The sequence below is a fragment of the Macaca fascicularis genome, chromosome 10 (genome assembly GCF_037993035.2).
Source record: "Macaca fascicularis isolate 582-1 chromosome 10, T2T-MFA8v1.1".
Classification (NCBI taxonomy): Eukaryota; Metazoa; Chordata; class Mammalia; order Primates; family Cercopithecidae; genus Macaca; species Macaca fascicularis.
In genome coordinates this window covers 111,571,195-111,859,552 of record NC_088384.1, presented here as the reverse complement: position 1 = coordinate 111,859,552, position 288,358 = coordinate 111,571,195, and the positions used below count along the sequence as shown (strand labels likewise).

The 288,358-nt window shown below is 38.3% G+C and overlaps 1 long non-coding RNA gene across 3 annotated transcripts; it reads left to right on the top strand.

Annotated features, from left to right (window-relative positions):
- The first annotated feature begins 51,426 nt into the window (after window positions 1-51,426).
- LOC102118943 (uncharacterized) lies at window positions 51,427-266,521 on the top strand. 3 transcript variants are annotated; one of them, XR_006689941.2, is made up of 5 exons: window positions 51,427-51,548; window positions 74,156-74,268; window positions 217,408-217,483; window positions 261,561-261,651; window positions 266,205-266,521. It is a non-coding gene; the product is annotated as an uncharacterized lncRNA (long non-coding RNA). The 3 variants fall into 3 exon arrangements; XR_012418431.1 differs by lacking the exon at window positions 217,408-217,483; XR_010578255.1 differs by lacking the exons at window positions 217,408-217,483; window positions 261,561-261,651; window positions 266,205-266,521 and adding exons at window positions 175,255-175,479; window positions 191,971-194,056.
- The last annotated feature ends 21,837 nt before the right edge of the window (window positions 266,522-288,358 follow it).

Sequence of the window (288,358 nt, the reverse complement as noted above, 5' to 3'; positions counted from 1 at the left end):
AAATGTTTTAATATACTGTTAAAGTTTAAAATGCTATTACAAAAGCCTATACAGTACAAGTTAATGTGTGCATTGGAAGGTCAATAGTACAGTTAAGAGCTGAGCTCTGGAGCCAGACTGCTTGTGTTTAAGCTGTCTTGCCACTAACTAGCCTCGTGAACTTGGGCAAATTATTATTTCTTTTAGATTGATTCTTTTTTGAATTACTTGTTTTTTATTTCAGTAGTTTTTGGGGTACAGTTGGTTTTTGGTTACATGGATGATCTCTGTAGTGGTGAATTCTGAGATTTTAGTGCACCCATCACCTGAGCAGTGTACACTACAGCCAATGTGTAGTCTTTTATTCTTCACCCCTTCCCAACCTCCTCCTACCAAATTCCAAAGTCCACTATATCACTCTCTGTATGTCTTTGCTTCCTCATAGCTTAGCTCCTACTGCTTGCTTCCTCATAGTTTAGCTTCTACTTGCAGCTTATCTCCTCGTAACTTAGTTCCTATAGCTTAGCTCCTAGTGAGAACATACTATATTTGGTTTTCCATTCCTGAGTTACTTCACTTAGAGTAATGGCCTCCAGCTCCATCAAAGTTGCTGTGAAAGATGTTATTTCATTCCTTTTTCTGGCTAAGTATTCCATAGTGTACAGATACCACATTTTTTCTTTATCCACTTGTTAGTCAATGAGCACTTAGGCTGGTCGCATACCTTTGCAATTGTGAATTGTGCTGCTAGAAACATGCATGTACTTGTGTCTTTTTCGTAGAAAGACTTCTTTTCCTTTGGGTAGATATCCGGTAGTGGGATTACTGGATCTAGTGGTGGATCTACTTTTAGTTATGTAAAGAATCTCCATACTGTTTTCCATAGTGATTGTACTAATTTACATTCCCACCAGCAGTGTCAAAGTGTTCCCTTTTCACCTCATCCACACCAACATCTACTGTTTTTAGACTTTTTAAATAGGGGTGTTCTTACAGGAGTAAGGTAGTATCTCCTAGTGGTTTTAATTTGCATGTTTCTGGTGATTAGTGAAGTTGACCATTTTTTCATATGTTTGTTGGCTGTTTGTACATCTTCTTTGGAGAAATGTCTATTCATATCCTTTGTTGGGCAAATAACTGGGCGGTGATACTTCTTGTACCTGATTGTAACAGATTAATTCTCATTTGTTAATCCACATAATCACGACCATAGTAATATATAACTATAATAGCTAACAGTCTCAATCTGTTTTATATGCTAGGCACTGTTCTAAACACTTTATGTGTAGTAACTCAGTTTCTCTTCACAAACAACCCTATTTGCAGGTATTTTCCCCATTTTGCAGATGGGATAAATGAGGCTTTCTTATGCTTGGTTTCATCTCTTATCATGGATGACTGCAGTATTCTTGCTTTCCATAAATTATGTCTACCTCTAATCCATTCTTGTCACAACAGAAAGAAAAATTGTTAAAATGCAAACTAAATAACATCAATCCCACCCTCTACTTCAAACTCTGCAGTAGTTTTCTATTCTGTTGGAAAAAGTACAATCCCAATGTCTTAGCAAGGTCTTCAAGGCTCTATCTGATCTGCCCACTTGAACAGTCTCAACTCAGGCCACTTTTTCTTACTCATCAATTTCTAGCCACAATGGAGGGTCTTTCCAAGTCCTTGAACAATGCCATATTGTTTTCTTGCCCCCATTTCTTCTCCCTATAATTATTTTCCCTCTGTTTTTACATGGACAACTCTTGGGCCTCCTCCAAATATCCCGTTAAATGTTTCCTCTTCCACAGGATTTCTATGAAATCCTTATGCTTTCTGCTTTTATTCTTTTTTTTTTTCTTCTGTTTTTGAGACAGAGTCTCACTCTGTTGCCCAGGCTGGAGTGCAATGGCACCATCTGGGCTCACTGCAATCTCCACCTCCTAGGTTCAAGCGATTCTCCTGCCTCAGCCTCCTGAGTAGCTAGGACTACACGCGCATGCCACCATGCCCGGCTAATTTTTGTATTTTTAGTAGAGATGGGGTTTTGCCATGTTGGCCAAGGTAGTCTCAAACTCCTGACCTCAGGTGATCTGCCCACCTCGGCCTCCCAAAGTGCTGGGATTACAGGCATGAGCCACTGCGCTTGGCCTGCTTTTATTTTTTATCATAAAACATACCAGTTTTCTTTGCTATCTCCTCTTCCAAATTGTAATTATATATCCAATTGTGTGTTTCTCTGTCATCATATTGGACTAGGAGTTTCATGCAGACAGTGTTAATATCTTTTTTATTCACTATTTAAATTAACTAAGTGCCTAACACATGCTTGTACCTCATTGGCATTAATACATATCTGTTGGATGGATGGATGGTTGGATGGATGGGCGGATGGATGGATGGACAAATGGACAGATGGGTAGATGAATGAGATAGATGGATGAATGGATAAATGGATGGATGGATGGATGGATAGATGGATGAATAGAAGACTGGATGGGATGGATAGATGGATTAATGAGTGCTGCAGCTCAAGTATGGTTTCTTTTATGTAGAAAGGAATGTCTACCTTGTTACCATAAAAGCATGTGTGCACCACAATTTCCTATCTAATGGTGTTCCTTACATTTTGTGTGTACATCCATGTACGTCTGTTGTTGCCATTCATTTATGAGCCCCTTGAAACCAGGGATCACCTCTTACTCAACTCTGTTTTCCCCTCAGCTTTTAGCACACTCTCTTACACTAGTAAGGGTTCAGTATGAGTTTGCTGAGTTGAAACAAGAATATGCTAGTTGACTGGGATAGCTAATTTGATAAAGTAATTGCTGTTAATGAGTGAAAATGACTTAATCTGCGCTTCTTCCTAGTTAATATTTTTGTGTTTATATAGGAGTCTCCTGCTATTAGAAAAGTTTTTGATGACTTCAACAGTGGGTATTTGAGGTCCTGAGATAGATTCCAGAATTTCAGAGATAGACACACTTGGTAATCCTCACATCATATCGTGTAGGCAGATGTCTATCTAGGTACAACACTTGCCCTAAATATATAAATGGGAAATTATGAAAGCTGCCAGTTGCTGAGTGTTCACTGTGTGCTGGGGACTGTGCTAAGCAGTTCAAATATGCATTCACTCCCTTTGATTAATCCTAACTATACTCCCCAAAAGGTGGTATCATTACTCTCCTTTTTACAGAGAAAATAATAAAGGTGGAGAAAATAGGTAATTTTGCCAAGGTCATTTAGCTAATAAGAAACACAGTTGGTATTTGAACCTGGTCTGTCTGACTCCACATCCTCTTAAGTGGTACCCTGTATTTACTACCTCCCAACAGATTGCAGGGTTGCCCTGCTGTGTTTTCTGGTTATTCAGTTGAATGACAATATTGCACAGTTTGGGGAGGGAAGATAATATGAGGGTGTGATAAAGGCTGACACAGACAGAGCCTGCTGCATGCAAACAGAATGTTAATGCTTAACCGATGGGGACTTACTGGAAATGCGCCAACATCAGGTGGAAATGAAACCAACTGAGGGGCACCAGTGGAGGCTCACCCAGACAGAGCAAAGGCAGGTGAGAGCAGCCGGGATATTTGGACTGATGAAAGAAGTGGAAGCAATGCTGGGGGAAATGCAGAAACTCTATTGCCCTCTTTCTCTGCAGCCTGGCTACATGCTTTTGGCAGGGCTAATTTGCACATTTTTTTTTTCCATCTTAATCTGATTTTGTGGTTCATAATTTTTTTTTTTTAAAAATAGAAGAGTTAGGTATTTCTCCTGGTCTTGAAAGCAAATAATTAAAAGTTTTAGAAAATATTTGTCCTTGATATTGAAGGAAGTCTGTGAAGGGATAAGTGTAGAAATAAAGAAGTTATCTCACACAGTGAATATTTAAATATCCTATATCTCCAAAGAGACAATTTTTTTTTGTGACAAAGTATTATACTGCACTTCTCAGCTTAATTCATTATTGTTGTTGCGTTTATAATGTAATTTATTACTTTGAGCGACTTGAGAATGAGCTAAAATATCAACTATCCAAACTGGGAAGGAATGATGGTTTGGAACATAGGTTGACAAATGTTTGCCCAAGGCGAAGCAGGTCTTGAAAGGAAGCTACACTTTAATTAAAAGCTGTGCCTTTTACATCTCAACGTTTGTTTGTCTTTAATGAAAGTTTAGATAAAGGGGCTTGTTAATTATATATCTGTCTCCCAATGTGGTCCTTTTCCATTTGCTTTTGTTATCATGGCTTTTTCCAATTTCACTTAACTGATTTAGAACACAGCAAATATTCTAAGTTATTAAGGGTAATAGCTATAAACTCCCTGTAATTAGTAAAAATACTTTATAATTAGTGCATCTATCTGACCTCAAAATTGAAGTGTCTTGAGGTCATATTGTGAGATCGGTTGTAGGTAAAAGTGGAGGAAAAAGGAGGGCCATTCAAATCTATGAGAGTTACTCACCTTGATTTCAGATAAGTAGAATAAATACATTTTTTGTTCAAATGAGGTTCAGCTGTTAGCACAGCACTACATGCTTGACAGATAAAACATGAAATCACATATATCATACACAATAGCTATGGGAATTTTAGATGTTTCTTTTAAAAATGCATGAAGTGCTTTTTTTAAGATAAAATGAATAGACCTGTATATAAAGTATAAGAAGACATTAAAATTAATAAAAATATAGAAAATCTTATAAAAATAATCTGTAATGTCATGTCCCAATTATAACTGTTTTCAACATTGAAGTTTTCATGTGTATCTTCATGTTTAGATACACATATAGTTATATATAATCAGATATATTAATTGAGCTCATAATCCACTTGCATTTGTTTATATAAGTGCACATATTCATATATTAAGTTTTAGATTCTGTTCGGACTTTTCTGTTTTCTTATTTCCTATCTTCCTAAGGTACAATGAATGATTCCATCAGTAAGGATTCTTTGGTAGCAAGCATCAGAAACCAACTTTGATTGACATAACTGAAAAAGGAGTTTATCTGAAGGGTTGATGAATGCTCAAAGAGTTGAAGGAACCAGACTTAGAAAGAACAGAAATTAGTTCCAGAAGGTGTTGATTGCAGAGACTGCTTGAGAGTTTCATTCAACTGCTCCTTCTGTAGTGAATGAATTTCAGCAAACGTGAGTCCTATTTGCCACTCTTGAGAGAAATTCAAGGGAGAGTGTGCCTAGTTGGCCCAGACTTAGGTAATGAGTCTTCCCTTTAGCTGAAAGGGAGCAACGATCAGGACACAATGATTAATTTTCCAGACTATGTCCAGAAGAAGAAAAGATTGTTTCTTTTAAAGAAATCAGAAAAAAAATGTTACTGAAAGAAGATGGGATGAATGTGATGCCTGGACATAACCAATGTCTGTTGCCATGATTTTCTAACTACTTTTTGGTCACATTTATATCTTCAATGAGATTTTGAGTTCCTCTAGGCTAGTGATTCTCAACCAGGGGTGGTTTGGTACCCTAGGGAACATTTGGCCATGTCTGGAGACATATTTAGTTGTCAAAACTGGGGGCATTCCTACTGGCATCTAGTGGGTAGAGGCTGAGGATGCTGCTAAACATACTGCAATACACAGGACAGCCCCCCACGAGAAATAATTATCTGGTTTCAAATGTCAACAGTCTTGATGTTGAGAAACTCTGGTCTAGGTAAAAGTTAGCACGTTTTACCTCCTTTTTAGTACCCTTAGTAGAGTTAATTGACACTTTCTGCAACATTACCATCTCTATCTCCACTTTCAAGGAAGAGAAATGCTAAAACAAAATGGCATATCATTGCATATATGAGCTAGAATTCTTCAGTGAAAAATAAATTCCACTGATCAGAAAAGGAAGAACCCAACATTGATCAAAGTTATCTGAAGCTTTTCTGAATATGTTGGGTACAATTTGGCTCCTTGAATGCTCAGATAAATTCAGGGAAGTGGAAATGAAAGAGGAAGGAAAGACATGGATTTCCACTCTTATAGGATAGACTGTAACTCAATATATGGCAGAGAGGAATAATTATAGGTTGAATCAGGAGGGTGTGTAGCCAAACTAGCACAGTAATATATTTGGGGAACTTCTAGAGCAAGTTCTGACTAAGTAAGGCAGAGGGTGCAACTTTTGGTGAGTTCAGGGGACAGACAGGTGACAAAAATGAATAAAGCTGAACAGAATATAACAAGAGTAGTGGAAACTGTGAGGCCACAAGCCCTGTGTAGAGGGGCCAGCCCTTACTCATTCTTGGGCAGTTCTTTTCTTTTCTTTTCTTTTTTTTTTTTTTGAGGCGGAGTCTCGCTCTGTTGCCCAGGCTGGAGTGCAGTGGCCTGATCTCAGCTCACTGCAAGCTCCGCCTCCCGGGTTTACGCCATTCTCCTGCCTCAGCCTCCCGAGTAGCTGGGACTACAGGCGCCCGCCACCTCGCCCGGCTAGTTTTTTGTATTTCTTAGTAGAGACGGGGTTTCACAGTGTTAGCCGGGATGGTCTCGATGTCCTGACCTCGTGATCCGCCCGTCTCGGCCTCCCAAAGTGCTGGGATTACAGGCTTGAGCCACCGCGCCTGGCCTGGGCAGTTATTTTCTTGTAGGAATAGAGGCCCAGTATTTCTAGATCTTCTGAGATTCAAGGGAAGCTGGAAATCTGGATTTCCTATGTTGCATCCCAATTTGTAAATACTACAAATAAATTATATTTTTTAATAAGCCCTTTGCAGGATTAATAAAACACACTGTAAGTCAAATTTGGTCTTCCTCTACCAGTTTAGCCTCTGAAATAAGGCCTATTCCAATTATAGAGACTCTTAAACATCAAGGAAGAATTCAGATGCACAGGCTTGTAGACTTTTAGGCCAAGTAGAAGCCTTATGTAAACGCACGTTTTTAAAAACTTTATTTCTCTCCTTTATTCCCTTTTCCCCTCCAAAGCAGAACTTTTGTGATTGAGAGGGGTCGACTATTGCACACTCCCTCCTGAGTCAGTTTGTGCTGCTGCCAGTTTCTCTGCCACTGCCTGTCTCAAGACCACCACCTATGGTGCCATCACAATCTTCTGCATGGCTCTACCCCATGCTAGGACCCACTTGCCTTTCCTCATTCTTCTCAAAGCAGCACTAAGCCAGGCGGAGTGGTAGAGCAGACTTTTGGGGATGGTTCCCTAGGCACTAAAGAGAATTTCAGCTGAGGTGCACAAGCATGCCCTAATGGGAAGAGAATGGACTCTGGAGCCAGCTGCCTGGCTGTGGATCTCAGTTTTACCTCTCACATCTAACCTTGAGTGACTCTTATGTGTCACTCACACATAACGGTGGTGTGAGGGTTAAATCAAGCTAGTGCACGGAACATGCTTAGAACTCTGTTACTGAAAATATATCAGCCCATCTCCACTGAAGTTCATTTCTTAATGGCCACGTTCCCACAAGTATCTAACTTTAGTCATAAACTTAGATCTTCTTCTCAAATATTTTTCTTCTTTCTGGTCCCCTTACCTCCCCCATCTCACACCCTATCTGCGTTCTTTTTAGTCTTAACCAGAAAACAACTCCATATTCTTCTTGTGGGGAATACTTTATTTTCTTTGTGTTTTGCTTCATCCTCTCTTTCAAGACCAGGGTAGAGGAATCCTCATTTTTTACACTCTAAGTGGACTTTAGGATACTCAGTTGCAGGTGACACCAGACATGGTTCAAACAAGCTTAAAAAATAAATGACATTAACTGGCTCTTGTTACAGAAAAGGTAGAGCTTCTGTAGAATTTACACCAAGCACAGCTTGGTCCCGCACTAACTGTCTTCAAAGCCCTGCTTTCCTTCTATGTCCCGTCTTCCTTCCATGATGTCTGATTTATTCTAACCCCAGTTCCCTTTATGGTCCCCACATTGCTGTTACCTACCAGCCACTTTCTCACTGGGAATGTCTCTTTTCCAGCAAAACCCTGAAAGTCTTTTTTCTTTTTTTTCCAGCTCTTCACCCAAATGCCCATCCCGTACCAGTTACTGTAGACAGAGAAGTAAAATGCTGATTGGCTTAGTGAAGTCAAGTGTTCTGTCCTTAGAGATGAGTGGCATGCGAGTCACTGGAACCCTGAGGACAACAGATGGTAATGAGAGCTGTCAGAAGTAGGAAAGGCCGCATACATATGTGCACAACAGGGCCCATAAAAGTATTCTTTTAGACTAATGGTTCTCATATATGAGCTTACATCAGAACAGCCTAGAAAGCCTGTTGAAACACAGAATTGTGGGTCCTATTCCCAGAGTTTCTGATCTGGGACAGGGCCTGAGAATTTTTATTTCCAATGAGTTCACCAGGCGACACTCATGCTGCCAGTCTAGGAACAGAAGTTGGAAAGCCACCGAGTTAGACTGGATCAAACCAAACAATAAGCAATCCCTCTGAAATCAGACGAAGCTACCTTTAGTTGTCATTTTAAATCATGTTTTTATTTTTATTTTATTTTTCAAGATCCTTCAAATAACCAGGTCCACGGAGGTGATTTGATTTTTCCAGGTGCCATAGGTACTTTGTGGCCAAACTTAGAGAAGATCTCTTTTTTTTAATTTTTTTCTTTTTTAACTATATCTTGCTGTCTTTACAGAATGGATGATGGGACACCATTCTAGGGCATTTTATAGAAAGTATCCTGGTAGGAGAGTGGTACTATAGGAACACAGCATTTCAAAAGTAAATGCAGCAGTTTGCGTGCTGTCTCCTATAGCCAAGCTTTAGATGGAAATGGGATTCATACCTCAGCTCTGAGATGCATCTTTGCTCTTATGAACAAAAATGGTGCCCTCCAGCTTCTGAGGATGTGCTCTCCTCCATCCTCATACACACCAGAAAGACAGCAGAGGTTGAATGTCCTGATTTTGAGCAGAGGTTAAGGCTGAAAACAGGAGACCTTAGAGAGATTGATTCAAAAGTAGTTCACCTTTCACCAAGGTGAGCATTAAAGGAATAAAAAAAGAATTTGTCTTTGAGAGGCACCCTTTAATAAGGCAGACCATCTGGTACCCTGATTTAAAAGATCTTTCCTCAGGGCTCTTGGGAAAGCATGTCTCTCACTTCCTCAGCTTTGCCTTCCCATAGTTTAGGAGCTGCCCAGTAGAGAATTCTCCAGTACCACCTTCCACACTCCCTCAGACACTTGACAGCACTTCTCTGCTCTGAATTAATACTGAGAGTGGAATCCTTATTGTACAAGCCCCAGCAGCAAATTTGTGGTTGTCTGCTTCAGTGTGTTGCCGCAGAAAAAGTCATTGTCCATCTGGTGACAAATTCTTTCTTTCCTCTCTCCCCCTCTTTCTTCTTTCCTTCCTGTAGACATTTAGCAAACTTTCCTGAACAAGGGGTGCCACAGGGGGAAAGAAGGATATATAAGGTATAATCTCCAGCCTCAAAGAACTCTCAGTCTGTTGGAAAATATTAAATCTGGTCCTGAATACTTAAAATTCAAGACAGAGGTGGCTAGTAGTAAGCAGAATCCAATGTTATTTATACCATATTACCTTCATATTTTATACAGTCATTCATTTGGTCTTTTGTTATTTCAACATACAGTTATTAAATTCTATTCCAAGTACTGCAGATACTGCAGTGAACAGGATCGAAAAGGTCTTCTGTAGGGAGTGGGGGCTGTGGTATAAAGAGAACAGGTTCACAGAGAGAGAGTGACTGGGCAAGGGAGCTTTGGATACTGCAAGCATGGAAGGTTTTTCTGAGCGGAGATCTGAAGAGCAGGCATGCAAGAATCTTGCTATGTAGGCAGTAGAAACAGCAAATCCACAATTCCTTGAGATGTGTTGGCATGCTCCAGAAACTGAGAGAAATCCTATGTGACTGAAGGATTGTGAACTTCAGGGGAAGAGTGGGTGATAGAAGAGAGACTGACAAATAGCAGAGGCCAGGTTAGAGAGTCTTACATGCCTTGGAAAAGGGCTTGAGTCTATTCTAACTGTAAAGAGAAGGAGCCATTGGAGAATTTTAAGCCAGAGATAACTCGAGTCAAATAAATTAACAAGGTCCAGGTGTCTGGGACTTCTCCAAATCTCATTATGTTAACATAACCTATATATGTGCTCAATTAATACCAATGGAATTGACTGTGTCCTTTTGTATAAATGGAATATGACCTGCCAACTCCTTACTAAAGTCAGGACTACTCTAATTTCATTCTTTCTAAGAGAGGTTAAAAAATGTTTATCTCAAATGAATGTTTAAGAAAACAGAATTGAGCCATCGACAGTTTTAAAGGTTGGTGCAAAAGTAATCATGGTTTTTGCAACTAAAAGTAATTTATTTGAAAATCAGAGTTTTAGACTGTCCAACCCCTGAAGTCATCAGCTGGGCTATGACAATTTCCAGTGAAAAATAATTGGCTTGAATTATCTGTCTTGTTTATCAACAGAGGCATTTTTCGTGTCTTCCTTAAACCCCTCAGCTTACCTAGCTTTGGTAGGTATATCTTAGGATTTTCCTGCAATGTCATTAGATCAAACTCCTTAACATTTCTCTTTCCTGTCTTTATTAGTTAATTTCTCAATCTGCAGTATCCGTGGTCATACAGCCCTTTATTCGAATGACATTTCACTGCTTCTTTTGAATTATTTGTTTTTTCAGATGAGGAAAGGATTGGCAGATTAAGACATGGTCTGGAGATAAACAAGTTACGTCTTGTTTTGTCACGTTCCCATAGCAAGCAGGAAAACAAGTCAGTCAAAAACCTCCCAATAAATGTTAAAACGTATTTCCCTTTGTGTACATCAGTTCTGTATTGGTTTCTCTCATTTTTGCATCCCTAGCAAAAGAAAGAAGAGTTGCTGATTTCACTTTACATACCAATATTTGCAGGTTTCACCTTCATGACCTTAAAAGAGAGTTTCCACATGTCTACCCAGTGTAAGTGTGAGTCCAGCTTAGTTTTCAAAGAGCTCTGAGGGTTTTTTGCTATCTAAACTCCAAATCTTGACATACTGTGAGCTCCAACTTAAATCCTTATGCAAAATAATTGCTGAGTAAAAGTGGTATTTGCACCAATTCCTCCCTAAGTGCAAGCAAAGTACAGTCTATAGAATTACGAACGAAGCGCTGATTAAGAAGTGACAGCAGAGATTTTTCAGTAATGAAGGGAAGAACGGCAGTTGTTTGGAGACCTGCCAGGTTCTTGCAATTAATTTTGCTCAAAAGTCAGCAGGATGGCGTGCTGTGGCTTTGCAGACTGAGTGGGCATTTTGCTTCGCAGATTGGCTGGGACTTGCTTTGATTTTTGAACATGAGAGCTTTTCCCCACCTGTTTTGTTCGTCCTTTCTAAAAACCAGTCATTGTTTTCATGGGGAAAGGTCTTCATATCCACGGGGTGAAATGGGAAAAGAGGTAATGTCACAAAATAACAGTGGCCTCTTCCTATGTCACCATGACTCAGTAGTAAAGTGTGAGTGTGGGTTGTTCTCTAAACCCTCACGTTAAAATATCAAGTAAGTAGTTTCAAAATGAGTAGAAAGGTTCAGAGTGTGCAATAAACTGAGAGGACTTATCAGGTCAGGGCTGGCACAAGCTGCAGTTAAACTCCAGAACTACTGAGATAAACAATTTGCCCATCAATGCAAACAAAAATGACAGGAGTTTGTGTTAAAACCACTGGATGAATTTGTTGGGGGAACAGAACATTTATACAATTCAATGAATCTTCCCACAGATCATTTTTATTTAGATAAAAGAAGATGCTTTTAAAGCAGAGAAGCCTCCCAGAAACTACCTCACTCATGTGATCTGCATTAACATCAACAATAGAACAAATTACTATCGTGTGCCTCCTGGGACGCCGAGAAAGACACAATATCACTCCTATAGCATTCATGTGTAACTCTGATCTAATCATAAGGAAACTACCAGACAGACCTAAATTTAAGAATATTCTACAAAACAACTCTCTTTGCCCTTCAAAAAATGTTAATGTCATGAAAGTCTGTTCCAGATTGAGGGCACAAAAGAGACAAGACAATTAAATGCAGAGGATGACCCTGCATTGGACCCTGGATCAAAGAAAAAATGGTGCAAAGTATGTTATGGGGACAATTAGTGAAACTTGAATATGGAATATGTATTAGATAACAGTATTATGTCCATAATAATGTCCTGAATTTAATCAATGATTTGGGATTATGTAAAAAAAAATTCTTATTTTCAGGAGATGTGTACTGATATATTTAGGATGAAAGAACAAATTGTTCAGCAAAATAATTGAATGTATGTATACTGCATACACATATTATATATGTATACCTGCATATGCACAGAGAAAGCACTAGTGATTCAGGTGTGCAGTATATTGAATTAATGAATCCATCTTAGTCAATAGGTTACCATTTTTGCAAGTTTTTCTTTAAGTTTGAATGTTTTCAAGATGAAAAGTTGAAAAAGAAGCAAGGGGGAAGTGGGTGGGAGGAAAAAAGGATGGGATGGGGAGGAGAGGCTTGGAGACACCTGAGGCTCATTTGTACACTACTAGGGGCGCTGCAGGCACCAGCTGTCCTAGAGCCTTTACTCTAGCCTGCAGGACCCCGTTGGCTGTTTGTAAGTTCATGTCACCTGTCCTTTCCTTCATATCTGGACTAGTGGACAGAGCAAAAGGCATGCTCCCCTCCACTTGGGATTTTTGGGAGCCTGAGAGGAATAGACCAAGCTGCTTCTCCATTTGGACAATTCCCCGCTCAGTTTGGACTCCATTCACTACGGTTTTGCAGGCCCTTCGGAGGAATTTAGATCCTTTTGGAAGTATCCCATTGGCTGCCGTTGTCCTGAGACATTTCTCTGTTTAATGTTGCTGGGATCCAGCTGGCTAGCTAACTAACCAATCAACACAGGGGTCTTTTCTTTTTATAAGGCCATAGCCCACCTTTTTATCCTCCTGAACTAGCTGTTGATTTGTGATTTGATTGATTCTCCCCACCCCTGACCCCTCAATTAAAAAAAAAAAATACACACGAAATTTCTGTCTTTAAAAATCTTGAAATAAAATAACCTTTGTTTATCTAATGGTAGTTCTGCAGGAAAGTTAGGGGTGGATGTGGAAGAGGAAGCAGTTTCATGAATGGTAACAGAGAGATAAACCTCCGAGCCTTTTCCAGCTGTAGGGATTTTTGAAAGTCTGTGAAGGAAGAAAAGGAAGTTAATAAGCAAATGTTATAAATGTAGACTCTGTTTAGCCATTATATTTTTTTATTTATGTTTATGTTGCTTTGAAGATTTTCATCCCTAAGGCTTTTAAAAAATGTTTCAGCTTTATCATCATACTCAGAGGACCCACTCAGCCTTCTGTATTTAATGTACATCAGTGTACAGTAGGCCCCAGACTCTTTCCTACTGCTGAAGTTCTAATAACTGCAATTTGAGGTTTTAGTAGTTGAGGGTAGAGTTTGAGGGTTGACCCCTAGAATAAGGTAAGTTGATTTCCTGGGAGTGAAGAACAGCTCAGATAACTTGGAGTTGTGCTTCTCAAAGTGTGGTCCTCAAGCCTATGCCAATTCCCTAACTAATTTCCACCTATTCCATAACTAATTTCTACCCATTCACAAGAGAAGAGGAGATACTAAAAGTGCTTAGAGACTTTTATAGCTATTTCCTAGAATAATTTTATTCTAATAACTAAAATGGAATCCTTGTGTTTTTGGTTATTTTAAAATTTTGTTTATTAGTATTTTATTTTTATCGTATTTTGCAAAAAAGTATTCGTTTGAGCTGAATTGGAGTTGAGAGTAATCTGTCTCTTCATTATAGACAGTTTGAGCAGCACCGTCTTTGGGAAACCAAGGTTTGACCCCCGCTAAATGAAGACTCACACCTTCATCTCTCAACTCGGCTTCTTTTCTAGAATATCTACTTTATTCTCCCCTCCCTAAAGACTTACCATTTCAGCTTCCCAAAGCAGAAAATGGCTTTGGACTGACCCTAACAGTGAATCATAACCTTTGCTAGCTGGATGAACTTGGGGAAGATACTTACTATCTCTAACTTTTTTCTATTTCTTTACAGCATGGAGATAACACTAATACCTACTGCAGTGGATTGTTTTAAGCATTAAGTGAGATACCATGCATCCAATATTTAGCACACAATGTGCACTCAAAAATCATTTTTTTTTCCATTCAGAATTGAGTTTGCTTATTTTTTAAAGGGTCTACACTTTAGAATAAGACAAGTTTCCATGGCTGTTATCAACCACTTATTTCTGGTACATCCATGATCCATCCACTGCCATGTATAGTCTTACAGGTTATATACTGCCTAAATTCTAAGACTGTTTATGTACTTGATGAGATAAATAGTCAAGGTAGAGGTAATGCACAAGACCTAGGTCCTCATTTTTTGCTAATTTATTTATAATAACCTTTAAATAAAAGGTTTTAAATAAAAGGATTTGATTTAAAGTTTATTTTAGAAATAAATTGAGTTAGAAATAAATCATTTAATTAAATTATAATTAAATTTATTACATTTAAAATATAGTGTGATTAAAGATAAATAATTTTATGATTTTAAACTCATTTTCTTATTAAAATGCAATGGCGATAAATGGCTTAAACATTTTTATGTTCTTTCAAATATTAGGTGTCATTATGGCTGTTTTATTAGAAAGAACAGTTATTCAATTTAAGTGGCTTAAGAGATTCCAGAATCAAATTTTAAGGCATGTTGCAAGTATAAGGTGCTTACTGGATGATTTGGAATGGTCAAATGTTGGACAAATGAATAAATGTTTTCTTGATCCAAACTTTTGTCTCATTATTCTCTCTTAGACTTCTAGGGTAATCTATTAGAGCTATCGAAGAGGAAAATTTATCCTGACAAAGCTAGATGGGAAAGAGGTAAAATGATAACATGTCAGAGAAAGTGAGTATCTACTTATTTATCAGAAAACAGAGAGTACTGTTTAATCTCCTGTGCATGATCATGGATAGATCAAAGTGTGGTTGCAAGTGAAATGGGATAAATGACAAAATGACAGTTTTATAAAGTTAAGCCTGAATCACATTGATTCTGTATCTTCTAGACATGCACTAAATGTTTTGCAAGCAAATTACTGTTTTAGTCCCACTTCAGGGGTGATGATTAGCATATTTATTGGGTAATGATGAGCTATCAAATTATCAACCACTGGTCAGAAACATGTTACTTGCGGGGTCCATGGTGAATAGCCTACAGCCAAACAGATGGCTCTCGGCTCTGTAATGCCAAAAGGCTTGTTGGAAGGCTTTGCCTTTACCCCTGACCCAGAGCAGCTGGAAATGAGGATTTTGAGAGGAAAAACAACCTCAGAACGGAAAAGTCAATTTGCATAAACAAGATGGACTTTTTGTTGGAGAGGATTGGAGGAAAAAAAGCAAAATCATGAAAATGCAGTATCCGTATATCTGCAATAGAAACTCTCATAATTCTAAGGCAGAGGATTCTGTTTCAATATTTGGCATGACACAATATAGCAATTCAATGCATAGTATCTGGAGTCATATAACCTTGGTTTTCAACTTCATAACAAACCATCCCCAAATTTAGTGTCTTAAGGAACATTTATTATTGCTTACAAGTCTACAGGTTGGCTGGATGGTAATTCTGGCCTGGGTCAGGGCTTGGCAGGGCTCAGCTAATCTCTGTTAGGCTCTTTTATGCTTCTGTGGTTGGTTGGCCTATCAGTTAGTATTGTCTAGTGTAAGATGACCTCACCTGGTAGGCTCTTCCCCATGTGGTCTCTCATTCTCTAGTAGGCTGACTGGGCTGGGTTCATATGGCAATCTCAGGGGTCTAAGAGACACAACAGAAGCAAGTTCTGCTTCCTTGAGGCTCTTGGGCCTGAGGCTTGAACCGGGACACTGTCACTTACACTGCATTTGATTGGCCAAGGTAAGCCACAAGGCCAGCAAGATTCAGAGAGTGAAGAAATAGATTTCACCTCTTGATTGGAGAAACCGCAAGGTTACGTTGCAAAGAGCCTGGCTTTCGGGAGAATTGTGACCATATTTGCAAATAATTTATCATGTACATTCATCAGCTGTGGGCTTTTAGATAACTACTCTTTAGCCTCTTTGCATGTAAAATAGAAATAATAATTACTCTCAAAGTGTTGTTGTGATGATTAAGTGATAGAAGGATTGTAAAGAGCTTAGCTCGTTGTCTGGACACAATAAACCCTCAGGAAAGGTTGTTATTAACACTGTCTATGATTACTACTGCCAGAACACCAAATTATTTAGAAAAGCAAATAGCTCTTTCTGCTGGGTTTGCTCTTTTCCCTGTACTGGCTGAAGCTACCCAACCACTTAGTTCCAGAGTCACCTAGAATGATTTGAAATCCAACTTCCTACTGCTCACTCTGTTCCAGCTACATTGGTGATCTATTTCTCAGAACAGTGCAGTTGCATAGGAGGTGCTCAGTGAATGTTTGTTTTGTTAACAAGCATCCTTGTTTAAAGGGACATGAATGTTTAATTTGTACTGGCCTCTGACATCTGTTTTATGATGTCTGTTGTTTGTATATCTCATGCCCACAAAGGTGGAACATATATTAATTGCTCAATTTATATTTACCGAATTAAATAGTTTTTTTTTCCAGTGGAATTTGACTTTTCCTGCCCCACCTTCCCAAAACAATGCCCCCCTCTCCTACCCCTAGGACTGATCCAGTTTTCCCTCAAGGGAGATTGTTGATCTTTGGGATTTCTTAAGAAGATTAGTGAGGACACTTAACATTTTGTCAAAACTTTTGTTTTTAAACTGGGTGCACCTTCCAGGAAAAATGAAGAGGACCATTGTCTCTCTCTCTCTCTCTCTGTATATATGCACACTTGTATACACAAATACTCTTCACACACATATGTGTAATTTGGCCTGTTATTTATATATTATTATGTATTACGTTATCTGTATCTTACTACATCTAACTGACTAGATTTGTCAGGCATTTATCTTTAAATCCTAAATTAAATTTTGTTTGTAAAAAATGTGTTCTGTATTTTCTATCAAGCTGTTCTTTAAGCATTAAGTTTTATATGTGGGGATTCTCATTAAGAAAACTGTGAAGCAGCGTTAAGAGAACTTCAGCCTTGCCATTTACAATTAAGTGAAATTGATAAAAGAAATAAAGCAAGTTGCACTATTCAAAATAGCAAAGACATGGAATCAACCCAAATGCCCATCAGGATAGACTGGATAAAGAAAATGTGGTACATATACACCATGGGATACTATGCAACCATAAAAAGGAACAAGCTCATGTCCTTTGCAGGAACATGGATGGAGTTGGAAGCCATTATCCTCAGCAAACTAACGCAGGGACAGAAAGACAGAAAACCAAATACTACATGTTCTCACTTATAAGTGGTAGCTGAACAATGGGAACACATGGACACACGGAGGGGAACAACACACACTGGGACCTGTCGGGGGGTGGGGGGAGGGGGAGGGAGAGCATCAGAAAAAATAGCTAATGCATGCTGGGCTCAATACCTAGTGATGGGTTGATGGGTGCAGCAAACCACCATGGCACATGTTTACCTATGCAACAAACCTGCACATCCTGCACATGTACCCCAGAACTTAAACACTTAAAAAGAGGAACTGGGGATGTTTATCTTGGTTTAGCAGATAAACTTAGAGGATGCACACAGAGGAACTCTCACATCTGAAGTGTGGTCCTTGTGAAGTCAGAAAAGAATCCTGGGACCATTGGGAAAGAATTGTAGAAAGGCCAATTTGAACTCCAGCTGAGGAATTCTCCCTTCTTTCTGTTTCCTTCAGAGTGATCTGAAACGCAGTTCGATTGCTTTGGAGAAGTAAGGGATGCTCATCAATAGAGACGTTTAAGCAAAGACTGGAAAGTCCATAAATAATGCATTGTTTAGAATTAGAGTTCAAGGCTCCTGAAATTTTGGGATCCTGAGATACATCAGATACTGCTGATGGATTCTCTTGTCATTGTAAAATAATTTATTTTTGAATAACCTTTGATATTGTTTTCAGCTTTATTTCAAACCCTTGGTAATATTCAACTCATTTCCCAACAATGCTTTATAATTTTTGTAAACAATTAGAATTAAAAGCTGTATTGCTTGTCTTCATACTTAGTTTGCAGATACCCAATTCCTGCCAATTTTTCAGTTATCATGAAGTACATACTGTTAACTTCCAGTGCCAGACAAGAGCAACACTTAGCCCTTGTTAATCTGCTATGTATTTATTTACGGCTGCAATGTATTATTGCTATATATATTTTTTTGGTCCAAACAGACTTTGAGGCAGATGCATTTCTTAAAATGAATTAATTATTAATTTACTGTGAAGTGAATTTGATCAGAGTTCTAGCACCACTGGCCCAGAAGGTAACATGTAAGATAAAGTTAACTAGATAATGTGATAATCTGCCAAATTAATGCATTATATATACTACTTCAAATATATTTAATGATACAGTGGCAGGGCACAGATATATAATTACAGATCACACAAATTATATTTTAATGAAGAAAGTTTGTCTTTTTTAAAAGATTTTTGATGATGTCTGTAATTTTCATAGCTGAATTTTATATTTGATTGTTTTCTCAGTGGCCAGGAATCTTTGAAGTATCCTTGACTCTTCTGTTCTTTTTATAGGGAAAGTATTGCTCCCATTCGGCCACTGGTTATAACTTCCAAACTGAAAGGAGGTCACCCTGTAATTTAAAGGAAACAAACAAAAAAGCTAATACAATACAGTGCCAGAGGAAAATGTCTCAGACCTGTAATTGTTGTCAACTGAGGGTCCTGGTGGCTGTCTCCTGAAGTGGTACTCAGTGCTGAGCTAGGCCTGCTTAAGTCATTTCAGAATTTTTATCTAAGAGAAGCCTCAGGAGAATGGGTGGTAGGGCAGAGGGGAAACTGGGAGTATGTAGTGGGTAGGTGCTAGGATTTGAAGTTCTTGTATGTTGTCCCTTTTAATTAGAATACCTCACTTGGAATCAATGACCCCTCTTCCCTCCACCACCCTCCTCGTTGCTTCTTTCCTTTTCTCTTTTCCCTCTACACTCTCATCCATGCTCATGGCTTTAGTTGCCAGTTACATGCTGAAGACAACCAGAATCCAATAAAAGAAAGTGTTTTGACGAGGGGGTGGTTAACCCTGGTTTAAAAGTGATGAAGAAGAGAGGCAGTGCCATTTTCCCAGATGTCCAGTACTGTGACTATCACAGAGTACATGAGCAATAAAATAGTCAGAAGTAAATGAATTTGAGATAACTAAAAGTAGAATGCTTTGGGGTATTCTGAGAATGACTAGAATTTAAAGTTGAGTGGATCTGAACCACGGCAACACCCAAAACGCAGTCGCCACTTTACCGCAGCTCTGAAATGAATGAATGCTATTTGGCTTCATTCTACGGCACACTTAAAACTTGAGTGTGCAGCTTTGGTGGATTGGTTTATTCCTTCTCTTGGTTGAGTGAAACATTCAGGCAATGATGAGAAAGTGTATAATGGAGTTAGCTTATGAGAGACTTATTTTTAAGCTCTACAAATAAGAATTATTTTTATTTTGTCATTGTTTTCCTATTATTTCCCTGTTGGTCAACTTTTCTTATCAAACCAGCAAAGAAAAGGGACAGTAGGACAAACACAATGTGGATCCGATCCATGCTCTGCAAGTTAACTTAAATGAGAGTCAGATATCTGCTATTCTGCCAGCCCTTTATGGGCTCCTTTGGGGGTTAGCAAAGGATGTTATTTATTTTCTATGGGAAATCATGAAAGGAAGACTTAAGCTGCCCTCCTGGGTTTAGGTTGTAGTAGACATTTGTATGTTTATGTGTTTGTTTTGGTTTTATTTTCTTTAATTAATTAACTTATTATTTTATTTGCTGCCTAACTTCCATCTATTCTTCTTCTAGTTACAGACCAAATTTCATCTGAGAGAACCAGTGTTTTAAGTCAAAGCAGTTGAAATGGGACTTGTTCTATTCCCAGCTCTAGGGATGCTCACATGACCTGGGTCTAGTATTTCTTCTTCCTTGTCATAGGGTTTGGTTTAGGTTTGGGCACAAAAAGTTGGGGACATCTTTTCAAGTGTGGAGTGAGAGGAACTTTATTTTCTTTCAGTCTTGAACCTAGGAGTCCATTAATCTGGCTCTATTGACAGCCATCTTCTACCAGAAGGGGTCTAAAATTGAGGCCAACATAGAGGAGAACAGAGAAGACAGACAGTCTAGGTCCTGGTGACATCATTTGACCCAGTAGATCGAGCCACGTGGTCAGCCAATTCTAATTCTGCACTTTTTAGCTACATAAATAAAGAAATCCCCCTTTAGCTTAAGTATATTTGACATGTACTTTTGTCCTGTGCAACCAAAAAAAATTTAACTAGATCTGCTGCATCCAGCATAGAATTATAAAATAAGAAATGTGTTCTAGCTTTATTCTCTAGAATCTAAATAATCTAGTATCAAGAAAAAATCTAAAACCAAGACTCTAGATGTTTGCAAGATGAGGATCACAAAAGACTAGCAGAGGGTTTGAAATTAGCCTATAAATCCAACTAGAGCATACAGCAATAGTACAGTTGAAAAATAAGGCCCAAGCTTACCCTTCTTTAGCATTAGCTAGACAATTTAGACAAAAGGTTTTCCATAATATTTGCCTACTTTTTATATAGTCCTCCTTCACCTGACAATTAGAAACCCTCCTCTCCTGTTGAGCTGGTTATAAGTTATCAGAAAAAGACCTTCAATGAGCCTAAACACCTACCTCAATTAGATAAAGTTCTTGAGAATTGAAACTCGTGATAAATAAGAGTGCTATTAATCAGTAAGATTCATAGTGATGGAATGACCATAAAAATGTAAGCTATTTAGGGAAAGATATACTGTTAGTAGAATGCGATTTGAAAAGCATTAAACGCTGGATCATTTTCTTTACAAAAACATCCTGTCTCTTTCTCTGTCTGCTTGGAACATTAAACACAAATGAGTCCGGCAAAATATTAAGTCTTTTGATGATTTATGGTTAATACTAAATTCAGAGAAAAACACACCAGTTTGAGGCATTATTGTTATTAAGGGACAGTCAGTGCTTTTATCTTTTGCAATCAGCATGTTAGCCCATATTCTTTCTTTTGCATATTCATAGTCATGGTCATTTTAGAGGCAATATACATAACTTGATTGTTTTTTTTTATTTCTTCACCATGGCGACTTCTGGTTGGAAAGATTCCATAATTTAATATGTTCCCCAGCAGAAAAGTTTTAAGACTTTATTTTACTTTCAGAGAAAAGACATGAAATGATGCACATGCAAATGAGAAATAAGTCCAGGATGCTGTGTTATTGAGATCTGGCCCCTGGAGGAGGTTTCTTTTACAATTTCCCCTATGCCATTTCACACAGACATTTGTATTCTGCAGCTATCTTGTTGTGGGTTCCTTTGTCCGTCACTTCTCTCATCAGACTGGAGACCATTTCTTATCTTTTCCCATTATGTTCCAGCAAAAGTGCACTATTTGTTCCAATTCAACAAAACCTTATTTATAAACTATGATAGAACTGAAAATACATAAAACAAAAAATGGTTGGTGGTATTTTTTTTTTGACAAATTGAACCAATTTGAAGAAGACAGAAAACTTATCAGATCGCCATTCCAGACGCATGAGCTGAAATCATCCTGCAGTTCATCCAGACTCTTCCGCTGTGCTTCGGGCCATGGCTAAGAATGGAAAACAGTGACCCTGAACAATCTTTCATTTTTCCAAATGTCCAAAGTAGAGTAGAATATTTTAAAATTATCTGAATGGGCAGTCCCAAGACAGTCACTTTGAGTAACACAAGGAAAAGGTAACACTGACCTGTATGAGGTACAGTTTGCTTGCCAAAGGGTAATTCATCTAATTCAACTAATTCTAATTCTCAATGAGCCTGTTAGAACAGTGAAAATGTTTACGTGGTAAGCATACACCCTGAGATTTGGAATAGTTTGAAGAATTCACAATCATATGAAGTCTTATTTAACATTAAAATATAAATGGAATAAACTCGGAGAAGCAGAAAACTTTCTTTCTCCTCAGAGAATTATTTATTCCCAGTTTGCCTGCCCAAAAAGAATATCTTATTTCATGTTTTTATACCACAGCCTACCTTCATTTGAAGCACTTTCAAGGTTGAAATGTTAAATGCATTGGTATAAGTTCTCAAGGGCAAGGACAGCATAATTATTTGCTTACCATTGAATTCCTAGAACCTAATGCTAGGGTGGACACATAATAGACATACAGATATTTGTGGGTGAATAACAAGTTTATATGAAAGAATGTCCATTGAATATTGTTTATTGTGGTGGTTGGAAGGGGAACCTGAGTGTTAAACAATAGGGAAATTGAAAAAAATGCATTAGAGTGTATTTGTAATGATGAGATGGCATGAGGGTTCCAAAATTAATGTTTTTAAAAAACTTTTAAGGGCAATGGCAGCTCAAGCAACATAGTGAGACCCTGTCTGTACAAACAACAACAACAACAACAACAAACCCTGGCACGGTGGTGCATGCCTGTAGTCCCAGCGACTCCAGGGGCTGAGGTAGGAGGATTGCTTGAGCCTGGGAGGTTGAGGCTGCAGTGAGCTGAGACTGCGCCACTGCACTCCAGCCTGGGTGACAGAGCAAGACCTTATCTCTAAAAAGGAAATAGTATTTAGTGAAGAAAGACAGAACAAAATCTTGGACGACCTTGAGTAATTATTCTTAAAAAAATATTGCAGAATTATTTTCTTTTTATCTTTTTTTTTCTGTTGCTTCAACTAATTGCTATAAAATAATGTTATGTCCACACTCCTCAAGTAGGAAGTCAGTCCCATGAACATGTAAAAGTGGGGCTTAAAAACCTGTGAAATCTTTTCTCTTCTATATTAGGGTTGACCCTGAGCCTTATTTGCCTCCCAAAGTGTGATGTACATCATATAGGCAAAGAATTCCCCTGAGATTTTTCCTGGCAGTTAATTTCCATATAAGACATCTCAGAAACTCAACTTGCTAAAAGGGGGTTCTATTCTGTGGGAACAAAACAGAGTGAAGAATACGTACCTTTTACTGATAGGCAAATTCAACATACCTAGAGACCACATAACTGGAACTAAATGCAGGAATAGTTTTTATAGTTATATTGTAGGCTGGTGTTTCTCAAACCACGTAGTAGAAAAGCAAATTCCTTGGGAACCTTATCTGGTGATCCAAGGAGAATCAACCAAACTTGAAAAATTCCATAAACTAAGGCTCTCTCCTTTACATTCACAAATTATATTTGCATATTAAAGGTTCAGAGAACTCTCCCAGCCAGTAAAAAAAGATCAGTATCATTTATAATGAAGCAAGTAAACTTATTTGCACCAGATAATACTGTTTTCTAGGTATAGCTATTAAGTTAATAAGTAGCTTTTTATCAATAGCAAGTTAATAGCATCATTATACCTTTGTTTTAATGGAGGATAAAGCCCCAAGAACTTCCTGAAGATTTCATATTTTTGATTATTGCAATAACTTATTATTTTGTTCGTAAAAATCTAGTACAATATAATTTTACAAGTATTATTACATACACATTGCATAGAGAATACCAAAGCATTGTTGACCTAGAACTGACTCATATTAGTTGGCTTACTCATTTTCTAAGGAACTTTTCTTCTCCATGAAGTAATTCAGAGATCACATAATTCAAATTAATGAATGAGCAAAATGATAACTTACTATATATCATGAATATTTGGTATGTATTTTTGGTCACTATTGAAGGAGTGGTGTAATGCCGTGAATTCTGTAGTATCATATACAAGGTGGGTTTAGGAAATATATTGCTTAATTTTTCTAAATTGTTTTTATCACCTGAAATGAACTTGTGTACTGGTATCACACTCATGTTAACACTGCATATTTTAATAAGTATCAGGAAAAAAATGCAACCAGCCCACCAAACTTGTGATTTTTCCAGTTACTACTGTTTAGAATGAAGCTAAAATCAGCCTAAGGTCTTAGAAAATGAGCTAATTTAAATAAAAATGTTATAAGCATTAGTAATATAAGTGATACAGGGCAAAAATCTCTAAATAGTTATGTGAATGATTGATGTTTGGGAAGCTCTAAGTTTACTGTCTCATGAGACTAGTTGCAATTACCAGTCTCTCGTACCAAATGCAGTGGTTAAACTAGTGGTTCCCAAAGCTGACCCTGCATTGGAATAACTTGGGAAGCATTTACAACTACCATCGGTCTTCAGCCTAGAGCAGTTAAATGCAAATCTCCAGGCATGGAATCTGGGCATTAGGAATACTGTAAAGCTCCCTGGTGACTTCATTGTGCAGCCAGGGTTCAGAACTGTGGGGCTAAGGTGTCATCCTATTTCAGCGATTGTGTCTGATTTCTTTCTTTCTTTCACCCACTTCTGGATCGTTCTCTAATCTGACCTGTCTAAATTCACATTCCATGCCAATCCACTGAGCCCACACTGGTCAACGATTTTGTTGAACCAAAACTGAAATATTAGAGGCAGGGAGTTCTTGATCTTTCTGTTGTCATGGTTTGAGTTCCAACATTTACACTAGTTTCTTGTCTCCATTATGCAGATTTTATAATCGAATTTTTGTCATTCTAGCTATATGTGACCTACATAACACTGTGAAAATTCCATGCAAAAGTTGGAAATAATAACTTTTCTACAGTGCAAATGAACCTGCAGCAAAATTTTGTAAAGTATTTGAGACTGCTTTCTACAAGATGTTGTCTCTACATATTTCCTATAACTGCAGTGGTCAATTTGTTGATAGATCTCCTTAGTTTTCAGGGTATAAAAACACTCTTCTGGCCTGAGTTAGAGAGTGATTCCTGCATTATTTAAAATACTAAATTCGGCTCCCTTTTCTCTCCTCCATGCATCTGACTCCCACTCTGGATTGTGCCCAGACTCCCACTCTCAAATGTCTCAACCAGAGCAGGTGAGGTTAAAGGTTATCTACTTTCATGATAATTGATTTTTGTTTTATTTTTATTCTACAAATAATTGCCAGATAACTATTGAATGCATACACATTTGGAGGTTAAGCATGTAAAAAATTTATTTTGTCCAATATATTCAGACTGGATGCTGAAATACTTTATGATTTGAGAACTGAAATATAAAATATCAACCCTTCAACATCCAGACTACCAGAGATAGGAAGTAATTTCCCTGCCTCCACATTGGTCTGTTTATTCTTTTTTTTTTTTTTTTTTTTTTTTTTAAGATGGCGTTTCGCTCTTGTTGCCCAGGCTGGAGTGCAATGGTGCAGTCTCAGCTCACCACAATCTCTGCCTCCTGGGTTCAAGTGATTCTCCTGCCTCAGCCTCCCAAGTAGCTGGGATTACAGGCATGCTCCACTACGCCCGGCTAATTATGCATTTTTAGTAGAGGCAGGTTTTCTCCATGTTGGTCAGGCTGGCCTCGAACTGCCGACCTTAGGTGATCTGCCCGCCTCGACCTCCCAAAGTGCTGGGATTACAGGCGTGAGCCGCTGTGTCTGGCTGACGTGTTTATTCTTTTACACCTGCTTTTCTAAAAGCAGACAATTGTAAAAAGTGATTTGGGTCGTCTTTTTTGGTTCATGCAAATGTTTAACCAGCATTAAAGTTACAGTTCTCTCCCTATGAATCTTTCTTTGTCTACCTTCTATTCTCCCATGCCACCCCTTTCTCTTGTGAACCCCCAAGTTAACAATCAATTCTTGGTTTTCATAAGGGATTCAATATGAGATTTTTGTGAACTTCTAAATTTGAGAGCATCTTTATAGCAGGTGTTGAGAACCCTTTTCTATGAAGAACCAAATAGTAAATAGTTTTTGGACTATACAGTGTTTGTTGCAACTACTCAACTCTGCCATTATAGCATTAAATTGGCCATTGACAATATGTAAATGAATGAGCATGGCTGTGTTCGGATACAACTTTAGTTACAGGTGGTGGGCCAGATTTAGTTTATTCACTGTTGCTCTGCAGCATATAGTTTTTCCCACAAAGCTGAGTCAGGTAAAACTAAGAAATCTTAGTGACTTCCTCACACCCTTACGACTCTATAAATATAAAACTAAAGTTGCCTATAAAACCATTAAAGTTAATTCTGCCCTTAAAATGAACTCTGTGCAATTGTACATTATATCAGTATTATTTTACTATTGACCATGAACTTAACCTGAATCTGCAATATCTTATCCCTTTACCACAATTATTGCACATAGACAGGCAGAGGATGATGAAACTGTGCTGATGTGTAGAGGCCAGATGATAGGCCAGGCACCAGCTCAAGGGATTCACTCCCACAGGCCCACCCTTTAAATGGACCACACCAGTGACCTTCAGCATCCTAGATGAAGAATGGAAACTGAAAAATTTTGTATTTGTGCATGCTAAGATTCCTGCATATCAGGGAATTTAGCACTCAATTATTTATATATAGACCACCTTAAATCCTTCATTCTTCTCTTCTGTGTGTGCTGGCTGTGTCCACCCAACCATGCTACTAACTCGTGGCTGTCCACATCAGCCACAACATTTAGCAGAAGACCGAATACACAGTTAACAAATGAATATATTTTTACTACACAATGACTGGGTTAGAGGATTGTCTGGTTCAGATAATGCTCATTCTTCTAAATATATTCATTAAAAAAATACATTTTGGTTACATGAGAGAGCCATATAAGCCAGTTCTGTACAAAGTAAACTCAAGTGATGAGCTCATTGTATGACCTAGGTCCTCTCATTTACTTGTCAGAGATGGACATTGCTAATCTCATCTTTTTTTTTTTTTCATTTCTTCACAAAGCTGCTTATCCTCTGGGGCAGAGGAGCAGAGGGATGAATTTGTATTTATTTATTTCAATTAACAAATTAAAATTGTATATATTGTGTACAACCTGTTGTTTTGAAATACACATATACTGTGGAATGTCTAACTTGAGCTAATGAAGCTATACATTATCTCCTATATTCTTATATATTTTTTGTAGTGAGAAGACTTCAAATCTATTATCTTAGCAGTTTTCAAGTATACAATACACTATAATTAACTAAAGTCACCATGCTGTAAAACAGTTCTCTTGAACTTATTCCTTCTATCTAACTGAAATTTTGTATCATTTGACCAACATCTCCCTAACCCTTCCCACCACCACCCCGACTCCCTGGCAACCATCACTCTACTCTGCTTTTATGAGTTCATTGTTTTTAGATTCTACATGTAAGTGACACCACGCAGTATTTGACTTTCTGGGCCTGGCTTATTTCACTTAGCCTAATGTCCTCCAGGTTCATCCATGTTGTCACAAATGACAGGATTTCCTTCCTTTTTAAGGCTGAATAATATTCTGTTGTATAGATATATTACATTTTCTCTATCACTTCATCTATTGGTGGACATTGCCCTGATCCTTAAATAGCATCACCAATCTTGGGATGATTGGGAAGTTTTGATCATTCTCTTATATAATTGTATATTTAGCAATTCTTTAGTAACTTACTGGCATCTGGTACACATTGTGCTGGTTACCAAGTGTTGGGGAAAAAGAAAAAAGGAAAAAAGTGTAGTCTCTTTTCTGGAGGAGCTCTAGGCCAGTGGGAAAGGTGGACACTCTCACAGGCAGTGGTAACTCAGTTCCTTTGTAAGGAAAAACAGAAGGTATCAGGAGAGAGAGAGAAGCGTCCTGAACATGATAGCAAGGTCCAAGACAGCTTTCTGCAGAGAGTGACATACAAGCTGGGACCAAAGAATAGATATTTAGGGGTTACCCAGGTGAAGGGTGATATGGTTTGACTCTGTGTCCCCACCCAAATCTCATCTTGAATTGTAATCCCCATATGTCAAAGGAAGGATTTGGTGGGAGGAGATTGGATCATGGAGGTGGTTTCCCCCATGTTGTTCTTGTGATAGTGAGGGAGTTCTCATGAGATCTGGCTGTTTGATAAGTGTCTGGCATTTCTCCCTTCATGCTCTGTCTCTCCTACTGCCATGTAAGGTGTGTCTTGCTTCTGCTTCACCTTCTGCCATAACTGTAAGTTTTTGGAGGCCTCCCCAGCCATGTAGAGTTGTGAGTCAATTAAACGTATTTTCTTTATAAATTACCCAGTCTCAGGTAGTATCCTTATAGCAGTGTGATAATGGAATAATACAAAGAATTGGTACTGAGGTTTTGGGGCACTGCTATAAAGTTAACCTGGAAATATGGAAGCAATGTTGGAACTAGGTAATGGGCAGATGTTGAAAGAGTTTGGAGGGCTCAGAAAAAGACAGGAAGATGTTGAAAAGTTTGGAACTTACTAGAGACTTGTTGAATGGTTTTGACCAAAATGCTGATAGTGACATGGACAGTGAAGTCCAAGCTGGGGTGGTCTCAGATGGAGATAAGAAACTTATTGGGAACTGGAGTGAAGGTCACTCATGATATGCTTTAGCAAAGAGACTGGTGGCATTTTGCCCCACCCTAAAGATCTGTGGAACTTTGAACTTGAGAGAGATGATTTAGGGTATCTGGTGGAAAGAATTTCTAAACAGCAAAGCATTCAAGAGGTGACCTGAATTATTCTGAAAGTGTTCAGTTATCAGCATTCACAGAGAGATGATTTGAAATCAGAACTTATGTTTAAATGCGAAGCAGGGAATGAAGGTTTGGAAAATTTGCAGCTTGGACATGTGGTAGAAAAGAAAAATTCATTTTCTGTGGAGGAATTCAAGCTGGCTGCAGAAATTTGCATAAGTAACAAGGAGCTTATGAGCCAAGACAATGAGGAAAATATCTTCAGGGCTTGTTAGAGACCTTCACAGCAGCCCCTCTCATCACAAACCTGGAGGCCTAGAAGGGAAAAATGACTACATTGCTCTTTGCAGTTTTGGGTCTTGGTGCCCTGCATCTCAGCTGCTCTAGCTCCAGCTAAGGCTAAAAGTGGCCAAGGTAAAGCTCAGGCTATTGCTTCAGAGGGCGTAAGCCCCAAGCCTTGATGACTTTCATGTGGTGTTGGGCCTGCAGGTATGCACAAGACAAGAATTGAGCTTTGAGAACCTCCACCTGGATTTCAGAGGATAAATGGAAATGCCTGGATGTCCAGACAGAAGTCTGCTGCAAGGGTGCAGGCCTCATGGAAAACCTCTGCTAGGACAGTGCAGAAAGGAAATGTGGTGTTGGAGCCCACACGCAGAGTCCCCACTGGTGCACTGCCTAGTGGAGCTTTGAGTAGAGGGCTACCATCCTCCAGCCCCTAGAATGGTTGATCCACTGACAGCTTGCACTATGCACTTAGAAAAGCCACAGGCATTCAACGCCAGCTTGTGAAGGCAGCCAAAGGGGCTGTACCCTCAACAGCCACAGGGGTGAGCTGCGAAATGCCATGAGAGTCCACCCCTTGCATCAGCAAGCCCTGGATATGAGACATGGAGTCAAAGGAGATCATTTCAGAGCTTTAAGTTTTAATAACTGCCCTGACAAGTTTCAAACTTGCTTGGGGCATATAGCCCCTTCGTTTTGGCCAATTTCCCCTATTTGGAATGGGAACATTTACCCAATACATGTACCCCCATTGTATCTTGAAAGTAACTAACTTGCTTTTGATTTTACAGGCTCATAGGTGGAAGGCACTTGCCTTGTGTCAGGTGTCAGATGAGACTGTGGACTTGAACCTTTGAGTTAATGCTGGAATGAGTTAAAGACTTTTTGGGGGACTATTGGGAAGGCATGATGGGTTTTGAAATGTGAAAAGAACATGAGATTTGGGAGGGTCTGGGGTAGAATGATACGGTTTGGCTCTGTGTCCCTATCCAAGTCTCATCTCGAATTTTAATCCCCGTATGTTGAGGGAGGGACCTGGTGGGAGGTGATTGGATCATGGTGGCAGTTTCCTCCATGCTGTTTTCATGATAGTGAGGGAGTTCTCATGAGATCTGGTTGTTGATAGATGTCTGGTGCTTCCCACTTCACTTGCTCTTTCTCCTGCTGCCATGTAAGACATGCCTTCCTTCCCTGTTACCTTCCGTCATGACCGTAGGTTTTCTGAGGCCTCCGCAGGCAGGCAGAACTGTGAGTCAATTAAACCTCTTTTCTTTATAAATTACCCAGTCCCAGGTAGCATCTTTATAGCAGTGTGAAAATAGACTAATACAAAGGGCATGGCTGAAAGCGAAAGGCAAGGTGCTCCAAGAAGGGAAAATTGCTGTACAAAGGCCTAGAGCAGAGTCATATGATCCAGATAGCTGTAGAACTGTGCGGTCCCAGGATAGGTGACTTTTGTGTGATGTATCCTGAACATGGAGCAGCCTGAGAAAGGTGAGGATTCTGGGTTACGTGCTGATTGATTTAACAAATGCCAGGAGGCACTGGGAGAATTGTAGTAAAGGTATTAGGAATAATCTTCCCAAATGAAGTTAAAACTGGGAGTTGATTGTAAGGGGAATTTGTGGCGTCTCCTTCCTTTGACGCCTGTTAGAGCATGATAGATTGTAATGGACCTTGGAGTGTTTGTAACTACATAATTCTCACTTTGTCAACAATGAGTGACCTCCTTGAATCACAGAAATAAGGTGACTGTCAAAAGGCAGTCTGCCTGTGCCTTGTACTTCACCTCTAGATACACATCAAAGATTGGCTGATTAGCCCACTATCTTCTCCAGCCCACACCTCGACCCATGCTCTGACACTCCCCTTCTATGCACACCGATTATGGTGAAACTTCACTGTAGCAAAGCTGTGTGTTATAAAGGGCCTTCCCTATTGACTTTCTAAATTTTCACAGTGAAATGCTTGTTCTTTTTGCTTTGGTAGCATATGTAGTACTGAGTACAAACATAACACACATATGCACATATGCACACACACTCCATACGTGTGTTCATGTTCATATGTTTTAGTTAAAAAGAAGATTGCTCAGATGAGTATAAAGGAAATGGTAGTTTAGGTGGTACACACTCTGATAACTTATATTGACATATATCAGTCAATATAAGTTATATTATTTTCATAAACAAAATATGCATTTCTGGAGATCTGAATCCTGCTTTGAATCTCAGGTTTACTAAATCACATCTTGGGAAAGTTACTCCATTTCACTGCATGTTAGTTTTAAAACCTGTGAAATGGGTTAATGGAACCTACAGCATTGATTTTTGGTTTTTGGAGAACTCACACAGACACTTACTAGGAAACGCTGAGCAGAGAGTTTAGCACATGGCAATGGTGTAAACATTAGTTCCTGCCTTGCTGCCTCCAATCTCTCCTACTATATTTTGATGATGTTCTCCTTCTGGCAGATCTGAATTTACTCTTTATCTTGTATCCACCATTACCCAGCACATTGCTTTTTGCTTGAATTTGTATAAGGCTTTAAAAAAAATCAGGTTCCTAGTTCTGCATTTCTTTTTCACAATTATCAAGCAAAAGGCAAATTCTTGTTAGGCCTGTTTCTGATGTGCAGTCAGCATTCCAACAAACGAGACAACCATTCCGTGTTTTTATTTACCAATTGCCATGTTCACTGTGATGGTGTGAAGATATTTTTATTGTAGGCTCAGTGCAAAAATGAAGTGTGCATGGTAAGACTTGGGAGTGGAGTATGTCTCATGCTTCATATCTCTCAGAAGTTAAAAGGTTTTATTTAACAGAAAAGGTATAATTTCCTATTTATAAATACATTTTAAACAAAATTCTAAATTCCAGGCTTTCATTAGATTTCACTTAAAAAAATTAACATCCTGTTTCTGTTCTAGGATTCAATCCAGGGCATCACATTGCATTTATATGTCATATTCTCCTCTGTCCTTTCTGTTCTGTGAATTTCTCAGAATTTATTTTTCATGACCTCAAGGGCCTTGGGGAGCACTGGCCTCATAACCAGCAGAATGTTCCCAATCTGGGCCTGTCTGATGTTTTGTTTATGAATAGGCTGGGGTTATAGATTTTTGGGGAAAGAAGCCGCAGGGGTGAAGTGTCCTTCTTATCACATCACATCAGGTGGCACATTATATCCAGATGACATCTCTGGTGAGGTTGACCTTCATCACTTGGTAAAACTGGTCCTTGCTAGGCTTCTCCACTGTATGTTATTCTTTCTACCTTTCCATACTCTACTCTTTGAAAGCAAGTCAGTAAGTATGGCCCCCTTTCAAGACAGGAGGGATGAAGAGTTAACCTCGGGAGCTTTCCTGGAGGTAGAAGTGTCTACAGATAGTAAATAGACTATTTTGTAAGAAAGATTTGTCTCTATAAGCCCATTTATAAAAATGAAATTTGTGTTGGGGGGTGCATTTTCCCTGTAAATCAAGTCCCACACAATATAATAAAACCTACATGTAGAGTGATATCGTTAGTCCCTCTGGTCTTTGTGATTTGAAGTATTTATATAACAAAGTGTCCCTGAAATGTATTCTTGATTTTCATCTGTAAAACAGAAGGGCTAGCCTCAAATACTAATCTTTGTTTTCTTTTGAAAATAAAAACGAAAATTCCTTTATTAAAATGTTGGAAGATACATGGTCCCACAGGGATTTAGCAAAAAGAACAAAAGATGAATTGCTGGCAAGTCTGGAAGGCATTTCTGCCAACTTTCATGGAGCATTTTTCTAACACAAATGTCACTTATCTAGAGTAGAATAATTTATTCAGTGCAGATAAACTATGGCAACTTGCATCTCAGACTACTTTAAGAGTTCAAGAGGGTTGGCGGATATTCCAGAGACAACCTCTACATTGGCAAAACACTTATACCTTCCAATTGGTTTGAAAACATTGGTCTATCGGAAAATGCAAACAACAAAAAAATTTGCTGAATACTTACAATGTGATAGGCCTAAGGATACACTGAAAAAGGTGTCTACTCTTATGAACAGATGCCAGAAGTTCATTTCTCTGAAAATACTTCTTTGGAAATAACAAGCTGAAAAGTCTTTGTATACGACTTTTCAACGTAGTTACTGGCTCTTCCATCTTTCCTTAGGGAAATGCAGCGGCAAAAACCTGTGGCTGAGTTTCACTTGGTGCTTCATTTTAGCAAGTCAGAGGACCTGACATTGCTCTGGGAGCTTCTGTGGGAACTGCAGCCTAAAGACAGTTAGCTCACACTGGCCAGGGACTGAGAACTATGTGCATCTGTGGCCTCAGGATATGATGCAGTTTCTGCTGCATGTAAGGAGAGCTGCAGTTAGCTAAAGATGTTAGCCTTCATAGAAAAAGGGGAAAAATGCCAATACATTCCCATTATACTGAAAGCATAGAAAAAATATTAAAAGCAAAAAACAAACTCATAAAACATGAACAGTGCAAAATAAAAACTTTAATAAAGCTGATACATTGTGGCCAGGCATGGTGGCTCACGTCTATAATCCCAGCGCTTTGGGAGGCTGAGGTGGGTGGATCACGAGGTCAGGAGTTCAAGACCAGCCTGGTCAACATGGTGAAACCCTGTCTCTACTAAAAATACAACAATTAACTGGGCGTGGTGGCGCATGCCTATAGTCCCAGCTACTTGGGAGGCTGAGGCAGGAGAATTGCTTGAACCTAGGAGGTGGAGAATGTGGTGAGCAGAGATTGTGCCATTGCACTCCAACCTGAGCGACAAGAGCTAAACTCCATCTTAAAAAGAAACAAAAACAAACAAACAAAACCTGAAACATTGTATTTCATCAAAATTAAAACTTTTTGAAAGATAACAAGAAGAAAGTCAAAGGCAGGCTACGGACTGGGAGGAAACATTTGCAAATCATATATTCAACAAATGACTTATATCTACAACATAGAAGTATTTCAACACAATAATAACTCAAAAAACTGGGCACAAAACTTGAACACAAATGTGACAAAATAATGTGTGTGAATGGTCAATGCTGCTAATCAGTAGTCATCAGAGAAATGTTAACGGATTTAACCACAGCGAGATACCCCACATAATATTAGATTGGAAGTAAACAAACATACAAAAAAACATTGATTTCAAGTGGAGAAAATCTGGAGCTGCTGGGAGTCTTGAACACTGTCAGTGAGACTGTAAAATGATACATTCATTTTGGGAGTCAGTTTGGAAATTTTTTAAGAAGTTAAACATATACTTACCATAGAACTTAGCAATCCCATTCTAGGTATTTACCCCCCAAAAATGAAAATGTATGTTCACATCAAAACTTCTATGTTAATAGTCATAGTAGCTGTATTTATAATATCCAAAAACTGGAAACAAACCCAAATATCTGTCAACTGGAGAATGAAAAACAGTCATAGTGTATCCATGTAGCGGATACTATTAAGGAATAAAAAGACATGTGCTTTTAGATGTCTTCCACAACATGACTGGACCTCAGAATAATTATACTGAATTGAAAGAAACTCAGACCCAAAAAGAATATACATTGTATTATACTATTTATATAAAGTTCTAAAACATATAAACTATTCCATAGAGAAGAAAGCAGGTCTGTCGTTATTGGATATGGGGTGGAGGAAAGGATTTCTGATCACAGAGTGAAGAAATTTGGGGGAGTGTATTAGTCCATTTTCACACTGCTATAACTTCCCTGAGACTGGGTAATTTATAAAGGAAAGAGGTTTACCTGACTCACAATTCCATATGGCTGGGGAGGCCTCAGGAAACTTACAATCATGATGGAAGGAGAAGCGAACACATCCTTCTTCACAAGGTGGCAGGAAGGACAGGAGCAGGGGAAACTGCCACTTACAAAACCATCAAATCTTGTAAGAACTCGCTCATTATCATGAGAACAGCAGGAGAAACCACCCCACAATCTAATTACCTTCCATTGATCCCTCCCTTGACATGTGAAGATCACAATTTGAGATGAGATTTGTGTGGGGACACAGAGCCAAACAATATGAGGGAGTGATAAAAAGATTTGTTGTTATGATTATTGTAATGACTTTATACATATATGTATATGTCAAAACTGATCACATCTTATAACTTAAATTTATGCAATTTACTTCAATTATACTTGATAAAGTTGTTTAAAAAAACTTAACATTGCATGATGTTTTGCTCAAATGATCTGATTATTTCTCCTCTAATTCAGTGGATATTACTAAAATGTAAACTCTTTCTAGAGGAGACAAATGACATCCTAAATAACATTAGATATTGCATATGAGAATGATATGGAATCCCAGTCATATCAGAGTAATAATTATTTGTCTCATAAACTAATCTAGATAATTGCACAATCATTCTGCTTGTCATAGATCTTGTGGTTTAAAATATTCTGAAATTACAGTTGATCCTTGGCATTTATAGCTTTGACATTCACAGTTTCAACAGCTCCCAGACATCTCAAAGACCCAGGATGGGGAGCAGTTGGTATTTTGCTAAGGCAGAAACATGAGGAGAACACACTGCTGGCCAGGCATGAGAAGTTAGTTGTGTGAATCACTAGTAACATCAGCCCACAGCCCATGTGCACTTCTGACCACAGTTTTGCTCACTAATCCTTGCTGGGTTTGCAGTGGCCCTAATTAAGTGATCATGTGTGTGCAAGCATGCATACATGTCTGTCTACAGCAGGTAACTCAGATAAAGAAAAAAGGTGGTTAACTTGTGGTTGGAGGACATGCCTTACATGCCAATCTTAACAGAAGTATGACTTAGTCATTGTATTGATTGAAAAATAGTCATTGAACTCAGACCAAGTGCCTTGCAATGCAGATGTGCCAACCTTTTTCCTTTTGGGTTCAGAGCCCACCAGGGGAGACAAACACTGCCAAAGTCAGCAATTATAATTATGCATTATCAATGTCAGGGAGGGCATCAAGGGGGCTGTGGAAGTATCTGCTGTCTAGGGTGGGATAGGATGTCAAGCCAGCCTTGCCTGAGAGAGGGAGGGCTGAACTGAGATTCGAAAAGTGAAACAGGCCAGGCACGGTGGCTCACACCTGTAATCCCAGCACTTTGGGAGGCCGAGGTGGGTGGATCACGAGGTCAGGAGTTCAAGACCAGCCTGGCCAAGATGATGAAACTCCGTCTCTACTAAAAATACAAAAAAGAAAAAAATAATAGCCAGGCAGGCACCTGTAATCCCAGCCACTCCGGAGGCTGAGGCAGAGAATTGCTTGAACCTGGGAGGTGGAGGTTGCAGTGAGTCGAGATTGCACCACTGCGCTCCAGCCTGGGCAACAAGAGTGAGACTTGTCTCAAAGAAAAAGTGAAACAGAGCCTGAAGGAAGGAACAGGAGGCTGAATGGCATGGACTGTTGAGGAGGAACATTCTAGGCAGAGGAAACAGCATGTGCTAAGCTAAGGGGTGCTTGGAAGAAGGAAATTAGCCAAAGTAGTCTTTTAAGTTATGGATATTTCAAAAACTATTGCTTATAAATGCCCAGTCTATTGTTTTATATGAAAAAAAGATCGATCATCTTGTCTTTGGAATCTATGTTACTTTTATATTTTAACTTTTATGGACTAATTTGCTATAGATTTTTGTGTTCTGCTTTTGGGGCATTTCATTTCTGGGAACATACAGTTTGAAGCATGAACAATACATAGTGTTTCTTGATTTTTTTCAGTGTGATTGGTTTTATAAGTATTAGCTGGATTCAAATTCCCTGAAGGGAAGATCAAATCGTTTTTTTTTTTTTTTTTTGAGACGGAGTCTCACGCTGTTGCCCAGGCTGGAGTGCAGTGGCGCGATCTCGGCTCACTGCAAGCTCCGCCTCCCGGGTTCCCGCCATTCTCCTGCCTCAGCCTCCTGAGTAGCTGGGACTACAGGCGCCCGCCACCGCGCCCGGCTAATTTTTTGTATTTTTAGTAGAGACGGGGTTTCACTGTGGTCTCGATCTCCTGACCTTGTGATCCGCCCGCCTCGGCCTCCCAAAGTGCTGGGATTACAGGCTTGAGCCACCGCGCCCGGCCTAATCGTTTTGCACAAAGATAACAAGTAATAAAACCATTCACAAATTCGATCACCAATTATGAATGTAGAAGTCACTGCTGAGGTTTAGTCTCTCCAAAAGATACAATGTAATGATCCAACACAGTTGATAAAAGACATCATTAAGGAAAAAAAAAAAAAAAAAAAACCTTTAAAGATTTTTTAACTCCCAGCTTGTCATTATAAAACAAATAGCAAATTTTCTTGATTTTAATAAGTCATTAATTGTAAAATACACTTTCAATTTAAAGAGCTGTTTATTTCATGAGAGAAAGAAGAACAACACTACCGTGTTAAATATAGCACATTGATTGTCACATGTATTTTAATTTTGGAAATTCTGTAAAACTTAAATATTGGAAAAAAAATTTTAGAAAGAAAATAGCCACTCTAAGAATAACATCTTTTGAAAAGGCTGACTGTGTGCTAAGTCCTTTACTCAGCTCTTGTCATTTTATCCTCAGGAAAACCCTAAGTGGCTAAGTCCTTTTTTTATTTTTATTTTTTATTTTTGGGATGGAGTCTTACTCTGTCGCCTAGGCTGGAGTACAGTGGCACAATCTTGGCTCACTGCAACCTCCACTTCCCGAGTTGAAGTGACTCTCCTGTCTCAGCCTCCTGAGTAACTGGGATTACAGGTGTGCACCACCATGCCCAGCTAATTTTTGTATTTTTAGTAGAGATGGGGTTTCACCATGTTGGTCAGGCTGGTCTCGAACTCCTGATCTTGTGTTCCACCTCCCTCAGTCTCCCAAAGTGCTGGGATTACAAGTGTGAGCCACTGCGTCCGGCCCTAAGTCCTATTTCTATCTTTGCTGTACAAATGTGCAAGCCAAGGTTCAATGCAGCTGAGCAGCTGAGTCAAGGCTAGAAAAGCTTTTACATCAATGAAATTTCTGTTACCAGGTCACACAGGAAGTTAGCAGGAGAGAGGAGAATCTTTGCAGTTCCCCTCATCTCCTGGCAGAATTTTGCAACAGGATTACCTCCTAACAGGTCACAATGGCATGCCGTCTCCCAAAGAGATGAACCTAAAAAGAAGGAAGAAAATGATGAACTAGCCATCCCTTGTTCCCCAACAAACCTCAGTTCAAACTGAAGTTCCCAGTGTTCTGTTTTTGGTCTGCCAAATTGAGTGTCTTTGTGATATGTTAATCAGGACCACTAATCTCTCTAAAGCTGGCTGCAAAGCTTCTAGATCACTTAATAAGAACCCTCTGATGGGAATGGGAAGTAAATGAAGATGATTGATTTCTGCAATTTCAGTGTTTTAAAACACTGGTAGCTTTATGCAATTTAGGTGAATGGAAAAAGAGTGGCTACTCATTGTGAAAAAACAATGGTGGTAGACTTGTACATAGGCAGAGAGAGGAGGCAGTAAAAAAAATAAGATGAACAGGAAATGCTTTTGTTTATTGTTTGGTTTGGCTTTATGTATGCTTATTTAGAATATGAAAAAGATAAAATTCAAATAATAATTGCATTTAAATAAATTCAGATCATACAGAATGGGCATCATGAGGCTTGCTTTGCCTGTGGTGCAGTTCAAGTGAAACAGTGGGAGAAAGCATTTTTTCAACTGTAAAGTGCCATCTAAAAGTAAGGGGTTACTATCACAATAGTTATCAATTTCTCCCCCAGCTGCCAGAACAAGTTTGGCATGCAATTTAAGGAAGTGTTATGTATCATGAGTTCATGCATATTCTTGCAGCACAGAAAACAGCCGATGGTGTGCCTTTTTGTTCTCGATCATTCAACTCTTGTTTTATGCATCTAAGTCTTCTTGCTAGAGATATTCTTAGCGCTAGACATTGCCTCCCAGGTCCCTCATTGTGATTCTGATTGTCAGAGAGGAATCCAATGAATACGTGGGTTACTAGGAGATACTCTTTGGATTTTTTATGCACTTTGCCCTTTTTGATATACAAAGGCAATGTTGGAGACAACCAAATAAACATTCCAGAGCCAGGTCCTGGAGATTCTTACACTGTGAACATCAGGCTTACCTGTGTAGCCTGGGATGTACTAGAAATTCAGTAAATATTCATGCAGCAAATGAATAAATATATATCTGAAGAAACTTACATAATATAAATCCTTCGTTAAAGGCAACATGTAAAAGAAAGCAGCTTGGCTCTTCATTAAGGAAATGCTGAATGGGTTAATGTGTTCAAATTCTGACAGAGAGCTGGTCTCAAATTCCAGCAGTCACTGACCAGCTGAATACTGGGAAAAGTGTGGTGTGTCTTTATCTCTCATCTGTTTTCTTTCCTCTCTTCCCTCCTCCTCCTCCTCTGTTTCTTCTTCTCTTTCACTTTCTCTCTCCTCATATTTAAAAACTTGGATTTAGTCGTATTTCTTCGTTGATGTCATATTACTTTATCATTTGTCCTGTGGTGTTACGATATATATCGGTTTTCATCCAGGGCTCCTGGCTCCTAACTCCTTTAGCCCTGTTACAGTCTTTTGTTGCACTGTTGGGGGTGTCGTAGGCTTCAGGGGCAGCCTCTGACCTTCCCCCACTCTTCTTTCACCTGTCTCCCCCTACCTTTCTGATTGTGGGTCTTAGCATCCTCCCCAGGGAGGGTCCCACCCTATACTATGAGGGAAAGGAATGCTAATTTCATCAAACTTCCATAAAAACCCAAGAGCACTGGGTTTGGAGAGTTCCCAGTGGTTGATCAGGTGGAGGTTTCTGGAAGGTGGCTCCCGTTAAGGGTGACATGGAAGCTCTCTGCTCCCTGTTCCCCACACCTCACCCTAGGCATCTCTTCATCTGTATTCTTTGTAATATCCTTTATAAGAAAGTTGTAAATGTAAGTAAGTGTTTCCCTGAGCTCTGTGAACCACTCTAGCGCACTGATCAAACCCAAAGAGGCAGTTGTGCAAACCCCAACTTGAAGGAGGTTGGTCAGAAGTTCTGGAGGCCTAGACTTGCTACTGGTGGCTGTGGAGTGGGGCAGTCTTGGGGACTGAGCCTTCAACCTGTGGAATCTGACACTATCTCCGGGTAGGGTCATAACTGAATTGGAGGTCACCCAGCTGGTGCCTGCTGCTTGGTGGTGGGGAGAAAGCCCACACAGTTGATCACAGAAGTCTTCTTCTGTGTTGATGATTGTTACTGCTGTGTGAGAGCAGAGGAAAATCATAGTTTGGGAGTTTTAGAGAGTTTTTTCCCTATACAGTTTCTTACAGGTCTCCTCTTTCATTTTAATTTGTCATTCATTTGTCATTTTGTCCCCATAATTCCCTCTAGCTCACCTACTCAACCCATAGGCACCCATTCAAATGTATTTAATTTCAATCTCTTTGTTTACGTTTGTTCTTGCAAAACTAATGCAAGTATTGTTCATCATGCACACATTTGTATGTGATGTAAATACACTGTGAAGTGTATGTGGGTGTGCACATATGCATGTGTGTGTGTGTGTGTGTGTAATTTTAACATAGGTGGATAAATATGGTTCTTTCTTTGGAATGAGCCTTCATCCTTTTTAGCACTAGGGATTTAAGATCCATCTATATTTCTTTCTTACCCTCACATTTTGTTTTTCATCTCTCTCAGTGATGGACACATAGATTGATTCTTAACCTCCTGCAGTGAAAATTATTACACAGATTTCCTGTGGACCTCTGTGATAATTTCTTCAGATTATACACCCAGGAGCCAAATTGCTGGTACATGGGTGTATACTTTATTTGCCTAAGTGCTGGCAGATTATATTTCAGAATCTCTAATTCTTTGTGATTTTATGTATCAAAAGAGGATAATAGCATATGCTATGGTTTGAATATGTCCTCCAGAATTCACGTATTGGAAACCTAATTCCCAGTGTGACAGTGTTGGGACACTGCATCTAATGGAAGGTGTTTAGATAATGAGGTTTCTTCCCTAATAAATAAATAATGAGGTTTCTTCCCTAAAAAATAGGTTTCTTCCCATTTAAAAAGGGTTTATGGGAGTAGGTTCTCTCTTCTACACTCTTGCCCTTCCATTTTTTTGCCATGTGATGATGCAGCAGGAAGACTTTGACCAGATTCTAGCACCTTGGTATTGGACTTTCCAACATCCAGAACTGAGTCATTACATTTCTGCTCATTATAAATTACCCAGTCTCAGGTATTCTGTTACAGCAGCACAAAATGGACTAAGATAGCTTCTAATACACAAGTTTATGCTGTGGGTTAGGTGAGAGGCGGCCTGTGAAGCACTAAGTCCATGGCACATGATCTGTCAGCCACATGTCAGCATATGACATGTCTCCTCCACCTTGTGCTTCTGGCATCCAGGTAGCAACCTACAGATGATGGTGCCCTGTGGCCACTCAGCCTGACAGAGTTTCCTGTAATCTGGGTGATTTAGGGGAGTGATTCTCAAAACTTTTCTAAGCATCAAGATCACTTGGGGCAGGAGGGGGGAGATGGGGCTTGTTAAAAGAAATTATAGAATTCTACCCATTTCTGTATCAGTAAGTGCAAGATGGAGACTGAAAATGTGCATTTCCAACATGTTCTCAGGTGCTGCTGCTGCTGCTGCTGCTGCTGCTGCTGCTGCTGCTGCTGGTGGTGGTTGTCCTGGGTCTACAGTTTGAGAATCTTTGTTCAGGGCAAGGTGGGAGTGGAGAGGTGAGGTTGAGGCACCAGGGTGACTCAGTGGAAGAAGCAGTACATCTTGACAGCATCAGCAAAATAAGCTTTCCAAACTAGAGAGCAATTTTAGAATTGGATGTTGGAACTTACAGAAACTGCCTCTAACTAGTAATCCAGGAAAAATGAATATTTTGCTTTCTTTGCTTACTTTTATCTTGCCAGTCTTCCTTCCCCAATTTCTTCCTTTCTTTTGCTCTCTCTTCCCCCTACCTCCTTTCTAAATCTTCCTTTTATTTGCTTATTTATTTATTTTATTTTAAGGCACCCTATTCTTTGTGCAAATAATTCAAGAATACAAAAATGATCCTCTCCACAATCTGTGACTTAGTTTGAACTGGAATCACATTTAGCTTGAGCCTTTATAGATCAAACTTGCACTGTTCTTCTGTCATGAATCATTTTATTCCTAAAAGCCTATGTTTTCTTATCTATCTTATCAATCCTAAAAATAAATGAAAGATAAATAAGATAACAGATATATTCAGGTAACTTTAAATCTCTGTACCTCAGTTTATTAATTGTTATAATGGAGGTAATATTACTTGCTTCTTAGGGTTTCTGTGAAAAATAATTTAGTTAATGCATGTAAAGAACTAATGAGTGTTTGGCACATAAAAGTCAATGAATGTTGTCTGGGCATGGGGGCTCATGCCTGTAATCCCAACATTTTGGGAGCCTGAGGTGGGTGGATCACCTGAGGTCAGGAGTTCCAGACCAGCCCGACCAACATGGCGAAACCCCGTCTCTACTAAAAAGACAACAATTAGCCGGGTGTGATGGTGCACACCTGTAATCCCAGCTACTCAGGAGGTTGAGGCAGGAGAATTTCTTGAACCCAGGAGCCGGAGGTGGCAATGAGTGGAGATGGCACCAGTGCAACCCAGCCTGGGACACAGAGTGAGACTCCGTCTCCAAAAAAAAAAAAAAAAAACAACCAAAAAGTCGATGAATGTTAGCTATCATTGCCACTACTTATTAGTTAATACCATATGAGAGCCAAGTTGGAAATATTTAGAGGTGGGAATAGGGTAGAGTGAGGAGGAGTCTGGTGGCCTGTAAGGGGAGCATGTATGCATAGCTGGCCTGTGGGACTAGATGTTGCTTAAATGAAAATACAATCATGTTTGTACTGCAGCTGATTTCTGTCTTAGTTACGGATGGCATTCAGCTGTAACAGAAACCCTAAAATAACAGTTGCCTGAACCGTGTAGCAGCTTTTATTGTTTGTTTGTTTCACATGCTTGCAATCCAGAGATGGGATCCAAGCTTCTTCTCCTGTGTTGGTGCCTCATGTGTGGCTTTTGTTCCCATGTCATCTTTGAGGTTCAGCCGTCTTGTCCAAGTTCTAGCCCAGATAGGGGAAGGAGACAGTGGGGATGGAGATATCCTGTAAAGACATTTCCCAGTGCTTGTGCATGATGCTTCTTTCTGTGTCCCCTTGGCTGGAATTTAGACACATGTTCACATTGGGTGCAGCTGAAGATTGTATTCTTGGGAGGAGGACACAGGGGAGGCTAGCATTGAATTCTCCATTCCAGGAAGCTGTAGGTCAACTGAAAACTGAGCTTCTGTTTCTATGGGATATGGGAGAATGGCTCTTGGAGGACACCTGGAAATTTCTACTGTATCCCCATCTCTGTTAAACTCCAGATCAAAGAAACAGACAAAACCAACCACAATAGGTTTTCATCTGCATTCATTCCAATTGCTGCTGTAGCAATTAGCACAAACTTGGTGGCTTAAAACAATGCAGATTTAATTTCTGAACATTTTTGAAGGTCAGAAGTCTCACGGGGCTAAAATCAAGCTTTGTTGATGGAGCTGCATTCCTTCTAGAGGCTCTGGGGCTGAATCTGTTTCTCTGTCTTTCCCAGCTTCTAGAGGTCCCTGCATTTCTTGACACATGACCCCATCTTCCATCTCCAACACCAGCAGCATAGCATTTTCCAGTCTCTCTCTTTCTGACTCTCCTCTCCCTTCTCATAAAAACCCCTGTGATGGCACTGGGATCACCTGGATGGACAGCCCAGGATCATCTTCCTCTCTCGAGATCCTTAACTGAATCCCACGTGTAAAGCTCTTTCTGCCATGTCAAGTAACACATTCACAAGCTTGAGGGATTAGGACATAGGCATTTTGGAGAAACATTATTCAGCTTATTACATCTTCCTTGCTCCCAAAACTCCAAACTCTTCAAAATTATGATGCCCTCTGTTACATTTTTATTGATGACTACTCAGAGGTCAGTCATTCTACAGTGATCTAGTCCTCTCAGTTGCATTAACTGGAAATTTCTGTTTTGAGCAGTAGCCTTTCTTTTTAACAACTGCATCACATTTGCTGGTATATCCATTGATTCTTTTGTGTTAGTGCTTGTCAAGGTTCTTCCAGGATTCTCAAATTGGGCAATCACCTCTCTCTTGATAATGAGAAAATCTTCCTATCCTGAGGATTTCTTCCTCTAGTATTTGCCACTATCCTGTTCCTACTCATGTGATAGGGTGGGTTGCTTTTACAGCAATTATTTGGCTCTGAATATTGGGTCAAGTCTGACTGTGGCTCTGTGTAATCAGAAGTTTTTCCACAAAAATTGTGACTCAGCTCATCACAATACATAATTATACATATCAGTTGATATTAAGTATATCAGAATATATATTATATAAAATAGTGTAATATAAATATATATTATATAATATATAATAAAATAATATTTAACATATTTTTATAATATCTGATTTAATTAATGCCATATATTAATATATAGTAATATAAATATATAACATATTATAATATATCATATATTTATATATTATATATAACATAAAATAATATGAAATAATATAAAAAATATAACATCATCTGACATAATGTATATAATGTATATTAATATATTATATATTAATATATAACATACTATTATAATACATTATTATAATACATATATTATATGTCATATTATATATTACATATATTAATATTACATATATGTTATATATTATATAAATATATTACATATAATATATGTTATATATTATATAAATATATAACATATATCTGCTATATATTTAATATCTGATATATACAATTATATATTTTATATATTATATAATATATATTATATTACCAATTATATATTATATATTAATATATGACATTATATATTAGTATATTATCTGATATAATTATATAAATCATATATTATATATCATATATTACATATATGCTATAATGCCATAATACATATAATTATATAAGTATATATTATGAGTATATATTGTTCATGTAATGAATATATTATTATATATTATAATGATATATAATATATTATATATCATCCATTTTTTAATATAATAAAAAAGAATGAGGACAAGTACCTGGGAGAATGCTATATATTTAAATTATATATAATAATTATAGGCATTTTTATATTACATAGGCATTTTTTATTACATTTTTATATTACATAATTATATTGTATAATTATAGTATACATTATATCAATGTATCATATATTAATATAATATAGTTATATATAGTAATATCCATTACATATTTATACATTATATTAATATAGAATAGTATACTATGTAATTATTGGCAATAATTACTATATATATTATATGTAATATATATTAAACTGTTATATATATTTTATATATATATATAACTTTTTGTTCTTGTGCTCTAGTGCTTACTAATGAACCAGGGCATGAATTTCGATATCAATCCCAGTTCTTAGTTGTAAATGTGACATTTGGCCATGTCTATTGGATATTATTTCTGATGACTTGTTTCAATAATGGGGAGGTGATAATTTGATCTGTTTTAAATCGGGGCTTCCTGGTAATATGACAGTGTGTTCCACTTGACTGAAGGTTTCTTCAGTATTGTTCCTCATTCAACTTCTGAAAAATATTCCATATATATTTTTTCTTCAGGAATTCTATAGCTGTGCCTCAACTATCTGCTTTACTTAATACATTTATTATCTTATAAAACAACTGTTAGCAGGTGAGGACAGATACATTTTCTTCATCTTCTGTGTACCTCGTAGGATCTTGCCCAGTAGTATTAGGACACGGTTCCTTGGGATCTGGGTCATGGTGTTCCCAAGGTACACTGCCTGCACATGGAGACTCCACCAATGTTTGTTGAATGAATGAGGATAAGTGCATGGAAGAACACTGATTAATTGTTTTTGAATAGTTGACAAGGTTTGAATTAGGTTAATACTCTTTTTTATTATTTGTTTATAGCAATGGCGACCTACTGATTTCTAGTATAGGAATCTAGGTACTGATAGATATGCTGTAGGCAAGTTGTGTGTCTGAGAGTTTTTTCATTTAAGAGTTTAGTTAAAATTAAGGGACAATGCCAAGAAATGAAGCCCAACTTTAGTGTATTGCCAATTAAATGCCTGAAATCTCTTTGGTAAGTAGGTGGCATATAAACAAATGCATATAAAAATAATTCCAATGTTCTACAATGGTTAAAAATGACATATTCTATTTTAAGTCAGTTTTCTCACTATTACAATATTATTAAGTTAGTTTTCTCATTAATAGTTATACATTCCATGTAGTATTTTCCAGTGTTCCTTTGATAATTTTTATTTTCTGCTGTCTGATTATAAAAAGTAAAGCTTACTATAGAAAATGTTGAAAAAAAAAAAGAACCATACCAAAAATATCTATGCCATTCAGATAATACTATTACTTTCTTGATAAACTTTCTATGGATATTTATAATAAGTCCATTTTTAGTTCTTTCTGTATGTGTGTATTATTGTGATTACGTGGTATTTTCAGGCCTGCTTTTATTTTATTCAGCATTATATTAGAATTATTTCCCCATGTCATTAAATATTCTTTGAGAATATTTTTCTTCCAGTGGTTGTACAATATGACATTACACGGATACATCAACATGATTTAAGTAGTATTCTGTTCTTTGGCATTTAGTTGAATATCCTTGTATATATGTGTGCTTTTATTTTTTTTTCTCCCACAGTTTAGTAAGAATTGACTCCTACCTATGAAGTAATTGGTTAAAGGTTTGAGACTATCTTAAGGCATCTGATGCACATCAACACATTTTTCAGAAAGTGCTGCCAATTTCACTAACACAGTGAAAGGGAATTCTTATGGTATGCTATTGCCTTTGCTGAATATTGCTGTTTTATTTAAGAAGATGACCAGTTTGATGGATTCATATTACAAGCTCCCAGTGATTTAAAATAGAGTGTTCCCTAAAATAATATGGACCACAAGGCACCTTCAATTTTCAGAAGCCTAAAAGTTGTAGATTGTGTTGCATAGGATAGTAGGTATAGATGTTATGAGAGCCTAGAAGAAATAGCTGCTTATTGAATGATAACATTTTGACTTTTTTTTTAAATCAGAGCAACCATCCCTGTCACTCTATTATTAGTTTCTCAGAAAAGCATGGCGTTGAATACTTTTCTATTTAGATGGTCCTCCCACCACCTGCATCCAATCCCTAATTAGCTACCCTTTATGGGAATATGTATAGAAATGTGTTGGAGATTTTTTTTTTCTTCAGGTTTTAAGCTCAGTGGTACATGTGCAGATGTGCAGGTTTGTTACATAGGTAAGCATGTGCCATGGTGTTTGGTGTGTGGTGTTTGGTTTTCTTTCTTTTTCTTTTCTTTTTGAGATGGAGTCTTGCTCTGTCACCCAGGCTGGAGTACAGTGGTGCGATGTCGGCTCACTGCAACCTCCACCTGCTGGGTTCAAGCAATTCTCTGCCTCAGCCTCTCGAGTAGCTGGGATTACAGGCACCCACCACCACACCCTGCTAATTTTTCTATTTTTAGTAGAGATGAGGTTTCACCATCTTGTCCAGGCTGGTCTTAAACTCCTGACCTTGTGATCCACCCGTCGGCCTCTCATAGTGTTGGGATTATGGTTGTGAGCCACTGCGCCTGGCCAGTGTTTGGTTTTCTGTCCCTTGTATTAGTTTGCTGACGATAATGGCTTCCAACTCACATGATCTCTTTCCTTTTTATGGCTGCATAGCATTCCATGGTGTATATGTACCACTTTTTTAATCTGGTCTATCAATGATGGGCATTTAGGCTGGATCCATGTCTTTGCTGTGTGTCTTGTTAATAGAATGATTTATATTCCTTTGGATGGAAATACTATTTTCCTCTTAAAATTTGAATAGCAGATCTATGCCTACTTTAAAATATAGAAACCAGGTCATTTGGAATGTGTTAAAGCTTTGTGGCATCTAGCAAAAATTGAATATATGTGTTTCAGAGTTATTTTTACCTTATTCATCAAAGAATAAGGGGCTTGTTTCCCAAATTAATTTATATGTGACTCCCTCAAGGCGAATATCCAGAGTCATTTTGTTCATCATTATAAAACCTTACTCATAGAGGATGATCAAAATATACCTGATGCACAGAGAGAAACCCATATTCTTTAGTTATAGATGACAGAATACTGTAAGAGGTTTAGGCTCATAGGAAAATTTTCTTAATCTAGAGGACATATTGCACACAAGAGGTAACAAAAAAAGAAATGGCAGAGTTTAGAGTTTCAGTTTTGATTAAAGAAAATCCTTTCCAACAAGAGAATTAATATGTTTTCTCACTCCTAAGCCCACTTTAGTTTCCTTCCAAGCTAGAAGAACAAGAAAAATAAGTGAAACCCAGCTCTCCATTGATGACTGTCTAACCATTGGTGGTTTGCAGGCTTGTATTCTATTCTGTCTGATGAGGACATCACATTCAGGCACGGGCTCTTGAGAATCGCATTGGCTATCACAAACTCCCCGTTGCATAACTTGTATCACAACAAAGCCTTTGACTTTGGTTCTTTCTTTTCCTCTCTGAGGAACCCAGTGTGAGGGATCCGGTGCGGCATAGCTCTTTGTAGTCTATCCATCTTTCTTTGAACTTTCTCACACACCCATGAAAAAGATACTTTATGAGCACTATCATTTTCTCATTTTTTTTCTTATTTGTGTATATCTTTAACATCCTTTTACACACAAATTACTTAGCAAAAATTGGTTGGATGTTCTTGAGTGATTTTATTTATTCCATTCCTTGGCACTTAAGTATTTTGTTCACCTTTTAGGAGCAAAGCACTGGAACCAAATCACCCCAGGTCTCTGCTGGGAATCATACATTAATAAAATCCTCAACCAAATCTACACGTAATTGCTACCAATAAAAATACCTTAATGGTAATGAACATAGTGCTATGAGATTGTTTAGTAGGATTGTTTGACTCAGTAAGAAAAAGTAGATGGAGAGGAGGATTTCTGGCAAAAGAAAGGGCCTACAAAGACACTGAAACATTGGAAGAATGAAAGGCCTTTGTAGATGAAACTCAAGAGAGAAAGAAGATGAGATCTATTGAGGCTGGGGTAGGAAGCAAAGGCTCAATTATTCAGAACCTTGCAGGATTTTAGTCTTTGATCCTAAGAGCAATAAAAAGTCACTGAAATATTTTAAGTAGAGGGTGACATGATTGTTTTTGCTTTTTGTAAATAAACTTTCTATAGAGAATTTCAAGTATATTTTAAAAATGGAAAAATATTAAACCTCTGTCTACTGGCTAACACTGTTCAACTCATGGCCCATTATGTTTTAGCTGTGACCCAACCTACATTCCCCTGCATCTTGTCACATTTATTTGAAGTAAATCTCACATACCTTATCATTACATCACTAAGCATATCTTTAAAAGTCAAGAACTCCCGTTCCAGAAAGTAAGCAAGAATATCTTTTAAAAGCTCCAGTAATTTTTAATACATAATATCATCAAATATCCGGTGTTCAAATTTTCCCAGTTGTAGTGTGTGCATATGTATACTTTCTTTGAATCAGGGTTCAAATAAGATTCATAAGTTGCAGTTATTGATATATCTCAGGTGTGTTTTAAACTGTACACTTTTCTACCATCTCTATTTTTATTCCTCGCAATTCATTTGTAAAGAACCATGTTGTTTAGGCTATGGCATATCCCACTGTCTGAGTTTTGATTGGTGCGTTTCCATGGTGGCTTTAACATATTTCTCTGCCTTTGGTATTTCCTGCAAATTAGATCTCGAGAGGCTTTATACATTGCAGATTTCGTTTTTTTTCATGTCGATCTCATAGGTGGTGTTTTGATCATGAGGAGACACATAGTTGTCTGTTTTTTCCCTCTTTTAGTGATATTAGCAGCCATTGACAATCATTGCCTAACTTCCATTAATTTACTGGAGCTTTAAATAGTGATGTTTGAGTTCTATTATTTCTTATTCATTCATTCCAAGAAGTGGAAAGTTTTATAAAGAGAAGTTTCTTTATCAGCTGTTTAGTTACCCTGAGTTCGAATCCACATAGGAGAGGGAGGAGAAATATGCTGGTCTTTCCCTTTACTTAACATTTTAAAAATAACAAATAAGTTTTCTAAATTTCTCCAATGAGGGATTTTTTTTTCTTTTGACTTTATTTTTAGAATCAGTATAAATGTGGCCGGGCGCGGTGGCTCAAGCCTGTAATCCCAGCACTTTGGGAGGCCGAGACAGGCGGATCACGAGGTCAGGAGATAGAGACCATCCTGGCTAACACGGTGAAACCCCGTCTCTACTAAAAAATACAAAAAAACTAGCCGGGCGAGGTGGCGGGCGCCTGTAGTCCCAGCTACTAGGGAGGCTGAGGCAGGAGAATGGCGTGAACCCGGGAGGCGGAGCTTGCAGTGAGCTGAGATCCGGCCACTGCACTCCAGCCTGGGCGGCAGAGCAAGACTCCGTCTCCAAAAAAAAAAAAAAAAAAAAGAATCAGTATAAATGTATGGATTTAAACTTATTTTGTTGTTTTAATGAATTGTACTAATTGTCTTCATAGGCCAATATAGCAAAGTCAGCACTAAGTCTTAGGACTATCAGAATTCCCACCAGCTGAGGCAAGGAAGTCAAGCCTAGGCTGTCTGGGCATTATATAACAGGAGATTGGATAGGGGTAATGAAGGGCATGTGAAACTCCTTGGCTTGCCCCTTGTTAATTTGTGTCTTGAAATGTCCATATCATCTCAAAGGTTCTAAGAATGGTCTGGCCCAGAGATGGGAGGGAGGCAGTCATAAATGTGGAAAATCAGATCAAGGTTGTTGTATTAATTTTCTGCGGTATATGCTTTACCACAAATTTAGTGACTTAAAACAACACTCATTTATTATATCAGTCTCCATAGATCAGGAGTCTGGGTACACAGCTGATTCTCGTGCTTGGAACCTCACCAGATTGAAATCAGGTGCTAGCCATGGCTGCACGCGCATCTGAGGCTTGGGGTCCTCTTCCAAGCTCACTGGTGGAAAAATTTAGCTCCTTGCTTTTGTAAGACTGAATCCCACAGCTCCCAGAGGCCACCCGCTGTTTCCTGTTATGTGGAATTGCCCAAAACAGGGCAGTTTTCGTCTCCATTCCTCTGAGTCTCTGACCAGTGCACCCTCTTTGAATGGGCTTCGCTGATTCGGGCAGGCTCACCCAGGATAGTCTCCCTTTTAATTGAAGTTAACCAATTACGATTTTTAATTACGTCTACAAATATATCCTTTGACCTTTTCATATAATGTAGTCTAATCAAGGGAGTATTACTTGGAGGAGGGCGGATTCCTGGATGCCTTTGGCGGACCTAGCTTTCCCACCTCCTGTTTGTAGTTCTCAGAATAACTCTAGAATGTACTGAGAATGTTGCACCCTGAGATAAGGAGGAAGGGGGCGGAACAACCCAGGCTATGTCTGCATTCTTCCTAGAACAGGGTGTTCTGCAGCACGTGGGCTCAGCGAGCCAGGTGCAGCCCATGGTATATAAATCCAGAGCAGTGCTGGGGTTTCTCAGCTGTGATGCGATATGGGGCATGCGCAGATGAGACTCCATCTGTCCGAAGCTGCTTTCCTGAGCCTTGGAGGATAGTTTCGTCATGGCTCCTAGACTTCCATTTATCCTTGCTGCTAATCTGTGAGTGACAGGTCTGCTTTGCCAGACTTACGTGAGCGTTCTATTTCACTGGACTAGACCTAAGAACTTTGACATTATTCTACCATGTTCATAGGGGAAGGGATGAAACAAGGGCCTCACTGAGGGCCATGGTAGAATTTTTCTATCTCAAATGTTTTTAGTTTACCATGAACGCATCATATTGCTGAGTGCAAGGCATAGCCCATCTCTGGGCCTTGATTTCCCTGCTTATACACTGAATATACTAAACTAAATTATTCCTAAGGCCCTCTCAACACTAATATTCTATGAATTTACTAATCTGCTTTTCTTACAGTGTTTCTGATAGTTGTTTTTTAGGTTTATATTTTAGAGCAGTTTTAAGTTTACTACAAAATTGAGTAAAAAGTACAAAAGGGGTCGGGTGTGGTGGCTCACTTCTGTATTCCCAGCATTTTGGGAGGCCGGGGAGGGTAGATAACCTGAGGTCAGGAGTTTGAGACTAGCCTGGCCGACATGGGAAAACCCCAACTCTACTAAAAATACAAAAAATTAGCCAGGCGTAGTGGCATGTGCCTGCAATCTCAGCTACATGGGAGGCTGAGGCAGGAGACTTGCTTGAACCTGGGAGGCAGAGATTGCAGTGAGCTGAGATCCGGCCATTGTACTCCAGCCTGGGCAACAGAGTAAGACTCTGTCTCAAAAAACAAAACAAAACAAAACAAAAAACAAAAAACAGTACGAAAGGTTCCCATACACCCTCTGCCCCCATTTCCCCACAGATGCACAGCCTCCCCCACTGTCAGACTCCGCACCAGATGGGTACACAAGTCACAGTGGGTGAATCGACATTGACACCTCATTGTTACCCAAGGTCCATAGTTTACATTAGGTTTTTATTCATTTGACTTTGTTTTAGTTTTCTTTCCCAGCTTTATTGAGCTATAATTGACAAAGAAAGATTGTATCCATTTAAAGCTGTATTCACAATTTAATGAATATTGGCCCCAGTGCTTAACATTGACACTTTCCACAAAAAAGGAAAAAGAAGTCCCCAAATCAGTTACGGCAAAAAGACACAGTTTTAAATACTTAAATGAGCTCTACCACTTGGATGGGTGGTTTTTTACACAGACCGTAAGTCAGTCAGTGAGTTTAAAAGGCTTGATGTACTTAAATCTAGCTTTACAGAAACCACAAATTTGCCTTTCCAAGATAAATACTTATTTTAACAGGGTATGTTCATGTGTTTTTCTTTTTCATTGTGCAGTTCATTCTAAAAATAAAAACGTGAAAAAATGTTTCATTGTTTTACAGAAATTGGAACATACTACAGTGAGTAATTTTTAATAAGAGGAACAGCATAATTAGTAGGAACCCCAGTTGATAAAATATCTGTTTAATTTAAGCAATTGGTAAGCTACTTTTAAAATCAGATTAAAGTTAAGTACAGTACTTGGAATTATTTTTATGTGCAATTTAGGCCTCTATATAACAATATATTTAAGTATTCATTATAGAATCCTGGGGAGAAACTTCAAATCTAATAGCTACTTAACAGGGTGTCACTTCAACTCCTGATGTTTATCCCCTTAAACTTTTGTCTACTTGAAACACAAACTATGTGAAAGAGACCATGGCATAGTCCAGTAGGGCCAGGGATGATTTGCAGTAGGTTATGCAAATTGGTGTAAGACAATATGGTCACTTTTTTAAAAAAAGGTATTTGTTCATAGCCTTTAATAGTTAGAGGTAGAAAACAGCTGTAAATATTTACCACAGGTTTTTTCCAGGGTGGCATATTAAAATGAATGCAATTTCAGTCTGAATGATGGAGACATCGGTGTATATAATATGTATTTAGACAAGCAGACACAAAAGCAGACCTACATTCTGTCCTGTAAATTCATCAAAATCCAGTCTCTCCTTCTAGACCAGAGTTTCTCATTTTTGGCACTAGCGACATCAATTGAATAATTCTTTGTTGTGGGCTGTCCTGTGTTTGCAGGAGGTTTAGCACCTCCCCTCACCTCTGCCTGCTAGATGCCAAACTCCCCCACCCCCACATTGTGACAAGCAAAAATGTCTGGACATTGCCACACGTCACCTGGGAAAAGTACCCCATGGAGAACCACCGTTGTAGCTGAAGTTCCCAGCCATCTCTCTATGACTTGGTGCTCATGTTTTCTATGTGCTTTATAGGTTACTACTATAGCAACTAAACCACAAAGATACGTCTTGTCTTCTTGCTTTTCCTACAAATGTCTTTCATAGACTGGGGGAAGAAGCAGTACGTAAAGAGTGCTGACTAATTGTTTTAGGTGCTCTTCCTGTGTACTTCTGTTTTGTCTTTCCTTGACATACCCTTCATTCACTTAATTTTTTAAATGCTTTGTTCTCCATAGTAGACCACAAGCCCCTCTAGGAGTAAGGCAGAGTTGGTCTTGCTCACTGCTATGTCCTCAGTATTAGTCCCCGACTACACTAACAACAACAGGAACAGCAATAGTTATCGGGTGTTTGCTGTGTGCTAGCCAAAACACTGAGTGCTTTGTGTATGTTAACACATTTAATGCTCACAACATTCTGTGTGTTAAGAATTATCAGACCCATTTTATAGATGAAGAACAGGTGCAGAAGGGTTAAGAGAATTGACCAAGGTCAGAAAGCTAGGAAATGGTACAGGATTAAATCTAGGGAGTCTGATTCTGGAGTCTGTGCTTTTAACTTCTAAGCTGTGCTGTAGATAGTGGGAGGTCAATGAATACTTGGAGAATGATTGTGCCAATTATGGAAGAAATGGCTGCAGACTAAGGAAGGCTGGGTGTGGAAATCAACAATTATGCTTTAAAGTAAAGGATCTACATGCATGACTTGGAAACCCAATGACTGTGAAGCAGATGGTGCTGAACGATGATCAGCCCAGGCAGGAGTGCGTGTCTGTGTGTTATAGGAGTGCACACACAGCAATTCAGGGTGCTTAAGCAGATGCCCATTCTGAGCTCTTGTATTGGGATTCAGGGAGCATATACGCTAAGCTAACCCAAAAGCTGTTGATTTCTCAAGGCTTCATATCTTGGCAGTTTCCATCTATGTAAAATAGAATTCCCAAAAGGGTCCCAGTCCTTATTTCACTCCCTAAGAAAAATACTGCTTAAAAAATAATCCTATTGTACCTAGAGTTGTTTGTTTTTAGTATTTTAGGAGTTCTTTTGCATATCAGTGCATAGCATTCATGTGTACAGTGTTCAAAACACCTGATGCTAAATCAGGATGAATTTTGAGAGCACTAAGAACCAATGGGTCCTCAGCATTCTGTTCCCCGAAAGTCTTCACTGACGGAACTTGCCATTTGGACAACATTGCTAGTGGATCACATCTGTCGTATGATCAAACATTAATGGACAGCCACTTTGCAAAAGAACCCAGGCAATGACATATTGGCTTCATTCACTACTTCTTGTTGACACTTCCTTTTTTAAATTTATTTTTAAAAAATATGCAAAGTGCACAACATTGTTCCTCCATTCGTGGGATAATTGGACTGCTACTTGCTTGAAGTTTAAGGAATTAACAGATTAAGTAGATTAATATAGTCAAGCCAATAAATTAATATGAACTAGCAGATATTCCAAATATGAAGCCCAAATGACCTATACTATATATTTTGATTGAATTCAGCAGTATCATGTTACTTCTGATACTTCTCCACTGAATTTACCTTGAAATCAGTGGAGAATAGGGAAGACAGTTCTGGGGATAACAGAAAGCCACTAGGGGAATGTCTGAAACCACTCTGAACCCTCTTGTTTTATCTTCAGCATACCTAGAAATTTCATTCTATTCCACAAATATGTCATGCATTTATAATATCTAAGGTGTTTTCACTCCCCTCTCTATGAAATATTAAGTTATATTTATATAGTTTGGAAAACCTCCATATCTACTGTTCACAGCCCTGGTACATACATCCCAGTGTTTGAGAAGCACAGATCACAAAAATGTGTGGGGAGACCAACGAAAAGACTAAGAAAGCACAGCCTTACCTTTTAAGGTGCTTAAATCTGGTATTGACACTTGTAGCTAATAGATGAATACTTAGTCCTTGAGATCTAAGATTTTATTTGTATTATCTCTTTTATTTAATCTTTACAATAATTCTGTGAGGTTTTTATGATGATGATGATGATAATTGTTCTTTGGATAAAACTGCCTTAAACTTAAGAGTGCTTGGGCAACTTCAAATCATAAAGCCTGAAATTCGTAGAACTGGGGTTTGGACCCAGAAATTCTGATTTCAGAGACTACCCCTATGCAGCTCCTCACCTCTAAGTCCAATGAAAATGAGAAAATTCATTTACATACGGGGAAAAACAGCATAAGAACTTCTATTGACTTTCTAAATCTCATTTTAAATGTGGAAGAATAATGTCCTCATTGTGAAATACACAAATTTGAAGTATACAGTTTGATGAGTTAGGCAAATGTGCATACCTATGAAATTCATATCATATCAAGATGTAAATCATTGACATCACCACAGATCATTTTCCTGTCTGACAGGATTCTGCCCAGACAACCCCTGCATCCCCAATGAGGCAACTGCTGTTCTGATTTCTATCACAATAGATTAGTTTTGCCTGTTCAAAGTCTTCTTATACGTACATCCATGCAGTAGGTACTCGATTGTATCTGACTTCTTTCACTCAGCATAATGTTTCTGAGATTCGTCGATGATGTTTTGTGTGTCCGTGGTTCATTCCTTTTTATTGCAGAGTCCATATTCTCCTCCATTTTCATTTCTTAACAAATAAGGAAGTATCTGTCTGTGGGACACTAAAATAGGACTTGACAGAAAGGAGTCCACAAGTCTTCAATGTTTGCCATGCTATGGGTGTCTTTTGCTGGCTTGATCTGGCCTATGCCTGCACACATTCCTGTTGGACTCTGCTCTCCCAGCCCAATCATTTGGCCACAGCAGTAGACTGGATGAAAGACTGATTGATACACAGTATAAAGATTTTTGATAGTCTGGACCCAAGGGAAGCTAACTACCTCTGAGGTTCTTTGACACTAACTTGTGTCCTACAAGATAGTTCTATATTTTATGGTGAACTGCTGAATCTGTTAAACCTTCGCTTTTGGAAAATGTATATGCAAGGCAAATGAAATGTCATCAAAAAGCAAGCCGGTGGCATTGCACTGATGTCCAGTGAGCTGGACTGTGACCGTGTCCTGCTCTTGACTGCCTTACCCTGCCCTTGTCCCCCACAAGACTACAGAAAAATGGTGAGCAGGAGGATCAAGAGGATACCAAAGGCAACTGGGACAGTATGAAAAGGGGTGGGTAGTAACAGAGGTGGGAAGTTGCTTGAGTGTTGAGGGCACAATACTTAAGCTACCTTAATTAAGCTAAAGATCATGCAGTGAAGTAGAGGGCAATGAGATTGTGCAGATAAATTGGGTTCAAATTAGAGAATTCTTGAAAGCCTGAGTGAGGTGTTTATACGTAATTTCATAGGCACTGGTGAGCCATTTTGAACGTAGAACTGTGAGCCGAAAAGCCCTTAAGGACAAACAATTTGGCAGAAAACTCTGCCAAGAGGTGGGAAAAAAGCAAGTGCTGTGTTATAACCTGAGATATGGCGGCACACAGAATTGAGAAGGAAGGTGTGATTTCACTTCTTGTTGGAAGAATTTTTTTGACTCGTTTTCCTGTTGCGGAGTGTGTGTGTGTGTGTGTGTGTAATAGACCTAAAACTTGCTGCTTTGAAAGTTTTAAGCATAATTAACCTCACTGTGTTCAGACCTTTAAGTTTATTATATTCTAGACCTTAAGCCAAGGCAGAAGTAAACCCAATTAGGCTAGTAATAGCTTTGGATTAAATTATATTAACTATTAAAAGAACATAAGTTATACATAGTCAGCATGTTTAATTCTCATTGTAGAAAAAACCCTTACATGCTAACTTGATATTAAAACCTGAGAGAAAGCAAATCTGCATAATGTGATCAAATCACTTTTACTTTGAGACTGAGATATTTTTCAGATAGTGAAATTGTTATAGAAACAAACTGCAAAAGTAATTTCAAATCAGCAGATGAGAATCAGGAGAAAAAAGTTTCTCAGTTTGGAGCTAACAGGTGTTGTTAGTATTAAACTGTAAATAAAATAAGAAACTAATTCATGTTTACTTTTGTCTCTCTAAGAGTTAGGAGAATGATATTGGAGAAACTCAAGCTGCTAAATAAATCCTTCCTATTTAGGATAGTATGTTAAAAGAAGAGTGAGTGAAAAGAAAAAAAAACCTAGATATTTTCCACAGGTACTTATTTTTTCTGTTCTGCATGTAACTTTTTTTTTCTACATCAACTACTTTATTGATTTTATTTGAATAGTCTTTGTGATACAAGTGGTTTTTGGTTTCATGGATGAATTATATAGTGTTGAATTCTAAGTTTTAGTGCACCATTACCTGAGTGGGATATTTTAATCCTTCACTTCCCCTCCATCTTCCCCGTTCTGAGTCTCCAAAGTCCATTATACCACTCTGCATACTTTTGCGTTTCCGTAGCTTAGCTCCCATTTATGTGAAAATGTACATTGCTTGATTTTCCGTTTCTGAGTTACTTCACTTACAATCATGGCCTCCTGTTCCATCCAAGTTGCTCCAAAAGACATTTTTACTTTGTTTTGAATCTGTTGAATGGTGGGAACATGAAATAAAATGTTAGATATTAGACATTATTATCATCAGTATTGTATATGTTTGAATGCCATCATCATCATTATCAGGATTGTACATGTTGGAGTGTTTTTTTCATGTTCTGTGATGTATGGGTTATAATGAAATATGATTCATGGTCCAAATATCAATATATATGGAAAATCACTAATAATGTAGGATATAGTATAAATATTAAATATCTTCTACAGATAGCAAACTCATCTCAAGAAAAAATGAATTAGATTTCCTTAGCAGAAATGCATAAAAATGATGAGCAAACACTTTTAGGAAAACAGTATCATCTCTAGTGCCACCCAAATCCATCTCTGATGTATGACAGTTACTCAAGATTTTGAGGAAGTTTAATTAGTACCTCACAGCAGACTCTTTTGTTGTTGCTGTTGTTAAGAGACAGTGCACAGTATTGCTTTAATGCTAGGCTGACTTTAGCATGAGTCCCGGCTGCAAGACATTCAGCAAGTTGGTTAATCTTTCTGAACTTTGGCTTCCTCATCTATAAACTAGAAATAATAGTGGTATCCTAAAGGTCCTATTTCCTGAGATTTTTGTAATATGTAAATGAAACAGTGAAAAATTAAGCAGAGTGTCTAGTACATAGTAAACACTCAATAAATATTTATCATCTTCACGAGATTTTGTTAGGTATTAAACTTTGTAGGTGTTAAAGAAGGTTTAGAAAGATATTTCATCTGTATAGGGTAATGTCCGGTTAGACAGGGCCTCATATATTTGGGCAGTATTTTGAACTTCAGATCGGGGTATAGTTGTTATTTTTGAAGTTTTAGAAATAATTTTTTCAGGAGAGATCGACTAATTAGGAACTGGAACAAATAATTTGTACTCAAAAAAGACAGGAGTATATAGAAAATTGATTTATTCTTCTTTAATGATAAATAGAAGCTCCAGGTGAAATCCTTCCAAGCTTTTATTGGTTGAGCTTACTCATCTGCACAATCAGTAGTGATGGTGCCTTTCTTTTATGTATGTCTCAGGTAATATGTGGTTAGTCCTAAGTACCTATTATAAAGTGAGACCTCAATAAGAAGTAGCATATATCATTAGCTATTGTTGATGTATACATTCTTTTATATGTAAAAGCTAATGAGGATTTATTAAAATTTATGAAGAAGACTGCTTATTTTATTTGTAGTCTGGGGAAAGAGTATATATTTCTCCATTTATTGAGATAGTTGGTGATACCTATGAGACTTTTGCACACACAAAAATATCAGCTATATATTATATGCTACCTATTTGTATACTATATCTATTCTACAACTTGATATTTTCAAAAAATGTATAGGGCTATACATTATGCTACTCAACTCACTCTTTTAAAGAGTTGTGTGTTATTTTATAGAATGGACATGCCTTGATTTTTTTCAATATATTATGACAATTTCAGGCAAAGCTCTTACCTAAAATTTTATCTTTTTTTAAGTTCAGGGTTACAACTGTAGGTTTGTTACTTGAGTAAACTTGGGTCATGGGGGTTTGTTGTACATATTATTTTATCACCCAGGTATTAAGCCTAGTATCCATTAATTATTTTTTTCTCATCTTCTCCCTCCTGCCTTCAGCCTCCCAAGGGGCCCAGTATGTGTTGTTCCCCTCTATGTGTCCATGTGAAATGGGGGAAGACATCCTGATTAAATAAATGGCTAATATGCAGAAGATTGAAACTGGATCCCTTCCTTACACCATATACAAAATTTAACTCAAGATGGATTAAAGATTTAAATGTAAAACCCAAAACTATAAAAACCCTGGAAGACAACCTAGGCAACACCATTCAGGACACAGGCCTGGGCAAAGATTTTGTACAAAGATGTCAAAAGCAACTGCAAAAAAACCAAAAAATTGACAAATGGGATCTAATTAAAGGGCTTCTGCACAGCAAAAGAAACTATAAATGGTGTAAACAACCTACAGAATTGGATAAAATTTTTGCAAACTATGCATTCAAAATTTTCTAATACAGCAAAATTAGGAGAGTTTTATCATGGTCACATATATACCTACCACCTAGATTCTAACATTAAGATTTTGCTATACTTGCTTCTTTATCTATGTAACCTTCACACACTTCCCCCTAATCCCTGGAAACTGTGAATGTTAAGATGCCAAAGACTTTACAGATATGATTGATTAGAAATCCTGAGATGGGGATGTTTTCTTGAATTATCTGGGTGGGTCCTAAATGCTACAACAAATGACCTTGTAAGAGGGGGCAAAGAGGTTTGATACACAGAGAAGAGAGAAAGCACTGTAATGATCTCAGGAGAAAGAGGAAGGATGGAGATAAGAAGGCAGAGAGAGAGAAAGAGGGAGAGAAAAAGAAAAAGAGGGAGAAAAATAGGGATAGAGAAAATTTGAACATGCTACTTTACAGGTCTTAAAGATGGAGGAAAGGGCCTGAGCCTAGGTATACAGTCTTGAAGCTAAAAAAGCAAAAAATGCAGCTCAGGATGCTGGAAGAAGCAGGGAAATGGGCTGTTCTCCCTTAGAGCTTCTCAAGGAGGCATTGTTCTAGGACACCTGGTTTCAGCCCATTGAAATTGATTTTAGACTTCCATCTGAACTTCTTCCACAACTTTTAGAGAACAAATTTATATCATTTTAAGCCACCAAGTTTGTGGTAATTTCTTACAACAGCCACAGAAAACCAACAAACCTGTATAACCCGAATCCTTATCAAGACATCTTTTTATTAGTCTAGAAAGTTCCTGCATGCCCCTTCCCAACGTTAACCCCACCCAGAGGTAACTACTCTTCCAATTTTTTGAAAAATCATAGATTAATTTTGCCTCTTCTAGAAATTATATAAATGGAATCACAGACTTTACACTGTTGTGTGAGGCTTCTATTAATCAGAATGGTGTTTTTTTGAGATGCAGTCACATTATATGAGTTAATATGTTCCTTGTTATTGCTGAATATTTTGTTGTATGAATATACTATTTGTTGGTGAATATCTGAGCTTCTATAAAGCCACTATGAACAAACATTCTTGTTCTAACCTTTGTGTGGACATATGTTTTAGTTTCTCTAGAGGAAATACTTAGCAGTAAAATTTCCTAGTTTGCTGGGAAATAGGGTATTTGCATGTTCAGAAATTTTCTTAAAAAGGTTGTATGACTGTACATTCCAACAAACGATGTATGAGAGCTCTAGTTGCATCACAATCTTGCCAATATTTGGTGTTGTCAGTCTTTTTTATTTGAGCCATTCTAGTGGGTATGTATTAGTAGCTCACTGTAGTTTTAATTTGCATTTGCCTGACGACCAATGATGTGAAGCATCTTTAGCCTCCATATTGGCCATCTGTGTATCTCCTTTTGTGAAATGACAATTCAAGTCTTTTGTCCATTTAAAAAATTGGGTTGTTGGGATTTCAATGATGAGTTGCACCTATTCTTTATATGTTAAAACCTATATATGTAATACATCAAAAGTCTTGGCCAGACAGACATATGTTTTGTAAATATTTTTTCCCAGTCTGTGGTTTGCCTAGTAATTTTCTTAATGGTGTCTTACGAGCAGATTTAATTTGATAGAGTCTAATTTATCAAGTTTTAAGTTTATGGTTATTGTTTCGTGTGGGTTGTCTAAACTTTGCCTACCCCCAACTCGTAAAGATATTTCCTTTAAAGTCTACAGTTTTAGTTTCAAGGTTTAGGGCTATGCTTATACTCCAGTGATATTTTTGTGTATAATGAGAAGTATGGGTTGAGGAATATCTGTTTCCTATCTGGATGCTCATTTATTCCATCATCATTTGTTGAAAAGACTTTCCCTTCATTGTTGGATTATTTTGGCACTTAGGTTAAAAAAAAAAAAGTATGTAAACATCATATATGTAGGGGTCTATTTCTGGACTCTGTAGGCTATTCTATTGGTCTATTTGTGGACTGTTACCAGTTCCACACTGTTTTAATTATGGTAGCAGTATAGTAAGTCTCAAAATCAGGCAAGGTAAGTTATCTAATTCTCTTTATTTCAAACATGTATTTGGGTATTCTCAATCCTCTTCATTTATTTGTTTACTTCATAAATGATCGAAACATTAAAAATCAGATTTTCAGTTTCTAAAAAAAAAAAAAAAAACCTGCATGGATTTCTGGTAGGACTGCATTAAATCTCTAGGTCAATTTAAGAAAAACTGACACCTTAACAACATTGAATCTTCAAACTGTAACAGGGGTACATAATTCTATTTCTTTAGGTTGTGTTGTATTCCTCTCAGCAGTGCTTTGTTATGCAGACAGAGCTCTAGGCTGCCTTTCTGTTATGGAGTCTTATACATTGTCTGTAGTTTTGTGCATCTTTAATAAAAGCAGGATACCAGATGCAGGTTGTTGTAGATGTGCTCGTGAGACTGGTGGAGTTTTACTCTATTCCTATTTAGCTGAGAGTATTTAACCATAAGTAGGTGTTAAATTTTATCAAATGCTTTTTCTGCAACTGTGGGTTTTCTTCTCTGGAGTTTTAGATGCCCCATGCAATGCTGACATTGACCTGACCCTTCCGCCATGATTGCAAGTTTCCTGAGACCTCCCTGGCCATTTGGAACCGTGACTCAATTAAACCTCTTGTCTTTACAAATTACCTAGTCTCAGGCAGTTCTTTATAGCAGCATGAAAACCGACAAATATACTAGTACTTTCAGGTTTTCTTTCTCGCCTCTTATGTTGCAAAAATAACAACTAACTTTGTGATGTTCCAAGTTTTGACTTGAAATCTGCTGGCTTTTGTTTACTCCCTAGTTGATATGGTTTGTCTCTGTCCCCACCCAAATCTCATCCTAAATTATAATCCTCATAATCCCCACATATCGAGCAAGAGACCTGGTGGAGGTGACTGAATCATGGGGGCAGAGTCCCCCATGCTGTTCACTTGATAGTGAGTTCTCACAAGATCTGATGGTTTTATGTGTCCGACAGTTTCTCCTTCACACACTTCTCTCTCCTGCTGCCTTGTGAAGAAGTTGCCTGCTTCCCCTTCCGCCATGATTGTAAGTTTCCTGAGGCCTCCCCAGTCATGTGGAACTGTGACTCAATTAAATCTCTTTTCTTTATAAATTACCAGTATAGGCAGTTCTTTGTAGCAGTGTGAAAACAGACTAATACACTAGTACTTTCAGGCTTCCCCTACCCCGGCTCTTATGTTGTTATCTGAGAGAAGGTGAGATGCAGCAGACAATTTCTCAGCTATACTAAAAAAGCTCAGACACACGTTATCTGTTGGTATTTGGGTTGTGTTTAATTTTTTTTTTTTTTTTACAATTACAAATAATGTTCAAATGATATAATATTTAGTGTACCTTCTGGCATTTTTCTATATAGGAAATATATCAATTATTTATATAAGATAATTTCATGACATCAAAACTTGGGACCAAATATTTATCAACAGTGTAGTAGTCTTTTTGTTTGTTTTGTTTTAGGAGCAAATGAGATACTCTTTTAAAACTAGCTTAAATTAAAATACACACACACATACACACACACACACCCCTGCATCCATTGCATCCATATACCTACATCGATGTCACATTGTTAAAATCTTGTGGCTTTTACTTCCTGTATGGTGATCCTGGTAATACAAATTCTTTATTAAGATAATTTTGCTGCTTTTTCTACATTTACTTTTTCAGATGGACTTAGAATCAACTTCTCAAATTATAAAAAAAAACCACCATGAGGATTTTTTGAGAGTTCTATTCAATGTGATATTGGTGAGATTATTAATTTTAGAAGAATGGATAGATTTATAATACTGAATTTATCTTAGTCTTTCTTTAGTAAAGCTTTATGGTTTTTTTCTTATAGTCTTAAACTTTTTTTTAAAAAAAATAAGTTTATTCTTAGGTAATTTGTAGTTTTTAATTGCTATGCAGATGGAATCTTCTCCATAATAAAATTTAACTAGTTAAAATGATTGTATAGGAAAGAAACTGACTTTTAATGTTATTAATCCTAGTCAGACAACATAAAACAACAAAAATACCAAACCACAGAATGAAATTAAGTAGCATCTAAGTATGTTATAGTGAATGTTATTTAATCCATATAAAATAAAAAATTTGTTCAACATAATTATTTCTCCTTCCATGTGTTATCAATAAAAGAAGCAAGGTTTAGCGAGATTATCAAATGCCCACAGTCACACTGTGTGTAGACCATGTTTTTTTTTTTTTTTTTTTTTTTTTTGAGACGGAGTCTCGCGCTGTGTCACCCAGGCTGGAGTGCAGTGGCGCGATCTCAGCTCACTGGGACTACAGGCGCCCGCCACCGCGCCCCGCTAGTTTTTTGTATTTTTAGTAGAGACGGGGTTTCACCGGGTTAGCCAGGATGGTCTCGATCTCCTGACCTCGTGATCCACCCGCCTCGGCCTCCCAAAGTGCTGGGATTACAGGCTTGAGCCACCGCGCCCGGCGACCATGTTTTAATTACTAGTTTATTTTTCTCTTATTTAGGACACAAAGATAATTTCTAAGAAACTCTTCCATATCCAACAATTAGCGTCTGTTAACAGATGTTTTGACAAACTGGTAGTTTATTCCTAATAGATGGTTAATACCTTCAATTTTATAGGATTTCAGTTTTTCACTTCCGAGGAGAAGTCATTACTATTGTCTTGGGGTATAGGCAGGAGCCAGCACCTTCCCTGAACCCTGATCTCTTCATCACAGGCAAAGTTTGGACCACTAGGCACTAATTTTGCTACAATTTTGAAATTCTTTTACTTAAAAAATATCTCTTCTCCTAAACCCATAATCCCTGCAGGAAGTGTTGGTTTTATTCAAAGTAAAAAAAACGTTTCTGTGCAGAAATGCATCAACAACTTGTCGAAGTTTATGGAGGAGAAAATGTTAAGTCAGTGAAGTGTATGTAATACTGTGTAGAATTTTAAAGAAAGCAAATCACAGTACCCAGAAAACATTTCATCTGTAGAAAGGATGGATTTTCAGAGGTGCCTTGTATAAGCCGAAATACTGTATTTCAGATAGAGTCACTGGACTTATTTGAACCATCTGATATTTTCTTGAATTTAGCTGAGGATTAAAAGAGGCTTTTATGCTGTAGAGTATTTCCTATGTGTGTTTCTAGGACTACCTGAGTCAGAATCTTCCAGAGTGACTGTTTAAAGTGACGACTGCTAGGCCCCATCCCAGATCCTGGATTTAGGACTGCTGGGAAATGATTTCCATGTTAAAGTTTAAAACACAATACTTTAGAATTGTCAGCTCATCATATACCAGCAAGCAATGGTGGCATTCAGCTGCCACTTCTCTTTATGATATTTAATTAATACCTTTGTTTTTTTTTCTGAAAAACATCCCACCTCTTAGCCAACTTTATACAAAATTGTAAAGCATAGGCTAAGGTACACAATTCCAGGACTAGAACAGTTCTACGACTTGATAAACAGACTGCACGGCTTTAACCTGCCTTATAACAATAGTGAAAAAACTCATACCTTCCTTTTGCTAGGATAAGTGCAAATACCATTTCAGTGGAGGATTCTGCAGTCTCTCTGAATTGCCTGGAGCAAAAGGACTTTGCTCACATGGCCTCAATGACAATTCTGAGATGAATAATTATGGACAACAAATACCTTTTCTGGTCTTAAAGACTTTGATCATTTGGGAGAAAGGGTTTGAGAATGAGCGATGTAGTAATAACTGCCTAAAGGTGAGAAAGCATGCTTATCAACACACTCACTTTAACAAACTACCACAATGGCCAGCCATTCCCATCACTCATGCAGTTTTCCAGAAGGGGCTCTAATTGGCTTTGATTCAGTTATTTAATGGGTGCTAATTTAAATCTCATTGTTATTCAGAGTTGTTCATTTCTCTCCCTATTCATGGCCACCTTCCTATTCAAGCTACCAGGATCTCTCACCTGACTAGCTGGTCACTAATGCCCAACTAGTCTCCTTGATTTTCAGTCTTCCACCTGGTCTGAAACCATTTTCCAAACTGCAGCCGAAGCAAATCTTTGCAAAAGGTAGCCTTCGGAAACCCTCATGACTTTCTATTGCTTTTGAGAGGAAGACCAAAATCGTTAATTTGACCTATAAATCATTGCTTCGTCTGGCAACTGCCAGTGGTCCGGCTTTAGTTTTCAGTATGCACACATGGTTGCCCACCATGGCCCCTTCTTTTCCTCCTCTACCTAGTCAACTTGTAGTCATCCCTAAGGTTCTTGACTAAAAACCACTTTCTCAGGGAAGCCTGAAGCAGAGGTCAAACTCTTATTGTGTGCTATCAAAGTGACAAGTTGTTTATTTGCAGAGTCTTAAATCAGCTTGTATTTAAATATTTATCCATGTGATAATTTCTGGCTAGGCAAGGTGGCTTCTGCTTGTAATCCTGGCACTTTGGGAGGCCAAGGCAGTGGATCACCTGAGGTCATGAGTTTGAGGCCAGCCTGCCCAACAAGGTGAAATCCCCTCTCTGCTCAAAATATAAAAATTAGCATGGCATGGTGGTGTGTACCTGTAATCCCAGCTACTCGGGAGGCCAAGGCAGGAGAATCACTTGAACCCAGGAAATGGAGGCTGCAGTGAGTTGAGATCTTGCTATTGCACTCTAGCCTGGGCAACAAGAGTGAAATACTGTCTCAAAAATAAATAAATACATAAATATTTATCCATGTGATAATTTTTATTGATAGCTGTCTTTTGTACTATATTATAAATCAGCATCATTAAAAAGAATACTATATCCTAGCACCTAGCTAATTTCCTCAATGCATGTTGGTTAAGTAAATAAATGAATCTGCTACCCATATAAAAATATCTTATTTTTCTCCCAAAGATCTCATTCTTGGGGGCGGGGGGAAAACCCAGTCAGTTGAATTTTAATTTATCCACAATCTTTAGATTAATTTTCATCAAAGAAAATTTTTTTTTTATCATATCTTCTTGCAAAGATAAAAAGTGAATGCAGAAAATGTCACCTCCACAGTGTTGACCTCATCCCTTGTTTTCTTCCTTTAGTGACTGCAAAAGTAATGGCGTTTCTAATTTTGAGAGTTTGGTATATATCTTTTGTGATTTACAAATTCAGAGAACTTAGTTGACTCCTAATGCTTTCATGTTCACACTTGTTCTTTTCTTTTGAGCCAAAGCTCTCCGGTTCCATTACCTAATGGGAGTATACATTGCAAGCTAATATTGAATAAATATTTTACAGAGCTGCTTGCAATCACCAGCACGTTTCTGATGTGCAGTTAAGTTCCACACGTGGCCAGAATACAAATCCCGAAAAGGGCTTTCTGGTAACGCAGATCTCTGACCATCAGGGACAATCCAAGATGTTTCCTCCTCTGCCTGCCTCTGGACATACAGAACACAGAGGCAAAGAAAAGCTGTCGTATGGCCCTTGGCATATCTGTTAGCCAAGGCTACAAACAGCCTGGCCTGGGGGGTTCTGGAGGAATAAAGCACACTCAAAAATTGAGAGCAACTCTTACAAGGAGATATTTCTGCTCTATCGATGGAACACAAGATTAACATGAGAGAGAGTGCTGAAAGCACAGGTCTCATACAGACTGAAGATCTGGGTACAGATCCTGAATTTGCAAATTAATTAAACTCACTGAAATGCATTATTTTCATCTTGCAAATGGAAATGGGATTTTATTGCTTAAGTTTTTTTTTTTTTTCCTTTTTCCTTTTTTTTGTTTTTTCTTCTTTCCTTTCTTATCTAAGAATAATTGCACTGGGTAGAGTTAGGCAGGTAAAGAAGACCATTCAAGACTATTGCAATAGAGGTCAAGACTATTGCGGTAGGAAAGAGATTGAACTCAGTTCCACTGAAACAAAAGGTGGACAAGTTGTCAAGTGCTGGAGTGTGACGGAGAGGGGCTGGTCAATGTGATTAGGTCACTTGAATTTGCTAATGGGCACTTTTCCAGAATAGGCCCCTTGTCTCCCCCTCACCTACAACCCTGCAAAGACTGGGAGATAGGGGCCCTATCATGTTTGATAATCACATTTCAAAGGGATGGCTCCCAAGTCCTTGAGAAGGTTTTCAAAAGTAAATGCTCTAAGATAAAGGAGGTGTGGGGGCTATAGTCAGGAAGAAACCTCTCTAAAGTTGGGTCCAGCTGAGTGGAACATTGAAAGAACATCCTAGTCTCCCTCCCTCCACACCTCCCCATTTTTTAAAATCTTAATTGTGTTTCTTGTATTAGAATTAGACTTTGTGAAAAAGCAATTTTTGAAAATGTAAAATTTTCATGCAGATATAGAAAGAAATACATGTTTAAAAAAATTTATTGAGCTCATTAATTAAATGAGAAAGCCAGAAAGATTTTATAACTGGCTCAAATGAAAATGGAAACAACAAACTTATAGATCAGAAATATTGGAATGAGGGTGCAAACAGAGGCAACACTAGCTTTTTCCATATCAAGGGAGGGACATTCATATCGTTTGGATGGTTGTGTTGTAGGAAAGGGGTCCTGATCCAGACCCCAAAAGAGGGTCCTAAGAGAGGGTTATTGGATCTCTCTCAAGACAGAATTCAGGGCGATTCGTAAAGTGAAAGCAAGTTTATTAGCATAATCAAGGAATACAAGAATGTCTACTCCATAGACATAAAAGTGGGACTCCATGCTTACTTTTATGGTTATTTCTTGATGATATGCTAAACAAAGGGTGGATTATTCATGCCTTTCCCTTTTAGACCATATAGGGTAACTTACTGATGTTACCATGGCATTTGAAACTGTCACGGCACTGGTCGGAGTGTAGCAGTGAGGACAACCAGAGGTCACTCTTGTTGCCATCTTGGTTTTGGTGGGTTTTGGCCGGCTTCTTTACTGCAGTCTGTTTTATCAGCAAGGTCTTCATGACCTGTATCTTGTGCCGACCTCCTATCTCATCCTGTAACTTAGAATCCCTTAACCATCTGGGACTGCAGCGCAATAGGTCTCAGCTTTATTTTACCCAGCTCCTATTCAAGATGGTGTTGCTCTGGTTCACATGCCTCTGACAGTTCTCCTCTCCAAACCCACGTTGAAATGTGTCCCTATATATTAGAGGTGGGGCCTAGTGGGAAGGGTTTAGGTCATAGGGGCAAATTTCACAAGAATGGCTTGGTGCCTTCCTCATGGTAATGAATGAGTTCTCACTGTTAGTTACATGAGAGCTGGTTGTAAAAAGGGTGTCACACCCCTCCCATTCTCTTTTGCTCCCTCTCTCACCATGTAACAGGTTCCTGTTTACCTTCTGCCAAGATTGTAAGGTTCCTGAGGCTCCACCAGAATCAGGTGCCAGCACTATGCTTTTTGTACAGTCTGCAGAACCATGAGCCAAATTGAAAGACAGGACTAGTTGGATTTCCTAGGCAGACTAAGAATCCCTAAGACTAGCTGGGAAGGTGACTGCATCCACCTTTAAACAAGGGGCTTGCAACTTAGCTCATACCCAACCAATCAGATAGTAAAGAGAGCTCACTAAAATGCTAATTAGGCAAAAACAGGAGGTAAAGAAATAGCCAATCATCTATTGCCTGAGAGCACAGTGGGCGGGACAATGATCGGGATATAAACCCAGGCACTGGAGCCAACAACGGCTGCCCTCTTTGGGTCCCCTCCCTTTGTATGGAAGCTCTGTCTTCACTCTATTAAATCTTGCAACTGCAGTCTCCTTTGGTCCGTGTTTGTTATGGCTTGAGCTGAGCTTTCGCTCGCCATCCACCACTACTGTTTGCTGCTGTGGCAAACCCACCGCTGACTTCTATCCCTCCAGATCCGGCAGGGTGTCTGCTGTGCTCCTGATCCAGGGAGGTGCCCATTGCTGCTCCCAATCGGGCCAAAGGCTTGCCATTGTTCCTACACAGCTAAGTGCCCAGGTTCATCCTAATGGAGCTGAACACTAGTTGCTGGGTTCCACAGTTCTCTTCCATGACCCGCGGCTTCTAATAGAGCTATAACACCGCATGGCCCAAGATTCCGTTCCTTGGAATCCATGAGGCCAAGAGCCCCAGGTCAGAGAACACAAGGCTTGCCACCATCTTGAAAGTGACCCACTGCCATTTTGGAAGCGGTCCGCCACCATTTTGGGTGCTCTGGGAGCAAGGAACCTCCCAGTAAAAAAATGATTATCTTTTCTTTATAAATTACCCAGTTTCAAATATTCCTTTATGCCAATGCAAAATAGACTAATACAGAGATCAATTGGGTTTGTACTGGACAGGATTTGCACGTCCATACATGAGAATTATTTTGGACTGCTAGAAGTTATCTCCAATTTACAGAGTTGTAAATAGCTCCCCTAGAATCAGAGTTAGGTAGCCCAGACTGGTTTGTTGCAGGCAGAGCATAATTTTCCACTGAAGCACAAATTTTTCTTTATAGGACTTCACTACAATCAAATACTATTTCTCTTAATTCCTTCTTAACCTTTCTTTCATACATGTATATTGATTACCCTTCATAGGTCAGATACACTGGAAGGTAAGGGAAATAAAAATATTTTAGCCCAAAATATGTTTCTTTGACATATTTTGAAATGGCTGTTACAGAGGCAGCAGAAAAGGGAGAGAAATTTGCATTTGTAGAGAATCTCCATTAATGCAGCCAGGCCTTCTCTTTCTAGGCCTTTCCAGGAATTAGGAGAGATAAACTGAGAGTCTGACACCTAAAAAAAGTCTGAAAAGAAGCATTTACTGTCTATTCTTTCTGAGGGCTACTACCTATGAGGCTTTATCTACATAACAAGGCTACCTTTGCTGGCCAAGGAGGGTCTCTCCCTCCCGTAACCTGGCTTGCCACTAAAACCTGATTTACCAAAATAATCTGTTTTTGGCCACGTGCTGAGCCTGCATTTTTTTCTGTAACTTCACGATGGTGTATACTTTTCTGTTCCTTGTTTCAGGGGTTGAGTCTTCATTCTGAAGTTTCTGTGTACAGATGTTAAATACATTTGTTTGCTTTTATTAATCAGTCTGTCTCATGTCAGTGATGTTTCAGCAGCTCTTGAAGGAGGTAAAGGCCTTGGTTCCCACGGAGGGTATAGACTTATAGCAGACAGGTCTTCTGCCCATGGGGTGCTCGGTTCTGATCAGCTGTCCTCACTAATAACTCCGTTCCATGGAGGCCTGTGATGCTTGCTATAGGGACCTGATCAGACCTAATGAAGAGCTCTGGGTCTGCCTGAAATGATTTCTTACCCTTGGAATTAACCAGAAGGGCTTCCCAAAGGAGGTTGCTTCTTGTTAGCAGCTGGCTCCTCACATATCACCAGGACAACTTATTGATAAGACAAAGCTGAGTTTCTTGCTTACCCTGGTAAGGAAGACCATCATCTCCCAAACTTTGGAAATGTCTCAGAGAGGGAAAAGTAAGGTCAGAATTTGTTGAGAGCTGGAAATTTTAAGAAAGTTGCCCCCCACCAACCCCCAAAGGAAGAGGGTCTTGATTAGGATCGGATAAGGATTACCAGGATTATTGGAAATAGCAATTTTGGGGTGATGGCTTCAAAGAATGTTAGGGTTAAATTGTGTATGGATGTTTTCCATTAAAGAGTTGATACATCTTTAGGGAGGTTCCTGTAATGAACATTCAAACAATTTGCCTGGGAAGGGGACCTATTTTCAGCTCTTAGCATCCAGGCTGAGTGTGGGGATAGATGAATCAATTTCTCAACCTTGACTGGGACTTGAAGGATGACCAAGCTCTCTCATGCTGGAATAGAAGAAGCTCATTCTTTGCAGAGGGCTGAGAAAGAGAAAGCATGAGCATATTAAGAAAGTGGTAAATAGGTCCCCTGTTATGACTTAGAATGCCCAGTGAATTCTAATTCTGTCTATGTGTGGCCTAGGAATAGAGTTTTTATGCTGAATGGCCTATAATGGCTCTCTCTAGGCTAATGTTGCCAGACAAAATTACATGGCACATACTTAAACTAAAAAATTAATTGTTCATCTGAAATTCAAGCTTAGCTTGGCATCTTGTGTTTTCATTTGCTAAATCTTGCAGCCCTACTTCAGCCCTACAGGCTCTCTTGCAATGAGTTATCCAGGACTGGGTTCCCTCTCCCTCAACCTCCTGGCTTCCAGATTCTATTAGTGCCATGCATTTCCTCTGTACAGCTAGTGTCCAGGCTCAGATTACAAGGCTGCCCTCACTCTGTCCCCTCAGCGTCTTCTGCCTGTCAACTTCTCTCTCGCCAGTTCTGACTCAACACTCTGCCACTTTGCCTCTGGTTCCTCTCCCATCTCCCCACTGCTCACCCCCCTTCTTATAATATTACAAGGCTGATTGCCCAAGATTGCCACTACAGGGAGAGTAGTGAAAAGAGTCCAACCCTCCGAAACCAGGCCAATCATGCCTCTCTATGTGTTGCTTAGGACTTCCTGCTGATCAGCACTTGGGCCTTCTAGCCTGCATTGTGTTGCATCTGTGTTGTGTGCCTAAGTCCTGCACTTGATACCCTGGTTTGCAGACTGTGGTAGCCAGAAAAATAACCTCCCCTATCCTAAAGAAATTCATGTCCTAATCCTCAGAACCTGTAACTGTTACTTTATATAGCACAAAATGGCTTTGCAGGTGTGATTAAGTTAATGATTTTGAGATGGGGAGAAGATTATGCTGGATTATCCAAGTGTACTTGATATAACCATAGCAGTCTATAAGAGGAAGGTAAGAGAAGTCAGAATCAGAGAGAAGGTGATGTAACAAAGGAAGAAAATATTGGAGTCATGTGCTTTCAAGATGAAGGAAGGGGCCACCTGTCAAGGAATGCTGGCAGCTTCTGGAAGCTGGGAAAGGCAGGGACATGTATTCTTCCCTGGAGCCTCCAGAAGAAACCAACCTTATTGACACCTTGATCTTAGTTCAGTTACAGGGAATTAGGACTGCTGGCCACCAGAATGTATGAGAATAGATTTGTGTTGTTTTAAGCCACCACGTTTTTCGTAATTTGTTTTTGGTAATTTTCAAGAGAAAATTCTAAGAGTGACCACTGAGTTCAGAATGAGAAAAGTGAAGATTTGCAATGGGGGCAGGGATATCAACTGATGAACCACGATGTTCATACATTTGGAAAGGAGAACTTCATTTTTAATTTTTTTTATATTTTAAATTGTATTAGATAATACCAATTGTTTTTTTCAAAAATATTCTAACAGTTTCCCATCCAAAGCCTGCTGTTACAGGAAAGGGGTCCTGATCCAGACTCCAAGACAGGGTTCTTGGATCTTGAGTGAGAAAGAATTCAGGGTGAGTCCACAGTGCAAAGTAAAAGCAAGTTTATTAAGAAAATAAAGTGGTGAAAGGACAGCTACTCCATAGTCAGAGGAGGACATTCCCAATAGAGGAGGAACGTGTCTACTCTGGGTACAGTGCTCGTATGTGTAGGCAGATATGCTCTGTTACAATGGTTTATGATAAAGGATTAATTTTCTTAATTCCTATATTTTCAAAGAATCGATATTATCATTAAAGCAAAATTAGGAATGCTTTCGTTCTCTAGAGAGCGGGATGTGTGGACACTCCCACGTCTGGGTCTGTTTAGTAAACATTACTAATTTGTTCCTTAACCGTAAACATCTAGAGTCTCGGAATGCCTGACTTTCTGGGAATGCAGCCCAGCAGGTCTCAGCCTCATTTTCCAGCCCTCACCCAAGATGGAGTCGCTCTGGTTCCAATGCCTCTGACACTGCCATTTTATTTCTTTAATTTTTTATTTTATTTTAAGTTCTGGGATACATGTGAAGGACACGCAGGTTTGTTACATAGGAAAACGTGTACCATGATGGTTTGCTGCACCCATCAACACATCACCGAGGTGTTAAGCCCCATATGCATTAGCTGTTTATCCTGATGCTATTCCTCCCCTCTTTATTTTTTTATAAAGGATTGCAGCCTGCTGCCTGGCCATCCTGCAGGCTGGGAAGCACAGCCTCTGGTAGAAACTGGAAGGGAGCACTTCAGAGAAGGAAGGATAAGACGGGAATTGAAGCTGAACAGGTAGGCTAAGTGTACATTATCAACAGGTAAGAGGAAGGAACTATAAATATTCCCAAAGGAGGGTACACATGTGTGTAGTAAGCAAATGTGTGTTGCGTACGTCCCATGTTCACTTTGGGGTGGAGGCTTAACATTTAAATGCATTCCAGTTTGGCTCTATACATGAAAAGGTGATATGGAGGACACAGAGGCATCTCATGCACAGTCTCTGTAAATCAGCCAGAGCCAGTTCCTGGTCAGTGTTCTCTTATCAGGAAGAAATGCAGGTCAGTTGTTTTGTCAAAACAAGAAGCGAGGGGAGTATGGCAAATCTTTTGAAAGGGCTGGTTTCTGTTTAATCCTTAGGAAAGCAAGTCCAATGGCAATTAGGGAGGGAGGGGCTATAATGAGGCTTGCCTGACTTCCTGACCAGTCATAGCCAGGAACTCAGTTTTTAAGACTTGGTGCCCGGTGCGGTGGCTCACGCCTGTAATCCCAGCACATTGGGAGGCCGTGGCGGGCGGATCACGAGGTCAGGAGACTGAGACCATCCTGGCTAACATGGTGAAACCCCGTCTCTACTAAAAAAAAAAAAAAAAAAAAATTGCCGGGCATGGTGGCGGGTGCCTGTAGTCCCAGTTACTTGGGAGGCTGAGGTAGGAGAATGGTGGGAACCCTGGAGGTGGAGCTTGTAGTGAGCCGAGATTGTGCCACTGCACTCCAGCCTGGGTGACAAACAAATAAATAAACAAAAGACTTCTCTTGGGTCCCCTTGACCAAGAGGGGGTCCATTCAGTACAGTTGGGGATCTTGGGACTTGATTTTTAATTCTCAGGCTATGAAAAGCCATGGGGCTCGGGCTGACATGTGAGCAAATACTTGTGAGAACTGTGACCAGACTTCAAGGGAGTGTGACCTGTGCAGTCCCACAGACCCTATACTCAGAAGGACCTTGCACTTGGTTTAATGCTTCTGTTGACATCTTAATAAATTAGAATGAGGGACCCCACAAGTTTTCTTTTTGCCCTGAGCCCTGCAAATGTTGTAGCTGATCTTAACTATGGCCAGGTGTTTTATTTGTGATATAGTTGAAGTGTTATAAGATTACAGATGTGAGGTCCATTAAATTTTACTGGGGAGGAAAGGGTAACAGAGGGTCAGGTTAATCTAAGCTCAGATTTGCAGAGTAAAAGTTCAGAAGGCAGAGAAAGGAGTTGCATGGTAGAGGGCACAGCATGAATTGAGAATAGAAGACAGAAAAATCACCTGTTATGCTTGGAAATGATAGGTCTTTTGTATAACTTCTGTGTTCCGTGGGGAGTGCTATGTCACAGGGTAGAGTAAGCCAGATGCCAAAGGACTTTGAATGCATCAAAGTAAGTGGTTTGGAACCTACTCTTCAGGCAATGGGGTACTGTGGATGTCATTTGAGAAGAGAGGTGACAGGCTCGGCCACAAATTTTGGGCCGTCACTCATAATTGGTTGAATTGGGATTTTGAAGGGTAATATTTTAGCTCAAGCATGGCAGATGAATGCCTATGCAAATTCTGTTTGGTTCTGTCCTTTTTATGCAAAATGAACACAAATGGTCTTTGCAATTACTCTCTGGGGAAATTGTTAATGTAGACCACCAAGGGAGGAATCCATAGATTTGTTGAGAGCTGGTGTTCAGAGTGTGAAGTCTAAGAACCAGCCTCAAGGACTGGAAAGGAAAATCTGGAACTAAATAGATAGAATCCTCATCTCAAGTGAAAAGTTGTATTGTACAGAGCCACAGTCACCCTAGACTGTATGTGATGGGATAAAAGGAAAGAATAAGCAGAGGTGACAAGATATTTTATTGAACTATTAGCTTGTGTTGTTCCTTTATTTTCCTCTCTCTGCTGTTTTGTTTCAAGCAGCTAACCAGGTGTTAAAGGATAATTTTGAAGAAAAAATATAAAAGGATCATGGCTTTTGTACAGATAAAAATGAACAACTGCCAAAGATTTTCTTAACTAATTAATAAGGGAACTGTAACAACTGGTTCAAAGGAGAATTCAAGTACACTGCTTCTATAGATTAGAGGTGCTGACATAAATTGACAAATAGGTACAAACTGAATTTTTCTACACTGGGGAGAGAAATAATTTTGTCTTCTCTGGAGGGACTTTGCATGTGTACAGACATGAAATATTTTTGCTATAACCAGTTTTCTACAAGTTAACTTGTGTCTCTACAGAGTTGTAAAATAGCCTAGTCTAAATAAATGTGCATACCCCTATAGGATAATTAAATCTGTGAAGGCGCTCCCACATCCATGAAAGGGTGTCTGCTAATCTCCTTTGTGCCTCTTTGCCCCTAGGGAAGTTTGTTTCACAGGCTCAAAGCCATAGCCAGCTGCCATGTTATTCTTTTTTTCCATGTATGAAGAAATTAACCCTTGGAAGGAGTTCTAACTGGAGTCAGGGAGAAGTAGGGAAGGGTAAGGAGGAATTCTGTGAGGCAGCCAGGAAAGCAGGGACCCTTTACACTTTGGTAGCAGAATCCTGTGCAAGTGTCAAGGCCTCTGAGGAGATGGCCTTCCCCAAGAACGGCTCAGGGGTAGCCTAGCCCCCATACCTGGAAGGCTCAGGCATATAAAGTAGATGTGTCAGCCATAGCCTGCATGGACTGATAGCCAGAATGACCATGAAATTTATCATCTGGACTAGGACACATTTAAGATGAAAGGAGGCCCTATGCCAGGGCAATAGCACAAACTGGGACAATGCCAGGCAAACTGGGACATAGTGTTTATGTTACCAGTGGAGGGTGTCCAGGTCCTTGAGGTCTTGAGAAAAGAATTGGACAAAAAGCACAAAGAAAGTGAGGAAGGAATGAAGAGATTTATTGAAAATGAAAGTACACTCCACAGTGTGGGAGCGGGCTGGAGCATAGGGGCTCAAGGGCCCTGGTACAGAGTTTTTGGGAGTTTAAATACCCTTTAGAGGATTCCATTGGTTACTTGGTGTACGTATGCCCTATGTAAATGAAGAGGAAAAGTTGCAAAGTCATTTACTCGGCGTATGCCCTATGGAGAGGATATTTCCTGTCATAGCTGAAGTGTGAATTGGCCTTGTGTTCCCTGACTCCAGACACAATTTTCCTGCCTCACCTGAGCTCAGAGAAAGATTCCAGGGCAGTCCCATGACCCTGAAGCAGGAAGGTCACATCTAAGTTGATTTTGAGGGGAATTACTGAAAAATCTTCAGTCCCTGAAAGAGAGTTTTATTATGCCCCCCATAGGTGCTAGTTTTAGAAAGCCATTAGCAAGCTCGATACCTAAAAACATTGTTTCAAAAGAATGTTTTGGATTTTTGTAATGACAGAGTTTGAGTATTTAAGAGCAATGAGCTAAATTGATTTTGAGGGTTTTTTATTTTTTTTCTTGCAGCAATGTAGTATCAGGGAGACTTTGTTCTTTGAAGTGCACATGACAAATTTTAAATGGTTGAAGCATGATTGTGGTCTCAGTTGAAAGAGTGTGTATTTGAAAGTGGTTCTCTGTGACCCTCAGCAGCACAGCAACTGCTATCACTGATGAAAAGTCTTGGGTGACACTCAGAGCCACTAAAAGAGGCCATCACTAGACAGGTCAGTTGCATCTATCAAAACCACAAGGGCTGGTTTATTGGTGCCAGTCATCTAAGAGACATTTCCTTTTTAAGTCAGTTGGGGGCCAGTCCATATGCTCTGGATCTCAAAAAGAACAGCATCATTCACCTTTTACCTGTCCTTCTACTACCACCCTCCACACCTTGGGCACATTTGAAATCAGCGGCTGTGCAAAATGATTTTTGCATGAGTAGAACTGTATTATCAGCTATTGCACATTTCTCTACTCCATCTCCATGATATTATGGAAACCTCTAGGAGATAAGAGTTTGGCAGGACTTGTTTCACAAGATACAGGTCATGTAGACTCCTAATAAAACAGGATGTGGTAAAGAAGCTAGACAAAACCCACCCAAACCAAGATGGCAATGACAGTGACCAGTGGCCTTTCTCACTCCTCATTATATGCTAATTATAACACATTAGCGTACTAAAGAAAACTCCTACCAGTGTCATGACAGTTTACAAATGTCACGGCAACATCTGGAAGTTACTCTATATGACCCGAAAGGGTGGGAATACAGGGGTCAGTTCTAGGAATTTCCTGTACTTTCCCTGGAAAACTCATGAATTATCTACACTTTGTTTAGCATATGATTAAGACATAATAATTTTTAAAAAGCCAACTAGCAGCCCTCAGGGCTGCTCTGCCTAAGGAGTAGCCACTTTTTAATTTCTTTACTTTTTTGATAAACTTGCTTTCACTTTGTTGGCTTGTTCTTGAATTCTTTCCTGTTTGAAGTCAAGAGCCCATGTGCCCTCTCAGGCTGTACCCCAATTTTAGGGTTCACACTGTGATATCTAGAAGGTGAGGAATACAAAACTTCCCAGATTTGGACTGCAGCTAACCTCAACATTTGATTCAAAGAAAGCAAGCAAATGCAATAAATCTTACCTACCTGTATTGTGGACTGAGAATTTTGCCTGCTATGAAGTGAAGATGTAGTGGCATATCCCTAGATACAGGAGTCTGGGGTAGAGCACTTGCCAATTTGTGTCCCATGGGCCTTTTAGGTAGTCTGGTGAAATCAATAGAAACCCTTCCAGAATAAAGGTTTTAAGTATATGCCATAAATATATAGGCTTAGAAACAAGAAAGAAATCAATAGTATTAAAACAATTATCAAAATACTTAACCATATTTATGGTATAGTATTTATGGTTTATAGATATACTTCCTTATTTACACACTAAAAAATAAGATCTAGTGATGTGTCTAATGACTCTTATAATTAAAAAGTGATGAAAGTGAAAGAGATTTTGAGGAACTTGCAACCATGTTATGGTATGAGCATATCAGTGATTTCCATTTGTGATAAAGTCACAGGTGCTTCTAGCCTATTAGGGTTTATTGCTCACATTCGTAAGTAAAAGGACTGCAAAATTTAAATCAGAGGTTAGTGAAAGTAAAGGTGTGACATCCTTTACATCCAACTTTACAGACTCCCTGAGTTCTACCTGTGAACTCCTTTAGGGGTCTGTGGGTCCTTGATTAAGAATCCCCACTACAGGGACACTGTTCTCCATCTCCATTGGCACAGGCTGTTTACAACCATCTGTGAATTGACTCATCTATGCTAACAGTCAGCATCTGGAAGTGTTTGATATCATTTTCAAATCCGCATTAGCCTGAGTAAACTCTTGGCTGTTGTGTTTATTCTGAGCCTTGGTGGAATGGCTCTCCTTGAGCCCACCAGCACCATAATCTTTCTCTCCCACTCCTTCAACCCTTGCTCTCAGTCTCCTCCTGGGAACACAAAGCCTTTATTCACTTTCCTCTCATGACACAGAGCCTCAGAATATGTAATTTTAACATCTTTGCTGATATTGAACTGTTTCCATTTCATCTTTAAATCAGTTTAGTGGTTGCAAAATCACCGTGGTATTGATATTCAATACGAGAGGCGTCAAGGCAGGAGGAGGCTGACGAGGCAGCGATGCCTAGGAAAGCCCTGAAACAAAAGCAGTCAAGATAAGGTAGAGGCGGCAGCAGCAACACCCCAGTTCTGGGGGTATTTTCTTTGTCAGAGACCTGCAGCTAGATTTTCTAAGAAAGTAGAGTTGAGGCTCTCCAGCATGTTTTGAGGCCAGTAATGCAAATATATTCTAAGTAGCCTGGCCTTCCATAACACTTAAAATTAAATCTACACTGTGTACTGCAGTCTATGAATGAGTAAATTATGTGTCAGTTTAGCTGGGACACTTTTTATATATGTTTGTTTCCTCAGCTTATTATTAATATTAGTAAGAACTCCTTTTACTTTCAGAAGTATCCCAGTCTGAATGATACATGATGTGGTCATTGTGACGGATGCTATAGTCTGTCACCCAGATCCCCCTTCCATGACAGAGATGCTCATTCCCCAGCTGCTGGGAGTGATGGTGGCTGATGGTTCTCAGTTGATGTCTTATCCAGAAATTGCTATCAGGTGAAGAGAACCACTTTGCATACAGTCACATCCCCTTCCTAGGGATAGCTGGCCAATGTGTGGGTGGAAGAAGACAGATAGACATGAAAATCTGATCTCATAAACCAAAGGCAGGCCAATTCTGCTGGGACATCCTAGCTCAGAGCAGCTCATGGGGTTGGCTGAGCCCTTTGTTGCAAACAAAGTCTGTTGTTGCGTTGTTATAAAGAACTACCTGAGACTGGGTAATTTAAAAAGAAAAGAGGTTTTAACTGACCCACAGTTGCACAGGCTGTACAGGAAGCATGGCTGGGGAGGCCTTAGGAAACTTAAAATCATGGTGGAAGAGGAAGAGTAAGCGGGCATGTCTTATGTGGCCAGAGCAGGAAGAAGAGAGCAAAGCAGGAGGTGCTACACACTTCTAAACAACCAGATCTCGTGAGAACTCACGACATCAGAAAGGGGGAAATCCACCCCTATGATCCAATCACCTCCCATCAGGCCCCTCCTTCCACACTGGGGATTACAATTTGGCATGAGATTTGGGTAGGGACACAGAGCCAAATGATATCAAGTGCATTGCAGCTCAACTTCTCTCTGCTCAATCCTGTCTCCTACATTCCTTGGACAGGTGTTGCTCTCAAGGACTTGCTGTGAGCAAATCTCCCTGTCTGTTTCTCCACAAACCTGTTGAAAGACAGGCATGCTACCCATACAGTTCCACAAGGCCTGATCCCTGATAGCCATTTTGACCTTATCACACATTGGCCTGTTTGCCTTTTGATAGGCAACAGGCTAGGCTTTTTATGATATGATAGGCTTTTTATATCTCCTGCACACTCCACTTGGGGTTCCTGTTCTCCTCCGTGGGTTCTGTCCCCAGACTGTTGCACATCAAACTTCTTGTTCTCCGGTCCCAGCTCAAATCTCATCTTTTCAATGAGGTCTTTCCTTGCCTGATTCTGTCCAGATAATCACTGTTCCCTTTCTTGATTGCACTCTTCATTGATTTTCCCTATATCCTCGTCACTAATTGCAACTATATTATTCATTTACTTTTTTTTTTTTTTTTTGAGATGGGGTCTCACCCTGTCACCCAGGCTGGAGTGCAGTGGCACAGTCTCAGCTCATTGCAGCCTCTGCCTCTTGAGTTCAAGTGACTCTCCTTCCTCAGCCTCCCAAGTAGCTGATACTATAGGCATGTACCGTCATCATGCCTGGCTAATTTTTGTATTTTTATTAGAACAGGGTTTTGCCATGTTGGCCAGGCTGGTCTTGAACTCCTGAGCTCAATGATCCAGCAACCTCAGCCTCCCAAACTGCTGGGATTATAGTCATGAGCCACCACACCCAACTAACTTACTTACTTTCTCATTGACTTTTTCTTTCTCTAGAAGGTTAAGTTCTTTCTGGAGTAAAATCTTATTTGTCTTCTTCACTCCTGAATCTCCAATACCTAGAACAGTATCTGTCACATAGTAAGCACTCATAATATTGGTTGAAGGGGTAAATTTTTAAAAAGGCAAAGAAAACTATAAATCGCACTATCTATTTACTTAGTTTACAATTTTGATTGTTTCTTGAGGAATATCCTTTCCAATTTCTTCTCATCTCTCACTGTTTTCTGCCTCTCGAACTTCCATTTTCTGAGAGTTTAATAGAACATACTGTCCACAAGTATTGTTAAAATTAACTTTAATAATAATAGCATTATTGTCTATATTTCCAAGACATTTCATTAGCTGCTTTATTAACATGTAATCCTCACCTTTTGAGATAGCTATTATTATTATTATTCTACTTTCGTAGATGAGGAAACTGAAATTGAAAGAAGTTTCACAATTTGTCCAAGATTATACTGCTTTTAAGTGGCAGCAGAGCTGAGATGTAAAGCCAGCTTTCCTTTGAAAGGAGCTCATTATATGATTCCTAAGTTGATGCAATAAAAAAGCACATTCTACATTTAGATCCAAAGACCTGAAATATACCACTCTTGGGGCAGGTAGTTTTGAACTTTACTAAGCCACCTCGGACTCAGCTTTCTCAATACTAATTGGGGCTTAGATTAAATCTTGTTGCTGATATAGTTAAATTAAGTGACAATGTATATAGACACCTTGCCTGTGGTAGAAAATAAAAAAGTTCACTCCTCTTTGATATATGACACTATAATCATAGTGTGAAATTGCCTAGGTGGTGTTCATTTTAGATTACTTAGAATCTAGGGACATTTTCCATTCTGCTTGTCAAAACTCTACATATTGTAGGAATGTCAATAACATGTATATTCAACCATGTATTTTGAACTACTCATGTATATTTGAGGAGTAGCATTAGAGTTAAGATCACAGGCTCTAGGGTGAGATGGAAGTAGAAGAGAATCTCATCCTTGTTGCTTTAAACCTATCTCTTCCTTCTGCCTCATGCCCTCCCACTTGCCTTGGCAGAGGGGTGTAAACCATGTATTTAATCTCTTGAATTCTAGATTTCCTCATCTGTAAAATGGATTAAAATAAAAATTAAAATATTACCTGCCTAGTACTTAAGATTGTACCTTTGACAATCTGTTATTAATAGTAATAATAATATTAATAGTTGTGAATATTATTTGGTTATATTTCACAATAGAATATGTTTTTAAGTGGACTTCTCATTATTATGGACACAGAATCATGACATCTGTAGAGTGAAAGAGACAGAAGATGTGAACACCGTGAAAACAGTTCCAGGGGCCTAAACTCCAACCCCAGCCCTACACCCCACTTTGTAGCCAAAGCTTAGAGCAATGCCAGGTCCGTCAGGCGGCTTAAGAAACACATGTTAGATGCTGAACCTGGCATAGGACCTGGCCACATCAGAATCCCTGGGAAGCTTTTAAAATGATAGATGTTTCGGGTTACTCTTGGTGATTTTGATTTGAGATCCCTGGACACCGCATATAGAAAGAAAACAAACAAGAACCCCGCAATTGGTTCTGAGGCTCAGCTAGACCTGGAAGCCACCTGTGACTCAACCATACTTGTGGTACATGAATACCTTACCCTCTGCCACTGCTGAGTGAGCTCCCACAGTAACCATGCACCCCACAGTGATGCCAATCTTATGGCCTTCACGGGGGCCTCTCCACATGGTCATCCACTTTTTCTGGCTATTTCAGGTGGCCATAGAGGTTGCATCCAATTTATTGAAGTCTTGGTGTATTAATCTATTTTAATAGTAAATAAAAGCTATATGTATTGTCTTAGAATTCTAGAATAATAGCATTGAAGGTGACCTTCATGATCTTTCTAGCTTCCAGATGAAGCCTACTTTCAAATGATAGGATTCACACACTTCCCCCCACACACCCACCCCTCCAGCTCTTGCCCATGAACTGACAGAGAAAATAAACCAGTTTTTTTTTTGAAATTGGAACAATTCAGATTCTTATTCTAGTTACTATCGCAATAAGCAGAGTGTCTCCTGATTCATAAATTTCTCAGAACACATTCCTAAACCAGAATTTGGATGTGAAATGATGAGAAAAAGTTGCCTGGCTTTTCTTTAATCTGGAAGAAAAACGACTGAGATTTAAGAATAATTCTTTGCCATATTTGCCTTTAATATAAAATACTCTTCTATCTTCTTTTTTATATGAGAAATGGCCTTGGATGGAATTCTTGTCTTGTCTTGGAGAAATTCTTGCTGATGCATTCGGGAAGGCCAGGCAAGCAACTTGCTACACGGTTGGCAAGGATAGTACCTCTCCTTCCACTTAACATAATCACATCTCATTATATACTATTACTTCTTTCTATAGGAAAATTTCCTTGAAAGGTTAAAAAGTTGATCACTGAAACTGGAGATTTCAAATTGTTTGCTGACAATTTGTAGATATAATACATTGGTGAACCATATTTAGTTCAACATATTTTATCCAAATAGACATTCCCTTTTGTCCTCAAAAATACTTAATTTCTCACCAAATAACCGTAATCAAGATTAACCTAAATGAATGAATCCAAAAATGGAACCACATTTTCATATTTAAAAAAACCCACATTCTTTCTCTGTTATTTTGATCAGCCTGTGGTCTTTGATACCTAGGTTCAATTGATTATGATAAAGAAATAAAAGGAATTGATGAAACTCACTGAAAAACTTTGGTATCAAATTGCACTGGGTAAAAGTAAGATAAAGGAGGAAAATTGCAAAGCAACAATTAAGCTGTCAAGACAACCTTTTCCTGATTTTTGTTCATCCTATTCCTTGTCCTTTCCTCCTGTTAATGTCTCACTCAGAGATGTCTTTGCTTTCGTGATTGTGAAGTGGATGGAATACGCTGTGAGGTCTTAGCAACAACTTCCTGTCTCAGAGAAAAAGTCAGGAGCCTTACAATGGCTGACAGCTCTTCCCCACCCATTTTCTGGCATCCCCTCTGTCTGGCTTATTTTTGTCAACTGCCTTTCTACTACTTTATTCTATTCCAGCCATGCTGGTCTTTTTACTGTTCCTATAACATACCTGTCAGTTTCCTTCTAAAAAACCATGGCTTTATTTTCTCTGGAATGCTGTGTCCATGAGTCTCATTTCTTTCCTGTGTTGTCTTCACTAGTACTACTTCGCTTAGCCTATTTTTCTGTCTTCCACAGAGAGAAAGAAAGCAGATCAGTCACTGCTTATTCTGTTGTCATCTACAACTGATGGCCCCTAGATTTCATGTACTTCCAAATGATGTTCAGAAAAAGCTATGTAAAATAGAAACAAGTTTGTGTTTAGATTTATTGGTGATTACTTCCTGTCACCACAAAATTAATTCTTAATTTCACAATATGCCAGAAAATAGGCAAAATAATTGAGAGGAACACTGGGTTACAAAGCAGGAGACTTTTGTAGGGCATCCCAAGTTCTAACTATGTATTCTAACATAACAGGGTTGAAGGTGACCTTTTTGACCATTTTAGCTTCAGATGAAGCTTTCTGCAAGATGCGCTCTAGAAGTTAATGTGTGGCATTTACTAAAGATTCCCATGTATGGAAGAGACTTTAAAAGTCATACTATCCAATGCTTCCTTTACTACATACTCATCCATGTAGTATGAGTTATTTCTCATAATGAGAATACCTGCTGCATAAATGAGTTCTATAAAGTCATTGCCAATTGTTTTTTCTCTTCTCAAATTTTTCCAGGATTGGGGAGTCCATTATTACTTACTCAATTAGTTTATCACATGTCTATAGAGTGCTTACTGCATATCCCTGGTTTTGTGTTATGTGCTGGGTACACAAAGAGAAATAGGACACAGTGAATGAATTTTACCTATAAGGATGGCACAGCAGACTGGATTATAGGAGAGTTTTAATCTAGTCTAAACCAAACACCAGATGGGCACTGTCAGACTTTCTGTCAAAGTGAAACAAGCAATTGAGATTTTTAGCTTATGTATGGTTGGATATAAGCAACTTCATATGATTCAACCTGTTAGAGTAGCTCAAACACTTACTCCAAGCCTTAAAGACATCAAAATTCCTGCCTAGGTATCTTTGAACTTTATCATAAATGGAGATCAGGACCGGCCAGAGGGCAGACTCACAGACACTTCTAGCTCTGAGCTCTTACTTCCATGCAAGGTGCCTCTCTTGCACCATGTCAACCCAAATGTTAAATGAAGACATGCCTCCAAACCCAACTCATTTAAGTATTTGTGACACAGAAAAGTTTTATTGAAGATTTGAGGGCCTTGTTGTGATGGGTTTAAGTTGCAGTGATACAAACAAGTTCATATTGGTTGAAGATTAGACCTATTTTTAAGATGCCTTTTGGCCAACCCATGACCAGGGAAGCTGCACGGTCCATACTCCCAACCTCAGCCACTGGGCCCATCTCCCTCTTCCTGTTCCCTGCTCCATTTCTGTCTTCTCTTCCATTTTGTGTTTTGTTGGCTTATTTTTTTTTTTAGCCATAAAACAAATACTTCTCATTCTACATCACATGGTATAGCTTTCTGCATCAAGTAAATTTGTTTGAATCTCACTCTTTACCTGAACTAGTTTTTTTTCTTAATTTTTACTTCAACTAGTTTTCTTTGAATCTCACTCTTTACCTGAACTAGTTTTTAAAGAAAAAAATTTTTTTTTCTTTACCTGAACTAGTTTTTTCTTTACCTGAACTAGTTTACATGAACATCACTTACAGATGTACAGAACAATTATCATCTTCCTTCTGTGTGGGCAGTTCTTTTCGTATTTGAAGACAGCTCTCCTGTTAATAACTACTGTCCCCACCCCAGGTCTTCTTAGATGCGTATCTCTCTGTTCCATCTGTTAGAAGGGCATTGTGCACAATTATTTTTCAGGTTCTTTTCTTTTTGGGTCTAATATTTTATGATTCTTGTCTGTGTCTGAACAATCAACACATAGTACGTAGTTGGAGTGTCTTTCTAAAAGAGTGGCTCTTCTACTAGAACGAACAACCCTGATTTATGGCAGATATTTTTGTAATATACCCTTACCATCAAAAAGTGACATTTAGATAATATAACCTACTTACAGATATAATTTCAAAGAAAATGCCGTATCTCTAATAGAAAATAAATATACGATGTATGACTTATATATGCGTTACATTAGTCTGTTTTCATGCTGCTGATAAAGACATACTTGAGACTGGGAAGAAGGTTTAATTGGACTTACAGTTCCATGTGGCTCAGGAGGCCTCAGAATCATACCATAAGGAGGAGGCAAAAGGTACTTCTTACATGGCAGCAGCAAGAGAAAAATGAGGAAGAAGCAAAAGTGGAAACCCCTGATAAACCCATCAAATCTCATGAGACTTATTCACTACCATGAGAATGGCCTGAGAGAGACCGGCCCCATGATTCAATTACCTCCACCTGGGTCCATCCCACAACATGTGGGAATTTGGGAGATACAATTCAAGTCGAGATTTGGATGGGGACACAGCTAAAACATAAATTTTGCCCCTGGCCCCTCCAAATCTCATGTCCTCACATTTCAAAAGCAATCATGCCTTCCCAACAGTCCCCCAAAATCTTAACTGATTTCAGCATTAACCCAAAAGTCCACAGTCAAAGTCTCATCTGAGACAAGGCAAGTCCCTTCTGTCTATGAGCCTGTAAAATCAAAAGTAGGCTAATTACTTCCTCGAAACAATGGGGGTACAAGTATTGGGTAAATACAGCCATTCCAAATGGGAGAAATTGCCCAAAACAAAGGAGGTTGCAGGGCTCATGCAAGTCCAAAATCCAGTGGGGAAGTCACATTTTAAAGTTCCAAAATGATCTCCTTTGAGTCCAGGTCTCACCTCCAGGTCACGCTGATGCAAGAGGTAGGTTCCCATGGTCTTGGGCAGCTCCACCCCTGTGGCTTTGCAGAGTACACCCTCCATCCTGGCTGCCTTCATGGGCTGGCATTGAATGTCTCTGGCCTTTCCAGGTGCATGGTGCAAGCTGTCGGTGGATCTACCATTCTGGGGTCTGGAGGACAGGATGGTGGCCCTCATCTTACAGCTCCACTAAGCAGTGACCCAGTAGGGACTGTGTGTCAGTTTTTCTTTTCTATAACTTAGGCTGCAAATTGTCCAAACTTTTATGCTCTTTCCCTTTTAAAACTGAGTGCTTTTAACAGCACCCAAGTCACATTTTGCATGCTTTTCTGCTTAGAAATTTCATCTGCCTGATACCCTAAATCATCTCTTTAAAGTTCAATGTTCCACAAATCTCTAGGGTAGGGGCAAAATGCCACCAGTCTCTTCGCCAAAACATCACAAGACTCACCTTTGCTCCAGTTCCCAACAAGTTCCTCATCACCACCTGAGACCACCTCAGCCCAGACCTTATTTTTTCATATCACTATTAGTATTTTTGTCAAAGCCATTCAACAAACCTCTAGGAGGTTCCAAACATTGTCACATTTTTGTGTCTTCTTCTGAGCCCTCCAAACTGTTCCAAAGTCTGCCTGTTACCTGGTTCCAAAGTCACTTCCACATTTTTGGGTATCTTTCCAGCAACATCCCACTCTACTGGTACCAATTTACTGTATTAGTCCATTTTCACCATGTTGATAAAGACATAGACTGGGAAGAAAAAGAGGTTTAAGTGAACTTACAGTTACACATGACTTGGGAGGCCTCAGAATCATGGTGGGAGGCAAAAGGCACTTCTTACATGGCAGCAGCAAGAGAAAAACGAAGACGCAAAAGCGGAAACCCCTGATAAACCCATCAGATCTTGTAAGACCTACTCACTGTCACAAGAATGGCATGAGAAAGACTGGCCCCCATGATTCAGTTACCTCCCCCTGGGTCCCTCTGACAACAGGTGGAAATTCTGGGAGATGCAATTCAAGCTGAGATTTGGGTGGGGACACAGCTAAACCATATCTTACATGTGTGCATCAGTATGTCAATTTTAGGGCATGTCTATGTGCATTTACATCGAGTTATAGTGTTTGTGGCAGTTACAAATGCAGACCGTGTCAGCTAGGTTGTATGGGCCTGATATGGTTTGGCTGTGTGTCCTCACCCAAATCTCACCTTGAATTGTAATCCCCACATGTTGGGGGAGTAGCCTAGTGGGCGCTGATTGAATCATGGGAGTGGATTTCCACTTTGCTGTTCTCATGAGATCTGGTTGTTTGGTAAGTATCTGGCTCTTCCCCTTTGCGTATGCTCGCTCGCGCTCTCTCTCTCCCTCCCCCTCTCCCCCTCCCCCTCTCCCCCTCTCTCTCCCTCTCTCCCTCCCTCCCTCCCTCCCTCTCTCCTTCCCTCCCTCCCTCTCTCCCTCCCTCCCTCCCTCTCTCCCTCTCTCCCTCTCTCCCTCCCTCCCTCTCTCCCTCCATCCCTCTCTCCCTCCCTCTCTCCCTCCCTCTCTCCCTCTCTCCCTCCCTCCCTCCCTCCCTCTCTCTCTCCCTCCCTCTCTCTCTCCTTCCCTCTCTCTCTCCTTCCCCCTCTCTCTCTCCTTCCCCCTCTCTCTCTCCACCCCCCTCCCTTTCTCCTGCCACCATGCGAGAAGGTGCTTGCTTCTCTTTTGCCTTCCTCATTGACTGTAAGTTTCTTGAGACCTCCCCATCCATGCGTAACTGTGAATCAATTAAACCTCTTTTATTTATAAATTACCAGTCTCAGGTACTATCTGTATAGCAGTGTGAAAATGGGCTAATACAGGGCCACTGCAATATCCCAAGTAATAATGTCATTTTAACATATTTTCCAAAATGAAGAAAAACAAACTTTTGGTAAAATTCCTAACAAAATGAATGGATCCTTAACAAAACTAAGAAAAAAAAAATCCCTTGATTTGCATGCTAATCTCATTCCTGGAAAATTTACTGTTATTAAAATTATCAAAAATAAATCATTTCCATATGCTAAATGAAGTCAATCCAAAGTCACATGGGCTGTGGAAAAACTTTTTGTTACCTCAGGACTGTCTAATATCTCAGATGCCTAGCAGCCTTGACCCATCCTCTAAATACTATTAGTGCCCCTAAATATGCTCCCACGGATTTCCAGCCTGCTGCCTAGAAGATGACACTGTTCCCATTGACATGCCTCGCTCTGAAGCTACATGGATGAATAATTTTTCCTCTGATTTTGGGACCAAGGTTCATTCGGAGCAAAAAGCATGGAAGTTATCATTCATGTGCCTTCTTCCAAAGACTTAAGTTGTAACAAAGCTAAGTTTTTGCCCTTAGTTGCTAACGTAGGTTGAGATGAATGTGCACTTCTGTGTGGACCTATTAACCGAATCACCTATGCTTTTCCTAGTGCCCACTCAGACTTTACGAGTGTGATTTTATTCACATGGAATTTACTGAGGGAAAAAAAACTATTAAGGGAGAAAAGGCAAAAGCAATCTTTTGCTACAAATGTCATAGCCCCATTATTGTAAGATGTATAAAAGTACTAAATTTACAGAAAGGTCTAAGTAATAGCAAACAAGGTGATGAAATTTACTTCTAACTGGCAAGGTATAAACTCCTTAAAAGGAACCTTAAAGTAGACTTATTCAGTACATTTCAGTTGCTTTGCTGTCAAGGGAAACTGGAGGAAGATTTGAGGGCAAATGTTAACCTGAAATACATTCACAGCTGCATGCAAATATCTAGGGCACAATTCTGCTTTAGTTCAGCAGAAGACCTTAATCATTCTTCCAAAGTTTTAGCTCCTGGTAATAAACAAATTTCTTTCTTAATGATTGAATTCTCCATCCTGTCTGTCTTTTTTTAATTAACATATTAAAAAAAATTCTTAGCTAGTGAATCCTTGTTTTTCAGACAGGTAGAAGATTAATAATTGTCTATGACTCTAACAAGCTACAACCTCTTGGTGCCTCAGATCCTTCAACTATAAAATTGGGGAGGGAGGTTGAACTAGACACAGTAATGGCCCTTCCAGTTTGAAATTTTAGGTTTCTACAACTCTAATGGTGGCTGAAAGACCCTGTATTTAATAGCAAAGATATTTTTCTAATAAATGGGTAAAGTGACTCACTAGTTGTCTAGAAAGAAATTAGGAGGTTCTGTAAGTTCAAATGACTGTTCTGCAGTGTCTTAGCGATCTCAGTGTAGAGTCATATCTATGCATCACACAGTTGGGGTTGGGATCTCAGGCACACTACTCATTAGCTATGTGAGCTGTGACCTTGGGACTATTTAACACCCCTGTGTCTCAGTTTCTTCATGTGCAAAATGAAGCACACAGTAGGTGCTCAGCATTATTTGACTTCATATTTAAATTTCTAGCTCCTAGCATGTGGTGGGGATTTGGTCAATATTCACTAAATCGAATGAGGTCATTTCATTCCTGGACATTGTTCCAGACTCACCTTTTCCTACTGCTGAGGCTTGATGTAGAAAATTTTGTACTCAGCATTTTAGAGATTTGGATGTGTAATGAATTTCTGCAATTGCATTGAATCTGCAGTGCCTGGCTTCCAACAAATACTGCAAAACATTTTCTCTGTCGTTTTTGACTCCATAGTAGCTCAGCAGACAGGTTTTGGGAGTTGGTCCCTTGGGATAGTTTTGTAGCACAGTAATTTCACTCTGTGAAAGTGAACAAAGTGAAATTTGAGAGAGGGGCACGTGGGGTTCCTATTATAATGTAGCAAATGAAGGCTAGAGCCTTCCCATTCGCATCAAATATATGGCTTTTTAACCCTGGGAGGATTTCACTTTTCCATTATAAAAATGCTAAGTATTATGGGCTTCAGTTTTCCCTAAATTGATGTAGTCCTGTTATATCATTCGAATGCTAAGGGTTACTCTCTTTCCTCATTCCCCACACAAGTTTATTAGTCCTTATGGGAACGTCAGTCATGAATCAGCCACAGCAAGGCCAAGACGGGGGTACAGAGACTGAGGTTCTCACCTCGGCACAGAATTTAAGTGGGTGCCAAAAAACTCAGTAATCCAGTAATTTTTTTTTAAATCAACATTAATGCACAAAATCCCACACTGAACAAAATAACAAAATTTTAAAGAAAAACAAGGTCTGTAACTGCACCACGGCAATCCATATTGGAGCGTGAGGCAAAAGAAACATCCATAATACTGATTCTGTCTTTTAAAAATATTGTAATATTAGGTCAGGTCTGTAATCCCATCACTTTGGGAGGCTGAAGTGGGCGAATCAGTTGAGCCCAGGAGTTCGAGACCAGCCTGGACAATGTGGCGAAACCCTGACTCTACAGTAAAATACAAAAAAATTAGCCAGGCATGGTGGCTTGTTTCTGCAGTCCCAGCTACTCAAGAAGCTGAGGTGATCAATCACCCAGGAAGTTGAGACTGCAGTGAGTTTTGATGGTACTACTGCACTCCAGGCTGGGCAACAGAACAAGACCCTGTCTCAAATATATATATATAATTATTATATAAATATATATATAAATTATATATTATTGTATAAATATATTTTTAATATATATATATACACACACATATAATTTCCATCATGGATATATTTGTAGTAATTTGGGATTTTTAAAATATTGCATTGTAATGCTATTTATCTGTATTATCGAGCTTTGATGTTCCCTCCCTGCCCTTAAATTTTGTGCCTAAGACCAGTCCCTCCATTCCCTCATATTAGTCCTTGCCCTGAGAAAGAGGCATATCCATTCATTTAGATTTCAGATTACGTTCAGGAAGCCAACCAGGTGCTCCAGGTGGATGGAGTCCACCTGTGCAATCAGGTGTGTTGAGGGTAAATGGCCAAGAACAAATGAAGGGACTCATCTCAGAGCCTCCGGAAAAGCCCTGTACCCTTACCATGTCTCAGGCTTTGCTAAGTATGAAAACAAGAAAGGAGTAGGCAGCCACAGAGTAATATCTTTCTGGGGACCACTAAAGGAAAGACAATAAATAGAGAGACAATGTGCCGAGGAATCTGCTGATTGATGTTTGTTTGGAACATGCAACTAAGAGTATTAGGAAGGCCTGTGCCTTCGTGTTTTACTACCGTCTTAAAAGTCAATGGATTTTCTAAGCCAGGGATTGGCAAAATTTGTCAGTAAAGGGCCAGACAGTAAATAATTTAGGCCTGGAGACCCTTCATAGCTTCTGTTACGACTACTTATTTCTGCCATTGCAGTACAAAAGCGTAGACATTAAATGAATGGGCATGGTAGTTAGGTAGTGTTCTGATGGAACTCTATGTAGGGGCACCAAAATGTGCATTTCATGTGATCTTCATGTTTGAAAAATTGTTTTTCAACCATTAAAAAAAACCTCACACAACTGTAGAAACCATTCTTAGCTGCTGGCCCGTGTAAAAACAGATGGCAGCAGGATTTGGCCTGTGGGCCAAAGTAGTTGGCTGTGCTCTGCCCTAGGCCAAAGTAGAAATTCCTAGTTGCTCTTACCTCTGAGACAATCCATGAGTATCTTTCAGTAAGATATTTGCAATAATAATCTAGAAGGTAATCTGAAAATGCCTCAAGTTTCTAAGATGAGTGTCACAAATTTTATATGGCTATTGAGAGGGAGGAAGTTGAAGGGAATCACTGATTTGTTGCCCTAAATAAGCTGCATTTAGGTACCCCCCTAACACCTTGTACTTCTTGTACTAATATACAAGTACTAATATACTTGTACTAATATTACACCTTGTATTAATATAATTATTATTATATCCCCCTAACACCTTGTACTTCTCTATGTTGAATATTTAAACTGCCTAGTCATGTCCATTTTCCAACCTAAACTTAGAGTCCCTGAGGGCAGAGAGAGGCTCTGTCAGTCCTGTGTCCTTAGATCCCAAGACAAGCTGGGTGCAATGTAGGATCTTAAATGTATGATTGTTTGAGTGCTACATAAACACATGTCTTTATCCTAGGGAAAATAGCAGAATTTTTCCATGTTTCCGGTTCACCAACAAACACTATGTTTGTAAACACAGGCATACTTTTGCGGAGACTTCGGAAGACATTAATCCATTAGAAAAAATAACATTGCATTCCTTTGAGGACAGATATTCTCTAACACCAATAGGCAGTAATAAACTACTCATTTGTTTGATGTAAGTTATTAACTACCTAACATAAAACCAAAAAGAGAAAAAACTTAAACAGTTATATGTTAGTTTTAAGTGAATTTTTGAAAAACCTACTTCCTTATTTTAAGATAAACCAGGAATCCCAGAGTATCTGATGTAACAGTGAGCTTGTTGCTTGATAAGAATCAGTCACCCTTTGTTAACCTAAAGGAAATGCCTTGGGTCTGGTAATTCAATTTGAAGATCAATGTTGTTCAATTATGTAATAATAAATGCTCTTAGAACAGCATTATGTGAGCACCATGCTATTTTTTAATAGGAGTTGGGGGAGATGAGATGGCAATTTATTGATCAGATGAGACTGTGGGTTGAGGGGTACAGATAAATTTCTGGAAGTGTCAGAGTACGCCCAGCAACACTGAATGCTGTTTACAAATTATTTCAGTATTTTATCTAAAATATAAAGTACCATCTGTTTAGTATTTTATCTGTTTTACCTAGTATTTTATCTATTATACCATTGAAAAGCACTGGCGTATTTTCAATGCAAAAACCTTTTCAGTGGATTTTCATCCTATCCGAGGTAAAGTTCTAAGGTCAATACACAAGGCAAAACTAATCTGCAGAGAAAAACACCTATGAAAATCTCTTTGGGAGGCATCATGTTGGAAAGTAGTGTAGCATAGGTCAATAATTTCAACCTGGCCACTTTCCTCCTGGGTTGGAAGATACCTCTGTCTTTTTAGGTGAGTACCCGATGAAGTGGATGTTTTGTGTTTTAGACAATGCTGTTAGGAAAGTGAGTTATGTATCTTTAAGCTCCAGTGGGTCTGATGCTTATACTCTGAGATGCAATTGAGAAGAGAGATGGACAGAAGAAATAGCAAATTTGTGTTTCCCATATCATGATCGCTCCAAAATGATTTGCTCAATGGTTAAAGGAAATCATTGGTTTGAAGGTTGAAGGGAGGAATTACTTATATTGTTGAAGACACAGTTGCAGCTGTGTTAATTGACTCAACCAACTTGCTGGATTAATTGACTCTTCTCCTTCTCTCTGTAAAGGATACTGACTCCTTCTGCCTCTATGCTAAATACACTTGGCTGGTAAGCTAATCGCTATTTATCCTGTACACTTCTGTTAAGCTCTATGCTCAGCAAGTGTTAGTTTTGTTGTGCTTTAGTATGTTAATGGGCATTTTGCTTGCTATTATAACTATACAATTTAATTAAATATTATGTAAACAAATTATGAGTGTGGAAAGAGAATCATCTCTATGAAAATAAAATTTAATACTTTGGGAAAAATGGTAACGACAATTAGCTAACAATGCTGTCAAATTAGGTTTAAGGGAGACAAATGTTAAGACAATGAAAATATGAAAATCTAGGAGTCTGAATTTAAATTACATTAAAAGTTTTTAAGATCTTACAGCGTTTTCAGGGAATTAAAACTAGAAATTAGAGTTATGTTATATTTTGTGTAAGGAAGAAAATGTGGAACCCCAACCAGCAGATCTACACTCAAGGACTAATCTATGTCGAAATATGGAGAAGTTATGGATGTACATGTGAAATTATTTTTTTAAAAAGTTGAACTACTTGGCTGGGCATGGTGGCTCATGCCTGTAATCCCAGCATTTTGGGAGGCCGAGGCAGGTGGATCACTTGAGTTCAGGAGTTCAAGACCAGTCTGGCCATTATGGTGAAACCCCATCTCTACAAAAAATTAGCTGGGTTTGGTAGTGTGTACCTGTAATCCCAGCTACTTGGGAGGCTGAGGCAGGAGAATCAATTGAACCAGGAAGTGGAGGTTGCAGTGAGCCAAGATCTCTCCACTACACTCCAGCCTGGGTGACAGAGTGAGACTCCATCTCAAAAAAAAAAAAAAAAGTTAAACTGCTTAAGGCAGATATATGGTGAGTTGTCCACTTGTATCTATTTTCCACTTCCTTTAATAACAGAAGCTTTGAGTTCTTGGATGCCATAGCATCCAAGCTAGAGACTAAATTTCTAAGCTGTCCCTGCAGCTCAGTATGACCATGTAACTAAGCTCTGGTCACTGGAATGTGAGCAGAAGGATGTGCCTCGTTTGTGTTGAGTCATTAAGAAGACTGGGCACATGCTCGTCTTTATCTTCCCCTACTCATAGGCTGAGTAACAGACATAGTAGTGGGTGCTGGAGCAACTCCCTTGGCCCTAGAGAATGATGGCAGTACTGTGCTGGGATGGAACTGCATCGTTAGCCTGTAGCACCTCTGCTTCCCTGCCCATACTGTTTTGGGGTTGAGAAATCAACTCTGTCTTCACTAATCCACTGCATTTTTGTGGTCTCCTTGTTATAGCAACATAGAATGTACCCTAGCTGAATCATTGTTTATATCTTAGCATACATGTACACAGTTTTTACACAAATAGCAAACATACATATACAAAGGAACCCTTGTGTAGCAATCATTACCATAATTTCTTACCCCCTTTTTTCCCGTGGTGTGTCAACTCGTAAGGATATTAATCCCAAGAAAAATGTATTACCATGACAATTGCCATGAGTTGGAACCATTTAAAATTGCTGTGTTTAGAAATAAAAAATATTTTAATACTGGCAATTTCATGTGGTTCAAGATAGCATCTGTAGCATATTAAATCTGAATTAATCTCTCCAGAATCTCATATTTTTTTTTCCATTTGTACAAATTTATGGGGTACATGTGAAATTTCATTACATGTATACTGATATGGTTTGGATTTGTGTCCTTGCTGAAATCTTACGTTGAATTGTAATCCCCAGTGTTGGAGAAGCGGCCCTGTGGGAAGTGATTGGTTCATGGCGGTGGGTTTCCCCCTTCCTGTTCTCATGATAGTTAGTGAGTTCTCATGAGACCTGGTGTTTAGAAGTGTGTAGGACTTTCTGCTTTGTTTTCTTCCTCTTTCTCTGGCCATGTAAGATGTGTCTGCTTCTTCATTACCTTCTGCCATGACTGTATGTTTCCTGAGGCCTCCCCAGCTATGCTTCCTGTACAGCGTGCAGAACTGTGAGTCAAACTGCTTTTCTTTGTAAATCACTGTCTCAGGTAGTTCTTTATAGCAATGTGAGAATGAACTAATACCAAATGCATAGGCAGCGATGAAGTCAGAGTATTTGAGGCCCGCCACCTGAGTGCAATACGTTTTTGTCAACTATAGTCATCCTCTTCCGCTATCAAACATTGCATTTATTTTTTCTATCTGTATGTTTTTGTACCCTTTAACCCTCTTCTCTTTATCTTCCTCCTTTGTCTCTCCATCAACCCTTCTCAGTTTGTTATTTTTCTTTGTGATACCTCTACCTCCATGTGTTCATTATTTTTTAATTTATTTACTGCAGAGGGACCTTTTTCCTGGGAGACTTTAGGAAAGAAAATAGTAAAATGCTTTGTCTTTTTGAGATGGGGACTTCTACAATCCCACAGGGCCTCATACTTAGAAGGACCCCAAGCTTGGTATAATACTGTCCTAATGCTGTGGTAAAATTCTTAATGATTTTGGAACAATGGACTTAAGAGTTTCATTTGCAGTAGGTCCACAAATTGTGTAGCTGGTCCTGCTTGGGAATATTGTTGAAACCAATGGCCTATGATTTCAAGTGTACATTTTAAGATGGTATTTTCAGAAACACTAAGGGAACAGTCAAATAAAATTGCCCTCATTTTCTAAGCCATAAACCTAGGCACAACACCACCAGCCTCTGTGTCATTGGAAACATCTCAGAGGATGCAGTAGGTGGCCATGTGTAGGAGGTAATGGAAGGCATCACTAGGTTCTTCTAACCAGAAATAAAAAAGAAGGATGAAGTTACATAACTCCCTAGGGTCCAAATGGGCACGCAGAGTTCTCATTATTACATTCATAAGCTTTCCATATGCCTGTCAAAAATAAAAGACATTCTGCTTGCTTGCATTTGGAATGGAACTGGCAAGAAATAAAATAACTCTGTTGCATCTTCCCTAAATACAGCAAATATGATGTTTCTTAGGTTGGATTCTTGCCTTATTAAAACTGTGCTCTCAATAGAAGATACTCAGCTCTACCCCTTCTCCCTGCCAGAATGATACTCTTACTGTAGAGGAGAGGGAGATGTGGAGGGTATCACATTTGCCAATGACACTCCTCCAAACACCTAGGCAACCTGCCATTGCATTTAACCTATCATACTTTTGAAGGGTTATAGTACAGTCTCTTTGTCACCAAATAATACAATATCCCAAAGTAGTAGTCTTGAGATGTGTGCACACTGCAGTCCTTGCTTATATGGCATTATTTCCATATATTTTATATTGTCCACTCAAATCAAGTAATACGCTGTTATCTAATATATCCCTAGTATGAAATTCATCTTAAAAAATTTAGTTGTTTGGTATAGTATTTCCATGCCTAAGAACATATTACAAGTAAATACTTAGTGCTATTAACAGATATTTAAGTACAGCACTTTCATTTCAAGATTGTGGAAAACCCTTTTTAAAAATGATGCCCCCAAATAGGGAAAGGATTAGATAATTTATGGCTGTTCCCTGTAATGGAAAATCATGCAGCCATCAGAAATCTTATAAAAAATTCTTAGTAACAGGTAGTAGGGTTATATCTCAAAGTGCTTATGTACTTGCTGCCTGTGTGTTTAGCTGCCCAATACCACACTAAAGTGAAAATAATAGACAAAGATCTCAGGCATCTAACAATGAGATAAGGATTTGGATCTATGCTTGGAGAAACAGTTTTTCCTCTCTCAGAGGCCAGAAGAAGGAGAGATGCAAGATGGGCTGGACATTCAAATTCTACAGGAGTTGGATGGCATGGAGACACTATATATTCTTAAAATGTAAGGTAGAAAGAAAGAATATTCCATTGTGAGAAGGAGGGTGGGGAGAGTGAAAGTTTTTCAGTGATGGATAGTTTCTGATTTGGTTTCTTTAAAAAATTAGGAAGGACTAACTTTTTTTAAACACTAAAAAAAATGCAGTCATAGAAGAACACGTCAAAATCATAATGAGATATCATCTCACACTAGTCAGGATGGCTGTAATTACAAAGTCAAAAATTAACAGATGCTGGCAAGGCTGCAGAGAAAAGGGAACACTTACATACTGTTGGTTGGAATGTAAATTAGTTCAACTCCTGTGGAAATCAGTTTGGAGATTTCTGAAATAACTAAAAATAGAATTACCATTCAACCCAGCAATCCTATTATTGGGTATATACCCAAAGGAAAAGAAATCATTCTACCAAAAAGACACCTGTACTCATACATTCATTGCAGTACTATTCAAATAACAAAAGAGATGGAGTCAACTCAGGTGCCCATTAATGGTGGATTGAATAGAGAAAATATAGTACAAATACACCATGGAATATAATGCAGCTGTAAAAAAGAACAGAATCATGTCCTTCGCAGCAACATGGATACAGCTGAAGGCCATTACTCTAAGTGAATGAACGCCAAAACAGAAAGTCAAATACTGCATGTTCTCACTAGCTGGGTGTGGTGGTGGGTGCCTGTAATCCAGCTACATGGGAGGCTGAGGCAGGAGAATCACTTGAACTCAGGAGGCGGAGGTTGCAGTGAGCCAAAATCATGCCACTGCACTCCAGCCTGGGTGACAGAGCAAAACTCTATCTCAAAAAAAAAAAAAAAAAAAAAAAAAAAAAAAAAAAAAAAAAGCCTACAGCAAACACTGGGGACTAGTAGAGGAGGAAAAAACTACCTATTGGGTACTATGCTCACTTCCTGGGTAATGGGATCAGTTGTATCCTAAATCTCAGCATCACACAATATACTCACGTAATGAAGCTGTACATGTACCCTCTGAATCTAAGATAAAAGTTGAAATTATTTTTTAAAAATGTAGTTACAATAGTATTTCCGGTAACCTAATGACTTGTCTTATGATACCTAGGAGAGAAGAGACTGGACTTAAAACCAGGGTATTGAATATTGTCATGAGACTTATATACAATTTTATCTCTCTCTCACTGTAGATTACAGATATGGTGCTTTAATGTCTGATTTTCAAAAATCGGGTACATCTATGAGAGTTAGTAAATTTGATTATTTTGTGACTGGTAAAGCTTTGTGTTGAAACCATTGTTTTTGTTTATAAACAATTATCAATATAAAAGATCACATTAAGAAGCGTTCACTTTCATCTTTACTTACAGGGAAGATAAAGTTTAAAATCGGGGCTATCAAAGCCATAGATTGTTTCCCGTCTGGCCCCAATTGAAAGGTCCATGTGTAGGATAATTAGGATGAGTGGGGACGGCGGTGAATTTGAGAATTCATGACACATTGAAAACCATTTATTACAAAAATCACCAGCTCTCTTTGCTCAAATACTACCATCATTTAACTTTCTGCCAGTGCCTTTCCTTCTGATGACAGGATTCTCATAGTTTGATTTCTTTTAAAGTTTTCCTCTTTCCCAATATATTTATATGCATAAACAGGAAAACATAATAATACATAATCCGTAAAGGAACATATGGTCTTAGTATGGTAAAACACCTGGAGGGCACAGCTAGAATGTTGCAGGAGGGAGGCGAGCCTTGGATCACAGAAGTTTTGAAGACGCCTCAGTCATTTTTAACCTGGTAGTCTCAAAAAGTTCGTCTGCTGTCTGCACTGGTTAAAACTCTTCTGATTGCCGGAATTCCGATTGAATCCCCATTCAAATTGACTTAAGCAGAAAAAAAAGTCTAGTTATTCATTTATATAATGAAAACATCCCAGTTTAGAGTTGGTTTTTAGTGTGGTTTGATCCAGGGACTTGGATAATACCAGGGGGCAGGTCTCTCGCAATTCTTGTCTCTCTCCTCTTCTGTGTGGGTTGTATGCTCAGGTTCTATGTAATGGCAAGATGGACTCGCAGAAATGCTTAACCTATGTTATTCTGGCTTTAAGTCCAGTGGAGAAAAACGTGTATTGCTCTTTCAGTATTTTTCTCAATCAACTGTTCTCTGCATCCCTGACTCAGGCTCTGTTTCTAGGAAACCCGACCTAAAACTGCAAGAAAAAACAATGTATCTAGAGATGAGTTCTTCTTTTGCACGATCTGAGATAATAGAGGACAGTGGCTCCTACTTGGTGGATGTGTGCACAGGTACTTAGTGCATAGGAGATTTCAGAAACAATTGTTTGAGACCCTTTCAGAGTAAAGAAAATTTATACAGTGCCTTCTCTCTCTCTCTCTTGATGCAGACTCAAATCAAATTCATATGCTTTCATGAGACATTTATAATGTCAAGTCATCCAAGCCTCCAAGTCACCCAAGCCTCCACTTGGGTGACCCTAGTATCCAGTATTGGAAGAAGAGTGGATTTTAGGAACTATAACTGCTTTTAGTTCATTTTGAAAGGACTCAGGAGATATTTTGGTTTAGTTCTTAACATTTAGTTAATGCTGTGTCAATTAAAGTGACTCTACTAAAAAAGACCAGAGTGACTAGACATTTTACGACTAAAAATAACTTTAAATTCCTTATACTTGTGCTATAACCTCTTTGAAGCCTTCTGGCTCTCTGATTTCACATTCCAAAGACCAGGAGTGAAAAAGGAAGGGCCATAATTTAAGGCCACAGTATAAGCACTGTTGATTGCAAAGAATAATAAATTGCCATCAGAAATCAATACATTATTTTCCAAAGCTTGTCTGGGGAGAATCATTCCATCTTCACAGACACAGTGAACATTTACCAGATTTATGGTTGTTTGCTGGGGGTTTATACAGCATCATATTTTCAAAGGAATCCACAAGGAGGGGAAGCTTGGATATTCGGCCTCCCCTCACAATGTGCAAGTTGCACAGAAATCTCACAGAGGATGCATCTAGGGTTACCAGGCAGCAATCTTGAATCGTGCAATTAATTGGTCAATCACAGAAAAGATTTGGCGGGTCATTTAATCGTTCACTTGTTACTGCTCTACTTTTCAAATAAGAGCCCAGTTTTGGTAAGTTTATTCTATTAAAGCACATATAATAAACATTTAAACAGTCTTGGTATATAATGGTTAGATTCATGTATTTAAAGGGAAATATATTAGAAAAATATATACATAGGAATATACATATGTCCTAACATATAGCAGGACAATGAAAATATTATAAATATGTTGATAGTAGCCACAAAATGTACCAAACCCCAAACTGTAATTTAAGCACAGCAGGGAAGTATAATTTGAGGATTTTGTACTCAGGCAAAGTTTGAAAGAGAAGTATAGTAAACATTGTTTTATTGATTTATTTTTTCCTCCTAAGAACTTTAAAGATAATGGGAACTTTAAATGCGTCGTAAAAGCAGATTTAGTCATAATTCATGAATTTGAGGTTTATAATAATTTGACCTTGGCTAGACTAACATTTATGTTTATTTCTCTTCCAAAAGAGTTAGCTTTGCTACGTAAAGGAATTTGGCCAGGGAGGATCTTACCTGTTTATTAAGGTACTTGAGAGCACTGAAATTGCATTTCATTGAAATTGTTTTATAATTTACCTGGAGTCCAGTTAGTTCAAAAATGTGATGTTTGATTATAATTTGCTTCCTATCACATGAACACGTAGTTCAAATTTTAAAACACAACATTACCTTCTAACAAAATATTTTAATAAAATTAGATACCTTTCCTCCTGTAAAGATCCTTTTAATTTTTATACCATAAACAATAATATAATATCATGGTTTTATAATAAAATATTTTATATTTCCGGGTAGATTGTTCTGCTCTCATAATTTGTGTTTTGAAATAGAGTCATTTTATTAACTAAAATCATAGACTGTCTTAACTCTCTAAGTACAAACTGAGCAGAGCCAATGAAATTCTGGCTGACCATTTTTTACCAATGCTTCAAAGAAGCTTAGGTGTTTTAAAAGTCTTATATCAGACAAACTAATCAACGTGCAAGGGTCTTGTGTTAGGTGGAGGTACAGCAAGGTTACTTCTAAGACAGACTAATAAAAGCATCTGAAGGGTCGCTGTCCTACCTGAGACCATTTCACCATTGGAATGCAAAAAGAGATTGGAACAGCTGCATTTATAACTGTCTCCACACAGAGCATAAGATCCCACTTTTAGGACAAGTACTAGTGAAGGTGGGGATTTTCTAATCATCCCACGGACCCTGTCTGCCCTCCTATGCCTTCTCCTAATGAATAATCATGACGTTTCTGAAGCAGCCTGGCATGAAAGATCAGTCAAAGACCCTCTGTCTCAGGGTAATTCACCTCTGAGAATTCCTGCTCCTAGAATCAAAGAGTTGATAGGGGAGGTTGAAGAAAACACTATGCTTTATCATCAGAATGTTTCTATTAAAAAAATCAAGATGCAAGGAACAGCATAATCAGCCTCCCACAGGTTATAAGGATATTGGAGATTCTAGTGTGATTCAAAATCCAGAATTTTTCTGTTAGGCACTGTATAACCTACACACACCATCTCAGATGATATGCTCAAATATTTAACAGTTCCATCAATTCTTTTATTTATCTGCTTTATTTTATAATTGCCCTTCAGCTTACACCTGCTGATCTTTAAGATAAAGGAGTATTTGGTCATTTATTCAACAAATACTTATTGTTCTGTATCAGGCATTGTGGGTAGGCACTGAGGATATAGAAATTAACATGCAGACAAAAATCATTGTTGTCAGAGACCTTATCTTCCTGGACGGGAGCACAGGGAGACAACGAACAAGTCTTTAATATAAAAATTGAGGGTTATAAGTACTATCACACACAAAGAAGGGTGAAGTGTTACAGCAATGATGTTGAAGCAGCAGCTATTTTAGTTAGGAGGTCAGAAAGCATCTTTCTGTGTTTTTAAAATATTCAACCTTTTGAGGTGCTTTGTCAAAAGGCAGATATATTTGTGCAAGATAGAGCTAATCTTTATTTCAGCTTGTTAATCATATCAGGGTCTCCCTTATATGTGGATAAAGGTTGGATATTTATGGTAATATGACTTTGAAAGGCCCATGGGTCTAAAGCTTGAATTTGTAGTTTTGCCGTTTCCCTTAAAAAAGAATATGTCTCATCAGTCACGTGTTAGAAGCAGAAGAATAAACCTATTCACTTGGCCTGGATGCCTGACTTTGTAGTCAGCCTGTGTGGCCTGGAGTCCTTCTGTGAGAGGTAGGGTACCTGCAGCAGACACATTACTATTGGAGGCATACTCCTATCTCCTTAAATCAGCAGAATTTCTGTTGATTTCAAAGGGTGTTCTATTGAAGATAAGGTTGCATACCAACCGGTAGGTCAGAGCCTAAGAGATTCCACATCAGCAGACTTTCTCCTTAAATATGCACTTTTAGTTTGCAAGTGTTTCAAACAATATAGTTGTCAGTAATTTACTAAATAATCTCCAAATTCTTAAAACTTTTATGGTACTTTGGGCTTGCAATCTGGTAATATTTTATGTCCTGGAGGCTACTACAAATCAAAAATATTTATCATACGGCTAAGTACTTGCACAAACAGAATGCTCCTAGAAAAAGGAAAAAAATCCAGGAAGATTATCTGAAAAATAAAAATGTTCTAACAAGACTTTGCATAAAAATGTTTTAATAAGATAAAAATACAAATGTAAATAAAATACAAGTAAAATGTTTTCTTTAAAAAGACTCTGCAGTGATGTGACTGCAATGAGAATGGACTCCATACCAACTGGAAATGCTAAATTGAGTAACCATCATCTCTTTAACCTGGTTTGCAATGAGATCTTCAAAGGATGAGTTTGACCACAATTAGGCAAAATCTGAAGATGAGGAGATAGGTTCCGTTTATTGCTCAGAACGATGTCTTGCACTTCGTACATGCTTAATGAGCTTGTATTAAATTAATGCCTTCCTGATTTATAGGGCCACATGATGTAGTCCTGAAAAAATGTTTTCTCTCTCCAGTCAGCAAGAGCTCACAAACCTCCTGCTCTAACTACAGCACGGGAGTATGGAGGATTATTGGAAAAGTACATGGAAAGGCATGGAATATTGGCACTCATTGATATTTACTATTATTTCTTTACTACACCTGTATATCCAATCCAATGCCAATTTTCATAACAAATATTTCATTATATATCTTTTCCTCTCATGAAGTAAAATTCATGGGAGTTACAACCTATTTACCATGTAATGTAAAACTATAATGTCCTAATCATAGAAAGAGAAAAAAGAGAAAACTATTGTGATTTATGACAAAATAATGTGCATTTTGATACATGAACATTTAGGCTTGACCATGTTAGAAGATGTAATAATCAAAATTTGCACTTACATATAGAATTGCCTATTTATACACATCTATACATCTCCAAATGCAAGCTAATACAGGTGTGTTGTGTTGGTTGTTGTATTTGGAAAATATCGGGATTTTCCAAAATGATGAATAAAAGACTCAGTGAAGCTCAGAATCAAACAGAATAATATCTATCAATTTACTCAGAGATTAGCCCCCTGGAGATTTGAGTGTTAAAACTGTGCGAAAGATACTTTATGTTCATTATGTGACATTCAGTTAGGTTCCAGATTCAAGATTATAAACAAATTTGTCACCTACATGACATCCATGGAAACATTTCAAAGCCATTAAGAATACAAGCGCATCTTCTGCTCTTTAGAACAAAGAAATTTACTATCCTGGGACCCCACTATGCAAATGATAGTCATGGTCTATGCCATCTTCCAGCCACTGTGACAATCAAAAGAAATGTCCCTTCATTTCCCAAAAGTTCTCTTGACATGCCTGTTGAGACCAACTGAATTATGTCAGGAAAGCAAGACAGCAATTGTGAATTCCTCTTCTGCCTTATTTGCCGATGTCTTTTTGCAATTATTTCCCAAGCTCCTGGAAATTTGGGGGACAGTGATGCCACATGGCAAACTCATTGCACTCCGACAGTTAGTTGATGACATAGTGTTCCTGTTCTTCAGTCTTTAAAATGGAAATGAATGGAAATAAAATAAACCCTGCATGTTTATAAGCAGCTTTGGTTTATATAACTCCAGAACTAGAAAGACAAAATTATTGTTATATGGAGGGAGCAATAAATCACACAGAATAAAAAGATCAATAAAAAGCAGGACATTTTATCTTTAAATATGAAGAAGACAGTGTAACAGCCATGAAATTATGTAGAAAACAAAGAGTCTCAAATGATTGTTGAATTTAGAAAGTTGTGGATGTCTCTGAAGCACTGAGAAATAGGTAAGTCAATGTGGTTTTGGTGACAATTGCAGTAAGTTTAGATACTGAGCAAAACCTGGAAAAAGTGGTTGGTAAGTTAAATCACTTCTATCTTTGGGTGGCTTTGCTTGTACTGCTAAGGGCTGTAAAAAATTGAGTCATAGAGCCCATTCATTAAACTCCAATTGACCACAAGAATTAAAGCCATTTGGGGAGGGGGTAAATTATAATTAACAAAGTGACTCACTTAAGTTTAACAGATGCTTAGTGAAGATCCAGCACATGTTAGACACTGGAAAGGTGCTACTGAACTAGGTTGTATTGAGCAATTATAGGAAGCTGCACAGATCATCTCCTACAATTTTCTCAGTAACTCTCTATGTAGGTATTATACCCCCACTTAGAAGAGTACTGAGTCTCAGAAAAGCTCAGAGATCCAGGATTTGAATGCCTGGCTATTTTATTGGGACAAAGAAAGTGTATCCATGGACTAGATCTCATACTAGAAAATGTGCGTACTGTATTTTATTTATTTTTTTGAGACAGAGTCTCGCTCTGCCGCCCAGGCTGGAGTGCAGTGGTGTGATCTCAGCTCACTGCAAACTCTGCCTCCCAGGTTCATGCCATTCTCCTGCCTCAGCCTCCTGAGTAGCTGGGACTACAGGCGCCCGCCACCACGCCTGGCTCATTTTTTGTATTTTTAGTAGAGATAGTGTTTCACTGTGTTAGCCAGGATGGTCTCAATCTCCTGACTTAGTGATCCACTGGTCTTGGCCTCCCAAAGTGCTGGGATTACAGGCATGAGCCACCGCACCTGGCCCTGTTTATTCTTTAAGGGGCAAAAATGTATGGGTGGTATATAGTTCTCTAATTTTAAAGCTAAAAGAATAAAGGCTCAGAAAGTGAAGTGACTTGGTTAAGGTCACACCACCAATAATTGATGATACCATGATGTAAACTTGAATTGAAATAATTTCAAATGACTTGGTCTTTGTATTACGATCACCTTGACTTTGTAGCATCATCTCATGTTTTTCATTGGCTCAGGCATCACACTGGGGTGTGATATAAGGTGTCACAGAGGGGTAATGTAAAGAATAATGATGAGTTATCCTTACATTACACCTCAGTGTGATGGCTGATTAACTAAAATGATGGAAAAGTAATTTTTTAGATGTCAGAACACACTTGTGTTACCTTCACTATCTAATTCCCCAGAGTAACCTTCCAAAACATGTATCATGCATGAAGAAGTAGTGCTATGGGGAAAATGAAGAGCAGCATTCCTCCATCCCTTGATGCATCACAGTGCTCATGATTAACTGATGAAGGCCTCTGAGAAATTTGGCAGTAAATACATGACTTAGTGGTGTTAACTCAGGTCTTTCTCAAGCTTATTTGACCAAGGAATCCTATTTCCAACCAACAAACATTGAAATCCTTGAGATCTAACGTTTCATCTAATGCATCTTGGAACGAAAAAAAAGATTGTCTAATTATTATTATTATTACTTTTTTGAGAAACAAGGTACATTGTCTCATAGTTTACCTGCCTTTTGTAAAAGGTAGTCCAAATGTCCTGCCCTTCCTTTGAGGGCTTCTCTTCTCTTGTTTTCCAAGGCTTTTCCCTAGATTTCATTTGCCATAATTTCTGAAAGATTCCCCCAAAGATCTTTAGTGATGGTGGCTTATGATGACTTTGAGGCACTGGGACCTTGTAGGATGTCAGGGTTGGCGGTGCAGACAGATGACCAGAGACATGTCTAGAGTGCTTTAAATTATAGCAAAGGGTAATCACCATTTCAGGGTCTTCAGACCTCCCCATTAAGGCAGGCATTTATAAGCTATCTTTAAGTCTCTTTTCTGTTTTTCCAAAATGGAACAATTTTTTTGTTTGTTTGAAATAGAGTTTCGCTCTTGTTGCCCAGGCTGGAGTGCAATGGCTCGACCTCGGCTCACTGCAACCTCTGCCTCCCAGGTTCAAGCAATTCTCCTGCCTCAGCCTCCTTAGTAGCTGGGATTACAGGCATGCACCACCACGACTGGCTAATTTTTTGTATTTTTTGTAGAGCCCGGGTTTCTCCGTGTTGGTCAGGCTGGTCTTGAACTCCCAACCTCAGGTGATTTGCCCACCTTGGCCTCCCAAAGTGCTGGGATTACAGGGAACTAATTTTTATTATAATAAAAGATATGAAAGTGTAATACAAGTTCACTGTGAAAACAATCTCACATTACCCAAGCTCTTATTACCTACAGACAATATTTCTTCTTTCTTGGGAAAAAGGTTTTTCTTCTTTCTTGGGAGGAGCCTTTGTATCACTGGGGCAGCAATTTTCCAGGCCTAAAAATTACATTTCCTAGCCTCTTTTGCAGATAAAATTGGACAATGAGATATAAATTGAAAATTTGGGTGGACCTTCCAGGAAAGCTTAACTGACATAGCTGGAAAATAGTCTTTTCCCTATGCCCTAATTTTTCTACATGTAAAAAGAATGTCAGGTTAAAGTTACAGTGGCTGTCTTGCTGCATGTGATGAATAAAGGGATAGAAGTCACTCAATTGCCAAGAAGAAAGGCAGAAGGAGCCTGGAATACTGGTGACAATGGGGTACTTCCATAACAATTCTGGTTTCTTAATTGTTGTGTATGTGAGAGAGATAAGAAAAATGTATCTTGCTTTAATCACTATTATTTTAGATCTCTGCCATTAGCAGATGAATATAACTATACATAAATATAATAAGCGTGTAAATTATTAAGTAAAATAAATTTTAATAGCTTGAGATGTCTGTCTCAATAATTAAATGTATCTCTGATTTTTTTCTACAAGTAAAATACAGTCATGTGTGGCTTAATGACATGAATATGTTCTAAGAAATGCATCATTAGGTGATTTCATCTTTGTTTGAACATCACAGTGTGTACTTAACACAAATCCAGATGGTACGCCCTTAGGCTATATGGTATGGCCTGTTGCTCCCAGGTTACAAACCTCTGCATCAAGTTACTGTACTGAATATTATAGGAAATTATATCACAGTGGCAAATATTTGTGTATCCAGACATATCTAAACATAGAAAAGGTATAGCAAAAATATGATATGAAAGATGAACATGGTATGCCTTTATAGGTCACTCGCAGGACTGGAAGTTGCTCTGGCTGAGTCAGTGAGTGAGTGATAGTGAATGTGAGAGGGCTAGGACATGACTATATACTACTGTAGACTTTATGAACATTATATACCTAGGCTAAACTAAATTTATTTGTTATCTATTAATTTTTGAGATAGAGTCTTGCTCTGTCACCCAGGCTGGAGTGCAGTGGAGCTATCTCGGCTTACTACAACCTCCATCTCCTGGATTCAAGTGATTCTTGCCTCTCAGCCTCCCTAGTAGGTGGGATTACAGGTGCCTGCCACAATGCCCAGCTAATTTCTTGTTAATGGAGACGTGGCTTTGCCATGTTGGCCATTCTGGCTTCAAACTCCTGACCTCAAGTGATCTGCCTGCCTCGGCCTCCCAAAGGGCTGGGATTACAGGCATGAGCCACTGTGTGTGGCCCTAAGTTTATTTTTAAAGAAGTAATTGTGCCACAACATTGTAACAGCTATGACGTCATTAGGTGATAGGAATTTTTCTGCTTCATTATAATCTTATGGAGCCACTGTCGATATGCTGTCCATCGTTGATTCAAACATCCTTTTGTAGTGCATGGTGGTAATATAGAACAGTGTCCTATCGTATGCCATTTCACCTGTGATAATATATTGTGGATGTCTTTCCAAGTCAGTACATAGAGATCAACACTACTCCTTCCATTACTGCTTGGTGTTTTATTGTATGGATTAATCATAATTTATTTAGGAAGTACCTTATTGACTTAGGTTGTTTCCAGATTTTTACTACAACCAACATTATTGATTGGGTTTTTTGTATAGATTTTTTAAACCAATAAACTTCTGATTTTATCAGTAAGACTAATTATCAGGTTCAGGAATAGCATGAGCCAAGTGAAGCACTTGGGCACAAAATTAAATGAGGCCCTCAGCGTGCAAGTCCCCTCCTCTTGTGACCCTAGAGTGTGAGCCTTGAATTCTGTGCCCTAGCTGCTTCACTCCTCTCTTCCTGCTCCAATAAATAAACACTTGTTTTGATTTTCTAACTGTCTTGTAAACTGGCATACATATTGGCATGACTATGCAGGACAATAATAACTGATAAGTACTCCTTTTGTTTGTTTTTTTTTTTGTGGTTTTTTGTTTTTGTTTTGTTTTTGTTTTTTTTTAAGACGGAGTTTCGCTGTTGTCGCCTAGGCTGGAGTGCAATGGCACAATCTCAGCTCACTCAACCTCTGCCTCCTGGGTTCAAACGATTCTTCTGCCTCAGTCTCCTGAGTAGCTGGGATTATGGGTGCCCACCACCACACCCAGCTAATTTTTTTATTTTTAGTAGAGATGGGGTTTCACCATGTTGGCTAGGCTAGTCTCGAACTCCTGACCCCAGGTGATCCACCTGCCTCGGCCTCCCAAAGTGCTGGGATTACAGGTGTGAACCACCATGCCCGGCCTATTCTTCATGTGAAGGAAGGTATGGATATTCTTGGGTGGAAACCCAAGCGGTTTTTGCATGTGCATAAGCAGGGACCTTGTTAAGTCAGTAGTCCCATAAAAGGGCAGGGACATGTCAAAATGTAGTCCATGTGTGACCCACCTGACACTTTCCCCAAATCAGAAGATCTTTGGGCTTATTAGGAGGCCCCATGACATAAACACATTAACCTGTGATTAGGGCTTAAGCCAAGATTGAGACCAGAATGCCTGGTTCACTGAGCCTTTGGTTTTCTTATGGGTTCATTGGGACTGTTATAATCATTTCGTTGGAGTACTTCCTTGAATAACCTTTTTTTTTTTTTTTTTAAAAAAAGCATATGTTGATAATATAATCTTTTATTTATTTATTTATTTATTTATTTATTTATTTATTTATTTAAGATGGAGTCTCACTCTGTCGCCAGGCTGGAGTGCAGTAGTGCGATCTCAGCTCACTGCAACTTCCGTCTGCCGGGTTCAAGCAATTTTCCTGCCTCAGCCTCCTGAGTAGCTGGGACTACAGGCACGCTACCATGCCCAGCTAATTTTGTATTTTTAGTAGAGATGAGGTTTCACCATGTTGGCCAGGATGGTCTTGATCTCTTGACCTCATGATCCACCAGCTTTGGCCTCTGAAAGTGCTGGGATTATAGGCATGAGCAACTGTGCCCAGCCTAATCTTTTATTTTTGCCTGCCACAAATCGCTGTCATTATTTTGCCATTCTGATTCTGTACAATATTCTTGGATGACAATAGTTTCCCCTATTATTTAAAGCAATGCTTTATTGTCTTCTAGCATTTAGTGTCAGGTGAGTAGTTAGTATTAGTCCTCCACTGCAAAAGTTTTTGAGCATTCTTTCTTTAGTCCTCAGGATTAAAAATAATTAAAATGCGGTCACAGATGACCAGATTTATCAATATTTCTGCCCAGAATTCTGTGAGCTCTTTCAATTTAAAAATTCAAGTCTTCCTTCAGTTCTGATCATTGTTTTTTATTTATTTTTTATTACTGCCTTTTCTCCATCTGCATTGTTTTTCTCCACTAAAATCCCTTTCTGTGGCAGACTCATAAAATAGGCCCGAATCACTTTTTCTTTCTTCTGCCACATTGGGAGCTAAATGTGGCAAATCCCTCCCTATAGCTGATGAACAGTAATCGCCAAAGGAAGTCTGTTGACCACTGCCTTGGAGCTCCGTGAGAGCATCGGCCACGACACTCACAAACCTCAATGCATAACCCAAAGACAGATCCAACTTTGCCCCCTTGTTCCTGGGCTCACTGCCCATGCTTGGTTTTTGTTTTCTTGTTTTTTGTTTTTGTTTTTTTGTTTTTTTTGCCTCTGATATAGAATTCTGTTTACTTAAATTTTGGAGGAGCTTTCCTCTGTCACATTAAATTATCTTGTTTATATAGAACCGGGAGTACTAAGCATAAACTGTGTGTAGGAATGCTTTGTCACTTAAAGATGATTAGCTCATTTCTTCTGACCTGAAGAGAAACATCCTTGCCCTAGTCTTCTTTCCATATAGGTGCAAAGCAGGTATTCTGCTTCCTTAATAACAGATCCATAACCTACTACCTGATATTAAAAAACATCCTTTCTAGATGCAATGTGGTATTCTGGATTGGATCCTGGAATAGAAGGACCTTCATGAGAAAACTGTTGAAATATGAATAAAATCTGGAGTTAATGGTAACGTATCAGTGTTGGTTTCATAAGTTTTGACAAATGTACCATGGTTATGAAATGTGTTAACAATAGAAGAGTGGATACAGGGTGTGCAGGGCTCACTGTACTACCTTTGCAACACTTCTGAAAACCTAAAATTAGTTTAAAGTGAGTTTAAAATTAGTTTAAAGTAAAAAAGTGAGAAGTTTATTTAGAAAATAGTCACCCACAAAAAATATAAATGTCCAAATTCCTGTTTTTGAATACTTTCCCTTCCCAATGTTCTTTTTAAACACACACACACATACACACACACTTCTGCTGATTATCTATATCATATGAGCATAAGAGGTTATTTTTATTTTTCTTTATTTTAGATCCAGGGTCTCCCTATTTTGCCCAGACTGGACACAAATTTCTGGGCTCAAACGATCCTCCTGCTTCCACCTTCAGAGTAGTTGAGACTACAGGTGTAGTCTGTAGGCATTGTGCCTGGCTGAGATTTTTTTTTCATGATTATATTTTCTTCAGCTCTCCTCAACCAAGAGAAGATTTTCTATTATATTACTTGGCAATAAAGTCATTTTATTTTCCCCCTTATTCTAAAATTTATACCCATGGGATTTTAATTTATGGAGGTGACTAAGTGGTGATACAGAGAGACCAATGCTATTGAAAGGAGGTGTGTATTTAATTTCCTGAGAGAGGGAGACACGCCACCTCACACAGAAGCAGGAGTAAGGAGAAGGCTTAGGCCACAGCCTTTATTGGGGTTACTGCCAGAAAGGAAGGGCAGGGCAGAGTCCAGTTTGAGTAACATTGCAGGCTCTGGGCTCCAGGAGTGGTCTCCAGTTGTCTGGTTCCTGACCCTGAGTGATGTAGGGCAGGGGAAACACTGGCTTGCTGTGGGAGAGTTAGAAGTAGCTGGGGCTGGAGACTCGGGGTTGGCTGATTTGTATCCTGAGGGGCGCTTTCAGGCCAGTTGTTACTGCCTTTGTGAATTAGCTAAAATTAAAAAAATAATCAAGAATTAGCTAACCCTGAGGGGGCCAGTCTCACCCTGGGACCATAAGGTCCCCAAAAGACAGAAAATAAGAAAACATAGTTAGGATAATTGGCCCTGTGATGATAGGTTGCCTAATACAGAATCTAAGAAAACACAATTAGAATAATTATTCTATTTGAAAGAAAATTAGGCTACTTTTTGGGAGCTACTTTTCAGCGAGTACTTTCATTTTTAAAACAACCCTGGCTGCTTTTTGCACAAGTTAAGATTTTTCAGTCTGGACCATGTTAGAGCTGGGGGTGATTCTTTGAAGATTCACTAATCCCAGACCTTAGGTGAGCCACTGAGCTCAGCCTTCAGTTCTTCATCTATAGGGAATAATAATCTTTACTTCATAGCTATGTTGTAATAATCATGGAAAATAATTATTTTGAGGTGTTTTGTAGCGTGTATGGCACATGATAGCTGCTCAGTAAAATAATATTATATCTAAATATCTATAAAAATAATATTATAATGCATTTGGTTGGAACTCAGAGAAATGAGACCTGAGGACCTGGAAGCTATTCCCATATTTCAGTATTTGAATCCCTGTTTGTTTGGAAGACTGTAGGCACAACAGGGATTTGCCATACTCCTAAATTTTCCATAACTCAAAATCCTTAACTCCACAGGGAAGGAAATCTGTTTTTCTTTATAGTCTTTTATATGCCAGATTGAAAATACAACTCTTTGTTAAAAGATGTTTTGTCTGATTAAAAGATCTGTGCACTTAGCTATGAGTTAGGTATTCTTGCTCTTTTATGTCCAATCATCACTCAGTTTTCCCATTTATTCTACAGTGGTGAATACATAACATCAAGGAATCTGCTCACAGCAGACAATTCAGGACAATGAAATGAATTGATGCAGCTTAGGGATGCATCAATTCATTTCAGTTGAGGGTGCAAACTGCCACCCTCAGACTAGGGATGGCATTGATTTTCTTAATATGGCTTGTCTAAATTCTCCATTTTGAAACTGGCTAAATTAAAGCAATATCCCCCTAAGCTCTCTGCTGAAGTCATGCCTCTTTTCTCAAAATTCCTGTTGTACTTAATTTCAGAACCCTTTAATAGCCCTTGGCATTTTTGCCACAGGTCATCATTGTTAGAGGACTCTGTTACTTCACTTGCTAGGTGAAAAAAGTTATCCACAGCCCAGGTCTCGCCTTATTTCTTACAAGGCATTGGGTATAGCATCTTGCAAAGAGTAGGTACCCGAGAGATTGCTGGCATTGACAACTGCCTGGTTGTTGTGTTATCAAGAGCCTCAGCAAGGAACCTCAAGCACAGGTTCACTTCCAAACTGAATTTCTGAGTTTACTGGTTTACAGAGGCCATGGAGAATGACGGAAGACCATAAACCTTGGAGCCAGATTACCTGAGCTCTGCCATTTAACAGGATAACCTTGGTTAATTACCTAGTTCTTTGTGTGTCTGTTTCCTCACATGTAAAACATAGGTAATAGTAGTACCTCCTTTATGCAGTTGCTGTGAGGATTAAATAAGCTTATTATCTGGGGAGTGTTTAGAACAGTATTTAGCAGATAGAAAAGCTACAGTTATCATAAAGGAGATTAACATAAGGAAATCATAGACCTTAAAGCATAACCGTAAGTGTAAATTTTATCTGTAACAGGGAGGAGAGAAAATTAGTATGAAGGCATATATATGACACACGCATACATACTCAAAACTAAGACATACAATGAACATTTTAAACCAGAGGTGGTGGGATGATTTGAAAACAGCAATGAGATGCAAATAAAAAGATCTGAGCTTGAGATTCTTCTTCTGAGAAATAAGATGATTATTGTATATAAATCATCATCATCATTATAATGTTTCTTGAACTCCATGTGTGAAGTATGATACTAAAAGTCTGACATTCGTATCATCTTCTTCTCACAATAGCACTGTAGGAACTGCTACCATTTTATATTTACAGATTTAATTGAGACTCCTATCACCTTCCTTGGTCATGGAGCTTTGACATTCGAGTTCATTTGTAGTTCCTAAATTGTGGTCATTACCTCTCTGAGATCTGACTTCAAGTCACAGGTTTTGTTAGATTGTCTTACCCTGGCCACATCCAGCCAAACCTTATAATGAGGAATTTTACCCAAAGCAAGTTTGAAACAAATATGTCAATAGTTAATGCAAAAAGGCGCTTGGGGCCATAACATGAGTTTAAATGCCTTCACCGTATACCTGTAGACTGTTAAGCTGCATCATTTCATTTCAGAGATCTGTTTTGAATTTATTCTTTAGCACATAAGCAGAAAAAAATGAGGCCAATAGGTAACATTGCAAAATGCTGCCTAATTATCGTGAATTGAAAGCAGCATAATGAAAACTATTTAGTAGAATTTGAAAAGATTTTTAGAAAGCATCTAAGGTGTGTTCAGATAATTGTTTGATTGTGATGGTAATGTGCGAGATTAAGCCTTGGATAAGGTGCTGGTATTTCCATCCTTTTGGAGAGAGTTTTCATCATCTAGTCAACATTAATTTGTGGGTATTCAGAAGTAGGGTAGAAATAGGGAAAGCACAAGGATATATGTTGTGGGGGGGGTGGGGGGGAAGACACCCATTGAGATTAATGCTCAATTAGAGTGAGAAATACAGTAACCTTTATTGTCAGATAAAAGCACAATTATCATTCATTTTGTTAAGCAAAAATGCGACCTGAGAGAAGACTATTATCTTTAACTATTTTATTATGTTCTAAGGATGAATTCAAGTAATGCTTACCTAAAAATTGTGTTCGCTTGGGTGACATCAACATCTGTTAGTTTACACTTCCTATGAAAATTATAAATGCACAGTGTAATTCCAGGCATTCTTAGCTGTCGCCGACATGCTTTCTCCCATTCTCCCTGTGGCCTGGACCTCAATGCAACCCCCTTGTGCTAGACCTCAGGTAGAATTTTCTTCTCACATTTGATAGCTGTGGTTGATTGGGTTTCTATTCAAACTGAAGAAGTTAGCATATGAAGTAGATTTTAGAAATGTCTAAGCACCTACTGAAACTGAAATCCTTGAAAAGTTGTGAATGAGAAGTTTGCGGTTGTTGAGATATTTGAAGATTTGCTATTTACTTTTAATTTTACTTAAACATTTTTGAAATTAGATAAAATTGTATTTATCCTGGTCAACATGATGTTTTGCAGTTTAAATACATTGTGGAATGATTAGCGAACTAACATATGCAATACTTCACATAGTTACCATTGTTGTGGCGAGAACACAATTTATCACTAAGGTTGTGGTATAACATTTTTCAAGGATATAACATGTTATTAACTGTAGCCACCATGTTGTACAATAGATCTCTTGAACTTATTTTTCCTATCTAATTAAAATTTTGTATTATTTGACCAACATCTCCGCAATCGCTCCCCTTTCAGTTGCTCCAGTCCCTAGTAACCACCATTCTACTCTAATTCTAGGATATCAAATGTTTAAAATTCCACATATGAGTGACAGCATGCAGTGTTGGAGAAGACGGAATTTTAACTGGCCCATATATACTTCTTTATTTGAAAGTGTAAAGAGAAAATGCTAATGCAGCCAGAATCCTAAGGAGTTTAACCCTGTACAAAATACTGGGGATAACAAATGTGAAAGAACTTGAAAGTGAATTTGCATTCATAAGAGCTCTTCAATGTATTGAGCCATTATTATTATTATGTCTTATGAGAAGCCTACATTTTCAATTGGGAATTTATTTGCTTTTAACAATAATATCCTTTTTTTCCTCCCAAATCAGTGTATACATACACATCCCTTCCCTCTGCTTGGGATGTTCATTATGATATATACATACATTATAATGAGGCAGCATTTACAAAATTCTCATGGAATGATATTATATTTATAGAACATCGCAAGCTTTCAATTAGAATAAAACTACTCACAAACACATGCAATTTTGACTTTCTTCTCTTGAATAGCTTGAGTTTGTTCAGTAGACATTTAATGAATGCATATCCTATGTGCTGGAAATACACAGATGGATATGCTTCTGCACATCCTTTGCAACAATTAGTATTAAGTAGATCTATTAAATAAGCAAGACAGACTCATCTAAGAAAATTTGAACAACTGAAAAATCATGAGGGAATGAATCTTCCATAATCCCACTCCTTGGAGATGGGTACTGGCAAGATGTTGCTGATGTCCCTCTGACCCAGCCTCGTCTGTCTCTTCTTTTCATGTTTTATATGAAATGGGATCATGCTATGCATATTGTTTTATAGCCTGTCTCCTTTTTAGTATTGTTAACATTTCTGCCATGAATACTCACCGACAGCATGATTTTGAATAAATGCATGCTAACTCATCATATGACTCTATCATATTTCATTTAACCTAATATTGAATATGTGGGATATTCACTGCGTCTTTGCTATGGTATGTAGCACTGCAATAACTGCCCTTGTAAATACATATTTGAGCACATCTTAATTTCTTTAGTATACATTTTTAGCAGTGTCATTTCTACCTGGAAAGAAACAAACATTTTGAGGATTTTGAACAAATCAGCCCCTGAGAAACAAATGGCCACTGAGAAAATTTGTGCTGATATATGAACCCATACCTATTGTGGTCCAGAGTTTGTCATTTATTTTTCATCTTTTCTAAAACATTTGCTGAAAAATGCTGTCTTGTTCCTGTATGAACATTCTTTGCCCTAATTACTAGTGAGGTTGAATATTTTTCATATGCATTTTGACCATATTTGTTATTTTGCAGATTGTTCATTTATTCCCTTCCTTACCTGTCTTGCTTATATATTTGCTGTAGGAGAACAAAGACCCTCTTTCAAAGGTCCCTAGATGCCATTTGCTTCAATCTGACTCTGTTGCTATCAATGCCTCCCAAGGAGGACAAGCTCTATGGTGTGTGGGGCAGGTGCAGTGATTGAACTTCTGCCTCGGTAGTGGGGGATATACTTTTGAAGTTCTTTTGAACAAAAAAAAGTATAATGAAAGGGCATATTTTGACATCCAGTAATCTGCTGTCTTGAAAGACCTGTGTCTTGTTTAAGGATATGGAGCAATCAACAGTGACTTTCAGTCCCCATTACACCGAGCTGTGCACTTGGCTGAACAAGGTTTCAGACTCAGCAATTTGTCTGGTCCAGGCCAGGGAATTTATCAAAGAAATGGCCATTGTCATGGGTCATGAAGAGGAAAAATGATACTGCCTCACCGTTGCTGTCATCTCTTGTAGGTGCATAGAATTCTACAGGTGGCAGTGCCTTCTTATATATTATCTGCTGGTTATGAATTAGTGGCTCCTTTGCCACACAGCAATTAGAGGGACTTTTCCAGAACTTTTAGGTGGCTCTTCTTTGCTCTTAGGTTAAAATCCACAATCATTAACCTTAGTGAGTGGCTTCCAGCCCATCCCTCTGGTCTCACCTCCTGCCATGTGCTGCACAGATACATTAAAGTTGTTCCAGTTTCTCAGAAGGATCAAGACCTGCTGCGTCTTGGGGCTTCACAGGTTCCCTTCCTTCTGCCTGGGATGTTCTTCCTGCTTGATCTTTCTTTGCAGAGTTGAGGCCTACATCCCCTAAGGAGCACACCCAACTCCCATAATGCATCAGGCCCCTATTTAATATTTTTTCATGTTATCTTGTCCTCCTAAGTGGCATTTATCACAGTCCTAAACAAATACTAAATTTGTTGTTTTATGCCCATCTCTTCCACCAGAATGTTAAGTCCTGTGAGATGGGAGACCCCCTACCTTATACCTTACTGTGTCTTCAGCACTTGGAACTGTTCCTGGCAAAAAGGAGACGCCCAATAGATATTTCTAGAATGGAAAAGAAGGATGAAAGGGAGAAAGGAAGGGGTGAACAAATGGGAAGGAGAAAAAAAAGAAAGAATGGAAAGACAGAATCAGTCTGGATCCTTTTGCTTTTTTTAAATTTGTAAGTTGGGGAATGTGTTGGTTAATGGATAATTCTTGAGTTATTTTCAATCTAACAGTTTTGAGAAGTGAAAATCATAAATAGTGTCTACCCGGGTCAGTAAAAGTGGCTTTCAGAAATGAGAAGGATTTCATATAAGAGAGCAAGTAGAAACACAAATTTGTGGCTTAGTGCTTGGCTATACATGTGCAGATGTGGCACAAGTTACTTCCTGGCTGGACAACCAAGTGTACCTAGTGTTGAAGCAACACCTAGTGACAAAATCCCAGAAGTCGTGGGCTTTCCTAAGGTACAAGGGACACGAATGAGGGACAGGAGAGGGTGGCACTGGACTGGGGAGATAAGAGGAAAAATAGTAGATAAATATTTGCACTTATGCTGCGAACAAGGATTGGCAAACCATTAAGGAAATTAAATGTCTTTGCTCTGAGGACTGCTGGAAAGTATATGAAGTCAAGTCGTGATGTAAGCAGATGAAGAAATATTGGTACAGATAAGAAAGACCTGCTGATTAAAAAATGAGAACTCTGAATTTTAAAGTATATTTTGGCTAAAAAATAAGTCAACTTACAAGTAGGAAATTATTTTATAGCCTCTTCCATCTCCTCTCTTGGCTTTCTTAAAGAAAATACCTTTTGCTGGAGAAAAAAGGATTTGCCTCTTGGAGTAGGTTTGGAGCTAATGCTAGGCTTTGTGCCAAGTATGATAAATAAATTGATGTGGAAGAAAATCTGATCACAACATCATTAGATTGGAAATACCCATGAGAGTACAGTGTGTAACAGTGGAAGTTGATGCAGAGTTGTATATTTGGCTGGTGCACACTAAATATTAAATATTAATAAAACAAATGCTGTTGTTTTCAACTTGGGGAAGGAGATGGACTCTGCCTAGGGATTTTTGTATCGAATCCCATAACTAAGTGCTTGAAAAAAATATGGTTTCTCAATGAAATGAGGGAAATTTGAATTCTGTTTATTAGGTATATGTTGGATTTAAGAAATGCAAAGGTGGTACTTCAGGAGAGGAGGTTAAGATAAGATTAGCAGGAAAAAAATCAAACAGGGTATTTAAATACTGTATTATAAATGAGTAATATATTCAGTCTTGTAAGAAGGCTTGGGAGATCTAAAGGTATCAGCAGAACTGTGGCTAAAAAGGAATTTAAAGTTAGAGAGTTGCTTTGGAGACGTCAGTGATTAAAAGGTACGCACATTCATAGTTATAATAACATGAAGCAAATAGCTTATACTCAGTGTGTGGGCTGTTAGATAAATTCATTCAATATTTCCCATTTCTTTAAGAGGATGTAAGGAAGTCATTTGCTATGTATTGAACAGGAGACAACCATGTCCCAAAATGAGCCTCTTAGCACTGCATGCAATTTTACAAGGGGAGGGCTCTTTGTTGACGTGGTGCTTTATTTAACTTTGTCTTCTGATCCTGCATCTAAATTCCAGCTTTCTCCAGGGGAATCTTTCAGGTTCCATCTAGGGTCTGTAAACATCTTTGGGAGCCGTAATTCTTCCCAGCGTGACTCCCCTCTATTAGATGGAAATGATAGCTAACATAGTGGGAGTTGTTTTATAGTAAAACATGTAATTGTTCATTCATTCGCCAATCTTTTTGTAAGGAGAGCGCTTTTTCTTTGAGTATATGTCTCCTTATTGGAGTTCTGCACCTTTCTTATGTAAGCTATACCCATGACACATGTTGGTAATTTTCCAGTTTCTTTTTTAACAGGAAATTTAAAAACATATTGTGAAGCTATATATATGATTTTTAGTTATGTTCATGACTGTTCTATTTTTATGTGATTTTTCTATTTAAACCTAGTTCAATTGCCTTATAAAATAAGCAGTCTTTCTTCTATCTTTCCAAATATTTTAACTTAATTTTTATAGAGAAATTATTTTGCACTAATATTCAATAATTTATGTAAAGTTTAACAAGATTATATACTTTCAGTAATAGGTACAAGTGAAATAAGCAACCATAAATGATCTTGGTTTATATAGAATTTACCCGGTGGAGGCACAGGTGTGCAAAAAGATGAGAGATCCAGGGATGAGTAAGAATAAGTTACTATGTTTTCCTGAAGGAATGGAGATTCTCATGCCAGTTAAGTGGAGGTTGATTAAAAGAGCTTCTACTATAATAAAACTGAACATTGTTCCATACTGATGTACTAGGAACATGTGATATGTTTGCATGCATTATGTCTTTTAATTATTGTTATATTCCTGGAGCAAAATGAAATTTGATGAAAGAAGTAATTTCCCAAAAGCTAAGTAACTACTAGGAAGTACAGTTAGAATTTGAATTGACATGGTCTGACTCAGCATTTAGTCACACAGTCTTGTTCCCACTCTGTTATCCACTTGGCCACACGTACCTCATCGGCTGCATAAAGGATTAAAGGTGATAATTTGTGTGAAAATGTCTGGTGGACCCAAGGCTTGATCATGGTTGCTATTTAATCCTACTTGGCTGTTCCACATCTGCGTATTAAGCTTAATAATTATTACCCCCAAACAGTTGATTGATTCTAGAGCACAGAAGATATTTGAAGTCCTGTGCCAGGAAGTGTCAAAATGGAAAAAAAAAAAATAGGTGCATGGTGTATAATAACAGCTACCATTTATTGAGTGCTCACCATGTGCTAGACCCTGGCCCCAGCTCTTAACCTACATGATCTCATTCAATCCAGTGCTCACTACAACTCTATGAGGTCATTTTTGTCATCCCATTTTACAGCTGAGCAAATGAAGCAAAGAGAAGTTAAATTGTTTGCTCTGGGTTACAGAGCTGACAGTTGGTAGATCTCCAAGGAGCTTTGAATCCAGACTTACTTAGTACTAAAATTTAGTTCTTAGAAATCTTTCTCCAAGGAGAGGGGTAGGTGGAGTAATACTATGCTGAACAAATTGACAAAGTTTCTCCAGATTTAGAATAAAAAATTAAATTGGTTCATTTCTTACACGTTGCCTTTTTGTTGCCATTTTGTTCCTATCTCTTCCCAAAGATATTGAAATTATCTAAAAGCCATCTGTATCACTTATCAAAAGCCTGTTGAGAGTAAACCAAATTTATTATAGGTATGCATGTTTTGTAGGTCTATCATTTATGTTAAAATTTTTAGAATGAGTAATCATTGAAATGTAATACCAAGCATGATAGACATGTTGAGATGAAAATATATGTGGGTAGAATATTGAATTATTTATTCACCAGTTACCTACAGTTTTCCCATGTTGGAAGGAGAGGAAGATGTAAAAAAGAGAAGCTCTGTGGAAGATGCATGGCCCATATCCTTAAAGAGAAATTCTGACCCTGAAGGGTAAGGCTGAGCTGCCTAGAGTCTTTTGGCTTCACTGACCAAAGGCCTCTTTAAAAACAGGTTGACCTGGCATTTTTGGTCTTTTTCGTGGGCTAGGTCTAAAATCTAACCAACGCTGTCAATGGTTCATAACTTGGCTCTCCATTGCCTTCACAGCTCCATGCACCTCTGAACCACACCACTGCCAAAGACCCCTTGCAAAATGAAAACAGAACAAGCAGATTGACTCAAATTCCTCCACCCTCTAGTCAATCTGAGTAGCTCTGCTTTTATCTGGTTTAGTTATTTAAACCTGGGATTCAATTTTGTTTGATTAAATATTTCGGAGGTGTTTTTTCCTTTTCTGTTTATAATATTGCCTGCTCTAGGTCTTGCTTCTCTAAAGATAGAGAACAAGAAAAGAATCAAAGGAAGAGAGTGACAAGGGCGAGGTGCATCCACCTTCCTAGGCTTTTGTATTCCTCTTGCAAAAGCACCAGCCCCTGATCAGAGGACCCCTTGGACTTTGTCCAAGGATCTTGGGTCCTTTCAGTCTCATTGACTTTGTATTTACCTCTCTCGTCACAGTAGAATCTAAACTCTAGAAAGCTGGGCCACTGTCCACTGTTAGCACATGTATGTATGTATGTATGTATGAGACAGAGTCTCTTTCACCCAGGCTAGAGTGCAGTAGTGTGATCTCGGCTCACTGCAACCTATGCCTCCCAAGTTCAAGTGATTCTCCTGCCTCAGCCTCCTGAGTAGCTAGGGCTACAGGTGCGTGCCACCACGCCCAGCTAATTTTCATATTTTTATTAGGGATGAAGTTTTGCCATGCTGGCCAGTCTGGTCTCAAACTCCTGACCTCAGGAGATTCCCTGCCTGGGCCTTCCAAAGTGCTGGGATTACAGGCATGAGCCACCATGCCTGGCCCTATCTTTAGCACTTTAGTCCCCGTTCCCAGAAGAGCATTGGGATTTGGTAAGCACTCTTATATGTGTTTGTCTGAATGGAATAAAAAAAAGTGTTGTATACATTAATGAATGAAGATCCATTGTGAACAAGCAGAATTGACAAAGGGGGGATAATTAGGGCAAAGAATGGCTGCATTTCAGTTTGATGAAAATGAAATGACTGACGCAGGAGGGGGTGGGCTTTCCACACTAGGATTCTATCATGATTTTCAAGCGCAGTTTCAAGATCATGTCAGCTTAAAAAAGTGGACATTTATCTTTCAACAGATCACCCATTAGATCCAAGTTAAATGGGACTATTTATTTCCCTGTATGGCGTGGCTCCAGAGGTGGAGTTGAAGGGGCAGAGTTCTTATCGCCTCGTGGTAATTTTCCAGCTATGAGATTTTGGGAAAATCACTTAAGCCTGTCTGTGTAACAAGGTTCATAACACCTTGGCCTCCTATTGTGGAATCAGAAAGTTGTCTTCTTTTTGAGTAGAGAAAATGAAATCTCCATTTCTGTCTTCTCCTGTCTCCACTCTCATATCTTCTTGTGACTCAGCCTTGATGAAAGGAATCATAAGTTAGGCAAGGGATTTTGCAAAGGGGAAGCAATCCTGAAGACCTACAAATTCTTTTTTATTCAGGTGCACTGATGTGCAGCATCTTTCTCTATAAACAAGATAGAGAAGGATACAGAGTATTTAAAACTTGTGAATGAAATATGGGGCAAAGGTTTCAGGTAAAATGAAATTTGATTACGCTCAATTCTTTTTCATAAGTTAGATCATCTTCTCATGTTTTCTCATAGTCCATGTAAAGAAGATAAACCTTTTCAGAGCCACCAAACTCTTAGACTACACAGACTTGCTTAATCTTAATTTAGGACTCCAACCTTTATCCCCAAGACATGTGTTAACTCCAGAATTACAAAATGTGTCTTAGAGAATATGTATCGTAAAACTCTGTCATAGGAAAATGTTCTTAAAATTGATCTTATTACTCATATTTATGATAAATAAACTCACAACTTCCTCCTCCCCATCACCCTATTTCCTTGAAACCTATAGTAAGGGAGAAGGCAATTCAGCCTGTATTAAAAAAAATAACTCTAACATGCCATGAGCAATCCAGTCATTGCCAGAGCCTCTTAGTGTGTGTTCCCTTGCAGGCTTATTGTAAAAATCACATAGGATGATGGTTCCCCCAAACTGCTTTGAAACTATAAAATGAAAAATACAGGTAAGTTTTGAATAATGTTATATTAGTAGGTGGACTGAGCTTAGAGAAAAGGCAGGTAAAGGACAAATGCTAACATTTATCAACCATAGTCTTTGGAAGAAATCACGACACTTTACTGACATTATCCCATTGACTATGACAGTCCTCAGATTAAGCCCCTTAGAAGCCCTTAGCAGTATTATTAGGATTATGACCTAACTTCCTACTTCATGTGAAGTTCAGAGTAATCAATAATACAAGCATGAGTGGATGTCCAACAAATTTCTTCCCCCCCGTAATGATTACTTAGACTTTTGAACATGGCAAAGTATTTATTTCTTCCCCCCCACAATAAAAAATAATGCCCCAGCTTTGTCAGTACCCCAACTGTGTACTTCATCTTCCTGTTGGGGACTCCAGCACTGGATTTATATAATCTTCTAGATGGTGTAAATTAAATAGTAAGACCTATCCAAACTCATTTTTCTCTAGATACCTTAATTCAAAATTATTTTCAAAAAAGTTTGGGCATCTTCAAAGATTGATTTTTTTTTTCCAGCCCCAGTTTGGCTAAGTGAACCATTAAAATGAGAAACAAATAGAACCAACATAACAAATTAAGACATGCTTCAGGCAACTAGCACTTCTTTTTAACTTCCATCTGCCAAGCTCAGGTTTCTGAGGTGCAATGCAGTAACAGAATGTGGGTGTGATCTTTTAAATTTTTTCCTTTTTCTCACCCTGAAGATCATGTGCTTACCTAATGAAAGCATGACATTAGATTGGGACCCAATGCCCTAATGCAGTCAGAACTGGCATATGAACTTGCACTCTAATGGCTGGGTCCTTCCTGCACAGACTTAATTTGGGGAGCAGAGCCCTGATGCATATTTCTTTTCTTTTTCTATATCTTTGCTCAGGTGGGTCTCTGCACACAGCTGGCGTATGCAAGACCCTGCTTGACACTGAGTATTGATGGTAGGGGCTGGAGACATATTCTTAGGAAAACTTAGGAAGCAGCAGCCCATTTGTTTCCATGGGGTAATAAAGAACCTAGCAAGGTTCCTCCTGTTTCTGGAACACAGGTGCAGCTTATGCTTTCAGGCCACACCTTGAATTAATTCAACACCTGCACTTGCAAAGCAATCAACATTTCTCTCAAGTCTGAGCCTGATGTATTGGGAGATATGTGCATGTTTCCTTCTCTGTAAGATGAAGATGTTGGACTTCACCTTCTAGAGGCCTCCTCTAGCTCTGACACCCGTGAGATTTACATTCTCAATAAATCCCTCAAACAGTCTACCTTCTGTGTCTGGAAAAGATGTGTTTACCTCTGGTGACCTGGGAAAATGGCTGAAACAACCAGAGTTGTCTTTTAAGATGTAGGTTGAAGAGTGTTGTTTCCAAGCCTGCAGGTGTCTCATGGCCTCCCAGCATACTTGGCATAGAAGCCAACTTCTCGCCAGTCCTCATGTCTGGACCTCGTCCCCGGTCTCCTCTGACACCTCATCTCTCACCCTTCTCCCCCAGTCCAGTGGGCTTCTTTGCTCCACAATACAAGCTAATATATTTTGGAGGAAGATTCTCGCCTTTGCTGTTCTCTGTGTCGAACACTTCTTTCTAATTGTTCTTCTGGCCAAGACTTTCTCTACCATTCAGGTCTCACCTCAAATGTCACCCCTACAGGGAGGCTTCTGCAGCTTCTCTGATGTCCGAGGAGGCATCCTTTCTCATAAGCCTTTTTAAATTTTATGAATAGCCATTAACCAAAGCTGAAATTGTCTTGTTTATCTATTGTTTGTTTTCCCTGTAAGAGTATATGGTAATAAGTAAAGAACTTGTCTTTGTTGCTCTCTCATTCACAGATAGAAGACAGTAGAGTAGGTGTCCAGTAAATATGTGTAAAGTGGGCTAGGCATGATGACTCATGCCTATAATCTCAGTACTTTGGAGGCCAAGGCAGGCAATCACTTGAAGTCAGGAGTTCGATACCAGCCTGGTCAACATGATGAAACCCCATCTCTACTAAAAACACAAAAACTAGCCAGGTGTGGTGGTGCACGCCTGTAATCCAAGGTACTCAGGTGCCTGAGGCAGGCAAATCTCTTGAACCCGAGAGGAAGAGGTTGCAGTGAGCAGAGATCATGCCATTGCACTCCAGCCTGAGTGAGAGAGACTCTGTATCAAAAAAAAATAAATTTACATGACAACATAACAACTTACGTGTGTGTACAACTTTGTGCTTGGTCTAGGGGTTTTTGTATATTGACCAATTGAACTATCAGCCTTATGAGATGGATATAGTTTACATTAAGTTGTTTTTGCATTGCTATAAAGAAATACTGGCGCTAGAGGCCATTATCCTTAGCAAACTAACGCAGGAACAGAAAACCAGATACTTCAGGTTCTGACTTACGAGTGGGAGCTAAATGATGAGCATACGTGGACACATAGAGTGAAACAACACACACTGGGGCCTGTCCGAGGGGGAGGATGGGAGGAAGGAGACGAACGGGAAAAATAACTAATGAATACTAGGCTTAATACCTGGGTGATGAAATAATCTGTACAACAAACCCCATGACACATATTTACCTTTGTAATAAACATGCCCATCCTGTACATGTACCTGTGAACTTAAAAGTTAAAAAATTATTACATTTTATTATTTTTTTGAGACAGAGTCTCACTCTGTCACCCAGGCTGGAGTGCAGTGGCACAGTCATGGCTCACTGCAACCTCTGCCTCCTTGGTTCAAGTGATTCTCTTGCCTCAGCCTCCTGAGTAGCTGGAATTACAGGTGCCCACCACCACGGCCAGGTAATTTTTTAAATATATTTTTAGTAGAGACAGGGTTTTACCATGTTGGCCTGGCTGGTTTTGAACTCCTGACCTCAAGTAATCTGCCCTCCTTGGCCTCCCAAAGTGCTGGGATTACAGGCATGAGCCAATGTGCGCAGCCTGAATTTTATTTTAGATTTTGAAAGAAGAAATACCCAAGACTGGGAAATCTATGAAGAAAGGAGGTTTAATTTATAAAGAAAGCAGTTTGGCAGGCTTTACAGGAAGCATGGTGCAGCATCTGCTCAGAGTCTGGTGAAGCCTCAGGGAGCTCACAATCAAGAGGGAGCAGGCATGTCACATGGTGAAAGCAGGGGCCAATGAGAGACAGAAAGAGTGGGAAGGGGGATACCACATACTTTTAACCAACCAGATCTCATGGAAACCCAGAGTGAGAGCTCACTTGTCACCCGTGGGATGGCCCAAGCCACCCATGATCCAAACACTTCCCGCCAGGCTCCACCTCCAACATTGGAGATTACAGTTCAACATGAGATTTGGGCAGGGACAAATATCTAAACTAGATCACAGTTATTGTTCCCATTAACAGTTCAGGAATCGGAGGAAGAGAGGCTGATTGACTTCCCAAATGTTTTTAATGACATGGCTAACTGACCTCCTCTATGACTTTATATTTTCTGGGTGGTACTTAACCATCTGAAAACACCTTTGGAGAATGTGATCTGGAAACTTGGAGTTTTACTGTGTTAAGATTGTCCCCACTAATGTGAAAAAGCTCACAATTCCTTCCTCAGGTAATTAACAAGGCCTATTTAGAAAGTCAGTTGTTTTTGTTTTTTTTTTTGTTTTGGTTTGTTTTTGTTTTTGATTCGCTACATCTCCTCACCTCTCGAGAATTACAGCAGGAGTTATACAAGGACATAGCATCATGTCACTTGGTGAGCACCTGAGACTATGAGGGACAGCTTTTTTCTTTTCATTTTTAAAAATCATACCCTTAAATCCTGTACAATTAATAACGTGCCCTCAATATGTTAAGATTAATAAAGTAAATATTTTACAAGCTGATTTTCTTTCTTGAGTATTAGAATGAGGGATTCAGAGTAACATGAACCCTACTGGCTTTCTTGAAATATTAACACATATAAATAATTTATATGGAGACAGACTCACAGAAGATATGAAATCTTCAGAACATTACATATATAAATTATATACACCATTTGATTCTAGAAGTTTAATGTGTTAGAAAATATTCATCTCACTCTTCCATGTTTAGCACATCCTTATAGGGTTTCGGGGAGGGAGGTTAAAATGAATATGGAGAGAGGAAATTAGGATTTTGGACTGCCAGTTTTAGCAAAGAACAAAACCAACTATTGTCCTCAAATCGGCCAGACATGTTATTCAGGAAAACAGATGCATTTTTATGAGAGGCCATAATACAAGTTTTATTGCTATATTAAAAAAAAATTCAAGCTAGATTGGGTCTTATTACCCTCCCCTGCCCCAATTTCATACATTTCTTTTGTAACAGTTGAAACACTTGAAATTCCTTGTTTCATGCTTGATTCCCCTCTAGACTTGAAGTTTAAAGAGGACAATGTCATTGCCTGGCTTACGGTTGTACCCAGCAGACATAGCTGTGTGACCTCGGCCTCATTCCTGAACCTCTCTGTGCCTCAGCATTCTCAGTTGTACGTTGGAGGTAATAAAGGTAGTTAACACATAGGATTATAATGAAAAATACATATGTCAATGCACATACACTTAGAACAGTCCAGACCCCCAGCATAGAACTCCAAAGTTTTAGCTGTTATTTTCACTAGAATGTAAGTTAACTTGAGAAAAGGGACTGTAAGTTTTGTTTGCTGCTGATTCCTCGGTGCCTATAACAGTGCCTTGGATGTAATTGGCACATAGCTAATAATTCTTGAATATATCAGTTACTAAATTACTATTTCAGATCCTTAATAATTAGATTTTAGTGCTGTGTTGCAGTATGATAGAGCGCACACACACACTTTTCTCTCTCTCTCTCTCTCACACACACACACACACACATTCTCTCTCTCTCTCTCCTTTATTTTCATGATTCTCAGTATAAACTTTTGATTAATTACACCGGCCAGCGATTGCGAGGACAACCACATAGCACAAGGCGTCCTCCCAGCACTGGACATCTGGGAAGGTGGACCATTTGCCTTCAGCTTTTGAACTCTGCCTCTGGCCAGTTCCCCAGATGTTTATGCTCTGGATCAAAGCCATAGCTTGCTTTCATTTTGCAAGGGGGGCAGTGCAACTTATCACAAGGATTGCAGCAGGGAAGTAAATAGCCCCTCACCTTAAATGCCAATTTATTGTTCCCACTCTGTCACACTTGATTAAAATACAGAGTTTGCCTCCAAGGCTGAAATTAGCTTTTCATTTTGACTGACTGCCATCCAGGTCTGAAAAATAGCAGCTCGTTTGTTTCAATATTTACCACATCCATTCAGAAGAGGTTTACATTATTGCCAATTAGGACTTAATTGTTATCCATAACTCAAACATTTGTGGCTGTTTGCGGAGGAAAGCCATCATTCTCTTTTTACCACCCCGACTTCCACTACCTTTAGACCCTTGCAACATGAGTGGAGGAATTTCTTTTCCTTAAGATGGGGCTGGCTGAGAATGTCATACTCTCTTCTGCTGTTAATTTCTGGATGTGGCTGAAGGCAAGCAGTAATTGCCTGGTTTAATGGAAGATGGTTAAGCCTGCATTGGACATCCGCTGTCTTTGCCTCCCTAGTCTGCGTTTCCCAGTATTCTGCCAGCAGAAATATGAGTTGACTTTGGAGGCATTCTGCATTTCATGGATTGCTGCATATCCTCAGGTGGGATCCCAGCTTTTCCCATAGCTGAGAACAGCATGTTCTCAGCACGAGCAGTTTTCAATGCAAAGTGATCCTTTTGAAGTATGTCAGATAATGTGATTCTTCTGTTTCAAAACCCCCAGCACCTACCTGTCTCCCTTAGGGTAAAGGCAAGTATCTGTGCAATGGTTCAGAGTCTTGCACATCTCTGTCCCTCCTCACTGTTCTGAATTGATGCCCTATCACTCTTCCCTCATACAGTCTGCCCCTGCTGTGCTGACCTCACTGCTGTTTCTCAATCTTCCCAGGCTCATTCCCACTTCTGGGTCTTTGTTCTTCCTCTTTCCTTTGCCAGGAACCATCTTATTACAGGAATATCACTGGCTTGCTCCCTTACTTCACGTCTCATAAGAAAGAGATCTTCCGGAACCACCCTGTCTAAGAAAGTACTCTCCGCTATCTATTCCCTTGCTCTACTTTTTCTTCAATATCACTTATCACTTGACATATATTTATTTGCATATTGCCCGCCTCTTCTTCAAAGATGTCAATTCCAGGAAGGCAGGGGTGCATTAGGTTTATTCTTATAGCCAATGTCATTGTTATTTCTTCCTTTCTTTCTGTTTATCTCATCTCTGCCTGTCTTTCAGGTATTCAGTGCTCACACATCGATCCCTGGCTTCCCAGTGCCCCTCAGCAAGCATCCCCTTCTGATGCAAAATAACCTCTCTTTTATTGTTATTATCCTACATGGTTCTATTTCAGTGCTCATGGCATTGAGCAAATTCACTCCAAGGCATGAGAGTACTTGCAGGTGAAACATTTTTTGTTATATCCAGATCCATATCTCATTGGTGGAATTTTAGGCAACCTGTCAAAATTGTATGTTTGTAGCAGATGCTTAGGAAATCAAGAAATTTCATAGAAAAATCCAATTCTTAGTTTTCTTAAAAATTGGAAAACCTGCCAAAGTTCCCCCTGGCATCACTGCCTGGAGCTGAGGCTCATCTGGCTCTTTGGACAAAAAGTGGATTCTCCCCACAGGCCCCTTCAACTCATGTATATGTTCCTGTGTCCATGTACATGGAATGTGTCCCCAACGTGGTGTGGGTGAGCCGAAATATCGTATCCTGTGTCTTAGTAAATGCACCCAAACACAGTGCCAGCATGAGTGGACGCCCCTCCCTTCTGTGTGCACAGCTGGCTCATCACAAAGTGAGCCTGGTGAGTCTAGATTTTTTTTTTTTCCCCTATTCTGATAATCTTGAAGGTACTTGTTCTGTGCCACTTAAACAGAAAATACTGATGTCCAGTCCAGTCCCAGACCAATTAAATAGAAGCTTCTGGGATCTGGGGTGCCCAGTATTGGTAATTCTCTGATGTTCTTAGACATTTCTAAATACACAGTGAAGTTGGAAGACCACCATGAAAATGTTCATTCCTGATTTCTATTGCAGGAGACAGTGTCATTCAGTTAGGGTGGCCTGGCATGGACTTGGCCTAAGGTTAAGCCTAAGACAATTCTAGTGACCACAGAGGGAACATCGCCAACCTTTACATTGTCCCACCTGTTGTGACCCTGGGATTCTCACCATCTGGGTGAGAATAGCAGCTTGAGTTGGCTAACCTTTTACTTGGGGTGTGTTTGTCCTTATCAGAAAAATAAAAGGATATGAAACACAGGGGTGGAGAAGAAAATTAAACAGCACAGCTAGTTTCTGAACAGGAGACCCTCTTCTTTGTCTAATGGGGTCCTAAGAGAACATAACTTTTAGACATTATTATTTTTGCATTTGACTTAGTACTAGATTTTAAAGCCTTTATTCAGAACAAGTTTTCTATCTAGAAAATCAAGCCTGAGAAGTTTACTTGATAATACGTGCCAAACTTTACCAGAAACTGAACATCGTGATTCCCTTTTCTTTCTCTGAGTTAAAATTTATAGCACCCTCCTAAAATGACTCCTGGCTGCCAGACATGTTTGAGAAAATGTAGTTAATGGCAAATGCCTATTGCCCCAGAACTAGAAGAGAGATCGCTAATCTTCAGAGACCTGAGAGGTGGTGGGAGCATCCCCAGGTCATGCCCTCCTGGCCTTCCATCTTTAGCAGGCAGTTTATTGCAGGTGAATTTCAGAAAACTATCCTTCCAAGATTGTTGTCATTGCTGTGAAGTGCTTCCGCCTGCTCCGGGGCCATGGAAGAGAAAACTTTCAAATATCTTTATGTTAACTGATTTTTCCAGTGGACCACAATTCACAGAAAAACCTGCTTACGGGCCAAGCCTGGAGAACGATCAATGGGACAAAGAGGAGAAAAGTTACCTCTATTTAATCAGCTCCACGTTTCTGACGAATGTGAAGAGCAACTGTGAATACAGCTCGGCTGCTTAATTCCAGACTGTTTTATGTTGGAGCATCACTCTTCTCTCCAAAACTTTGTCAAGATCGTTTTACCAAGAGCACTTGCTGGAAAGCCTTTTTGGAGAAAAAGGCAAATAACATGTTCTGTCAGGCAGTAAAGCAACCACTTAGAGACATAGTACTTTGATTATACTCTTTGAAAGAGAGAATTGGATTTTAACGACTATTCCAAATCCCTCACCTAAGGGGCAGAATTACAAAAGGGCTCCGCATCACCCTTGTTATTACTACATATTTGGACAAGGGAAAAATTAAAAATAAAGTTACTTACCAAAAATGGCTCATTATTTTCGTAAGGGCCCGCAATATGTGGCTTGTTAGCACAAATTGGAGTATGGAGGGAATGCGTGTTGAATTTGGCCTGAGGGGTTCTCCTAATGGTTTAGGCAACAGATGAGTGTCCCTAGATTCACTAGATTCCTTAAATAAACCCTAGAAGCTTTAGAGGAAAGGTTTCTTTTTTAATTTTTTCTTTTCAATTTGTTTTTTCGGGTCAGGGGTTTGTGTGCAGGTTTGTTGTATAGGTAAATTGCATGTCATGGGGGTTTGGTGTACAGATGATTTCATCAACCAGGTAATAAGCATAGTACCCCATAGGTAGTTTTTCAATACTCAGTTTCCAACCCCGCTCCCCACACCTCAGGCCCTGGTGTCTATTATTCTCTTCTTTGTGTCCATGTGTAGTCAATGTTTAGCTCCCACTTGTAAGTGAGAACATGAAGTATTTGGTTTTCTGTTCCCGCGTTAATTCACTTAGGATAATAGCCTCTAGCTTTATCCATGTGGCTGCAAAAGACATGATCTCATTCTTTTTTATGGCTGCGTAGTATTCCATGGTGTATATATGGTATATTTTCTTTATCCAGTCCACCACTGATAGGCATTTAGGTTGATTCCATGTCTTTGCTATTGTAAATAGTGCTGCAGTGAACATACAAATACATGTGTCTTTTTGGTAGAATTATTTATTTTCTTTTGTATATATACCCAGTAATGGAATTGCTGGATCAAATGGTAGTTCTGTTTTGAGTTCTTTGAGAAATCTCCACACTGCTTCCCACAGTGGCTAAACTAATTTATGTTTTCACCAGTACTATAGAAGCATTCAGTTTTTTCCACAACCTCACCAGTTTCTATTATTTTTTGGCTTTTTATTAATAGCCATTCTGACTGATATGGGATGTGGAATTTTTTTTTAAATTTATTTATTATTATTATACTTTAAGTTGTAGGGTACATGTGCATAACGTGCAGGTTTGTTACATATGTATACTTGTGCCATGTTGGTGTGCTGCACCCATCAACTCGTCATTTACACCAGGTATAACTCCCAATGCAATCCCTCCCCCCTCCCCCCTCCCCATGATAGGCCCCGGTGTGTGATGTTCCCCTTCCCGAGTCCAAGTGATCTCATTGTTCAGTTCCCACCTATGGGTGAGAACATGCGGTGTTTGGTTTTCTGTTCTTGTGATAGTTTGCTAAGAATGATGGTTTCCAGCTGCATCCATGTCCCTACAAAGGACACAAACTCATCCTTTTTGATGGCTGCATAGTATTCCATGGTGTATATGTGCCACATTTTCTTAATCCAGTCTGTCACTGATGGACATTTGGGTTGATTCCAAGTCTTTGCTATTGTGAATAGTGCTGCAATAAACATACGTGTGCATGTGTCTTTATAGCAGCATAATTTATAATCCTTTGGGTATATACCCAGTAATGGGATGGCTGGGTCATATGGTACATCTAGTTCTAGATCCTTGAGGAATTGCCATACTGTTTTCCATAATGGTTGAACTAGTTTACAATCCCACCAACAGTGTAAAAGTGTTCCTATTTCTCCACATCCTCTCCAGCACCTGTTGTTTCCTGACATTTTAATGATCGCCATTCTAACTGGTGTGAGATGGTATCTCATTGTGGTTTTGATTTGCATTTCTCTGATGGCCAGTGATGATGAGCATTTTTTCATGTGTCTGTTGGCTGTATGAATGTCTTCTTTTGAGAAATGTCTGTTCATATCCTTTGCCCACTTTTTGATGGGGTTGTTTGTTTTTTTCTTGTAAATTTGTTTGAGTTCTTTGTAGGTTCTGGATATTAGCCCTTTGTCAGATGAGTAGATTGCAAAAATTTTCTCCCATTCTGTAGGTTGCCTGTTCACTCTGATGGTAGTTTCTTTTGCTGTGCAGAAGCTCTTTAGTTTAATGAGATCCCATTTGTCAATTTTGGCTTTTGCTGCCGTTGCTTTTGGTGTTTTAGACATGAAGTCTTTGCCCATGCCTATGTCCTGAATGGTACTACCTAGGTTTTCCTCTAGGATTTTTATGGTATTAGGTCTAACATTTAAGTCTCTAATCCATCTTGAATTAATTTTCGTATAAGGAGTAAGGAAAGGTTTCAGCTTTCTACTTATGGCTAGCCAATTTTCCTGGCACCATTTATTAAATAGGGAATCCTTTCCCCATTTCTTGTTTCTCTCAGGTTTGTCAAAGATCAGATGGCTGTAGATGTGTGGTATTATTTCTGAGGACTCTGTTCTGTTCCATTGGTCTATATCTCTGTTTTGGTACCAGTACCATGCTGTTTTGGTTACTGTAGCCTTGTAATATAGTTTGAAGTCAGGTAGCGTGATGCTTCCAGCTTTGTTCTTTTGACTTAGGATTGTCTTGGAGATGCGGGCTCTTTTTTGGTTCCATGTGAACTTTAAAGCAGTTTTTTCCAATTCTGTGAAGAAACTCATTGGTAGCTTGATGGGGATGGCATTGAATCTATAAATTACCTTGGGCAGTATGGCCATTTTCACGATATTGATTCTTCCTATCCATGAGCATGGTATGTTCTTCCATTTGTTTTTGTCCTCTTTTATTTCACTGAGCAGTGGTTTGTAGTTCTCCTTGAAGAGGTCCTTTACATCCCTTGTCAGTTGGATTCCTAGGTATTTTATTCTCTTTGAAGCAATTGTGAATGGAAGTTCATTCCTGATTTGGGTCTCTGTTTGTCTGTTACTGGTGTATAAGAATGCTTGTGATTTTTGCACATTAATTTTGTATCCTGAGACTTTGCTGAAGTTGCTTATCAGCTTAAGGAGATTTTGGGCTGAGACAATGGGGTTTTCTAAATATACAATCATGTCATCTGCAAAGAGGGACAATTTGACTTCTTCTTTTCCTAACTGAATACCCTTGATTTCTTTCTCTTGCCTAATTGCCCTAGCCAGAACTTCCAACACTATGTTGAATAGGAGTGGTGAGAGAGGGCATCCCTGTCTTGTGCCAGTTTTCAAAGGGATTTTTTCCAGTTTTTGCCCATTCAGTATGATATTGGCTGTGGGTTTGTCATAAATAGCTGTTATTATTTTGAGGTATATTCCATCAATACCGAATTTATTGAGCGTTTTTAGCATGAAGGGCTGTTGAATTTTGTCAAAAGCCTTTTCTGCATCTATTGAGATAATCATGTGGTTCTTGTCTTTGGTTCTGTTTATATGCTGGATTATGTTTATTGATTTGCGAATGTTGAACCAGCCTTGCATCCCAGGGATGAAGCCCACTTGATCATGGTGGATAAGCTTTTTGATGTGTTGCTGAATCCGGTTTGCCAGTATTTTATTGAGGATTTTTGCATCGATGTTCATCAGGGATATTGGTCTAAAATTCTCTTTTTTTGTTGTGTCTCTGCCAGGCTTTGGTATCAGGATGATGTTGGCCTCATAAAATGAGTTAGGGAGGAATCCCTCTTTTTCTATTGATTGGAATAGTTTCAGAAGGAATGGTACCAACTCCTCCTTGTACCTCTGGTAGAATTCAGCTGTGAATCCATCTGGTCCTGGACTTTTTTTGGTTGGTAGGCTATTAATTATTGCCTCAATTTCAGAGCCTGCTATTGGTCTATTCAGGGATTCAACTTCTTCCTGGTTTAGTCTTGGAAGAGTGTAAGTGTCCAGGAAATTATCCATTTCTTCTAGATTTTCCAGTTTATTTGCGTAGAGGTGTTTATAGTATTCTCTGATGGTAGTTTGTATTTCTGTGGGGTCGGTGGTGATATCCCCTTTATCATTTTTAATTGCGTCGATTTGATTCTTCTCTCTTTTCTTCTTTATTAGTCTGGCTAGTGGTCTGTCAATTTTGATGATCTTTTCAAAAAACCAACTCCTGGATTCATTGATTTTTTGGAGAGTTTTTTGTGTCTCTATCTCCTTCAGTTCTGCTCTGATCTTAGTTATTTCTAGCCTTCTGCTAGCTTTCGAATGTGTTTGCTCTTGCTTCTCTAGTTCTTTTAATTGCGATGTTAGAGTGTCAATTTTAGATCTTTCCTGCTTTCTCTTGTGGGCATTTAGTGCTATAAATTTCCCTCTACACACTGCTTTAAATGTGTCCCAGAGATTCTGGTATGTTGTATCTTTGTTCTCATTGGTTTCAAAGAACATCTTTATTTCTGCCTTCATTTCGTTATGTACCCAGTAGTCATTCAGGAGCAGGTTGTTCAGTTTCCATGTAGTTGAGCGGTTTTGATTGAGTTTCTTAGTCCTGAGTTCTAGTTTGATTGCACTGTGGTCTGAGAGACAGTTTGTTATAATTTCTGTTCTTGTACATTTGCTGAGGAGTGCTTTACTTCCAATTACGTGGTCGATTTTGGAGTAAGTACGATGTTGTGCTGAGAAGAATGTATATTCTGTTGATTTGGGGTGGAGAGTTCTATAGATGTCTATTAGGTCTGCTTGCTGCAGAGATGAGTTCAATTCCTGGATATCCTTGTTAACTTTCTGTCTCGTTGATCTGTCTAATGTTGACAGTGGAGTGTTGAAGTCTCCCATTATTATTGTATGGGAGTCTAAGTCTCTTTGTAAGTCTCTAAGGACTTGCTTGATGAATCTGGGTGCTCCTGTATTGGGTGCATATATATTTAGGATAGTTAGCTCTTCCTGTTGAATTGATCCCTTTACCATTATGTAATGGCCTTCTTTGTCTCTTTTGATCTTTGATGGTTTAAAGTCTGTTTTATCAGAGACCAGTATTGCAACCCCCACTTTTTTTTGTTCTCCATTTGCTTGGTAAATCTTCCTCCATCCCTTTATTTTGAGCCTATGTATGTCTCTGCGTGTGAGATGGGTCTCCTGAATACAGCAGACTGATGGGTCTTGACTCTTTATCCAGTTTGCCAGTCTGTGTCTTTTAATTGGACCATTTAGTCCATTTACATTTAAGGTTAAGATTGTTATGTGTGAACTTGATCCTGCCATTATGATATTAACTGGTTATTTTGCTCGTTAGTTGATGCAGTTTCTTCCTAGCCTCGATGGTCTTTACATTTTGGCATGTTTTTGCAATGGCTGGTACCGGTTGTTCCTTTCCATGTTTAGTGCTTCCTTCAGGGTCTCTTGTAAGGCAGGCCTAGTGGTGACAAAATCTCTAAGCATTTGCTTATCTGTAAAGGATTTTATTTCTCCTTCACTTATGAAACTTAGTTTGGCTGGATATGAAATTCTGGGTTTAAAATTCTTTTCTTTAAGAATGTTGAATATTGGCCCCCACTCTCTTCTGGCTTGGAGAGTTTCTGCCGAGAGATCTGCTGTTAGTCTGATGGGCTTCCCTTTGTGGGTAACCTGACCTTTCTCTCTGGCTGCCCTTAAGATTTTTTCCTTCATTTCAACTTTGGTGAATCTGGCAATTATGTGTCTTGGAGTTGCTCTTCTCGAGGAGTATCTTTGTGGCGTTCTCTGTATTTCCTGGATTTGAATGTTGGCCTGCCCTACTAGGTTGGGGAAGTTCTCCTGGATGATATCCTGAAGAGTGTTTTCCAACTTGGTTCCATTTTCCCCCTCACTTTCAGGCACCCCAATCAGACGTAGATTTGGTCTTTTTACATAATCCCATACTTCTTGCAGGCTTTGTTCATTTCTTTTTCTTCTTTTTTCTTTTGGTTTCTCTTCTCGCTTCATTTCATTCATTTGATCCTCAATCGCTGATACTCTTTCTTCCAGTTGATCGAGTCGGTTACTGAAACTTGTGCATTTGTCACGTATTTCTCGTGTCATGGTTTTCATCTCTTTCATTTATGACCTTCTCTGCATTAATTACTCTAGCCATCAATTCTTCCACTTTTTTTTCAAGATTTTTAGTTTTTTTGCGCTGGGTACGTAATTTCTCCTTTAGCTCTGAGAAATTTGATGGACTGAAGCCTTCTTCTCTCATCTCGTCAAAGTCATTCTCTGTCCAGCTTTGATCCGTTGCTGGCGATGAGCTGCGCTCCTTTGCCGGGGGAGATGCGCTCTTATTTTTTGAATTTCCAGCTTTTCTGCCCTGCTTTTTCCCCATCTTTGTGGTTTTATCTGCCTCTGGTCTTTGATGATGGTGATGTACTGATGGGGTTTTGGTGTAGGTGTCCTTCCTGTTTGATAGTTTTCCTTCTAACAGTCAGGACCCTCAGCTGTAGGTCTGTTGGAGATTGCTTGAGGTCCACTCCAGACCCTGTTTGCCTGGGTATCAGTAGCAGAGGCTGCAGAAGATAGAATATTTCTGAACAGCAAGTGTACCTGTCTGATTCTTGCTTTGGAAGCTTCCTCTCAGGGGTGTACTCCACCCTGTGAGGTGTGGGGTGTCAGACTGCCCCTAGTGGGGGATGTCTCCCAGTTAGGCTACTCAGGGGTCAGGGACCCACTTGAGCAGGGAGTCTGTCCCTTCTCAGATCTCAACCTCCGTATTGGGAGATCCACTGCTCTCTTCAAAGCTGTCAGACAGAGTCGTTTGCGTCTGCAGAGGTTTCAGCTGCGTTTGTTATTGTTTACTGTGCCCTGTCCCCAGAGGTGGAGTCTACAGAGACAGGCAGGTTTCCTTGAGCTGCTGTGAGCTCCACCTAGTTCGAGCTTCCCAGCAGCTTTGTTTACCTACTTAAGCCTCAGCAATGGCGGGCGCCCCTCCCCCAGCCTCGCTGCTGCCTTGCTGGTAGATCACAGACTGCTGTGCTAGCAATGAGGGAGGCTCCGTGGGTGTGGGACCCTCCCCGGCCAGGTGTGGGATATGATCTCCTGGTGTGCCTGTTTGCTTAAAGCACAGTATTGGGGTGGGAGTTACCCGATTTTCCAGGTGTTGTGTGCCTCAGTTCCCCTGGCTAGGAAAAGGGATTCCCTTCCCCCTTGCACTTCCCAGGTGAGGCAATGCCTCGCCCTGCTTCAGCTCTCGCTGGTCGGGCTGCAGCAGCTGACCAGCACCGATCGTCTGGCACTCCCCAGTGAGATGAACCCAGTACCTCAGTTGAAAATGTAGAAATCACCGGTCTTCTGTGTTGCTCATGCTGGGAGTTGGAGACTGGAGCTGTTCCTATTTGGCCATCTTGCTCCGCCCCTTTTTTTTCTTTTTCTTTTTTTTTTTTTAAGATGGAGTTTCGCTCTTGTCACCCAGGCTAGAGTGCAATGGAGCATTCTCAGCTTACTGAAAGTTCCACCTCCTGGTTTCAAGTAATTCTTACTGCCTCAGTCTCCTGAGTAGCTGGGATCACAGGTGCCTGCCACCATGCCCAGCTAATTTTTTTTTTTTTTTGTATTTTTAGTAGAGACAGGGTTTCACCATGTTGGCCAGGCTGGTCTTAAATTTCTGACCTCAGGTGATCCATCTGCCTCGGCCTCACAAATTGCCAGGATTACAGGTGTGAGCCACCACTCCCGGCCTCTTTGCCCATTTTTAATAAGATTGTTAGGTTTTTGCTTGTTAATTTTTAAGTTCCTTATAGAATCTGGATATTAGACCTTTGTCAGATCCATAGTTTGCAAATATTTAGAAATTAAGGTTTAGAATATTTAGAAAAAATATTTAGAAAAAAAGGTTTCAAATGGAGTCTCCCTCTATCCTCAGATAATTATTACTAAAGAGCTTGCTGGCCAGTGGGGAGTGTCTTAGAAAAATTTTCTGAGTTTATTTTTGTGTCCATGGCATACTAGTATAAGACTTGATAATGGTAATATATAATTGCATTCTAACCTAAATAAATAATATTCTTAAAGTGTGCTGGTGAGTAGGCAGACCACCAAGTGGAATACAAAATCATCTCAGCTTCAAGAAGAGCCTCATCCAGTGGAAGAAATAAGTGCAGCAATCATTTTTTTCCCTTTTCTTTACCCAGTCCTTTTACTAGAAATGGTACCGCTGCCTCCATCACCACAGCTAGCTAAGTGTAGGCCAGCATTGAGTTAAAACATGATCCTGGTATCTTTTTAAATAGTTAATTATTCAAGCATGAGTACCTTATTCTTGTTGAGCAAATGAGTAATTTTCCTATGAATATTGTTTTTGAGACAAAAGGAGTTGTCTAAAGTAATAATAGTCATGCATGTATTCATCCAACAACTTATTGACTGCAACCTGGTGCTAAGAGTGCAAGAGAGAAAAAGGAAAGAAGATCTCTGCTTTCATGGGGCCAGTGGTGTGCCAACTCACTGGGAATATTAAAAAAAAAAAAAAAGTCCTGACTTGTAGCATTTGCCAGTTTCCATGTTGCAAGTATATCTGCCATGACCAATTTCAAGCTTCAAGTGTAACAACTAGTTCACAAAACTCCTCATATTTGACAATCGGCTCTCATGAGCCTGTGTCAGCTAGCAGTAGCCCACCACTGCATGGGGCCCACACTCTAATGGGAGAAGACAGGAGTTACAAGGGTAAACTAATAGATAAACAAGATACTTTCAGGTTTGGATAAATTCTATAAAGTAAATAAACAGTGGAATAGAATATGAATAATTAAATGGAAACTGATTGTTCATTATTCAGGGATTTTGTGAGCCACCCATTGCACAGAGTAAATACCCAGTAGTACATACCTAGGGAACTCCTCTTTTAAGAGTAACTATTTGAACTGAATTATAATGATGGAGAAAGCAGCTGTTATGCAAAGTGCATGCCAGGCAGAGGGCATAGTGAATGCAGATGATTTGTGGCAAGAAAGAGTTCAATGAGTTTGAAAAATGGGTCAGTGTGTGTTTGTAGGGAATGGGGGTGAACAAGTGAAATGAACAGGAAGTCAGTGGAGCTGCCTCAGCTTGTAGAGGGGAGAAGAAAGGGGAAAGGGGGCAGGAAAGAGGAGAAGAATGAAGCATATACCAACAGAAAGACCTAGATAAATAATGGAGTGAGTGTTCTCACAGCATTTGTGTTCCTCATTCTGGGTGTGTCTGAAGCCCCATTGATTTCCAGCCTGGTTTATAGGTATCAATATTCTTTAAAATAAATTCCTGCTCCAGTTAGTATTTGGTGACTTGTCATCAAAAGAGTTGTAACACAACATATTTGTTTTGGTATACACTTGCACACATGTACACACTTTTTCCCCTGAGATTTAAAAAAGTTATAGTAATCCTGTTGGCAGATAATGCATTTACAATCTAAACCCAGGAAAGTGTATTAGTAATGCCTAAAGGTTCTTTTCTATATCTGTGTTTGTCACAGTGCTTAACATACTTCATCTCACAACAAGGGCTCAGAAAAGAGTTAATAAAAGAATGAATTAGGACTCAATTATGCCTAGAGCAGTGGTCATCAAGCTTGAGTGTGCATCAGAATTAGCCTTGTTAAAAATGCAGGTGGAAGGACTTTGCCTTCTGGGATTCTGCACCTTGAACAAACACACCAGAGATCCTGATGCAGGAAAACTGGGGGCCACATAATAAGCTTCAATTTAGTCTAACTGGCTGGAAAGGCAGAGACAGAAGACTGAGAATTCCTCAGCACGTTATCGTTCATGAGGCATCATGGTCTCACAGAATAAAATCTGAGAATAAAATCTGAGGCCCCAGTTTTGCAACTTAATTCCTGGATTTGGAGAAGCCATTTTCTGTTTGTTGGGCATCACTCCTCTTAAGCATTAAATTAGAGAGTTTGGTGATCTCAGCTGCTGCTTCCCATTCTGTCCTTCCTTGACCTGTGGTGATCTTAGAAAAAGGAATCTATCTGCCCCATGCTGTAGTTTCTGACACTGGCACTGACACTGTAGCCAAGCCATTCAGAGCTTGTCTTCCTTAGGTGATGGTTGGTAGAATATTGAAGAGAAAGCATCCCCTCAGAAATGGTTGTTTTGTCTTAGAGCTTGGCCAGGTTGTCATTACCTCTCAAGCCACCATGCACGGCTCTCAATACTATTTTTCTTATGACATCAACCACTACATCATTGGTGGATGAGTAGATGATGGTCATAGCAAAGTCAATTTCATTGATAAGAAATTCAGAATTTCTTCTAACAACAGTGTTACGACAAATTTGCAACATCAGTTCAATAGAAAAGGACCTTAAGATTGTGAAATTGAATTTATAGGCTCTCAAAAATATTTGCTGAACTAAATTAATGTTGGAGGCATTCTAAACTATTGAGTATGTCTTCCAGCATTACATTCTTCTATCATACATTAATCAGGGACTTGTGTTGTATCAGTGGATTCTTTGGGACATTTATCTACCTAAACCTTTTTGTGCACTACAGCATACTGCCTTGCTCTTCTCTATTTATTGGCAGGCAAAATCAGGCATGCTCTTCTCTATTTATTGGCAGGCAAAAAATTTACTGGATTGGGGCCATCCAAGAAATGGAAGTCAAAAAAGTTTCACACACATTTGCTAGAAATTATTATAATTAAAAATATGTCAACTCTTGGGATCATAGGTCTTTTAATGTGGTTGCCTTAATTGTGTGTATTTTGCTTCTATTATACGAGAGAAGTTTAGAATGTTAATGTAAGTGGTTAAACATAATCTTCCAAAGAGAACAGTGTCATTCAGGGAAAATTAATTCAGCTTTTACATGAATGAAAGGTTAACAAAGCAAGCTAAACACCAGTCACCACGAGATGTAATTTGTAAATTCTGGACTCCAATAATTACACAAATCTCCATGTCATAAGAGTATTTTCATTCATTTTTACATTTTTCCATACTTTATCTCCTAGAGATTAATTTGGGAATGAGGAAATTGCAAGTGTTGAAAGTAGGTAAATGGTTGTTAAATACCCAGTTGTTTGATTTACCATTTCTTTCATGGCAGAATAGACATAGTTTACTTTGTCCATGTATGGAATTCATTTAATTTAACAGCACAATAAACATTTATAAAAACATTAATATTTGATTCCACAGTTACATTGTTATTTTAATGTCATTTCTTTTCAAATATATTGGCTTTATTGTCTCCTGGAATTACCATTTTGAGAACAAAAAAGTAAATTTCCTGCATATGTTCTAATACAGAAGGCAGGGATCAGTCATACTTATGGTTTTAGTGATAAAGTTAAAAAAAAGAAAAACCTATCATTACTTAGAGCTTCAGAGTAGTTAATGTACTTTTATATCAAAAGAATGTGTATCAATTCGGTTAAATGTTGATTTCAGTCATTGAATTCAAGTCAATCAAGCCAGTTGCTTGTACAGTTGAAAGTGATTTTGAGTGAATTGACTAATAAACTCTACCAACTTCTGTATTGTAGCTTTAATTAATTTTGGAAATGATTAAAATAAAATGCTTTACATTAGATTTTTCTCCATTTATAATATATTTGCTTTCCACATATGATAAGAGATGTGCTGTAATTAGAATTATTGGGAAAGTAGTCTTTGTTGGATTAAATATCTACCTAGTTCAAGACTCACCAGCAAAGATTTTTTTTGTTTCAAATTATATTGTGAAAAGATTATTCCAATTCATTCATTTACTCAAAAAAATTCCCATTAAGCATATGTTACGTTCCAGGCACTGGTTCAGGCACTTAAGATACATTGGGAAGTAAAACAGGCAACAGTCCCTGTCCTGGGGAAGCTGACACTTGCCAGAGAAAGACAATAAACATAACAAATTAGTAAATTATATATATTTTTAGAAGGTGATATGTACTAGGTCAGAAAACCATTAGGCATGGTTAATGGGAATCACCCATGCTGAGGGTGTATAAATGATGATTGCTACATGGAATATCATCACCAGGGTTAGTCTCATTGAGATGGTGCCACTTGAGTGAAGTTCTTCAGGAGGAGGCAAGCTCTGTGAGTGGTGGATATCTAGGGAAAGAAGGTTGTAGCAATGGGAAAGGCAAGGCCAAGACCGTCAAGTAGATATGTGCAAGGATTCAGTGTGAATAGGCATGTTTTCTTATCTTGCATATAATGGACAACATGAAGCTGCAGTTTAATGACCAAGAGTTCTATAAGGTTTCAAGACAATTTAAAAAAGAATGTTCAGGCTACGTATTTGAAATATCAAAGAGGTGGGTTTGAATTTACACTGACTCTGACAGATACCCTGGTGGCCCATCTTATGAATAAATAACCTAATATTATTTTGAGATATATATATATATTCATTCTAAGGATAAAATTATGTGGTTAATTTATTCTAGGTAGATTCTGGTTCTGTTTTAAACTACTGGGTATAATTAGTTGGATTCTTGTAAACTGAGATTTTACTGCATTATAATGTTTAGAATGTGCTTTCCAAGACCTATTTTCCTAAAAATGATTGTATAGGATTATTGGTGAAACTAAAAAAAAAAAAAAAAACATTAATTGCAAACAATCACATTTTGCCTTGACCATTCTGTAGAATCTAAGCCAGTTAATCCAACAAAATTTAGTTTTTAGCTAACATTTATATTTTAATCATTTAAAGTATAATTATCATGAGTGCCTACTATCTACTTAGCACATACTGAAAATTTTAAAGAATCCATAAAATAATTTGACACAACTTTTGCCCTCAAGGTGACTAGACTGGCATTTGTGAAATAAAAATCAAGCAAAATGACATCTTTAAAAGAGTAGAGCATGAACAAATGCTGTCAACATTTATAGGAGGGAGATGATTGAAAAATATAACTTGGCAGAGAAGCTTCTTGGAAGAGAGACAAGTTGAACCGGATATGAAATATTCAATTGGGAAGTTGCGTTGTTTTCCATCTTATTCATTACACTCATCTACTTTCGTATAAATTAGTGGGCCAGAGACTGTGGTAGCCAGCCTTGAAGATGGTCCCCAGCAATCTCTGCTTCCTGGTAGTCACACCCTTCTGTAGTACCTTCCCACATTGTACCAGGGTTGGTGTGTGTGACCAGTAGAATACAATGGAAATGATGGTGTGTCACTTGTGAGATGAGGTTATAAAGGCCACTACAGCTTTTCTCTCCTTCACCTCTCAACGTCTCTCTCTGATTGCTGGTTCAAGCCAACAGTCACGTGTGTGAACCACCCTGAAAGCTGAACCTCCAGCCTCAGTCAAGCCTTCAGATGATTCCTGCTCTGGTCGTCAAATGGACTGTGATCTCAGGCATGATCTCATGCCAGATCTTCACAGCTAGGCTTCTCCTGAATAACTGATCCCCTGAAACTGCATGATTTAAATGGCTTTTTTTGTTTGTTTTGTACTAAGTTTGAGATAGTTTTTTTACATAGCCATAGATAACTAATATTGGAGCAAGTAGCGCTTTTGACTTTAACAGCTCTTATCTGGCTATGAAACAAAACTGTTCAGAAACATTGGATTCTCCTCCTCCTATACCTCTTAAGGCACAAGAAGAATTTAAGTAGTAACAAGAGAGACACTCTTTTGGCTGCTAATATGTGTAGTGAAGCAAACGCAATTGCAGTCCACCTAAGCCAGGATGATAGTTAACATCTGTAGGAAACTCTTTTAAAACAATGCAGATAATTGAGCAAAACTGAAGCCCATTCAAGGCTCTTGAAGTTCCCATATACATTTCCAGATCAACAATACCAATAAAACAGCAACTGCTCAATAATAACTACCACTTATTTAAAAGGTAGTATGTTCTAGGCACTTTATGCAATACTATACAAATAATACACTATCTTATTTCATCTTCCAATACTTCTATGAAGTAAGTGCTAGTGCTCTCATTATATATGTGAATGAGGCAAATAAGATTTAGTGCAGTGTCTCTCAAACTGAAATGTGATTAAGAATCATCTGGGGGGCTTGTTTACAATGCAGAACAAAATTTAGGAAATCGAGATTTTTGGATTTCTGATAAGCTTCTGAGTCCTGCCGATGCTGCTGGTCCAAGAACCAGATTTTTGAGAAGTGAGTGGTTCGAGGTTAAACAGTTTGCTGGGAGTTCAAAATAGTAACCATTTATGGAGGGTCAGCTTTAGTTCCAGTACCTTATATATATTTCTCTTCTAAATCTCTGTGAAAAGGGAGATGTTACTGTCTCCACTTTGCAAATTATAAAACTGAGGGTCACAGAGAATAAAAATATTTTAAAATAAATTTAAAATACTTTTCCCAAAGGTAAGTCATTTAATAAGTGAACTTGAATCCATGTCTTTATAACTGCAAATCTCACATTCTTTCTACCATGTCACATATAGCAAAAACAGTTGAGTACCAAGAAAGATGTTTGTTGAGAAAAACATACATAATGTAAAAATAATAGTAATAATGGTAAAGTCAGGATGATACTTAGGCTCAAACATGCTTCTATACAGCAACGATGCCTCAAAGACTTACTTTGCACAAATATTTTGGCGATTGCCTTTCCTTGTGCTTATTTCTAGGTATTATGGGATTTAGAGTGGGATAGGGGATGGGCATCAAGAATTTTCCTCAAAATTACAAACAAAAAACCAAAAAAACCCCCAAACTGATCATTTGCATGGGGAATGCCAGCTGGGGAGAAGGGAACATACGCTTATATTCAGGAACAGTTTCACAGGATGTAAAAAGAAACCATCTGCTTTTTCTTTTTGTTCTTGTTTAAGAACAGCTTGTGTTTGCAACTCACAACTTAAAACATGGTAATAACCTACAGGACTTTGTGAAGCATGAACTGTACCGCTTTTTTTTTTTCTCATTTTTCCTGCTTATTTTTTTTTTTTCACTTGATGTTTGCGGAAAGCAGACTGCAAAGAAGATATTTGCATGTTGCAACTTGGATAATAAAATTCTTCTGATCACGGCCTGAGTCTGCTTCTTTTGGGTTTTCTGGGCCTTCCAGAATCCTGCAATGAAATCCAGCCAATATGAATCAAACATAATTCTCGGCTTAGCTATAAGAAACACCTTGGGCTAAGACTGTGGCTCAGTGCACCTCCTGTTCAACCTGTGCAGAGAAGCACTTCTGTGACCCTGCTTTATCTGCATGGCACCTGGTAGGGACTTGGAAATTGTTTTTGAAAAAAAATGCAGTTTTATATGTTTACTCTTCTCATTAACATTCATTTATGTGGCTTTGATGTGTGCCGCCTTTCACTGCTGAAGTTTTCTTAATGTTTTAGATATCACCGCTTCTGAAGGGCCACCTAGTACATATATTTACCATTCCTAAAAGATGGAAGGCAACAGTGAAAAGGGCCTTAATGACTTTATTGGGTCAGCAATTAAACAATGCAAAATAAATAAGATGAACTAGACTGGGTGAGAATCCTCCACTTGTCAGTCCTATGGCCTCAGGGAAGTTACTGAAAGCTTCTAGATCTCAGTATTCTCATCTGCACTGTGGGAACAATAATAATGCCCACTTGGGATTGTGATGAGGGTCCAGCAAGTTTATTAGAAAGTGCTCAGTCAAGACAGTATCTTTGAGCACAGCAAGCTCTTGTGGGATAAACCACGACATGTGGGAGGAAATTTCCTAAATTTAATAACAACTTAACATGTTTTCCTATAAATTAAAACACCCTGCATATACATACACAGTGATGTTGTATACATAAATTTAGAAATATATGCATATCTTCTCTGTGTATATATATGTATATGTGTATATATATGTATATATAATTAGACATAAACTTTATTAAACGCTTCTCAAATGGGAATTGTAAAGTCTGCCCCTCAGTTTCTCAGCATTTGTCCTACTGACATTTAGGTCTAGATTAATCTTTATGGGGGGTGTCCTGTGCATTGGAAGATGTTTTGCAACAACTCTGGCCTCTTACCCACTCAATGCCAACCGTATATTCTGTCCACTTTGATAATCAAAAATGTCTCCAGATAGATAGTGTCGAATGTCCCTTGGAAGTTAAATTAGCCTGAGTTTCTGCCAATCTAATTGATATTACCCATCTTTAAAATCTCCAGGATTATTATTATTTTTTTTGAGATGGAGTTTTGCCCTTGTCACCCAGGTTGGCATGCAGTGGCGCAATCTCAGCTTGCTGCAACCTCTGCCTTCCAGGTTCAAGCAATTCTCCTGCCTCAGCCTCCCAAGTAGCTGGGATTACATGTGTCCACCACTACACCCAGATACTTCTTGTATTTTCAGTACAGACAGGGTTTCACCATGTTGGCCAGGTTGGCCTCAAACTCCTGACCTCAGGTGATCCACCTGCCTCAGCCTCCCGAAGTGCTGGGATTATAGGCATGATCTACCATACCTGGCCAGGATCTGTTATTCTGAGTTTTGATGAGAAGAACCCAAATAATACACAGGTATCTTCAGACATCACAGTGAAAAAATGTCTGCTTTCCCCATTTCTACACAAGCTTCAAAGAACAAATTCAAACTTCACTCTTCATATATACGACCAGTAATGCAGATATGCTAAGTTTATTTGAAAGGAATCATTGCAAACTCATTAAGCACTCAATTTGCTCTTTGTATGAACCTCCTTTGAATTAAGATGTTATCTTCTTAATAGGTGGTAGACAGAATAGCTCAAAAGTGTACACCAGACTAGTGGATTGTCTTTAGAATTGGAAAATTATGGGGAAAAAGGGTTAAAATTATTTTTAGAGTGATTTAAAAATATTTAATATTTTAATATTGCATGTTGGAGATGGCTGCAAAGTTTTTATCAGTTTGTAGATATCAGTGCAATATTCATTAGCTTTTCTAAAGGTTATTTTAAAATTAATTATCTTAGTTATTGTCTTCTGCTAGCTTTTGAATTTGTTTACTCTTGCTTCTCTAGTTCTTTTAATTGTGATGCTAGGGTGTCGATTTTAGATTTTTCCTGCTTTGTTTTGTGGGCAGTTAATGCTATAAACTTCCCTTTAGATACTGCTTTAAATGTGTCTCAGAGATTCTGGTATGTTGTGTCTTTGTTCTCATTGGTTTCAAAGAACTTATTTATTTCTGCCTTCATTTCATTATTTACCCAGTAGTCATTCAGGAGCAGGTTGTTCAATTTCCATGTAGTTATGCAGTAGTGAGTGAGTTTCTTAATCCTGAGTTCTAATTTGATTGCACTGTGGTCGTGGTGGCACGTGAAAAAAAATGTATCAAGCTCCCATTAAGTTTTTTTTTTCGTCACTTCTATTTATGTCTTTCTAAGTAGTGTAACTAGCGGACTTTTCTGTTAATGCAAAGTTTTATTTTATTTTGTTAATATGCAAATGAGTCATGTTATACAATGTGAATAATAAACACAGTTATGGTCAAAATATTATGGTATTATCATACTTTGACTTAATCTCTCAGTTTCAGAAACAAAGTCATGATAGATGAAATGTCAAGCCAGAAATACCAACAAAGACATAGCTAGGCTTGGAAACAGAATGAACATCTCATGCTGAGCTCCTGGTCTGGATTCAGGCAGCCCTGGCTAGGAGGACAGTGTCTCCAGGTAATCAGGTTAAAAATATGAAGAAAACAGAGGCATGCTTATGGCTTAGAAGGTAGAGTTGGTATGGGACTGCTCTGTAAACCCACTAGAAGAAACTCTGCAGATTGTTGCCAGGCTTATGATTTCAGAAAGCTGAAGACCTAGGGAAATATGAGACTGCAGTCTTAGCCTTGAAACCAAGTCTTGAACGAAATCACCCCTGATTCAGTGGCTGGATATGGGATATCCTCTTTGTCTCTACAAAATTGGAATCTCAAATTGCCATTAAAAGGCCAATACTAGATAGGAGACTCAGAGGGTTGGTGGAGGCATAAACAAAAGTAATGTGTGTATGTGTGCATGTACATATGTGTGATCACCAAGAGAAAGTGAAAAATAATGCATTCCACTCAAAGTTTTCATATGTATGTGCAGTTAAGTGCAGATGTGCTATGTCAGAATGGTTTGTAAATAAAGCACAGGAAATTAATGCCAAGGAGCCTGCAAAATAAACAATTAGAACAATTAGACCAACCCGTCTGGAAAAACTTAATGTAAGGCAGCAACTATTTTTTGAGTGTGGACATGTGTCAGGCACTGTTCAGGATGCCTTGCCCAGATGGAGCTTATTTTCTTAGGTATGTTTAAGAAATTCAAAGGCTTATCTGCAGAAACTGTGTCCATGAGGAAGAATAAGAGAGTATAAAACAAGGTGCAATGAAACAGGAAATGTGGAAATAAAATGTTAGACATTAGAAGCATAATCCTTCAAGTAAGGCATGCAGTGAATGGCCAAATTCTAGAATGGGCATTGTCAAAAAGAGAATTAGTATTGCCAGTATTACTGAGAATTCACCATAATATATGAGGTTTAAGAGGTTTAAGACTATGAAAAAACCAGTTAGGTGTTATGAAGACTGAGAGATTCCAACACATGTATGTTGAAACGTAATATTAATAGATACAAATCATAATTCTCATACAGATGAAAAATGAACACATTAAAGATTTGATTGATTGATTTATCTATATATTTGAAATGGAAAATGGAGTCTCACTCTGTTGCCCAGGCTGGAGTGCGGTGGTACAATCTTGGCTCACTGCAACCTCTGCTTCCTGGGTTCAAGCCTCTCTTTTTTGTGCCACCATGACCACAGTGCAATCAAATTAGAACTTCCTGGGTTCAAGATTCTCCTGCCTTGGCCTACTGAGTAGCTGGGATTACAGGCATGCGCCATGATGCCCAGCTACTTTTTTGTTGTATTTTTAGTAGAGAGGGGGTTTCACTATGTTGGCCAGGCTGGTCTTGAACTCCTGACCTCAAGTGATCCTCCCGCCTCAACCTCCCAAAGTGCTGGGATTACAGACGTGAACCACCATGCCCAGTCTGATTTAGCCTATTATTAATTAGGGAATCTGTAAAATGTTACAACTGGTTTGAATAAGTTAAAGACAAATTTGTATAGAATAAAGAGATATTAAAATGAACTTACAAATACATGACATGAAACAGGCTTTTTCTGTGCAAGGTTGAGGGCCAAGTGAACTAAGTCTCCATGAGTCAGAATTCTCATGTCCAGGCACAAGAATTTGTTGCGTTGCTTTCAGTTATCCTTAAAGAGTTGTAAAGCAGGGCAAAGGCAATGGAAGGCCAGACTCAGGTGACCCAGAATGTGCCAAGCGAAGGGCTGGCAAAGTATAGAAATGGGCCAGGTTGAGTCTGCTGCCTGTTTTTGTAAGTAAAGTGTCATGTGTTGTTGGAACACAGCCACATGTTTGCATGCTGTCAATGTCCACTTTCACACTACAATGTAGAGTTGAATACCTGTAACATGAAGCCTAACCCATGAAGCCCAAAACAGGATTTACTAGCTGGCCTTTATGGGACGTGGGTGCTGATGTGGTTGTCTAAACAATGCCCTTTTTTCCATTGAGCCTCAACATTTTCTCCACATGAATAATACAGTTCTAGAAAATTGAGAGAATGGTAAGGAAGTAATATTTAAAGAGAATACTTGACTTTTTTTTTTCTGGGATTGAAGCAAGATGTGAGTCCTTAAACCAATATTTTACTGTGAGTACAAGCAGATCTGTAAAATTAGATTCTTCACAGATACATCATAGAAAAAGTGCAGAACATTAAGAGAGGCAGGGAAAATAATTAAGAGAAGGACAAGTGATATTTGAAAAAATAGTAAAAAGATTGATAGAGATTGAATTCTAAATTTGAAATGGGAAGTGTTTTGCATGTATGATTCATATAACTTTATAATTATTCTAGGAGCAGGTACTAATTTTGCTACCCATCTTTACCAATGAAGAAGTTGACATCAAAGTCACAGAGCTAGTAAGTGATACAGCTATAATTTGAACCCAGGTCTTCTAGCTCTAGAAACACTGCGATTTGACTAATCTCTTCTATCTTGTTATAATAAAGGAACAGATTTTTTAAGGGTAACATGATCCTCAATTGGAATATACAGGATGAGGAGAAGTTCACTGGGTGATCAGATCAGGAGACCTTGGCAGTCAAGAAACAGCACATGCAAAGACTTCTGGCAGTGAGGAGCCTACCGCAGATCCCAGAATTGGAAGAATCAGTGTAGCTGGAAAGTAGAAGGGGCGGGGGAATGGGGTTGAAGAGCAGGTGAGGTTGTCCAAGTTGTATGGTGTTTCATGTTGTTCTAAGAGCAATGAGACAATACTGAAGGTTTGAAACAAAGAGAGGGCAGGTGGCTTGTTCTGATTTGCAATTTCAAAAGAGACTTTGGGCTGCAGTGGAAAGAATGGATTGGAGCTTGGCCAAAATGGAAGTAGGAAGACCAATTAAAAAGCTGCTGATACATAACAGCCAAGATTATTACACGCCCAAAGGGAACTGCTAACCAAATCATAAAAAAAAAAAAAACTTGTGGTATTCAAACTGAAAGTGGAGGAGTACAGGACATGGGTGAAATTATCTCTATATGGAATCTTGGTTCTTTTCCCTGGCTTGTTCTTTCATTTCTTTGCTTTGATATTTGGCCTTACTGGCAGATGGAATAAACTTCTATTGTTCTGAGTGCCTGAATTCCCAAGGCGGTTGAACATCATGCTGTGATTGGTTCTCTTTTTGTTTTTTATGCTTGTGTGCTTTGTGCTTCTTATCTCTATTAAAGCACTTTTCACATTGAATTCTAATTTTCAAATTACCTCTGCTTTCCCAACTAAAGGAAAATGCTGAGAATGAAGACCTTGTCTAATTTACCTTTGCATCCTTGCTGCCTGAAAGTGCCAACCAAAAATAGTCATTCAATACAAATTGTTGAATAAATGAATGAGATTCAATTATGCGAAACAGATTATTTTCTTCTGCCAATTTTAGCTGCTCTCTTCATTTACATATTTCTAGATTCATGCTAATTCCCAGGTGCCTTAGGGATTAAAAGCCATCTGTAATAACTCTATCATTCATTTAAACCTATGAATGTTTTTTACACAGACTATATAGGCCATTATTAATGTTTTGAATAACACAAATGCACTTGAATTCTGCTTCAGATATCACTCAATATTTCAATGATCAGTTAATAATTGTAACCCACAGTATCTCATACTGTGGACTCTTGAAACATGAGTTATTCATTTCCATTTTCCCCTGTGATTTTGCTATTTGTGTGACTTGGTCAACACCTCTCTGAGCCTCAATTTTCTCATGTGTACAACAGAGATAACATTTATCCACTTTGACCCATTTTAAATGAATTAATGAGATAATATGAAGTATACTCACTACATAGTAGGTACAAAAGTATTAAATTCTGTCCACTTTTTTTCGTGCTTTTTTTCATTTTACCTTTTTGTGGTTACTGTTTCATCCTCTGTGTCCCTGTATTTCCATAGGTTACCTAACTGGGTGGGCCTTGTTTTAAAATTCTCTTACTTGCATTACTGAATCTCTTCCAATATTCACTCACATTTTGCTTTTCCTCCATCTACATAAAGTGAAATGAGAAAGCCTTCACTCCATACATCATAGAAATTTTGATTTCAAAATACCCAAAAATGTTCCCTTGAGGTGGAGCAATTCAAGTTTCCCTAATTTTTCTAATTCATCCATCGTTACCTCTTTTCTGTATTGCATGAAAATCTGCAGATGGTATGAAACTCACTCCTTCCCCACCCTAGTCTATCAGCTGTACTGTTATCCATGGAAACTGGGCAGTACCAGCTTTGTGGAGAGCCGGAAACAATAAAGGCTTTCATTCCAGGCATTGCTTTGTAGGGTTGGCATTTCTGAATTTAGGATCAGCAGATGTAGTCATTATTCCCTCATCATTCCTCCCTCCTTCCACTGGCTCTGGACTTTGTTTAATCGTCCAGCTTGCATAAGCCTCCACTCTCCCAATGTGATTTTAATAGGCTATTATTTTGAGACCTAGGTGAGAATTTCTTACATTCAAATTCTCAGCAGCAATTTCGTGCACCTTTGTTGCTTTCAATCGTCAGATTAAGCCCCTTTTGAGATAAACACTTTAATACACAAATTTCTTTTGCCTGGGTAGTGATAGTAAGTGGAAATGAATGCATTAGCAGACCTTGCCTTTGTTCACAAGTTTCGAACATCTCGTTTGGTGCATTATCTAGCTTTGTTCTCACAGTGTCCTATTAAGGAGTTGGAAGGGCTCTCGCCCCCTAAGTTAGAATTTGAGTGTCTTTTGGTTCTGAATTGTTCTGGAATTTGTGTTTTTATGAACATTATCTCAAAGACTTAGACAAGACAGAGGAGAAGGAACACTTTGTACTTCTGATCACCACAAACACAGGATCAAGAAGACACTGCCAAATTTGCTAATTGAAATTGAAGGGCTTCTCAAAAATGTATCTATGAATCACTTAGAGATCCTGTTAAAATGCAGTTTCTGATCGAGTAGGTCTGGGGCCTCAGATTCTCTATGTTTAACTCATTCCTAAGAAGCTCCTGATGATGTCAATGCTGCGGGCTATTTTTCTATCTCAGCTGTAAAGAGTTCTCCCCACCTCCACTCTCTGCCTTCTGCAATTTTCACCACTCATCCTACCACCCAGGTGATGCTGATAGGCAACCACATTTGAGAACTGTATTAATTTCTTGTGGCTGCCATAACAAATCACCACAAACCAGTTGCCTTATAAGAACAGAAATTTATTGTCTAACAGTTCTGAAGGCCAGACATTTGAAACTAAGGTTTTAGCAGGACCGTGCTCCCTCCAAAAGCTCTAAGAGCAATTCTGTTTCTTGCCTCTTCCAGCTTCTTGTGGCTGTCAGCATTCCTTGGCTTGTGGCTGCATTACTTTAATCCGTGTCTCTGTCTTGACATGGCTTTCTCCCCTCCATGTCTCTCCTCTGTATGCCTCTTTTAAGGACACTTGTCATTGGATTTAGGGCCAACCCAGATATTTCAGGATGATCTCATCACTATATTCTTAATTACATCAGCAATAACCCTTTTTCCAATTAAGGTCATATTAACACATTCTAAGGATTAGGACATAGACATATCTTGGGGAGTAGGGGAACCATTCAACCCACTGAAGGATCCATGTGGCTATAAGACCTTCACAATGCCACATTTAAGCCAGAGATCCTATAATTCTAATGAAAACTTGCTTAGTTTTAATAGCACTATTAATGTAGAACGAGGATGTTTTTCTCCCTTAGGTATCAGTATCCGGTGAATGTCTGTAGAGGACAAGTGGAGACTGGAGAGGTCTAGAATGTATCAATGGTAGCATTAAATTCAAAGAGCAAAGTAAGTAGAGGAGGAAGGTGGAAGTGAGACTAAAAGCCAAAGGTAGAAGCCAAGACAACCCAAAAGAAACTGAGTATGTGGCTTCCATCCTGTGTGAACCTGAATCTCTCTCAGTACTTTTTGAACTTTTAAGGGCACATGAAATGCCTGGGGATCTTTTCTGAGACGAAGTCTGGGATTCTGCAGGTCTGGTAATGTCCCAGGCGATGTTGACACAACAACACTCATGGACCACACTGTGAGTTGCAAGGACTTAGGCTAGGTATAGGTAACATGCAAGTATGAAAGTCATTAATTACATTAGGTATGCATTGCTAAGGAGCAAAACCATTGTCTCCGTAAGAAACTAGAGGGTGTGTGTCTCCTCTTTAGCCACAAGTCTATTGTTGCCAGTCTTCTTACTCTTCAAAAGAATTTGTATTTTTATATAAAATCTTCATATTTGTTAGTGTTGGCAACCAAGTCACAAAATTATAAAGCACTAGTGAGCCATATATATATATATATATATATATATATATATATATATATGTATGTGTGTGTGTGTGTGTGTGTGTGTGTGAGTGTGTATATATGTATGATTTTCATTGTTTAACCTCATATGTGACCCCTCTGTAAATTGAGGAGATCTGTGATTCCCTTTGTATGAAATAATTATGAAAAACATAGACAGTGATAAAATGAAGAAAAAAAGATCAACAATTTAATGTTAGGTGTTAAACTAGCTTGTATTCTGTTTTACACAGCACCCCAAATGGGTAGCTGTTCATAACACACCATGTCAAGAAGGAAATGAGACATTCCAAGGGCTATTAACTACTCCACCAGAGATCTTGGAAGATCACTGCAGTTTTATTTAGTGTCGATGTTTATTTAATTCTGGTGCAGAAGGGCAAATTCACCATGCTCAATGGCCCTCAAAGTCACACTGGCTTAATGAGTGTAGATTAATGACCCATCGACAGTAGGCTATGGCATTACCTTATAAAACAAATGGTGACAGGAGAGAGGACAGCCTGGAGTAGTTGGTTTTTAATATGTTATGCATATAAAGAATCTATTTGTTAGTGGAACTTGGAGTTATCATGGTTTTATCAGCTTATTAGTTAGATAGGACAAGGTTAAGCTAGTCATGGTAATTAACATCTCCCATCTCTCTGTGGTCATGATCTGTGAGTTTAGGTTAATGCATCCTACTCTGTTGAATCCTCTGAACAATGCTAGATAATATGCACATCACTAAATGGTATCGTTTAGGAAACTTGAAAGAACATTGCTATCCTTTTGCACATGTAATCTTGATCTTGAGAGCAGAAAAGCTACAAACACTCATGTAAATGCAACGTCCCGAGGGATGTATAATGAACAGTTGCTCAAAGTGCAGGAAATAGATCAACCATGTTTGTAACTCTCCACACTAAAGTTAGAGAGCCATAGCACAACATTTTACTGGTATGGAGTAAAGAGAATATGATTTAATAGGCAAAAGAGTCAGTGCCATAATATAGCCAGATATTTCATCATAAAGCTTTATTATATAAAGTTTGGAGCCATTTAAAATGTTCCTTAAAAACCTTGAAAAACTACCCCGCTCATAACAAAGAGAATTTTGTTGTCTGTAGAGCTCAGAAGTGATCCAGCTTCTGAATCTATGGCTGAATTGAGGCTTTTGTGAACTTTACAGGGATATTAGAGTGAGGGGTTGAAATAAGTAAAAAGATTTAGACTTTAAGAAAAAAATCCCATTTGGTTGTTTTCAGGAATTTTCTTTTCTTTAAGCAAGTTATAAGTTAAAAAAAACCTTACAAACAAATCTTGTATATAATCTGTAAAATTTAATATTAAAAATAACACAAGTAGGAAAAGGCAGCCAATTCACATAATTCTGTTTACCTGGGCAGCTTTCTCTGAGTTGCCGATGTTAAAGTTCTGAGTTGCCGATATTAAAGTCCTGCTAGCTCCACTTGATTGGTAGTGACTTACTGGAACTCTGATTTCAGAGATTCTGTAGCTGATTATCCACTAGAAAAGAGTGCCATGAATGACTAGCAATGTCTGCCTTGGGTATGGGAGGCAGTGGAGGTAACATGTATGCCGTATATTTGCCACAGATGCTTTGTATTAATAAAGAGATTATTCTACTTGGATAATTAAATGTAATTTATTAGACAAATGACAATATGTATGATGTATATATAAACCAAGTGAAAAAATAATACTGATTCTTCACATTGGCAGTGGGTAAATCTCAGATCCTTGCAAATCTCTAAGGGCAAAATCCCACAGGAACAGTTCATAAGAGTTACCACACAGCAATAGCAGTAAGTAAGCGGAATGGGCTTGGATGTGAGGATGCTGAGTGGTTGACCTGGACCATCCTAGCTAAGTGCTGTTGCATAGCAGTGATCATGATATCAGGGATCATGATATAAACATGGGTCTCTGAAAACCTGACACCTTACTGCAGGTTATGAAACTTTGGTATCACTCCCTGTGGTAGGCAGAATGATCCCCAATATGTCCACACCCTAAGTGCTGAGAGCCTGTGAAAATGTTATGTTACATGTCAAAAATGACTGCAGATTTTAAGGTGCTGAACCTTAAAAGGGAGATGGTCCTGGATTATCGGGTGGGCTCTGCCTAATCACATGAGCCCTTAAAAGCAGAGAACTTTTTCCAGCTGGATGGCAGAAGGAGAAGTCAGAGAGATCTGAAAAGTGAGAGAAACTCCACCTGCCACGGCAGAAAAGGAAGTGTGCACCCTCAGGTGTAAATGTGGGACTTTGGCTGACAGGAAGGGAGTACGGACCTCAGTCCCACAAGCACAAGGAACTGAATGCGGCCAACAGAATAAGTCTGAAAGTGGAATCTTCTTCAGTGCCTGGCCCAGAATGGCCCACACCTTGGCCTTGTGAAACCTAAGCAGCAGGCCTGGCTGAGCCATTCTGTGCCCAGACTTCTGATCCATGAAACTTTAAATAATAAATACATGTTGTTTTAAGCTGCCTAATTTGTAGTAATTTGTTAATATACTTTCAAACAGTTCAAACTAATATGTTAAGGCTTTGAATTCCAAAGGTCTTATATTAGAGCCAGTGATGTCTCTAAAAGATAAGCTTTAGTCAGGTGCAGTGGCTCACGCCTGTAATCCTAGCACTTTGGGAGGCCAAGGCAGGCAGAGCACCTGAGATCAAGAGTTCGAGACCAGCCTGACCAACATGAAGAAACCCCAATCTCCACTAAATATACAAAATTAGCTGGGTGTGGTGGCACATGCCTGTGATCCTAGCTACTCGAGAGGCTGAGGCAGGAGAATTGCTCGAACCCAGGAGGCGGAGGTTGCGGTGAGCTGAGATGGTGTCATTGCACTCCAGCCTGGGAAACAAGAGTGAAATTGCATCTCTCTCTATATATGCATATATATTATATATATTAACATATATATATATATATATGCTAATAAGTCACTAAGATTTACAGCATATATATGTGTGTATATATATGCATATATATATGCCAAAGGTCTTATATTAGAGCCAATGATGTCTATAAAAGATAATCTCTAGTCAGGTGCGGTGGCTCATGCCACACCTATGTATATAGCATATATATGCTGTAAATCTTGGTGACTTAATATATTTCATCACTTATGCCATGGACAAGTGCAGGTCATTAGGCTTTCCTGGATTGTTCTCCTCAAAGGGTGAAGACATCATCTGTACCTCTTCGAATTCCTAGTTGCTACAGAGGAGAAAAAGAGTGTGACCAGACATAAGGGGACATTTAAGAGTAGGCCTGTAATGGTGAACATCATTTCCATTAATATCTCATTGTCTAGAATCAAGTCACACGAAGCCAAGTTAACTGCACAGGAGAATTGGAAATTTAGCTTTTCTGTGTGTACAGGAAAAAGAAATGCAACTGGGGAGTATTGGGCCAACTGCTGTCAGATCTATTCTTTATAGAGTGCTTCTTCATGAACTAGTGATCTTCTGTTACTTAGGAAGGATTGCTGTATTTGAACAAGGGATTTGCTTTTCTTCTGGTTTGTGGGATGTCATATATTTTCTGGCACTCTGATCACTTGTTATTTGCTAATTCTTGAAAATGTCCCAGGATATCCCATGTCCTCTTCTGTCCTATCCATGTTAGGATTGCAGCCTTGGTTCCTGTGAGCTCTATTCTGATTGAAGAGCATTCTTGGTTTGTCTGCAATTGCTTCATATAGCATTTATTTCATTTATTTTAAAATGTTAGCCTTCATGGGGTTGGGACTTCTCTTTTCGCTTTTTGTTTCTGACTTGGTGCTATGATGGTGATGGCGAGGGCTTGTGAAGCTGGCACTCCCTTTAACCCTGCACTTATCTCTCCCCTGATTTTGATGTGCTGGGAACAGATAGGACACGAAGTGGCACCTGACACTGCAGAGAAGTTATTGTCACCGTTCTCTTCTTCTACCTTCCCGGTCCTGATGTAATTGCCTGGGCTGTTTGTATTTAACCCTTTATGCTTTTAAAGGATAGTCTACAATAATACCAGAGGACCAGGTTATCTTATCCCATCTGTCCCTGAGTTTTTAGTAATTTAGTAGAGTTAGCATTTGTATTGGTTTGTATCGAGTTTCTCAACCTCAGCACCAATACTATTTGGGGCTGAATAAGTATTTGTTGTGTATGTGTGAATGTGTGAGGAGGGGGGATGACATCACAGGATAGATAGCAGTATCCCTGGAGTCTGCTTACTAAATGTCTGTATCATTTTTGAGTCTTGACTCTTGGAAATCTCCAGGCATTTCCAAGTGTCGCCTGGGGAACCAATCAACCCAGGTTGAGAACCACTGATCCACCATGAAGCTACCAGCCCTGATGGGCTTATTTCACTCAGCTGTGGACCATGGTTTTGAGTAGGGCGCCAGTTCCCTCTTCAAGTGAGTCCACAGACAGCAAACAACATTCCAGTGTAGGTCAATTTCATGATGAGGGGAAAATATCTGTGCTTTTAGAGGAAGTCTTACATGTAGCCAGCAGATTGGGACCCAGTGAAGTCTTTCTCCAAGTTTGAAAGCCAAATTAGATAGATAAATTCAGCTGGAGGATTTGTGGTTGTTAGTGACCATTTCCAAATCTGTTGTACTCAAAGCCAAAATGAACTTGAGCACACACAGCCTTATCCTGCCCAAAGGACTGAGTTCTGAGAGGCCTGATGGGGCATTTCTCCTTCTGTGCTGCATCCTAAAGTAAGATCCTCACACTTCTTATACACAACATGATGTTAGGGGCACACTTTTAAATCTTTAAATTTCATTGGCTGTTTACTTTCATGATATATGGTGGAGGGATGGATACAATCAGCACTCCAAACTCATAGTATCAGAGCCTTTTTACAATAGACGTATATACAAAAGTGAGCTGATTTAATGAAAATAATAGGACAGAGTATATGCATATGTACTAGTTTACTGCACATTTAGTAGCTTAAAACAACACAAATTTGTTGTCTTGAAATTCCAGGGTCAGAAGTCCAAAATGGGTCTTGGGGGCTAAAATTAGGGTATGGCAGAGCTGCGTTCCTTGTGGAGGCTCTGGGGAGAATCAACGTCCTTACCTTTCCAGCTTCTAAAGGCAGATGATATTCCTTAGCTCCTGGCATCTCTATCTCCATCTTCAAAGTGCATGGCTCCAACTTCTGCTTCCATATCACATTTTCTTTCCCTGACATCGACCCTCTTCTCCTTCTCATATAACGACCTATGTAATGACATTGGGCCTGCCCAGGTCATCCAGGAAAACTTGCCCCTCACAGGATCCTTAATCACATCTTCGAAGCCCCTTTCACCATGGAAGGTAACATATTCGCAGGTTCTGGGGATTAGGAAGTCGACATTTTCAGGGAAGAAATGAGCACTTGTCAGCCTATCATAACATGCAAAGGAAAAGTGAAGGTGAGGTATGGACAAGCAATGGCACATGGGAAAGCTTATTTTAGTTACCGATTACTGTGCAGCAACTTACCTCCCCAAATTAGTAGCTAAAAATAACACTCACAGTTTTGTGGATCAGGAATCTAGTAGCAGTTTAGCTGGGTTCTCTGTCTGTCTCTCCCAAGGCTGCCATCAAGGTGTCAGTGGGGGCCACAGTCATCCTGCAGTTCAACAGGGGCAGGATCCCCTTCCACGTTCACTCTGCACGCGGGCAGAATTCAGTTCCTTGTGAGCTGTTGAAGTGAGGTCTTAGTTCCTTCCTTGTTGTGGGCTGGAGGCCTCTTTCAGTTCCCTGCCACGTGGGCCTCTCCATAGAGCAGTTGACAAACTGTGGCTTCGCCAAAGTGTTTAACTGACAGAGAGCGACAGAGTGTCGCCAAGATAGAAGCCACAGTCTTTTATAATCTAGCCCCAGGAGTGACAGTCCTTCATGATCACTGCATTTTCTTCATTAGAAGTGAGTCCCTGGCTCCAGTTTATACTCGGGAAGAGTATTACACAAGCGCATGAATGCCAGATGATAGGGCCATTGGGAATCATTTCAAACTGCCTCCTACCCTTGTCTTAGGTCCTAAGTTTTTTGTTAGCCTGTCTATCTGATGTAAAATGTGGCTCTGCAGCAGAAAAGTGACCTCTCTATAGATTTGCTTCTCTCCGGGACCCTGGGAGCTCCCACATCTCTGCTTCCATTGTCCTCACAGAGAAGCTATGTTGTCACAGGTGCCCCAGTTTCTCTCTGGGTCATAGGCTCTTCCCTTTGCCTCCTTCCCCATTTGCCAATGTCCTCCTTTGCATCTTCACTACATCCTGAAATCATTATCATTGTCTAAATTTATGCAATGCTCTACATTTTCAAGAAGACTCAGTTACAAGGAAAAAATATGCAAATATATTTGTCTAAATTAAATTAAACTCAAATTTGAGCCCCTGCTCATCAGGGTAATCCTGAAATGGTTTTGGGCAGGCATGGAGCTCTCAACCTTCAATTAATGAACCACATTTTTAAGTATCTGCATCATTGACTTTTACTTCATCTTTCTCTCCTTTAATCTCCTCACCCCATTTTTTTTTTTTAACAACTTTTTGGGTTTGATTCTGATAATCAAAGATTTTTGAAAAATGTGTATTTTACAACTGGTTAATCTGTGTTCTGATATGTGTGGAGGCTAAAATAGTCCAAGGAGTCAGACTCACTTATGAAACCAGATGGTAAAAGATTTGAAGGATGCCTCTACCAAAGTGTGAGGGTGAGTTCATTTCTCTCTGAATATTATGATACACTGGAGATGACCCGCATGAATTTAATGTGGTCACCTATTGCAGCTGTCAGGTCTCAGTAATTTTTACCTGTTTTGATGTCCCCTCAAATTGCTGAGGGCATTAGAACACGCAGAGCTGGTGAATATGCATAAGTCTATGAGTAGCGATTTGTGTGAGTAGAGGGCTGTGGAAGGCAGGTCCAGTCCTATTCTCCTTAGAGTGATTATAGTCTTGGGAGATAAGAGTTTGGAAATAAACAGTATTTTGTCCCTTTGCTTTAATTCATATTTAATCATCATAACCAATCCTAAAATTTCAATAGCTTTAAAAGAAGAGCATATCTTTTTTTTTTTTTTTTTCTGTTTATCAAAGGGAAGCATGGATTTAAAAACTAGCCAGAAATCTGTTCTTGGTAGTAATCTTTGATTCTGATACCAGTCATGCATCAAGCCCTTTTTAAATTTCAGGGGTCCATACAAAATGGCTCAACCACCCTAAAACTCTCTTCAGGGTTTACTAGTGTCTTCTACCTAACCTTTGTGAAGGAGTTCGTGTTTCAAGATGTATTGAATATTCTTTGATATAAAAATAAATGTAGAAATTAGTATGAGACAGACAACAAAAACATTACGTTTTTATTGCACTCTAAATATTTTACAATTTTTTAATATTCTTGTAGAATGGTTCCATAGATCATTTTATAAAACGAGTTTCCTGGCAAATTTCAACTCAAGATGGGAGAGTATCTTATTTTCAAAGTGATCGTTTGTATCTAGCCTACTTTACTGTTTTAAACAGCCTTAATAAAAAATGATATTTTTACCTGAGTAAGACATTGAGAAAAAAAACTTCCTCTGGGGTGGGAATATCATTTCCCTTGAAATAATGGCATCTTGTTTCATGTTTAACAGATTATATATTACCCCTAAATCATTGGCCAATTTCCATGACAAATAATCTTCAATTTATTCAACATTCAGGACAGAAAAACAAAACAAAATCACCTCTCCTCCCATCAAAATGTAAATTATTTTAGAAAATAGAAAGTCAAGATCTGTTACCTTACTGGAACCTGTGTTCCACATGGAAATTGAGATACTGAGTTCTCCAACATTCAAATTGTTTTGAAGGAATTTCATACTCCAACTGCAGTTGGAGATTGTAACTTTCTTGGGGTAGACACTGTCTTCTTGGATAAGGACAGCAGTTTAGTCTGTCCATTTATTCAGGGACATCTGAAGCCAATGGGAATGGACAAAAGCACACATCCTGGAGGGTCTCTAGCATCTCCCTGACTTCTGTTGCTTCTCTTTTCTTTCTCTATCCTCACCCTGTGAAAGTTGGACTTTGACTAACATATCAAAAGGTTGGAAAACACAGTTCTCTGAAATTGCTATTCTGATGTTTTCTGGGATTGTCCATCAAAGAGGCATAAATACAGTGATGATATCTCAATTTCAAGTTCCTCTTCAAGATGCAAACTTCTTTTGGAGCATAAACCAGAAGACTATGTACCCAAATTTCCCTACCCCATGAAACCCTCACCCTGCTTTAATGGAAAAGCCCCTGGTCTTCAGGGTCTCCTTGAAATTTAGCAGGCACTTAAATCCATTTTGGGCTGGGTATGGTGGCTCACGCCTGTAATCCCAGCACGTTGGGAGGCTGAGGTGGGTGGATCACAAAGTCAGGAGATCAGGACCATGCTGGCCAACCCCAGCTACTTGGAAGGCTGAGGCAGGAGAAATGCTTGAACCCAGGAGGTGGAGGTTGCAGTGAGCCAAGCACTGCACTCCAGCCTGGCAACAGAGGGAGACTCCATCTCAAAACAAAAAAATTCATTTTGGATACTAATTATTTCTCCTTTCCATTTTCTGATCTTAGCTTATAGATCTACAATCTGTTACCCTTTAATTTCTACCTGAGCTTAGAAGTAAATATGACTATGAAACTCTAAAACTCTAATGACATCCTTTTGCAAACACAGTTTTGTTCAAAGTATTGATTTTCTTACTCATTTAAAAATTAATTTGTCAATGTCACATTTCATTCTTAGCTTTGACATTTCGTTTACAGCGTAGGCTTAGATGCATCTTTCCTGAACTAGCTACTATTTCTGTTCCCAAGTCATCTTTAAAATATGTGTTGTCTCCTGTATTGTGATTATTTAATTTTTAACTAAACATTTTATTTCTGTAAAAGAATAAAGTGGGGATAGCAGCTACTATTCCATTGTGATTATGTCAAATTCTAAAACTAACCTGACTTCAGTGCTGCAATAATTTTTGCTGTATGTATTTATAATTACTTGTCCTTTTTCTATCAAAAGAAAGTAAGTTACCCCTTTCTCTATCAAAATTTGCACTCCTAAGGGAAGGCATTATAGAATTCACTTCTGGATCTTTAGTATTTAGGCATTTTGTTAAATAAATACAAGTAATATCTAAATACAAGTAATATCTAAAATGAATGAGAACTTTCTTACATAGAGATCATTGTTCATAGTCCTGAATTTAAAAAGAGGATATTAATTCTAAGCTTACTATTTGCCAAATACATTTTCAAGTACTTCACTTGAAAATGAATTAGTTAATTTATCTTCCAGTAAACTCGTGAGGTAGAACCTATAATCGTTCCTACATACTGATGGAGAAGTCACAGCTAGGAAGCGGCAGAGACAGGATTAATTTATACCTTAACTGCTATTGTCTACTATTTATTTATTTCTAAATAAAGCTGGAAATGGTTGTTTCCCATTCTCTGATAGAAGGATCTGACTCAAGGATGTCATATACCCAAAGGGGAAATTCACCCAGGATATTGATGTAAAGATGCATGTACTTGACATTAACCCCTTCTCCAAATTTCAAAAGCAGCTTGGATTTTTCTTTTATAAAGGGGAAGGATCATGCATACGCCACACGTGCACACACACACAGAATATTTCCATATGTTTGTGTTTCTAATACATACCCTCAGGCACCACTCACCTTGAATTTCCAGTCCATTCGCACAAGATGCTTAAGATATAAATGAGTTTTTTTGCCCCTATAAAAGTGTCTGTGTGGTATGCAGTCCGAGAATGAATTGAATCAATACCAATTCTTTCATTATGGTGCCTTTTTTCCGTTTGTTTCCCATGTGTCCATGGAAGGATGAGGCACTGTATCCTATGAAATTCTCCTTCAATATTCATTTTTAAATAGCAACACAATGGGAAGCCAGAGATGTCTAAGGCTGAAGGACTTAACTAAGGGTAAGCAATATGTGTGCTTTCCGTTATCTGTTGATTTTAAGTATTTAGCACTTGCTGCATATCTGGTACTGTTCTAGGGCTGAGAATATAATTGTAGGTAAAACAAAGTCCTGTCTTTCATGTTGCTCCCATTGTAATGCAGAGATATAGAAACAGTAAACACGTGTCTGTACCTACACTATAACTACACTACATCTATGTGTATATCTTATCTCTTTATCAAAGTGTGTCAGACTGTGGTAGTAGGTGTGAAGAAGAGAAATAGCGAAATAAAGCAGTGAAGGGAGATGAATTGTTCCTAGGATGAAGACTGCTATTTTGAAGATGATGAAAAAAGAAATTCTCACTGAGCCAGTATCGTGGGCTAAGACCTGAAGGAAGCCAGGGAGTCCAGCCACACACAGGAGGGAAAAGAGCATTCTAGGAAGAAAATGTGGCTGGACGGGAGTCAATGAGAAAGAAGAATGGGTAGGGTGTGGGGAGCTGGGTCTAGATGAGGCAGGGCTTTGGTTTTTCCCATTGGGTGTTTTTGAGTAGAGTAGTAAATTCATTGTATTTGCATTTTAAAAGGATCCCTGTGTTTTCCTTTGTGTGTGGAAGGGAGCAGAATCAGTTGGTAGAGGGTCTTTCACTCCTTTTAGGAAGTGGTTGTGCTAGTTTTAGCTGTCAGTGGAGGTGGTAAGGAGTGGCTGGGGTATGGGTATAATGGCAAGGTTGAACTGACAGGATTGGTCATGGGAAACTTTGCTGAAGCAACTGGAACCGTGGAGTTGTCACAGAGATAGGAAGTCAGCAAGAAATATGGGGAGGAAGACCAAGGGTTTAATTTATACATATTAAATTTGAGATTCCTACCACACATGCCAGTGGAGATCTTGAGTAGGCTACTGGATATAAATGTTCACTCTAAGGAAATAGGAAATAAGTATTGGGCAAGAAATATAATTTGGTAAAGACAAAGATTCGATTTAAGGCTCTGAGATTTGATCAGACCACATTGGAAATGAATGTAGACAATGGGTTTTGCATACTTAGTGCTGGAGTCCACTAGCATTAGAGGTGAGGGAGATAAGGTGTCACTGCCAACGAGGATCAGTGGCCACTGAAGAAGGAAGAAAAACAGGGTTAGAGGTACTACAGAAACAAAGAGAATGAGTTCCAAGGAAACTGAGGGGATCTACAGAGTGAAATTCTACTTTTACCACTCTCTCGGAGGGTGTGTTGAAAACACCCGTTGGTAAAGAAATGATGAAGAGCATCAGATGGTCCTGTTTGCAATCACATTACTTTCCTGTAGAAGGAACATGATCTTGGGTTGCAAGCCAGCACAGTATCTGACATATGGTAAGACATAATTTCTTTTCTGGCTTTCTATTGAGAGACATCTACAACTATAAATACATCTCTGAGCATGATTGTGACCAGGACTACAAGCATTACTACATCTGTGTCTATACAGAGAAATGCAAACTCTTGGTCACCAGGAATTATACAGTAAACTGTTTTCACGATTGGTACATGGTAACTAACAAGGAACATAAAGGCATCTCCTGATTCCCCACGATGTCTTCCCTAAGACATTTTCTAGGACACATCCACCAAACCTAGAATATCACACATCAATTCATTTTTGCAGTTATTCCTTCTGACTTAGAGGTGCATTAATTAAAAAGTCCTAGTAAAATGGATAAAGATTAATGTAAATGTTGGTTTCAGCTCTATAGGTAGGCAGTGTTTAATGAAGGACTGCTAGACTGATATTTGTTGAATTTTATGGACGGAAAGGCATGCAGAGAAGGTGAGGATGACACCAGCTACATGAGTGTCCTTGTCTTCTGCATCTCAATGTGGAAAACAGGCAAACAGAAACTGGAGGGCCCTTCATCAAGACCCCACATCATTTGTGATGCTCTCAAGATATGTCAAAATGTTTTCCTTTTCATTTTTTCCCAAAGTGTTGAATGCATTACATTTTTTTCTTATAAAATATAACATTAAAAGTCATTAAATGTTTTAAATGGCAGTGTGGAATAGAAAAATAGCCCAGGTCCTCAGGCACAAACGATTTTCAATTCTCTACAGAGAAGTCTTTCAAACCCTGACATCCGGAAAATGAATGATTCCAAATCGCACATAGAATTGTGCTGTAGGGCTGTTTGAAGTTCCCTGGAACTTGTAACCAACCCAAACATTTTTATCAGTTCCATAACAATACACAAGTCAATAACAAAGGGGTGATTCAGTGACCAATCCAAGTCCAAATGACAGTGGCCTTAAAAACAAACAGCCCAATCAAAGTGACATTGATGCTGCTTTGAAAAAATAAATATTCGCTTTGCTACTGCTTAACAGTGTCAAAGTGCCATTTACTTTCTGAGTGTCACCTCAGAAAACCTTCTGAGAAGGCAAAAAAAAAGCACCACAGCAGACTGCGTTCTCCTTTCAGCTGTAACTTCAAGTTGCAGTTGCCTTGAACTTCAGGATAATCTCCACTGGCAGTTTTGGACTTGTTCATAATGAATGGAATCTTGGTTATTCTAAGCTCAAAGAGGATTTTTAATATCTCTTTTATTTATAAATTTTAGGGATGAGGTCTATTCTGAAAAATTAAACCTTGTTTACTTCTATATCTGAATTATATTGTCTAATCTCAACCTGCAAGTTTGAGGATACAACTTCTTGTTTCCCCTTTTTTATAACTTTTGTGAAAATTACATGCAAATACATGAGCAACATTAGCCCTTAGAGTCTTTGAAGTGACTGAACTAATGTACTAATAAGAGTAAATTAAGAATCACCATAAGATTAAAAATATAAAGAAATATCCTTACATATATGTGCATTTTTTTTTTAGTGATTAGAGTGAACAACTATTATCCTATAAAAATTAAGTTATAAAGGAAGTAATTGATCTAATGTTTCCGTTCCTAAATTATAATAGTGAAATATCCATTATATTATAGCAATGCTAATTTTAGGTTTACAGATTATATTCCTCACCTACCCCCAGCTTCTTTTATTCTTTATCCATTCATTCCTTTTTCTCACCTATTCCAAATAATATCTTAATTACTGCCTGGAATGGCTGCTGCCATCACACTGGCCAGTGCAGGGAAGACACGAGCAGGTGTGGAGCTGAGCCAGAGGTGGTGCTGTACTACATAGAGCTGGTGGGAACCCCCAGCACTCCCAGTCCATTGCCTTAGGGGCCACCACAATGGGGCCTGGCCACTAACAGGGGGGCAGGCAGAGACGAGCCGAGTAAGGACCCGGAGTCCCTGCCCCAGGCTTCGAGGAGGCAGTCAGGACTGCACACTCCATAGAGCCGGAGGGAATCAGGGACAAATGGGAGACCTGCCCTTTCCATGTTGGGATAGGAGCTCCCCAGGTGCAGCCTCAGCAGCCCAAGTAGTAGCTGCAGATCTGGGCCTCCTGTTCCATGCAGTAGGCAGGAACCTCACCCACAACCCTCCCCCTCAGTATACCTGCAGTCATCTGAACTACTGCTGCAGACCCAGCCATCTCTGCAATTTTGAGGACCTGGAAAGGCCTCATCCATTATGAATGGAATGTTGCTTGCCACATTGTGGTTGGAGAGAAGAGCTGCAGTCCATCAGGGAACCCAGACTTGGGAGCTCCCAAAGCCAGGGCTGTGACTCCCTCTTTGGGGCCTTGTGGTTCCTGGAGTCCCCTAGAACTTCCTTCCACCTGGAAGCAATGTTCCAGGTGCTGCTGCATTCCCTGGTGCCAGCAGGGGAAGCTGCTTGTGGTGAGCCTTGTCCAGCTGCAGCCTTGCAGAGAGCTGGTGCCTGTGCTGGCACTGGAGCTGCCCACCCCTCAGCAACAGCCAGCATGTCTGACTGCGCACAGTGGCTGGACCCTACACTCGCTCACATACCCCTTGCCACTCCACACCTGACTCACCCTTGGCAGGCATGGGATTGAGACTGGTAGTGTAGCCAAGCACAGCCTGCCAGGCTGAGTGGGCAGAACGAGCCCAGTGGGCCCAAGCAAAACTCAGGCAGAGGTGCTACTGGCCACAGAGGTTTCCAGCCAGAAAAGTGACATCCCAAAAATTCTGTAACACAAGGATCGGGAAATGTCAAAAATATGCTATCTGCCTCATTGTTAGGAGTTAAGGGAGAGGCAGACATGTAAGTAACTGGTTCTAGAATTAGGCAAAGTAAAATACATTTCTAAAATAATATGAGCTCAATGTACATTGTAGAAGAAAAAGTAACTACGTGTGATTGTTGCCCTAGTAGTAGAAAACAACAACAATAACCAAGGCAATTTTACACAATATTATTTGCCAGTGTAGAAACAGCCCCTATTGTCCTGGCAACTGCCTCTGCTGGTAGGAGTTACCCTGAGAGAGATTACTCAATTTCTCTGACCCTATTGTTTGGTAAAACAAAACAAAACCAAAACCTTACCTGAGCCAAATCTCTGCTTGATTTTTCAAGCTTAAATCTTCTAAATCCTTTTAAACTTACAGGCAAAAATGGAAGGATTTGGCAAGGCCTGGTGGCTCACGCCTGTAATCCTAGCACTTTGAAAGGCTGAGGCAGGAGGATTGCTTGAGTCCAGGAGTTGGAGACCAGCTTGGGCAACATGGTGAGACCTTGTCTTTAAAAAAATAAACAAAAAAATTAGCCAGGTGTGGTGGTGGTGTGCACATGTAGTCACAGCTACTTGGGAACCTGAGGCAGGAGGATTGCTTGAGTCTGGGGAGGTTCAGACTGCCATGAGCCATGATTGTCCTACTGCACTCCAGCCTCAGAAACAGAGTAAGACCCTATTTCAAAAAAAAAGAAAGGGGGAAGAAAAGGCACCAAAATACCCATTTCACAAATAAACAAAACACAAACACCAGAGAATCTGGTGACAATGTGGCTTTAAGGAATAATTCAAATACTACATGGGGTGTTGGTCTTTGGTAGGAGGACATGATGGCACTGCCTAACATACATTTTCCTACATAGATATTTACTCAATGTACTTGGTATAGAATGGGTTTTGTTGACAGAAAACGTATTATACACAGATTTTGTTAACTTTATTTTATAAGGCAAGGAGAAGAAATGTGAAGCACTGGCTTAATTAATTCTTACATATTATAAGACTGAGAAAAAAATGAATGGACAATAATGTATCGAATGTTGATATCTGCCTCATTCCCAAGTTTTCATTGCCCCATCTTTGCCCTATCTTCTCTCTGTGCTTCTCCTAAGCAGCATATTCGGCCCCTATTTAAGTAAGATTTGATTTTAGCTTGTTCTCAGAGACAAAAATAAAATCCCCACTATATCTAGAGTCAGAAATGGATAATAATGCAAATTTCCACCCCCAGGTGGAGTAAAAAGCCTCAGGGTGTGCAACACACAAGCTAACATTTAATATGAATGTAAATCACAGCTGAAGCTGATGATGTGAGGCAGAGCCTCTCCACCTGCAATTCTCCTTAACTACATGCCCCTGGACTCTTTCCTTTACCTGGCACACCACTGAAAAAAGGAGAGCAACCTATGTTTCAAATCAACGTTATGATTACATATAAAATTGATTGTTTAGCGGGTATACATAGTACAATGCCTTTAAGGCATTCATGAATGTTGAGCCTTGAATGGGGTCTCACAGGGATGGAGAAAACAAATAATGGAACTAATTTCTCCTAGGAGGCCAGGCCGAGATGTGATGGCTGATTGATACCTGCTGCCTGGATGCTAGTTGTTGTTCCATTTTGCACCCCTTTCAAGCCAAGTTATCAGCTCTTCAATGAATTTGATCATGTTCTACAGTCATAACACATGATCGAATTCATAATTTTTTAATGGAGACAGCAATGGACGCTACTAGTGCAAACGACATGATTTCCAAGAAGCCCTCCTTGACTGTCCACTATGAAGTGGCCTTCCCAACTATTACAATGTCCAGTTGTGAAATCCTTCCCAGTCGTTCTTACCACCTGACCTTCTCTTGTCTGTTGTAAATCATTACAGTATATCTGAGCAGTTTGGCTTCACAGTTCCTTTTGCCAACTGTAGCAGAGCAGGAGATGGAGAATGTTTTCCTCTGGGAGCAGAAATAACTTGGTTTAAGGTCAGCCAGTGAGGGTGAAGGGATTCACAGACAGGAAGAGGATAATACAGCATGGCTTCATGGGTCAGTATATAAAGGCCAGATGGGAACAGGGTGTCTGCATACACCAAGACAAAAGAAAGGAAATACAGAAATCTAGATTGCTATCTCATTCTGCAAATGCCACTTCAACAGGTGTGTCCCCTTGCGGAAATAAGACACACTCTGAGAAAAGATTTCTTTCACACTTGAGTTTATAAACTGAGATCTGTATCTGATAAATGTGATTATGTATTCCTCAAACAATATGGTAATATAAAAGTTAAAATGAGTCTCTACTAATCCTTCCTCCCAGAGATAACAGCTAAAAGCCATTTCTAAAATTGTGTCAATATATGGGGCATGTACTTAGATATGGAACAAGTCAGATCCCTAGGCATGGCTATAGAGAGATTTAGTAAATTTTAATCATTCACTAAAAATTATTTTAATTTGAAAAAACAGATGAGATAATACCATATATACTATACAACATCACCTTTTAGATACTAAGGATTGCTTTTCTTGTATTTGAGAAAATAAAATATGTCAATCATTGATAGGTTGACTGCTGACAGTAGCATTTGGGAATAATATGTGCATTTTCTTTTTCCATTAAAGAATGGGTCAGGCTGGGTGTGATGGCTCATGCCTGTAATCCCAGCAGTTTGGAAGGCCAAGGCAGGTGAATCACCTGAGGTCAGCAGTTTGAGACCAGCCTGACCAACATGGTGAAACCCTGACTCTACTAAAAATACAAAATTTAGCCAGGTGTGGTAGTGCACACCTGTATTCCCAGCTACTTGGGAGGCTGAGGCAGGAGAATCGCTTAAACCTGGGAGGCGGAGGTTGCAGTGAACTACTGCACTCCGGCCTGGGTGAAAAAGCAAGACTCCATCTCAAAAAAAAAAAAAAAAAAAAAAAAAAATTTTAAATTTCAGAGACAAACTGCTTGCAGCAATCAGGAGGCCTCAAGGGTAAGAGGCATTATTCTTATATGAGTGGGAACGTTGACCAGCAGAATGAACTTCCATTGGCAAACTCATGAAAAATCAGATGCTAGGTGCATAATATTGGAAATTAAAATTATTTTAATGGAATTTTATTCTCTGATTCAAATATAATTAGAGAGCTCTAAATCCAAAGAGAGTATTTAAAAATTTTTGGTGTGAACAACCAGAAAAATGATTATTATTTTCTTCTCAAAAACTATCAATAAAATAATCTAAATTTCAGGTGTACTTTGGGAAATACCCAGAATGCATTTCTTCAATGGTAAAGTACTTGCTATTGAAAAGTTTACGCATCCCCCAACAATATTATAACTGCTGAATGAAATTTCTAAGAGTACTAGAGGTAATAATGCAATTATCCCAGTGTTATTTGGTCAGAAATTTTAGATTATCATTCATGTTATTTTGCTTATAACCAAATATCATTGATTGCAGATTTCAGAGTTGATAAAATTTTTTAGTTCATTTTTTATCTAATAAGGGTTACATTTAAGAGTCAGGGCAGTGACTCTATCCTATGTATACTTAATTGATGTGGTTGCATTACACAAAACCAACATATCTGTGTGTGTGTGCATGCACACATGCGCATGTACACACGCACACCCACATATATACATATAAATGCCCTATTTTTAATTAAGTTAGATATTTGTATTAACACATACTAGTGATAAATACTTGACATTCTAAAATCCATTTCTACTCTCTTTGCATGGCCATAAAATGTTAATTTGTGTTATGACAAGTAGCTAAATTTCTAAGTATGTAGTGGATAGCTGATATAGCCTATAATATGTGCATATCAAAGCACAGTTAAGAAGTATAAAATATTTTCCTTTTTGTTGAGGAGGAAATTGATTTATCAGATTTCCTTTTTCTTCCTCATAACTTAAAGGACAATAGGCTTTGGCACAAATCAACCAAGGGGTGCTAATGGGGACGCAAAGGGAAAGAGAGAGTGATTGTTGAGATCACAATTCATGTAGGGTCCTAGGGGATGAGATCACCTACTACAATAGAAAACATGCTGCTGACCTAACCTTAGATACTGCCAAAGGAAGTAAGACTTAGAAGACAATGAGTAGACAGAACTGAACCTTCCTTTGGAGCAGAGGTGCAAGGCCAATTACGGAAGAAGGCATATTTCAGACAACTGAGGGAGAGTGCTGGCAGCTCTAGCAGGATAGAGCTGGATGGACTCAACCAGCGTCAGCTTGGCTTTCTGAAAGCATTGCACTTTTGGGATTGAGCTTAATGCCCTTACAAAGATTTTATGCTTTTAGAGTTTCCTCTTGACATTAGACAAAAAATAAGGTTTGTGATCCAAACAGTCAACCTAGAAGCATTTACTGAGTGGACTACAAAATATTTAGCATGATGGAAGCAAAATGACAGCTATGAAGAACTGTCAACAAATGCTCTGTAATGAGGAGTCTGACTCCCATTTTTGCTGTCTGACTGTTGATAGATTTTAAGCCTCACCCCTCTGCTTTCCCTTGTAGTCACATCTGTACAAGTTCATTAAAAAAAAAAAAAAAAAGCCTGGGTGCTTTCTCCTTTGGCACCAGTGAGACATCCAAACCATGGAAACGCCCGCGCATATGGAATGCTCACCCTGGAACCACCGTGAATCATAATAAAGACCCAAGCCAATCGCCTTTCCTGGCCCTTGCAGACCATTTCTGACCTTGAGAGGTCTGCCCTGCTCTCCCAGAGACCTCAGTTATGTAAGTAATCAGCCTTTCCATACCCTCTTTGTGTGTGTGTGATTTTGTCAGCCTTGCCATCTGAACTTTGGGTGGGGGTCAGTCCTGATTTTGCAAGGTAGTTATAACATAGTTATTATCTGTAGGGAGCATACAGTGACTTGGAATGACATACCATCTGCATAGTCAGTTTCATGTGGAGCATCCTACCAGCACACGATGGCCTTTAATGAATGACATTAACTATTACAATGTTTGCATTTGTTAATATCCCGTATCAGCCCGTGAACCATGAACTGATTATTTTTGTTGTCCTTTTGTCGCCTACATAGAAGGTGTTTAATCTGGGACTCTTTGCAGGCTATTTTTTGACAGTTCTTCATGAGGATGAAGGTGACCTTCCCTGAAAGTGAAACCAATTCTTCCTTTATAGGCAGTGGAGGTTAGGCTGAATATCAGGATTTTCTTATCCTGAAGAAGAGAATTTTGTATATTCTAAAGTTCCTACATCATATATTATATATATGTATGTATAGGTATGTCTTCATATATACATATGAGAGACAGGATGTCACTTTTAAAGACATATGTATATGTCTTCATATAATATATATATATATCATATATATGAAGTATCTCACTTTTGAAGTAAAGTGAGATACTTCATATATATCTCACTTTTGAAGTTATATAGGATACAGGATCTTCATTTTGAAGACTATATATATGTATTTATATATTATATATATTGTGTGTGTGTGTATATGAGACAGGGAGACAGGACCTCACTCTGTCACCTAGGCTGGGGTGCAGTGGCATGATCTTGGCTCACTGCAGCCTCCACCTCACTGATTCAAGTGATTTTTGTGCCTCGGCCTCCCACGTAGCTGGGATTACAGGTGTGCACCACCACACTTGGCTAATTTTTGTATTTTTAGTAGAGATGGGTTATTGCCATGTTGGCCAGGCTGGTCTTGAACTCCAGGCCTCAAATCATTCACCTGCTGTGGCCTCCCAAAGTGCTGGGATTACAGGCATGAGCCACCGTGCCAAGCCTAAAGTCATATTTTAATGAGCTGAATGATGGGATTCATAATTGAAGGGGATAAAGGTAAAGAGTAATAAAATTTATGGTGTGAAGGATAAGTGGGTATGGGGAAGAAAGTTTTGGGAAAGTAGGAGAGATGAGAAACAAGAAGATCTTGACCCCAGAGGCATCCTAAGATGAAAGAGAGGATCCAATTTGGAAGTTGCCACCTAGCAGTTCTAGGAAAGTTAATCAAGAAAGACTGCTGTGAAGGATGCTATTTAAGTTCTCAGAACCTGTATCTTTACGTCCAGCATCTCATTCTTAATTTAAATAAAGACAAATCTATTTGCACCAAGGATCCAACTGGTTGACCCAGAAACAATGCTCATTTCGTGAAAGGTGTATCACTACAGTAACTCTGCAGAGATAACTAGAGGGTCAAAGAGGACCACTAAACATACAACATGGTGCTGAGAACAAGATCCCAAATCTTCACTTAAGGGATTAAGAAGTATACGGCCTACCCTGAGCTATGCAAAGCTCAGGAGCATATAAAGCAGATCCTACTGTTATAGCTACGTATGAATAATTAAACTACATTTTATGAAGCACTAATGGTCTTAGCATAGACAAAGTGTTAGAAAAAATGATAGTTCTTCAGAAAAAAATATAGCCTGAGGGATATTATAAAAAGTATAGTTAAAGAATAAAATGAGCTGGTTTTTCAGAGGTGGGGCTGTCAATAGCAAGGCCAGAAATCTAGAATGTGCTACAGGGAAAAGGGCTATCAAGAACTCAAACTATGATGAATTATGCAGATTGAGAAGCAAAAGGAAATGTTGGTAAGGAGGGGTGGGATCAAGAAACCAAGAAGAGGAACTTGGATTCAATACACCTGCCCACAGGGAAACTTGATAGTTAATTATTTGTATTTGCATGTCTTCATAGAATATATCTATCCTTTTAAGTATTCAGATCCCATTTAGTGTCTTACATAAGCAAAAATATATATTTATGTGCTAACTAGAAATAAGCTCTTGATAAAAACTGAGAGTCTTTGGGTTATTTGTCATTTAACCCACACACTTGTTTATCATATTTGCATTGTCATACAAAGAATCTGGTTTTGAATTTACAAAAGGGGCAAAAAAAAGATTTGCTTCAATTCGAAAAAAGTCTTATGAAGGACAAGTTATGGAAAATCCTGAGGATCTGCCAGAGGTGTGTATGTTTTAATCTCAAGCAAGATGCACAGGTGTTGCATTGCATTTTAACTAACTCTAAGGCAGGAAAATCTGAAGCCAGACCAGTTAATATATAATCCTAGGCCATTTCAAGTGGTCAGTGCAGTCAGTCTAAAAACAACCTCTTCTGTATGGGTTTTTCTAAACCAGGGAACGTGGGAATCCAAGAGGAAAATAACATATGACCCTATGAAATATAAGGTCACTACAAAATTTGCAAATTGCATAAGAATATAATCTAACATGAAAGAAATAGTCAATAGATACAACTAAAGAGAATATGTATCCCCACAGCACATGATATACTAAAACAATTAGGAAAGATTGATACTATTCCAATTATTTGAAGTTTAAACCTAGGCAAACTGGTGTGTGGTGCAAAAGCCAGGATAAACGTTATCTCTGGGGTGGGCAGAGAGAGCAGTAACTTAGAGTGGCCCAGTGGGGCTTCCAAGATGCTGTTAAGCTTTTATTTCTTATTATAGGTATTGGTTATTCAAGCGTTTTTTTTCTGCATTTGTGAAAATGTATTGAGCTACATGATTATAATTTGTACTGTATTTGTTACGTCAATAAACAGTCAAAAGAGGCTGGGTGCGGTGGCTCAAGCCTGTAATCCCAGCACTTTGGGAGGCCGAGACGGACGGATCACGAGGTCAGGAGATCGAGACCATCCTGGCGAACACAGTGAAACCCCGTCTCTACTAAAAAAATACAAAAAACTAGCCGGGCGAGGTGGCGGGCGCCTGTAGTCCCAGCTACTTGGGAGGATGAGGCAGGAGAATGGCGTAAACCTGGGAGGCGGAGCTTGCAGTGAGCTGAGATCCAGCCACAGCACTCCAGCCTGGGCGACAGAGTGAGACTCTGTCTCAACAACAACAAAAAATAGTCAAAAGATACAGACAAAAAGATATTTACAGATATATGTAAATTAAGAAAGTTCACCTCTCCAAGATGTATTCTGAAAGAACTGTTACAGGTTATACTTCAGCTGGAAGGAATTTGAATGCTGAAGGAAGACATTGGATGCAAAAACCAACAGTGAACATGAAAAATGCTCAACGTCATTAGTTATTAGGGAAATACAAATCAAAATCAAAGCCACTTCATACCTAACTAAGATGGCTATAATAAAAATATGGCAATAGTAAGTGTTGAGAATATGGAGACATTGTTAAGAATGTAAAATAGTGCAGCCAATTTTGAAAAGTTTGGCAGTTTTTCAAAAAGTTAAATATAGAGTCATCATGTGAGCCAGCAATTCTACTCAGAAGTGTATACCCAAGGGAATGTTAAATACAGTAAGAAGTTTTAGCTTATCTAAGTTCCCTTGTTCTTTGTTTCCTGTTTTTAAGGTGGAACTTTCTTATTCTTTATGTCTCCCTATCCTGGTCTCAGTAAACATCTGCCCATCAGTTCTAATCTATAGAGCCCACGTTCCATATCTGCTGCTCACCCTGTAAATTACCCCTCCCACCACAATGGTTTTTCCCATCAAAACTGTCGTTCTTGCCAGTGTAACCCCCTTCCTGCACCCTTCAAATTAGCCAACCAGGACCAGTTTAGATTGTGCAGTCCAGCTCCAGCCAATGGAGACAGGACACAGTAGTAGAAACCAATTGCATTGGATATAAAAACCCCTGCTTTTCTTTATTCAGTGTGCTCTTGCCATTTCTCCATCCGTGGAGAAATTTACATCCTTCTATAGAAGTAAATTGCCTTGCTGAGAAAACTTTTGCTGGAGTGCTGATTATTCTTTGCGGCACCGAGCATTTGTTTCTAACAAGAATTAAACATATATTCAAACAATCTAAATGTCCATCAGCTGTTGAATGAACAAAATATACCATACAATAGAATATTATTTGGCAATAAAAAGGAATGAATTACCGATACAGGCTACAATGTGTTTAGTAACAAAACATGAGGCATGTGAAATAAATCAGCCACAAAATGCTATATGTTATACAATTCCATTTGTAGAAATCCAAAATAGGCAAATTCATAGAAATAGATTAGGGGCTGCCAAGGTCTTGGGGATGAGAAAATGGGAAGTGACTACTAATAAGTACTTGATTTTTTTATAGTAATGTTTTGCAATTAGATTGTGGTGATGGTGATGTACTTTCTGAATATATTAAAGCTACTAAATGGCCCATTTTAAAATAGTAAATTTTATAGGATGTTAATCATATATGGTAAAAATTCCAAAAAATAAACAATGGCAGGCAGAGAAATTGATAAAATGTGAGCAAGTATGAATAACCACTGCCATAAATGTAAAAACAATATTGACTAATATGGGTGAAGGTTAAAAGCCAGGAAGAATTAGCCACTATGCTAAAATTATTAACGAGAAAGATGAGATGAGATGGTAAGGAGCCAATCAGTTATGAGTTGTAACTAGTTGATGATGCTTTTTATAAAAGAATGTAGTTGTGTTAGACTTCGTATGTTCTCTAAAGTTAGAAAGCTTATGGTAGAAGCTATCAGAGATCTTTCTTTATTGTACAGCTGTTATGTTAGCTTCCTAGAATGAAGCAGGCATATTTCGCAGATGTGCATTGCAGTTCTGGAAATATGTTGGCACTAGTCACATATTTATTGGGAGGTTACTTTTGTTGTTTTTCATTTTATAACTATTGGAAATGATTCACTTCAGTTTTCTTCTATGATGTGGGTAGAGGAGATAAGCTGAGACAGCTAAGAAAGTCTCAGTGCTGATTTTCACTCTGAAATGCACAAGTTTGGAGAAAGGGAAAAGCAGCAATGCCCCAAGGCTGGTCCTCCATTTCCCTACAATGATGTGAGGATAAGGGGACTGAGCCATGTGAGTTGTCATTTTTATTTTTAGGGATTTTTAAATGTTTTTCCCCATGAATGTATACATGTCGTTAGTGATTCCAAATAGACAATCTTGGTGTATTTTTTCAAAAGTTTGTTCTGTGGGGATGGATAAAAAGAACATGCCATAAAATTTACTATCTCAACAATTTTAAGTGTACAGTTCTGTGGCATTAAGTACATTCACAATGATGTGCAACTATTACCCCACTCATCTCCTGAATGTTTTCATCTTCCCCAGCTGAAACTCTGGCTCATTAAACACCAACCCCCTCATCTCCCTCACTGCTTGGCCCCTGACAACCACTCTTCTGCTTTTTGTCTTTTTGGATTTGACTACTCTAAGAACCGCATAGAAGTGGAATCATACATATATGTCCTTTTGTGACTGGATTATTTCATTTAGCATAATGTCCTCAAGGTTCATCCATGTGATAGCATATGTCAGAATTTCCTTCCTTTTTAAGGCTGAATACTATTCTCTTGTGTATCTACACCACACTTTGCTTAGCTGGTCATCTGTTGATGGATACCTGGATTGCTTCTACCATGTGGATTTGCCATTTTAAAAATGCCTTTTACCTCAAAGTAAACTGAATAGCTTTTTGAGTATTTTATAGTGTTATATTTTCAATCATGTTCCCTAATCTCAAGAAGGCATTCTGACTTCATACATTCATACACATCTACTACTCTCATTGACTAACATTTCAAGGCATTATATACATAAAAGCATGTTCTAAAAATTAAAAATAAAGTGACATAGCAATAATATTCTTAATAATTTGGAAAATTTGTGGCTGACTGTTCATTAGTTCTTTTTAACTAGTTGACTCATTTGTTGAACCCTTTAAGTCAGACACTATTCTAATCTCTATATTTATTTTCCACAGGTTATGGGGGTACAGGTTGTATTTGGTTACATGAGTAAGTTCTTTAGTGGTGATTTGTGAGATTTTGGTGCATCCTTCACTGGAGTATATGCTGTACCCTATTTGTAGTCTTTTATCCCTCGCCTCCCTCCCACCCTGTCCCCAAAGTCCATCCTATCATTCTTATGCCTTTGCATTCTCATCGCTTAGCTCCCACATATCAGTGAGGAAATATGATGTTTGCTTTCCATTCCTGAGTTACTTCACTTAGAATAGTAGTCTACAATCTCATCCAGATTGCTGCAAGTGCCATTATTTCATTCCTTTTCATGGCCAAGTAGTATTCCATTGTGTGTGTATGTGTATGTGTGTATACACATACATACATACATACATACATACATATATACCACAGTTTCTTTATCCACTTTTTGATTGGTGGACATTTGGGTTGGTTCTACAATTTTGCAATTGCAAATTGTGCTGCTATAGCAAGCAGAATTCTATCAGACATTCAAAGAAGAATTGGTACCAATACTTTTGACACTATTCCGCAAGCTAAAGAAAGAGGGAACCCTCCCTAATGCATTCTGTGAAGCCAGTTTCACCCTAATACCAAAACCAAGAAAGGACATAACCAAAAAAGAAAACTACATACCAATATCCCTGATGAACATAGATGCTAAAATCCCTTAACAAAATATTAGCTAACCAAATCCAACCACAGATCAGAAAAATAATCCACCATGATCAAGTGGGTTTCATAACAGGGATGCAGGGATGGTTTAACATATGCAAGTCAAAAAATGTGATACACCACATAAACAAACTTAAAAACAAAAATCACACAATAGTGTCAATAGATGCAGAAACAGCATTCAGGAAAATCCAGCATTGCTTTATGATTAAAACTCTCAGCAAAATCAGCATACAAGAGAGATACCTCAATGTAATAAAAGCCATCAATGACAAACCCACAGCCAACATAATACTGAACAGGGGAAAGCAGAAAGCATTCCCTCTGAGAACTGGAACTAGATGAGAATGCCCACTCTCACCACTCCTCTTCAACATAGTACTGGAAGTCCTAGCCAGACCAATCAGACAAGAGAAAGAAAGGGTATCCAAATCGGTAAAGAGGAAGTCAAACTCACTGTTTGCTGATAATACGATCATTTACCTTGAAAACCCTAAAGTCTCCTCCAGAAAGCTCCTAGAACTGCCTGTAGTCCTAGCTACTCGGGAGGCTGAGGCAGGAGAATGGCGTAGACCCGGGAGGCGGAGCTTGCAGTGAGCTGAGATGCAGCCACTGCACTCCAGTCTGGGCGACAGAGCGAGACTCCGTCTCAAAAAAAAAAAAAAAAAAAAAAAAAAAATTCCGCAAAGTTCCTGGATGCAAGATTAATGTACACACATCAGTAGCTCTTCTACATACCAACAGTGACCAAGTGGGGAATCAAATAAAAAACTCAACCCCTTTCACAAGAGCTGAAGAAGAAACATAAAATACTTAGGAATATACCTAACCAAGGAGGTGAAAGACCTCTACAAGAAAAACTACAAAACACTGCTGAAAGAAATCATAGACTACACAAACAAATGGAAACACATTCCATGCTAATGGATGGGTATAATCAGTGTTGTGAAAATGACCATACTGCCAAAAGCAATCTCCAAATTTAATGCAATTCCCATCAAAATGGCACCATCATTCTTCACAGAATTAGAAAAAAAAATTCCAGAATTCATATGGAACAAAAAATAACTGGCACAGCCAAAGCAAGACTAAGCAAAAAGAACAACTCTGGAGGCATCACACTACCTGATCTGAAACTAAGGCCATAGTCACCAAAATAGCATGGTACTGATATCAAAATAGGCACATAGAACAATGGAACAGAATAGAGAACCCAGATACAAACCCAAATACTTACAGTCAACTGATTTTTGACAAAGCAAAACAAGTGAGGAAAGGACACCCTTTTCAACAAATGGTGCTGCAATAATTGGCTAGTTCTTTTTAGATTGCTGTTCTTCTTACTATATTGCTTACCAAGCAATTGAAATAGGAGTTGTGTAATGCCACGTTTTCCATTATCTTTCTATGCTTGTGTTTTTTGTGTCCTTAGCATTATCTTCAGTTTATAGTCCTTTATATAAATATTTTTATGCTACTTCCCCATTTGGGAAGGGGTTAGCTTAATTGAAATGACATATTGTTCAAAAACTCACTCACCTGGTCATTTGTGATTTTCGGTAAGTTTCATTATGCATCTAGCCTACCCTGGCATCTCTCCATTGGAAACTGCAGTCTTTCTTGGGATACCCAGCAAATCATAGCGGACACAGCAGCATCAGGTTTATGGATCCAAGTGAGGGATGTCAGTGTCTCTCTGCATTATTGAGTGTTACTAAAGTTAATTTATTTCTTATTTTTTGAAAATTGTAAGACATACATTATTTTAAGTGGGTATTTAAATTCTTTTTACACCAAATTCAATGGTTTATTTGTGCATCCAGATTTGGGAGCTGTGAGTTCAGTTATGCAGCCCTGGGCTATCTGGGGATGCAGTTTAGCACACTGTGGTGAAAACAACCTGGTGCCCATCAAGCTGAAGCTGCCTGCCATCAAAGTTTGTATGACTCAACACGTGTAAAAAAATTTTTTTTTTTTTTTAAATACGGAAGATCTGGCTATATCGGGCTTACACGCCTGAATGTCAATTATTAGCTGGAGCTGAGTTGTAACAGCCTTATATTGTAAAGGTTACGAAATGTTACCAAATGGTATTTATTATTGGAAGACAATTTGAAGATTTTTATAGATTTCAAAGAGAACGTTTAGGCATCATGAAAGAAAATGTAGGTATAAAAAACTCAGTATCATTGTAAAATTTCAATTTACAATAAAAATTAAACATGGAAACATTTTTGATTATGTGGAAAATGGCGATACCACCTTTAATTTAAGGCAAAATAAAATCTCTTCAAGATAGTCCAATAATTGAGGGCAACCAAAACGTTGTCTGCTTCTGAAGGTTCTGGGTTTCTTTTCCAATCGATGATGACATCATCATTTGGAAGGGAATATGTAGCATGAGATGCCATGATCACCAGCATAAAAATGGAATTGAAAGAAGTTCATGGTAAGTCTCAGCACAGGGCTTCACAGCTACACAGGAGGTAGGTTGGGGGCATGGTGATAGCTTCCCTTAAAGGTGAACAGACTTGCTAAACAGATGGAGAGAACAAGCCACCCAACACAATAGGAGCCATATCCTGGGTTTGTGATTAGAACATCCTCCAGCAAGGAGGTAGAAGAGCAAAAGGGAAAATCCTCAAATTCATGCAAGTGCAGAAACCCATGATTAGTGTCCTTGGACTGACCTGTGCTCATTATAATAGTGAAGAACCCACACCTGGGTGGGGATTTATGATGCTAATAAGACGTGTGACGTATGTACTAGCATGCTCAACCACAGCGCACGTGCCACCCGAAGACAGCCCAGAACATGCTTAGCAGCAGCACCCCTTTATGAATAACCAGCTCAGACTACCATAAGGGGGCTTCCCCAGTGTCACTCAGTGCTGTCTCACTTTTGAGCGACCTGCTCTGATCAGCTGGCAGAGTGCACTTTTGCTGTGCAATCAAGTCTCTTGCTAACTTTTCCTTTGGACTCACTCTCAAATTCTTTTGCATGGTGAAGTCAAGAACCTGAGCCAGCTCACCGACTGTACATCGAGGGATTAGAGCTGAGAGAAGTTGTCAGTGCTTAAAACTCTGGAAGCCCAGTAGCTAAGACACATCCTCTCCAATTCACGAGCATTTTAGACACACACACACACTCATCTCCCAGAAGGCATCTGTGTGTGGGGGGGAGGTGGTGTAATAATTTATTTAAAAGACTTTATTTATGGTCTCCAATACTGACATAATTACCTACTAACTGCATGACTTTCCACATTCGTAAAACAGGGATAGTAATAGTATCTGTCTTTTAGAATTGTTAAGATTATTTTGACAAGTTCCTACAGAAGTCTGCAAACATTTCTGTAAAGGACCAGATACTAAATACATTTAGGCTTCATAGATCATACAGTCTCTGTCACAATGACTCAAACTAGCACAAAAGCAGCTGTAGACAATAGGTAAACAAATGAGCTTAGCTATGTTCCAATGAAACTTTATTTACAAAAACAGGCAGTGGGCTGAATTTGGCCTATGAGCCACCATCTATTGACAACACATGTAGCAGTAAGTTTAGCTCTGTGCATGGTATAGAATTAACACAAGAGGTGCAGTCAGAGGTCAAGACTAGCAGCTCACAGCAAACTCTGAAGCCTCATCTTTCCCCTTGAATATTTTTACTTTATGAATTTCTTATGCTCATCTCTTTTTCTCATATGGTAGAGAACAAAGCTTGGGTTGTAGAGGCAGGCAGACCTGGGTCAACCTTGATTCTGTTTTATTCATTCAACACTTATTGAACACATACCATATTCTAGGCACGAGCTGTGCACACAGGGAGCCTACTTAATCTTCCTTGCCTCAGTTTCCTCCTATGCAGTTAAGTTCGACGAGGGCAGAATTTACTGTATCTCTAGTTATTTGAGCTGTGTTTGACACACAGTAGGCTCAAAATATAAGTTTAATGCAAATATTATACTTCATATGTTATTGTCAAAATAACAAAAATACAATGTTTAACATAGCAAATAGACAATGCTCTAAAATGTCACTTTTCTTACTTCCCAAGAAGATGTAGTTCAAGAAATTTGACTGGCATCCTTTCTTTTTTTTCTATTTCCCCTAACAGATTAAATAAATAGCCTTTTTAGGTATAGCTATAGAGATACAGTTAATCGGTTTGGAGAGAAATGGTATCGGCTAAAACACATTTGAAAAAAAAGTCATCATCACCAGGGTCACCTTTTCAAACTCAAAGCTGAAAATCTGTAATCTGCCTACAGAAGATCTCTGCCGCGCATGAGAGGGTGAAGCAGTGGGTTTTTCTGCTGCCTCTGGAGGAAGATATATCAGCTGTAGGTATCAATTCAGCCATGGAGAATAATTTAATCATACTTGTAAATGACATTCCAACAAAAGGTCATCTGATCTATCAGACCCTCATCAACTTAGGGAAATTAGACCTGCTTTATTGATGCTGGGAAGTGATACAGCACCTGACTCTGACTCGGTAGGAAACTAGGGAATCAAAATATGTCTGAGCCCAGCAGCGGAGCTGCTGGAGGCCAGGCAGGCTAAGCAGAGAGAGTATCAGGCACCTCTCTAGTTGCAAATTCCCAGACCAGCTGGGGGATTTCTGTCCTTTTTTTTTTTTTTTTTTAATTGTAACTAAGTAAACATGTAACGAAGTGGTGATAATGTAAGCGAACCATTTCATGAGACCAGAGATCTAGATCCTACTAAAGCAAGCATGGAGGAAAAAGCAAAAAGGAAGAACTCTCAACATCTGTTGTTTAGTCAGGCAAGAGGCATTTGCTATGACAATGCAGTCACTTTCCAGGGTAAGAGGTTGGTTATAGGAGGCTAAAAGACAAAGCCTGCGTTAATATATAGTGCTGGCATAGCAGCTGAATGGGGAATTTCGATCTGGCCTCTACTATTTACAGCCGTGTGTGTCCCTTGGCAAGTTACCTATTTTCTAAATTTTAGTGTTTTCATCCATAAATTATACAGTATCTCCCCATTTTTATCATTTTGGGGGAGGATTAAATGAGAAAATGTAGTGAAGAAAAAAGTTCAATGAATGGCAAAGAACAAGCAATGAATACGAGTTAATCTTTAATATTGTTATTCAGATACCAAGTTCTAGATGCTAACTTCTGTAATATTTTTAGTTTTATTTATGAGATTCAAGCCAAAGAAATTATCTCAGTGTGAATGTTAGTGTTAAATTTTTAAAAGAGATCACTGGGTATGATTTTTGCATTTATGTTGTACTGAAATCTGCAGTCTCTGGACACATCATGATTAGAGTTTTGACCATGGAGGAAGAAATAATTCATTTAACTGAATTTAAAAAAAAAACAAAAAACAGAAAGGAAGCATAGATAGTGTTACTAGGTTTCTATTTCTGCATAAGCAATCTCACGTACTTAGCTCATAACGTAACTCAGTAACAAAGTTAGATCCCATTTATCTATTTTGGCTTTTGTTGCCATTGCTTTCGGTGTTTGAGTCATGAAGTCTTTGCCCATGCCTATGTCCTGAATGGTACTGTAGCTTCTGCACAGCAAAAGAAACTATCATCAGAGTGAACAGGCAGCCTACAGAATGGGAGAAAATTTTTGGAATCTATCCATCTGACAAAGGGCTAACATCCAGAATCTACAAAGAACTTACATTTACAAGAAAAAAACAACCCCATCAAAAAGTGGGCAAAGAATATGAACACACACTTCTCAAAAGAAGACATTTATGCAGCCAACAAACATAAGCTCATCCTCACTGGTCATTAGAGAAACGGAAATCAAAACCACAATGAGATACCATCTCACACCAGTTAGAATGGCAATCATTAAAAAGTCAGTAAACAACTGATACTAGAGAGGATGTAGAGAAATAGGGACACTTTTACACAGAGTAAATTAGTTCAACCATTGTGGAAGACAGTTTGGTGATTCCTCAAGGATCTAGAACTAGAAATACCATTTGACCCAGCCATCCCATTACTGGGCATATACCCAAAGGATTATAAATCATTCTACTGTAAAGACACATGCACACGTATGTTTAATGCAGCACTGTTCACAATAGCAAAGACTTGGAACTGACTCAGATGTCCATCAATGATAGATTGGATTAAGAAAATGTGGCACATATACACCATGGAATACTATACAGCCATAAAAGGATGAGTTTATGTTGTTTGCAGGGACATGGATGAAACTGGAAACCATCATTCTCAGCAAACTGACACAAGAACAGAAAACCAAACATTGCATGTTCTCACTCATAAGTGGGAGTTGAACAATGGGAACACATGGACACAGGGAGGGGGCTATCACACACTGGGGCCTGTCAGGGGATGGGGGGCTAGGGGAGGGATAGCATTAGTAGAAATACTAATGTAGATGACAGGTTGATGGGCACAACAAACCACCATGGCCCATGTATACCTATGTAATAAACTTGCACATTCTGCACATGTACCCCAGAACTTAAAGTACAATTAACAACAACAACAACAACAACAAAAACGAAGTTATTTTCTTGCAGTTTTCTGGTATGTTTTAGCTGGTTTCTTTGTGCAGGATCTCACAATTCTGCATTCAGGTGTCAGCCAGGGCTGTGATTTCATCTGAGGCCAGGAGTCCTCTTCCAGGCTCACTGGTTGTTGGCTGAATTCAATTCATTGCAGTTATAGGGCTGACCCTTAGTTCTCCATGTTCCCTACCACATGGTTCACTGCACAGCACGGCAGTTTTCTTATTCAACACCAGCAGGAGAATATATTCTGCTGCCTCGAATGTCTCTAACTTCTGGTCTCTGACCCTAGAGACTCTTTTTAAAGGGCTCACTTGCTTAGGGCAGACCCACCCACACTCAAGGAGAAGGTATGATGCTAAGGCATCCACATCCAAGGAGAATTTGGGGGCCATTTCAGAATTCCACCTAATGCAGATAGCAAATGAAAATTTTACCAAGTTACTGAAACTTTGTTTGGTTATTAAATCAATAGCAGACAGATGGGTCTTCACAGGCAAAAAGTCATAGTTGGTAGCTAAACCTAGTTCCTTTCTCATTCTAAGAATATGATCTCTCCCTGTGCTACAACTATATGAGGAGGAATAATTCACTCAAAATGTATCTGGGGGGAAATGAGGAAGCCATCACCATAGTCATGCATGCCAAGATATCTTAATGCAAGATCTATTTTTCCTGATTGTATATGGACTCTCGTTTGCAATCCTATTTCTGACACCTCCATGAGGACCATTATTTGATCTCATCTAGGGGGGAACAATAAAATTGGCCTAATTTAGTGGGCAAGTTTCCAGTTTTGTGGTCTGATTCATTATACCTAAGAGTTCAAAACCCTATTTCTCTTCTCAGTTTTCCTGTAGTTTGAAAGGAACTATGCATGGCTATATTCTCCTGATTGCCTGAGCAGTTGCTTCAACTCAACCCAGTCTGAATTATCACTAAGCCTCCAGCCTGACATGTTGATCTATCCAGAGTCTTTGCTGAAGCTGCCTAATAGGAGACCCGATGATAACAGAGAATAAGTCATGTCACCTCTCCATACCCAGAAACTATAGAGCCTCAGCCAGTGTTTATCCAGAACTTGTCAGATTTATCTTTCAGATTCTGGGGGAAAATGCATGAATGATATGAGCCCAGCGGAAAACTCTAAATGTATGTGGGTGTGCCATTCAGAGCCTCAGCCAATTACTCAGGATTCATTATGCAATGGTGCATTTTTTTTTCAATATTTCTTTTGCAGAGTTTCAGCAATTTTAGGCATTTCTGGATATTTTTTCCTGGAATCTCATTCTGCAAGTGCTAATTTGAGATGTTGATGCTGGTGACAGCACACAACACACAGCACGCACATGCACAAGCATACCAAACGAACACACACTACATATTTTCATTATATAATAATTTAAAATTTTAATATAAATATTGGTACATTCAGAGCACTCTTTCCTTCAGTGCACTTGTTATAGAATGCAATTACAAGTGTATTTATCTGATTCTTTATTTTCTGTCTTACCTGCTAAGCTCCATGACAGCAGGGCCTCAGTTTGCTTTGCTCACTATGTTATTTTTATTGCCTAAAACAGTGACTATCATAAAATGAAAGGTTAGAATGTATTTGTTGAGTTAATGGTTCAGTGATAAAGTACATGAGTGTATGTGAACCTCCAAATGCATTTTATATTCAAGATTCTCTATATTGTGGCATTATTTAACTCCCCAATATTCTAACAAACCCCAACTTTAACTAACTTCAGAGCAAGAGCATGTTTATTGTAAGAATTAGAAATTGCTAAAAGCCACAAATTTACCCATTACCTAGAATTAATTACTCTTATAGTTTGATTTATATACTTCTACCCTTTTTATTTATTGCTGTACAAAATTGAATGTCTATGATATTTATCAACTACCTCTTTAATATACCTACTTTAATATATTGAGGGCATTTTTTATACCATGAAATATTGTCCTTTAATTCAATGTTTAATAGTTATGTGACATTCTATCTTATGGTTAAATAATAATTTACCTAATTTATCCTCTATTTTCTTTCACATTAAATTTCTTTTTAAAATGTTGGTGTCCCTGAATGCCACACTGCTAGACAGAGAGCTTACAACTTATGGTCTCCAGTAGATGTGTCTTTTGCTTTTCTTTCATAGTAATACCAAATCTTAGTATTTTAAGACAATTTTTAATTTATTAGGTAAAAGTAATATGCTTGTGACTTTCATATTCCCTTCCTAGGTTATCAATGTGATTGAATATCGTGATGGACAATTTGATGTGTCAACATGGCGAGGCCACAGTTCCTAGTTATTCAATCAAATAGTTGTCTAAGTGTTGCTGGGAAGGTACTTTGTAGATATAAGTCCATAATCAGTTGATTTTAAGTAAGAGATATTATCATAGATAAGCTGATCAGGCCTGATCCAATCACATAAAAGGTTTCAAGAGAAGGAGCTCAGGCTCCCTGAAGAAGAAATACTGCCTGAGGACAGAGTCTCAGCCCATGTTTTAGAGTCTCAGCTTCCTGAAAACTTGCTCCCCAGATTCTAGACCTACCCAACCAGACATCACAGTTGCCCAAGCTGAGTCCTTGCAGTAAATCTCTCAGTAAGTTGCTCTTACTCTTTCTATTTTTTGTATGAACCTTGCTAATACAAACTTTTTAAAGTTTTAATTTTGTGCATTTCCCATTTATTTTCCTTGCCTGTATTTTTATTGGCGTATGCTTCTGTTTATTATAAATGGGATAAGTTCTTTATTAGGTAGCTTTTTTCCCCATCCCCACAACCATTTCCAAATGCATAGGCTAGAGAATCTGATGGCTCATTTTAGGTCGGCAGCTTACCCCTGGTTCAGTCACCCATGAACAGGGTAATGGGATCAAGCTACCCAAACTGGCTTTTCAGGGCCCCTTCTGCGAACCCCTCTTGAGTGAGGTATGAAAAGAACACTTTCTAGGAGAAGGAGTCCTTGCCTCTTGGGCTGTACAGAACACTACATTTGAAATCTTGACTAAACTATATAAAACAAACTTGTCTGTTGAACACCTCAGGCAAGGTATAGATCACCTTTCTATAAAATACAAGGCTATGATCATTAAAAAAAATTGTTTCCACTATTAAATATATTCTGGAGGTGGACATCTGTTGTTTTCTATTTGGCAGCAATGCCCCACTCCCATTCCTGCTAAGAACAGCACCCTGAATTTTCTTTGTGAAGGGACCTTTCTTTCATTCTCAGTCATGTGGCTCATACAGAATGCTAATGTCTTCTTGTCCATAGCCTTTCAGAGCTGGATGCATAAGTCAAGCAGCATCGATGCCAATGACCTGTGAGGAAACATTTGAGGAGGAGACGCTACCTCTCTTTTCTGAAGAATCAAATAGGTGACTCGTTCTAATTCTCTTGGGTGTGTGAAAGGAGGATGAGAGCTTTGAACCTACAGCTACTGTTTATAACTGTGAGGAGATGTCCTGAGATTTCCAGATAGGTCTCTGTCTGAGGATGTAGTCAGTATTTAGAAAACAGAACAGAGGGATAAAGAGAAAAATCATCTGTTGCATGACTAAAGTTGCTGGATCTAGCCTCACCTGAAGAGATGTATCTTGGACTTTTCTGTTACATGACCTGACATCTTCTCTTTATATTAATCTACTTACTTGGACTTTTCATGACTTGAAATTAAATATTTTTGTGGACACAATTTTTCATGTGGACTTATGTATTCAATTTTAGCTGAATCATCCATAAAAAATATTTTTGTAAATGGTTCATCAAATACTCCAAGTTAATGCTTACTTTTATCTTTCTTTCCCTTAATCTGAAAACTGCACAATTCAATATACTTTATTTTGAAAATAAAACATTGAGTTTTTATGCCAAGGGTTGTGACATACTAGGAAGAAAGAAATCCAACAGCCAAAGTTACCTGAAGGAAAATAAATATTTAAAAAGACTGCGAGAGAAAAGAATAACTCTAAGAAAGTCAAAGATTTTGTCACTTGGCCCGAGGACCTTCTTGCTATAAAGAATCTATAGGTGGTAATCCATATGTCATAATCACTACACAGCAGTCAGGAGAGATGAGAGAAATTAGAAAACAATGCTTTCTTTTCTGGAGAAGAAAGACATAAATATTGAAATAAAATACTAGGAAGGAACACAAAGGAAGGTAAAAAGGCTACTGTTTCATGCAATAATTAAGACAAGACAGAATACAAAATAGAGTAAAAGAGAGACTTTTTCATTCTCCAAAAGTGAGCTGGACTTTTTTATGGATGTTTCTATTTGAGAGTGGGAATCAGTGGGAAGTGAGTGAAATGGTATTTATGGATGAATGGCAGTTGCTTATATTTAAGAGACAGTGCAGATTTTTTCCCCTCCCTAAATAGTGCAAACTCCAGGGGGATGGGTGGGCATTATAAAAATGATAAGAAAAATGTAAAAAGATACTTGATAACTTAGACTCTTATCATCCAACTAATCTACTGTTTTCATCTTATTTGGTTAGCATGTCAGGTCTTGCCACATACACCATTATAATGTCATAAGACTATTAGTCTTAACAATATTGGTAGTAATAGTAGCTAACATTTATTGAAAACTTACACCATACAAAGTATTATCGATTAGTGTCTCCCCAAAATGCTATGTTGGGATTCTAACCCTCAGTACCTCAGAATGTGACCTTCTTGGGACATAAGATCTGTACAGAGGTCATATGGCTAAAAGGAGGTCATTAAAGTTGGCCCCAATCCAATCTGACAGGTGTCATGATAAAAAGGGGAAATATGAAGACAGACATGTACAGAGAGAGAATGTCATGGGAAGATGAAGGGAGAGATTGCGGTGATGCTTCTACAAGCCAAGAAACGTCGAAGATTGCTAGCAAATTACGAGAGCCAAGGGAGGTATATGGAACAGATTCTCCCTCACAGCCCTCAGAAGTACTCAACTCCACTAGTGCTTGAATCTGAGACATCTAGCTTCCAGGACTGAGACAATAGATTCCTGTTGTTTAAGCCACTCAGTTTACAAACTAGCAAACTAACACACCAAGCAATGGATTAAACAAATACACATAATATCAGTTAAATACTCAAAGATGCCCTGTAGAGGTGGTTACTCATTTCATCCCCATTTTGCAGATGAGAAAGAAACAGACTGAAAGAGATTAAGTATGCACAGCTCCTAAGTGGGAAGTTGGGGGTGCTCCTCTGGGTCTGTCCAATGCAGAGGGCAGAGATCATATCTCCCTCCGTTTTATCTGACAGTTTTATGTCTGCCACTTTTAGCACAGGGTCCAGTGCATTCTCAGTGAGTACATATTGAATAAATAGTTATGGTTCTATGATCCTCATACAAATTTAATGATAACACAAATAACACAACAGTTTGTTATAGGAATGTTCTATGTTCCTGCATAGTCATCATCATTTTTATTTTTATTGGTTCTATAAAATTTAATCAATTTCATGTTACTGCAATTTATTTGGTCATTCTCTTATTGTGGGGCATTTGTGTTCATTTCAATTTCTACTATTATAAATAACACCACTATGAATGGTGTCATGCCCAGGCATTTTTCTAATTTTTGAGGATAGAAATGTTTCTTATTATGATAAACCATTAAGTGTTTGAACATTTCTATGATTTTAAAATTTATCAAATTAGCTTACAACAGATCAAAAAGGAACTCTTTATAGTAAGGCATAAGTGTAAATATTTTATAAGATTCACCTCCACATTGGGTTAACATTCACCGTGATTTTTAAATCTTATTAGTGAGGTTATAATTGCTTTGAGTTTAGTCATTTTAATTTCAAGCCCACTTTAGCAAGTATCCTAACCACGCTCTTTCTCATTCTCTTATTGAAATGTAGATTAATTTTGGACTTCCAATAACAAAGCTAGTTCTAAATCCTGAGGAAAGTTATACAGAAGAAAGAAGACATTGATTAAATCAGATTATCAGTCAACTGATAAAGTCGATGAAACTGAAGTCAAATTGAACTAGTATACCAATTTAGTTAAAACACCTGTTTTGATTAATATAAGTGGGTACAGATACAAAGTATACATCACAAATTGATCAAATAACAGCATCTAGCATCCAATTGAAATTTCATATAGTTAACAAAGGTAAGTTCTAATATGTTTCAGAATTACATCAAAATTACATATACACAACCGTGTTGTTAATTAGCCTAAAACTGTTAAATATGTAAAATGTGAAAGTTGGTTAACAGAAAAGGTACTCCAAACATGATTTTTTTTTCTTAATTCTAACAGATAGAAGACAAAATTCAGTCTGCATTTGAGAATGTTAGAAGTTGAATGATCCTTGACCACACTCAATCTATTTTTCTATCTCTCAGTGATTATATTCGGCTCATGAAAAAGAATAAATTAGACATGCTGGACCCATGCTGTGAATTATCTGAGTAAATGTGCTAAAACAAGGAATATCCTTGTCATCCTCCTTTCCATCACCAAGAGGCTACTGAGAGGCTGGAAGGGCAGGTGGGGAGCAAGAGGGGAAGGCGGAAGGAGTAAAGATGAGAAGAGGGAGAGACAAGAAGCAAGCAAGCAAGCAAGGAAGAAAAAGAAAGAAAAGACGGAAGGAAGGGGACAGAAGAGGAAGGGAGTATAGAAAGAGAAAAAGGACGGAAGAAATAAAACAGACAGAAAGGAAGTAAAGAAGGAAAGAAAAAGTGGAGAGAGCTCACAAAAGGAGGCAGGCAGGAAGAAAAGGAGCAGGAAATCAACAACTGAGCGAGGAAGGAAGAGAGGGAAAGATGAAAGAAAATTTTTGGCACATAGGTAGGTGAAGATTGTTGGCACACACAGAAAACTCATTTCTGTATAAATATTCAATTAATTTCAAAGTCCAATGTTCTAATTACATTGATAGTGCCTTATGAGTTGAAATTAATTAAAACATTACATTCAAAACAAATAATAATTGCATTTAACCTTTTCCCCCCCAAATACAAGGAAGAATCTTTAAGTGGTAACATCATTTGGAAAAGTTCAAGCCAGGCATTTCTCTCAATTGGTCAATGGCATCTATCTATAAGAATACTTAATTCCTTTGCAACTGTCCAGAGAAAATGAAAGGAGGCAACAAATGAACTTCTGACTAAAGCCAGAAACCAGTGTAGCCCTGAATCCCTTTAAAAACATTTCTAATGTCTTTAATATTATTTCAGCCTAGCTTGTTATTGCACACACTTTAAGAGACATTATCCTTAAAAATGAAAACCTTGCACTTTCCTCTCCTGCTGTGATAATGGAAAAACTAAACTGATTTGGTCAAAGTTTCCAAGATTTATTTTCTTGCCTTCGGCATTACAGTAAATGATTAGGCAGAAACAAAACAGGAAAATCTTCATTCTGTATGAGCCAGCAGTGGCTCAAAGGGAAGTAGAAAACAACGGTTGTCTCTGAGCTGCAATCTGCTTCATCTAACACCAATAAAGCTTGTCTGGACAGGTGTATTTATAGACTGCAGAGTGAGTAGATATAAATATTTGAATACCTTTTATTTAGTAGCAATGTCTATTCTAATGTTTTATTTTTTTGTCTTTTCCAGTAATTGGTGTGGATGCCTAGAAGAACTGAATTAATTGCATGAGCAAACTTATTATATTGTTTAGGTTAGTTCTAGACCAAGTTGGGAAAATGTAATTGGACTAATATATAAAGAAGTTATTTTTTAGTTCATTTCTTCATTCTTTCAAATATCCACTAACTTTTTTTTTTTTAATCAAAATATTTTTCTATGTGCCAAGCATTACTCAAGATTCTTGGGATACAGTGGTGAATCTGTTATCATTTGACACATTAATTATGTGAATAATTATCAAAAACAGCAAAAAATTATCTAGAACAATAAGCATCTATTACTGCTCATCAGCCTATGGGGCACCTAGGTTGCCGTTCTCATCTGGGTTCACTCACAAATCTGCACTCAGGTACAGATAGGGTGCACAGATGAGCTAATCTTGGCTGGGCCCTCCCACTTGTTTGGGGGGTTAGTTGGTTGTTGATGGGTCTAGAATGGCCCCTCCTAGGACAACTAGACTCTCTCCTATAGTCTTTCTTCCTCAGCTTAGCCAGAGTTTTATCTCCTAGTAAAGCCAGAGTACTAAGGAGGAAGTGGAAAGCACTTGAACCTATGCTCAGAAGTCACCTACTACCAGTTCTTATGCATTCTGTTAGCTAAAGCAAATTAAAAACCAGTCTAGATTTCAGGGCTCAGGGACTAGACTTCACCTCTTCAAAGATGAGGTGCAAAGCCACATTGTAAGGGGTAAAGATACAGGAAGGGGAATAATCAAAGCCATTTTTGCAATCAATCTTCCATAAGTGATGAGTGAAACCTAATGCTAGAGGCAGAGAAAATAAGTACACAAATAATTTCAGATATTGATTGGTGATCTGAAGAAAACAGAGTGGTGCCACAGTTACTGCACTCTGGAAAGGGGTGATTCCTGAGACTGGGTGGCGGGGGGATGGGGAGGTTGTCAAGACAGCATTTATAAAGAGGAACCAGCCATTAAAGATCTCTGGGAATAGCTTTCCAGGCAGAGAAAACAGCATGTGCAAGGGTCCTGAGTTAGAAATAAAAAATGAGTTTAAGGAAGAGAACTATAAGCAGAGCGTTAATATCACTGGATAAAATTTCCAGAGAGATAAGTCTGGCTGCGGTGGAGAATAGATTATAGTAGGAGAGGATATGGTCAAGGAGAGGTGACTGGTTTGGCTAGTTATTTTCACTTAATCTTACTCCAAGATCAAACACATTCACCAAAGACTGTAATGAAAATTTCTTAGTGTAGAAAGAATTTTCACATTGAAGGTTTTTATTAATTTTTGAACAACACATGAGAAATTAAAATGAAGCTAAGGAAGACACTTGAAAAACAATAGATGCACCTCTGTTAGAATGTCAATGATTTTGGGTGTTATATGGATAGACTGAAAGATACATTTATCTTAATTCTGTGCATTGATTTGAGAGTTAAGTTCCACTTAAGACAAATGTTTTTGGTGTATCATTTGCATTACTGAGATAAACCTTGCTTTTCAAACACATGTAAAGGAAAGATGAGTTACAGGAAAAAATGAAATTAATAATATAGGGGAGAATAGGGCTGGGTCTAAGGTAAGGCAAGAATGTACAAGATTTAAAAGTACACTCATAGACACTTCCCATTATCACAGGGCCCTTCTTTTGGTAAAAAAAGAAAGGTGGAGCTAGTCAGTTTGTCTTCAGGGTACTCTACTCTCCCCTTTCTTCTGCTTCCTTCTATTTCTCCTTGGCTGTCTTTGTCTTTGCAAAGTGACCATGACATGCCACTGGGAGGGAGAATGTTAAGTCTCTTTAGATTCATTGTTGGTACTTTGCTTGATAGCACAGTGAAATTCAACAAGAGGTGAGCAGTTATACATTAGTTGCTAGGTGAAAAATCTAAAATTATATCAATGCATTTGTACTTTATGATGGTAAAATCCATTTGGTCTATCTTCCACTATGAAGGGGTCCTTTTCCCATGCATGGCATCTCACAGGGGTCATTTGGGAACTACTGGTTCACTGCATCATGCATTTTTCCAAATATTGATCTAATACATTCTCAAATATACAAAAAACTCACATTCATTAATGTTACCAGCTATCTCAGCAGAAAAGTATTTTAAGTATTGTGAAGTTGCCAGGCTCATGGTGGCACACACAACTTAAAAATTCTAATGTTCACTTGAAAGTCCAATTTTATCACTGGTGGCAAACAGTTTGTTTTTCCCCTTAAAATGATAACTCCTTTCATTCACTTTCAAAAATATACCTTCAAACTACACAAGTTTGAGTAACCATAATTTTCCTATCATATACTATAGTTAAAAATGGCACTACAGGTAAAAAGAGGCTAATTTTCCCTGCAAGTCCTTTTCCTTGGTATGTGATAGCCACCAATACTTTGGTGTGCTTTATGGGAACTTCCCATTTCACCAAACAACACTAAAAGGCAATGTATGTAAGGGTCAAGAGTTAATAAAATTAATAATATTTATTGCTTCATCAAGAATTCTTGAGTAAAACTGGTTCTCTAATATTATACATTTTATATATTGGGTAAAGATCCAGTTTTCATTCAAGCACATATATTTCCTTGAACTTACTAAATTGAATATATATGTTCTCAAATGAACACTTGCTCTTTACCTAATAAGCCATGTATATCTACTTATATTAATGACATATACAAATTAAATTCATACTATAATACAGGAATGAACAAGTAGTTTCTCCTACTCTACTCTGTACTCAACATAACACAAATGTTTCTGTGACTTCTAATCACCAAAGTGCGGGGATTTCTCGCACCAAGCAAGCAATTCCACAGATTCTCCAGCAGACATCAGTTGGATGTCTTCTAATTCAATTCAGCTCTGACACTATCTACCTGAAGATAGCATTGGATATCACAGGTTGAGGGCTCAGTCCCACAAGACTGCCCCCAAACTTCCCATGCCAATTACAAGCTCAAGGTTGTTTCACCCATGCTTCTGACCAGTTGGCTATACATCAGGCTTCCCACAACCTCCTCCTTGGGTTTCATTCATTTACTACAGCAGCTCACAGAACTCAGGGAAACACTCAGAAGTACCTCTACAAGTTCATTATAAAGGATATTACAAGGGATACAGATGAAGAACCAGATGGAAGAGATGCATAGGGCGAGGTGTGTGGGAAGGGGCTTGGAGCTTCTATGCCATCTCTGAGTGCACTGCACTCTGGGAACCTCTGCGTGTTCCGCTATCCGTGAACTCCCCAAACCCTGTGTGTTTTGTTTATTTTTTTTTTGTTTTTGTGTTTCAGGTTGAGGGGTTGGGTATGGAAACTTCATTAAGTAGGAATGATTGATTAAATAGTTGGCGATCAACTTAGCTTTCATCCTCCTCCCGTCCCTGAAGGTTGTGGTGGGTCTGAAACCCCCAACCCTTTAATCCTGCCTTAGTGTTTCTTGCTACCAGCCCAACCTGAAGCTGCCCAGGGACTGCCAGTTGCCAGTCAGCTCAGCACTGGTGTACAGAAGACATCACTCCCGAGATTCCAAGCATTTTAGAAGCTATATTGTCAAGAAATGGGAATGAAGACTAAATATGTATTTTAACCATATCACACATATACACACGTATTGGTTCCAGGAGCCCCAACAATACGTAAATCTGAGGATGCTCAAGTCCAGTGGTCAGCCCTGTGGAACCCATGGATACAAAAAGTCCATCTTCCTTATCCACAGATTCTGCATCCTACCATCACTGTGTTTTCCACCTGCAGTTGGCTAAATCTCCAGATGCAGATGTGGAACTGTGGATAAGAAGGGCTGACTGTGTATATAATTAACTGCCAAGTGATTGGAGCAGAGGAATACAGAGGCTACTAGTCCAGTTTGGTCTCATTGTCTTGACTTGTTGCCACTGCTTTAGTTCTTTCTGCTTTGCAAATAATTCACCTGTTTCTTGTCTCCTCGCAGAGCCAGATTCTCTGCTATGTCAGAGCTAGTCAAATGGATAGTTTTAATCAGAGATCATACATACTGAGTAGCATGTTTCAAGAAAACACTTTAAGAATGGCAAATACTTGGAGTACGTGGTAAGTCACTCTACTTGCACCCATGGCCGGCCTTGGTAGTTGGTCACTGTACTTTCTCCTGTTGAGCTCACAATTATTATCATCATCATTATTATATCAGCCCTCAATAGTACTATAATCCTGTGGAAATTATATAAACTTTTTTCTCATCTCATCCTTGATGCAAATAAATGGCTCTAATAATATGCCAGTGGGATAAATGTTTTTATAAAGGTGATTACTTGTGGTCTTCTCAAGGAAGTTTCCTTTCCCCTTTTTTTCCCCTTTATCTATGGTACCAATTCCTTCTTATTGGGATCAGAACATTGCTGATCTCAGTGCTGAAAATACCTGGAAAAACATTTAACAAATACCAAGGCTGGGCCCCAACCCAGGCAGGTTATATCAGAATCTCTGGGATGGCTTGGGAATCTGTACTTTAAAACTTTTAACCTTTCCAGGTGAGTCTAAATAAGGTTGAGCTACTGGTTTTTGATAGCATGTGGAGGCCGTCACTAAGGCCTTGTAGTTGGTTTCCTCTAAGGGTATTTGAAAGACTTTTGCTTCATTATCTAGGTATTTTTATTTTTCTCTCTCACAGAGAGATCATTAAATTTTTGTTTAATCACCCCAATAAGGGGAATATTATTATTTAATAATGCCACATAAGTTTCAAAAAGAGCCCTAACCTAATGGATAATAACTACTAGTACCAAAGATAAAACTGTTCTCATCGCCTATTAAGAGAATAGTCAACTGGATGTTTTAGAAGAAAAAAAAAAATTGCTTAACATAAAATAGGTTGTTTGTTGTTCGTTTCAAAAAACTGTTAGCTGGATATTGCACTTGGGTCACATGGTGGAGATGTGCCCTTCTTATGCATACCACATCTGTGAATCTCCGTCCAATGTTTAGAAAACCCTCCTGCAATGAAGGATCAAAGCCCAGGTGCAGGTTCTCACCAATTTCTGGCAGCTTTGCTTTAAACATGCAGTTAAGCTTAGTCTACTGAATGCTCCTGTAAGAGGCAGGGTGCATTTGGGATTAATTTCAAAGGTGGAGACAATCCAGTGTGCAGGGTGCTGGTGGCAGCCGATCCAGCAGCATGTTGATGAATGTCCAGAGTGGCAGAACTAGGGCTTCCCATTCCTGCAGTCAAGTTTGTGCTCAGACTCGCATCCTTGGTTCTTGCCCATTTTCCCAACCAGCCACTGTGGACTCTTCAATGACTCCATGAGCTAACAAATACCCTTTCCATCATTTTCTTTACTGATTTAATAAATAAAATGTTTCTCATTTGTTACGCTTTTAATGAAGACAAAAATATGTTAAGGAAGATTATATAGTTCTGTATTATCTACCATCTATTTTTGAAGGGAACATGGGTTTAGGATGGAGTTTTGCCTTTTCTTAAAAGATCTGGCCATATGGGTCTCAATCCTTTATATGACACTAATTGGCTGGATCAGAGGAACTAGTGTATCATTAGAAAGAGAACCAGATGCCCTTCCTATGTGGGAGGCTTGACCCATTTCCATCACTAGCTTGATTCCCATAAGCTACTGAGTTTGTTACTCCTGATGTATTCATATCTTTGCTCATTTGATGAAACAAATTTTATATCTTACAAGAAAATATAAAATGCACTGAATTCAAACAGTAAGTTAAAAGTAAATAAAAGTCTGTGTAATAACAATTTTGTAAAAAGCATACATAAGTTTCCTGTACATTTCCTTGCTAAGGGTGCTAGTATTCTCAGAGAGTTAAAAATAGGAAAACATTAGGGAAATATGATTAGTTACACAAGCCCCAGGATTCTAGAAAATGAAACTGAACATATTTCTCAGAGGAGTCATAACTATTCTTGATGCTAAGAGCAGATAAAAATTTCTCACATGGATTCTAAAAAAGAAAGAAAAAGAACAGTGTGGAATATACGAAAAAAATGTCCTGAATAATACCTTCACAATGAAGATGAGGACTATTTCTAGAAGACTGTTTCATTTAATCTCATAAAATAAACCAGTTTCATTAAAGTGCCTTGGAGAGAGGACAGGCAATATAGCACAGTAATTAAAATCGCCACCAATATGTCTTAATCTAAGAAATAATTTTAGAATGCCTATGATGGAAATCTGTTGTTTGTGTTACTTAGTATCCATTCGCCTCGCTTGTGTTCACGATGTGCCATATTCCTGTAGGGGCACCCTGCCCTGTTTCTTGGTCTATGCACTTTGACACCGTCTCCACCTTTAGTTATAGGAGAGGTTCTGTAAGTTGGGTCTGGCCAATGATAACATCACATTCCTCTAAAATTATGAGCATTATTTTCCAAAAGTCTATTAAATAATTGAAAGGTATGTATAAAAATAACTTTGTTATTTTTGGCCATGATTACAGAGCAGGCTGGTTGTCTGAGTTTTAAAGAATCCCTGTCTGTCTATTCCCTTGAATGATCTGAATTCATGGAATTTTCATTCTTCATTCCCAATGAACTATGATGTCTTTTGACATTAGATTGTGTTCCCATTGGAAATATGGGTATTAGTTAAAAAAAAATGGGTACAATATTTTGGGGAACATTTGAATATGGATTTTTATTTAAATTCACTCCTAGTAATGCTCTTTGCATGAGGTCTGAGAGTATAGTATCCATGCAAGATGACTCTGTCATACTCATTTAATATTTTTTCTGCGTCTTCACAATGTAATTGGCTTACAATTAAAATTAAGTTTATGGGTCCTTTTCATGCCTCTCTAGTTGAAGGGGAATGTAATTACATTTAATTGAAGTTGATTCTCAAAATGACACCCCTAGATACAGCAGACAGCATACACATGGCTTATTCTCCTCTTGCAGAGCACATATGCATTAAGTCATTTAATAGAAGAAGCCACACACGGAAAGCTTTCAAAACGAAGTTGATAAAAATAGGATATGACAGATTCTTCCCTTTATTTGTTAAGGTTACTGCAATTATGTCTGATTTTCCAGGACATGACCTGATAAAAGATGTTTTGTGAAAGTAGGGAGGTGGGGTAGAAAGCAAGGGGAAAAAAAATCTTATAACTTTGATCTTTCTCAACACTTTCCCATAAGATAATGAGATTGGGCTCAGAGAGAAGTTTTATACCTTGAATATACAAGATTTGCCTAAATACGGATCTGTAGGTGGCCTTGGTCCTACCAATTATGTTGTTTATTAGAGAAATAATGAAAGATCAACTTTAGAATGATGCTTTTGAAACTACCTGCTCTTTGTAAAATGTGTTTCCCAAATTAGCTTGGAAAAAGCATTTTGTAACAGCTTTAAGAGCATATTAATGAAAATAAATTAGACAGCTAAACAAGAACAACAATAAGCATTTTAGACAATAGTCTGGAATGTAATTGTGGCCAACTTTAACCATAAGCAACATTAAAAACTTGGACAGGCAAAAACTTTGAGGTATTATCAGTGTGTTGAGGTTTTCATTAGCCCAGTGGAAATTGGAATCTTGGCAATTACATGGTTAATCTCATCAATTGTAGACAGTTCAATGAGATAATTCAAGATGAGACAATGATTTATTTGTATTACTTGCCACTGAGGAACCTCCAATTTATAGTTATCGATATTGATCAAATTAACTGGAAAACTGGGCAACTTTAAAATGTTTTGTTATATAGACTAATAATTAAGCATACCTGTATGTCATCTGATGGGATTCTGTTCCATCTGTTTTTATTTCTGGTCCTTCATATTTGAAAATGTTTATGACTGAGCTACCACTAAGAGTCATCCACTTCCAACTGATTTGTTTGTTTACATGATGAGAAGGGATAAGGTTGGCACAGTCATAATCTCTTGAAACATTTCCACATTTGACCAATGACCTAGGTTTTTAAATATTGACAGATTATATTATGTACTATATGACTTTGGATCAGATCAAAGACACAGCCAGTTTGGGTGTTGTAAAATAGGTAAGTAACTGTAAAGCAATGTGTGAAATGAAGTTATCAAATTAAGTATTTTTCTGTTGAAGACTTTACAATTTTGTTTAAAAAATGTATTTAAAGGGTACAGTTCCAACTAGGATCCCAAGCATAGAGGAATATATGTCAAATGTAATGAAGCCTATGACAGAGAATTAACTATGAGAAACTTTAATTCTGTATTATGCATTTTCATTTTATACATTCTTTTTCACATAAGCAAGAATGATCTTATAAAGGAAAAAATATTTTTGACCTGTTATGTCTTCTTCCTAAATGGATGTGGTAGAGGGGTAGAGATCTTATAAGAAAATAGTTATCTTGTAAGTTTGGATTCAAATGCAAATTGTGCAAATTATTATACCTCAGCTAGCAACAAAGGCAATGAAGAGAGCATTAGTTGAGTGCCTGCTTTGTACTGTGTTCTGCATTTGTTTTTTATAGTCCTGAAAATAACCTGGCAAGATGTGTTTTATTGCCCTCATGTTACTTTTACAACTTTGAGTCTTGAATAGATTACATAATTGGACATAATTACCTAGCTAATACCTGGGTGAGCCCTATTTGTGCCTGTGTTTGCACAATTTTGACATACATGCTTTCCTATCCAGGCTACTATTTTCTGTTCAGGAGGAAGCGACTCTTCTATTCAGATTGAAAGCTGTAGATGCAGGAACAAATTATTGTGATTCATTCATTTATGAAATGTTATTTATATATCACATGTTAAATTTTAGCAGCTACATCTACTTTATAATAAATGATATAGATATTACTAAATATAGGATTGAATGCTGAATTGTATCATATGTGTTTTTGGCCTTATTGATACGATCATATCATTTTTATTACTTTTCTGCTGATTTATATGCTGAATGAAAATGATATTTTTCTAACATTGGATTATTCTTGAATATCTGAACTAAAACCCGCTTAGTTCAATGTATTATTTTTAAAATGTTAGGTGGATTCTATTTGTTGATATTTTGTAATTTTTCAATCAATATTCATGGGTTTGGTTTATAGGTTCTGTTTTCAGTGGTATTTTTGTTAAGCTTAGGTATTTGTGCTGTGGTGGTTTTGTAAAAAGAATTAGAAAGCATTAATTCTAACTTTCTGCTTTAGGACAATTTAAAAAGCTCATGAATTATCTGTTTCTTGAAGGTTTGTATGAATTCATGCATGAAATTGTCTGAAACTTTATTGAGAACTAGATCTTTGACAACTTTCTCAATTTCTTCCTTGGTTTTGAGTTTGTTGAAGAATTCTATTTTTTTGTGGGACCAATTTGCAGTATAGTACTTTGATATTTATAGAAAATGGTCTATTCACATTTTCAAATTTATTAGCATAGATTTGAGCAAGTATTCTGTTAAATATTCTTTTAATCAGTTCCATTTTCCTAATCATAAGGTTACATATTGATCTATTATTTCCTTCTTATAATAAAATTGTTTATTTTAAAAAGAATTATTTTATACATTTTTCAGTTCTGTTTTCCTATTTTCCAATGTATGCTTTCTTCTCTATTGATTCTATTTTTTCAATTATTTCATGTACTTATCAATTTTACTTTTTGTCTTTTCCAACAAATTAATTCATGCTTTTATATTGATCTGCTTGTCTGCTTTCCTTAGCTCTTTATTTTTTTTATATATTTTTTATGTTGAATACACTATTTTTCTGTTTTCATTCTTTGTTTTTGGTAAGGAAAACATTTATGATTCTGATTTTCTTTTGAACAAATTCTTTGGCATCATTCCCTATTTTTTATACTGAGAGTTTTCAGTATCATTGTGTTTTAGCTATTTAGCAATTGCACTTCTCATTTTTTTCTGTGGTTCAAGAGTTACTCAGTAGAAAATATTTTCTTTTAAATTCAAATTAGTCAAGTTTCAGTTTTTTCATTTGTTACGTGTTTCTAGGTATATTACATTGTTGTCAGAGATTATGGGCAATTATGTATGTGTAATTTCTATTCTTCAGAATTTTGAATTTGTTTGGAATCTAATTTGTGGTCAATATTTGTAAATAACCCATATACACATAAGTAGTAGCTGCATTCTCTGTCTATAAAATATAATCTACATTTACAGGCTATGCTATTCAGATTCATCTATATTTAACTTTTGTTTTGTATCTTTGTGCTTGTAAAAGATGAAATGGAGTGATTGTGTTCACAACTAATAGTATGTTGATGTGATTTTGTGTTTGTGCTCTATCTGGAAGGTTTGTTACATATCTCAGTGTGTGCGATTCTTATGACTGGTGGTAAGATGGCTTCAACTGTACATGGGCATGGCATGACCATTGTGGGCAGTGCTTTCCGTTTCATTTATCTTCAAGTCTCATTATAATAGAAGAAAATCTGAACTTGGCGGTATTAGTATATTTTTACTAGAGAAGAGCAAGACTTGGTAAGAATATTGGGTAGAATAGAGTTGTTTTGAGAATCTTCTAGTTGCCCACACCCATCCACTCTCCATTCTTCTTGCCTCTGTTTTCTGCCCCAGGAGGCAGACACGTATGTTCGAACAGGGCAATGGCAAGAGATTTGAGAACTGCTGGATCCTTCTCTCTGGGCCACTTAGGGTTGGCTACATTTTTTTCTCCAAATGCAACAGCTTCTAGGAGCCATGCCTCCCGAAAAACTGTCCACTCTGTGTCCTTCCTGCCAAGGGTGGGTAACTGTCCCCAGGGGCTGCTATTTCCAGGGCATCACTCTATTCCTTGTCAACTTCTTTATACTTGTCCCCACCAGTCCAAACCTTTGTAAATAGTCTAGTTTCAAAACTCCTTTTATCTGTTTCTTTCTGAGAGTTTCAGTGACACTAGCACATCTAGGGAGATTTCCCATTAATAGGTTACCTTCTATTTTTTGCAATAGAGAATGATTTTGTATTTTGATAGTGATATATTGCTTCTGTTTAAGATGCATATTTTTAATTTAAAAGAACTCAATGTAAAGAAATCATAGAACAAATTACAATTTAAATTTCATGAAGGCATAACAAAAACTTATGAAACTAGTCTATGAATTAAGCAAGTTTTAAAAGCACTGCTTTATACATTTCAAAGCTACATTATACATTATTTCTTTATACATTATAATGCAGTCAGTAATACCAGGCCTGATGCTATATAATCACAATATTTTTCTATTTCTCTTGTATGTTGTTGTTCATCCTTTTATTTTAAAACAATTTTCATTACTTTGATTTGGTATGTATTTTATTTTGTAGTATATTTTGATTTTTTACTCATTATGAAAGTCTTTTTAATGAATATGTGATTTCTATTTATTATGTTTGAGACATTGCTCTTATTTCTGTGGTAGGCTCTGTGTGTTTCCTTTTTTAAAATGCTGTACTCTGATTTCAGCATTTAACTTTTGTTATATCTTTGTCATTTTTGAAGGATGGAATAGTATGATGATGGTTACAACCACTAGTGTGTTTATATGATTTTTGTGTTCTTGCTATTCCTGGAAGGTTCTGCTACATATCACAGTGTGTGGGATTCTTACACCTGGTGGTGGTAAGATGGCTTTAGTTGTACATGGGCAGTTATTTAGCATTAATTTCATTTTCAGGTAATTAGCATTTTCCCACATGCACTTCTTCCAGCATTTTGAAAGTATTTTAATGTTACTTGTATTTCCTTAATTAGCATATTTTAATCCTATATTATTAACAACTTCGGAACAAAATAACTTTCATTGCTTCCTTTTGTGCAACAAGAAAAACAAAATAAAACTCAGGCAATTAGTACATTTACCTTCCATATTCTCTTCCATTCTCCTGATTTTTTAAGTATGTTCTGAGATTTATGTCTTATTGTGGCCTTGGACAGGCATCAAATATTCCCATGCCTTTCAATCTTCATCTCTTAATAATATTGCTATCCTCACAGCATTATTGAGAAGAGTAACTGAGTTTATCTCTGTGAAGTGCTCAGAACAGAACACATCATAAGTACCATATTAGTGTTAGCTATTGTTGTTACTACAACTACTCTAATGACAATATACTTTTTCCACAGCATGAAGCTTTTCTTTTAGGAATGATGACCTTAAATTATTTAGACCCAGGCTGTTCCATATGCTATATACTACTGAGTACTTAACATGTTAACCACTTAACAAGAGGTTCTCTGACCATAAAATACATGGCAGATTTTGAAGATTTAGTACACACACACAAAAAGAATGTGAAATATCTCATCAGTAAAGTTTTAGATCTGTGATGTTAGTCGGTGCCATCTCTCTATTGTAGAGACACAGTTCTATTGAGTGGGGGCTTATTCTGTTCCATGTGCTGTGCCCTTTGCATGAAGATCCAATTCCAAGTGAGCTGTTTTGCCAGATTGTAGCTATTGTGTTAGCTGGTTACTAGACTGTAGGCAAAGATGAATAGCGTGCAGTCTCTAAAGTTGTGGATGTTAAAGGAAGAGAGAGTTATCTATTGCACTGGGAAAAAAATGTGATGGTGACCAGGTGGTCTTGGATGTAGGAGTTGGGTCTATGACATCCTTATCCCCAAGTCATCTAAGAGTTAGGTCAGTGGCATCCTGATCTCCCACTATTTTCTGGAGATTCAGTTTCTGTGGTGTCCTGAGAAGTATCTTCAGAAGATTCCATGGAGCTTGATTCACTATAACTTGGAACACATTTTAAGTACATCATTTTATACATTAAATCCTTTTGTGTTTAAACCAGTGGCTTTAAGCTGGGGGCAATTTTGCTCCCACTGCATGGATATTTTGTAAATCTGGAGACATTTTTGTCATTACAACTGGGAGAATCCTACTGGAATCTATTGGATAGAAACCAGGGATGCTGCTAAACGTCTCACAGCACAATCCCCACAAGTGAGAATCATTTAGCTATACTATTGATCATGTGGAGGCTGAAGAACTCTTTCGGTCATTTTGGGAGTACTCACCCTAATGAAAGAAAGTGCTTTCCAGAGCATCAGTAACAATGATTAAAATGTGTTTCTATTGTAGTCATTCACAAGACAGGTTAATAATTAGTGATATGAACAGGAGGCAAGGAAATACTGGGTAAAAGAGGGTGGTTCCCCAGTAAAGGCCCCATCCTCAAGCCTGGAATCATGTGGCCCTAAATGGGAACAGGCATTCCTGTTTTCACGCCCAAATGTTGCCTTTTCCAAGACCACTCTGGCTCACCACACCCCTATCCTGTACCCATATAAACTCCAAGCTCCACAGCAGAGGAACCAAAGAGCGGCAGAGCAGCAGAGAAGGAAAGAAGAGAAGGGGTGTCTGAACATCAAGAGGACTTCAACTGGGGATGGTCAGAGCGGAGATCAACCACCGATGGCTGAACTCTAGAAGATGATCATCTTCCCACTGTATACCCTTTCCAGCTCCCCATCTATCCTGCTGAGAGCCACTTCGATCACTCGATAAAATCCCTGCATTCACCATTTTTCAAGTACGTGTGACCTGATTTTTCCTGGACACCAGACAAGGACCTGGGTACCAAGAGGGCAGGGTGTAAAAGGCTGTCACCCTGACTCTAACACTTAGTCATCTGTGGACAGGTAACTGCTAAAAGAGCATTAAATTGTAACACACCCCTGGATGCTACCACTGCCCTGGAGCCAAACAGTGCTCTCCCTGGCTCCTGCACCTGCCTGTGTGCATGCTCCCCTTCCCCTAATGGGTTTGAGCATGAAGCACCCCTGTCACAAGTCCCATGAGAGCATCAGGAAATTCTCCCATTTCATTAGGAAATGGCAAGTTTTTTTCTTTCTTTCCCAGTTGTCAGGACTGGCAGATTTTTGTGGATACCAGCCTTGCACTTCTGATTTTACTTTGCCTGGAAAGAGCACCAGAGGGTTTTTAATATATGAAGATTAAAAATTAAGCAGTAAGAGGGCTTCCCTATGGGACAGCAGGGTGTCAGAGTCCTCTGTTTTAGACACAGGAGGCAGAAAATTACATCATAAACAGTCTACTGGAATTGGAGCATATTGGTTAAATATGCAGATGCTTCAACGTGGAGGGAGATTTGTTGCAGCTGAGGTATGATTCCGAGACAGTTTATGAGACAAGGCACAGTCATCTGAAAGGTTAAAGAGCAACAAGGTCAGGATCAATCCCTACCAAAGCCTGGAAATACAAAGATTAATTCTTTGCTTGATGAAGTATCTTCTCTTTCCTTTTTGTTTTTTTGGTAATTTTATTATGGTATTTTAAGCACACAGAAGAGTATAGCGGAAAACATAACAAATATGAAAATATATTTTTTCAAAAGTTATTTCATCTATTTTTCCTCATTTCTAAGGGTTTAGTGAGAGGGAGAAATTGTGCTCAGACCTCAGGTTCCCATCTTGAAACTTGAACAGTGTCGTGACATATGTCCTTCTTAGCTCATCTACCTATTTTTTTTCACATAAAATACTTTTTTTTGGAGAAAGAGGGATTACAATGAAAAAAAATGACATATTTGAGGTTATGTTTGCACAACCAGGTACATTATCTTATTCTGCTCATGTGCACAAAGCCCTCTCCATGCAATGTTCTTTAGTAATGCTTGCTAGAAAACACTGCTTACATGAAGTGTGTTAAAATGCCTTAGTTGACTGATTCTTCATTTGAGCAATGTGTGTGTAACCCCAGTAAATGGGCTGTCATTTGCAACCCAGGGGCCACATGAATGGCGTCTTGCTGACGTGTTAATCAGAACTATATATCCCTGTTCATGCCCCAGTATATCGAGTTCTTGTCTATAAGATCATGCATCATTGCAGAATTTCATATTCAGCTTTCTCAAGCCTCTTTTCATCAATATCACAGGAGATTTTGTGTGTATAATGTAACTGTTGAAATCAGACTACTGTGTTTTTGAAACTAAGTTTTTACTTGGTTAAAATCATATTTACATAAGACAAGGCAATATCATTATTTCATAAGAGCAACCCAAAAGCATATTTTTTATCTATCTTTTGTTAAAACTACTTTCAAATAAAAGTTTTGTCAAATTGAATAATAAAGAAATAATACACATATGCCTGAATCAGACTGCCTATGTGTGCATATTACTCTCATGAGAAAGCATACAATATATCAGGAATCATATCAGACTTGTTTACAAAAATTCTGTAAGTGGATTTCTACGATCAAACTCAGTGTTCCTTGAATCAGTGGGATGTTGCATATATTATTTATCAGTTAATTCGCAAGAACAATCATAAAAGGCTTGATCTTAACAGCCTTCCCAGCCGAGCTTAATTCCTACTGGTTTCCAAGCAAGTTGTGGGCACTTAAGTGCCACGTGACTAAGCTGTGATTAATTAGGAAATAAAACATGCCACATTCTCTACAAGCCGAGCAGAGGATGTAAGTGCCTCCGATGTTCTGGAAACTTCGCCATTGACTTTGTGTTCTGACATCAAGATATCTGTTAGATTTTCTCAATTTAACCAATTTCACTTTTCTTTTTGAAAAACCAAGTGAGAAGTTGGAGTGAATTCTTCAACCTGTAAGGTTCCTTGTGTATGCAAGACAATTGGACAGGGTATAATTTCAATGTCAACGATGTCTATATTGAAAATTGTCTTGCCCAACACAGGAAAGGTAAATACAGAGGATTTGTAATTGGCTCTCTTGATCAAGGGTATGCCAAGAGATAATTGTTTCTGCTGCTTCTAAAAATCAGAAAAGAAAATCACACTGAATCCTTAAGCACCAACTTATTCGAATAAATACAACTCCAGGATTTTCTTCTCCATTTAGGTTTAAGTGCTTCTTTGAAGAACCTGATGGCCAGTTCTTTATATGAGAGACAGTTTCTTAAAGTTACCCGTTCAAAAAAATTAGCAAAACCAACCAAAACATGGGTATTAGGATTTGTAACATTTAAAAAGTAAAGTGGCTTGGAAGATACTTGAAGAAAGACTTGCATAAAATATTGCTCAGATCAAATTGTGAAATAAACTGTAGCTTTATTGATGATTATGCCTTTTCCTCGATGGGCCATGCATCACTGTTTTCCTGGTTATGTTTCCAATGTTGCTAGAAATGCACTGGCAGTGAAAGCCCCCCAGGGCAGTGTGGACTTACTTGTGGAGTGGAGTTATGATGGGAGACTCTCGTCTGCAAGTCCTGCAATTTTTTTTTTCTCTTTTTACCATCCACAGAAGATGCTAGGGTGTTCCTGTTATATCTCTTTGGGACGTATTCCATTTCAGTGGCAGCTTTGGTGGCCATTTCCAACTCACCTCCCACGGAAAGATTCCCACCTAAAGTGTGCCCCTGTAGTCTCTGAAACTCAAGCTCTAGGGCTGATCTGTGAGTCTCCTGCACCCGTGGGCAAGCATAGCTGCCAAGTACGGGAGTGAGGTAAGAAGGGCCTAATGCTCCATGAGCAAATTCAACGCAGGGGAGGCAGGAGCCAGGGGATTAATGCTCAGTCTCCTGTCTGTTGGTTAGACAATACCGAGAAGCATATTTATGCTTCCCAGAGATCCAAAGCAATTCATCTGCTTTTCTGCCAACATCACAGGCATCTCCTTCCTATGATGGGCTGTCTTCTCTTCCCCACTTTGTTCTGTCTCTCTCCTGTTTCCTAGCATTCCCTTCCAAATAAACCATCTGCCTCCAAGTTCTTGCTGGAATTCTGATTTGGAGGGAACCCAGACTTAGATTCCATCTCAAGATATAAGCATCATCATCAGCTGTCAGTAGTAATAATTCTATGTGAAGGAAGACTGATGGAGTCCTGGTAAGGCAGAGACTTAAGGAGTAGTCAGAAGCTAAGAAGGATCTCAAAGTATCATGGAAATTAAATATGATCATATATGATGTATATGATCATATATATTATCTTAATAGAAAATGCTTTTCTGTATAACAATTGTGCTATGATTATTGCTAACCTAAATTAAACGTTTTTATTTTCTAGACACTGCTAAACACTTAAGATGCTGGGTGTCGATTGTTTACAAAATAGCTGCAATAATTGCCCAACCTCTAGCTGCATCTTGGGTAGACCCCTCCCATACTGATCCCGGGACTGGTCATGTAGTTTACTCTGGCAAATGAGACAATGGGAAATGTGATGTAAATAGAGGCTTGAAAGGTGCTTTGCACATCTGGGCTTGCTCTCTCCCACTTCCCTTGGACCCCAAGGCCACCAAGAGAATGAACCTGAAATCATCTGCTAGAGAAGTTCTGTGGAGGAGAACCAGGGTGTCTGAGCCAATAGCCTGTCAATTATTGGACACGTGAGCGAGACCATCTTAGATGAACTGACACTGATGTGTGAGAAACAATAAATGTTTATTGTTTTAAGGCGCCAAATACGGGGTGATCTGTTATGCATCAAAAGCTAACCAGTACAGATGTCCTACTTCATTTAATCCTTGCAATGCTTCTATAAGGCTATTATCACCCTCCATTTTACAGGTGGAAAATCGGGCCTTGAGAGTTTATTTCCTCCAAAGTCACGTAGCTAGTAAATGGCAGAGCAATTTAAAAACCAGGTTTGCTTGATCCCAAAGCAAACAGTCTTCCTAACATTGGCATATGGATCAAATGTTTTTAATGAAGTCATTGATTAATTCATTCATTCCAAAAACTTTTTTAGGACCTACATTGTGTCGGGTACCATGTCAGATACCGGTAATATACAAATGAACAAGACCTTCTACCTTCACAATAAGCTCAGAATTAAGGCAGCAGGCATGCACAAATAAACACAACACAATGCAATAACATAGGTATTTCAAGGGTATAATAGGGACAGAATGATGGTATTGGGAAATAGCACACGTGGGGACTTCTAGGTGGAGAATCTAATAATATATTGAAATTTTGGTGTTCCAAATTTACTTTTAGTAAATTACTGAAAATTACTTTGTATAATTTTGAAAAGTATTTCTTTGCCACACTCTATTCTGTTAAGCATTCCAGATTTATCTCTGAGGCCTAAAAATAAAAATGATCTAAACTCTTTTCACTAAATCTTATTCCACCTATGTCCACTAATAATGTTCCTTTCTATACTCAACTATATACTCATATTTTATATATTAATTGCATACCAAATTCTAAGTCCTTCAAGTGCATTCAGTTCCTGACTTAAAACCACTGAGATTGAAAACAGCCTCTCTAGTAACTGTTTTCTCAGCCCCGATCAGCTCAGTTCCCACAGCCCATGTACAGTAATAGTCATGGGGGCTATCGTAACAGAAGCTTGAAATGTTTAGGGAACACAAGAGTGTCTAATTTCTCGTGGAATATTACACAGCCATTAAAAAGAATAGGGAAGATATTTAAGATTGCAACATAAAAAATATTGCCCCGGGGAAAACACTGAAGAAGTTATACTGAAACATTAATCAAATGTGTATTTCATATATATAGGCACGTGTGCACACACACGCATCCTCACATACATGGATTTGAATCTAACTTATTTTTTTAACTGCTCGGCTGAACAGTGCTTTTTAGCCCTCACTACACTTTTTCTTACCTTTCTTGGGGGCACTGTCTAACACAATTAGGTGTGCTTAATCAGTCTATTAAACCATAACATTCTTGAGTTCCTATCTGCTAGATAAAATCGTGCATTAATGAGGGCCTGGAAGGGACTGATTAGGAAGTGAGGGCAGGTGCACAAAGTCCGGTGAGACAGGCTGACCAAGATTCGATTCACTTTTAACCTGTTTGTAAAAATGCCCGTGGTGTCTGCTTTTCATCTAGGAAAGGAAGAATTAGAATATTCTCTTATGCCCTAAATGTCTGCCTTTCTTCCTAACTACTAAGATTGTTAGTCTTCTTAAAGTTTTTGAGGAGCAGTTTGAAACTTAACCACCAGATATGACAATGGAAAAACCATCTGGGGTTGTAATAAGCCAACTTTTGAAATAAAATCTAACCTAATTCTGGGTGCTACTTGTCCTTATAAGAATTGGGCGTGTTTAATCTCTTTTAACAACAGCTTATTCATGTGACCAGTTCTGTATCTACAAATATATTTTTAACTCTATGTAGTTGTATCTCTACCTGTGATGGTAGTTTTAAGGAGAGAATTTTTCTCATTTTAAACAGTGTTTTTCCAGAATAAGTCAGAGAGACTATTTCTGCTACTGTTTATCTTTTTCTGCCAAATTTCTTCTAGAATATTAATTTGTTATGTGAGCACCTATTTCACGACAGCTGGGCCTTGGTTGTGTCAAATGAATACATAGATGTGATCCCTACCCAAGTGGAGCTCCATTCTAGGCTGACAACATATAAAGTATTACACTTAAAACAAAGAGGATGGCAGCCACGAAAAATAAAGCTTGGGCCTAATGAGTGGTGACCTCTCAGGGAAATGACCTTTGAAATGAGTCCTGAATGATGAGAGAGTCCCCGATAAAAAGATATCATGAAGTTAGCTTCAGGCAGAGGGGACAGCATGTGGGGAGAACCTGAGGGACAAGAAAGGACCTGTTCTAATCTTGGGACAGAGAAGACTCCCAGTATGACTAGAGCAGGGGCCAGCAAACTTTTTATTTGAAAATCCAGGTAGGCAAGGCACAGTGGCTCACACCTGTAATCCCAGCACTTTGGGAGGCCGAGGTGGGTGGATCACGAGGTCAGGAGATCGAGATCGAGACCATCCTGGCTAACATGGTGAAACCCCGTCTCTACTAAAAATACAAAAAATTAGCCAGGCGTGGTGGCGGGAGCCTGTAGTCCCAGCTACTTGGGAGGCTGAGGCAGGAGAATGGCCTTAACCCGGGAGGTGGAGCTTGCAGTGAGCGGAGATCGTGCCACTGCACTCCACACTCCAGCCTGGGCAACAGAGCGAAACTCCGTCTCAAAAAAAAAAAAAAAAAAAAAAAAAAAAAAAATTCTAGGTAACAGATATTCTAGTATCTGTGGGCTATGAGGTCTCTGTTGCAACTACTTGACTGTAATAGTAGCATAAAAGCAGCCATGAACAATATTTAAATAAATGGAGGTGGCTAAGTTCCAATAAAAATTTATTTACAAGAACAGGCAGTGGCTGGATTTGGCCATAGTCTTCCAATCCCTAGACAAGAATGAAAGGAATAAAAGGTATTGGGGTTCAATGTGGGGACACTGAGGAGAGACACTGCCAGCACATGTAGGCTCTTGAACTGGAACCTCCTTGGTGGAATGAACAATTAGGGTGGATGTCCCTAATCAGGCCATCGTGGGATGGAGTATTTCCTGCCCCTTGCTGGCTTAACAACCTTCATTTTCATATTATCAAGGAGATAGCTGGGCCCACCCATTAGGGCAGTTATAAGGATTACATGAAACAACAAGTATGCCTATAGAATACACATATTCAACAAATTCCATAAATCTCAATTCCCTTGTAGACAGTGTGAAGTGTCTGCTTTTTCTTGAAATACAGGAAATGAGTCTTACGCTTTCAGAGGGCCTTGACTGCTTCGCGCGGCAGTCACTCCGTCTCGGAGATGGCTCTGCAACTCACTTGGGCCCTGTGGGCGTCTTTATGGATTAGCAGAAAGCTCTGGTTGCACATTTAACCTTTTTCATCACCTCTTGAGAAATGACGTGAAAGTTTTTTTTTAATTGCACAGCACAGGTTTAATTTAATAACTCTTCCTATGTTAATTTAGAGATTTGAAAAAAGCTGAATTTTGTTTTTAATTAAGTGAGAGCAAAGGGCATTTTACATCCTATGACAGGAGGGCAGAGAACATTATTGTTTGTAATTGGCAAGAATGAGGAAAAACATCCTACCCATTAATGACATTACAAGGTGACTCCCGTTTCAATTCTGTCCCTCCCCCACTGCAGAACAGCTGAATACAATATGAAGGGATTTTAAAATACAAGATGGAGAAAATTGTTAAGATATATACTATATATTTTTTAAATTTTCTAATTGAACACCTCAACTTGTGTGTGAGTGTGTGTGTGTGTGTGTACCTACAGTTGCATGTGTTTTGAATGTAACTATCACTACATTGCTAAAATGAAAAAATATAAAATAATTTTACCATGTGTTTATTAGTAACCTACTTAAATAACTGCAGGCAGACTCCAGAATTTTATTTCTAATTGTATTCCCTAAATGACAGAGTTGAAGACCATGTATATACAAGAAGTGAGAGGAGAGATCTGCTACTAAGGCCAGTGGGAAAGGAAAAGAACATGGTGAGTTGCCCAGTGTCTCAGAAACGCACCCAGTGTCCAACAGGTCTGAGATCCAGAAATGGCCTTGGTTCTCCACGTTGCACAAGCTGCTAGAGTTCTTTTGTTTTTGTTTTTAACAACCCGTCATCTACATTAGGTATTTCTCCTAATACTATCCCTCTCCTAGCTCCCCACCCCCCGACAGGCCCCGGTGTGTGATGTTCCCCTTCCTGTGTCCATGTGTTCTCATTGTTCAGCTCCCACTTGTGAGTGAGAACATGCGGTGTTTGGTTTTCTGTTCTGTTCTTAGCTTGCTGAGAATGATGGCTTCCAGCTTCAAGCTGCTAGAGTTCTTAGAGCTGTTTCTTATTGAAATTTATTGTTAGGATGAAACCTGGGACTGCACACGCAAGAAGATAAATATTTAGAAAGGGATCAGAGTCATTCTGGATTGAAATCCAAACAAGCATTGACTTATTTTTTCTTGTAGGATTGTTTAAAAAGATTTGCACACGTGCATACAAGCTTATTCAGCCCATTCATAGAAGTATCGCTTGGGGTTCTTTTTAGAAATAAAGATTTCAGGGCCTTATGCCCTAAGATTCTAATTTAGTCCATCCAAGGCAGGGCCTGAAAACCCAAATTTATATTACTCTGGATGGTTTTCATAAAGGTGAGCTGTGTGTCATGCTTTGAGAAACCCTGAAAGTAATAAGTTGACTTGAAAAATAGCATTATTAAAGCCAACTTATTTACAGTCTCTTTTTTTGCCTAATGATCAGAATATTTCAATATGCACCCATAATATGCCAACCTTGAATTTTCAAGAGATGGGCCCAAGTTATCTTTTACACAAATACAAAGGATCTTTTTTAGCATTAATTGGCCAAGTAGGAGGGGGAGTCCACATGGCTGCCTTGGCGTAATTGCCACCCACTGTTGGCTTCTTTACCTCAAAACAGGTGTGGAAGTCATGAATCACCCCTCCTGGTTACTTTTGGCATTTTGCAACTGATTGTTTTAGAGGCGAAACCGTTTTGTGAAAAATTTAGCTTGTCATTCTGTCAGAAAGCTTTTAGGAGGATATTTGACATTTAATTTTTTTAAGTCAATAATCTAGGTGATTCAACGCACATTTCTTCGGCTATTTTAAACATGCATGTTCTGCAAGGAAACAATTTTCAATGAAGATTTAGCAAATATCTAGACATATAATCCCCAGAGGTCTGGTTTCAAATGCAATAGTTGTATGGGTGCTGGAGATTTTGTCTATCATGAACTAACTAAATTTTCCCAGGGAAATAGAAAAGATCATGTTGATTTTTCTATAGAAAATGCTCATGGCTGGAACTACACATGTATGTTATTGACTATGAGGAAATAAAATATGTTGCCTAAAAAATTCTAGAGTGAGAATGAAAATACTACTACTAAAAGCTACCATTATCACAATGGTATTGCAATTACCATTTCTGTGAGCCATTTCTACATCAATGTCCTACATGTATTAACTCGTTTAATCCTTGGCAGGTCTCATTATAATTATTTGTGGAGGTAGAAACTCAGTCTTAGAATGTTAAATACGACCACATACTTGGAGTCTAGCTCCTAAACTCACCCTAATTATGATACTACGCTGACTCAGTGTTTGCTTTTGCCTGGCTTCCTTACTGCTTACAAACCACAAACCTCCCTGAATTACAATTTCCATCTCCACATTTAAAAAATGAACACAGTAACCCATTTTAGTGGATTAAAGTGTGAATGCTATTAGAAAATGTAAGTACTTCATGAAGTTCTATATATATATATAAACTAAGAAAAATATCAAAATAATCGTGATATTGTCATATTACTATGGGAGCATCCAGCATCAACTCCTGCTTTGAGTCTGCTGATCCACTTGATATTCAACCACAGTTACACATAAACCTGGCTTAACTGGAGGTAGCTGGTGGTGCAGGCAATGGGGATTTTCAAAGGTCAATGACATGATCCCAAGCTGGTCATTGATATGACTGACTTAGACAGTTGGAGGTAACTTCCTCTGCTTCATCTTCTCCCCCAGGACTTTCGTTTGGCATTTGTATGCAAGTATTTATAATCAAATTTACAGCTTCAAGTAAGAACAGGGACAATGGTCACTCTAATACAGGTAACAGGAAACTTAATTCTGACTGTAACTTGCATTTTTCTTAAGAACAAAGTGGATGAAGCTGATTTTTTAGAGCCAAAAAGACTAAATTGAAACGAGCCTCTGTTTCTAATTTCCCAGAGGTGCTGAATCAAGGTGCTCTGTACCTAGGCTTTGAATTTTCTGTAGCTGTTGTTTATATGCTTGTTTCCATTCTGAGCGTTGCTCTGTATGTTGAGAACTCAGCTATTCAGAACACAGGATTGATTTCTCTTTGGCGAAGTACAAATTTTTTTGTTTGTTTTGTAAGAAAGTGATTATTTTCTAAAAACATTAGATTGGGCAATTAGAACCAGTCAACTAGCCAGATGTGTGGGCTTCACATACATCAATTTGTAAAGGCTTCATCTTGCATTTACTGAAAGATAATCGAAAGCAATGTAAAAGAGAAGATTTGAATCTACCCTTTCTTGAGATCCCAAAAAATGCTGCTGGGTGAAGGGAAGATAGCAAAAAGTAATATTTATTGATAACTTACTAAATTCCAGAAGCTGTCCCAATCAGTTAGGGATTTGTTCAATAATCATGTTGAATATTTGCTGAACATTTACATATGCCAAACACTTTTTAGGCATTATCTCTAATCCTCCCAACAATCCGATGAGGTGAGTATTCTTTATCTCTACTTTACAAATGAAGAAAAGGGACTGGAGCCCAGGAGGTTAACTAACTTATCCAAGTCAAGAAAAGTCACAGAGCTGTGACCTGAACCCACTCAGCCTGCTGCTGGGGCTGTTACCTGCTATCACCATTTATTTATGTACCAGAAGCCTCTAGAGAGATGTAGACAGGAAAACACACAATTGAAAGGCATTTAACAGAAATTATTAACAGACATTTTAAATTAATCAACTACAAATTTTCATATTGCAATTTTAGAAACACTCACTTAACACAATTGTTAAAAGAGAGGAAAAAACTGAACACGTCAGGACCAGGTCAGATAAAATTGTCTCATTTTCTTGTCAGTTGGTAATGGATATCTGTTTTGCTATTAACCTTTTTTTGTAACAGCACCCTGAGCCTATTGGAGGAAACATTAGTTCTTTATTTTCAATCCACATGCTCTGAATGGAGACCTAGACCTGGCTAATCAGAGTAATTTTATCTTCCTGAATGATGCAATTGGTCCAGGGCGGGCACATGATCCAAGTCATTCAATCACAGTGAATCATTTGGATATGGTTTGTCTTCACCAAAACTCATGTTGACATTTGATCCCCAGTGTGGCCATGTTGAGAGGTGGAACCTAGTAGGAGGCAGTTTGGGTCATGGGGGTGCATCCCCCAAAAATAGATCAAAACCCTTTCTTGTGGGGTGAACAAATTCCTGCTCTGGCAGGGATGGATTCGTTCCCATGAGAGTGAGCTGTTAAAAAGTGTCTGGCCTTCCCGGTTTCTCTCTTGCTTTCTCTTTCCCCAGGTGATCTCTTTACACATATGATCTCTTTACACATACCTGCTCCCCTTCCACTTTCCACCATGACTGGAAGCACCATGAGGCCCTCACCAGATGGAGCTGCTCAATCTTAAACTTTTCAGCCACCAGAATTATGAGCCAAATACTTATTTTCTTTATACATTACCCAGCCTCAGGCATTCTGTTATGGAGACACAACATGGACTAAGACAATGCTAGAACTACTAGAAAGTGAGTTTTCTCTTTTGCCCTGGACCGACCGGACACCACCACTTGGAACCTGAAACTAAAGCTGACAGAGTAGAAGGCGGAGCTGATAGAAAGAAACAGATTTGCAATGATAGCATTTCTACCTTGTCTTTTCTACTGTAAGCACATTTTTACCTGTAAGTCCAGTCTTATAGCAGTCATGCTTGTGGACTCTAACATCACGTTATAGATTCATGTTTTGGCTTCAACCAGGTTGAATTGGGTTTTTGGTCACTTGTAATTGGAGGAGTCTGCTTTATTATTGCATCTACCCCATCCAAATTGGGAGGGACAGTGGAGGCACAAAATGAGCTGTGAACTTCCAATCTGCAGACCTATGTTTGACTCTCTTCTTCATCATTTTTTGGCTACATGACCTGGGGCCGATCTCCTAATCACTCAGCATGTCACTTCCCATTTCTATAAAACATGAAAGTAAAATTCATTTCCCTAATGCTGAAGGTGGTATAAGGAACAAATGATTACAGAAAAGCACTTTGAGAACAACAAAGAACAGATGTCAGGATTCTCATCTACAAACTAGATCAATAAGGATTGGAAGATATTCATAATGTCTCTCAAAGCATTTTCTTAATTGAGATGCTGGAGTATTGCTAGTCACCTCAAGTGCTGAATCTGGCCCTATGGGTTCCAGAAAAATAGGAAAATAATGATGCTGCTTATCTCATTGAGATAAACTATCATTTCCTGTTTCCATTATTCAATTACAAGAAGCATAACATTTATTTGAAAATACAATTAGAAAGCTTAAAATCTAAGCCTCAAAATTGTGCTCTATGAAAATGAATGTCAATCTTTATGTAGAGGAAGAAAGAAGGACTAAGAAAAATTTTTCTTACTCATTGGTGAGTAATTATGTTCCAGATCATTTTGAGAAATGACAGCTGTGTGGTTTGAAACAACACAAAAACAACACACAACCTGCATTGAAATCAAAGTGTGGCAAGTCAACTTAAATATTTTTCAAATGCAAAACAATCCACTGCCACTCATTAAATTGTTCTTGTTTGAAGAGAGAATAGAGTGCATTTTTAATAGACAATTATTCAGCTTACTAACTAGGGAAATATTGCAGATGATGTTCAGAGTTCATTTAAACTTCTAACACCCATATGAATACACATATATATGAATTATATATTACATGGTGCTATTCACATATATATTCATATATATGAATTATATATTACATGGTGCATCTTACATGGTACTGTTCCTATATATATGAAAGTCCTCACATATATATTTTTATATATCTATATGAAAGTCCTCATATATATATATTTATATATATCTATATGAAAGTCCTCATGAAATGGCTATCCGTGGTAGATATATATATATATATGTGTAGTTGTTAACTGGTAAGTTCTCAAGTAGATTTGTGTATCCCAGCCCATATCCACTGAGTCCCAAAGTAGATTTGCCATCTGAAGTGAATTTCTGGGTATAATAATTGAACAGACACAGATGTACTACCTTTTATACCACCCACTGCCATCAGAATGCTATCAAGAGCTTAACTTCACCTCCTGACTCCCCCAAAATAATCCTTACCATTTTAAGTACCCTGGGGCTAAATCCAAGGTTTAAAGATATTACATTATTAAATTTAAAAAAATGAAAGAAAAAAGGTTGCTTACTAAACATCTTCATACACTTCAACTGTGAATCATCCTACTCTCTGGCTCCATTATCTCTTATCTGGACATTTTAAGTAAGCTTCGTGCTCTGTTTCTATACTGAAAAATCTAATCTCATATTATTGAAAATAATATATTTTAAATAAACCAGATAATCACACTTTCTAGGCTTAAAACTCTAGGATGACTTCCCATTTCATATATACAATGTCATTATCAGGGTATATAAGACTTCATCTGCACCTCACCTGCAACCAACCTCTCTGTTTGGTTGAATGGCGCTATTCCTATTGATCCCACCCCAGGAGCTTTGCATTTAATCATTTTCTTGCTTCAAAAACTGTCCCCAAATATATCAATGTTGCCTTTTCCCTCAATGCATTTAGACCTCTATCCAAATGTTACCTCATCAGAAAAACCAGAATACCATATTTACTTGACAGCCTTTTACACAGTTTTTTTCATTCATTCATTCATTCATTTTTTCAGAGTCAGACCTTGTAGGGAGACCCCCCTGAAACTATTGCTACGGAATAAAAGATGAAATGCTCCTGATTATTGTAAATACAAAACTGCATGCAGGATTGTGTCAAGACAATGCCAGGTTGGAGTGCCAGAATGAGCCAACAGCATGTCATGTGCTTCCGCCTGCAGAGAGCCTGTGAATGGACATGCAGTCAGGGAGGTTTCACATCGCCAAGATTCCTATCCCAGAAAAGCAGATGTTCACAGCTCTGGGAATGGAATGCGACCCTCGTGGGGAGCCTATAAATGGACGCATGGAGGGCGCCTGTCCATATGGATAAGATAGGGCTACAAATGCCCTCATCTTGCCACGGCTCTTCTAGCCCTCTTTAGGGTTAAGGCATATTCCCTTCTGAGAATTTTTGGTCTAACCGGTTGTCTAGCTTCACATCCTGTCTCTATGGATTGTTTGTAACCAGCTTTTGCTGCAACTGTTACTGCTGATTAATATCTTGCTAATCATAGGTTATGGAAAGATTGTGTTTCTGTTTTAAGGCTCTGTTAGAAATTACTGATGCACACACTATATTGTAAATTCTTACCTCTGTATACTGTACTTCTGCATAACGATGTTATGTTAAAGAATTACTTCATCCCCATGTGACCATCTCACCTCATAATCAAATGATCCTAAATCCCTCACTAACCTACCCCTGCCCTCACTAAACTTAATAAATGCTGGCATATCCAGTGCATTGTTGGCACCACGGGACCAGAAGGCAGTGACCCCCCTGGACGCAGCTTTCACTATCTTGTGTGTGTCTATTATTTCTCGACCTGCTGATCCGCCTGGGAGCAAAGAGAGAGCCCCGTTGCACTGTGGGCTGCTGGCCAGATCCCGCAATAAGACCTATTTGTTTGTTTTCTATGACTTTCCAGTAGAATATAAAATCCACCAGAGTGGGTTTTGTTTGGTTCTCTATTAGGGCACTATGTGTCAGATGTAGTAGGGCACTTAATTAATATTTGTTGGATGAATTAATGTTATTATATAGGTAAATTCAATTTAGTCTCATCAAAGAGTAAAAGGTCAGTTAATTTAGCAGGGCGATTTAAAAATATACATACTAGCATTATAACATAGTATATTCATTAAGGTCTTTCTTTTTGGTTTTTATAGACCTGGGTTAAAATTCTGGCTTTGCTGCCTGTTAGCTGAGTGACCTTGAACATGTTACTTAAACAATCTCAGCTTTAGTCCACTAAAGTAAAAAATGTAGAAATGGAAACTACCTCATAATAAATTTAAATGACATAAGCTATGTGTTTTATTCTCAACATTTAGGACATTGTCTAGAATAAAATATATGCATACTCATACACAGATAAACACACACAATACTAGCTCTTACTTTTATTCTATGGTTAATTCTAGAAAACAACTATAAAACTAAAAAAGTATAAGGAAAAAAATTAAAATCACCTGGCTTTTTGTATCTAGAGATTGCCAACACATATTAATTTTCCTTTAAATATTTTACTTTTAAAAAGTAACAAAATAGAGATCATGGTGAAGAGCATATTTAAAGTATATATATTTTATCATGAAAACTTTCTTTTTTTATGAACTATGTCTTTAAAGCATGCTCTTGTGTAATACATGCTTACTTTTATAAAAGTAAATATAGATTTCTGAAAGATAGTAAACATTCCTAACCCTTCACACTGAGTGATCATCTTTATTCATTTTTTAAATAAATAGATTTTTTTTTTTTTTAAAGAAAAATGTGATCACACTGGGCATGGTGGCTCATGCCTGTAATCCCAGCACTTTGGGAGGCCGAGGTGGGTGGACCTCCTGAAGTCAGGAGTTTGAGACCAGCCTGGCCAACATGGTGAAACCCCGTCTCTACTAAAATACAAAAAATTAGCCGGGCGTAGTGGCGGGTGCCTGTAATCCCAGCTACTCCAGAGGCTAAGGCGGGAGAATCGCTTGAACCCAGGAGGCAGAGCTTGCAGTGAGCCAAGATCATGCCATTGCACTCCAGCCTAGGTAACACAGTGAGACTCTGTTTCAAAAAAAAAAAAAAAAAAAAAAAAAAAGAAAGAAAGAAAAAAGAAAAGAAAGATGTGATCAGCGTATACATCCTCTTACAACCTGTTTTTTTCCCTCACATAAATAACTGTACTTTTATAACACCACTTTTTATAGATGTACAATGTTCCCTTGTGTGGATATACTATGACTTACTTTTTAATCTATGATTGAAGATTCAAGCATTGGAGCATAATGATTAAAAACAGAGGCTTTGGAATCAGAGGAAAAAAAAAATCTTAAAATCATAGTTCTACTACTTTAACTTTGGTACCTTGTACAGTTTTCTTCACCTTTAGAATCATAGTTTCATCTGCTGTAAAATGTTAGGCTCTGGGATAATTATTTCCGACTCATATACATATTTTGAATATTAAGGGAGAAAATGTGTGAAAAGTATTTAGCACAGTAAATGACACATTTAGTTCATGTGGTTGTCGTTATTATTTCAATATTATATTGTCATTATTCCTGGTTCAGTATCTGTGGGTATGAGAGAATAAAGGAACACAACACAACGTGGGACAGAAAATCCTTTCCCATTGGAGCAAAGAATGACTAGCATGGTAAAATGTCTACTGAGCCCTTTGCCAAGGTTTTAAGGTGCTAGAACGAGCCAGTCCTGGCTTTCAGAGCTGAGTCCTGGCTGCATGGGGTTACATCTCAAAGATTCTAGATTCTTGTAATCCCAATACCTTTCTCGTAATTGCTCAACCCTAGACAGTGTGGCTGCTCCTCCTGCTTTTTATGGGTGCATTTAATATGCCTGTATTGCTTCACTGTCCCCTTTAGATTTTCAATTTTCTCATACCCTTTAAGTGAATTCCTTCTATTAAATTCTGTTAAAATTAAAACACCTTGTATGATTCCTGCTTTTCTAACCGTACTCTGGCATCTACACTTTCTTCATGACTTTCACTATTCTCTGCCCACCCACAGGAATAGTGGTCTCAAACATCACAGTGAACAATACAGCCAGGGATGTCCAAAATTATATCATTTTAATACAATCCTTTCTGGAATTCCATCCTTAACTTTTCTTTCATCTTATCTATATTCGTATGACATCCACATATTTATTTAAGTTTTAAAATCAACTCATTTTTGATGAATGCAGTTATTTGATAAGAAAACATATCATTCCTGCAAAAAAACTTGCCACAGATGAAAGATACTCATCATGATGCATTTGGATAAAGACATGTCTTTAAAACTAAACGCTTAAACATTATCTACAGGCCTCATCATCTTGAGAACAAGCATTATCTACTTTTCTCCAATGGCTTATCGGTGGACATGGAAGAGTAGGTGGGGACATCCTCTATGTAGTTATTCAGAGACCCCAGGTTCCTTCCACCTGGAATCACCATCTTCAACATGTGACCTCCATAGACTTGCAAAGTAAGAAGAGAAAAGAGAAAATTGTGCCAAGGGGACGTATATGATTCAGTCCTGAAAGTGATGCCCACCATTTTGCCTATTTCGCTTGGCTGTAACTCGGTCACAGTTAGGCTATAACAGTCTAACTACAATGAGGCTAGAAAATACAGTTTTGCTATATACTCAGGTTATGCTAAGTGCTTGAGAAGATGACACACACAGGTATAGGTAAGCCTCAGAATTTTCTGCTCAGCAGATGCATTCATCAAGGGGCCAAATTACTACTAATTTATTCAGTCACATAATATTTCTCCAGTGACAATCTTGGTTCAGGCATGGTGCTGGATTCTGGTACGTGGAGCTTCACTCTGTAGAACAAAATTTCATGCTTCTGCTTTCAATCACAGCCCGCTAATTATATGACTCAAACACTTTAGGAATCTTTTTATAGAAGTCCTTCTTATTTGGGGTCAATAATATTATGATTCCTAGAGACATACAGGGTATAATTCTCTTTGGGAAAAAAACAACCCTATTAGTGGGAAAATCCTTATAATGAACAAAATGAGATAAGATTTCTCTCATGTGAAATAAAAGTTAGAAAAAGAAAAAAAATCAATAGCAGTTTGAGATAATCAACATTAATATAGATTAATTGCCAACACAGCCTTCCTTAGTTGGAACCCATTTCTCCATTTTACCTGGCTGACTGTATTCTATCCTTGGAGATTCAATTCAAGTAACACTCTTCTGTGAATTCCTTGACACTTATTTCTCTAACCCTTGTTCCAGTCACACCCTACTAAGCTTTTGGTTAGATGTCTTCCACTAGCTCCTTTGCCATGTGGGTCCTAGCACTGTATTCAAATCACAGTTTTTGTTTGTTTGTCTTTTCTCAAGTAGAATGTAAGTACCTTGGAGCATGGGTCTGTGTCTTTTAATTTTTCTCAATGTTTGTGATCTAAATAGTGCTCAATTAATGTTTATTCAATAAATAGGTGATTGAAGAAATATAAAACATTTGTCATTAATATTGGATGCTTCCAGGTTATTATATGAATGGAGTGATTTTTAGTTTGGGGAGGTTGTGTGTTTTGAAACAGGTAGCATTTGGTTAGGCCCAGAAGAATTGGAAAAAAGTTCTGAGAAAGGAATGTGGGATAAGCAAAAGAGCCTTAATCTAGGAAAACATAAAACGAACTGGGATGGGTGCTTAGGAATGAAAAAGTCTGACTGGCAGAGTCTTCCCTTAGAGTTGTTGAGGACGTTAATTATGATGAGTGAGATTTCTGGAGAACTTACAAAATGAAAGCTGCTATGTTGTAATAAGGTTTGATAATGCTTTAGTTTTTTCCCTGAGTTGCCCAAAGAATGGATGGCAGATACCATAATGAGTGTAAACTACTTACGGAGATTTTCAAAGGGAAGGATCCGGAACCACTGCATACCTCTTGAACCCCTTATCTCATTTAGAAATTATAAAAAGGGTCAAGATGATGAGAGAGATAATTTTGTGAAATAAACAATGACAAGGTCCTCAGCCAAGCCTAGTGACGGGTGATCTAAGGAGAGCCGCGGAACTCCAGAATGGATTCCCCGTAGTTGGCTATAGGCGTGGCACAGCTAGAATATTGACAGTCTTGAACACCAGGTAAAAGGTAAGAACGTTTTCTCCAGTGACTCATCACATGGCCAAGCTTTCTGAACAGGCTGACATAGCGTCAGAATGGAGGTGGTGGGATATAACCATCACTTACTTATTCAAGGAATATTTTAAGAGTATTGTGTAAGATATTGGAAATGAACAAATTTCCTGAAGGCAGGCAGCTTGCATTTGGGGAGGGAAGCTTCACTAGATATTAGAGTTCAACCAAGTGCCATTTGCAGAATTTAATATGCTGTGTATCAAGTATATTAGCTTATTTTAGGGAGTGTGAACAAAACTGTGAACCCAAAGATGAAGATCGATGCCAGTGGCTGACAGATTCTCACAAATGAACCGACATGCCAGAGAGGACAGAGACATTTTGTCTGTGTTTTAAATATTCTCTTCCTGTCAAATTCCTGCTGCTGTGCCTCCAATATCATGCACAACACAAGAAAATAAGAAAGAAATGAACACAGAAATATGAGTTTTGCTGCTTGGGTTCCATAAGGCATCAGAAAACATTCTCATTTTCCCACCAGCAATGCTGTTCGCACAGCTGGGTCTGCAGGCAGCATTCATCAACAATTTGTCAAGGTATTATTTGATGTTTAATAACACCACCAAAGAATTTGCTCTTGGAAGAAAAGGGGACTTAAATTCTAAAATATATATTATGAATAATTTCCAAGCATCACCAAAACACAAAGGCACCCTGGTAAGTTACAATCCTGCTTTTATTTTATTTTTAATAGACTCATAGAATTATAAAATCATGCCAAATTTGTGAGTTTTCATGTTGGAGAGTTTCAGAGTATCTCTCACTGGAGCATTGTTAGCAAATAAAACAAATTTATGAGAATGTGGGGCAAAGTCACTGGAAGGTCACATCTATTAATTTGAATTCTTCTGCCAAACCAGCACATTCTGCACACATATCCCAAGACTAGGGACAATTGTGAGAATTTATTTGCATTGTTCTAAGGATGTACATTCTATTTGGAAAATGAGTCACACATGGACTTTTCCATACATCTTGGCTGACTAGTTCACCATTTTTTAGAAGATTCCTCTGTAGCTGCTGATGAATAGAGGCTGCTGTTTGTGGTGCTCAGTACTGCAGAGAGAAAAGTTTGGGCCTAGATAAACACACAGTATCTGCTTCCCTGGAAAAGTTTCTAAAAGCAGAGAAGATGCATTTACTACTCTGCACACAGCTTAAGATTTTCTACATTCTGTTAGAGTCAATAATTATTTTAATTTGAGGGCAACTTCCGTTTTATGACGATGGGTCAGAAAAAGGATGCCCTAAGCAGCAGAGGGGAGAATTCTTATGAAAGTATAGCAGAGCAGATTGGAACAACCTAACTCTTCCTGGCTTAGAATTCACAGAGCATGGAGCTCAACTTTTAGTTTCCACGGTGGAGTCAAACAGAGAATGGCCAAGAAATGGCAGCTAAAGTAGTTGATGGAGTGAGCGAATGTCCTCCGTTCTTCACTCTTCCATGCATCCACCCCTTTGCCATTGTTCATCCCCACCCTTTGACTTTGAGTTGGACTTGCTTTGGCCAGTATCCCTTGGTGAATGTCAGCATGGTAGTTCTGAGCATTGCATGCCTCTGCTTGCTATCTTGCCTCTGCTACTGCCAGAAGCAGTACATGCGCTGGCAAGACCATTGGTCCAAGAAGTATAAGTCGCCCACACCTAAGTATACCCTGACCCACTCTAGTTGTGACAGCCTGAATCAGGCATGTCCAACAAAGTCCAGTCTGAAGACGTGCCCCAGCTGACTTAAGTCTTACCCATATCAGTAAATTATTTTTGTTCTAAGGCAGTGAGTTTAGTTGTGTGTGTGTGTGTGTGTGTATAGCATTATTCCATCAATAACTGATATAATTTTAATTCATAATTCCCTTCATTTATGTTTTCACTTGGGGGCAAGGCATCAATATATTTACACTTTGTAGAGCTTAAAGAAGGACTTGGGATTTTCTTTTGTTGAGGTGATAGAATAATATGCAAAGCTTTCGAAAGTAGGAATTTAACACAGTACTACTTGAAAATCATGATTATCATCTTCACCCACTGCTTAGGAGATTTGACATGTTTTCTTTGCTATGGAAATGGGTTGGAATTAATCCCAAGTCCTTCTCTAAGAGTTGTTGACTATCTGTGGGAGTTAGGGTCAGGTGAAAATGAGTGGCTGTGATTAACGAAAAGTTGTCAGTTAGACAGAGCTTCACTTTTTATTTTCCTTTTGAAATCTCTGTATGGTAGATGTACTTGACAGCAATAACTTAGCTTAAGCATGCCCTGAGAGTGACCCCATATGACAGACACACATGAATGTGTGTTCTGCGTTTCGTGCCAAGGAATCTGAGGGTGGGCAACACAGAGATTCATTTCTTATCTATGAGGAACATTGGAGCCCTCTGCCCATTCCGTGGGATGTGGGCCATACAAGGCATAGAAGCCCCGTGTTTTGGGTTAAATAAAAGTTTCCAGGTAGAGGCTGTTAAGGGGAGGGTGCTAAGTTGCTATATAAACTGCTTGCTTTTATAAACTGCATGCTTACATAAACTGCATGCTTTTTACAAGTGATTGTGGTTCTCCTGTCCAGCCCTCTGCCACTGGACTGCCCTGTTTGTAAGCTTCCCACTAATAAAATCCTATATCTCGTTTCTTGGCTCTGGATCTCTTCTTCCGCCTCCTGAACTTGGTGCCATCCCTACTGAAGTTAACAGGGGTCCAGCGCGACACTCTGCTATTGGGTTTCAGATCCCCAAGGGCAAGCTATGCCATTTTTGCCTAATGCACTACCTTGCCACTTACCAGAGCCTATTTTCTGCTTATTCTTTCCAGGATGTTTTTTGTTAGGAATTTGCTTTCTCCACATTGAGATACTACCTCATATAAGTGGAATCATACCATATTTGTCTGTTTGTGTCTGGCTTATTTTGTTTCTTTTTAGGAATGTTGCTTTCTCCACTTTGAGATTCCACGTCCTATAAATGGAATAATACCATATTTATCCTTTTGTGTCTGGCTTATTTCACTTACCATAATGTCCTAAAGTTTCAATAATGTTGTAGCACATGTCAGAATTCCCATTCTTTTAAGGCCGAATAATATTTCATTGTAAGTACAATATACTATTGGCTACTGTTGAAAATCCCAGAAAATAAAAGTTATTGGTGAAGAGGTAGGACCTTTGAACACTATTGTTAGGAATGTAAAATGGTGTGGCCACAGTGGAAACAAGCACTATGATTTCTCAAAGAATTAAAATTAGAACTACCGTATGATCCAGCAATTTCACTTCTCTCTCTCTACACACACACACACACACACACACACACACACACACACACACACACAAGAATTGAAAACAGGCTCTCAAAAAGATATTGGCACCTTCTTTTTTATAACAATATTATTCACAATAGCCAAGGGGTAAATGCAATCCAAATGTCCATAGATGGATGGACTGATAAAATGTAGTATATACTGTACTTACAATGGAATATTATTCAGCCTTAAAAAGAATGAGAATTCTGACGCATGCTACAAGTTTAATGAAACTTTAGGACATTATGCTAAGTGAAAAAAACCAGGCACACACCTAAAAACAGTTATGGCATGACACTTATATGAGGTATCTACAGTAGTCAAATTCATAGAAACAGAAGACAAAATAATGGCTGCCAGGGGCTTGAAGGAGGTAATAATGTGGAGTTGTTTAATGACATGAAGTTTCAGTTTTGCAAATAGAAAGAGTTCAGGAGATGGATGGTAATGATGTTGTGCAACAATGTGAATGTATATAACACGACTGGACTGTCCACTTAAAAACGGTTAGGATGATAAATTTCATGTGTATTTCATCACAATACAAAATGTTTATTTGCAATGTGTATGATCTTTTTCTCCAACTGTGTATGAATGAAAGCCAAGAATGTCTGACAGTATTCTAGGCAACTTTTTTCTAATAATTTTTAAAGCCATTGACAGAAGTTCAAGGGCCGCTGTCCCATCCACACTCCAAATTAATCGTAGATACATTGACATGTGCCTCTATGGGCAACGATTGCATTCTGATGACTTGAAGGTTCTTCAACTGTTTCATTTTGGCAGCTGAATAAAGAATGACATAATGTGAATGAATATTTTATAAAGAAGACGTGGCAGCTGTGCAACATGAATAGCTGCTTGACTTTTACTGTAGTGAGCACGGGAATGTCAGGCTCTGTCACCTTGTTTTAGCTGACAAGTTCAGGGCTGATCAGGTGAATGGGTCTGACTGTCTAGCACAGAAATAAGAGTTCATATTGTAATCTGAAAGCATATGATCCAGTAAAGTGAGTTAGAAATTAAAAGATAAGATTAAAAGATAATTAAGAAAGGGCGGCACTAAATAATCTCTTAAAAGAAATGAGTCAGATTTCATTGCCTTAGCTCAAATTATATTTTACACATTCCAGCTGGAGAAAATCTCTCTCATCCAATCAAAGGAAAATCATTGTTTGGAGCTGATGTAAATTACATTGTTTGGAGGATTTTTATTTGGGGTTACTTTTAAAAAAGGATTTTGCACTATAGAAACTATAAAGCAATCAGCTAATAACTTCATGACTGAATCAAAATCTCACATATCAATATTGACCTAAATGCCCTATTTAAAAGGCACAGAGTGGCAAGTTGGATTACAATAAAAAGACCCATTAGCCTACTGTCTTTAAGAGACCCACCTCACACATATTGACACCCACAGACTCCAAGTAAAGGGCTGGAGAAAGATCTACCATGCAAACAGAAAATAAAGAGCAAGGGTTGCTATTATATCAGATAAAAGAGACTTCAAACAAACAAAAAAAAAAGTGAAAAAGGACAAAGAAGGGCATTACCTAATGATAAAGGATTCAATTCAACAGAAAGACTTGTGTATCCTAATTATATATATACCCAGCACTGGAGCACATAGATTTATAAAACGAATGCTTCTAGCCAAGGCAGGAGAATAGCTTGAGGCCAGGAGCTTGAGACAAGCCTGGTTAACACAACAAGACCTGGTCTGTACGAGAAAAAAAAAAAAAAAAAATATATATATATATACACACACACACACTATATATATACACACACACTATACACACACACACATACACACACACACACACAAGCCAGGCACAGTGGTGCATGCCTGTATTCTCAGCTGCTCAGGAGGCTGAGACAGGAAGATTACTTGAGCCCAGGAGTTTGAGGTTGCAGTGAGTTATGATCGTATCACTGCACTCTAGCCTGGATGATAGAGTGAGACCCTGTATGAAAACAAAATAAGACAAAAAACAAGTACCTCTAGCCCTACAAAAAGACTTAGTAACACAATAATAGTGGGGACGTCAACACCTCACTGAAAACATTAGGTCACCAAGGCAGAAAACTAAAAGAAATTCTGGACTTAAATTTGACACTTGACCAATTAGACCTAATAGACCTCTACAGAATACTGTATGTATCAACCACAGAACATACATTCTTCTCATCTACACATGAAATGCAATCAAAGATTGCCTAAATGCTTGGTCATAAAGCAAGTCCCAATAAATTAAAAAAGAAATCAAAATTATACCAACCACACCCACAGACCACAGTGGAATGAAAATAGAAATCAATACCAACAAGATCTCTCCAAACCAAGAATTACATGGAAACTAAACAGCTTGCTCCTGAATGACTTTTGAATAAAGAAAGCAAGGCAGAAATTTTAAAAATCTTTGAAATGAAAACAGAGACAGAACATACCAAAACCTCTGAGATGCAGTAAAAGCAATATTAAGAGAAAAGTTTACAATGCTAAACACCTATCTCAAAAAGTTAGAAAGATCTCAAATTAATGATCAAACATCATATATAGAGGAACTAGAAAAACAAGGACAAACCAACTCCGAAGGTAGCACAAGAAAAGAAAAAACTAAAATTAGAGCACAACTGAACAAAATTGACATCCAAAAATCCATACAAAGAATCGATGAAATAAAAGTTTGTTTTTGAAAGGATAAACAAGATCAATAGACTTCTAGCTAGATTAATGGAAAAAAAAAGAAGATCTAAATAAGCACAATCAGATAGAAAAAGGTGACATTACAACTGATCTCATAGAAATACAAAAGATACTCTATGCATGCAAACTAGAAAATTTAGAGGAAGTGAATAATTCCTGGAAATGCACAATCTCCCAAGAAGAACCAGGAAGAAATAGCAATCCCGAATAGACCAATATTGAGTTCCAAAATTAAATGAATAATAAAAAGCCTACCTACCACAAAAAGCCCTGGACCAGATGTAATCACAGTCGAATTTCACCAGATGTATGACAAAAAGCTAGCACTTATTCTACTGAAACTCTTCCAAAAACTTGAGGAGGTTTTTCTCTTCCGTAACTCATTGTACAAAGCCAACATCACCCTGATAACAAAACCTGGCAAAGATACAATGAAAAAACAAAAAACAAATGAAAAGCAAAACTACGGGTCCATATCTCTCATGAAAATGATGCAAAAATCCTCAACAAAATACTGGCAAATCAAATTCAACAGCACATTAAAACTGAATTCACCATGTTCAAGTGGTCTTCATTCCTGAGATACAAGGTTGGTTCAACATATACAAATCAATAAAGGTGATTCACCACATAAACAGAATTAACAACACAAACCATGTAATCATCTCAATAGAAGTGAGAAAAGTTTTCAATAAAATATGCTTTTTATAATAAAAACCATCAACAAGCTAGGTGGTGAAGAAATATACCTCAAAATAACAAGAGCTATCTATGAGAAGCCCACAGCCACATCATACTGAATGATCAAAAGCTAGAAGCATTCCCCTTGAGAACTGGAAAAAAACAAGGATGCTCACTCTCACCACTCTTATTTAACGTAGTCCTGGGAGTGCTAGCCACATCATTCAGGCAAAGGAAAGAAATAAAAGACATTCAAATAGGAAAAGTAGAAGTCAAACTATCTCTCTTTGCTGATGATATAATTGTATATTTAGGAAACCCTAAGGACTCTGCCAAAAAGCTGTTAGAACTGATAAATGATTTTAGCAAGGTTTCAGGATACAAAAATCAATGTAAAAAAATCAGTAGCATTTCTATACACTACTGAAGTTCAAGCTGAGAGCTAAATAAAGAATGCAATACCATTTATAACAGCCACACAAAAAATAAAATACCTAGGAGTAAACCTAACCAAGGAGATCAAACATCTCTATAAGAACTACACAACACTCCTAAAAAAAAAAAAAAAAAAAAAAAAAAAAAAAAAAAAAAAAAAAAAACCATAGATTACACAAATGGTAGAATATTCCATTCTCATGGACTATAAGAATAACATTAAAATGGCCATGCTGCATGCAGCAATCTACAGCTTCAACATTATTCCTATCAAACTATCAATGCCATTTTTTACAAAATTAAAAAAAATATATGCTAAAATTCAAGTGGAACAACAACAAAAAAGAGTTCAAATAGCCAAAGCAATTCTAAGGAAAAAGAACAAAGCCAGAGGCATCATATTACCTAACTTCAAACTATACTATAAAACTACACTGACCAAAACAGCATGGTACTGGTACAAAAACAGACACATAGACCAATGAAACAGAATAGAGAATCCAGAAATAAAGCCATACTTCTACAGCAATCTGATCTTCAACAAAGTCTACAAAAGTAAGCATTGTGGAAAGAACTCCCTATTCACTAAATAGTGCTAGAATATCTGGCTAGCCATTTGCAGAAGAATGAAGCAGGACCTCTCCTTTCACCATATATAAAAATTAAGTCAAGGTGGATTAAATATTTAAATATAAGACCTCTAACTATAAAAATCCTAGAAGAAAACCTAGGAAACACCATTCCAGACACTGAACTTGGGAAATATTTATGACTAATTCCCCAGAAGCAATTGCAACAAAACCAAAAATTGACATGTAGGACCTAATTAAAGAGCTTCTGCACAGAAAAAGACACTATTACCAGAGTAAATGGATAATCTACAGAATGAGAGAAAATATTTGCAAACAATGTATCTGACAAAAGTCTAATATTCAAAATCTATAAGGAACTTAAATCAGCAAGAAACCAAAAAAACATTAAAAAATAGGAACAAGATATGAACAGACACTTCTCAAAAGAAGACATACAAGTGACCAACAGACATAAAAAAATGCTCCACATCACTCATCATCAGAGAAATACCAACCAAAACCACACTGAAATACCATCTCAAATCATCAGAATGACTTTTATTAAAAAGTCAAAAACCAACAGATGTTGGTGAGGCTGTGGAAAAAAAGGAACACTTACATATACTGTTTGTGGGAATGTAAACTAGTTCAGTCACTATGGAGAGCAGTTTGGAGATTTCTCAAATAACTTAGAAGTAGCATTCTACCCAGCAATCCCAATCCAGGGTGTATATCCAAAAGAAAACAAACTGTTCTATCAAAAAGACACTATTCACAATAAGAAAACCATGGAATCAACCCAGGCATCCATCAGTGGTGGATTGGATAAAGAAAATGTGGTACATATACACGATGAAATGCTACACAGTCATAAAAAGAACAAAATCATGTTCTTTGCAGCAACATGGATGCAGCTGGAGGCCATTATCCTATGTGAATTCATGCAGGAACAGAAAACCAAATACTGCATGTTCTGATTTATAAATAGCAGCTATACATGGGGTACTCATGGACATAAAGATGTCAATAATAGACACTGGAAACTAGTAGAGTTGGGAGGGAGAAAGTGGGGCAAGGTTTGAAAAACCAACTTTTGGGTACTATGCACAATACGTGGGTGATGGAATCTTTCATATCCAAACCTCAGTTTCCAACAATATACCTGGGTAACAAGTCTGCACATGCACACTCTGAATCTAAAATGTAAGTTGAAAGATAAATACAATAAGATTGGTTTTTATTTTTTCCTGATTTGGCACCAGTACAAAAATGGAAGAGTCCCAGGAATTTCTTCAGATATATTATTGATGAATATTTTGCATCATACAAATTATGAAATTAGTTAGCTTTATATACATTGGATGTTGCACCAGAGTCCGAGTAACCAGAATTCAACACCAATCTTTCTAATTTTCCCCACCTGTTGAATGGCTTTATGCATGTAGCTGACAGGGTTTTAGGTTTTTGCTCTTCCAAAGTTTAGTCCACAGGTGAGCAGCATGGCCTCACCCAGGAGCTAGTTTAGAATGCCGAATATCAGCCCACCTCAGGCCTCTTGGATCCGAATTTGTAGTTTAACAAGCTCCTTAGGTGAATAAAATGTATGCTAAAATTTGAGAAACACCCCTCTAGACCAGTGATCCTCAAATTTCAATCTTTGCCCATCACTTTCATGATCTCTTCTATAAAATATGCTAGTCTTTAACTGAGATTCTTTTCATTTAATCCACTTATCTCACCCAAATTAGACAGAAATATCAGTTGCCATATGTGGGATGTAATGGCACAAAATTTATAAAGGCATAAAACAATAGTATGACACTTCTACAGGTTATTTGGCACGGTTGTGATGAAATGTGCTAATAAATGTAAAGCACTTGGAACGATGCCTGACACATAATACTGTGCAAGTTTTAACTATTTTATTGCCATTAAAATTAAAAAAACAATTATTCATAAGCCTCTTTTATCAAAAGGAAAATTAGTTGGTACTAGAAAAGAGTTAAGGTTAATACCACATTGAAATTAAAAGGGAATTTAAAAGAAGCCAAATCTCTCATTATTTAGCTGGATGTAATACTGTGTCCATGTACCACCTAAGCTCATCTTACAGCAACCAGTGGCGTATCTGCTTTGCACTTTGAGAAAAACAAACAAACAAACAAAAAACACTTGTTTAGATCAGGATGGACATGTTTGTAAAATGGGTAATACTTAAAGGCATATCAATTTCAAATGTATAAGGATAAAATTAAATATTCCATAGTTAATATAATCAATTTTCTGTTGTCAAATATTAGAGGCTTGTTTGCTTGCTTTTTGCATTTGTAAATAAAGTCATCCTTTGATATCTCTGGGGGATTGTTTCCAGCACCTTCTGAGAAAATAAAAATCTGTGGATGCTCAAGTTTCTTATATAAAGTGGCACAGTATTTGCATATAATCTATACACATCCTATCATATACTTTAAATCATCTGTAGCTTACTTATACCACCTGATGCAACGTAAATGCTATGTAAGTAGTTGTTACACTGCATTGTTTAGGGTTTGGTTAAATGAATAATAGTACATTGAGACCATGTAATCATGAATAATCATATTGCAAAATAATTCTAAACTTGTAACTGTGAAACATTGTAAAATAGAAATGTTGCCTATGAAACACTATATATATTCTATTACATAAAATGTAAAAGTAGTAAAAATATAGTGTGAGAATACACCAGAATGACAACGATATCTCAGAGTAACAAGATTATGAGTTATTTTGTTTTCATTTTTTGTGTAATTTTCTTTCTAAATATTGACAGTGTACTAAACATGAATTTTAAATCAGAAAAGCGATACTACCTGCTTACCTAGTAAACTAACATAGACATGAAGTTGGAAAGTCTAGGTTTGAATACCAACCTCATTTAGTTTGAGAGATAAAAAGAAACAAAAAAGAATTATCTGAGGGCTGTTATTGGTTTTCTCCAAGCCTTCATTTCTTCACCTTTACCCACAAATAACTGTTGCTAACAATACTAGCATCAGTAACCGCAGAGAAATGCTGTGATGTGAATGCATATACATGTGAATGTATGTTTTAACAATGAAAAAGTACCCATAGTTATGATGATAATCTGAACCCCTTCTCACTGCCTCAACTGCTGCTAGCCTGGTGAGGCTGAGATCAACTTGCCCCTCCACCCATGGCAGCAACTTCCTAATGGGTCCTCCCGACTACTTTGCTTCTCATCAGTCATCCTTCGACATGGGAGTCATATCAAGTCACTCCTTCATTCACCCCCCCAGGGGCTTCCCATCTCATGTGCAATGCAGACTCTTCCAGGTCTTTTGTATGTTGACTTCTAGCATCTATTCTGACCCGATCTCTTACCATTCTCCCTTTTGCCCTGCTACACTTCAGTTACCTCGGCCTCCTCACTCACTGGAATATATCAGACATACACCTGCCTCAGGCCATTTACACTTCCCTCCCTTCTGTGTGAAACAGTATGGTCCCAGATATCTACTTGTCTTCTTCTTGAGTTCATTCAAGTCTCTATTCCAAATGACCATATGTGAATTAGTATCTCTCCCTACTTTTATCAATTACTACCTTTTAGGATTTTTATTTTTCTTTATAGCATTAGAGGTCAATATTTGTTTTATTCCCTATGTTTATTTTTTGCCTCCCCATTACCTTATAATATCTATGAGGGAGATTTGTCTCACGGCAAAAGGGATGCAATTCAAAGGCAAGCATCCTAAAAGGACCAGGCGGATACTGTTCCTCCCACCATAGCCACAGGCCCACCCAGATTCAAGGGGAGAAAGTACAGACTTTATGGAGGGGTGTTAACATAGCATGATGTTAAGGTCATGCAGATGGGATATTTTGGTGTGGCCAGTCTGTCACAGAAGTTAATAACTTATTGAATCTTTGTCCAATCAGGTAGCTTCTCTGGCACTTACAGTCAAAGAGTAAACAGTTCTCAGAGTCAGATTTCAGCTCAATATGAGAACGACAAAAGTTAAAGCTGTCTGAAGATGAAATGGATGCCTAGGTAGGAAGTGAAGTGAGTTCCGTATCAGTGGTTCCTTTAAAACATGAGTAACCTCATGGCAGAAATATTAAGAGGGAATGCAATACGGAAAGTATATTCATTCCATTCTCTTTTATTGCCAAGCTCCAGTTCCTAGGAACCATCACTGCCTCCTTGGGCATCAGAGCTAACCATGCTGATGAATTTTTGCTATTTGGAGCCCTAATATTCTCATCACACAGAAGAGTAGTTGAGAACCTAATTAGTCTGGGAGGGAGACACATATCCTGATTCAATTAAATTACACAGTCCTGCAAAAAACAATTACTTATTTTTTAATAGGTACAGTAATATGTCTTGAAATGGTATTAATTGAAGTAGAAAGTTAAGGCTAGAGACAAAGGTAGAACAGTCCATGTGTTGTTTCATGATCGATGATTAAGTTACTGTGGGAAGATCTCATCAACCATCTCTAATGCTGCGTGAATAATTGATAAACACACATAAATGCAAGGAAAGAAGATTTATTATCGTCATTCTCAGTCTTTGTAAAGTTAAAGCTTTGTATGGAGTCTTATTTTTCAATACTTTCATAAAGGTCACAATGACAGAAAGAGTACTCCATGTTCAGCAATGCATTTCAACTTTGTATATTTAATAATGAAACCATTTATCTATAGCATTTCTATATAAAGAACTCGGGCTTGAGATAGACAGACCTAGTTCTGCTTCTTAGTAGCTATGTCACATGGAGTAAATTACTAACCTCTCTGAGTAGGCTATATTCCTTGTCTTCCAGATGAGGTAGAACCATGTCAGCCTACTGGATTTCTGGGGAGGTTAAATAATCTGATGCATTTAAAGCTCTTAGGACATTATTCTTGCACAATGAATGTCAGTGATTATCAATTTATTACAACTATTAAATAGTTGCTTATGAAGCACGTATATTGAAGACTTCTTTCAGATACTCTGCACTTCTCAGGATTACTCAGCCTACATGTTGGGTAACATGGATTTGTACGTTGATGCCTCTAGTTGCTTAAATTCTCCCTATTATGTATTTAAGAAGGTTTGAAAAGTTTTATGTTCTAATATCTGTTCTAGGCAAACTATTCACTTTCTAAAATCAGAGTAAGAGCTATAAATAAGAATTATGCAAAATTTATTGTATTAATAAAATACAGTACAAAATACTATATAGAGTTTCAAAACATAGGTAGCAGGTAATTGTTTAAAATGGTATACAGGTGCTTGTTCCAATTAAATAAAACTGGGACATTTGAAATTGTAAAAAAATAAATAATAGTCGTTTTTAATTCCGTTTGTTAATCTCACAAAATCATTGCTGATCAGTCAGCCGAGTATGTGTTTATGAAGAAACCAATTATATATTCCTCATCAACAATTTCACCCTGGTGACTTGTGAGACTATTCTGAAACAGGTTAAAGTTCCCTAATCAGTTTATAAGCTATATCTAAGGAATTCAACTTTCACCATTCACTGGCATTTTGATAAATCCACATGACTACATTATTCATAGTCTTCCAAGGATTCGATAATATTAGCCTATTTGGAACTCTATCAAAAGTGAATCTGTAATGCTTTATTTCAAATGTGAAGGGAATAGAAATACACAAAATATTGAAAACTCTTTTTTGTCGGTATGGCTTAGCATGAATAAGGACAAAATCATTAGACCCCAGGTTCTAAGCCAGTGTTTCTGAATTTTGGCACCAATGACACTTTTGGTTGGATAGTTGTCTATTGTGGGGAGTTGCTATGTGCACTGTAGAATGTTTAGCAGCAACTTTGGCGTCTACGCACTAGATGCCAGGGCTAACTCCTTCCCATTTGTGACAACCAAACATATCTTCAGATGTTGCCAAATGCCTTCTCTGGGGGAAGGGGAAGGGAAAATTCATCATCCCCAGTTGGAAACTACTATCCTTGAACAACCATTTCAATAATTTTTGAAAGAAAAAAGGAGTTCTGCTGATTCGTGAAATTTGGCACATCACTGGAGAAAAGACTTGTACTCATGACTCTTTCTACTGTATTCCTGAATCCCACATCCCCATTTCTCTGTCTTCCTCCCTGTCCTGTGCTAAGAATTTTTTTTTTTAATTTAAAATTTCCCCTGGATTAAAAAGTTAAAGGTAATAGCATAGTTTATTCAGGAAAGTATGTCCCTTGCTGAGTAATAGGTGGATAAAATTTATTGATTTGCAATAAAAGTCATAAATTTGTAAAGTGCATAGCATTTGAGAAAATGTTTATAAAAATCTAAATCCCAACTGCAATACAATGAACAAGTAATAAGGTTTGAGGTGTGTGATAAAAGAAGTGAAATATGTTGCTAGAATTTGTATTAGCCATGCGGTCTGCAAAGCTTGTTGAGGCTGAATTGAAAAATGTAACAAGGATGGTGAAAACTCTATTAGTCAAGTAGTAAAAATAGTTGTAGGGAACAATGGTCCATGCTTCTTTCTAAGCCTCTTTTCTCTAGGGACCTATATGCTGTGGTTCACATGCTTAATATGTTCTGTGTCTTTGACACTGACACACTTCAAGAAATATATGATAAAGCACTAGTGCTTTCTGCTTGGAGTTGGAAACCCAGAAAAACAATAAACGTTTATGGAAGGTGGTAAAATTTTAGGGCTCTATTCACAACAAATGTTAAATACATGAAGTCTTGCTGAAAGCATAGACGTCGTTGAAATTCTATACTGTCAGAATCTCCCTGCACAAAATAGACCGTAGTTGTGGCTCTTACTTGGGCAAACCAACTTAAGGCAAAAGAAGAACTTCCTTTTTTGACAACAGACTGCCCCATTGTGTGGTAAGTGTTCTTGTCTGAAAGAATTTTATGAGTCTAAATGTTTTCCATGCACTTCCCAATTTTTTCTTCCTTTAGAAATTCTATTCTGGGTCACCAATGTTTTCTAACTCTTCTGATGACTCCCATAGTTTTACCTTGAGTCTTGAGCTCTCTTGTGAGTTCCAGATTTTGATAGTCATCTGCCTCCATGGCAAATCCCTAAAGACACTTATTAGGCCACTTTCTTAAGCTTACCATGTCCAAGACTGAACTAAACTTGTTTTCTTTTCTTTTCTTTTACCATTTCTACTTCTCAGTTAATATTGATTTTTCTGGTTGTTCAAGTAAGAAGCCTTGGAATAATCCGTTATCCTTCTTTGTTCCTCTACTCCCTTCCCCAAACTGCTAATGCCATCATCTCTACTTCCAAAATATTGTCTGTATCCATCTACCTCTTTGCATTTTACTGCTGCCTCACTTGTTGAAGCAACCCTCATGTCTGTAGTGATGACTGCTGGCTTATCTACTTTGAGTTGTGCCTTTTGACAGCCCATTACCTCTACAGCACATGACAATCAGTCAGAAAACAAAACAAAAAGAAATCAAAATCAGATCACACCATTCCCCTACTTAAAAAGAATTGCATTTCTTTCAAAAGAAAAAAACAAATCTCTAATAGGAACTATATAACAGGCCATGGCTCAACCCCCAAAACTCATCTCCTCACATTCCCTTCATATTCAATCCATCCTGGGCTCACAATTTTTCTGTCTGTTTCTTTAACATTTGAAGATTTGGTATTTCTCAGGGCTCTGACTGTTGCCATTCCTTAGTCTGGAATAATATTCCCCCAAATGCTGTCATTGCTAATCCAGCTCATCGACAGATCAGAGTAAAACAAGTCCTCATTCTCATGACTACACAAAAGAGAGGCCATGATATTTCCTGAAGATAAATATTTAGCTCAGTATCTAGTGTTATTTCATGTAAAATTTCCATCTTATATTAAAAAGTTACAGGGTACACCAAAAAAGTAGGAAAATGTGACTACTGGATTCAAGGTCACAATGCAAAAATCATTTGTATTTATATACTAGCAATGAATTTATATATTAGAAAATGAGGTAGCAAACAAACTATTTACACATGGATATATCCTGGTGCCAACCAAAGTCACCAGGATTTAGTCTTCCATCCAACTCTTGGCCTGACTACTACTGCATAGGTTTCTTTCTTAAGCTCTGCATAGTGGCTTCCTAGAGGTCTACTCTTTTCTCTCATGGTGGAGCTAGCCTTCGGACATTCCAGGTTTAAGTACAGCAGAAAATAAATGCTCTTTTTAAATTACACATTTAAATGTCTTAAATGTCTTAAAGTGTTCTGCAATTGGTCAACTGAGGCTGCATTCTAAGCACTTAATAACCATGACAGGAGGAATTTGATACTTAGCTCTTGTCATCTTAGGCCTTCTATTTCAATACCCTGGCCCTACACATAGAAGTTTTGCCTCAGCAGAAATAATTGGCTGAAAGTGGAAGAGAGGGAGCTTGTATGTAAATAAAGAGGAATGGATGCAAAGGAAGCAAGTGCTCATTATCCAAAGCAGCAAAGGGAGTGTAAATAGTATACAACCATAAAAGATCAGAAGTACCCAATTTAAAAAAACGGTATGGAACTGAAGAACATGACTAAGGAAAGACATGTTGTAAAAAGCTGTTGGAATGAACAGTCTGAAAACTTGAAAATTACTGAAGACCATGGACCAATATTTATTAGAATCATGTAACCTGATATTCCCTGGGCAGCTGATAAAGAGCGTCCCACAGAATAATGTATCCTTGTATAACCCAGAAGAATGACTTTTCTGGAAGTTAATAGTCAGATAAAAGGGCAACAGTTTCTCAAAGTAGAAACTGTGAAATCTACAAAGTCAGCCATTCTCAGAGAACAGTTCAAATTCTTAAGATAGAACGGCTCTTTTGAAGGATCCAAGCCACTATGGAGTTCAATACAATAGAGTATTAAGACGCTTTATGGTAAACCACAGGACTCAGGTTCCATTATGGCAACTGCCACTAAAAACACTTACAAGGAATGTATCTACGTGCTTGGACTTCACATCCTCTAAGTGAGAGCCTTGAATTGTATGATCAATAAGTCCTTATAGACTACAAGTTCTGTGAAGTTTGGAACCACGACTATTCTCTTAATTTTGGAAACGTCTCATGTTGCCTATGATATGGTAGATACTCCATAAATATTCAATGCAAGGACTAAAGCAAACAAGCAAGTATGGAATTCCTTTAGACCTTGACATAGCTTATATTTTTCACATGTCATCTCCTCCAGAAAGCTCCACCACTCAATGGGTTATATTATCTCCCTCCCCATACTTCTACACTCTGTGACTCCAACATACTATTATTCCTGGGTATTCATCTACCTATTTTTATATGGGACTGTGACATCATTAAAGGCAGGAACTCTTCTCAGTTGACTGCTACACACATTGTCTGATAGAGTAGGATTCAATAGATGTCTGATAAATGAATGATTGTCCTGTACTTCGTAGTATCATTCGTTTCTGCAAATTCCAAGATCTAGTTCAATGCTTGGTGCATAATAAGTGATCAGAATTGTATGTTTAATGAAGAGATGGGTCAAAAGTCTTCAGTCTATACAATATGGACCCTGAGACAGTTGGAGATAGAAGTCTAGAGTCTGAAAATCTAACATCCCTCACAGTCAAGGCTCGATTAAGACTTTTAGAAATCCTAAGCACTGAAAAGGTTGTGCAATTTAAAATTAAAATCAAACTTACATGAATAGTGAAATCAACACAGCTTGCTTCTAGGATGTCAGATTGTGAAGTTCATGGAAGGTGAGCTTCCACTTTCCCCTTTCTGGGTTTGCTATTGGGTGCATGCAGCTTAAGAACATACTGTCTATTTTGTGAGGCATTTTTCATTTTAAGTAACTTACCCAAGGTCACAGGGCTAGTTAGCAGGAGAATCCAGCACAAGTCTTTGACCTTTCTGTCTTGCTGTGCTGCCCTGTTCTTCATTCACACCCCCAGGTATTTCTGGACTGCTCTCAAGAGTTACAAAAACACCACCACCTCTTGTGTCGTCTACTTAGAAAGTTAGCTCCAATTGAACCAACCTAAACTTGAGAATGCCGGCCAGCTGGCAGTGGGCAGAGTGCCCTGAATTCTCACAGTGCAGCCAGGGGTGTTTCCTGCTCACCTTCTTTGCAATCAGCCCATTGTTGTTGTTGCTGCTGCCTGGAGATTAGTACAGTAGCTGTGGAGGACAACCTCAGGGGAATAGTAACTAGGAAAGGGAAAAGTGTGTTGACTTGCTCAGCCGAACAAAGCCACCTGAGCTCCACCTCCAAAGGATACATAGATGTGGCGCTGAAGGAGCTTTCAAAGGAAGCTGGGGAATTACATAACAGGGAAATAAGACAGGAATTAAAACCGGCTGTGTGGGGTAACTGACATGAATAGGAGGGTGACAGAGAGAACATTCTGTCTGCCTTATGATTTAGCTTATGTCCTCATAGGGTCAGGTCAGGCCTTGGTCTAAGGGTTCTCCTGGAATAAAGATGGCAGCTGAGGGATGTAATTTTGGTTTCTGCTTTTTTAAACCAGGGGGTTCTCAACTTCAGCGCTATGGCTATTTAGAACTGGACGATTCTGTGTTGGGGGTGGCAGTAGAGGTGTCTCTATCTTGTACATTGTAAGATGTTTAGCAGCATTTATGGCCTCTCCACCCCAGATGCCAGTAGCACCTCCACTCCAGTCATGACAACCAAAATTAACTCCAGACATTGACTAATGTTCTCAGGTGTGGAGTGGAGGTGGCAAAATTGCCCCAGTTGAGAACCACTGCTTTAAACAGATTGCTAATACTCTTGATAAATAAAATACTAAGAAAACGTCAACATTTGCCTGCCTTTTGTTAAAATCTTGTGTTTGGGGCTGGAAGAAACTGTCTCTCTTTTCTTATATGTACAAGGACATGGGGGAGAATGGAAGAAAACTGGCTTCAATCAGTTTTTAAATCTCGCAAAGGAAACAACTCAATTTAGTACGTGAAAGAACAAAAAAAAAAAGGAAAAAATGTTTGAATATTGCCAACCTCCATCAATTACACTGTTATAGTGTAATTGACCTTCTATTAACTTCCAGGGGAGATAATAACTAGGAGGTAAATTTAGTGTATTGTGGAAAAAGTTTCAAAAGACATACTTAACCACTGTAGTCAATCCAAATGACTGTATCATTCTTTGCGTGTAAAGTGCAAAGCAGAAATTTTCTTAGTACTATTTAATGTCCATGCTGTATCTGAGTCCAATTTTCTCCAATTGGAAAATGGCATTAGTATTTGTGGAAAGAACTTGCTTCCCTGGTGGGGAGGTGGATAAATAGATTGTAGTCTATTCATGATATACTTTACTATAGATAAAATGAATGAATCGTATCTCCATAAATCAACCTGGGTAACTCTCTAAAGCATATTGTTTGTTGTAAAACAGAAGGCAAGCTACAAGAGGGTACTTTACAGGGATGCTATTATGTGAACTGTGCAAATACAGAACTGGATATTGTTTATGGAGATACGTGTTAAAAATAAAAAACATCATGAGAATGTTATGTGCAAAAGATTGTTTTGTTTCAGGAGAGGGAAAGAAAGAGAGGGAAAGAAAGAGACAGAGAGAAAAAGAGAAAGAGAAAAATATGCTCACACACATAAAATATAAATGGTTTTTACATGTGTATTATTTTATTTTATTAAAAATAGACTGCATTCTGCAGAGTGTCACTGTCAATACATTATTATTCTTTATACTTCAAAAAAATCACAGGGATAATGACTTGGGCTATTTGGTAAAGCTAATTAACAAGATAACTAGTTAACTTGCTAGACTTTGAGATTGAGTTGAGAGGATCTGAAGGTTAAAATGTGAGAAGTAAAAACGCCAGATCAGTGAAGAGAAGCAGAGAACCAGAAGCACCATCCTCTGTGGTAAAAACACAAAGATTCTACTCATTCCAATTAAATTATTCATACAAAATATTTAAATGGGGAAATTTGTGCTTACCATGTGCCACTCACATTTTCTTAGAACATCCCTCAAAATTCCATGAGTTGTATTTATTTTAGAAAATGGAAAAATTGCACTGAAAGGAAATTAGCACATTTTCCCAAGCTCATCAAGATTTTACCCTACCATGTAGTCAGTTAGCCTGCCACAGTTTCGTGGACGCTGTAAGAAGACAAGAGACTCCTGGGTCAGAGCAGAGTATCAGTCTACTACTCACAGCAATAGCAGTAGCCAGTGGATTAGGATTCGATTTTATGTCTTGTCTCACTACCTTGGCTGGTACTTCCAGAACAATGCTATGTAATAGTGGACACTGGGTTTGTTTCTAACTTCAGTGATAATGCTTAAATATTTGAACATTGAGTCTGATGTCATAAGGAAGTCTCTATTACTATTTTATAAGTGATAATGATGTTACATTTTACCAAATGCCTTTTATTCATCTGTAGATTATATGTTTTCTCCACCATTGCCCTGCCCACCCTCCCCACTTTCTTACTAAGAAGGTGCCATAATGGTAAAAATGGTAGCCCTAGTTTGCCCGAAAAAGTGGAAATCACTTATTTCATTCTGATTCTTTCTAAAATTTTCTTAATTAAAAAAAAAAAATAGGACCATGGTCTCATTCTTTTGCCCTGGCTAGAGTTCAGTGGCAAGATCACAACTCACTGCAACTTCTATCCCCTAGGCTCAAGTGATCCTCCCACCCCAGCCTCCCGAGTCTCTGGGATTGCAGGCATGAGCTACTACACCCAGCCTCTTTCTATAATTTTTCTGGCAAAAACTCCTCACAGTTTTTTACCTGATGACAGCATCTTTGTGATTCCATATAAAAGCAGTTACCCCACATCTTAATGTGCTTTTTTAGGAATTTAAAGCAACCAATCAGTTAGTTCAAGAGATAACATTGAGGTTTTTTAACATTCTTGACATAAACTTTAATTCATGGCATATTTCTTATATAGTAGTGGACTGAATTAATCTTTTATTTTTATGTCAATATTAGTACATGAGATTGATATTTGGTATCTTTTTATATAAAGCTTTATGTTTTAATATCAAAGTTATGCCACATAATATAACTAGAAGTGCTTTTATTCTTTTGCTCTGCTCTAAAGATTGTACAGCATTGAGAATTTGAGTACATTAGCATCAAAGCTCTCTAGAGATGCATTCATGGAACAACTATTTTGCCATCCATTGCTTTCCTTTTGTTTTTTTCACTATTTTTTCTTGGATAAATTTTGAAATTTATATTTTTTTGAAAATATTACTCATTTAGTTAAGAATTCCCAATTTATCACTATAGAGTAAGGGTCAGCAATTTTTTTTGGTAGCAATTCAAATATTTTTGGTTGTACAGCTGTAAGGCCTCTGTTATAGCTATTCAATTCAGGGGTTATAATGTAAAAGCAACAATGGGCAATATGACATGGATGAACATGACTATGTACCAGTAAAGATTTATAAAAATAGGCAGTGAGCAAGTTTGTTCCGTGGGCCATAGTTTTCCAACCCCTGGCATAGAGTTATTAATATTAGATTATATATTTTTAAATTTTATATTCTGGATGTTTTCTTATGTATTGTTTTTATTTTCAAAAGTAAATTTAAAATTTCAAAAATATTTATGTATTTAGTAATTATTTAGACTGTCCTCCATGCTTAAATGGGATTTTTTTTTTTTTTTTTTTTTTACACCTCAGCCTTCTGATTAGCTGTGATTACAGGCATGTACCACCACACCCAGCTAATTTTTGTATTTTTTAGAAGATAGGGTTTCACCATGTTGGCCAGGCTGGTCTTGAACTCCTGACCTTAAATGATCCTCTCACCTTGGCATCCCACAGTGCTGGAATTACAAGCATGAGTCACCGTGCCCAGACTGCTTGTAATGTTAATCTTTAATTGTTCCATGAATTTCTTATTCTTGGTTTGTTGTAGTATGCATATTAAAGTATTTTGTGGGGAGGGGTAAGGAAGACAATATGAATGTTATACACTTCTAATTTTTGTTTGACAAACAACTCTGTCTTCACAAACACATATTTTGTTTCTGTAAGCAGTTTCTGTGGGATATTATTTGCCCTCCATAACTGTATGCAAGTTACTCCATTATCTTCTCCTTTATACTGACTGGCAAAAAACCAAAACACACAATGCATGCTTCCTGAATTGATGGGCATCAACCTTCCTGAAGGCCAGGACCATGTCTATCTGCTCCTCCACACTTTTTCCAAAGCACTTATCATTGCCTAATACATAGTGGGTGCATTAAAACATATTTGTTGGATTAATGCCAAATAAGTGAATCCAGAAAAGAAAATATGTGAATAGCTTCAACACTGATTTACATTACTAAGTCAACCTTCTGCCCATCCAGGGCAAGAACAACATTCATCCTGGCTTCCTTTATCCATCTTTGGGTCTGATTTCTATGGTTTTGTTGAATCCATTTGCATGAACTCCCTGTTTTCATAACATTTTGTCATTTATTTTCATGGTCACATAGCAGGTCCAGGTCACCATGATCTTTGGTTTGGCTTCCTGTAGATTAGGGACAAGCCCTTGTGTATTATATTGGTAACTTATTGCTGTAAAAAAAAAAGACCACAAAAATCTCCAACAGCATGCAACAAAAAACAAGTATTTAGCTTTTGAGCTTGGGGGTTGGCTGATCTGTCAAGATCAGCAGGTTGTTCGGGGTTAGCTCTGTCCCATATGAAAGGCAAAAGGCATTATGCAAGGTCCCTTAAGGTGTCACCCCTGCACTGGCACATCAGCATCACTGCCTTGTTCTGTTGGCCAAGGCAAGTCACATGGCCACACTGTAAGTCAGGAGATAGAGTGGGGTTTACTCTGCCCATGAAGTGGGGCAGGCAAGGGAAGACAGCTGTGATGTTGCATAGTAAAAGGTGCAGGTGTCGAGAGAGGTTAAGGATTAGAGCCCCAAATGGGATCTGCTACACTGTTTATCTGCAGGCAACACATTTATCCCAAGGCTGATGTTCCCTTCTTTCTTTGGTCCTAATTTCACAAAGGATTCACAGGAAATGGCCCAATTTTAGCTCCAGTACTTTCTCTTCTTGTTCAGGTTGTGTTAATAGGTTTTGACATGGTCCTCTAGACTTTCATCCTAAAGATGTTTCCTAGAGCTGGTGGAGTAGTGGAGGTGGAGTTTCCCTGCTGTGTCTTCCTTCTTTCAATTTAGTTCTTTCTACTTTTCATGAGAAAAACTCAATATTTCTTACCTGCTGATGACCTCCTTCTGAAGTCCTCAGCTGTAAAAGTGTTTTCCCCACACCTTAATGTGCCTTTAGAAACTTCAATGAAGAGACAGGAGGGGAGATCGGAGGGGAGATCGGAGGGGAGATCTAGATACTTATTTTCAAGTTCCAGTCTTACTCAGATATCCCTAAATTGCCACCTTTAATCTGTTTTCCAGATGTAGTTTTTCTAGCTCCATCATGAGTTGACCTCTTTTCTTAGTCTCTTCCTCTTCTTCCCTTATCCTCAAAGCCTCTGTCCTCCACTAGGTTGAGTAGAACAGGCTTTGGTCTGTTTTGTTTCCCCTGTCTCTTTCCTTGAGACCTCAATTTGCCTTTGAACTCCTTTGATCACACTCACGAAATTGGCTAACTGGGCTTCTGCAGATATCCTTTTTCAATCTATCTGTGGGGTGCCTGTGGACATTAAAATAGGACTTCTAAAGACACACATCTGAAAGGAAAAATACTCTTTTGCTAGAGAATAATAAATCACTAACTCTCTACTATCCATAAAGTTCAATTTCAGGGTAAATTTTAAAGGAGGAATAAAGAGAAGGGGGAAGATTATCAAGAAGAGGAAGAAAATAAAGACCAACAGTTCATCTCCTTTCTTGTTGCCTCTATTTATGAGTTTGCCTTTATCTGCAGTTTGACCTCAGAAGAGTCCAGGAAGGAAAGAGTTGAAGAAAAGTGTGGAAACTGATGTCATATAAAGAAAAAATACCAAGAAGCTTCATGTGAGCAATACCACACAATCCACAGCAAATTCCTCCTGCTACAGTCTGCTTTTTTCTCCTCAATTGCAGGCTGGGGAAGCAGGTCTCTGGTTAGTCTGCCTTAAATGCTGTCCTGGAGCTGAGAGTTGCAGTAATAATGGTCAAGGTACAGTCTGAAGTTCAGCTTTGAAAGGGAACTTCACCTCCTTAGAAACAGGGCAGCTGCTGAGAAATAAAACAGGGCCTTTGGAGAGATAAAGAGAGTAGCAAATGTTCAAGTCTATGCTTGTAAAAAGGCAGGCGAAGGTAGCAGTGGAAAAAAAAGAAAAAAGAGAAGTAATGAAGTTCACCAGGAGTCCACTGCATAGGGAAAACTGCTTCTTCATTGTGTTTGGGGAAAACATAATTGCTCTATATTCTATAGATGGTTTGACAAGGTTGCATGATCTAGGAACCATAATTGGCACATGAAATCAGAGCATTTCCACATTCAAAAGAAAGACCTGCAGAAATGGAGTTTTTCTGTTTACATATGAAAGATATTTCATTTTTAACTGTTTTAAGTTAAAATTATTCTTGTGATTAGTTTTCTATCGGCATGTCTGGCCAAATTTCCAGTCTCAATATATCCATAATTTCTATTGAAACCTTTTCATCCTTGCTTTGATGATCCAAGTCAATCCTTGTATTTCACCCTGACCTGCCTAGCCACTTCCACTCTGTGTCCTGGAAATCCTCCTCCTCTTCTCCCTAAATGTAGGGTTTCCCCAATGCCTGTAATTGAGGTGTTTTAGGTGCTGGCATCTCTTCAGCTTCCTTCAACCATCCCAGGTTTCAAGCTATCACTTCGATGCAGATGACACCACGATTCACCCTTCCCCACCTTGCAACTGAGGCAGGAGAATAGAGCCTGGAGACAGGGAAGCTAAGACCAATTTGCACTGACTTCCTAAAACTGAATCAAAAAGGGAATCTACCTCTCAGGCCCAAGTAACAAATGATCAAAAGGCTACTCTCTTTACAACCTCCTCCCTTCCACTGGGTCACAAATGGGAAACGCAAAGTGCCCCAATTGGCCTGGCCAAGGTCATTCCTTCATTTGCATAATGCATCAATCCACTCTGGCCTCAGGTTGGCTGTGGGTCAAATCCTTCATTCATGTAGGTGGTAACAAATAAGAGACTTCTAAAAGGTACTTGAACCCCAGAAAATTTTGCAATTAAGCCCTTGAATCACTGAGTCAGGCCCACTCCTACCCTGTGAAGTGTTTTCTCACTTCAATAAATCCCTACATTCACTGTTTCATTGTTACTTTGTGCATTTTGTTCAATTATTTGTTCAACACGCCCAGAACCTAGAAGACTCACACTGAGGGGCTTCTTCAAGTAACACAGTTATACAGCTCCTTACACCACATGTGCACATACCATATATTTTCTATGTTAAATATTTTATGCAATCCTTTATTTTTTCCAATGAAGTATTTTAGGCATCCTCTCCTGAATAGAATATGAACTTCTTGAAATTAAATTGCTCAAAATGTAAAATATATTTGCTGACAAAACACTGTATTAAATGTAGCGTACTGTCTCCATTAATTATATTAACTATTGCCAATCCTTATAATCCGGCTTTCTTTGGCAAATCTGAGAACTGATGAAGATCAGTCTTTAACTTTAGCCCTTGGGAATCTCCATGTTGTTGCTGTGACTATTGCTGGAATCCTTGCCATGAGCACTTTTTTGTTCCTGTCCTCTCTATTGGTAAGTCTTATCAAAATTCACTACTCAGTGTCCCATTTTCTTAAGCTGTTAGTACTCATTTCTAAATTTCCTTATAGAATATGAAAGTTCACAATCAGAAAAGCTAAAGAAAAGTGCCCAATATCCAAGCTCTACCATATCCGATTTGTGTGGGCTTGGGGAAATCCCTTATCTTTCTGCAAATGGAGATAAAAACCCATTTGATGGACCAGGTGCTGTCAGCCTATAATCCCAGCACTTTGGGAGGCTGAGGCAGAGAAATCACCTGAGGTTGAGAGTTTGAGACCAGCCTGACCAACACGGAGAAACCCTGTCTCTACTAAAAATACAAAATTAGCGGGGTATGGTGGTGCATGCCTGTAATCCCAGCTGCTTGGGAGCCTGAGGCAGGAGAATGCTTGAACCCGGGAGGTGGAGGTTGTGGTGAACCGAAATTGTGCCATTGCACTCCAGCCTGGGCAACAAGAGTGAAATTCCATCTCGAAACAAAACAAAAAACCCACTTGAGGTTGTTGTATAAATAAACCAGAACTCTTATATAGTCATCACTCCAAAAAATGCGTTCAAAATGGGATTTATGGCACTTAAATATGTGTTGTCTGTCATGAGACTATTTTGCATGGTAAAGAGAAATTTAAAATAAATGAGTCTCAGCCCATTGGTGAAGTTTCATTCCAGGTGATAGAGCAATATGTTGATGGCTAAATTTCAAATGGAAGGTTTCTAGGTGAAGTCTTCAAATTATATTATTTCAATAACAAGCTTTATATACCCTGAAGATTAGCTGTGGTGTTAGGAGATATTAAAACACAATCAAGAGATATAAAGTGACAATATTTCACTTTATTCAGACTATTGAATTTGGTTGCAAGAATAATTCACTGTCATTTTTACCTGGCCACATATACTGGAATATGGTTATTCTTTCTGCGCGCGCGTGTGTGTGTATGCGTCACACTTAAAAAGTCTTACATTAGATGGTGCTCAATTGATAGTTTTAAGTCTTTGACCTGCTACAGAGCCAAAATAAATCTAACACAGTGGTTAAGAATTCAGATTTGCCAGACAGAGCTTTTAAGTTAAAATTATTCTTAATCATGATTAATCCTCTCTGCGTAGCCAACCAAATTTCCACTCTGATTGTATCCACAACTTCTGTGTAATCCTTTACATCCTTGCTTTGATGATCCAACCTGCACAGGGACAGGATTTGGTGTTGTCCAGACATGCCTACAATAGTCTTTGTTTACTTAACACCTACCTGAACTATTTGTGAGGGGGGAACTTCTGAAAGTAATATTGTAGAATTTTTTTTTTCAGCATTCCGTAAGCTGAATGGCACTCTGGGATCTCATTGTTTGCCAGTGTATCAGAATAAGGACTACGCCTGATGAAATTTAAGTCATCAGCTATTGAAAAAGTGTATTTGTTGATAGACTTACTCTCTCTTAAACCGGGACAAAAAGTATTGTCAAAGGTAGTTTCCTTAGGTCAGATCGGCATTGGACCCTTGTTCTGCCAAGGCTCCTCTATGATTGAGCAAGAGGCTTCACTGTTCCCAGTCTCCCTGCCCCATCTTTACCGGAGGACAGCAGGACCCTCCTCCTCAGGTTGGTGCAGAGAGGTGAATAGGTTCAACAGGTTCATATTTTCAAGTACTTAGCATCTAAGGTGTGCTCAACAAAAGGTAGCCCAAATGTCCTTCACTGATTTTTTTTATTTTTGGTATTGGATTTCTTCAAGACAACTTTTCACTTAAAAAGTGAGCATTTCTGAGGTAAAATAATATTTTTAATCAGCTATTACTTTCCTCCCCCCATATGACCGTAGGTCATCATATCCACTGTTTAGTCAAGGCTTTGCCATCATGTTTTAACAGCATTGTCTTTCCGATGCTTGAGAAATTAGAGGTAATTCAGACTGACAAGATACATACATGCAGCATGGCCAGAAATGAATATCCGAAAAAATTATTGAGTGATCTGAGGAGGAGGAGGAGGAATGAGAGGGCAGAAGACATATGGAGGCAGTGGAGAGGAACAAGGTATCCTCCGGAGCTTAATTCCTTCAAAAGAACATTTCTTCCGTAGATTCGATGTGGTTTCCAAGCCTCAGAAACATGAGACCCCCGTGACCAAGCTGATGCTCATTTTTACTGTCAACATTAATCATATTAACTGGATAATTGCTGAGTACTGAGTCCACAGACTTAGAAGACTCGGTCATTTGATCCATGAAATAAGCCGCACCCATAATTCAGCTAATAAAATCACAGAAGTGAAGAGAAAATTGTTCCAGTAATTTGTCTCTGTGAATTCTGATTCTTGGCTTCAATTTGCATCCTATCGAGCAGTGCTTTTCAAATGGAAGTACACATCCTCTTGGGGTTGTACACTGAGAAAATGGGAAGGCTGAGGATACACACGGCATGTTAATTATTTCTTTCATTCAGTCAACAAACATTTATCAAGTATTTACTCTTTACCAGGTACTGACTAGACCCAGGGGGTACAGCAGTGAAGAAATGAGTCACAGTTCCATTTCTCCTGGTGCTTGTAGAATGGTGTTGTGAAATAAATATTAAAGCTAGAGTCACACAAATCTAGCTGCTGCACACATTTTTACTTATAGATCTGGTCAGTTCAATGGGAATAAACTCAAATGAGTATTTTTACACTATACGTTTCACTGAATCAAGAACACTTTTTCAACTATATAGAAGCTGAGATGCAAATTGCTTTTTAAGATAAAACACTAAACCTTAAAGAATGTGTCATTACTTTGGGCAAATCTCCACATACTTGGGGAATGGAAGGTTTTTTGTTGTTGTTTTTTAGAGTCTTGTTAGTGAAAATGTTTACCAAGTATGGGGACAGATGAATCTCGACAATGTTTAGGAAGAAGATCACCAGGGATTGAACTGATTACACTGTCAGTGAACTTTTTCTAATGACACCATCTCGAGTCATGTCTATGACGTCTGATGACAGCCCAATGGACGTAACAGCAATAGGGTGAATCAAATCACTTCCTGTTTAAATATGTTACTTATCAGGTGTTGCTTCTTCCAGGAAGCATACACTTTAACCTTTTCCAAAATATCCTGGGGCTTTTTTCCCCACTCAGTCCCTGGTTCTTCCGAAATGTGCACAGGGACACGATTTGGTGCTGTCTAGACATATGTCTACAATAGTCTTTAACACCTACCTGAACTATTTTTGATGGGAGAACATACAAAAGTCTGCTGCAGAATGTTTCTTTCAGTGTTCCATAAGCTGAATGCCACTTTGGCATCTTGTTTTTTGCCAGTGTATCCAAAACAAGGACTACGCATGATTAAATTTAATGTCATCCACTACTAAAGAAGTGTATTTGTTGATAGGCTTATTCTTTCTTAAATCACAACAAAAATATTGTCAATAGGTAGTTTCCTTAGGTAGCATGCCAGTTCCTTTTATCTTTCTGGGATTGTTGTCATAGCAAAAGATATCAGAGTTGACCCCACTTGGGACATTGGGGAAACAGACGGGAGAAGTGAAGCAGCATATTTAATATTTATTCTTTGGTCTGTTACACACATACAAAAGATAACTCTTCCACAATATTGCCTCTATGTCCTCCAGAGGCTGGGGTAAACAGAAATGGAAAGAGTAAAGTATTTGTTTCAGGACACAAAAGGTCATTCTTTTTCTCCCTCTTTTTTTTTGTTTGAGACGGAGGCTCGCTCTGTCGCCCAGGCTGGAGTGCAGTGGCACAATCTCAGCTCACTGCAAGCTCCGCCTCCTGGGTTCATGCCATTCTCCTGCCTCAGCCTCCCAAGTAGCTGGGACTACAGGCACACGCTGCCACGTCTGGCTAATTTTTTGTATTTTTAGTAGAGACGGGGTTTCACTGTGTTAGCCAGGATGGTCTCGATCTCCTGACCTCATGATCCGCCCGCCTCGGCCTCCCAAAGTGCTGGGATCACAGGCATGAGCCACCGCACCTGGCCCTCTCCCTCTTTTATATACTTACACATAGTGACAGAATTATCAACTCGTTCCAAACATTAAAGGGGCAGGCACATATTTTTATAAGAAAATAGGTCAAGTGTAGAATGTCCTTAAATAATGTATTTCAATTTTGTTTTATGAAAAATACAAAGATTGCATTAAAATTTAATATGCCTGAACCCAAATCAATAGATATTGAATTACATTATTTAATCCTATGAAAAAATTAATTAGGTTTTAATAAAATATTAAATTTCAAATAAGTTAAATTTAATTCTAGTAGAATGGAATCATTTTAATGGAGAGTAGACTTAATTTTTTTAAACAAAAAGGCCTAGACTATGTAATTTACATATATTCACATATTTTTCTCTTAAAAATCCCTATATTATCCCTAACTTACAAAAGAGAAGATGAAAGCACACACATTAGTTTTCCACAAGATCTCTCAATATGTTATAGACCCACAATTAGAAAACAGTTCCCTCTGATTTCAGAGCCAATCAATTCCCCATTCTACTCTGAAATGAAACTCATGCCTTCATTTATTCAACATGTACTCCCGTTTACTATGTGTATTGTAACAGGTAGATGCTGCAGGGAAGGAATGAGGCGTGCTATATGGGCCAGATGAAAAGCAGGCATAATCCTGCTTCTCTAATGAACAAGTTGTCTTTACCCAGAGAAGTAGAGAAGCAAAATTCATCTCTCTTGCTTCTAGGTGTTCTCCTTGGAAGACAAGTTTGTTCCATTCTCACTCTACTTGTTTCCAGTAGAGGCATTAAAAGCACCTCATTCCTCAGCCACAGGATCAGTTCACGGATGAGCCTGTGGCTAGAGCTGAGACAATGGGCATCCTACCTGAGAGGTTTGCTGGAAAGATTAGGAAAGAGGCACTACTTCTTTGGCTGACAAAGTGGTAGAATGTAATTTTGGAGTAATAAATGACCTTTGTGTTATATATAGAGAAAGAGAGTGCTACCTGGAAAAGAGGTTAACCTTGATGAAAGCAGATCTGAGATAGAAAAAATGTTTTTCTGATCTAAGCCCCTGAATCTAACCCTACCTGAAGCAAGACTTACCCCGGGCATTCTAGTTGTATGATTCGATATATTCCTTATTTGATTAAATCAATGGATTTTTTTTTGGTCATTTACAGCTGTAAGAGTTATATCCTTAGGGAGATTAAATTATCTTGAACCACCAGAGTTGAAGCACATGTAGCTATTTTAAAATTAAAAAGTTGACTTCAACATCTATCTTCAAAGATATTAAGGGAACACTACATACATACACTTTTCCAAAAAAAAAAAAAATGTAAAGAGCTAGGCTGTGTATTACGGAGTTTCCAAGTGCTAGATTCTGCAATGGAGGATCTTTTATTTTTCTTTAGTTTACTATAATTGAGCTTGTTCCTATGCGCAGTTATTTACGTTATTCTTTAAAGACAACGGTGTAAGTGAAGAGGTTCTATAAATAGTACATTATTTATTTTGCTAACTTTGGTGTGTCTCTAATGTTCTCTGTTATATGGGTCCTAATAATGATTTCAACTATTACTTCCATGCAGAAAATGATCTAGAACACAGGTAACTTCTGGTGAAATTGATTAGTGTGGACTGCCACAATGGATAATTAATATACTTGAACAGAATTTATTCAGATTACCTGTCTGTGTTCATCAAATTAAAGAAGTACTTTCCAAAGATTCCCTTTTAGTCTTGCTATGTTCATGAGAATTACAAGTCCAGGCAAATTAAGACAAAGATTTGCATGCAAGAGAGTGAAAGAAGTCAATAAACAAAAGCATAAATAAAACTTGTCTCTAGGGTAATTTACCTATCAGGGATGCCCCAGAAATGTTAAATTAGTTTTTTCATGGCTATATAAATTCATATAGTGTTGATGCTAATCCTGAGGTCAGCCAAACTCATCACAATAATAAAGATGAGTGGCCAGCTGAGATTTAAAAGATTCATCCTGGGAGGGACAGAGATGATGAGGCAAAGAGACGTGAGCCAAGCCACATTCATTACAAGTCCTTACATTGTTAATGCAAAGTTTACATTGCTAAAGTAAATGTTAGATTATATACTCAATTATAGAGAAATACTGACAAAATTGAAAGAACACAGCATTCAACTTACTCGGTTTCCCAAACTTAACCAAAACAACAGGTACTACAAACGTGTGCTTTTTTAATTCAAAGTCTGATCATTGCTTTGTGTATGGCACAGTTACACTGCATTACAAAGCTTTTGTTAAAAGGATTAATTTGTTAAAAGTGAGCATTAAACTGTATCACAATTTGTATACTTCTGATTGGGCATTTATTATGTTTAGAAAACTGAAATAGTCAAAAGATGGAAATGGCTTAGGCTTTTATCACTCTGAGCTGCCCTGATATTTGAAAACATTTCTAGAACATAGGACCTTTGTTCACTTCTCTGACTTTCATTTGTCCAGACTGCTCAATTCTCAGCTTCCTAACTTATGTCTTAATCCCCTATTCTGGCTCCCAGCTGACTTTGGGATTTTATGTGCTTTCCTCGGACTCAGGATATTGGTTCTCCTTTATGCTTTCTTGCATTTCTTTCCACCACTTTATCTCTTCGTATTTTCTAAGATACGTGTTTTCCCCTGTATAGCTAAAGCCCTACAAAACTCTTTTTCTGCCCCTGGAACTTGGCCAACCCTAATTTTCCATGAAGGAGTGTAGCACACTCACTTCTTGAATTTCTATGGTGAGGACGATAATTAGAAATTTCCAGATTTAAATCTCTGAGTAGGAGGATATAAATTGACTTCTGTGTTCTATGTATTGTTTCTAGACACTAATATATTTGGTCCATTTTGTAGACACTACTGAGATATAATGATACAGATCAATTTTCACATAATAAAATCAAGGTTAGAAAAATCAGTGTTTTTATTCCTTGAGGACTTGAAATAAATTATGAAGATATAACAAACTCTTTGGCCTTGTAGTAACAAGACCAAGAAGATGCTTACCCAGACCTGAGTCCCTTATGATGACCTAAGACAGAATTAATTCCAGTTTGTTATTCATCACAGCACCTTGCACTTATTTCCAAGAAAAACTTTGTGTTTTACCTTATTATTTATTTTTTGGCATAGAGAGGCTTGGAGAAAGGCTTCAGGCAAATTAAAATATGAAGAAAAAGATTTGTAGGAAATAAGTTGGCATGTACAAACGTATGTAAGACATTACTCCAGGGGAAATTATCAGAAATTTACTAGAAATGTAAAATCAGCCTTTTCAGATTAATGTTTGTGATTTTAAGCCAGTAAAATTACAGCGTTGTTTATTAAGCATTGTTATCACAGAAAAAGTTGACTCATAGGTAAGCATAAAGAAAGGAAACAGAGAAAGAAGATTTCACACACACAGGTGGGGAGAGAACTTGAGGAAGAAAACCAGGACACAGGGATATCAGAAACTACGGGCACAGAACACTTCAAGAAGGAACTTGGTGGCTCATTTAGAGGTTTCCTGTTTTTGACTAAAGGAGAGTTCACCTTGAACTGAATAAAGAACAGACCTACCTAGCCAGACGGATCAGCTGTGTCAAGACTGATGCTCATCTGTAAAACCACAAGGTAAAGTATTATAAAACAAAATAAATTCCAGCCAAATCAGCCTAGGATAATTTACATTACAATGAGAGTGGAGTTGTAGAGAAACATATATGGTGTTATTTTATGTGTTCGTGCAATTAAAAAAAAAAAAACCCAGCACATTAAAGTCACCTTGCATGCATATGTACATTTTTACATATGCTTGTATGGGTCATGGAGAAAGATATGGAAGAACACACATGCGATGCTCTTCACACGGTTCAAGTTGGATGAGGTAGGAAAGGGAAAGAGGGGAATACAAGAAAGAAACTGGCAAAATGATGCAATATGCTCTGTGTGCTAAGTGAAATGCCATACAGACTAGAAATAATGAATAAATAAAAATCTGAAATTAGGCTGGACATGGTGACTCATGCCTGTAATCCCACACTTTGGGAGGCCGAGGCAGGCGGATCACTTGAGGTCAGGAGTTCAAGACCAACCTGGCCAATATGATGAAACCCCTTATCTACTAAAAATACAAAATAAAATAAAATAAAATAACTAGGCATGGTGGCGTGTGCCTGTAGTCCCCACTACTCACTAGACTGAGGCATGAGAATGGCTTGAACCTGGGAGGCAGAGGTTGTAGTCAGCTGATATTGTGCCACTGCACTCCAGCCTGGGCAACACAGCAAGATCCCATCTCAGAAAAAAAAATAAATCTGAAATTAAATACAGGATGGTATTGTAAACAATCATTTTGCTCTTGGATTCTGTTATTGGTTTGTTTTGTCATCAACATGAACTTTACAATGACTGCCAAAAAGGTAAAGAAGAGAGCAGAGAACAACGGGCAACATGGGAGCGGGTTTTGCCATGAGAGAATTGAAGAAACAATGTAGAATTTAGCCATAAAGACACCAGTGTGACTTGGTTGAAGAAGGCTTCAGAGTAGAGGCAGAAATAAATGCTGGATTTCCCAGTGTCAATATTCAATAGGAGGTGAGCTCCTAGAGCAGCAAGCGTTTTTGAATCTTGTAAAGCTAAAAGGAGAGAGAGCAGCAGCTGGAGGGAGACCTAGGGCTGGAAAAAACAAAATGGTGCTGATTCTGCTCTGCTTGCCGCTATCCCAGCTCCACAATGCCTTCTCTGCCACTCTCTGTCCACGTAGCTACCTCCTACTGCATCGGTCTAGCCAGCCTGTCCTCTGATGCTCAGTAGTGACCAACCAATAGGTAATGTCAAACAAAATTCAAAGAACAAAAGAAGAAAGAGGTCAGAGTATTTATTCCCCACTGTTCTCTCCCTGCCTGTTTGGTTTGAGCAGTAGTTGCATTTCTGTATGGCTACACTTCTTGCCTTGCACTGCCTCTTCCACCATTCCAGCTCTTCCCAGGTTCCAAGAACCTTCTTTCCTTTCTCTTTTTGAGACCAAGTCTCACTTTGTTGCCCAGGCTGGAGTGCAGTGGTGCAGTCTTGGCTCACTGCAACTTCTCCCTTCCGGGTTCAAGAGACTCTTCTGCCTCAGCCTCCTGAGTAGCTGGAACTACACGTGCCCACCACCACATCCGGCTACTTTTTTGTATTTTTAATAGAGACAGGGTTTCACCATGTTAGCCAGGATGGTCTTGATCTCCTGACTTCGTGTTCCACCCGCCTCAGCCTCCCAAAGTCCTGGGATTACAGGCATGAACCACTGTGCTCGGCCACCTTCTTCCCTTTCTTCCCCCCATTCATGTCAAGTCATCCACTGTCATTAATCCCAGAGAGTGTCATGAACCCCTATTGGTTCTTTAAACGTATTGAGCATTGCATTGTTTCCTGTGCAATACACGATATTTTGTTGTTGCTGTTTTAATTATGGGAAAAACGAAACACCTGGACTTGCTTTTTAGGATCAAATACAGAGCTGGGTGGAAGGTTAGTTTATGCTGTTATGTCAGATCATATACAAACTGTTAACAGAGCTAGGATGTGGCAAACAGATATTCAAACCCCAAATGTCACAGTAAGTCAGTGGTGTAAATGGATATGGGCAGTGAACAGCTGTCTATCCTTAGAGTGAAAGAGAATGGGCCACAAGGCAGTTCATTGTTAGCAGTGCATGGCTGGACTTCCCATAGTGGAAGCAGGACCCTGGACAGCATCCCACAGGTCCTCTTAGGCTGTTCCTATGCAGTATTCTTGCCAGAGCTTCTCTCCATAGGCTGAGAAAATAAACCACTAACCTCATAAGGGATTTAGGCAAAATATTGAAATGTACAGTGATTCCATAAAGATCTCAATTGAATCTGGGACCTCATGCTCAGACATGACTTTTTCAGGGAGATGACAAGATCTTCCTTGAGAATTATTAAAGTAAAAGTTATGGGATGGTGAGGGATATATTAACAGTAATAACATGGAAAAGAAAAGTTGTGACAGCAGTCATAGTTCTATTTGCTTAAGGATGTACTGCCTGAGCAGGGGCCCAAGTCCACGAAACACAAAACTCCATGGTCTTTACCACTTTATATTTCTAGACACATTATATATTTATGTGTATATATATGTACACATGCATATGTAATACATACATGTGTTACATATATAATGTATAATACATATTGTGTATTAAATATACATGTGTTATATATGGATGTTACATGTATATATATTACGCATTATACATGTAACACATTATGTATTATATAATGTATTATACATTATACATGTAACACATATTTAACACATTATACATATAATGAATGTACATGTGCATATATAATGCATATATATATGTATAATGGATAATACATACATATACATATAAATCATACATCTATTTATTGATTTCAACATTTATTGAGCATCTATTCTGTATGAAATACTTTATCTATTGGTATAGGCAACACCCATGGTACATACTAGCCATTTAATAAACAACAGTTTCCATCTTTCTTTCATTTCCATTTTTTCAATGCTAATTTGAGCAAGGGAGAGCCTGTGGGAGAGCTCTATGCTTTCATAACATCAGCTTTCCTCCATGTCATCCCACCTTCTCAAACCTGTGAAATCTGGTGAAAGAGAAAAGACGACAAGAACAGAAAATGCAAGGTTTTTTGTTAAGCCTGCTGCAGCTATCTCATTGGTTAGAGCCTAATATATTTTCCTGCTAGAGGAGCAGCTTCTTATTGACAATGTTGGCTAAGGTATTGAATACTCATGCCAAGATAGGCTCTGAACAAGGAATTGTACATGTATTATGCCATTAGCTGATTTCAGGCACAATTTGGAAGGTAAGATGATGAACCAGCCATGTAATTATGATTATATGCTTCATTAATTCCAAATGTCATTTACCCCATGTTGTCTAATATATAAAGTTAAACAGACTCCCTTCTACTCTACCAATCTTCCTTCTCCCTCTGCTAGTTTATATAAACTCCTTGTTGAAATGTTTAATATGAATTTTTTATTCAGTATAACTCCAAGTGACTGACAGTCCCCAAATGTCAGATCTTTGCTGAAAGAAGCATGTCTGAGGATCTCTGAAGGCTAATTAATGCTTCAGTCACAATGTGCTCTGAGAGAAGGCACAGAATGACTTAATAAGAGATGAAGAGAGTACTGAAAATTATTGTAATGGAACAAAGAGACCTCTTTTCAAAATTTTCTTTTTTTAATAAAATCAAATCAAATCCAGACTCTGAAACTGGAACATTTCACAGCTTGGAAGCAGAGAGCAACACACAATTCAATGTCTCTTGACCATCAGTGATATCACAAAACAGATATACGTATACAATACATTGCTGCTGAATGCATGAGGTGCACGCCCCATATTGTTTCTGGTGGTGAAGTCTTACTTAAAGGGACTTCTCCTAAACCCAAGTGCCTATTATCAAGCTAAGTTATTACTTGAAAATGATTAAATATCTACAGAAAATCCTAAGGGAAATGAACAAAGAGAGTCATGTTCAACCTCTAGAAGACTGCAGAGAAAATCAGGAGTAAAATCAACACATGCGAACGTAGAACTGGTCTGTATGTCAGTAAAGATGCCATTTGTAGTCATCTTATGCTGCTAGATAAAAATGTCATAATAGGAAATGTATTGCCACACATCTCACTGTTAGTACGTCCAGTTAGTCAAGGTAACAGTTTGTTACTTTGAACTCATTTTATTTCAGCTAAATGCAAGAAAAGAAGGTTCTGTTCTATTAAATATTTTCAGTAAGTAGGGATAGGGTGCCAGGCACAAACGAAGGGACCAAATGAGCCACTGGTACATCTGCAATTGATGAGCCTGGAGAATACACAAGCCATTCCTTTTGTGCCTGTTGGCAGCAAATGATGCACGTGATCGTGGCCATGCTTTTAATACCCTCTCTGGGAACAATTTTGCTCTTTCCATGAACCTGGTTGGGGAAGACGTATCAGGGAAGCTTGTGGAAATTTGTGGGCCCGTGGTTCGGAAGGAAGCAATTCTTGGACCATGTTCTTTCAAAAAAACGTTAATTTTCTTGTGAGAATTTTTATTTATCTATTTATTTTGCAGTTGACACTAATTTGGAGTGCCTTTTTGTGTATTTTCTCCATGTACCTAACAGAGCCGGATGCACTTGATCAAGCAACTTCTACCAACCTGATGTGAAATGAGTGAAATGAGTGAAATCCCTGCAGATTTTCACCGAAACCTTCCTTCACTCTGTTTCTTTGACTTTTCATTGTTCTCTTCTGGGTATTACTCCTTTCATTCAAAACAGACTACAAACATGCGGAAGTTGGGAAGCATACCTGCTTATTCGTCACTGCATTCTCAATGCTTGAGTTACGTTACAGAGAAAGAATCTCAACAAAGTCTTGTTGAATTAATGCAAAGGTACATTAGGCATTTTGCATGACAATTATTTGTTTCAATATTTCCTTGCCCGCCCCCCGCCCCCCGCCCCCAAATGTTTATTTTTGAGTTTGGGAGCCATATCTAATTACTCCTTTGTCAAAAATAAAGTTAATATTTGTGTTTAATGTTTCATATTTGCTCATTCACATTAAGATTATCCATTGCCAATAAACACATGATTTTGTTCACCTTTATTATGTTTCTGCTTGAATTCTACTTTATCCCACAATAATATTGAAACTTCTGCTTTCTTGTACAATAAACTGGCATTTCTTTGCCTATCATTTTACTTAGAACCTTTTGGAATCATTTTGTGTTTCTTATAAACATCCTTTAGTGTACACATTTTATAATAAAGAGTTATTTAGTACTCTTATTATAATGTGTACATTTGGTCTGACTTTGTCATCTCATTTTACATTTTATTACTATTGCCATTCCTTCAATTTCATGTCTGAGGTTTTTATGTTATTTACAACAGGCTTATTAAATCCTATTAATAGCATCATAAACATTTGCATACACTTACAAGTACACACAACTGCATTTCCACCTTTATTTCATCATTAGTAATAATACTGTGATATCCTACATTTAGACCAACTCTTTTCTTCAGGGAGTTTATTTTCTTCTGTTGCATATCTTCTTTAGCACAGGTTATCCTCATCTCGTTTTCACCATCCTAAACTTTCTCATTCAAAAGTCATTTTAAATACATGCCTCCACTTGTGTCTAGGTTTATAAAATTATGTGGCCTCAGTGCTACGCTTGACTGATTTCAGTGTTGCCTATCATATTTTTATGCCTTAATCCCTCTGATCTCAAGTTCTTAATTTTGCTCAATAAGTGAGTTGTATATTCACTTATCATTCTTCTTTTTACTAAAATGCTCTATTTCCTGAGCCCTTCCTGGCTTCTTGTTCTGTAACTTTTCAAGTGTTGTAGTAATTGTGAAGCCAGTCTGTTTTGCTTCATTTACCTTTTCTTTTCCTCATTTCCTTCAAATATTCTTGAAGGATATTTTTACCTCTCATAGAATTTAAAAATTATGACCACGTGTACATTCTTACAGTTCTCTTTTCTGATTTTGTTGAGTACACAGTACCCTGTTTTCCTTTTTATATTTTGCTAAACTCGGGAAGGTTATTGTTGTTGTTGTCATTATAAGTAGATGTCATAGTCTTCTGTGCTTTTTGTTAGTTCTGTTCTGGTCTCTTCATTTGGAACCCTGATCACAGGTCTCCTTCATCTTCATTCTGTGTCTATTTCACGTTAGCCTTTTCCTTTGTCTAAATTCTTAGCAAACATTTTACATCTGTCCTCTGCAACAAAGATGTATTTTACCTAGAGAAGGGATTTTGTTCCTCATTGTCTCCAATGTGGATCACAGTTACGACTCTCCATTTTTAATTTCCTCGAATCATTCTTAATCTTGCCCAACCTTTCTAATATAAATGAACTTCTCAACAACCCTTTGATCTTATGGCTTCCTGCTTCTGTTTCAGAGAATGCCATTTTGCATTTTATTGAGGACAATGAACACATTCATGTGAATTTATGGTGGTTCCTGCACAAATAATTTCTGGAGATCTAAGGTTTATATATTTCCAGGTCATTTTCCCTTTTTAGAGATTATGCAGATTGCTTTTCCTAGCAACACTCAGTTTTCCTCTCTATTTACACTTGAATGAACCGAGACCTCTCAGAAGTGAGCCTGGGCTGGTCTTTGACCCAGCTCTTCAGCCACTTCAGAATAGCCCCATTAAGCGCTTTTAGAGGTCAGGAAAGACCCAGATCATTTCCATTTTTCAGGCCTCTTGTATATTTAAAAACAACAACAAAAAATCACTATACATTATTACAAATGTTGTGGTATATTTAAAATGTTTGGATCTAAAAAAATTACTATTCTTTAAGATGCATACACATAAAAGTAACTGTATGTATAACCTCATTTAAAAATATATATAAATAAGAGATTCTGTCTGAAGTTTACAGAAATATTCTTTCTTACATTCTTCAGTGATAGATCTTTGGTGAGGTTTCTTTTTCAAATATACAGTTTGAGATTCATTAATGTACATAGCCTTTAACCCACTGCATACATTTTTAGTGCTCATTCTTTTACTGTGTCTTGTACTCTTTGAAACATGACGAATACCATCTCTCCTTCCTGTTCAAGTTCTGAACCAACTGAGAAATCAGACAAGAGTCAGCAGGTGGAGAACCCAACCCAACTTCTTTTATTGAAAACATCCTGGCTGGCTGATGTAGCTTTTCATGAAATCTAAAATGAGTTTGCTGATGCTCCATTCTCAAGTTGAAATTTGAATCGATAGAGCATGCCAGCTTCTCTTCTTTCAGCTTCTAGCTTTCTGAGTGAAGAGGAAGGAAGATAAGATTGCATCCCTACATTCAAGGCCTTGTTAGATGAGCTCGAACCAAAGAACCAGAGGCTCCTGATTTCCACACATCAACTATGTTATCAGCCTTTCCTCCATGAGGAGGAGGAAAGGGACAAGTAAGATATCAGGAATCCCTTACAAATAGGGGAAAGGAAAAACATGATTATCCTTAAATATGACATCTTCCTCTCCTCACAGTGCTTAAATCTCTGATTATCTGAATGAAAAAAGTTATTAAAGAAAAAAAAAGCTATTATATCCAGCACACTGTGTCTAAAAACCTTCCTGTTATTAACACAGTCAGGGCACCAGCACTTCTGACAGACCCCCACCCCAGCACACAGACAATATGCTGACATTCTCTGCTTTATTGGCTCTTGTGAGCCACCATCTCTAAACACAAATAGAAAGGGAGAGGGCTATAAAATTGCCTCAAATTCTGCTTTTCTGCAACTGAACCCAGGTCCCAGAACTTAAATGCATTGAAAAGACTGTCTAGTACCAACCTGTATTAGTCTCTTCTCACACTGCTAATAAAGACATGCCCACCACTGGGTAATTTATAAAGGAAAGAGGTTTAATTTACTCACAGTTCCGCATGGCTGGGGAGACCTCAGAAAACTTACAATCATGGCAGAAGGGGAAGCAAACGTGGTTTTCTTCACATGGCAGCAAGAGAGAGAATGAGAGCTGAGCGAAGGGGGAAGCCCGTTATAAAACCATCAGACCTCGTGAAAACTCACTCATTGTCACGAGAACAGCAGCATGGAGGTAACCACCCCCATGATTCAATTATCTCCCACTGGGTCCCCTCCACAGCACATCGGGATTATGGGAACTACAATTCAAGATGGGATTTGGGTGTGGACACAGCCAAATCATATCACCACCTACGAGTCCTGGTACATGTACCTAAATGTCACTGTGATTAGCTTTCTCTCAGAAACTGGCAATAGATTCCCTGTTTGATAATTATCATTTTTTGGTGGTAGTGCCAGTTTTGTTCTTTTTTTTTTTTAATCTCTTAATAGCTATTTAATGAAAATACTGTTGCCGCAGGTAAGTTTGATGTCAACTTAAGTGGTAATCTATTTCTGTGGAATTCATGGCACACGAGAGTTACAAACTTTTCCATTTTTAGAGTGCTGCAGCTTTTATCGTTCTTTGAGAGGCATACCTTGAAAGACCCTACTCAAGAATGCTGACTTGGTTAAAATAGAATACGCACAAAAAACCCAACTAACCAACCAACCACCACAACCAACAACAACAAAAACCACTTTGGTTTGGAGGCATATGTATTTTTCAGATTTTACTGTTTTGCCTGATTTTCAGAAATTGTAAGCATTGAAATTAAGCAGTTTACACTCAGAAAAAAATGATAACTAATGATGGCAGATAGATAGGGAAATATTATTAGTTGGAAGCAAGTCCACACGCTGAGTTCCAAGATTGTGCCCTGCTTATGCAGGAAAACTAAAAAATAAGGCCAGAGTGCACAGCTGTCATCTGTAGTCCAGGCCCATTGGCACAGATGTCATCTTTCATTAGCTAATTGGAAACAGTATGTCATGCTCTTTACGATATGTCCCCACTGATAGCTTAAAAAGAATGATGGCAATTATATGAAAATTAAACTATTTGTTCCTGAATGACTTTTGGGTAAACAATGAAATTAAGGCAGAAATAAAAAGAATCTTTGAAATCAATAACAACAGAGACAAAAATAGTTAAGTATCTGGGATACAGTAAAAGCGGTGTCAGGGGGAAAGTTTACAGTGCTAAATGCCTACCTCAAAAAGAAAGATATCAAATTAATTATTATACATCACATGTAGAGGAACTAGGAAAACAAGAACAAACTAACTTTAAAGCTAGTAGAAGAAAAGAAGTAACTAAAGTCAGAGCTGAACTGAATGAAATTGAGACCGAAAAATCCACACCAGGAATCAGTGAAACCAAAAGTTGGTTCTTCAAAAGGATGAACAAGGTTGATAGACCACTAGCTAGATTCACAAAGAAAAGAGAGAAGATCCAAATAAGCACAATCAGAGATGACAAAGGTTATGTTACAAACAATCCCACTGAAATACAAAATATCCTCAGAGACTTATGAATACCTCTATGCACACAAACTAGAAAATCTATAGAAAGTGGATACATTCCTGAAAACACAAACTCTTCCAACACTGAATCTGGAAGGAATTGAAACCCTGAACAGACCAATATGAGTTCTGAAACTGAATAAGTAATAAAAAAAAAAAAAACCCAAAAACCTACCAACTAAAAAAGCCCTGGTCCAAATGAATTCACAGCCAAATTCTATCACATGTACAAAGAAGAGCTTGTATCAATTCTATGGAAAATATTTTTTAAAAAAATCCAGGAGGAACTCTTCCGTAACTCATTCTACAAAGCTAGTATTGCCTTGATACAAAAACCTAGCAAAGACACAATGAGAAAAGGAAACTACAGGCCAATATCCATGCAAAAATCCTCAACAAAATACCAGGAAACTGAATCTAGCAGTATATCAAAGAGTTAATTCACCATGATCAAGTAGGTTTCATTCTTGGGATGCAAGGTTGGTTTAACATCTGTAAATCAATAAAGGTTATTAACCAAAGAATTTCTATGAACCTCTCAATAGACCTTGACAAAGCTTTCAGTAAAATGCAATATTTTTTCATGATTAAAAAACCCCTCCAAACTGTGAAAGAAACATCTCAAAATAACAAGAATTATCTATGTCCAATATCTTACTGAATGTGAAAAAGCTAGAAGTATTCCCCTTGAGAACTGCAGCAAATAAGGCAGCCACTTTCACCACTCCTCTTCTAGATAGTACTGGAAGTCATAACCAGAGCATTCAACCAATAGAAAAAATAAAATACATCTAAATACACTAAAAAATGTCAAACTATCTTCACATATGATATAATTCTATGCCTAGAAAACCCTAAAGACACCTCCCACAGGCTCCTGGAACTGATAAACACATTTCAGTAAAGTCTCAGCATACAAAAATCAATGTACAAAAATCAGTAAGACTTCTATACAACAATAAAGTTCAAACTGAGAGTAAAAATCAAGAACACAATCCCGTTTACAATAGCCACAAAATGAATAAAATACCTAAGAACACATCTAACCGAGGAGGTGAAAGATCTTCACAAGGATAACTACAAAACACTGCTAAAAGAAATCACTGATGACACAAGCAAATGGAAAAACATCCTCATGCTCATGAATTGAAATAATTAATATTGTTGAAATGGTCATACTGTCCAAAGCAATGTGCAGATTCCAAGCCATTTCTATCAAACTACCAATGTCATTTTTCACAGAATTAGAAAAACTATTCTAAAATTCTTATGAAATGAAAAAGTCTGGGCAAAAACACAACACAACAAAATAAAACAACAGCAATTAAAACAAACAAACAAAACAACCAAAGCTGAAGGCATCAGGTTACCTTACTTTGAATTATGCTGTAAGGTTATAATAACCGAAACAGCATGGTACTGGTACAAAAACAGATGCATAGACAAATGGAACAGGATAGGGAACCCAGAAATAAAGCTGCATGCCTACAGCAATCTGATCTTCAACAAAGTTGACAAAAATAAGCGATGGGAAAGTGACTCCCTAGTCCATGAATGGTGCTAGGATAGCTGGCTAGCCACATACAGAAGAATAAAAGTGGACCCTTACATTTAACCATGAATAAAAATTAATTTATGATAGGTTAAAGATTTAAATAGATGACCTCAAACTCTAAGAATCCTTAAAGAAAATTTAAGATATACCATTCTGGATATTAGGCTTGGGAAAGAATTTATGACTAAGTTCTCAAAAGCAATTTCAACAAAAACAAAAACTGACTAGTAAAACCTAATGAACTAAAGAGCTTCTGCACAGCAAAGGAAACTATCAACAGAGTAAACAGATAACTGATAGAATTGGAGGAAATACTCATGAACTATGAACTGACAACGATCTAATATTCAGAATCTGTAAGGAACATAATTTAAAAAGCAAAAGACAACTCTATTAAAAAGTGGGCAAAAATATATTTCTCAAAAGAAGATATACACATGGCCAATAAACATGTGAAAAAATGCTCCATATCACCAGTCAGAGAAATGCAAATCAAAACCACAATGAGGTATCATCTTACACCAGTGAGAATTGATTTTCTTAATAAATCAAAAAGCCACAAATGCTGGAGAGGGAGGCTGTGGTGAAAAGGGATTGCTTATAGTCTGTTAGTGTGAATGTAAATTAGTTTAACCACTACAGAAAGCAGTTTGTTCCGTGGGTTGCACAGATCCATGTAAAAAGCGTGGTTTCCCAGGCTGGGTAGCAGAGTCACTCATCGCCTCCTTGGCTGGGGGTGGGAGCTCCTCTTTCCCCATGTCGCTCCCAGGTAGGTGGTCGCACCACTGTGCTTTTCCTTGCTCTCCATGGGTCTTGCCGACCACCTAGTCAGTCCTAATGAGAGAACCTGGATGCTTCAATTGCTAGTACAGGATTCACTCACCATTTTCCTTCTTGGTGGGAGCCTCCAACCGCAGCTATTTCTAGTCAACCATCTTGGCCCTTTGTCCCTTGTGAGCCCATGCCACCAGGGCCTTGTGTTCCAAGCAGGGAGCTGTGCAGATTCTCAGCAGCCACTTGGCTGGAGACTGCCTAAGACTACCAAGTTCCAGGGGCAGGGGTGGCCATAATCACTGTGGCAGCCTGCTGCCTAAGACAACTGAGCTTCCTAAGGGAGGGGCAGCCACCATCACTGAGGCTCCAGTCTGCTGTTTTTCTCCTGCCAGTGCTGGGGAGACTGGTTGGTTAGGACCTAGGAGGAATTCCCAACAGCAGCATAGCAACTGTGGTAGACGGTGGCCAGACTGCCTCTTTGGGTCAGACTCTGACCCATCCTTCCTCACTGGGCAGGGCCTCCCTGCAGGAATTTCAGCAACTCCAGCCGGGGTTTAGGGACAGAATTCTGATCTCCCTGGGACTGAGCACCTGTGGGGAGGGGCAGCCATGTTCTCCACATGTCTGCAGTCTTAGTTTTCCCCCTGCTGGCTCTAAGTAATCCAGGCAGTCTGGACTAGTGGGATTCCCCCCAGCAGAGTGCACCTTCCCAGCCAAGGGGCAGCCAGAGTAATATGTTAAGCAGGGCCTGGATCCTGTGCCTCCTGACTGGATGAGACACACCCAACAGGGGTCATCAAACACCTTATACAGGAGCATTCCCACTGAATCAGGTCAGTGCACCTCTGGGACAGAGATCCCAGAGGAAGGAGCAGGCAGCCATCTTTTCTGTTCTGTAGTTTCCACTGGTGACACCTCCAGATGCAGGAGGGACCCAGCCGAACAGGGTCTGGAGTGAACCCACAGCAAACTGCGGTAGCCCTACAGGAAAGTAACAACAGCAGCCCTACAGAAAAGTAACAACAGCAGCCCTACAGAAAAGTAACAAGATCATCAACAAAAAAGTCCCCACAGAAACCCCATCCAAAGGTCAGCAATCTCAAAGATCAATGGTAGAAAAACTCACAAAAATGAGAAAGAATCAACAAAAAAATTCTGAAAACTCAAAAGGCAAGAGTGCTTCTTTTCCTCCAAATGATCACAACACTTCTCCAGCAAGGACACATAACTGGGGAGAGGCTGATATGGATGAATTGACAAAAGTAGGCTTCAGAAGGTGGGTAATAACATACTGCGCTGAGCTAAAGGAGCATGTTTTAACCCAATGCAAAGAAGCTAAAAGCCATGATAAAACATTACAGCATCTGTTAACCAAAATAACCAGTTTAGAGGGAAACATAAATGACCTCATAGAGCTGAAAAACACAACTAAGAACTTCACGATGCAACCACAAGTATCAGTAACTGCAAAGACCAAGCAGATGAAAGACTTTCAGAGCTTAAAGACCATCTTGCTGAAATAAGACACGCAGACAAGGTTAGAGAAAAAAAAAAAAGAAAAGAAACAAATCCTCTGACAACTATGGGATTATGTAAAAAGACCAAACCTATGAATGACTGGGGTACCTGAAAGAGATGGGGAGAATGGAACCAAGTTGAAACACATACTTCAGGATATCAACAAGGAGAACTTCCCCAATGTAACAAGAAAGGCCAACATTCAAATTCAGGAAAACCAGAGAACCCCATTAAGATACTCCATGAGAAAATCAACCCCAAGACACATAATTATCAGATTCTCCAAGGTTGAAATCATGAAAAAAACATTAAGCATAGCCAGATAGAAGGGCCAGGCCACCACAAAGGGAAATTCATTGGACTAACAGCAGAATTCTCGGCAGAAACCCTATGAGCCAGAAGAGATTGGAGGCCAATATTCAACATTTTTAAAGAATTTCCAACCCAGAATGTTATATCCAGCCAAACTAAGCTTCATAAGCAAAGGAGAAATCAAATCCTTTTCAGACAAGAAAATGCTGAGGAATTAATCACCACCAGGCCTGCCTTGCAAGAGTTCCCAAGGGCAGCACTAAATATGGAAAGGAAAAACTTAGCAGCCACTGCAAAAACAAACTGAAGTACAAAGACTAATGATGCTCTCAAGCAACTACATCAACAAGTCTGCAAAATAACTAGCTAATATCATGATGACAGGATTAAATTCACACATAACAATATTAACCTTAACACTAAATGGGCTAAATGCCCCCAACTAAAAGACACAGAACGGCAAGCTGGATAAAGAGTCAAGATCAACTGGTGTGCTGTATTCCAAACACCCACCTTATGTGCAAAGACACACATAGGCTCAAAATAAAGAAACAGAGAAAAATTTACCAAGCAAAAAATCAGGGGTTGCAATCCTAGTTTCTGACAAAACAGACTTTAAACCAGAATTTAGGATTAAGAAACTCATTCAAAATCACACAACTACATGGAAATTGAACAACGTTCTCCTGAATGACTCCTGAGTACATAATGAAATTAAAAAAGCAAGAAGTTCTTTGAAACTAATGATAACAAAGAGTCAAAATACCAAAAATCTCTGGGATGCAGCTAAAGCAATATCATGCGAGAAATTATAGCACTAAATGCCCATATCAAAAAGCTACAATAAGGTCAAATCGACACCCTAATATCACAACTAAAAGAACTAGAGAAACAAGAACAAACCTAAAGCTAGCAGAAGAAGTAATGAAGGTTGGAGTGAAACTGAAGAAGACAGAGACATGAAAAACCTTTTAAAAAAAAATCCAGAAGCTGTTTTTTTGAAAAAAAAAAAATCAATAAAATAGACTTCTAGCTAGACTAATAAAGAAAAGAGCAAAGAATCAAATAGACACAATAAAAAATGACAAGGGGATATCACCACTGACCCCACAGAAATGCAAACAACCACCAGAGTATACTACTAGTTTGTTGTAAACTAATTGTGGTTTTGCCATTAAGTTATGCAAAAACCACAATTACTTTTGGGCCAACCTAATATAAAAGCCTCTATGCAAATAAACTAGAAAATCTAGAAGAAATGAATAAATTCCTGGACATATATACCCTCCCAAGGCTGAACCAGGAAGAAGTTGAAGCCCTGAATAGACCAAGAATGAGTTCTGAAACTGAAGCAGTAATAAATAGCCTGCCAACTAAGAAAAGCCCAGGACCAGATGGATTTACAGCTGAATTCTACCAGAGGTACAAAGAGAAGCTGGTACCATTTCTTCTAAAACTATTCCAAACAATTGAAAAGGACGGACTTCTCCCTAACTCATTTTGAGGCCAGCCAGCATCATTCTGATACCAAAACCTGGCAGAGATACAACAAAAAAAGAAAACTTCAGGCCAATATCCCTGATGAACACCGATGCAAAAATCTTCAACAAAATACTGGCAAACCAAATCCAGTAGCACATCAAAAAGCTTATCCACCATGATCAAGCTGGCTTCATCTGTGGGATGAAACAGTGGTTCAACATATGCAAATCAATAAACATAATTCATCTCATAAACAGAACTAAAGAAAAAAAACCACATGATTATCTCAATAGACACAGAAAAGGCCTTTGATAAATTCAACTTCCCTTTATATTAAAAATTCTCAAACTAGGTATTGATGAAACATACCGCAAAATAATAAGAGCCATTTATAACAAACACACAGCCAATATCATACTGAATGGGCAAAAGCCAGAGGCATTCTCTTTGAAAACCGGCACAAGACAAGGATGCCCTCTCTCATCACTCCTATTCAACATAGTATTGGAAGTTCTGGCCAGGGCAAGCAGGCGAGAGAAAGAAATAAAGCGTATTCAAATAGAAAGAGAGGAAGTTGAACTGTCTGTTTGCAGGTGATATGATTCTATATCAAGAAATCCCAGTTGTCCCAGTCCAAAACATTCTTGAACTGATAAGCAACTTCTGCAGTCTCAGGACACAAAATCAATGTGCAAAAATCACAAGCATTACTATATGCCAACAACAGACAAGGAGAGAGCCAAATTATGAATGGACTTCCATTCACAATTGCTACAAAGAGAATAAAACACCTAGGAATACAGCTAATGAGGGAAGTGAAGGATCTCTTCAACGAGAAATACAAACCACTGCTCAAGGAAATCAGAGAAGACACAAACAAATGGAAAAGCATTCCATGCTCATGGGTAGGAAGAATGAATATTGTGAAAATGACCACACTGCCCAAAGTAATGTATAGATTGAATGCTATTCCCATTAAACTACCATTGATATTCTTAGAATAAAAAACTACACTATATGACATTCATAGAAAAAAAACTACACTGAAATTTATATGGAACCACAAAAGAGCCCATATAGCTAAGATAATCGTAAGCAAAAAGAACAAATTTGGAAGCATCACACTACCTGACTTCAAACTATACTACAAGGCTACAGTAACCAAAACAGCATAGTACTAGTATAAAAACAGACACGTTGACCAATGGAACAGAGTAGAGGTCTCAGAAATAAGACCACACATCTACAACCATCTGATCTTTGACAAACCTGACAAAAACAAGCAATGGGGAAAGGATTTCCTTTTTAATAAATGGTGCTGGGAAAACTGGCTAGCCACATGCCAAAAATTGAAACTGGATCCCTTGCTTACACCTTACACAAAAATTAACTGAAGATGGATTCAAGACTTAAATGTAAAAGCCAAAACCATAAAAACCCTTGAAGAAAAGCTAAGCAATACAAATCAGGGCATAGGCAAGGGCAAATATTTCATGATGACAATGCCAAAAGCAATTACGACAAAAGCCAAAATTGACAAATGGGATCTAATCCAACTAAAGAGTTTCTTTACAGCAAAAGAAACTATCATCAGAGTGACGAGGCAACCTACAGAATGGGAGAATATTTTTGCAATCTACCTGTCTGATAGAGGTCTAATATCTGGAATCTACAAGGAACTTAAAACAAATTTATGAGAAAAAAAAACACCAAACAACCCCATCAAAAAGTGGGCAAAGGACACCTCTCTAAAGGAGATATTTATGAGGCCAAAAAACATGAAAAAAAGCTCAACATCACTGATCGTTAGAGAAATGCTAATCAAAACCACAATGAGATACCACTCAAGCCAATCAGAATGGTAATTATTAAAAAAACCAATAAACAACAGATGCTGGAGAGGCTGTGGAGAAATAGGAATACTTTTACACTGTTGGTGGCAGATAAATTAGTTCAACCATTGTGGAAGACAGTGTGACAATTCTTCAAAGACCTAGGAGCAGAAATATAATTTAACCCAGCAATCCCATTGTTGGATATATACTCAAAGGAATATAAATCATTCTATTATAGAGATACCTGCATGTGTATGTTCATTGCAGTGATATTCACAATAGCAAAGACAGGGAATCAACTCAAATGCCCATCTATGGTAGACTGGATAAAGAAAATGTGGTACGTATACACTGGAATACTCTGCAACCATAAAAATAAATGAAATCATGCCCTTTGCAGGGACATAGATGAAGCTGGAAGGGATTATCCTCAGGAAACTAACACAGGAACAGAAAACCAAACACCACATGTTCTCACTCATAAGTGGGAGCTGAATGATGAGAACACATGGACACAGGGAAGAGAACAACACACATTGCGGCCTATCTGGGGGCAAGTGGTGGGACAGCATCAAGTAAAATAGCTAATGCATGTTGGGCTTAATACCTAGGTGATGGGTTGATAGGTGCAGCAAACCACCATGGCACACGTTTACCTATGCAACAAACCTGCCTGTCCTGCACAAATATCTGAGAAATTAAAATAATTTTAAAAAGGAAGTTGCTTGGCAATTTCTCTAAAGAACTTAGAATTACCTTTCAACCTAGCAATCCCAATACTGTGTATATATCCAAAAGAAAACAAATCATTCTACCAAAAAGACATATGCACTCACATGTCCATTGCAACACTATTCACAATAGCAAAGACATGAAATAAACCTGGTGCTCAACAACAGTGGATACGATAAAGAAAATGTGGTATATGCATACCATGGAATAGTATGCAGCTGTAAAAAATAAAATCATGTTCTTTGCAGCAATATGGATGTAGCTGGAGTCCATTGTCCTAAGTCAGTTAATACAGGAATAGAAAACTAAATACAGCATGTTCTCACTCATGAGAGGGAGCTCAATACTGGGTACTTATGGGCATAATGACGCCAACAATAGACACTGGAGACTACTAGAGGGGGGCAGGAGAGAGGGGAGCAAGGGATGAAAAACTTAACTATTAGGTACTACGTTTACTACCTGAGCAATAGGATCAATCATACCCTAAACATCAGCATCATGAGATACACCATCCATGTAACAAACCTCAACATGTAATCCATGAATCTAAAATCCAAGTTGAAATTATAGATATAAAACAAATGACAGTATAACAAAAAAGAGTGACAAAATGCACTATGTAGCATTTAAGCAAATCTTTCTCTGTATACCATCACAATGGGAATAAAAGATGAAGTTGAACACACAGGGCCAATATTATGTGATATATGAGCTTTTCTTCATTCTTAAGGTTTTAATTTCATCATTTAGATAAATGTAGTAAAATGTCTCAGGCATTACCTGTCAAACTCTTTGTACATACAAATCATGTGGAGTGCTTAAAATGCAGAATCTGCATTTCAGAGTAGGCTTGAGGCTGTATTCCTGAGAAGATCCAGGTGAGGCCAATGCTATTGGCCCACAGACCACATTTTGAGTGGCAGAGAACCATACACGTGCACACCTTATACACACATATGTAAATACGAGTTTCAGAAGGCTTTGGGAATCCCAGGTGGTCAGTAAAATTCTTCGGTGCAGCAGAAACTAGAAGCAGTTGTTTTCTGTCTTGATGTGCTGCTTTCAACATTTTAATTAATATCACTAAGTGGAATTATAAAAATCATCAACCCCTTATTTTTAAATATTAGCCTTAAAATGGAAAAGGCAGGAAATAGTTACCAACATGCAAACCACTGTAGGAGGCGAGGGTGATAAATGATTAGCTTGTGAAGAAGCAGTAATTTAGAAAGCCAACGGGAACATTGAAAAAACTACAATCCTCAAATCCCCATCAATCACTCCCTAAACTCTAGTTTTAGTTCTCCCCTGAAAAAAAGAGAAAAGTTGAGTAACACACAAAGAAAGAACCCAGCTGTAAGCCAGGGCATCTTCCTTTGTTATAAATGAAACAGGTCAGGTATATTTACAACATGCTTCAAAAATGAGTCACATCTGGACTTGCTTTGTTTTTTACGCCAATAAATCTGTGTGTAGCCCTCAACATTCTTTCTTCTTGGTAAATTGTTTCCTTTCACAGCCTATGTCCCCAGGATCAAAATAAACGAAGCTGCTCACCTCTGAGGACGGTGAATCAAGGAACTTCCTGAAGAAAGCGATATTGAATGGTATTGATAAGAAAAAGACACCATGCATTATGGAAGAAGCAATCTTCGCTGACATCCCTCCCTGGAAGGCAACATGATTAAGAGGATGCAAAGCAAGGGGGGCAGAGAATGCTCCACTGCAGATGCTTTCATGTCCACATAATTTTAACTTTGGTTGGTATTTGACTTGATTGGCACCTTCTAGGCTTTCTATAAAATCAAATGAGAATTTATCTATGGAATGTAGCAAGTAGAAAAAAAAAGTCCCTGAAATTAGCTGCAAAGTTAAAGTATATGAAGTATGTTATTATACAAGATTCCCAGAATGAACAATTTGTAACCATTCTGCTTCCCAGCCTGTGTTTTATTAGAAATGGTGGAAGGAAGTACAGAAGGGGCTGGACTGGATCTCTCTCTCCTACAACTCACATGTTTTCTCCAGGTATGTGATTACTGGCAGTTTGTATTCCCATCAGGAGGTTTAAAGGACTGCAATGCACTGTAGCATATTCAGGTTTCTTTCACTATTCCCCTGAGGTAGGTATGCTTGACTCCAGTAGTTTCTCCATTATGGAAAAGGAAGCTGAGGCACTGTGAGGTAGAAAAGGTATCAGCTGATAGAAAAAGTGGGGGCTGCTTCCTGAGCCTCTTGATTGAAGTCTAGCTAGCTTTCTGCTTCTGAATACCACCTCCCTTTTCCTACAGTGATAGGAAACACAGTGATCTGGAGCCAGACCAAATAAAAGATTTATCACCCTTGAAATACATCGTGCCTAATAAAACAGGCTCAGCCAAAGGGCATATGGTATACATCCTCAATTTTTAAATGAAGGTAAAAATAAAAGTAAAAAAGAAAAGTTTCTTCTACATAAAACCAATCTGATGAGATTAAGACACTTAAAATTGATGAAGAAAAATTGCTAAGTGCCATAGGTCAGATGAAAAGAGGTAATTATTTACTGGAGAGCTGTTGATGTGAGTGAAAGGTGGGGTGGCAAAAAGGTCTAAGTAGTGTTCACCCTGCTTTATTTGCCTGGAAGTTACTCACTTGTCAAAGAAATTAGGCCAAATCCCACTGCGAACCTAACTGCATAAGGAACTTCCTGTGGATTCCAGACCACAAACTAATTTTGGAACTCCCAAGGCCTCACCTGGCTTCACTCTTCCCCAAGTAATGTATTGCCTGAGTCACTAATTGATTCCTATTTCACTTTGTGGCTTCAGGGTCTATGAACTTGGATGCTTTTCAGCTTACTCCAAACTATTATACAGGCAAAGCTTGTTTTCGTGTGCTTCACACTTTATTGCACTTTGCAGTTATTATTATTTAAAAAATTGTATGTTTGTAGCAACACTGCATTGAATAAGTCTGTTAGGGCCATGCCAACATTCTAACAGCATATGCTCCCTTGTGTCAAATTTTGGTAATTCTTACAATATTTCAAGCTTTATTTTTATTATTACATCTGTTATGAGAACTATTATTAGTGATCTTTGATAATACTATTTTAATCGTTCTGGGCTGCCACAAACCATGCCCACATAAGACAGCAAACCTAATCGATAAATGGTGTGTGTGTGTTCTGACTGCTCCACTGATTGGCTTCACACTCTCTTTATCTTTCCTTGGGCTTCCCTAGTCCCTGAGTCTCAACGATACTGAGATCAGGACAGTTAATCATCCTGCAATGGCCTCTGCATGTTCAAGTGAAAGGAAGAGTTGCATGTCTCTCACTTTAAATCAAAAGCTAAAAATGATTAAGCTTTGTGACGAAGTCATGTTGAAAGCCCAGATAAGTCAAAAACTAGGCCTTGTTTGCCAGTTAGCAAAGTTGTGAGTGCAAAGGAAAGGTTCTTGGAGGAAATTAAGCGTACTACTCCAGCGAATACGTGATAAATAAGAAAGAAAAACAGTATTATTGCAGATATGGAGATCATTTTAATGGTTTGGATAGAGGATCAAACCAGCCATAAGATTTTCTTAAGCCTTAAGCCTAACCTAGAACAAAGTCTGAGCTCTCTTCAATTCTATGAAGGCTGAGAGAGGTGAGGAAGCTGCAGAAGAAAAGTTTGAAGCTAGCAGAAGTTGGTTCATGAGGTTTGAGGAAAGAAGCTGTCTTTAGAATATAAAAGTGAAAGGCAAAGCAGCAAGTGCTGATACAGAAGTTTCAGCAAGTTATCCAAAAATTTTAGCTAAGATCATTGATGAAAGGGCCACAGTAAAACAACAGATTTTCAATGTAGATGAAACAACTTTATATCAGAAGAAGATGCTGCCTAGAACTTACATAGTTGAAGAGAAGTCAACATCTGGCTTCAAAGGCTCAAAATATAGTCTCTCTTCTTAGGGGCTGATGCAGCTGGTGACTTCGAGTTGAAGCCAATGCTTAGGTACCATTGCAAAAATCCTAGGTCACTCAAGAATGATGCCAAATCTACTTTGTGTTCTATACATGGAATAATAAAGCCTGGGTGACATCCTATGTGTTTATTGCAGTGTGGCTTACCGAACATGGTTTAAGACCACTGTTGACTTTTTTTTTCTTAATTTTTATTTCACATTCAGGGGTCCACATGCCTATTTGTTATATAAATTGAAAGTCACGGGGGTTTGGTGTGCAGATTATTTTGTCACCCAGGTAATAGGCATAGTACCTGATCATTTTTTAATTCTCACCTGCAGATGTTCCTGCACCAAACCTGCTGGGCTCTGCACAGGCTGCAGTCCTTCCTCTAGCACCTCTCTGAGCAGCTCTTCCTGCCAGCTCAAGTGTCTGTTGAGGTCATGGGGTATCTTGCTGCCAGGATTCCAGAGGTCCACGACAAGAGTGGGTCATTCCTTGCTTGTTCAACTCACTCCTTCCTCAGGAGTCTCTGGGAACCAGGAATGAATCCTGGTGCACAGTATCCCTATGCAGGGCGCCCAGCTTCCTCCCTCTTCAGCCTAGTGTCTATCCTCCCTCTGTTCACTCTCGTTGCCTTCCCTGGAAAGATCTGCTCGGAGTGTGCCATTCCTCCTAGCGTCTTGGTCCCTCTTTGGCAGGTGTTCCTCCTGTGTCTAGTTGGTCATCCGGCCTATAATCAGGAGACCTAGTTTTGCTCAGAATAAAAGATTTTTTTCACAATGTTGCTGATCATTGACGAAGTACCTTTTTATCCAAAGGCCCTGATGGAGATGTATAAAGAGATTAATGTTGTTTTCATGACAGCTAAGACAACATCCATTTTGTAGCCCATGGATCAAGGAGTAATTTTGACTTTAAGTCTTATTATTTAAGACATACATTTTATAAGGCTGTAGCTTCCACAGACAGTGATTCCTCTGATGGATCTGGGCAAAATAAATTGAAAACCTTTTGGAAAGGATTTACCATTCTAGCTGCCATGAAGAACATTTATGATGCATAAGAGGTCAAAACATCAACATTAACAGACAGAAGAAGTTGACTCCAGCCCTCATAAACGACTGAGGGGCTCAAGACTTCAGTGGAAGAAACAACTGAAGATGTATTGGAAGTGGTAAAAAAACACTAGAATTAAAAAACATCCATTAAATTAAAAATTTATTGGATGAGTTGATTTTTATGAATGAGCAAAGAAAATAGTTTCCTGAGAAGGCATCTACTTCTAGTGAAGATATTATGAACATAGTTGAAATGACAACAAAGGATTTAGAATATTACATAAAAGCTGATAAAGCAGTGGCAAGCTTTGTGAGGGTTGACTCTAGTTTTGAAAGAAGTTCTACTGTGGGTAAAATGCTATCAAATGGCATTACATGGTACAGAGAAATATTTTCTGAAACAAAGAGTCATTTTGCGTAGTAAACCTCATTGATTTTATTTTAAGAAATTACCACAGGCACCATAAACTTTAGCAACCACCACTCTGATCCATCAGCAGCCATCAGCATTGAGGCAAGACCCTCAGCCAGCAAAAAGATGAGTTGCTAGAGGCTCAGATGGTCATCAGCACATTTAAGCAACAAAATATTTTTAAATTATGTACCTTGTTTTTCTAGACATAACGTAGATATACAGTAGTCTATTGAAACTTAATCGACTGCAGTATGATGTAAATGTAATTTTTATATGTACTGGGAAACAGAAAAAATTGACTCATTTTGTTTCGATATTTGCCTTATTGCAGTGGTCTACAACCAAACCCACAATGTATCTGAGGTATGCCTGTAAAAGCATTGTGAGTTAATTGTGTGTGTTCAATAAATAATAAATAAGAAACAAACACAATAGAAATCACTCTTCAATGAGCATTGAATAAAGACTGTAAAAAGTGAGAAGTGTTTGAGATATTTTTGGTCTTCAAAGTAAAACAGAATCAGCAATTAGATGAACAAAACAGAGATGAGTCTCTTAATGGTCTCAGTTACTTTCTGATGTATTAAATTATGTAGATTTGGGGAACCACATTATTAGCTATGAAACAGGAGCCTAATCCTTGGGATGCCTACAAACTTCACGTAAACAGTTTGCCACATGTGTTACAAAAAGTATGGTGCTTGAGGGGGCTTTGGAAGTCATCTATCCTAAAACACTTGCTAACAAGAATCTTTTTGACAGATCCAAGAGAGGTTAAGTAGGTCATAGAACTTAAAAGACCAGAGCTACTAAGTTTCCTGCACAGCTGGATCAGTGGTTCAGCATATGTCAGTAACACCTTCTCCCTTGCTTGCATTCACTCTGTTTCTCTCACCGGCATTTCCACCTATTGATTCCCATCTCAGATCCCTTTGTCAAGGCTGCAAAGCAACTGCAGCAGCTCCAGCCTTTGCATCCCCTCATGTCCTGATCCAGAGGTCAGGAGTATCTGCTCTGTCTTGGAAGCCTTGGAAAATTCTTAGGACATCTCAGCAATCTTGAGACAGTCACACACTCATCTCTAAACCAATTCATATCACCACTGAAATTAGTTTCAGACTGTCCAGGCCCAAGGGACATGGCACACTTGGGACCAGGAGTAGAATCAGCTTCATGGAAACTATATGAATCTGGTAGAGGATGGATGGATGTTAAAATTTAGGATGATTTCCTTGGAGTGACTTGAATCTGAGAGAATCCAGGTTTAGAATATATGGGTACCATCTTGTCCTCAAGTGGAACATGGATTTGAGGCTAATGTGAAGCAGGGCAGCAGAGCCCAGCGACAGCTGATTCCTGTGACGGGATTTGGAGATTTGTCTGAAACTAAACCTCTTTCTGCCCATTAGTTTTATGTTTTCTCTTGCCTAAGCCAGTTTGGGTTGTATTTTCTGTCACTGTCCCAACATCATAAAGGAGCTGTGTGACTCAGAAGAGGCCCCATGATGCTGAGACACTGGGCAGAATTTTAAATCTTTAAAGTTGCAGTTTTCCAAAAGCTGTCACTATTGGATGTTTGATCTATAGATCTCTAGATTTTTCACTTATTGGCCCTAGGGAGAAATACACATCCTGATACTGTGGTCAAAATGTTATGTGTGTGTGTGTGTGCATATATGTGCATGCACGCTCTGTGTGTGCTGTGTGCATTTTTCCTGAGAGAGTGCAGAGAGTTTATCAGAATATTAAGAGAACTGGACAAATCCAAAACCCTTTCTGGACTCAGGTATAAGCGTTTCTCTCTAACCTTGGAGTTTCAGTTCATACTATCCCTCAAGTCCTAGAACAACACCCATGTTTCTTCTCTTGGGCAGGTCAGAAATTACTCACCAGTTCTCACCTCTGCTCGCATTCTTGATACTCCCTGTATCCTGAATGCCCTTTCTTCTTTCTCTCCTTGAACAGCAACTCTCTCCTCCCTACCCCAACACACACAGAAGTCCAGTTTCAGATTGTCTAAATGTAAAGACTACTTGTTTTTCAAGGGTCAGCCTACAGGGTACCTCTTCTCAGAAGTCCCTATTCTTCTAAGATTCAGATAATCTGGAAACATAAACCAATTATTGCTTAATTTGTCAAGAAACTGCAGAAATTAACGAATGCATTGTTTTTCAAAAAAACATAATTTGTAACATAGGAAATGATACTTTAGGGAATATATGGAAGGATTATTTGAATTATAGTAGTTATGTATTTTAATCTGCTAGAAAAAATATATTACCTGTGGTTTCTGAAAATTATTGCTTAGAAAAAGGGTACATTTCAAAACTGATTTGATTTTAAAATAATCTACAATGAAAGGCAATTTAGCATCTGAAAATGACAAAAATCTCAAAAGCAGCTTATTTTAATGCATAAAGAGCATGTATCCAAGGTTTTAAGTGACAAATTCATCAAAATGTTAGTGTATCAGTAGTAAAACCAGTTCAGAACCCCAATCTACTGATGCTCCCAATGTTTCCCTCTCCCGTAAGTCTTCATCCTCTTATGTATTTTCTCTTTTATAAGACTCTGGTCCTTATAAGGCATGTCTCTAACAATGAACTTCATACTCTAATTAGAGCTTGCTAGGTTTGTCATCTTCATTGTTTCACGCAGATCTCACAACCGCCTCAACAATCATGTGAAGTGAGCGCTCTAATCTTTATTCTACACCCTTGCTGCTCCAAGACAGTTTCCTATAACCATAGCATTAGCATCTCCTGGGAATTAGTGAGTCTCTGCACTTATGCCGGATCTATGGAGTCAGAAACTTTACTTTAACAAGAACCCTGGGTTAATCATTTATACACTGAAGTTTGAGAAGTACCGGTGCACTTTGTGGAAACTGAGGCTGAGAGAGTTCTGCAGTAAGAGGCTTCTATTAGGTCTAACAAAGAACCAGGCACAAAGCATGAGGGTACATTGGTTAAATAAAACAAGGGATAAATTTTAAAAATTGATCAGTAGCTAAATTTGAGTGACTTGCGGCCACTCAGCCTTTTGATTCTCACCTCCTTGTATGGTGTCTGAGGAAGAAAAAATGAGAAAATTGCTGTAAATTTAGAGTCCTACTTCTGTTTCTGTCATGTGCAAAGTAAATTCCACAGTGGGCCGAGGCAATCATTGTCAAAATCAAAGTCTGCATGATTCTGCACTGATTAACTGGGACAATATTATAACTGTTATGTTGTAAACATGGGCTCTTCCGTGGAAGCTACATTAATTGATTTATTCAGATAGCATTGTGGGTTGGACTAATTGAGTAATTAAGAATTTGACTGCTAATTACCTGTACTGGGGAATAAGTACAGGCAAAAGCCTGAGGTGAGAAAGTGAGAGATTTTGTTGGAGTCAACTATCACTGGGGGAGAACTGGGTTCCTCTGGCTGCGAAAACAGTTTAACTTCTGCTGCAGAGGGTACAAGAAGGATGATTGAATAAGAGTCCCTTTGGAAATCATTCTTTTGTTTGGCAAACTCCTGCTGTTTTGGGTAATTAAAATTAACTACTCTTATATTTTGGATCTTTTATAAAGTTGTTTGTCTTTATACATGTGAAATTATTTCTGAAAATTTAAAGTACTCAAATTGACCATAAATATTAAAACATGATCATAATAATGGCAAGCATTGAATTTGCTTATATTCATCAAGTACTAAGTAACTTCATGTATTAGTAACTCATTTAACCTCCT